This window comes from Tinamus guttatus, unplaced genomic scaffold (genome assembly GCF_059628265.1).
Source record: "Tinamus guttatus ecotype Peru unplaced genomic scaffold, ASM5962826v1 Tinamus_guttatus_pri_ptg000582l, whole genome shotgun sequence".
Lineage (NCBI taxonomy): Eukaryota > Metazoa > Chordata > Aves > Tinamiformes > Tinamidae > Tinamus > Tinamus guttatus.
This window is the reverse complement of record NW_028289116.1, coordinates 270999-553946: the sequence shown is the minus strand read 5'-3', so window position 1 is coordinate 553946 and position 282948 is coordinate 270999. Positions and strand designations below refer to the sequence as shown.

Sequence of the window (282948 nt, the reverse complement as noted above, 5' to 3'; positions counted from 1 at the left end):
ACACACCCCAGGCACCTCTCCATGAGCATTCTGAGATGAGGCAGAGTGACTTAGCAATAACACCCAACAGCTACTGCAGCACTCTTGAGTACATCCGAATCTCCAGAAAGTTGAACGAATTTTACTGCGTAGACCATCCTTGTGCTTGGCAGATGTTTTCCTTAAAGACCTGTTGGCTTTCCTGAACTTCCGGGCCCTTCAGAGCTGCCTTCTATGGAATCTCCCACCTGTTGCCTGGGGAGTCTCCTGAACAGGTCAGACCTGTTCCTCTAAAGTCCAGGGTCTGTGCTCCACTCCTGTCCTGCCTCCACTGGACCTGGATATCTGCTTTTCTTACAGTCGCTTAAGGAAAGGATGAAGTGAATATCCCAAGCCTGATGCTTTCCCAGATGTTTTTCTCTCCCCACTCGCCCACCCCCAAATAATAGCCAGGACCTGTGATCTACAGCCTTTCTCACGTTGCTTAAAAGGAGCTGTCATCCACCTCCTCACCCTGACTGCATGGTCTGTAGCTCCCATCATGATGTCACCCTTACTCTGATGCTCACCCACAAGCACATGCCCAAACTATTGCCCATCTAATGGAAGCTCTGCATGCATCTGAGCTGCTCCTCCACATAAAACAGCCTCCTCCTCCTTCCTGACAGTCTCCCCTGAAGAGCTTTTACCTCAGCAGCACAGACCTCCAGTTGTGTGAACGGTCCTAATGCATCTCAGTTATTCCAGTAATGTAGAGATCCTGTGATAGTTTATGCTGCGTATGCCAGGCTCCAGGCATTTGCATATATTTGGGCTGCAAAACATCAGGTGTGTCACAGCAAAGAGATTTCTCACAGTGAAACCTGTTACCAAGAGCCAAAGACACTGTGTGCAATGGCCCCACTTGACAGCAGACCATGCTGACGTGGAGAGCAGGTGGCAACGTAAATGGTGAGAGGAGGTTCCTACCGCGAGAGCAAAGCCTGCAGTGCCCAAGGCCAGGGAGAAACAGAGTGTGGCTGTGCAGGAATGGCAGGAGAGGTCTTTGTTGCCTGAGCTGATTTGTAGCACTTTGTAGCCTGTGATAGAGGTGAGCCAATCTCCAGACAGCACAAGGCATCACTGAAGGTGTTCTTGGGCTTGAGTCCGCTGTGATCCAGCCATCCTGGGGCCATCATTAGCCCCATCATATCATCCAGGGTGAAAAGAGGTTCTGTAGGAGCAAAGCGAGAAGCTGTTAACAAAGCAGAGACCAGAGCAGACACCTTGGTGTGACGTGCCTCTCCCATTTGTAGAGCATGCTCGGCTGCAGGAGGGATGGACTTGGCCCAAAGGCACTCGTGGGATCCAGTTGTTGGGCACTGGGAGGGAACCCCAGATGCACTGGGGCACTTTTCCAGCTCCAGCTCCAAAGGGACATGGCTTCCCATAGATACCATGCTGTGTCTGCTAGAGGAGACATTTGGTTATGCCGGACAACACAGGCATCTGTCTTGGCCCAGCCAGCCTATTCCTGTGTCACTGAATGATATGTCTGCAGTGAATTATATTAACTTTTTGCACTGTAATGATCTGCCTGGGTCTCTGCTTTATACTGCATTGTCCTCACATAGTAGTGGAAGGCATCTGGGGCCATTTGGGATGGCAAAGGCCATTTCCCACCTCATCTTGTCTTGAAGATCCCTGAGAATGTGGGTCTCCGATTTGCTCCAGTGGAGCAAACAGACATGGGCACATTTTTGAACCTCCTCTGCCTCTTCAACTGTCCCCAGCTGTTTGTGTGTCATCCCACCCTCCATCACCAGTGATTACAAAGGGAGCTTAGAGAAGGAGTTCCCATGCAGATGTCAGTGCTGTGCACCCTTAAGCATGGGGAAGAAGAATCCCACCTTCTGTGTGTTTGTGGAGTTCAAGGGAGGAATCTGAATCCCATCCCAGATCAGTGACTTCTGAACCAGCATGTGATGCCCAGATTGACTCATCTGAATCCATGAGCCCCCTTCTTGCCCCTGTCTCAGTGTCCTGCCTATTAGGGGCTTCCTAACTAGAGCCTTCCAGAGTGGGACATTTCTAACTTGCATAGATAGTCATCCTCTGACAAAATAGACTGCAAAAATCCTTTTTTCTCCACTCATTAGGAAAGGACAACAAGTGTGATTCTTTCAGTTTACTTCATGCACATTTCCCAGGAGGAAGGGAGACCAAGGACAGAGAAATTGATGAGTTCAGCTGGGCCTCTGCTCCTGAGCGGGGCCAGGCTCCTGGGACGGAGGCAGCTCGTGGCAGCCTGGCAGCACTGCCCAGAGACAGCCGAGTGCAGGAGCAGCTCCTGTGCCAAGAGCAGCAGGGCTGCGGGCACTGCCTGCTGCTGCGGACAGCAGAGGAGAGAAGGCAGCAAGAGGGGAACGGCAGAGTGGAGTGGGAGGACAGAGGAGAACTGGTGGAGAAAGCGTCACATCCTTTGACACGGTGAGTCTCTGTCTGCAGGGCAATGCTGCTGAGGTTCCTGGAGGGGTGTTCTGACCCCAATCCATGCCATTACAGATCGGGGTTTTAACGCTCATTCTCCTGCTCCCTCCTGTGCAGAGAACGGGGAGATGCTTTAGAGCAGCGTTCCTGCCAGTCCAACACAGGGACAGGACATGCTGCTCTCTTCTCCCGGGGATGGCTGCAGGGTGTGAAGCTGGGGTGTGCACTGTGGTCTGCCCAGGGCCGTAATTCAGAGCAGCGTCCCTGTGCTCCATGGTGCTGTGAGCCCGGGGCAGTGACTCTGCCACCTGTGAGTGTCAGCACTCAGCCTGCCTGGGGAGCTCCCCATGGCGCTGTGGGGAGAAGCTCTGGGTTAGAAGATAAACCCCAGTAGGGTTGCTTGAGCCTCCCATCAAGAGGATGCTGTATTTTCTGCCTTGGGGACATACCAGAGGTGACTTTTCATCAAGAACACCAAGGCAGGGAACCCCTGATAGACAGGGACTTGTCATGACTCTGTCCTCTCACTTTTATTCTCTTTGAGCGTGGTGAAATAAGCATGGATCTATCAGGTTTAGACAGGGGATGGAGGCTCAGGAACGGTGACACTGAGAGAAGCGCAGTAGTGGGAGGACCTTAGGAAATGCCTTCACCCACAGACAGAGCCAGCATCCCCTTTCCAGCCTCAGCAAGGTTTGTCTCACCCGCAAACACGGAGGTGCCCTGGGCAGGATCCTGCCCCCATGAGGTGTCTGCTGGACAAAGCCTAGGGCCCAATGGGTGGCATGGGGTCTGTGAGCACAGACAGGGCAGACACACAGGGATGGAGGAACAGCTCCGATGGCTCCTTGGGCAGCAGAGTCATGGTCAGAGGGTGAGAGGAAACTGACACCTTCAGCACCTCCTCCCCTCCCCCCACCAGCACAACCCTCTGCTCTGCAAGCTGCAGCATCCAGACCATATTTCCTTGGCAGATGGGCATGAAGGAGACTCCTGAGAGCCCCCTTCCCCCAGGCCTGCCTGGCCCTGCCTCTCTTGGCACAAATCAGGGTGTTGCTCTGTGTTTGCCCTTGTCCATCCCTTGGACTCTCTGGGCAGGGGGTTTCTGCTGCAGTCCAGACACCGACGCTGTGGGTCCTGACATGCAGAGTGTCCTTGAGTGTGAGGTGCCCGAAGCCCCTCTGCCCTGTGCTGCTTGAAGCCAGGTACTGCAAGGGTCTGGGAATGAACCAACTCTCTCTTCAGGACACCCCATCCTTAAAACATTAGACCTTTTCTCTGTATTTTTGTTGGTTGGGCTGCACGCTGCCCTCCAGAGGGCACAGCTCCCCCACTACAGATGAGTCTTCTGGAGGGGCTCCATGGAGAAGCTCACTAGGTAGAGGCCACAGCACTGCTGCTGGGCAGGTGCATGGGAACAGCTGGAATAAGTCCAATGTGCTTCTGGCTTGAAGAGGAGGGCTGAGATCTCCCTCAGGGACTCTCAGATAGGGCACCAGGTTGGGCGATCGGCACTTTGAACCTGGATTCCTCTGCACTCCATCAAGTGATTTCTTTCTGTGGTAAAATGAGTGAAATTGTCCTCTAAATCAGAGATGTGAACACAGGGCAGCTGGGAAGAGCTGCCAACTCTTCTCACGCTGCATTAATGCTATAGTGAGTCCTTTTGCCCCTCTATAACCACAGCCATTTACTCAGAGTGCACTAGCAGTGCTGAGGATTTCTGTCTCCTTATGGCAAACTCACCCAGCACCAACAAGAGCTCAAGACACAGACCTCAAAGACCTGGGGCTTGACTGAAATGGAAATTCATAAAGTTTGTGGGGTACAGGAGGGTTTATGAGAAAGATTTACACATGGAAATCTGTTCTAATTTCTCGACAACTCTTCTTCCTTAGACAGTCCTGCAGTGGCCTGAAGGAGCGAATGTCCAACAGCAGCTCTCCCAGTGACTTCCTGCTCCTGCCATTCACAGACATGTGGGAGCTGCAGCTCTTGCACTTCTCGCTCTTCCTGGCCATCTACCTGGCTGCCCTCTTGGCCAACGGCCTCATCATCACAGCCGTAGCCTGCGACCACCACCTCCACACCCCCATGTACTTCTTCCTCCTCAACCTCCCCCTCCTCGACCTTGGATCCATTTCCACCACTCTCCCCAAATCAATGGCCAATTCCCTCTGGAACAGCAGGGGCATTTCCTACTTGGGATATGCTGCCCAGGTCTTTTTAATCTTTTTCTTACTTTCAGCAGAGTTTAATATCCTCACTGTGATGGCCTATGACTGCTACGTTGCCATCTGCAGACCCCTGCACTACGGGACCCTCCTGGACAGCAGAGCTTGTCTGGAAGTGGCAGCAGCTGCCTGGGCCAGTGTTTTACTCAATGCTCTCCTGCACACTGGGAACACATTTTCCCTACCCCTCTGCCAAGGCAATGAGGTGGAGCAGTTTTTCTGTGAGATCCCCCAGATCCTCAGGCTCTCCTGCTCAGACTCCTACCTCAGGGAAGTTGGGGTTAGTATGGTTAGTCTTTGTTTAGCCTTTGGGTGTTTCACTTTCATTGTGATGTCCTACGTGCAGACCCTTTGCTGCCGTGCTGAGGCTCCCCTCTGAGCAGAGCCAGCACAAAGCCTTTTCCATGTGCCTCCCACACCTGGCCGTGGTCTCCCTGTTTGTCACTACTTCATTTTTGGCCTATCTGAAGCCCCCCATCCCTCTCCTCACCAGTTCTGAATCTGGTGCTGACTGTTCTGTACTCACTGGTGCCTCCAGCAGTGAACCTCCCCATCTACAGCATTAGGAACAAGAAGCTCAAGGCTGCAATGAGGAAATTGTTTCAGTGGGTTCAACGCTAGCACCAATAACCACCCATGCACATCTACTCATCCCCAGAGTAACTGACATTAAGAATCTGTGTTCTGTGCTCTTCCTTCCTTCCTTCCTTCCTTCCTTCCTTCCTTCCTTCCTTCCTTCCTTCCTTCCTTCCTTCCTTCCTTCCTTCCTTCCTTCCTTCCTTCCTTCCTTCCTTCCTTCCTTCCTTCCTTCCTTCCTTCCTTCCTTCCTTCCTTCCTTCCTTCCTTCCTTCTTCCTTCTTCCTTCCTCCTTCCCTTCCTCCTCCCTCCCTCCCTCCCTTCCTTTCGTCCTTCCTTTGTTCCTTCCTTCCTTCATTCCTTCCGTCCTTCCTTCCGTCCTTCCTCTCCTTTTCCTTTTCTTTCTTTCTTTCTTTCTTTCTTTCTTTCTTTCTTTCTTTCTTCTTTCTTTCTTTCTTCTTTCTTTCTTTCTTCTTTCTTTCTTTCTTTCTTTCTTTCTTCTTTCTTTCTTCTTTCTTTCTTTCTTTCTTTCTTTCTTTCTTTCTTCTTTCTTTCTTTCTTTCTTCTTTCTTTCTTTCTTTCTTTCTTTCTTTCTTTCTTTCTTTCTTTCTTTCTTTCTTTCTTTCTCTCTCTCTCTCTCTCTCTCTCTCTTCTTTCTTTCTTTCTTTCTTTCTTTCTTTCTTTCTTTCTTTCTTCTTTCTTTCTTCTTTCTTTCTTTCTTTCTTTCTTTCTTTCTTTCTTTCTTCTTCATCTAGACAAATCTATGTAACAAAGAGGAGAAAAAGGGAAGCAGAAATCTGAAGAAAGGAAAAGGGGAGGTGTGGGATGTCCTCCAGTACCTTCCCCCATCTTATCACCAAAATCCATGAGGAGCCACAGCTCCTGTCCCCTCTGCACCTCCTGCTTCTAGTGACAGTGAAGAGGGGAGGAATGGGACATTTTGTCCCTTTCAAAACAAGAAAAGGAAGCCAGTAGTACAAGGTGCCCAAAGCCCCAAAGCCAAATAGCAGGTTCCACTGCGAGGCCAGGATTGGCGGGGGCATGGTTTGGATTTGGATTTGTAATCGTGTCACTGACCACCCAAGATAGAAGGGGATTAAAGAAAGAACTACCCCCTTATTTAGATGATCCTATAGGAATTGGGGAAATGATAACTGAATATGTAAGAAATGCAGATTATACTTGGCAGGTTTGGGATTTTCTTTTAGGAATCCTTTTTGGATCCCAGGGAAAGAGGATAATCTTGCAAAAAGCTTGTCAATTATGGGAGGATGAGCACACACAGGCAGGCCAAAACGCAGTTTAGCCTGCCCTCAGCAGAGAGGAAGGACATTGGAGGAGGGAATGCCCACAGAGGCCAAGATATGGGTTGGCAGAGGCAGTAGATTCAGAGGCACTCATTTTACAGGAAAGGTCCTTCAAGGTGTCATGACTGCCCTGGGGATTCAGTGGGACTTGCACACCCCTTGGCATCCCCAGAGCTCGGGTAGAGTGGAAAGGATGAATGGGAATATTAAAAAGCATCTTTTGAAATTGGTGTTAGAAACTAAGATGCCGTGGACACGACTTCTACCATTAGCTTTAGCAAGAATAAGAGCAAAACCGAGGGGAGACATTCAGCTGTCCCCCTTTGAAATAATGTTTGGGATTCCCTATCCTGCTAACACCCAACCTGGAAAGGAGGTAGAGATAAGTGATATATATTTAAAACAATATGTGATCAGAATACTTTCTCTTGTGAAGTCTCTCCAACAGAAGGCCAGCTCGCACAGACCTTCCCCTTGGATTTTGCAGTCCATGATATCAACCAGGGGATTGAGTCTTGGTCAAAGCATGGAAAGAAGCACTGCTGCTGGCAAAGTGGCGTGGACCTTATCAGGTATTACTAACCACAGAAACATCAATCAAGACAGCTGAGCATGGATGGACTCATCATACCAGAGTTAAGATTTCCAGGAGCCCAGAAATCTGGACTTCTTGGTTAAAGGAAGAGGATGGAAAGCCCCGGCTAACTCACCATAGATCTGTACCGCTGGCTGGGAGTGAGTCCGCGGAATAAATGCTGGGTTGCTGGGTCTGTGGGAGTCCAGGAGTATATGAAGACTACCCATGGGTACTAGACCTATCGAACATAAATTGTTAGTTAGTTCTAGCAGTGCTTAGAAATTGTTTACTTTGTACTTAATTATGTCACCCATTTGCATAGCCCAAAGTGGTTAAAGTTTTTTTTTTCTTCTTCTTCTTCTTCTTTAACAACCTAAGGGCAAAACCTTGGTAATCACCAGCTTGCGCGGTTCATACAGCAGAACTAGAGGGTTTTTAGTTGCTTAGATTGGCTGTGTGTTGATAAATAAACCCCTCCTTTAAATGTTGCTCCTTGTTTGGAAGTTTGTCACTAGTGGTGGAACCTGGTGGCCCTATGGAGGTGCTGAAGTTTTTTCGCTGGCTCTGTTTTGAAGCTGAGCAGGTTTTCATGCATCCAGACAACGTGTCTATGTGTGTATATGTGTATATACCTCGAGATCAAACAGACATGCATTCTGGGTCCCTGAGAGCTGGCCTTGGACACTCAGCTTTGGAGGACTCAGACCCCGGGTCTCCGCAGTTCCGGGTAGAATTTGAATTTCCTTCTTTTCTTAGGAACCTTCTTCAAGACACTAGTTCAATGAAGACAGTTCAATATCAGCTGGAGAAATGATTCCACTGCCTTCAGATGTGTCATCGTCCTCAGATGTGCTTCCATCCTTTTCATTACACATGGAATTTAACTTTTCCAGGAAATATGTTCCTATGTTTCCTATGTCTGGTCAAATAAAACCTTTAAAAAGGAAGTGTAATAGCATATACAGTGAACAGTGCTATGCTACATCTGCAGCTAAAACTCTACAAAGGAACCGTGATTACATTAACTTTAATGTCAGCACTCTAGAAGCAGAGTGACTTTTCCAGAGAAGGTCACCCGCTCTTATAAAAATCCCACCTCTTTTCCGACCTGTCTTGGGATCTCTCTTTCTGTTGATTGCTGAGATCTTATCTGCACGCTTGCACATTTGCAGTGATAAACTACTCTTGACAAACTAATGCAGAGCTTCTTTTCTCCCTTCTCTCCCCATCCTCTTTCTTTGTGGACGCAATCCCCAGACCTGACAGCAGATGAGGACAAAAGCAATGAGGAAGCGGAAGAAGGTGAGTAACAGCAACCCCAAAGGATCTCCAGGATCTCCGTTGAGGCTGGCTTCTAGATGAGGGTCGCACTTGGTCAAACCTTGCCCTTCTATTGCACTTAGCCCCCAAAGTTCGGAATTCACTGGCTGAAGTCAGCTGAAGCTGTTGTGAGAATAGATTGTTAAATGAAACGTGGGAGTTTGGCAGGTTTCACTGATTTTCAGTCGTTTCACTTGGAACGAAATTACAGAGCTGAGTAAATTTTTGTTACAATGCAAAAACTGAAAGGGAAGGATATTAAAAGTGAATGCATTATAAGAACCTTCCTATGTAAATAAACACTAGTAAGATGAATTTTATAGCAGTGGAATAAGAACTTCATTCATAACACAAATATTCCCACAAGTATTCTCCAAGAGTGGTGGAAATTTCATCTTTAGAAAATGTGAAGCTGCACTGAAATGCCACCATATACATCTTTCACCATGCTTCCTGAATTGCTTTTTAGCGATTTTTGAATGGACAAACTGTTTACAGACTTACTAGGACTTGGGTATTCACTTCAAAACTTACCAAAAATTGTGACTGGGGATTAAAGAGGCAAACAGACTGCCCGATGCCTCTCATCACATAGGCACAACCAAGCTGTCTGTCCTTTCAGCCTTCGTTCCTAAGTTAAGTTTCTGATCATGGCGGGGGGGAAAAAAAAAGGTTTGGAAAGCTCAGTTAAGTTTTAGCCTATAAAATGCACTGTAGAATGCCTCCGTGTGTTTGTCAGTGTGATGTGACTCAATCTTTGATTCCTCATGACCTGTATTTTTTTCTTAAAATCTCACTTTACAAAGAATGTCCTGTATCGTGTAGTTTAGTCAGCTGTGAAAGGCAAATGTAGCATGTAAGCATTTTCTTAAGTCGACTTAAAGCCCATTTTAGAATATTCACTGATTAAAAGGCACTTCCAGAGTTACCTTTTTAGGGTTTTGAAGCCTTCTAATTTCTAAACCACATTTCCTGGTGGCTGCTTTCTGTGTATTTGTTGCTGTGCCTGCATTGCACGTCATCTTAAGTAGTCTTGTGCCCCTGGAGGAGGTGCTGTTGAAGCACACAGCAATCCTTATTGCCTCCTTTTGCTGGTAACTGGAATTCTTCGTTTGGGATGCTGAACACTTCCTTTTGTGAGCAGGCTAGAAAGTTGCCTTCATAGCTTCCCGCTTAGGTCCAAATTCCTTTTTTTCAAGTAGAGCAGAAAAAATGGATCTTTTGTGTATATGCAGTGCCTTGATAAAGTTTCTATACAGGCACAAAGTACGTGCATGTCAGGTGCTCTGCATATTTGTGACTGATTTTCTTGGTTCTTTTAAGCAGGGAAACTTGATGTATGCTTCTAAGAAGAATGAAGCTGCTGAAAAAGCTTATGCAACTCAGGTGATAGGTTAATTCTGGCTTTAAGTTATCTTTACTGCTCACAGAAGTGAGCTAACTACTGGATAATTTCCATGTGTGCATAATTCTCTATTGCCATCGGGGTTACAAGCCAGAGGGATGGATGTCAGGGCTGGGCTGAGCTCAGGACAGATGCTCAGAAAAATAAAGGAACACATTCACAACATGCTCACAACCAAACACAAATAAAAGGCAACAGATGCCACAGACAGGTGGGAAGTCAAGTAAACGGGCAGTATTATTCAGCATGGGAAACAGTGCTCTTGCTACAGCAATAGTGGGGCAGTTTTCCTGGTTTTGTGCAGCACAGCAAGAATTTTCAGGGAGATGTGCATGAGAGCTCCTCTGAAGTGTATCCTCCTGCTGTAGTTACAGAATCATCATCATCGTCAGAAGCAGCTGATGTTCGTGATGCTGAGGAAGGTGAGGATCCTCGGAAGCGTTACGGCCTCAGGCAGAGGAAAACTGTCATATGCTACCAAGCTCCTTTGGAAAGTAGGTTATGTGCACAGGTACTCTCCAGGGCTAAATTATTGCATATAAATGAGATACAATTTCTTGAATATATTTATATACACACACACACTCAGCTTTGATTTAAATTTCTTGTGCAAGTGCATTTTGCTGCATTTATTGCATGCATGTAACCTGTGTACATTGCATTTCTTTGCCACTTCAGTTGCTCACTGCCATTTCTGTCAATGTCCCATTACAAATGGGCTGCTAAAGGGTCACTTCAGAAGGTCTACTTTTTCTAAATCTGTTTCTACTTGTAGTTTAGTTTATAATGACTTTTTTCTTTCATTGCACTGTTTTACCAAAAACTTAACCTTTAAGTTTTGTTATTTCCATATCCACACTTACTGATTTTAATTTAAAGATGTCCACTGAGAAGTATAAAAAGATATATGTACATATCCTTCAAAGAAAAGTCATAAACCCAGCATGGTACTCTTACCCTCTTGTCACTTTGTATCCTGAAAAAACCTACTGTGTGTGTTTCCCTTGTACTATGCATTGAGAAAAGACACTTGAAACTGCTTTCTGGAGTTACAAACAGATGAAACATCACTTTCTGCCATTTTATTTCATTTTATAGAATCATCATCGTCAGAAGAAGCTGAGGTTTGTGATGCTGAGGGAGGTGAGGATCCTCGGAAGTGTCACGAATTCAGGCAGAGGAAAACTGTCGTATGCTATGAAGTTCCTTTGGAAAGTAGCTTATAAGCACTGTAGAGTAATTGATGGGCCAATGGTCTTCAGCCAAAGGCTGAAGGGTTGGTATAAATACCCAACGAGGGTTGGGTATTCATATAACCTTCACACATCTTAACCCACCAATCCTGGAGCGTCAGCATCCCAGTGACCAATCCTGGATCTCCTCTGCTTCACCAGCAGTTCCTCAGTCCTAGTTTTGCACTCTTCAACAGGTTCCCTTCATGAACCTTTTATCCTATATATTCCCACACCCAACGTCTTATGTGAATTCTATGCCCCTGTCCCCTCAAGGTCCTGCTGTGTTCCTAATGTCCTGCGTTCTTCATGCCACGCATGTCCTCGGTTCTCTATGTTTCCCTCCCCTGCCCTCTGTATCCCTAATCCCACATGCCCCCTGTGTCCCTGATCCCATCTGTGCCCAATCTCCCATGTGTCCCTCATGCCCCTTGTGTCCACCCGCGTCCCTGCACTGTCCCCGACCAAGGCGACGCACCTGCAGCACGAGGAGGCAGCGCAGACAGCCCGGCCACTCGGCACGGCGGGTGCCCAGCAGCAGCCGCCGCAGGAAACAAGGCAACAGGGGGCTGTGCCCCCCTGTGCACCCACCACCACCACCTCCACCGCCTGGAGCACCTCTGTCCTGCGCTGGCAGCTCTGGGGCAACGAGGGCACCACTCAAGACACGCAGGGTACGCTTGGGGTCCCCTTTGGGCCCAGAGCAGGGTCACGGGGGAACCCAGCGTTTCCCATGTTGGGTTGGGAGTGGGCACCCAAAGTGGCTCCCACTGTGTGCGGGGGGGTACCAGGTTGGGGGGGACCCACTGGGGATCCCATGGAGCGCTGGGGCATGTTGGGGTGGGTGGGGTCACCCAATGGGGTCATGGGGACCATGGGCACCCAAAACATGGCACAGGGGGGACCTGGGGACCACGAGCACTCCAACGATGACATGGAGGGGACATGGGCAACATGGGCACCCCAGGCCTGTCACAGAGGAGACATGGAAACTACTGAGGGTGACTGGAGTAATCCTGGGGACCCAGCAGTGACACTCACTAGTGCTGGATGCAGGTGAGGATGTCCGAGAGCTCGGCCTGCAGCTTGACAGCAGCCACCAGTGGCTTCTTCTGCTCCTGCAGCAGGTCCCCAACAAGCTGGGGACAGACAGGGGTGGTTGTGCAGAGGGGTCAGCATGTGCCCAGCAGGGTCTCCGTGTCCCCCTGCTCCCAGCAGGACCTGGGGGTGCCCCGACGCTCACCTGGCCCTGCCGCTCGGCCGTCTCTACCACAACGATGCTCTCGGGAAGGGCTGTCTCACACCCAGAGCGGCTTGAGCTGCTCAGGGAGCACCTGGTGGGAGCCCTGTGGGGGCCCCAACACGCTCAGCATCCGCGGGGGCACCCAGGAAGGTGGGGACAACCGGGAAGCCAGCGCTGGTGTCTCCCAGGGTGTCCCCACACTGTGCCCACACTGGTGTCACCACCCCACGGACCACCATAGTGCCCATGGCTGGGACAGGGGAAACTTGGGCTGTCCCTGTCTTGTTACAGACCCACTGCCCCGATCCCTGCTGTGACGTCCTGCATCCCTGGCGTGTCTCCTTCCCCGGCAAGTCACTGAATGTCCTGCATGTCTCTAACTTGCCATGTCTCCTCGGTGCACCATATGTCCACCCAATGCTTCATATGTCCCCCGATGTTCTCTGTGACCCACCAATGTCCCACATGTCCCTGATACTCCATGCGTCCCCAGTGCCCCATGTCCCCCCACTATCTCCCATGTGTCCCTAATGTCCTGTGTCCCTAATGCTCCACATGTCCCTCATGCTCTGGCTGTCCCCTGATGTCCTGTGTCCCCCGATTCCCCATGTGTCTGCCCATGCCCTGGGTGTCCCTAATGTGCTATGTACCTGGTGGCAAACGTGTTCCCAAGCTCTGTGTGGCCCCAAATATCCTGTGAACCCCTGATGTTCTGTCCCCCTGATGGCCCATGTGCCCCACATCATCTTTGTGCACCCAGTGTCTCGTGTTCCTTATGACCCAAATTCTCCTCATTTCCTATGTATCCCTAATATGCTCTGTGCCTCATGTCCTCCATATCCCCAATGCTCTGTACATGCCATCATGGCCTCTGTCCTGACAATGCTCCATGTGTCCACACGTGTTTTGTGTCCTCTTATGTCCCGTACTCTCCATTAGCTCTTGTGTCTCTCAATGCCCTGCATGTTCCCAGATCTCCTATGTCTCCTCCTGTTCCCCATCTTTCTCCAATTCCCCATGTGTCCCCAAAGGCTTGTGTGCCTTCTATGCCCTTGTCCCCTCGATGTCCTGATGTGTTCCTAATGTCCTGCACTCTTCATGCCACACATGTCCCCAGATCTCTAGGTTTCCCGCCCTGCCCTCTGTCTCCCTGATCCCACATGTCCCCAGTCCCCTCTGTGTCCCTGACCATGTGCTCCCAATCTCCCATGTGTCCCTCATGCCCCAGGTGTCCACCCAATATCCCGTGGCCCCCAATGCCTTGTGTCCCCCCGCGTCCCTGCACTGTCCCCGACCAAGGTGACGCACCTGCAGCACGAGGAGGCAGCGCAGACAGCCCGGCCACTCGGCACGGCAGGTGCCCAGCAGCAGCCGCCGCAGGAAACAAGGCAACAGGGGGCTGTGCCCCCCTGTGCACCCACCACCACCACCTCCACCGCCTGGAGCACCTCTGTCCTGCGCTGGCAGCTCTGGGGCAACGAGGGCACCACTCAGGACACGCAGGGGCCTGAGATGACCCCTGTCCTGAGATGCAAAATCCCCCCAACCCCACAGATCCCTTCTTGCTTCCTCGACAGGGACCCCCAAGCCCTCTTGGGAACCCAGTTTCCCCCCTTTCTCCTGCACTCCAAAATCCCTCATCCACTCGGGGACCCCAAATCCCACTTTAGGGACCCCGAATTTCTCCTGCAACCCCAATGTCTCCACACCTCAGGAGCCAAGGACCCCAACTCAACCCATATCCCCCCTCTACCCCAAACCCCAGCCTCGGTTGCCTGGCACCCTCCACCCCAGCTTGCCCCTTACGTGGCTGATGTCAGCTCCTCTTGGCTGCTTTTCACTTGGGTCTTCAACTTTTCGGGGATTCCTCCAGAATCCATGAGCTTTTTATGGTCCTCCTCCTGCAGCCTGTGCAGGGAAAGGTCACTGGGGGGGTTAGGGCAGTCAGTTGGGGCACCCCAATATGGGCGGGGAAATTACGCATCCCCATTTGGGGAGAAAAGGGAGCTGGGGGCACCCAAACCTGGGGTGATGAGTCCAGAATACCCCAATATTATGGGTGAAATTCTCTAGGGCACCCCAATATTGTTTGTTTGTTTGTTTTGAGGGAGAAATATTGGGTAGGGTCTCAAAAAACTAGGAGCGACTCCAATATGTGTGTGGGGGGGGGGGAATTTGGGGCACCCACATACTTGGCAAAAGGGTCAGGGCACCCCAACTTTTGAATGAAGGCAGCTGGGAGCATCCCCAATACTGGGGGATTCCAGGGAACCCCATTACTGGCAGCCAGGGGTGCTTTGGGCACCCCAATGTTGGGGGGATCTGGGGCACCCCAGTATTTTGGGTGAAGGGAGCTGTGGGCACCTGCACTACAGGGAGGGGTCTGGGAGATGTCGGGGGCACCTCAGTATTGGCCGTGCAAGTAGCTGGGGCCCAACAATACCTGGGCTGAAGGGAGTCTGGGACACCCCCAATACTGGGGAGGGCTCTGGGACACCCCAATATCCAGTGTAAATGGAGCAGGGGGCAGATCCATATTAGGAGGAGCCTGGCAGAAGTTGGGGACACCCTAACACTAGGGGTGTACAGAGTGGGGGGGATCACCAATGCTGGGGGGGTCTGTGGCACCCCACAACTGAGGGGAAAGGGAACTGGGGGGCATCCTCAAAACTGGAGGGCTCTGCGGTAACCCAGGACAGGGGTGAAAAGAGTTGAGGGAACCACCAGAACTGGGGGGGTCTGGCAACAGTATTGGGATCTCTGGGGACTCCTAATATTAGGGATGAAGGTTTCTGGTGGCATCCCATTACAGAGGTGGCCCAGGGTAGCCCAAAATTGTGGATGAAGGGATTTGGGAGCAACCCAAACCTGAGTGGGAAGTGGGGCAATTCCCTCCCATATCAGGAGATGGAACCTGGGGAACTCCATTATGGGAGGGTCTCACCCTTCTATTGGGTTAAAGGGAGCTGGGGGAACCCCGATACTGGGGGAGTCTGAGCTACCCCAATATGGGAGGAAGGCATTAGAGGGCAGCCCAGCACTTAGAAGATCCTGGGGCACCCCAGTACTGGGGGGAGGCAGATGGGAGGCACCTCAATAGTGAGGGGAGTCTGGGGTACCCCAGAATGTTGGATAAAGGGGAACCTCATATTGGGGGGGAGATGAGCATCCCGATATCCATATTAAAAGGTGCTGGGGGTCCTAGGGCACCCAATATTAGATGTGAAGGGATTGGGGCACCTCAGTATTAGGGGTGAAGGGATTTGGGGGCACTGCAATCCTGAGGAGGTACTGGGACACCCCAATATTGGCTGAAAATGTGGCTTGGGGCACCCCAATCCTGGGCAGGGTCTGGGAAAGGTTGGGGGGAACTAAATACTGTGGGGGTGAAGGGAGGTGGATTCACCCCAATACTAGGGGTGTCTGGGAGAGGTTGGGGACACCTTAATAGTGGGAGTAGAGGGAGCTGGGGGGTGTTTGGGACCATCTGCAGAGCCCCATTTTCCACAGGGAGCCTGGGGGCCCAGGGCCACCCATGGGTGCCTGGGGGGACACCCTACCTCACCCCACACTTTGAAGTGTATCAGCAAGGCCAACAATTTCTGTTTGATGTTGGGCTGCTGTTGCGGAGAGCGGGTAGGTCAGGGCAGAGGCAGGGGCACCCTGGGGACCCAGCACCGCTGGGGACATCCTGGGGACAACTCTAGGACCTGTCACCCTGGCACGTGGGGGAGCATCCTGGGTACTGCCCCCAGCTCCTCCTGCGGCACCCACAACACCCAAGGCTGCAGCAGGACCCTCCGGGCACCCTGTCACCTCCACCCTGGAGAGGCACCTGCTCACCTGGGTCCAAGCAGAGCCTGGGAGCATCCTCCTCCTCTTCGTCACTTTCTGCAGCTCCTCTTTCTTGTAGAAAAGGTCCTGGGGGACAGTGTGACAGGGTGGCACCATCGGGGGCACCTGTGGGTGCCGTGCAGGCAGTGGGACACCCGTCAAGCACCCACCTGCCGTGCAGAGCGTCATCGCTGCCCTCCTGCTCCAAGTAGATGCTCTCCTCCTCTGAACAGTTGTCCATGTCAGCAGAGTCATCTGGGGGCACCCATGGGTGAGCACCTGGCTGGGCTGCCCACCCTGGGGATGCTCCCGTGCCCCTTTTCGGCGGGTGCTGCCCCTGCTGGGGGAGCTGCCCCGTGCCCTTGGCCATCCCCATTCCTTGCTCTTCCCCTCTGACTCCAGCGGTGTCAGCGGGGACTCGGGACACCCGTGGGTGCCTCGGGGGCCTCACCTGGCATCCTGCTCTTGTCCTTGTGGTCCATGCGCCGCTTGAGACTTCATCCGAATCTCGGTGTGGGGCACTGCCACGTTCTGCGCGAGCACCTGCAAACCTTGGGCGCTGGGCACCCAGGAGCTCCACGCTCGCCTCCGGCCTCCCGCATGCACCACGGACCTGGGTGTCTGCGAGCTCGCTGCTCACTCTGGACACCCGCAGGCACCCGAGGACCCCGGCATCGGGGTGCCCCCCAGCAGGTGCCCACACACACCCGAGGGCCCAGGCGTCCGGCCGCCCGCATGAACCCAAGGGCCCAGGCTTGCAGGTACTGGCCTGCAGGCACACTGGGGACAGGCACCCGCACGCACCCAGGTGTCCCAGCACCCGCACGCACCCCAGGCACCGGGGCACCAGCCTGAGGACACCCGAGGGGCGCACGCGCTGGGGCAGCCGGCAGCACCCGCCGGCACGTGGGCACCCAGGGGTGCAGGGCACTCGGGACACACGGCCCCGCAGGGACAATGTGGGCACCCCTGCCCTGAAGGCTGCAGGGGCTCGGGCACCAGCTCTGGACATCCAGGCTGCACGGGGGAGGCTGCTGTGGGTGAAGGGGCCAAGGGAAGGGCGGCTGGAGGGTCCCGGGCGCCTGTGGCAGGAGGGATCGGGGGCTGTTGAGGGGAGCGAGGGGCGCTGGGGGCAGGAGCTGTGCGGGTGAAGGGTGCTGGGGTGAGGGCCACGCGGGGAAGGGTCCTGGGCACCGGAGTCTGTGGGTGAAGGGGGCTGGGGGCAGCTCAAGGGGGAGGGGTCCTGGACGGGGACTGGGAGGGAAGTGTCCTGGGGGTGGGGGGTCCTGGCAACAGGGCCCTGCGGCTGCTGGGGGGAGGATCAGGCTGGGGAAAGGGAACCCAAGGGTCAACGGTCCTGGGGGTGGGGGCACAAGGGGGAAGGCTCTTAGGGCCTATGGATCAACTGTGCTACGGGGGGACCACAGGGGATGGGCACTGAGGACAAGGACGCCCAGGGGAACCATTCTGCAGGTGGGAGCCCATGGGTGGTGGCTCCGGGAGGGGAGGAACTGAGCAGATGGGGACCCCCTGGCTGAAGTGTTCAGGGGGTCGGGGCCCTATGGAAGAAAGGTCCGGGGAGCTGGGACCCACGGGGAAAGTGCTCGGGAGGTGGGGGCCCATGGGGGAAGGGGCCGCGAGGTTGGGGCCCATGGGGGAAGGGTCCAGGGAAGCGGGGCCCGCGGATAAAGGGTCCAGGGAAACAGGGCCCATGGGTAAAGGGTCTAGGGAAGCGGGGCCCAGGAATAAATGGTCCAGGGAAGCAGGGCCCACGGATAAAGGGTCCAGGGAAGCGCGGTCCATGGGTAAAGGGTCTAGGGAAGCGGGGTCCACGGGTAAAGGGTCTAGGGAAGTGGGGTCCACGGGCAAAGTGTTCGGGATGTGAAGGTCCATGAGTGAAGGGCCCAGGGTAGGGGGACCTACGGATGAAGGACCCAGGGGATGGGGGCCCATGGATGAAGTGTTCAGGGCCTGGGGCCCTATGAATAAAAGGTGGAGGGGCTGGGGGTCTTCGTGTGCTGTATCCACGAGGTGGGGGCCCATGGGGGAAGGGTCCAGAGGTTTGGGCCCTTTGGAAGGGCTCAGGGAACCGGGGCCCAGGGGTGAAGGCTTCAGGAGGCGGGCGTCTACGAATGAAGGGTTCAGGGAATCGAGATCCAGAGGTGAAGGCTTCAGGACGCAGGGGTCTACGAATTAAGGGTTCAGGGAACCGGGGCCCAGAGGTGAAGGCTTCAGGAGGCGGGGGTCTACGAATGAAGGGTTCAGGGAACCGGGACCCAGGGGTGACGGGCTCCATAGGTGGGGGTCGATGGATAAAGGGACGTGGAGGTGGGAGCCCATGGGGGAAGGGTCCAGGTGATGGGGCCCTATGGGAGAAGCGTGCAGGGGATCGGGGCCCATGGGGAAAGGGCTCAGGAGGTGGGGGTTGATGGGGGAAGGGGCCAGGAGGTGGAGGCCCACGGGTGAAGGGTTCAGGGGAGGGGACCCTTCCGAGGACGGGTGCAGGGAAGAAGGGTCCAGGGACGACGTGTTCAAGAGTTGGGGGTCTACGAATGAAGGGGTCAGGGAACCAGGGACCACGGGTCATGGGTTCAGGGAAACGGGGCCCACAGGGGAAGTATTTGGGAGGTGGGGGCCCACGGGGTAAGGGGGCTAATGGGGGGGGACCCTTACTGATGGGTATGGGAGTTTTGCGCCCGTGAGAATTGGGTCCTGCAGGTTGGGGAATACAAGTTGTGGGGTCTGGGGTCTGGGGTCCACGGGGGATCGTTACTGGGGGTGGGGGCCCACGGGTGAAGGGTCCAGGGCCGGGGGCACTACGGAAGGAGGACCCAGGGAAGCAGGACCCACGGGAGAAGGGTTTGACAGTTGGGAGCCCATGGGGGAAGGGGCCGGGAGGTGGGGGTCCAGAAATGAAGGGTCGAGGGGAACAGGGTCTTCGGGTAAAGCATCCTGCAGGTTGGGGCCTTCGGGTGAACGGTTCAGGGGAGGGGACCCTTCCGAGGACGGGTGCAGGGAAGAAGGGTCCAGGGACGACGTGTTCGAGAGTTGGGGGTCTATGAATGAAGGGGTCAGGGAACCAGGGACCACGGGTGTTGGGTTCCATATGTGGGGGTGGATGGATAAAGGGATGTAGAGGTGGGAACCCATGGGGGAAAGAGCCGGGTGATGGGGCCCTATAGGAGAAGGGTGCAGGGGACCAGGTCCCATGGGGAAGGTTTTCTGGTGGTGGGGGTTGTTGGGGGAAGGGGCCGGGAGGTGGGGGCCCACGGGTGAAGGGTTCAGGAAAACAGGGACCACAGGGGAAGTATTTGGGAGGTGGGGGCCCACGGGGTAAGGGTGCTGATAGGGGGGGACCCTTGGTGATGGGTGCTGTAGTTTTGCACCCATGAGAATTGGGTCCTGCAGGTTGGGGAATACAAGTTGTGGGGTCTGGGATCTGGGGTCCACGGGGGATGGTTACTGGGGGCAGGGGCCCATGGGTGAAGGGTCCAGGGCCGGGGGCACTACGGAAGGAGGACCCAGGGAAGCAGGGCCCATGGGTGAAGGGTTTCACAGTTGGGAGCCCATGGGGGAAGGGGCCGGGAGGCGGGGGTCCAGAAATGAAGGGTGCCGGGTACCAGGGCCCACGGGTGATGTGTTGCATAGGTGGGGGTCTATGGGCTCCTGGGAATGGGGGTCCATGTATGAAGTGGTCCTGGGGGGGCCGTCCCATGGATGAAGGGTCCCCTGGGCCTAGCCATGGGCCTGAAGCAGCCTGATGTTTAGAGCAGGCGGCTGAGGGATCCTGGGGACTTGTTCCCACGGGTGAATGTTCACTGGGACATTGGCCTGGGGTGGGAGGTCTTGTGGGTGGGGGTTCTATAATGATACACACATGGTCAGATGTTTTGGGGATGAAGGGGCCTGGGGTTGGGAGCCCGAGGTTGAGGTGCCCAGGTGGGACGTGTCCCTGAGTGGGGGGCCCTGGTGTTGAGGGCCCGAAGGTGACGGGTCCAGCTGGTTGGGACCCAGCAGGGAGGGCTCGTGGTGCAGGTGGCCCCACAGCAAGGGCTCCTCGTGCTGGGACCCCCAGGGTGGCAGGTCCCGGTGGCAGCGCCCCAGGGGCACTGGGTGCCGGGGGCCGCAGGGCGAGGGGCGCCGCGCGCGGGGGCACCTGTGCGGGGGCTCGCGGGGCCGCGGGCCCCGTCTGCAGCTGCAGCTCCGGCGTGAGGGGGGCGCTGGGCCCCACGGCCCCCTCCAGCTCCTTGGAGCGCAGCACCCGCGGGGAGCCCTGTGCCGGGCTCGGTGTCACCAGGAGGCACCCAGCAGTGCAGGGGGGCAGGGCCCCCTTCCCCCTGGAGCCCCAGCCACTCCATGGAGTTTCCCTCCTGCCCCAGGAGCCCCTGGCAGCTCTCCAGACTCACTGGTACCCCCAGCTGCACCACAGGGCACTTATGGGATCCCCTCCAGACCCATGTCTGCACCCCAGGGCAACCACTGGAGCCCCAGATGCCTTGGGACCTGCCTGCACCCTGGGGCAGCCTGGGAACCCCACAGACCCACTGGGATCCCCCTATTGCGCCTTGGGGCACCCTTGGTCTTGCCCAGACTTCTTGGTACTCCCACCTGCCCCTGGAGCTCCATGGGACCCCCAGACCCTTTCAGACCCCCTGTGGCACTACAGGACACTCTGGGGATCCCCAGTCCCTTGCAACCTACTGCCTGCACCCTGGAGCACACAGGGGACTCCACCAGATCCTTTGGGACCCCCTGTTGCAGCACAAGGCACCTTTGCCCCCCTGCACCCCTCTTGTCACTCCCAGGCCTGCTCCCTGAGACACCCTCATTGCCCTCCAGACCCATTGGGACCCCCCACCAGGTACCCTGGGACTCCCTTGCTCACCCAGACCCTTTGGGACTCCCCTGCTGCACCCTGGGGCACCCATGGAACGCCCAGAGACCCATCAGAACCCCCTGCCTGAACCTTGTGGCACTCATGGGACCCCAACAAACCCCTTGGGATTCCCCTCTTGCACCACAGGGCACCTTTGGAACCCTCCGCCTGCTACAGATGCCTCATAACCCCCTGCCTGCATTCTGGGCACCCTTGACCTGCCCCCCTGCCCCACACACACCCACTGGGACCCACTCTAGCACCCTGGGCACCCTTGGAAGCTCCCAGACACACTGAGATCCCCCTGCCTGCATCCCAGGCCACCATTACCCATTGGGATCCCCATGTTGCACCATGGCAACGCCAGGCCCCTTGGAACCCCCATGTTGGACCCTGGGACACTCACGGGATCCCCAGATCCCTTGGAATCCCTATATCGTAAACTGGGGTACCCACGGGACACTGCTGACCCATTGGGACGCCCCAGCCTACACCCTGAGGCACCCATGGGCCCCACCAGACCCTCTGCGGCTCCCCTGTTGCACTCTGGGGCATCCTTGGGGCTCCCAGACCCCTTGGGTCCATCCTGCCCATGCTCTAGGGTACCACTGTGCCCCTCAAGACCTGTTGGGACCCCCTGTGTGCACCCTGGAGGACCCGTGGTCCCTTTGGACCCTTTGGGACCCCCCTGTTGCACCATAGGGAAACACTGAACCCCCCACTCCCACCCCAGACCACTTGGGACACCCTTGTTGCACCCTGGGATCTCCCCAGGCCCATTTAAACCCCCATGTGGTACCCTGGGGCACCCACGGGACACCATCCCCCCAACTCCTTGTGACACCCACGTTGCACCCTTGGAATCCCCTTGGGACCCTCCTGCCTGCAGCCTGGGGCACCCCTGGGCCCCTCCAGGCCCCTCGGAATCCCCCTCTTGCACCATAGGGCGTCTTGGGAAGCCCCTGGAACCATTTCCCAACCCCTGCCTGCACCCCGGGACAGGACCCTTGTGCCCTTTGGACCCCGCAGTGCTCTGGGACCCTCACCAAAAGCCCCGACGATCCATCCCATTGGTACCCCCTCCCACCAGCTCTGCCCTGCGACAGCGATGGGACCCCCCAGACCTCAAGTGCCAGGGGCCCCTTCGGCACCTTCCCCACAGACCTCTTTGAGCCCCCCAGATACCCTGGTGTCCCCCCCGGGGGTAGGAACCCTTCGGTCCCGGCTCTCCCACCAACAGGACCCCCTTGTGTCTCACCTGGGGTTCGGCAGTGGTGGCGTCAGGGTTCTTGACCACTCTGCGCACAATCCGCAGCCTCTTCAGGAAGGCTCTGAAGAACCTGGGGAGGATGGGGGGGCAGTCAACGGACAGAGCGGGGCCCCGAAGCCTGGGCCCATTCCCATAATCCCAGCAGGAGAGATGGGGACCCCGGGCAGGGTGCGCACGAGCACATGTGTGTGCTGCAAGCAAGTGTCATGGGCATGTGCACGAGCACCAGCGTGTCTCACACACGGGTGACGTGAGGGTGATCACAGGCACTCACGTTTCTCACACACGGGTGACGTGACCATATGCATGAGAACACGTGTCCTGCACACGCAGGACGCGAGTGTGCTGACGAGCACACACGTGTCACAGGAGGCACGGGTGGCCGTGAAGACTCGCACGCCTGGGGTGCTTCTCCCGTGTGCAGCGCACACACTTGCCAGCTCGCACGCACCGCGCGCACGGATGGCCGGGCTCACGTGCAGCCCCGGGGCCACGCGGGCCCCTGCCACGAGTTGGCAGGAGCGGGCGCAGCGCACACGCACACACGGGCGCGGGCACGTCCGAGCACGTGCACACCCGAGCACACGCGCGTCCCCGTGCTCGCTTACACACACGCACTTGTGCGCAGGCATCTCTCCGTGTCTGCAGACAGGCGAGTGTGTTTGTGGGGCCGTGTCACATGGGGAGGGGACGCTGGGAGGACAATAGTGGCAGGTCCCTGCACCCCAGGGCAGGGTGGACAGTGACGGGGACCAGGGGTGGGGGTAGATGGGGACTGGTGGGACCCTGCACTCAAGGGCGGGGGGGACACGGCCCCCACAGGAAGCGGCACTGGGGGGAAGAGACACCCGGGGTGTCTGGCACTCAAAGCAGGGGGGTACCCGGCCCCAAGGGGGCGGCTCTGGGGGTGCCACGGGGGACGGCAGCACCCAGCGGGGCCCAGCGGGGCCGGCACCCGCGGGGCCGCTCACCTCGGCACGCAGCCGGCCGAGCTCCGCTTCCCCATGGCGGCCGCGCGCAGCTCCCTGGCACCAGGCGCCGCCGCTCCCGGGGGGCCGCGCCAGGCCGGGCTGGGCTGGGCGGCTGCAGCTGCGGGGCCGCCGCCTGCCGGACCGGCCCGCCGGGGCCGCGCGCTCCTCCGCCACCTGCCACGCGCTCCCGCACAGCCCAACGGCCGCTGCCCACAACAGCCAGCAATGGCCCCAGCCTCCGGCTGCGAGGCCGCAGGGCCCCGGCCAGCCCCTCGCGCCTCTGGCCGCCTCCAGCCGCCGCCTCCCGCACTCCCGAGCGCCTCTGGTCGCACGGGGATCGCACAGGGATCGGTCGTGCGGGACTCGCGCCGCCCGCAGCCGCCGCCGCCCGCCGCGCGCCTCGCTGCGGCCCCAGGGCCGCCGCCGCCTGCAGCCGCCGCTGCCCAACGGCCGCGTCACGCGCTGGCCCCGCCCACAGCACGCACCGCCACGCCCCCAGCCTCCCGCCGCGCGCTCATTGGCTGCTTCTGCCGCTGCCCCGCCCACCTGCCAGCAGCAGTACCTGCCCCGCCCCCGGGCCCCGCCGCCGCCACCTGATTGGCTGCGGATTAATGAATATTCGATAACATCGGTAACATTGGAGCCCAGCGCTGCGGCTGGTGCCAGCAGGGGACGATCCTCTGTGGGCTGGAAATGTCCCCCTGCAGAAGCCTCTGCTCCCGCCACGGAAGAGGACAGGACACCTGCCCAGGAGCAGGAAGTTGGTTCGTTTCCTCCTGCTCCACGGGCTCTTCACGGGGAGTTAATCCATGCACCAAATGCCCATGGAGAAGCTCCTGGGATGCAGCGGGGTTCAGTTCCCTCCTCTGTGCTCCACGAGTTCACAGGAGGTTTCCCCTTGACTAAATTTTATGTCTCTCTGCATAGGAGCTTCCTGTCTAAGCTCGTAATCCACAGGGATGGAGAGAGGGTGGCGGCTGGACACACACAGACACCTTTGGACTTTTGAAGGGACAGAGTGGTGGTGGGGTTGTGTTTCCATGTGTTTCCTAAGTAAAGCAGGACAAGGCAATGGGCAGCCTTACGCCAGACTTAGCCTCCAGAAAAACACTAAGTTTGTGTCTTTCTTCTGAAGCTGGCGTCAACAGTACACCAATGCACCCAAGGGATTGCAGCATGAAAGGGCCTCTGCTCTGCCTGTGCGCTCTGTGGGCTCCAGGGGAGGAGGTCAGAGGCCCAGCGTGGTCTTTCAGGGACCAAGGGCTGCATTCGGGGTTCCTGTCCCTGGGAGCACTGCCATGGGAGGTGCAGAATGGTCTCTGAATTGCATGCCTGGGGCTGTCGCACAGGTGACAGTGCTGATGACAGATGCCCATCCTTGCGAAAGGGAACCTGAGGCTCCAGGAGAGCTCAGGGGAACCCCGGGGATGCCTAGGGATGGCAGTGAGTGCAGTCTCACCAAACATGAGGCAGCCCATGGTAGAGTCCCCCAAAGACCGCGCAGCAAATGCAGGCATGCCTGGGGAAAGGAGGGCTCGGCAGTCCCTGGAGAAGCAGGGGGGACCCAGGAGGCGCAGGGAAGGAGAACTGGAGAGTGATTCATGCACTCGCAGTGAAACACCACAGGCCGGCGCTAACGCACACCTGAAAACATCTCCTGCTCTTGCAAGAGCGCAGGGGTCACTCTGAGAACCATTCAAAAGCCTGGACACGTGCCAGCCGTGCCAGTCGTGAGCAGCCCTGTTTGGCTAGATCTGCTTCCCACCCCAGCCACCAAGGCCAGTGGGGAGTCAGGAGTCACCCATGGCCTTAGGGCCCCACAGCCCCACTAGTCTTTTCATGGAGATTTTCTGACAACAACTGACAAGGGGAGAAAAACCTTCTGAGGGGTTTATTTGGAGTTGACAATGGCTGTTGCCACCTAGGGCTTGTGTGGGCACATGGCTGCTATGGGGCACGATGCAGCAGCCTCTCTGTAGCCCCCAGGACACAGTGTCCATCGCTCTGCACCAGCCCCGCTCCAGGGATCCTGCCGGGCTCTTTCACCTGCACCGCTCCTCTCGCTGCCCCGCGATGCAGCGGCAGCAGAACGCTCTGCTCAGAGCCCGAAGCGCCGTCCTGAGCCGCGAGCGCCATCGCCCGGGAGCCGCGATGTCCGGAAGGGCAGCGGTGCCTGCGGTGGGAAGCAGAGCTGTGGGCAACGGGCTGCACGGGCGCAGGGCTGCACCTGCCTGTCCCTGCCGCCAAGGGCTTCCCAAGGGGCTGTGGCCTCAGCATAGCAGCCCCCGAGCCCTTCCTGCTGCCGGCCCCGGTGCCGCTCGCTGTTCCAGAGAGACCCGCCGTCCCCAGCAGGGCTCTCCACTGGGGTACGTACCTGGCTCAGTGTCTGCCGTGGGGCTGCAGGAGGATGAGGACTTCTCCTCTTGGGGCTCCGAGGCCTCCTGCATGGACAGAGCAAGAACACGCACCCGTCGGCCATCAGCTGCTGCTGATCAGGGTACCGGTGCCCCTGGTTACACAGGGTCAAAGGGTTCGGGGCTGGGGGAGGCTTCCCGGGGCTGTGCGTCCCACGGGAAGGGACCTGCGGCTGGCACGGCAATGGGACACGGCTCGTTGCGGGGCCACAGCAGCAGGGCTGGGCAGGGGCCGTGATGCACAGGGGAACAGAGGCAGATGGGGGCGTGTGTGGCACAAGGGGGTTCGTGCACTGTGTGCGGAGGGGGCTGCTGCTGGGGCTGCCCCTTCCCTCCTCGCTGGGCATCCAGGCCCCAGGGCTGAAGGTGGTGCAGGGGTGAAGGGGATGTCAGCCCTGCACCTTTGGCACTTGGAAATGGAGAGGACCCATCATCTCCCCATGGCAGACCGCACAGGGCAAATGGCTGGGGGTGACAGTGGGGCACCGTGGACAGGGAGATCCCTTGGGAATGGGGCAGCTCTGGGCATGCCCTCTGCACCTCCCCCGACACAGCTCACATAGGAGCTCCCTTGGGTCGTGGGGACAGGTGACATGCTCCATGCTTACCTGGGGAGCAGGGCCTGCAGCCTGGAGAGAAGCTGCTGCTGTTGCTTCTTGCAGCAGAGATTCCTCAGCTCCTCTGGGCATTGCTGGCTCAACAGAGGGGCTCTCCACCTCACCAGGTCCCTCACTGGTAGCCTCTCCTTGTTTGATGTCGCGCAAGCAGGGCACTTTCTCCAGGTCCATCTCCCTTTCCGCAAACAGGCTGCGGAGGCTGGGTCTTATCCAGGCCAAGGAGCTACTTTCCTCCAACTCCTCCTCTGGCAGAAGCTCTTCATCACCATCCTCCTCATCATCACTCTGCTCTGCTATTTCCTCCAGGTCTCTCCTCCATGTTTCAATGTTCTGCTGGGGGGCATGAGCATAGAGGCGCTCCAGCACCTCCCACTTGCCCTTGGCATCCTTGAGGAGCTCCACTTGCGTGATCTCCGGTTTCCACAGGTTGTGAAAGGAGTTTCTGGCAAGGAGCTAGGAGAAGAGAGGCAGAATTTTTGAAGGGAGCTTCTTTTCCCAACAGGAAAGGTCTCTTGGGGGATTTTCTGCCAGTGCTGGGACAACCCGTCTGTCACAGCGTGGCACCGGGGTCGGCCCCAGCACCAGGAGGGCTCCCACCTGGCCCAGCCCTCCCTTGCACTCACCTCCTTGGGTCTCACATTGAGGGATCCTGATGCTGACAGGGAGAAACGCTCCCCATGGCCCTCCTCTTCCTCGCCCTGGCTCTCCTGCAGGCTCTGCTCCTTCTTCAGGAAAGTGACCTCCCGGATCCGTGCCAAGCTCTGCCCCGTGCGGGCCAGGCAGCTCCTGTCGAGCTCCTCCAGCGCCTCCGTCTTGACACTGAGCACCCCCAGGTACCGTGCGGTGTTGTCTTCGTGCACACGCAGCGGCCTTCCTTGCACGTGGCAGGTGATGCCCCTAGGCTGTTGTTTCGGGTCCTGCCCTGCTGGTGCTTGTCGTGGTGTCCCTGTCCCACCATCCTTGCCTGGGGAAGCTGGTGTCCCAGCCCTGCTGACCTCCCTTTCTTCCCCATGAGCACAGGGATAAGGCCCTTCCTCAGCTGCAGGGGCTCTTCCTTGGTCACACTCCATGGTCTGGAGCAGCCACGAGCTTGCCTGTGTGCCTTGATCGATGGTGTGTGCCAAGGCATCAGGCTGTGCTGGCTGCTGGCTGGCTCCAGGGCTCGCATCATCAGGATGGCTCAAGGGGGCAGACCCCAGCCCCACGCCTGCCTCCTCCAGACCCACAGCAGGAGGTGTGGGGCCATGTGGGACAGGCCCCTGGCTCTCAGATCTCAGTTCTGTGCCAGTTTCTCCATCAACGCTCTGAACGAGGCTGACAGGCTCAGGCGAGAAGGGCCATGGGGATTCCAGTGGGGCCATTTCACTGCAGCACCCGGCAGTGACGTCTTGTGCAGAGCTGGGTGGCAGCACTGCAATGGAGGAGCTGCTGAGTCCAGCCTCCTCCGAAACACCTTCAGCTGCCATCGCACCCTGCTCGGGATCATCCGGGGCAGAAGAGGCCGCTGCTTCTTGAGGATTCTCCATCGCAGGCACTTGCCCTTCAGGAGGAATGCTCTGTGCTCTCAGGAAAAAGGAGGAGCTTCCCAAGAGCTGCTGGCTTTTCAGGGATAGACTCATCCTCTCATCATCCCCTTGAAATATCCTGCCTTCTCCCACTGATGATGTTGAAGACTCAGGCCTGGATTGAGGCAGGAACTGCACATGCTCTTGATTTACCTGGATGAGAGCACTAGTTTCTTGCTGGGGTCTTTGAAGTGGAGGCAGGGCAAGACGCGATGGCTTGAGCTTCTGCTCTTCCCTTCTCTTCCCTGAGTCCAGAGCCACCCCAGCACCAGGAACAGGTGGGAAGCATTCCCTGGCAGCAGCTTTGCTGGAATTTGCAGCCACCCTCTCCAAAGCCATGTTCATTCTGTCCAGGACTTTCCTGGCCACCTCTTCCTTGTCCAGGGCAAAGGCCCTGCCTTTGGGAGAAGACCCACAGGACGTTTCCAGAGCAGGCAGCTTGGTGTGACTTGCAGATCCTGCTGGTTTCACTGCAGAGTCCTCCAAGCCTCCCTGTGCCTGCCAAGCTGCCTTGGCTGGGAGAGGTGGGAAGCTGGGCACGTCTGATGTCCCCGCTTTTCCAGGAACCCTGCCAAGACGTGTCCTGCTGGGTCCTAAAGAACTCTTCCTTACAGGGCCAGTGGAGGGATGCAGATCTTGCACTGTGCAGAAGACATCACTGGCCTTGTCCTCCACCGCCTGCAATCGAAGCCCACCACACAGGCCAGGTTACTTTTCCCTCCCTCCATGCTTCCCAGATGGATGCTTGGCTGTCACCGCCGCTCAGCTCTGTACCTGTGCGATGCCATGTTGGGAGCAGCGTGAGCCCTGAGGGCTGGGCAGCGGCGACAGCCGGTCCCTTCGGTGGGACGAAGCCGGGCTCCCGCTGCGCTGCACTGCTGCGGGCAGCTCCTGCTGGCCCACCTGTGGGGAGAAGGAGGCCTGTGATGGGGACACTTGTGTTGGTACGAGCAGCTCCTAAGCACAGGAAACCCCAGCGTCGTGTCGAAGGGAACCTCTTGGCTGAGCAAAATCCGGCTGAGCTTGGCCCGTACCTGCTCTCTGCCCTCAGCACAGAGCTCATGGGGTTCATGTGGGCCTTGGGGCATCCAGATCATGGAATCATTATGTTTGGGAAAGATTTTCAAAACCATCAAGGCCAACTGTAAGCCCTTCAGCACCACGCCTGCTATACATATCCCTACATGCCTCATCTACACGTTTCTTGAACACTGCCAGGAACAGTGACTCCACCACCTCCCTGGGCAGCCTCTTCCAATGCTTTACAATTCTTCCCATGTGGAAAGTTTTCCTAGTATCTAACCAGTTCCTCTCCTGGTGCAACCTGAAGCCATTTCTTCTTTTCCTATCAGTATGTTAGAGATCAGCCTCCCCTCACTGCACCCTCCTTTCAGGTAGTTGTAGAGAGCAATAAGGTCACCCCTGAGCCTCTCTTCTCCATACTAAATAACCCCAGCTCCCTCAGCCGCTCCTCATAAGGTCTGTGCTCCAGACCCTTCACCAACTTTGTTGCCCTTTGGAAATATTGCAGCACCTCAACGTTTTTCCCATGCCCAAATCTGAATACAGTATTCAAGGTGCGTCCTCACTGGCACTGAGTACAGTGGGAGGGTGTAGGTCAGACTGCTTTTCCCACGCCCAGGAATACAAGTCCCCTCACTGGAGGAGCTCCTGCCCCACTATCGTGACCCAGGGGTCCTTCCTCGCCATCCTCGTGCTCTCCATGTGGGTCCTGGCCCTGCCTCCCACCTCTCCCTCCAGCCTCACCACTCACCTCACTCGTGCAGTCTTGTGCACTGGAATTCCTTTCCGTGGATGAGGAGCAGGAATTACCCTGCTGTTCCTTCTCCATGTCTAGGAACCGCTCTGAGGGTCTCTCACACGGGCACCAAGGGGAGTTGCTCCCTGCTGGTTGCGCCGCTCTCCTCAGAGTGAAGACCCCAGCAGGGACACGGTCACCTTGGGGACTGCCCCATCACAGTGGCCTGTGGGTGTGATGCCACCCCCATCACAAAGCCCTGGGAGTCGCCATGGGGACACCAGGCACCGCGTCGTTTCCTCCTCTCCCCACTCCTGAGCAGGTCCCTGGGGTGCAGGACGAGTTGTCCCCTCCACAGCTCTGCTCTCCCTGGGCCTTGCAGAGGCTGCCCCTTGTCAGGCACTCCATAGCAGACACCCACCACGAGGCCACCCCCGTCCTCGCCCCTGTGCTCTCGATTGTCTCTTGGTTCACCCCAAAGCAGAGCTCCCTGCATCCCGCTGCTCCCTCCCTGAGCTTCTCTTTCCCACATCACCCCGTGGCTATTCCTTGCCATCCCAGGCCATCACTTCCTCACCCTTTTTGGAGTCCTCCTCCTCCCCGAGTTGCTCCCAGTTTGAGGCTCTCCTCACCAGCGTGGCCACCTGCTCGACCATCAGGTCAGCACATGGGAACAGCCGCGTTTTGCACCCCCTCAGCTCCATGTGACACCAATCCCAACCGGCCACCAGGAAAAGACAAAACACTTGGGACTCTTGTGCTTAGGTTCCCGACATGGGCTTGTTTCTGCCCACACTCATTTACCACCCCCGAAATTCCTGCCCTGTGGGTGCAGCACTGAGTGGCAAGAGTGGAGAAGGGAGTTAATACCATTTATTAATTGCAATCAATATGTAAAGAAATTGTTCTTGTCCCCATCTAGTTGCCCTGCCTAGCTAAGAGACATTAGCTATCGTCTTAATATGTAAGAAATCATTTTCGGTTTTATTGGTATGTACAGGGTTTTTAACAAGGTTCTAGAAGGGGAAATGTGTGGGAAGAATATGGCAAGTGTAGGAGAACGGTTAAAGGAAGGGAAAGAAGGGAAAGCATGGAAAGATTACTAAAAGCATAGGGAAAAGTGCGAAAGTGTGGCAAATGAGCGCAAGAGTTGGAAAATAATAGATGGCAAATGTAAGCTTTGGAAAAGAAATTGAGATGGCGGGAAGAGGTGCAAAAATATTTTGAGAAGTGTCCAGATCATGGAAAACACGGAAAAACATGGGTAAGGAACGATAGTGTAGGAATATGGTCAAAAGTGTGGGAATGGTTACAAAAGTGGAAAGACTGTGAAGTGATGGGAAAAAAGGAAAGCGCAAGAACACCAAGAGCTCAGTAATATCGAGAACACATGGGAAAAGAAGGAGAGGTTGGGTAAAAGATGGAAGGGTAGGAAAATCTTCACAAGTGTGGGAAAATGGTCACAAGCATGGGAGGGAATAATTGTGAAAGAGAAGGAAAAAAAGTCAAAGTGTGGGAAAATTATCAAAGTAGTGGAAAATGTGAGAAAAATGTGGGAAGTGGCAAAGTGCAAGAATACTAGTGAAAATGAATCTGTGGGGAAAACAACCAAAGCAGGAGAAAAACAGACCGTGTGTGAAGCCTTGTGGAAGGGTTCAGGGCCCCCCACATCTCCAGCGTGCCCTTGCTCTCAGAAGGCGTCTGCCTCTAGGGAGGAGGGACGCTCCTGCCTTCTTGTCACCGCCAGGTGCCTGCAATGTGCCCCTGCTCTGCTGCCTGTTGCTGAGGGTCCCCAAGGCAGCCCCACTCTCTGCAGACCCCTCTCCTACCATGGAGCAGGCCTGCCTGCGCGGTGCCTGGAGACCCCAGCAAGGCTGCGCTTAGAGGTGAAGGTGTGACTGTCCTCGGTGAAAGTCTGATTGGGGCCAAGGGCAGGAAAGGACAAGAGACAACAAGGACAAGCAGTAGCAAAGGGAATTTCAAGAGAGTTTAAGGAAAAACTAATAATAATTTTTGTAGCTGAGCAGTACTGGGACAGGAGCCAGGAGTTTTCCCTGGTGAAACCACCTACCAACCTGATACAAGAGTAAAGTTAGCCCTTCCCAGAGCAACCTGGTTGCCTTCCACCTCAAGAGGAAAGCCTGTGTTCAAAAGGACAAAGCAGGGGATTTTGTGAACTCTCGCTTTAGCAAGGGCATTGGAAAGGTTTCTTATAGTCTCCTTCTAGTCAAATTGTGAACTGATCTGCAGAGTGGACCATAAAGCAGGTGGATGGAGTATCAGGCTCACTGAGAACAGTGATCAGCAGTACAGTGCTGCCAAGCGGCAGCTGGCTGTTAGTGGCATCCCTCAGTGATCAGCATGTGGGACAGGACTGCTTCATCATAACATCATAACATCAAGTTAGTGAAGAAGTCCCTGTATCTGGTCAGCCTGTGATTTGGCAGCCTGAGGTCACCTTTAGCCCATTTCCTCTTCATTTCCTCTAGGGGTGTGAAGAGTTTCAGTGGAGGGAGTGATAGAAGGTGTTAAGGGTGCAGCGACTAGCGCAGAGACCTTGGGGTGATGTGCCTCTCCCATTTCTGAAGCACACTTGACTGGAGATAAGGAGGACTTGGCCTAAGGCAGTGGTGGCATCCAGTTGTTTGGACGCTGTCAGGAAACCACTGCAAAGGGTCCTGGTTTTCCTATAGGTGTCCTGCTGTATCTGCTAGAGACATGGGGTTGTGCTGGACACCCCAGGCAGCCCACCTGTCCCTGTGGGCCTGTTTTGGTGTCACTGAGTCAGGTGCCTGCACTGATCGACATCAAGTGCTTGCAGTGTCTGCATGTGCCTCAGCTGCCTAGTCGAGGAGCTCTGGTGGCAGTGGGCATGTGGTGTCCTTTCAGGTCACCAACTCCCTACCTGGTCCCCAGTTCATGCTCTTGACGGAAGTAGGTGCATGCCTTCAAGCACCTCACTCGCTTTCAGTGTCACCATGTGCTTGTGTGTGAGCAACTGGCTTTCCCCCTCCATCCCCAGATATTTAAAAGGGAGCATAGAGCAGGATCTTGCTTGCACACAGCCTTGCTGTGCTCCCTTCTGCCTGCACAGGGGGAATCCCACCTCCTGGGTGCTTTTGTAGAGCACATGGGAAGGATCTGAATTCCCCTCCAGCCCAGGGCCTCCTAGGCCAGCCTGAGAAGCCCAACCTGGCTCATCTGAGTCAATACCTGAACTCTGGGAAAATGAGCTCTCTTCTCGTCCCCATCTAGGGGTCCTGCCCAGCTAAGAGATGCCAATAGGGTCTTCCAGAGTGGGACATTCCCACCTCTTGCAAATAACCATCCTCTGATGAGAACAACTGCAATGCTGGCATCAATCTTCCATCAGTGCTTAGACAGGGATCACTGCTGATTATTTCAGTCCATTCCAGTAAACATTCCCCAGGAGGAAGGAGCACGAGGGATGGAGAAATTCATGAGTACAGCTGGGCCTCTGCTCCTGAGCTGGCTCAGGCTCCTGGGATAGAGTGAGCTCATGGCAACCTGTTGATGCTGCTGAGAGAGAGGTTTGTCCAGGAACAGAACCAGTGCCAGGAGGAGCAGCGCTGTGGGCACTGCCTGCTCAGGCTGCCAGAAGATGAGAATGATGAAGCACGAACAGAAACAGACACAGGAAAAGAAAAAGAGAAAGAAAAAGGCACAGAAAGGAAAAAAAAAGAGAGAGAAAGAAATGAAACAGAAACAGGAAAAAAACAGAAGCAGACAGAATAAACAAAGAAGAGAAAGAAGATAAAGAACAAAAAGGAATAACAAAGGAGATGGAAAATACAAGGATAAGAGATAGAAAAAAGAAAAAGAAGTAAAAGAAGATGGGAAAGGGAGTGTAGCATCCCCAGGGCCACGTGTGAAGGCAAGTCCTAGATGGACTTTATACTGGCCCTCTCTTGTCCCTAGGGTCTGAAATCGTGGGGCTACACACACAGACCTGCAGTGGGGATGATTTTTGTGCCAGAGCTCGACTGGAAAGAAAGACGCAACACTAAAACAATGATACAGGAATATATATTTAAACAATAACAATAAAAATAACAATATAATAAACAGTAACAACAAAAAACCCAATATCAATAAAACTAACAACAACATCAACAATATGAACAAGAACAAATACTGGTATAAAAGGCTCTTCAGAAAAATCCAAATAAAAGGTTATGGCCGGAGTCCTCATGCCCAGCGCTTCCTGGCAGCAGCCAGAGTGAAGGGGAGCTTGGCCTGCAAGGGAAAAGGAGGCATCAGCAGGGCCGAGGAGCGGCTCGGGGGCTCCCGTGGAGCAGAGGCTCTTTGGCGGCTGCGCGGGCTCTTGGCAGCAGCGCTGCCGTCATTGGTGCCCTGGCAGAGGCTTGGCGTGGCCAGCGCAGCCCAGAGGCCGGCAGAGGGGCTGAGGCAGCAGGTGCCCAGGCCTTGGGCGCTCCTGCGCCCTGTTCAGCTCTGCCCCGGCGCCGCGGCCCGCCAGAGCGCCCGCACACCTGGGCCAGGCTCCCGCGCGGCTGCTCCCCAAAGGCAGCACGGAGCAGCGCCAAGGGGCCGGGCACAGCCCCAGCTCTGCCCGTGCAGCCGGCAGCAGGGACCATACCTGGGGGCTGCAGCCGGAGCTCTCCCAGTCCATGGGCTCCTCCTGGCTGCAGCCAACCAGGCCACTGCTCCCCATCATCTAGAAGTGAGCAGCAGACCTTGGTGGGGACGGTGCTTGGGGAAGAAAAAGGACAAGGGCATCCAGTGGCTGCAAGGACTGTACCTGGCTGCTGCCGTAATCGAGCCACTCCATCGGCTCCGACCCATTCCTTGCCAGCCCCCCATCCATATGTGGAGCCTGTAAGAGAGAAGGAAGAATTTGCAGGACAGGTCACAGAGCTGGGTGGCTCTGGCCCCACGGTTCCTCTTGCAGCGGGAAGCAGGAAAGAGGGAAGGGACCGGGCTGAGCCCCATTTTTCCCTGTTCAGCTGGAAGAAGGGGCAATACCTGGAGACTACAGGTCGAGGTCTCCCAATCCATGGGTTCTTCGTCGTTGCAGCCGACAAGATTGCCGGTGCTCGAATTCTGGAAGAGAGCAGGAGAGCTTGTGGGGACGGTCATGGTGGCAGCGCTGGCTCTGTGTGCGGGGCCTCGTGTCCCCTGCGTGCGCAGGGCAGGCGGTGCACAGAGCCAGGGCGCCAGGCTCAGGCAGCAGCCCCCGAGGCCTTGGCCGCTCCTGGCCCTGGCGCAGCTCTGCCCCAGCACCCAGGCCTGCCAGAGCTCCCTGCCACCTCTGCCACCAGCCCTGCGGCTGCTCTCGCAGAGCCAAGCGCCAGCCGTCCCCTTGCAGCCTCTGCCTGCACGCACAGTACCTGCACAGAGCTTTCCCACTCCATTTCCTCAACTTCGCATCTGTCCATTTTGTTCACTCTCCCAAGTCTGCAACGGAATGGAATTGTTTACATTTGCGGCCATGAGCACCAAGTGTCGCGCGGTGGCTTTGGGGCCTCCCCTGGGAGGCAGCGCCCAGGCTGCCCTGCAGCCCCGCAGCTCCCCTGCATCTCATGGGCACCACGGGTGGACCCTGGTGCTGCGCGGCCCTGCTGCTCACCTGGCCTTGCTGCTGCGTGGCCAGCACTGGGGCCACTGTGAGGCGCAGCCCTGGGAAGCTTCCGTGTTCCCGTGGCGATAACTGCCCCTCTGGGATGTTCCACTGCTCCGTGGGGGGAGGAGGGCAGCGGCAGGGGCCAGGGGGGCCGCCGTGAGGAAGGGTCTGCGTGTGCTGGACTCCCCCTGGCACTGCTGAGCCTGGCGGCAGAGAGCAGTGCGTGGCCTTGGGCTTGCTGGGTGCCAAGGAGGGCTCCTCACGCAGCCCCATGGTGCTGCTGGCGGCTGCCTACCCAGAGGCCGGGCTCCACTTGGGACTCTGCTTCCACCCCTGCAAGCAGCCTTGAGTGTCTTGATCTTTCTTTCCTGCTCCACTCCTGCCCTTATAGCCCAATTTCCTCAAAAAAGTACTTTTTTTCTGGAATGTCACCAAAACCCTGCAATTGAAATGGGTGAGAAGGAACGAGTGGCAGCTGCATCCCGGACTTGGCCTGGCCGTTGTGGCGGCAGTTGGTACCAGGCCATGCCCCGGTGCTCCTGCAGAGAGGCGCTGCGCGAGGGCGCCTGCCTTGGCTGGCAGACGGGTGCGTTTGGCCGCACACCTTGCTGCGCTGCTCCAGCAGCCCCACACTGGCACTTGCAGAGGCTGTGGGGAGCGGGTGCTGCGGCCCCCTGTGGGGACTCTGTTTGGTGAGGGAAGCGTGTCCCTGTGCTGTCCAAGGACAGCAACGGCTTCCCATGGATGTCCACGTAGACAGGGACACAGGGCTTCTCATCCATGGCTTCAATAGAGATGGGGCTCCTTGGAGCGGAGGCCCTGGAGACCACAGCGCTTGCACAAGAGGCCGGCACGGCGGCTCGCAGAGCGCACCGCAAGCACACGGGCTGCTGGCAGGAGGGCGCTGGGCTGGGGCTGAGGTGTGCGGGGGAAGAGGGGCTACGTGTCCTGGTACCTGCCCGTGCTGCACTTGATCCCCTAACCTAGAGCTAAGCACTCAGCTCTTGGGAGTTTGTTCACTTGCTGGGAAGTTGAACCAAACCTGCTTTCCACCCCTGTATTTGGCTGTTTCCCAAGCTGCTTCCAAAGGGGAGAAAAGACCCCCCCTGCTCTGCACAGGTGCCCAGGGCGCAGTGTCCCTGTCCCCTGCGCCGCGGGGCTGCACTGCCCCAGGGAGCAGCTCCTGTCCTGCGCACCGGCCTCCCCGATGCCGCCCTGAGCAGCACAGGAACAGGCGCACGACTTAGAGATCCTCCGCTAAAAGCCAAGTGGCCTCTTCACACATGGCCAAACTCTCATGCCATAATTTAACTCTTTGTGTGCTGCTGAATTGCTGCTGGAACCAAAGGAACCAGGGTTTGACACAATCCCAATTCTGTATTCTGAGACTGTGTTTGGGGAAGGGGAAGGCAGAGGGAGAGGAGGTTAAATCCCCTTTGGTCTATAATCCCTGGCCCATCGACCCAGATAAACCTGGAGCCAAACACTCAACCTGCAATCGCACTTCCAGCACCAACAGAATCATGGGAGAGGGCACCTTGGCTTCAGCAAGCACAGCACAGGTTTTCCTTGAGAAAGTCAATCACCTAAAATATATTTACGAAGTTTGGTCTTTAATTAGAAAAAGGTGATGCTGGCGAAGCAGGGTTCTTGTTTCTGAGCTTGCTATGTCAGAGATGCGAAGAACATTTCTGTTGGCATGAGTGATGCCAAGATCTGGGGACCAGGATGAAGGTTTCTCTGTCCAGCAGCAGCCCCTTGTGGCATGCCAGCAAGCAAGCTTGGCCAGCAGCAAGATGCCCCTCTCGGCTCCAGCACTTTGGTGTAGGGATTGCGCTGCTTGCTTTTGGAGGGTTTTCCCCTGCACGAGGGGGATGGTGATGTACAAGTGGGAGGAATGGCTGCTACAGCAGAGCTCTGGGCTGCCCTTCTGAGAGCCCTGGACAGGCTGGAGAGATGGGTGCAAAGGAAGCTCCTGAAGGCAAGTGCCCATCCAGGGTGGGATGGGAATCTGGGATTTCTGGCTGGGTACATGAGGGGAGGACCTCACCCACACACGGCCCATCTGGAGTACTGGAGATTGCTTGCTAGGGACAGGGATAGCTGCTGGGCACTTGCTCAGAGACGCATGGAGAGAGTCTAGCATATTGCTAGTCCTACATTTACATATAGGACTGTTACATTACTCAGGTATCTTCCCCAGGAAACAGGCATCACAAGCCTTTCATCTCACACACCACCATGTATTTTCCAAGGCAACCCAGGCCCATATCTGTCCTTTCTTTCATTCTCCTCTCTTTCTTCCTTTTGATTCTTATAGCATGTCTGCTTAGCGCTTGCTACTTAGAGTGTCATTCTGCTTAATCGTGTCCCAGGCATCATGGCTTCAGAACAAAAGTTTCACTCTCTATGATGAGAGCAGCCTCACAACACCTGCTTGCTCTGCTTCGTTCCCTCCCAACCATTACACCACACTTCTCACACCTTGCTACTAGCATGGTCACCCTGCTCTTTCCCCTCCACAAAATACAGGCCTCAAAGCAAAAATACTACACACTACCAAGGAACACGTGTCAACCATGGACAACAAAACTTTCTCGAGTACATCAGGCTGCAAGGGCAGGACGGAGCAGGGAAGAAAGATGAAGGCATCCAAGGCTGCTTGCAGGGGTGGAAGCAGAGCCCCAAGTGGAGCCCGGCCTCTGGGCAGGCAGCCACCAGCAGCACCATGGGGCTGCGTGAGGAGACCTCCTTGGCACCCAGCAAGCCCAAGGCCACGCACTGCTCTCTGCTGCCAGGCTCAGCAGTGCCAGGGGGAGTCCAGCACACGCAGACCCTTCCTCACGGCAGCCCCCCTGACCCCTGCCGCTGTCCTCCTCCCCCCACGGAGCAGTGGAACATCCCAGAGGGGCAGTTATCGCCACGGGAACACGGAAGCTTCCCAGGGCTGCGCATCACAGTGGCCCCAGTGCTGGCCACGCAGCAGCAAGGCCAGGTGAGCAGCAGGGCCGCGCAGCACCAGGGGCCACCCGTGGTGCCCACAAGATGCAGGGGAGCTGCGGGGCTGCAGGGCAGCCTGCGCGATGCCTCCCAGGGGAGGCCACAAAGCCACCACACGACACTTGGCACTCACACCTCTCACATTGCCCTTTTCTCTGCTCCACATGGCACTGGGCTGCCTGCATGGCAATGGGACTGCAAGGGGCAAGGAGGCTGCTGCGGGCAGGCCTAATACTGCCTGCTCTGTGCCCCACCACTCCCACGCACAGAGACGCCAAGAGGATCCTGGCACAGAGACCCCTGCTCTCATGGCTGCAAATGACAATGACTTCTTTTCTCTTGCAGTTCCTGGAAACTGAAAAAAATGGCTAACACTGAAGTTGAGGACATGGAGTGGGAAAGCTCTGTGCAGGTACTGTGCGTGCAGGCAGAAGCTGCGTGGGGACGGCTGGCGCTTGGCTCTGCGAGAGCAGCCGCAGGGCTGGTGGCAGAGGTGGCAGGGAGCTCTGGCAGGCCTGGGTGCTGGGGCAGAGCTGCACCAGGGCCAGGAGCGGCCAAGGCCTCGGGGGCTGCTGCCTGAGTCTGGCGCCCTGGCTCTGTGCACCGACTGCCCCGCTCACGCAGGGGACACGAGGCCCCGCGCACAGAGCCAGATCTGCCACCATGACCATCCCCCCAAGCTCTCCTGCTCTCTTCCAGACTATGGGCACCCTCAATCTTGTTGGCTGCAATGATGAGGAGCCCATGGATTGGGAGGACTCAAGCTGCAGCCTCCAGGTATTGCCCCTGCTGCCAGCTGAACAGGGAGAGCTGGGGCTCAGCCTGGCCCCTTCCCGCTTTCCTGCTTCCCAAATCAGGAAGAGAGGTCCTGGGGACCAAAGAGCGCCGGCTCTGGGACCTGCCCTGAAAACGCCTCTTGCTCTCTTGCAGGCTCCATGCATGAATGGGAGCTCCGCAGGGGACCAGCCTGAACCAATGGAGTGGCTCAGCTATGGTAGCAGCCAGGTACAGTCCTTGCAGCAACTGGATGCTCTTGTCCTTTCTCTTCCCCAAGCACCGTCCCCACCAAGGTCTCTTGCTCTCTTCCAGATGATGGGGAGCAGTGGCCTGGTCGGCTGCAGCACAGAGGAGCCCATGGACTGGGAGAGCTCTGGCTGCAGCCCCCAGGTATGGTCCCTGCTGCCGGCTGCACGGGCAGAGCTGGGGCTGTGCCCGGCCCCTTGGCGCTGCTCCGCGCTGCCTTTGGGGAGCAGCCGCGCGGGAGCCTGGCCCAGGTGTGCGGGCGCTCTGGCGGGCCGCGGCGCCGGGGCAGAGCTGCACAGGGCGCAGGAGCGCCCAAGGCCTGGGCACCTGCTGCCTCAGCCCCTCTGCCGGCCTCTGGGCTGCGCTGGCCACGCCAAGCCTCTGCCAGGGCACCAATGACGGCAGCGCTGCTGCCAAAGAGCCCGCGCAGCCGCCAAAGAGCCTCTGCTCCACGGGAGCCCCCGAGCCGCTCCTCGGCCCTGCTGATGCCTCCTTTTCCCTTGCAGGCCAAGCTCCCCTTCACCCTGACTGCTGCCAGGAACCGCTGGGCCCAGGGTCTGCAGCCATAACGGCTTCTTTGGATGTCCCTGAATAATCTTTCATAGTAGTATTTGTTCTTGTTGATACTGTTGATATTATTGTTGTTATTTTTATTGATATTGTTTTTGTTATTGTTGTTATTATTGTTTATTATACTGTTCTGTTTTTATTGTTGTTAAATATATATTCCTGTATCATTGTTTTGGTCTTGCATGTTTTATCCAAGTGATGTCAGGCACTAAAATCATCCCCACTGAAGATGTGTGTGTGTACTGTGAAGATTTCAGACCCTAGGGGCAAATGAGGGCCAGCAAAGGTTCCCTCTAGGATTTCCTTCACACATGGCCCTTTGGGATGCCCCAGCCAGTTTTCCAGTTTTTCTTCTTCTTTTTCACTTCTTCTATTCTTCAGTTTTTTTGTTTCCCTTTTCCTTTTTTTTTATTTTTCCTTTTAATCTTTTCCTAATGCTGTTTTGTTTTCTTTTCTCTTTTTCCCTTTCTTCTTTCCATTTCCAATTCTTTTTATTTCTTCTTATTTTTTTTTCCTTCTTGGAAATTGTCACACAGAAAAAGAGTGTAGGACATCACGGGGCCGAAGAGCATTCTCCACAGGCAGCGGGGATCGCAGCTCTGCTCCACACTCAGGTGCTCCCCTTCTAAATGCCTGCACTCAAGCAGTGCCGAGAGAGGACAAGCTCATCCTCAGGAGACCAGGCATTGCTCCCTGGAAAGGAAGGGAGCCTCCAGAGCCTGTAAAAGAACAATTGTTCTTTTGTAGCAATGTGTATCCATTCCAATGCCAGGCAGTGGAATTTCTTGCTTCTGTAGGGAATAAGCGTATGGTTCCTGACAAAACGGGACAAGCAAGGATGAAGACAAGGAGGTTATTGGCACGTGAGCCAGAAGGCAGCAGTGCCAGGCCCAGCGAGAGTCGCGCTGCACACGGGGAGCAACTGAGTGCGCCCAACAGCCTGGCTCATTGCGGCCAATGACCACCTGCAGGGACCAGCCCTCACGCACATGCTCGCCCCAGTCCTGCTTCACTGCTTTAGCCCTCTCTTCAGCTTCTCCCAAGGAAGATGTCCTGCTTCTGCCACATCTCTGCATGGCTCTTGCTTTGGGAGACAGACCAAGAGGGCAGCCTCAGATCCTGAAGTAACCACAAGTGTCCTGAGCAGGGCATGATGTTCACTCCTTCCAGCAGCCTGAAACACAGGGATACACGGGGCCTTGGAAGGAAAGCACCAGCAGCACCTGCCCTGCAGGACCACCATGGGCCGGGGAAAGCAGGAGAGCAGCTTTGGCCCAAACTGCCCTCTCTTCAGGCACCCCAAGCACAAGAAAATGCTCACACACCTCCTGCTCAGCAAGCATTTACACCTGGCTCCTCACACCACCTGCCCCAAGGGAAAGAGCCCATGCTGAGCCATTTCTCTGGCCATTCCTTCCAAAGGGGGCCCATGGCTTTGCAGCAACTGCCAGCTGCACCTGTGCACGTCCAAAGCAAGTGGAGCTCTTGGGCTCTCCACACAAGAGAAGCTGCTGCACACAGTGAACTCGCAACCACCAACAGCCTGAACAACCCCACAGACGTCCCATCTCCTCAGCAGCAAGTTGCTCAGACAAAGCTAAGGCAGATCGACAGCACATGATCAAAAGAGATGCCCTCAAGTTGTCCACGTTATAGAAAGTAGGAGCAGCAGCAGGAGCCCCGCTCCTCTCTTCCTCACGCTCACTCACCCAAGCACAGCTCTACTGCTGCTGTGAAATCCAGTGTGTGCAAGCTCAGACTGCTGTTGCAGATAGTTAGGGTCCGGCAGCCGGAAGATATTTTCAGATATATTCAGATTTTTCTTCACATAGTTACATAATACAATTTGTTCTTGTTTATACTGTTAATATTCTTTTTAATATTATAGTTGTTAATGTAATTCTTGTTCCTGTTGTTGTTCATTTTGTTGTTGTTGTTTAAATATATATTCCTCTATCATTGTGCACATGTTGCATGTTGTTTCCAATCAAGCTCAGGCACAAAAATTCCCACTGCAGGTGTGTGTGTGAAGCCCCGGGATTTCACACACCAGGGGCAGGGGAGCAACAGCAAAAAGGTCCCTCTGGGACTTCCATTCACACATGGCCCTGGAGATGCCCAAAGGGGAAGGAGCCCCAGCCCCACCGCAGGGCAGCTCTCAACTCTCCGGGTGCTGCACACAACGCACACCAGTAAGTAGCTCAGGCCATGACCCTTATGTTGGCTGCTAACCCAGTTGCTGTTGCTCTTTTCAGTTAATAAATAAATAAAAATTACTTGTAGTTAATTGGCTCATCCATTTCTTGTTGCTGTCCTTTCTGTTTACTGACTTTTTGTATCACTATAACATGGCTTTAAAATTTGCTTCTTTGATAACTGCCTGTTGCAGATAGTTAGGGTACCGGCGGCTGGAGGATATCGTGCTGTACGGAAAGATAGGGCCCCTAATAGCCAATAGCGTTTAGTTCATGAAGTAAGCAGACGGATGTGACGTTGTAAACCTTAGCTATATAACACCTTGTTACCCATCAATAAACGCCATTTGCCGTCCACCACATTGGTGTCAGCGAGCTGATGGCCCGAGCGGCCTGGGGGTGGTCGCCGTGCCGTTCCTGAACCAGGTCGCCGCGCCGCTTGAACGGCAACAAGTGGTGCCCAAACCCGGAATCATCGCCTGGACGGGTGAACGGCGGCCGGAGCGGCAGGACCAGCCCGGCGGGGAGGACAATACCAGAGCAACAAGGAGGATGGAAGCCCTTGTGAAGGTCGTATCGCAATTACATAAGCATTGGGGGATTGATTGTAAGGCAAAAGATTTTACTCTCGCTGTTGCGAGGCTTTTAAAAATTAAGGTTATAGACTGGTCGGTGGATATTCTCCGCCATGAAGTGAGGGACAAATGTACCAAGGCGTTAGCCGAGGAGACGATGTCTTCGGGTTGTGGGAAAAACCTTAAGACTTGGGGGAAAGTTGTACAGGCGTTGCAGAAAAGCTATACAAGAGCAGGGGACTGTTGGTCACCCCGAAAATGGGAGCCGGGGCAGCCGCACAGACTTTGCACCCCGCAGATGATGGCGATGCTGCTGAGCCTAAAGATCTGCAAGAGGACGATACGTCCCCTCCATCCCCGAACCCCGTCCCGCTTACAGAGGAGCAGAAACAGCCGAAATCTGTTTGGGGCGAGCTAGCCGAGGAAGCTAGAAATATCGAAAAGAAGTCAGAGCTTGGGGACGTCTGGGTCAGGCCACCACCCTATGCCCCCCAAAATGGCGCTGAGCCACAAGGAGAAGGGCGGGGCGAGGATGCTCCCAGCGGGAACAGATGGGAACCGTTAGATAAACAAGAGGGGGAGGACAACAAGGAGGAGAAAGGTGGTTCGGGTGACCGGCCAGGTGAGGGAGGCCCGAGTGAGGCGCTGAGAACCGATCAGAGCGGCCATTTCACAAAACGCCTCTGTGAGTAGGAGGCGGGGCGAGCCAAGGAGGGGGGAACAGCCCGCCCGCAACGGAAGTGGGCGGGACGGAAGTAGGCGGGGCCGGAGCCCAACGAGAAAGTACCGGAGCCCGGAAGTGACCAGTCAGTCGAGTTCCGGCTCCGGTTCAGACACTAGTGAGGACGAGTGGGTCACAACTGATTCAAACTTAAGGGAGGAGGAAATGAAGGTAAACAGAACTAAGAGCCAAAATATTCCCATCCGAATTAAAGAAAAACCGCGAAGGGGAGGAACCCCTCTCACGGACTGGAAGGAAATAAAGATCGCGTGTGCCGAGTGGGCCCCATCGGCCGCGCTAGCGTTCCCGGTCCGGGTGACGGAGGGGGGACAGAGGGTCCACTCGCCGATAAAATCTAAGGACGTACAAGCGATTGTTAAAGCAATTGCAGATAAAGGGATTAATTCTGCCATGGTCTCAACCCTCCTAGATGGTATCTTCGGGGGGGACGATCTGCTCCCGTTCGATATAAAACAAACTTGTAGGCAGATCTTTGGTGGAGCAGGGATGATCGTTTTCAAACAAGAATGGTAAGACAACTGTACAAAGTGTTTAGCCCAAGTAACTGGGCCAGATCATCCATTACACGGCTCCAGCCTGCAGCGGTTAATGGGTGCAGACCCAACAATGATCACCCCCCAGGCGCAGGCCCATGGCCTGCGGGCCCATGAAGTTACGACAACTACTCGTGCAGCCAGAGAAGCCATTCGCACAGCCTGTAGAGTTGTTGCCAAACCATCGCAATGGTCCTCAATAAAGCAAAGTGAAAGTGAGAGCTTTACACAATTTGTAGATCGTCTCCAAGCAGCGGTCGACTCTTCGTCCCTGCCCACGGAGGCAAAAGGCCCGGTCGTAGCGGAATGTTTACGCCAACAATGCAATTCGGCAACCAAAGAAATCCTGCGATCATTGCCGGCGGGGTCAAGTATCGCAGACATGATTAAGCACGTTGCAAAGGAAGAGCATCTGACCCCAATTCAGGTGTCTGTTCACGCCACAATAGCCAACGTAATGGCAGGTTCTAAATGTGGCCAGGCCGGCCACGTTGCAGTAAACTGCCCTTGGCTGGGGGACTCGCTGGCAGCGCTCCCCCCATGCCAAGATCGACCCAAAGGTCACTGTCAGGAAAGATGGCAGAGTCAAGTGGTGCCCGCTTAAGTCTATTAAACCAGACCTTCAAAATAAAACTAATGAAAATTGTGAGTTTCTGTTCACAGGACCGGATCATCGGACGCCCCGGTGACAGGCGTCCCGCCCGAGCCTGTGAGTTCCACGCCGACCGAATCCAGAACACAACAAAACAGCCTCCGCAAGAGGGGGCCGCGATGCCTTTGTGTGATCTAAATTTTGGAGCTTGTCACTATAGGACAAGTAGAGTCACATCAGCCCTTTAAATGGGTACCTGAACAGATGGAACAATCTCGAGCGATTAGTACAAAAGTAACTACAGGGTCACCAAAATGCTATGGTTAACCACCCTGATATCCACCTTGATAGGGCCGATAGCAATGATCATGATGACACTGATCTTTGGACCCTGTATATTGAATAAGCTCATGCGGTTTGTCAAGAGTTGGCTAGAGAAGGTTAACATCATGTTAGTAGACCGCTGACAAATGCTTTAAGAATATATCCACTCAGTATTACCCCCAAGTTATCCCAAGGTACACCCTATTTCTATACCGCGGTATTACCTGTCATCCTCTACCTTCTACATGCCTTCTTCTTTGTGCCTTATGTTTTTATGTCAAGTTTATGATACATAATCTTAAGATTGTTATAAGCTATAAGAATAGAATAATAATAAGAGTAAGTAAGAGTAACATAATAATAAGAGTAAGTAAGAAGGATAAGGTAATAATGACAATAAGTAAGAGTAAGATAATAATGAGATAGCAATAAGAATAAGATAATACTGAGAATAAGTAATTACATAAGAATAAGTAAGGATAAGATAATAAGTAAGGATAATAAGTAAGGTCATATTTTAGCTAGTTTTTTTATGCATAGGGAGGGGGAAGATGTTGCAGATTACTACACTGTTACAGATAGTTAGGGTCCGGCGGCCGGAAGATATCGCGCTGTACGGAAAGGTAGAGCCCCTAATAGCCAATAGTGTTAGTTTATGATGTAAGCAGACGGATGTGACGTTGTAAACCTTAGCTATATAACACCTTGTTACCCATCAATAAACGCCATTTGCCGTCTACCACACTGGTGTCAGCGAGCTGATGGCCCGAGCGGCCTGGGGGTGGTCGCCGTGCCGTTCCTGAACCAGGTCGCCACGCCGCTTGAGCGGCAACACCTTAGGCCAAGTCCTCCTTATGTACAGTCAAGCGTGCTTCAGAAATGGGAGAGGCACATCACCCCAAGGTCTCTGCGCTAGTCGCTGCACCCATAACACCTTCTATCACTCCCTCTCCAGAAACTCTTCACACCCCTAGAGGATATGAAGAGGAAACGGGCTAAGGGTGACCTCAGGCTGCCAAATCACAGGCTGACCAGATACAGGGACTTCTTCACTAACTTGATGTTATGATGTTATGATGAAGCAGTCCTGTCCCACATGCTGATCACTGAGGGATGCCACTAATAGCCAGCTGCCGCTTGGCAGCACTGCACTGCTGATCACTGTTCTCAGTGAGCCTGATGCTCCAACCACCTCCCTTATGGTCCACACCAGTTTGACTAGGAGACTACAAGAAACCTTTTCAATGCCCTTGCTAAAGTGAGAGTTTACAGAATCCCCTGCTTTGTTCTTTTGCACACAGGCATTCCTCTTGAGGCAGGAGGCAACCAGGTTGCTCTGGGAAGGGCTAACTTTACTCTTTTATCAGGTTGGTAGGTGGTTTCACCAGGAAAATCTCCTGGCTCCTGTCCCAGTGCTGCTCAGCTACAAAAATTATTATTTGTTTGTCCTTAAACTCTCTTGAAATTCCCTTTGCTACTGCTTGTCCTTGTTGTCTCTTGTCCTTTCCTGACCTTGGCCCCAGTCAGACTTTCACCGAGGACAGTGACACCTTCACCTCTAAGCGCAGCCTTGCTGGGGTCTCCAGGCACCGCGCGGGCAGGCCTGCTCCATGGTAGGAGAGGGGTCTGCAGAGATTGGGGCTGCCTTGGGGACCCTCAGCAACAGGCAGCAGAGCAGGGGCACATTGCAGGCCCTGGCGGTGACAAGAAGGCAGGAGCGTCCCTCCTCCCTGGGGGCAGACGCCTTCTGAGGGCAAGGGCACGCTGGAGATGTGGGGGACCCTGGACCCTTCCACAAGGCTTCACACACGGTCTGTTTTTCTCCTGCTTTGGAGGTTTTCCCCACAGATGAATTTTTACTGGTATTCTTACACTTTGCCACTTCTTCCCACATTTTTCCCACATTTTCCTCTACTTTGATAATTTTCCCATGCTTTCACTTTTTTCCTTCTCTTTCACAAACATTCCCTCCCATGTTTGTGACCATTTTCCCACACTTGTGAAGATTTTCCTACCCTTTTGTCTTTTCCCCAACCTCTCCTTCTATTCCCATGCTTTCTCAATATTACCGAGCTCTGTGTTCTTTTTGCACTTTCCTTTTTTTTCCCATCACTTCACTCTTTTTCCACTTTTGTAACCATTCCCACACTTTTGACTATATTCCTACACTATCGTTCCTTACCCATGTTTTTCCCTATTTTCCAAGATCTGGGCACTTCTCCAATGCTTTTGCACTTTTTCCCACCATTTCAATCTTTTTCCAATGCTTATATTTGCCTTCTATTATTTTCCAACTCTTGCGCTCATTTGCTGCACTTTTCCCTATGCTTCTAGTAATTTTCCCATGCCTTCCCTTCTTCCCCTTCCTTTAAGTGTTCTCCTACACTTGCTGTATTCTTCCCACTCATTTCCACTTGTACAACCTCGTTAAAAACCCTGTACATATCAATAAAACTTATAATGATTTCTTACATATTAAGACGATAGCTAATGTCTCTTAGCTAGGCAGGGCAACTAGATGGGGACAAGAACGATTTCTTTACATATCGATTGCAATTAATAAATAGTATTAACTCTCTTCTCCACTCTTGCCACTCAATGCTGCACCCACAGGGCAGCAATTTCGGGGTTGGTAAATGAGTGTGGGCAGAAACAAGCCCATGTGGGGAACCTAAGCACAAGAGTCCCAAGTGTTTTGTCTTTTCCTGGAGGCTGGTTGGAGGTTGGCGTCACATGGAGCTGAGGGGATGTAAAACGTGGCTGTTCCCATGTGCTGACATGATGGTCAAGCAGGTGGCCACGCTGGTGAGGAGAGCCTCAAAGTGGGAGCAAATCGGGGAGGAGGAGGACTCCAAAAAGGGTGAGGAAGTGATGGCCTGGGATGGCAAGGAATAGCCACGGGGTGATGTGGGAAAGAGAAGCTCAGGGAGGGAGCAGTGGGATGCAGGGAGCCCTGCCTTGGGGTGAACCAAGAGGCAATCGAGAGCACAGGGACGAGGACGGGGGTGGCCTCGTGGTGGGTGTCTGCTATGGAGCGCCTGACGAGGGGCAGCCTCTGCAAGGCCTGGGGAGCGCAGAGCTGTGGAGGGGACAACTCGTCCTGCGCCCCAGGGACCTGCTCAGGAGTGGGGAGAGGAGGTGCCTGGTGTCCCCATGGCGACTCCCAGGGCTTTGTGATGGGGGTGGCATCACACCCACAGGCCACTGTGATGGGGCAGTCCCCAAGGTGACCGTGTCCCTGCTGGAGTCTTCACTCTGAGGAGAGCGGCGCAACCAGCAGGGAGCAACTCCCCTTGGTGCCCGTGCGAGAGGTCCTCAGAGAGGTTCCTAGAGATGGAGAAGGAGCAGCAGGCGAACGCCTGCACCTCATCCATGGAAGGGAACTCTAGTGCGCAAGAGTGCACGAGTGAGGTGAGTGTTGGGGCTGGAGGGAGAGCTGGGAGGCAGGGACAGGACCCGCATGGAGAGCACAGGGGTGGTGGGGAAGGAGCCCTGAGTCAAGATAGCCGGGCAGGAGCTCCTCCAGCGAGGGGACGTGCATTCCTGGGCATGGAAAAAGCAGCCTGACCTGCACTCTCCCCCTGTACTTGATGCTGGTGATGTTGCACCTCAAACACTGTGTTCAATTCTGGGCCCATCACTAGAAAAAGTAAAAATAAAAGCCATGGAGGCACTGGAGTGTGCCCAGAGAGGGGCACCAAAGCTGGTGAAGGCTTTGGAGCATGGACCCTATGAGGAGTGGCTGAGGGAGCTGGGGTTATCTAGGAGCCTCAAGGGAGACATTATTGCTCTGCGCAACAACCTGAGAGGTGGTTGTAGTGAGGCAGGGTTGATCTATTCCCAGAAATAGCTATCTATAAGACAAGAGGGAATGGCTTCAGGTTGCACCAGGAGAGGCTCAGGTTAAATATTAGGAAAACTTTCCAGGTGGAAAGAGTGGTGAAGCATTGGAAGAGGCTGCCCAGGGAAGTGGTAGAATCGCTGTCCCTGGCAGCCTTCAAGAAATGCGCAGATAAGGCACTTTAGAGCAATGGTTTAGCAGGCATGGGGTTGAGGGGTTTACAGTTGGACTAAATGTTTTTGGAGATCTTTCCCAACATAGTGATTCTGATTCTCTGATCTGGATGCTCCAAGGCCCACATGAACCCCATGAGGTCTGTGCTAAGAGCAGAGAGCAGGTCCAGGCCATGCACAGCCGCATTGTGATCAGCCAGGAGGTTCCCTTCGACACGAGGCTGGGGTTTCCTGTGCTTAGGAGCTGCTTGTACCAACACAAGTGTCCCCATCACGGGCCTCCTTCTCCCCACAGGTGGGCCAGCAGGAGCTGCCCGCAGCAGTGCAGCGCAGCGGGAGCCCGGCTTCGTCCCACCAAAGGGGCCGGCTGTCGCCGCTGCCCGACCCTCAGGGCTCATGCCCCTCTGAACACGGCATCGCACAGGTACAGAGCTGAGCGGCGGTGGAGGTCGAGCCTCTGCCTGACTCCCCATGGGGCCGAGAAGCAGGCGGGACGTGCAGGGAGACACCAGGAGGTCTCTGTGCCCGGCAGGCCGAGCGCTGCTCTGCACGGCAGCCTGCACGCACCCGCCTCAGGCTCTCCGAGGAGCTGCCTTTGCCCAAGGCTTGCCCATAGGCACGAGCCCTCTCCCCAGGCAGCCTTTGGGAGCAGGGCAGCAGCCACCTGCATGGCAGAGCCATCGTCAAGGGGGTCAGAGGCTGCCGGAGGTTTCCCATTGGGAAGGATGGAGGGAGGGACCAAGGACAGCAGTAAGGACTGCCTTTGTGGTGGCCTTCATTGCAGGTTGTGGAGGAGAAGGCCAGCGATGTGCCCTCCACGGTGCAAGAGCCGCAGCCCTCCACCATCCTTGCAAGGCCTCAGGAAATGCCATCGCCCTCTCCACGGGAGCCAGCACAGCCTGATGCCAACAGAGCTAGGATGGAGCTCGCTGTACCTGTGCCCCCACACGCACTGGCACGCATCATCCACCAAGACGCCCAGGCAAGATCATGGCAGCTCCAGAGCATAGAGTGGCGCCCCAGCACATCATCTTCTGCACCTCAGACAGGGCCTGATCCCTACAGTCATCGGGGACAATTCCAGTGCAGCATTCCTAGCTGGCCGAGCTGGCCTAGCGGACTAAGCTGCCCAAGTGGGCCAGTGAGAGTACGGACATCACGGACACGGCAGCAGCCCTTGGAGATCACGTGCCACCTCCAAGGAAGGCCAGTGCACGTGCATGAAGACAACACTGCACGCTACCTGGCTGTGCTCAGCATCAGAACAGAGCCGCTGGAGGAGCTGGAGAGGAGCTGCCTGCAGCGCACTGGACAGAGCTTGGCCCAGCTCCGAGAAGGAGCTTTTCCAATGAGGGAGCAGAAGCTGAGAGAGAGGCAGGACGAGCAGGAGGAGGGCCGTGGCAACCGTTTCTCCCTGACGCTGGCAGGATCACTCAATGCCAAACCCAAGGAGGTGAGTGCCAGGGAGTGCTGGGCCACGGGGGAGCCCTCCCAGTGCTGTGGCCAGCAGCTGTGCCGCGTCGTGCGGGACAGCCAGCTTGTCAAAGCACTGGCGGAGCCCCACGAGGCCTTTCCTCCCTTAACAAACCTCCCTCTCTCCTTCTAGCTCCTCGCCAGAAACTCCTTCTATGACCTCTGGAAACCAGAGATCACGCGAGTGGAGCTCCTCAAAGGTGCAAGCTGCAAGTGGGAGGTCCTGGAGCGGTTCTATGCTCATGCCCCAACCCGGGAGGCGCCGAGAGGCCTGGGAGCACTGCAGGAGGAGAGAGTAGAGGACACCGATGAGGAGGAGGAGGATGGGGAAGAGCAGGTGGAGGAAATTAACTCTTTGACCTGGGTCAGAGCCAGCCTCTGCAGCCCGGCTGTGGACCAGGAGACGGAGCACGAGAAGGTGCCCTGCTCGCCCCATGTCAGCACTACAGAGACTGTGAGCGAGGCACCTGGCCACGTGGAGAGCCTTGAGCCAGCAATGCCCAGGGGCGGTGAGCCAGGAGCACCTCCTTTGGCCAACAGCTTTCTGCACACAGAGGACAGCGTGTGTGTCCCACCAGCAGCAAGTGCAGGAGCAGAACCAGAGGCCTCCCCTGCATCCAGCAACTTCATCCAGCATGCAGGGGAAAATGCTCCTCCGTCTCCATCACTTCCTCCAGAACCTGCACCAGAGGCCTCTCCTTCGGCTGAAAACCCTTGCGATGAGATGAGCAGCAGCCCGTCTCCCAAGGAAACAGCAGCAGCTTCTCCCCCAGCTGCAGGCCCTGCTGCCCAGGTGAGCAAGCAGCATCTCCCCTGTCCTCACCATCCCCGGGAGCTGCCGTGGGAGCTGTGTGGGGGGTGCCCAGAGTTACCCCATTTCCTTGGAGCCCCCCTGCCCATGGCATCCCACTGTCACCCCCAGGCATTTATCCTCTGCCATGTCTCCATGGGGAGATGCTGGCTCCTCTCCGTTTCCAAGTGCCAAAGACACAGGGATGAAGTCTGCTCCAGCCCACGTCGCATTCAGCCCTGAGGCCTGGATGCCGAGCGAGGAGGGAAGAGGCAGCCCCAGCAGCAGCCCCCTCCACACCAGGGCACCAGCCCCCTTGTGCCACGCACGCCCCCGGCTGCCTCCATTCCCCCTGCCCAGCCCTCTGCTATGGCCCCACAACGAGCCTTGTCCCATTGCCGTGCCAGCCGCAGGTCCCTTCCCTTGGGACATGCAGCCATGGGCAGCCTCCTCTGATCCAAACCCTTTGCCATTGTGCAACCTGGGGCACTGGGACCCTCAGCAGGGCCAGCTGATGGCTGACGGGTGCGTGTTCTTGCTCTGCCCATGCAGGTGGCCTTGGAGCCCCAAGAGGAGGAGGAGAAGCCCTCCTCCTGCAGCCCCACACCTGACGTTGAGGCAGGTACGTACCCGCGTGGAAAGCCCTGCTGGGGACAGTGGCCTGTCCTGGCACAGGGGGTGGCACCGAGGCCGGCAGCAGGAAGCGGTCGGGAGTTGCTGTGCCGAGGACAGAACCCCTCGGGAAGCCCTTGGTGGCAGGGACAGGCAGGTGCAGCCCTGCACCCGTGCAGCCCATTGCCCACAGCTCTGCTTCCCACCACAGGCATCGCTGCCCTCCCGGACGTTGCAGCTCCCCGGCGATGGCACTCATGGCTCAGGACGGCGCTTCGAGCTCTGCGCAGAGCGTTCTGCTGCTGCTGCATCCCGGGACAGCGAGAGGAGCAGCGAGCGGATGCATGTTCCAGACAGGGACCCTGAGATGGGGGCTGGAGCAGAGCCGAGAGACAGAGCGACGGATGCTGTGTCCTGAGGGCTACAGAGATGCTGCCCTGTTGTGTCCTATAGCACCCATGTGCCCAGAGAAACCAAACTCGCCAACATCGCTAGCAGCCATCGCCTGCTTCAAATAAACCCATTTGGTAGCTTTTTCTCCCCGTGTCAATTGGTGTCAGAAAATCTCCAGGGAGGCAAGTGGGGCTGTGGGGCCATAAGGCCATGGGGTGACTCCTAACTCCGCACTGGTCTTGGTGGTTGGGCTGGGTAGCAGACCCAGCAAACAGGGCTCCTCGTCACTGATACTGCTGGAACACGTCTGTGCTCTTGACCGGTTCTCTGAATGACCCCAGGGCTCTTGCAAGAGCAGCAGATTAGGTGAAACACCACCCAGGGAGTGTTCCTCAGAGGCAGAAATTTTCAGCATTTCTACTGGGAACCTTGAGAAAAATGGATTCACAGTCACCTTGTGCAGTGAGCTCATCTGCCTGTCAGCCTTGATTCCAGCGTCATGTGCCCACATCTCTTTGAACTGCATGACAATCATCCTAAATAAGTTCCCCTAAAAGGAACCCAACCCTTCCTAAGAGCAGACAAGTCCAGTTTCAAAACCTCGAATCTCCAACTTCTCTCCCTTTCTCAGGGCACTTGAGGGAGGTCTCCAAGCTCCACTTCTAGCCAAGAACATGCAGAGCTCTTTTTAGCTACCCATAGGCACTTTCCAAACCATTTTTTCATACTCTCAGTCTTGTAACAGGTGACAGGAAAATACTGGAATTAAAATTAGCACTTGGAGAGGCCCCGGGGTCTCTGAGGGAGCTGCCTCGGTCTGGCAGCTCTCACAGAAACCTCAGGAGACCAGAGGCCATCAGAGCTGCAGAGGGAGGCTGAGCAGAGAGGACGAGGGCACCTGCAATGGCACCAGCTGTCCAGGACTCCATGACCGCATCCCACACCAGTTCTTCTCAGTTCCACCTGAGAGATTACCTCTTCTACTCCACATGCTCCAAGACACATATCTGTATGTGTTGCACAGGCCTCTTGGGATATCTGGATGCAGATCCTGGCAAGAGCTCAGGAAGCTTCAGGCTTGAACCTCAGTGTCCATCAGGCAGCAGGCTCCAAGCTCCCTTTTGTTGGGGGGACATTCCCTCTGTCTCCTGCTAAAGCATTTGTGCCTGTTCTCCGAGGAGAACATGCTCGGACAGAAAGTCACAGACCTCTAATGTCTTTCAGTCCTACCTAGACCATAAAAGCAGATGGACCCATGAAGGAGAGAGATCCAGTTCAGACCCTGTAGGAAAATCTCACAAGATCCCTCCTGTTGGACAGGGAGGGGAATTACAACAGAAAAAGAGCCTTGCAATCACAGATTATTAATGGTGCTGTTCTCGTTACACCATGCTCGCTCAGGCACTTGTTCATTTAGCAGCCTAAAAGGTCTTGCTGGTCTCCCTGGTCCGATGGTACGTGGCCGCAAGTCTCTGCTCCTTGTCCACATTCGCCAGAGAAGCTCATGCTCACAGTGGCACAAATTCATGGTGCTAAGTGCTCCATCTCCCTCCTCTTGATTAAGGAGCTGCCTTTCTCCAGGGCTGCAGAGCTCCGCAGGTGTCAGCCCCTCCACGGGGCACCCTCAGCAAACCCTCTCGTCCCCGCCGCTGCTGCTGGCCCCTCACTGCTCTGGCAGCAGCGACCTCAGCGCCAGCACCCGCCGTGAGCCTCCTGCTGGCCCAGCAGCTCCTCGGGCAGGGGGACCTCGCTCGCGCACAGCCCAGCGTGGGCTGCTGCCGCCGCGGGCTGCAGGGACACCAGGTTCCTGGGCAGAGCCGCCCCGGCCAGGAAGGGGCTGCTGACGTCACAACCAGCTGCGCGGCCTGGCCTATCAGGGGCTGCGGCAGCAGTGACGTCACCAGCCGACGCCCACGCGTCAGCACAGAGCCAGCCCTGCAGAGAGCAGGGGCCTCCCGGCAGCGTCCCCGCAATGGCCTCCGTGTCCCTGCCCGCTGCTGAGACACCCCTGGCCTCACAGGCAGCGCCTGCTGCTGCCCCGGCAGCTCCGCGCACACAAGGGACCTCCCCGCGTGTCTGCACCAGACCCCGCTGCCGGCCGCGCTGCTGCTGGGACAGGAGCGGCCTCAGAGCCCGTCCCCAGCCATGGGCCAGCGCTGGCCTCACAGCTGCTCTGCCAGCAGGGACCTCCCAAGGAACTGCCCAGCCAGGTGCCTCTTGCTGGCCTGCCAGGGACTCGGAAAAGAGCAGAGCTCACGGTCACCCTCACAGGCGTGTGCCTGTTAATGCCTGGTGCTGTCCCACCAGGCGTGCAGACAGTGTGACCTCCCAGTGCATCAGTGTCATATTCCTGCTGCTGGCCTCCTAGCTGCTTATATTCACTTGATGAGGCTGATATTCTTGCAGAGCTGTTGCAGAGCAGCCAACCAGCTGGACTACAGGATCAGGTCTCTTGTGACCAGGAGATAACCCTGGCTGCCTGCAGCCCCCCTGGGCACTCCCTCTCCCAGGATGGCACATGAGTCCTGGCCCTCGGGCTCCTTCGGCATTTCTAATAACAGAGCAGCCTGCCCCAAGCTGAAACCCATAGGAACATAGCTCTGCATTTATTGCCCCACAAGTTCACCACTGCTCCTTTGCCAGGTCTACGAGTCCATGCTGGCCTGGCCGTTCCTGCACCCCTCCCCTGGGCATCCCAAAGGGCACCAGGCTGACAGTGTTGCTTTGTAGGGTGAGCGGCTGTAGGGACACAGGGTGACTTCACACTGGCCATAATAGTCAGGATAGAGCCACCTGAACCAACATCACTGCACCTGACAACCCCTTCCCCAGGGTCTGTGACTGTGGAGGATGCTTGGAGCAATCCCAGGGCATTTCACATTGCTCAGGATGTGTTCGGAGGTATCATAGGGCCCAGCCCGCTACCTCTGCTGAGACTGCAGAGCCCTCATTTGGGACAGTGTTCAGTTTGACCCTTTACTATTGGGGGACTCCACTAGGTTTTGTAAGTCTCCACACATTACCCATCGCAGGCACTGCTCCTGGAGGAGCCCTCTGCTCTCTGGGTGACTCCATACGGCCTTGCAGAAGCATGGGCATCTGTCACCAGCCCTCTAATATGTGAGACTTTCCCCTGCACAGATCTATTGACCACTCACCCTCTCTAGGGTCACTGGACTCCCAAAAGTGAGGGCTGAGACCAAACCCCCTTCCCCCACTCATCACTTTACCAGCTCATGTTCCTTAGCCTATGCAAAATCTGAGCATGGCAACAGAGCCTTTTTGGGTGCAATTCCCTGAGTGCAGTCTTGGCTCCAACTTGAGAAGGACAAAGTATTCTGGCACAGCACTAAAGAATTCCCCCTTTATTATGGACATGATCCATGGGAAGCCACTCTGACCCAGTGATCAGCAGAATTACAGAAGGCATCTCAGTCAGAAAGAAGGTGATTCAACCTCTGGAAAGGTGGGATGACTTCAACTGTTCATTCACAAAAATGATTATCACAGACAGAACTCCTAAAGCCCAAGTGTTGCCTGAGATAAACTGGAATTGCTTCTGAGAAGAGATAGACTCACTGCTGATGAATTACTACCAAATGAATGAGTTTCCTTAGTGCATGATGGAGCTCCTTGTTCCTCATGCTATAGATGAGAGGGTTCACTACTGGAGGCACCACTGTGTACAGAACCGCAAGCACCAGTTTCACAGCAGAGGAGGAGATTGAGGAGGACTTCAGGTAGGCAACCATGATAGTACTGAGAAACAGGGAGACAACAGCAAGATGAGGGAGGCACATGGAAAAGGTTTTGTGCCGGCCCTGCTCAGAGGGAATCCTCAGCACAGCTCTGAAGATCTGCACATAAGACACCGCAATGAAAGTGAAACACCCAAAGCCTAAACAAAGGCTAATGACAATAAGGCCATCTTCCCTGAGGTAATAGTCTGAGCAGGAGAGCTTGAGGATCTGGGGGATTTCACAGAAGAACTGCTCCATCACATTACCTTGGCAGAGTGGTAGGGAAAGTGTGTTCCCAGTGTGCAGGAGAGCATTGAGAAAGCCGCTGGCCCAGGCAGCTGCTGCCATTTTAACACAAGCTCTGCTGCCCAGGAGGGTCCCATAGTGAAGGGGTCTGCAGATGGCAATGTAGCGGTCATAGGCCATGACTGTGAGGAGAGAAAACTCTGATGAAAACAAAAACAGGAAAAAAAAGACCTGGGAAGCACATCCTGAGTAGGAAATGGCCCTGGTGTTCCACAGGGAATTGGCCATGGATTTGGGGACAGTGGTAGATATGGATCCAAGGTCGAGGAGGGAGAGGTTGAGGAGGAAGAAGTACATGGGGGTGTGGAGGCGGTGGTCGCAGGCTACGGCTGCGATGATGAGGCCGTTGGCCAGGAGAGCAGCCAGGTAGATGGCCAGGAAGAGCGAGAAGTGCAAGAGCTGCAGCTCCCGCGTGTCTGTGAATGGCAGGAGGAGGAACTCTTTGAGGGAGCTGCTGTTGGACATTTTGCTCCTTCATGTCATGGGAGAAGGTCCAAGAAGAAAAAGACAGTGACAAGTTAAGACAAACTTTCTGCAAAACCTTTTCCCTTTCTCACAAACACACAGATACACATATCCCTCCTCCACACAAAAATATTCCTTTTATCCTTGGCAAGATCTTCATTTAGCTGCCTATCTGAAGCTTCAGTTGTGAGAGGCGAAAGCTCTCTCTGTGCCCTAGCACAGAGCCAACACAACAGGTCTCCACATAAGTCCCTTTCCCAGCTGCTTTAGGCATGCAACTCTATCAGCTAAGGAACAATCTCAGCCATAAAGGAGACTGGCCTGTGCTGAAAGTGTGTTCACTTGCAGAATGCAGATCTCCAAGCTCACCTCCGTGTCTCAGTCAGGTGTTCCAAGAGTCATGGAGGGACTGTAATGTAGCACATGGCTTTGATGATCAGAAGAAGGCCTCTACAATGTGGTGCTAATCCTGAGGGAGATTTGGACATGCAGCTTCTAGGCAAGGAGACACAGTGATTATTTCATCTGCCCACATACAGATTACCGCCCCCCCTCCCCAGCAGTATTTTCATTTCTTTAGTCCCTCTTTGGCTTCTACATGGGGCATTCAGCCAATGTAAGTGTCCTATAGAAGAGTTGTGACCCTCCACAGGGCAGGGCACAGCCCAACAGCACACCAAGGGAGGGCCCAGTGTCTTAAAGTTGGGGACTCCTGAAGGACAATCAGCTCAGTCCCTGTTCCTCTGCTGGGTGGCACAGAAAAGACACAGGGCACTTTCTCCAGGCAAAGCATCTGTGCTGCAAGGGCTGGCAGAAAACTCCTGCACTCCAGCCTTCCATGAGGTTTCTGGCAGCAGTTTTCTCTCACTCTCAAACCATCTCTCTGCTGTTTGGAGGTGTCCTTGCCAGGAGCTGTTCCTCTGTCCCTACACAGACCCCTTCCCACTCACTCGGCACTCAGCTCAGTCCCATAGAATAATCCAAGTAGCAGGAAACTGCCTAGGGACATCTCCCTCTATGCAGGTGCTACAGAGTTGATCAAAGAATCTCCAGTGAGCCTGAAAAGGGAACACTGGTGCTGTCTGCAGACTGAGGAGTGGTGAAGTCACTTCCAAAACTACTCATCCTTCAGAGTGGTGGTGAAGCTGCTGAGCCCTTGTTTAAACATGTCTGCAGCATTTCCATTTCCACCATGCAGGCAAAAGTCCTCTGGAAAAATCTACTCTCAAAATGTCCTCATGATGAGCTGCAGCTATCGGCGGCCCTGACCTTCCAGCCTTTCAGCAGGAGAAGGAACCTGCCCTGCCAGAGGTTCTCCTCTCGCTCAGAGCTTCTCCCCACAGCCCAGTGGGGAGCTCCCCAGGCAGGCTGACTACTGACCCGTGCAGGTGGCAAGGCTCACTGTCCAGGGAACAGCGCAGCCCTGGGCACAGGGACACTGCTCTGAATTACAGCGCTGGGCAGACCTGGGCGCAGACCCTGGCTTCACACCCCTGCAGCCACCCTTGGCAGAAGAGAGCAGCATGCCCTGTCCCACTGTTGGGGTGACAGGAATGCTGCTCGGAAGCATCTCCCCCTGCTCTGCCCAGGAGAAGGCAGGAGAGCGAGCCATAAAAATCCCACCAGTAATGGCATGGACTGGCTTCAGAAGTCCCCTCCAAGAACCTCAGTAACATTGCCCTGCAGACAGGGACCCACCGTGACAAGGGCTGTGAAGGTTGCTCCCACAACAGCTCTGCTCTGTCCTCCCACTCCACACTGCCGTTCCCCTCTCGCTGCCTTCTCTCCTCTGCTGTCTGCAGCAGCAGGCAGTGCCCGCAGCCCTGCTGCTCTTGGCACAGGAGCTGCTCCTGCACTCGGCTGTCTCTGGGCAGTGCTGCCAGGCTGCCACGAGCTGCCTCTGTCCCAGGAGCCTGGCCCCGCTCAGGAGCAGAGGCCCAGCTGAACTCACCAATTTCTCTGTCCCTTGTGTTCCCTCCTCCTGGGAAATGTGCACTGTAGTCAACTAAAATAATCACCTCCTTTCTTTAACTAAAGAGTGCAGTGAAATGGATTCCAGCATTACAAATTCTTTCATCAGACAATGACTAGGAAATCTGGAAATGTCCCACTGCAAATAGGCACAGGGCTTTTTTTAGTTGCAAAGAAAGAAAAATAGAGTGTGAATATTTTCATAAAGTGTAAATATTGTCTTTGACTGTAGTCTAAGTCCAAGACGCCAACAATGAGTTCCCCTTTCTAACAGGGGAAAACCTTACTGGATATCTTTTGGAGAGAAAGGTAAGGCTAGATATAAGCAGGACATGGGGGACAGGCTCCTGGAAGCCAGAGCAAACCTTAAACTCCCTGAAGCACAAACCAGCAGCTGGGTTGCTGAGTGAATAAAGAGTAATGGGAGGATTCCCAATCCTGCAGCTTTACAATGTCCACCTCGTGTGCCATGAAGGTCAGGTTAGAACTTGTCAATTTAAGCAGGACATGTGGGAATGAGAGAGCCACACAACTCCTACACGTCCTGGGCTGTGATGTGGGCCATGCTGCTCTTGCTTGTCTGTGCTTCTGCACAAAAGGAGGCAAAAAGCTCTAATGCATGTCCCTGAGAAGCAGTGTTTTCTTGGCTGCTCAGAGCGGCCCAAACACGACTTGGCAGTGTCAAAGGAAACTCAAACCCACCAACACCAAAAGCTCTGCTCTTCCCAGAGACTTTCCGGAACCATCTGGCTGGGAGCAGGAGGGGACATGGAAAGACAGAGGTGTCCCACACTTCCCCCCATCAGGCCTTCAGCTGCACAACTAAGAGTTTCAAAGGCGCTCCCTAAACCAGCACTTCCCATGACCCTGCTGACTAAGTAGACATGGAGGAGACAGGGGAGAGAGGAGAGAGGAGAGGAGAAAGGGCAGAAACTCCAAGGTGCAAAAGGGTGCTCAATGTGCCATAGACAGGATGCTAGAGGCTGAATAAGTAACTCAAATAAATGAGTAAAGGTCATGCTTCCCTTTGCAGTGGCTTGGAAAGTCCCATCTCTGACAGGATCAAGAGGCCTTCTGCAAGATTGGCCCCAGGACTGTGCAAAGACTAGGAGGAGAGGAACGTTGGTTGTGGGGATGCTCACAAGCTTCAGCAGCTGGGGAGCTGGGAGATGGTCATCTCATCACCTTGTGAACAAGTCAAAATGCAGCTCCTGAGGCCAGCGGTGCCTTACAGGCTCCATATGGGAGTCTGCACAGCAGCACTGCAGTGTGGGGGCCTGTCCTAAGGGACCCAGATGCAAAAGTGTGGGAGATCCAAGGTGCTCTATGAATCTGAAAGACAAACCGGGTGCCAGGAACTACACCCAGGGCAGAAACACTGCTTGGAGGTGTCATGGAAAAGCCCAAGGACCAACTAAGCTCCAAGATAAGAAATGGAGGGTTCACAAAATCCCTTGCTTTGTCCTTTTGCACACAGACTTTCCTCTTGAGGCAGGAGGCAACCAGGTTGCTCTGGGAAGGGCTAACTTTACTCTTGTATCAGGTTGGTAGGTGGTTTCACCAGGAAAATCTCCTGGCTCCTGTCCCAGTGCTGCTCAGCTACAAAAATTATTATTAGTTTGTCCTTAAACTCTCTTGAAATTCCCTTTGCTGCTGCTTGTCCTTGTTGTCTCTTGTCCTTTCCTGCCCTTGGCCCCAATCAGACTTTCACCGAGGACAGTGACACCTTCACCTCTAAGCGCAGCCTTGCTGGGGTCTCCAGGCACCGCGCAGGCAGGCCTGCTCCATGGTAGGAGAGGGGTCTGCAGAGATTGGGGCTGCCTTGGGGACCCTCAGCAACAGGCAGCAGAGCAGGGGCACATTGCAGGCACCTGGCGGTGACAAGAAGGCAGGAGCGTCCCTCCTCCCTGGGGGCAGACGCCTTCTGAGGGCAAGGGCACGCTGGAGATGTGGGGGGCCCTGGACCCTTCCACAAGGCCTCACACACGGTCTCGTTTTCTCCTGCTTTGGTTGTTTTCCCCACAGATTCATTTTTACTAGTATTCTTACACTTTGTCACTTCTTCCCACATATTTTTCCACATTTTCCTCTACTTTGATAATTCTCCCATGCTTTCACTTTTTTTCATTCTCTTTCACAAACATTCCCTGCCATGCTTTTGACCATTTTCCCACGTCTTTTACTGCCATGCTTGTGACCATTTCCTTTGTCTTTTACCCAACCTCTCCTTCTTTTCCCATGCTTTCTCAATATTACTGAGCTCTCGGTGTTCTTTTTGCACTTTCCTTTTTTTCCCATCACTTCCCACTTTTTCCACTTTTGTATGTTTTTGACCGTATTCCTACACTATTCCGTACTCTTGACCATATTCCTACACTATCGTTCCTTACCCATGTTTTTCCCTATTTTCCACGATCTGGACACTTCTCCAATGCTTTTGCACTTCTTCCCGCCATTTCAATTTTTTTTTCCAATGCTAACATCTGCCAGCTATTATTTTCCAACTCTTGCGCTCATTTGCAGCACTTTTGCACTTTTCCCTGTGCTTTTAGTAATTTTCCTACGCTTTACCTTCTTCCCCTTCCTTTAACTGTTCTCCTACACTTGCCATATTCTTCCCACTCATTTCCACTTGTAGAACCTTGTTAAAAATCCTGTAGATATCAATTAAACCTATAACGATTTCTTACATATTAAGACGATAGCTTAATGTCTCTGAGCTAGGCAGGGCATCTAGATGGGGACAAGAACCATTTCTTTACATATTGATTGCAATTAATAAATAGTATTAACTCACTTCTCCACTCTTCCCACTCAATGCTGCACCCACAGGGCAGGAATTTCAGGGGTGGTAAATGAGCATGAGAAGAAACAAGCCCATGTCAGCAACCTAAGCACAAGAGTCCCAAGTATTTTCTCTTTTCATGGTGCCCGGTTGCGGGTTGGCATCACATGGAGCTAAGGGGATGTAAAACGCGGCTATTCCCATGTGCTGACCTGATGGTCGAGCAGGTGGCCACGCTGGTGAGGAGAGCCTCAAAGTGGGAGCAACTCGGGGAGGAGGAGGACTCCAAAAAGAGTGAGGAAGTGATGGCCTGGGATGGCAAGGAATAGCCACGGGGTGATGTGGGAAAGAGAAGCTCAGGGAGGGAGCAGTGGGATGCAGGGAGCTCTGCCTTGGGGTGAACCAAGAGACAATCGAGAGCACAGGGGCGAGGACGGGGGTGGCCTCGTGGTGGGTGTCTGCTATGGAGCGCCTGATGAGGGGCAGCCTCTGCAAGGCCCAGGGAGCGCAGAGCTGTGGAGAGGACAACTCGTCCTGTGCCCCAGGGACCTGCTCAGGAGTGGGGAGAGGAGGAAACGACGCGGTGCCTGGTGTCCCCATGGCGACTCCCAGGGCTTTGTGATGGGGGTGGCATCACACCCACAGGCCACTGTGATGGGGCAGTCCCCAAGGTGACCGTGTCCCTGCTGGGGTCTTCACTCTGAGGATTGCGGCGCAACCAGCAGGGAGCAACTCCCCTTGGTGCCCGTGCGAGAGGTCCTCAGAGAGGTTCCTACAGATGGAGAAGGAGCAGCAGGCGAACGCCTGCACCTCATCCATAGAAGGGAACTCTAGTGCGCAAGAGTGCACGAGTGAGGTGAGTGGTGGGGTTGGAGGGAGAGCTGGGAGGCAGGGACGGGACCTGCATGGAGAGCACAGGGGTGGTGGGGAAGGAGCCCTGGGTCAAGATAGCCGGGCAGGAGCTCCTCCAGCGAGGGGACGTGCATTCCTGGGCACGGGAAAAGCACCCTGACCTGCACTCTCCATCTGTACTTGATGCTGGTGATGTTGCACCTCAAACACTGTGTTCAATTCTGGGCCCATCACTAGAAAAAGTAAAAATAAAAGCCATGGAGGCACTGGAGTGTGCTCAGAGAAGGGCACCAAAGCTGGTGAAGGCTTTGAAGCACAGACCCTATGAGGAGTGGCTGAGGGAGCTGGGGTTATTTAGTGAAAAGAGGAGCCTCAGGGGAGACATTATTGCTCTGCACAACAACCTGATAGGTGGTTGTAGTGAGGCAGGGTTGATCTATTCTCCTAAATAAAAACCAATAAGACAAGAGGAAATGGCTTCGGGTTGCACCAGGAGAGGCTCAGGTTAGATATTAGGAAAACTTTCCAGCTGGAAAGAGTGGTGAAGCATTGGAAGAGACTGCCCAGGGAAGTGGTAGAATCACTGAACCTGGCAGCTTTCAAGAAATGCGCAGATAAGGCATTTAGAGCTATGGTTTAGCAGACATGGGGTTGAGGGGTTTACAGTCGGACTGAATGGTTTTGGAGAACTTTCCCAACATAGTGATTCTATGATTCTTTGACCTGGACGCTCCAAGGCCCACAGGAACCCCAAGAGCTCTGTACTGAGGGCAGAGAGCAGGTCCAGGCCACGCACAGCCGCATTGTGCTCAGCCAGGAGGTTCCCTTCGACACGAGGCTGGGGTTTCCCGTCATTTGGAGCTGCTCGTACCAACACAAGTGTCCCCATCACAGGCCTCCTTCTCCCCACAGGTGGGCCAGCAGGAGCTGCCCGCAGCAGTGCAGCGCAGCGGGAGCCCGGCTTCGTCCCACCAAAGGGACCGGCTGTCACCGCTGCCCGGCCCTCAGGGCTCACACACCTGTGAACACGGCATCGCACAGGTACAGAGCTGAGCGGCGGTGGAGGCCGAGCCTCTGCCTGACTCCCCATGGGGCCGAGAAGCAGGCGGGACCTGCTGGGAGACACCAGGAGGTCTCTGTGCCCGGCAGGCCGAGCGCTGCTCTGCACGGCAGCCTGCACGCACCCGCCTCGGGCTCTCCGAGGAGCTGCCTTTGCCCAAGGCTTGCCCATAGGCACGAGCCCTCTCCCCAGGCAGCCTTTGGGAGCAGGGCAGCAGCCACCTGCATGGCAGAGCCATCGTCAAGGGGGTCAGAGGCTGCCGGAGGTTTCCCATTGGGAAGGATGGAGGGAGGGACCAAGGTCGGCAGTAAGGACTGCCTTTGTGGTGGCCTTCATTGCAGGTTGTGGAGGAGAAGGCCAGCGATGTCCCGTCCACTGTGCAAGAGCCGCAGCCCTCCACCAGCCTTGGAAGGCCTCAGGAAACGCCATCGCCCTCTCCACAGGAGCCAGCACAGCCTGGTGCCGACGGGGCTCGGATGGAGCTCGCTGTACCTGTGCCCCCACACGCACTGGCACGCGTCATCCATCAAGACGCCCAGGCAAGATCATGGCAGCTCCAGAGCATAGAGTGGCGCCCCAGCACATCATCCTCTGCACCTCAGACAGGGCCTGATCCCTACAGTCATCGGGGACAATTCCAGTGCAGCATTCCTAGCTGGCCGAGCTGGCCTAGCGGACTAAGCTGCCCAACTGGGCCAGTGAGAGTACGGACATCACGGACACGGCAGCAGCCCTTGGAGATCACGTGCCAGCTCCAAGGAAGGCCAGTGCACGTGCATGAAGACAACACTGCACGCTACCTGGCTGTGCTCAGCATCAGAACAGAGCCGCTGGAGGAGCTGGAGAGGAGCTGCCTGCAGCGCACTGGACAGAGCTTGGCCCAGCTCCGAGAAGGAGCTTTTCCAATGAGGGAGCAGAACCTAAGAGAGAGGCAGGACGAGCAGGAGGAGGGCCGTGACAACCGTTTCTCCCTGACGCTGGCAGGATCACTCAATGCCAAACCCAAGGAGGTGAGTGCCAGGGAGTGCTGGGCCATGGGGGAGCCCTCCCAGTGCTGTGGCCAGCAGCTGTGCCGCGTCGTGCGGGACAGCCAGCTTGTCAAAGCACTGGCGGAGCCCCACGAGGCCTTTCCTCCCTTCACAAACCTCCCTCTCTCCTTCTAGCTCCTCGCCAGAAACTCCTTCTATGACCTCTGGAAACCAGAGATCACGCGAGTGGAGCTCCTCAAAGGCGCAAGCTGCAAGTGGGAGGTGCTGGAGCGGCTCTATGCTCATGCCCCAACCCGGGAGGCGCCAAGAGGCCTGGGAGCACTGCAGGAGGAGAGAGTAGAGGACACTGATGAGGAGGAGGAGGATGGGGAAGAGGAGGTGGAGGAAATGAACTCTTTGACCTGGGTCAGAGCCAGCCTTTGCAGCCCGGCTGTGGACCAGGAGACGGAGCACGAGAAGGTGCCCTGCTCACCCCATGTCAGCACCACAGAGACTGTGAGCGAGGCACCTGGCCACGTGGAGGGCCTTGAGCCAGCAATGCCCAGGGGCGGTGAGCCAGGAGCACCTCCTTTGGCCAACAGCTTTCTGCACGCAGAGGACAGCGTGCCTGTCCCACCAGCAGCAAGTGCAGGAGCAGATCCAGAGGCCTCCCCTGCATCCAGCAACTTCATCCAGCATGCAGGGGAAAATGCTCCTCCGTCTCCATCACTTCCTCCAGAACCTGCACCAGAGGCCTCTCCTTCGGCTGAAAACCCTTGCAATGAGATGAGCAGCAGCCCGTCTCCCAAGGAAACCCTGCTGCAGGAAACAACAGCAGCAGCTTCTCCCCCAGCTGCAGGCCCTGCTGCCCAGGTGAGCAAGCAGCATCTCCCCTGTCCTCACCATCCCCGGGAGCTGCCGTGGGAGCTGTGTGGGGGGTGCCCAGAGTTACCCCATTTCCTTGGAGCCCCCCTGCCCATGGCATCCCACTGTCACCCCCAGGCATTTATCCTCTGCCATGTCTCCATGGGGAGATGCTGGCTCCTCTCCGTTTCCAAGTGCCAAAGACACAGGGATAAAGTCTGCTCCAGCCCACGTCGCATTCAGCCCTGAGACCTGGATGCCGAGCGAGGAGGGAAGAGGCAGCCCCAGCAGCAGCCCCCTCCACACCAGGGCACCAGCCCCCTTGTGCCACACACGCCCCCGGCTGCCTTCCTTTCCCCCTGCCCAGCCCTCTGCTATGGCCCCACAACGAGCCTTGTCCCATTGCCGTGCCAGCCGCAGGTCCCTTCCCTTGGGACCTGCAGCCATGGGCAGCCTTCTCTGATCCATACCCTTTGCCATTGTGCAGCCTGGGGCACTGGGACCCTCAGCAGGGCCAGCTGATGGCTGACGGGTGCGTGTTCTTGCTCTGCCCATGCAGGTGGCCTTGGAGCCCCAAGAGGAGGAGGAGAAGCCCTCCTCCTGCAGCCCCACACCCAACGTTGAGGCAGGTACGTACCTGCGTGGAGAGCCCTGCTGGGGACAGTGGGCCTGTCCTGGCACAGGGGGTGGCACCGAGGCCGGCAGCAGGAAGCGGTCGGGAGTTGCTGTGCCGAGGACAGAACCCCTCGGGAAGCCCTTGGTGGCAGGGACAGGCAGGTGCAGCCCTGCACACGTGCAGCCCATTGCCCACAGCTCTGCTTCCCACCACAGGCATCGCTGCCCTCCCGGACGTTGCAGCTCCCCGGCGATGGCGCTCACGGCTCAGGACGGCGCTTCGAGCTCTGCGCAGAGCGTTCTGCTGCTGCTGCATCCCGGGACAGCGAGAGGAGCAGCGAGAGGATGCATGTTCCAGACAGGGACCCTGAGATGGGGGCTGGAGCAGAGCCGAGAGACAGAGCGACGGATGCTGTGTCCTGAGGGCTACAGAGATGCTGCCCTGTTGTGTCCTATAGCACCCATGTGCCCAGAGAGACCAAACTCGCCAACATCGCCCGCAGCCATCGCCTGCTTCAAATAAACCCCTTTTGTTGCTTTTTCTCCCCGTGTCAGTTGGTGTCAGAAAATCTCCTGGGAGACAAGTGGGCCTGTGGGCCATAAGGCATGGGGTGACTCCTAACTCCACACTGGTCTAGGTGGTTGGGGTGGGCAAGAGACCCAGCAAAATGGGGCTCCCCGTCACTGATACTGCTGGCACGCATCTGTGCTCTTGACTGGTTCTCAGAGTGACCCCAGGGCTCTTGCAGTAGCAGCAGATTAGGTGAAACACCACGCGGGGAGTGTTCCTCGGACGCCAGGTCTCTCACGACCAGGAGATCCGTTACCCTGACTGCCTGCAGCCCCTCAGGGCAGCCCCTCTCCCCTGCACAGCACAGGGGTCCTGGCTCTGGGGCTCCTCAAGCGTCTCCAGTGGCAGAGTGGCCTGCCCAAGCTGAAACCCATGGGAACAGTTTTGTATTTATTGTCCCCACAAGCTCATCACTGCTTCTTTGCTTTGCTCTGGAGTCACTGCTTCTTTGCTTTGCTCTGGAGATGTCTCTGCTGCACAGAGAGCCTTTTCCCAGGTCTGTGAGCCCATGCTGCCCTGGCCGTTCCTGCACCCCTCTCCTGCGCTCCCTGCAGCATCCTGGGCTGGCAGTGCTGCTCTGTAGGGTGAGCAGCTGTGGGGACACAGGGTGACTCCACACTGGCCATGATGGTCAGGGCAGAGCCAGCTGGACCACAGTCACTGCAACTGACCACCTCCTCCCCAGGGTGTGTGACTGTGGAGGATGCTTGGAGAAATCCCAGGGTATTTCACATGACTCAGGATGTGTTTGGAGGTGTGATTAGACCCAGGCTGCTGCCACTCCTGAGAGCCCTGATTTGGGGCACTGCTCGGTTTGGCTCTTTACTCTTGGGTGACTCCACGTGGTTTTGTGAGTTTCCACTCAAAACCTGACCCAGACACGTGTTGCCCCTGGAGATCCCTTCTGCTCTCCAGGTGGTTATCCCTTCTTGAAGGTTAGCCCTTCTTGAAGAATAGACATCTGTCACCAGTCTGTTACTATTTGGGACAGTGCCTGGGAGATACTTCTTGAGCACTCATCCTCTCCAGGGCACTGGGCACCCACAAGCGGCATCTGAATCCAACCCTCATTCCCATCGCTATACGAGCTGATGCCCCTTGGCCCATGCACACCCAGGCATGGCAAGAGGGTCTTTATGGGTGCAATTCACTGAGCACATTCTTGACTCCAGCTTGGGAAGAAGAGCCCAGCCTTCAGGCACAGTGCAGACAAAATCCCCTTTTATTACAGAGATGTCATTTGAGAGAGCAGCTGTGACACAGTGAGGGCAGATTGAAGGACGGCCTCTGGATCAGACAGACTGAGTTTGTGCCTCAGGGGAAGGAGGATAAATACAAATCGTAGAATCATAGAATGCTCAAGGTTGGAAGGGACCTCTAGAGGTCAAAGCAGGGTCAGCTAGAGCACGTGGCACAGGACTGCATCCAAGCGAGTTTTGAAGATCTTCAGAGAAGGAGACTCCACAACCTCTCTGAGCCGCCAGTTCCAGTGCTCTGTCACCCTCCCAGTCAAGAATTTTTTCCTTAAGTTCCTGTGGAACCTTTGATGCTTCAGTTTCCGGCCATTTCCTCTAGTTCTGTTGGTGGCCACCACTGAAAAGAGGCCAGCACCATCCTCCTCACTGCCTCCCGTGAGGTACTTATAGACACTGCTCAGGTCCCCTCTCAGCTTTCTCTTCTCCAGGCTGAACAGGCCCAGCTCCCTCAGCCTCTCCTCATAGCGCAGATGTTCCAGGCCCCTGATCATCCTTGTGGCCCTGCGCTGGACTCTCTCCAGCAGCTCCACATCCCTCTTGTACTGTGGAGCCCAGAACTGGACACAATACTCCAGATGCGGCCTCACCAGGGCTGAGCAGAGGGGCAGGATCACCTCCCTTGACTTGCTGGAGACGCTCTTCTTAATGCACTCCAGGATCCCATTGGCCTTCTTGGCCACTAGGGCGCACTGCTGCCTCATGGTCAACTTGTCGTCCACCATGACACCCAGGTCTTTCTCTGCAGAGCTGCTCTCGAGAAGGTCAGTCCCCAACCTGTACTGGTGTCTGGGGTTATTCCTCCCCAGGTGCAGAACCTTGCACTTGGCCTTGTTGAATTGCATGAGGTTTTTCACTGCCCAGTTGTCCAGTCTGTCCAGGTCCCTCTGGATGGCAGCGCAGCCCTCTGGAGTATTGGCTACTCCTCCCAGTTGGGTATCATCAGCAAACTTGCTGAGGGAGCGCTCTGTGCCTTCATCCAGGTCACTGATGAATAAATTGAACAGGACTGGACCAAGGAGTGGATTAAGTGTAGAAGGCTTAGGTATGACTGGATATACAGCAACCACTCTTTGAATGAGAGCCCTTAGATCTCATTCTCTGATAATCTTTGTGGTAAATACTTTGATCCTGGCTTTAATACCATTCTTCCTGGTGGAATACCACTGGCCACAAGCCTTCAACTGCACTCGGCACTGTGGATCACAACCTTCAGACCTCTTCCAACAGCCAGAGTTCCAGTCATCTAAACCTCATTTCCTGAGCTCCCCAGCTTCCCATTAAGGATGTTATTGGACACGATGAGAATGAGGATCTGACTTCAAAGCCATGCTTGTAGAAATTCGTATTCCTGGCTGCTTTCCTGACTTTGAGCTCATCACTGCAGTCAACAGCAGCTTCTCTGACGCAGAGGGGTCAGTCTGCTCTAGACGTTCCCTAAAACGAGGCCAGGGAGCATGCAAGACTCCTTCTGATCTATGAATCCACAGGATTCCAAGAAGCACATCCCTCCAGCACCTCCACAACCCACTTCGTAGAGAGGGGCCCTGCAGAGATCCCTGTATGTAAAGCTGGTGAAGGACAAGCCAGAGCAGTGTCAGTGCTGAGTGAGGGCAGTGCCTACTCACAGAATAAAGACGTTGCTCGCAAGGTCCCTTGGGCCCGAGTCGCGAGACAGATGAGCTGCAGCTTCTCTGCAAGCAACCTGCATGGGGCAAGGACTTCCCAGCGCCTTTCCTGCCGATGGGAGCACTGCGCACGCCTGGGCTCTGCAGGCGTCACGCGCGCAGGCAAGGGGGCTCCCAGCACTTGCCCTCACAGCCACGGGGCTGAGCTGGCTGCCCAGCCCCCTACTCACGCCTCCCTCCAGGGAACACTGCTCTGCTTCACACTTCCCCTCCAGCATTCCCAGGGCAGCAGCCAAATGCCTGCCGGCAATTCCCCGTGCCACCAGCCCTGCGGCTGCTTGGGAGCCACCCAGAGCCCTCCGCGCACCTCTGGCACCAGCCCCTTCCCAGGAGCTGCGCTCTACCTCGCAGGGGCACTGCGGCATGCCAGCAAGCAAGGTTAGCCAACAGCAAGATGCTCCTCTGGGCTCCAGCACTTTGGTTGCGGGGCTTGGGCTGCTTGCTTTTGGAGGGTTTTCCTCTGTGCAAGGTAAACACCTGACAGCACCGGGGAGATCTGCTGCTTCATCTGCCCTTGGCTTTCCTGTCCTTATCCAAAGGCAGGGAATTCGCCCCTTTTAGCAAGTGAGCATTGTAGCCCAGTGCTGGGCAGAGCTGCAGCAGCTGCAGGTCCCTGCTGCCGCTGAGGGCACATTTGTGCCTGCTCTGCCCTCTGCAGCCCTAGGAAGCCGTGGCAGGGCCAGCAGTGCAGGAGCCGCACCAAGGCTGCTCTCAGCCACAGCACATGGCGCCTGCAAGGTGCGCAGCAGGACAAGAGAAGGAGCCCAGCAGCACCAGGGGCTCTCAGGCCACCACCAACTCACAAGGGCTCTGCTGAGGGCATGCACGCCTGGCCCCAGGGCACAACTCCCCTTCGCACTCATTGCACTGCCAAAGAACATGTCTAGACCATGAAAAACAAAACTTTCTTGAGTCCATCAGGCTGTAAGGGCAGGAGTGGAGCAGGGAAGAAAGATGAAGGCATCCAAGGCTGCTTGCAGGGGTGTAAGCAGAGCCCCAGGTGCAGCCCGGCCTCTGGGCAGGCAGCCACCAGCAGCACCATGGGGCTGCGTGAGGAGCCCTTCTTGGCACCCAGCAAGCCCAAGGCCACACACTGCTCTCTGCTACCAGGCTCATCAGTGCCAGGGGGAGTCCAGCACACGCAGACCCTTCCTCACGGCGGCCCCCCTGGCCCCTGCCGCTGCCCTCCTCCCCCCACGGAGCAGTGGAACATCCCAGAGGGGCAGTTATCACCACGGGAACACGGAAGCTTCCCAGGGCTGCGCATCACAGTGGCCCCAGTGCTGGCCACGCAGCAGCAAGGCCAGGTGAGCAGCAGGGCCGCGCAGCACCAGGGGCCACCCGTGGTGCCCACAAGATGCAGGGGAGCTGCGGGGCTGCAGGGCAGCCTGCACGATGCCTCCCAGGGGAGGCCCCAAAGCCACTGCGCGACACTTGGTGCTCATGGCCGCAAATGTAAACAATTGCATTCCGTTGCAGACTCAGGAGAGTGAAAAAAATGGAGAAATGTGAAGCTGAGGACATGGAGTGGGAAAGCTCGGTGCAGGTACTGTGCGCGCAGGCAGAGGCTGCGCAGGGATGGCTGGCGCTTGGCTCTGCGAGAGCAGCCACAGGGCTGGTGGCAGAGGTGGCAGGGAGCTCTGGCAGGCCTGGGTGCTGGGGCAGAGCTGCGACAGGGCCAGGAGCGGCCAAGGCCTCGGGGGCTTCTGCCTGAGCCTGGCGCCCTGGCTCTGTGCACCGCCTGCCCTGTGCACGCAGGGGACACGAGGTCCCATGCACAGAGCCAGCGCTGCCACCATGAGCATCCCGAGAACTCCCTGCTCTCTTCCAGACTGCAAGCGCCCAAGGCCTGGCTGGATGCAGCCAGGATGAAGAGCCAATGGAGTGGGAGATCTCCCACTGTGGCATTCAGGTATTGCCCCAGCTGCATGGGTAGAGCCGGAGCTCATCCTGGCCCCTTCCCACTTTTCTGCTTCCCTCTGCAGGAAGAGGGGCCCTGGGGCCAGAGTCCTCCGTTTCTGGGTACGTGCCCTGCAAACACCTCCCTCTCTTTTACAGGCTCCACGTGCAGATGGAGGGCCTTCAGGGGACCCTCCTGAGCCAATGGAAAGGCTGAGCTATGGCAGCAGCCAGGTACAGCCCCTACAGCCCCTGGACACGTGTGTCCTTCCTCTTCCCCAAGCACCGTCCCCACCAAGGTCTCCTGCTCTCTTCCAGATTGTGGGGAGCAGCGGCCTGGTCGGCTGCAGCACGGAGGAGCCCATGGATTGGGAGAGCTCCGGCTGCAGCCCCCAGGTATGGTCCCTGCTGCCGGTTGCACGGGCAGAGCTGGGGCTGTGCCCGGCCCCTTGGCGCTGCTCCGCGCTGCCTTTGGGGAGCAGCCGCGCGGGAGCCTGGCCCAGGTGTGCGGGCGCTCTGGCGGGCCGCGGCGCCGGGGCAGAGCTGCACAGGGCGCAGGAGCGCCCAAGGCCTGGGCACCTGCTGCCTCAGCCCCTCTGCCGGCCTCTGGGCTGCGCTGGCCACGCCAAGCCTCTGCCAGGGCACCAATGACGGCAGCGCTGCTGCCAAAGAGCCCGCGCAGCCGCCAAAGAGCCTCTGCTCCACGGGAGCCCCCGAGCCGCTCCTCGGCCCTGCTGATGCCTCCTTTTCCCTTGCAGACCAAGCTCCCCTTCACCCTGGCTGCTGCCAGCAAGCACTGGGCCCAGAGATACCAGCAATAACTTCTTATTTGGCTTTCTTTTTTAGAGTTTTATATTAGCATTTATTGTTGTTAATATTGTTGGTTTCATTTTTGTTATTATTCATTATATTCTTGTAATTTTTCTTGTTATTATTATATTGCTTTTTTGTTGTTGTTGTTTAAATATATATTCCTGTATCATTTTTTAAGTGTTGTGTGGTGTTTCCAAGTGAGGCCAGGCACAAAAATCATCCCCATTGCAGATGTGTGTGTGTAGCCCTAAGATTTCACACCCTAGTGGCAAGTGGGGCCAGGAAAATTTCCCTCTAGGATTTCCCTTTACATGTGCCCCTTGGGATGCCGCAGCCTGTTTTCAACACTTTTTCTTTGTTTATTATTTTTCACCACCTCTCTTTCTGTTTTCCTACTCTTCTTCTTATTTCTTGTTTTTTTTACCTTCTCACCTTTGAAAGTTGTATGCCAGATAGCTCATTCCCATCTTTTGGGCTGCGCTGTTTTGCAACCTGCTTGCCACGATTCAGTCCTAGAGCAGGAGCATGCAGAGCTTGGTTGCACTGATCAACTTCTGACTCCACTAGCTCATTCACCATGGTGCTTTCTACTAAACTGTGTTGCGGATGTATTTCTGAGTCTAATCGGTGCTGCTGGTTCTTCAGGATTTCAAGAGCATCAATGGACAACAGTTTTAGCACATACTTCTAATTCCAAATGAATTTTCTTCGAACAGTTAAAAGAAGCGTTTCCGTGGGAGGGGGAGCCTGGGAGAGCGCTGGCTGCAGCCGCCCCGTGCGCGTGCAGGGCGCAGCGCACTGCTGCAATAGCTCCGTGAGGGGGAGAATTGGGAGAAATCAGAGGGTGATTTAGGTTTGAGAATCTAGGTTTGATTAAGCAGCTTCTCTGACTTCTATGCACAAAAACACCAGAGAGGCTGCTGAGAGCATTGCAGCCACCTTGCAACAGTTCATAAGATCTCATTTGGAGTGTTGCTTTGACTGCAAGTTTTCAAAATCTTGAGGCTTCTCATGGATACTATTTGTAAGCTACAGCTGCAGGGACGCTAGGCACCTACCTCAAGCCATGTCACAGAAGGAGGATCATCTTTAGCCTCTGAACATCACACTGCAGAAACAAAAGAACTATTGCTTTACAACCCTCCCAGAATCCTGCTGCTATATCCCAGGACAGGAGCACGGTTGCATGGGAGAACATTGAAAATGCAATGGTCCAAGTTCAGCAGATGGATTCAGAATTAAAAGTATGTGCTGAGACCTTTGTCAGTTTAGGCCCGGGAGACCCTGAAAAAGGCCTTGGAACAAGGTCATGTCAAGACAAGAGCCCTACAAAACAGATCAGAAGAAAGCATGGCAGAGAGGGGACAAGTGAAGCAGCCAGGAGAGCAGCATGATCGGCCTCTGGATGCAGAAGCTTCAGGATCATTGAACTTTGCAAGGCAGATGGCAAGAGAGAGAAGCCCAGAGCAACGTGAGTACTGAGCAAGGGCATGTACCTGCACAGAGGGAAGACACTGTGCTTGTCTGTACAGGGAAGACTGCTCTGCTTCACACTTCCCCTCCAGCATTCCCAGGGCAGCAGACAAATGCCTGCCGACAATTCCCCGTGCCACCAGCCCTGCGGCTGCTTGGGAGCCACCCAGAGCCCTCCGCACACCTCTGGTGCCAGCCCCTTCCCAGCAGCTGCGCTCTGCCTCGCAGGGGCACTGCGGCATGCCAGCAAGCAAGCTTGGCCAGCAGCAAGATGCTCCTCTGGGCTCCAGCACTTTGCTGGCAGGGCTTGCGCTGCTTGTTTTTGTAGAGTTTTCCTCTGCATGAGGGCAACAACCGACAGCACCGGGGAGATCTGCTGCTTCATCTGCCCTTGGCTTTCCTGTCCTTATCCAAAGGCAGGGAATTCGCCCCTGTTAGCAAGTGAGCATTGTAGCCCAGTGCTGGGCAGAGCTGCAGTAGCTGCAGGTCCCTGCTTCTGCTGAGGGCACATTTGTGCCTGCTCTGCCCTCTGCAGCCCTAAGAAGCCGTGGCAGGGCCAGCAGTGCAGGAGCCGCACCAAGGCTGCTCTCAGCCACAGCACATGGCACCTGCAAGGTGCACGGCAGGACAAGAGAAGGAGCCCAGCAGCGCACCAGGGGCTCCCAGACCACCACCAACTCACAAGGGCTCTGCTGAGGACATGCACACCTGGCCCTGGGCACAACTGCCCTTCGCGCTCATTACGCTACCAAGGAACACGTCTTGACCATGGAAAACAAAACTTTCTTGAGTCCATCAGGCTGTAAGGGCAGGAGTGGAGCAGGAAAGAAAGAGCAAGGCATTCAAGGCTGCTTGCAGGGGTGGAAGCAGAGCCCCAAGTACAGCCCGGCCTCGGGGCAGGCAGCCGCCAGCAGCACCATGGGACTGCGTGAGGAGCCCTCCTTGGCACCCAGCAAGCCCAAGGCCACGCACTGCTCTCTGCCGCCAGGTTCAGCAGTGCAGGGGGAGTCCAGCACACGCAGACCCTTCCTCACGGCGGCCCCCCTGGCCCTGCCACTGCCCTCCTCCCGCCATGGAGCAGTGGAACATCCCAGAGGGGCAGTTATCACCACGGGAACACGGATGCTTCCCAGGGCTGCGCCTCACAGTGGCCCCAGTGCTGGCCACGCAGCAGCAAGGCCAGGTGAGCAGCAGGGCCGCGCAGCACCAGGGGCCACCCGTGGTGCCCACAAGATGCAGGGGAGCTGCGGGGCTCCAGGGCAGCCTGCGCGATGCCTTCTGGGGGAGGCCTCAAGGCCACCGCGCGACACTTGGTGCTCATGGCTGCAAATGTAAACAATTCCATTCCGTTGCAGACTCAGGAGAGTGAAAGAAAATGAATAACTCTGAAGTTGAAGAGATGGAGTGGGAGAGCTCAGGGCAGGTACTGTGCGTGCAGGCAGAGGCTGCGCGGGGACGGCTGGCGTTTGGCTCTGCGAGAGCAGCCACAGGGCTGGTGGCAGAGGTGGCAGGGAGCTCTGGCAGGCCTGGGTGCTGGGGCAGAGCTGCGCCAGGGCCAGGAGCGGCCAAGGCCTCGGGGGCTGCTGTCTGAGCCTGGCACCCTGGCTCTGTACACCGCCTGCCCCGCACATGCAGGGGACACGAGGCCCCGCGCACAGAGCCACATCTGCCACCATGACCATCCCCTCAAGCTCTCCTGCTCTCTTCCAGGCTGCAAGCACCAAAGGCCTGGGTGGCTGCAAGGACGAGGTGCCTATGGATTGGGAAAACTCCTTCTGTGGCATCCAGGTATTTCTCTTACGGCCATCTGCACCGGGAATGTGCAGCTAGGCATGGCCCATTCCCGTTTTCCTGCTTTTCATTGCAGGAAGAGGGACCTCTGGGACCTCCCTGCAAACGCTTCTTTCTCTCTTGCAGACTCCACACGCAGGGGACCATCCTGAGCCCATGGAGTGGCTCAGCTATGGCAGCAGCCAGGTACAGCCCCCACAGCCACTGGATGCCCTTATCCTTCCTCTTCCCTATGCACCGTCCCCACCAAGGTCTCCTGCTCACTTCTAAATGATGGGGAGCAGTGGCCTGGGCAGCTGCAGCCAGGAGGAGCCCATGGACTGGGAGAGCTCCGGCTGCAGCCCCCAGGTATGGTCCCTGCTGCCGGCTGCACGGGCAGAGCTGGGGCTGTGCCCGGCCCCTTGGCGCTGCTCCGCGCTGCCTTTGGGGAGCAGCCGCGCGGGAGCCTGGCCCAGGTGTGCGGGCGCTCTGGCGGGCCGCGGCGCCGGGGCAGAGCTGCACAGGGCGCAGGAGCGCCCAAGGCCTGGGCACCTGCTGCCTCAGCCCCTCTGCCGGCCTCTGGGCTGCGCTGGCCACGCCAAGCCTCTGCCAGGGCACCAATGACGGCAGCGCTGCTGCCAAAGAGCCCGCGCAGCCGCCAAAGAGCCTCTGCTCCACGGGAGCCCCCGAGCCGCTCCTCGGCCCTGCTGATGCCTCCTTTTCCCTTGCAGGCCAAGCTCCCCTTCACTCTGGCTGCTGCCTGGAAGCGCTGGGCGTGAGGACTGCGGCCATAACCCCTATTTGGATGTCCCGGAAGAATCTTTTATAGTAGTATTTGTTCTTGTTGATATTGTTCATATTCTTGTTGTTAGTTTTATTGATTTTTATTATTATTGTTCTTGTTATTGTTTCTTATATTGTTCTGTTTTTATTGTTGTTTAAATATATATTCTTGTATCATTGTTTTAGTGTTACGTATTTTATCCAAGTGATCTCAGGCACTAAAATCCTCCCCACTGCAGATGTCTGTGTGTAATGCCAATATTCCAAACACTAGGGGCAAGCAAGGGTTACCAAAAGGTCCCTTTGGACTTCCCTTCACACGTGGCCCTGGGGATGCCACAGTCCCTTTTCCATCTTTTCCTTTTTCTTTTTTTCATCTTTTTCTCTTTTCCTTTTCTTTTTCCTTCTCCTTTTTTATTCTCCTTCTTTTTCTTCTTCTTTTTTTTTTTTTTCTGGTCCTTTTTCTTTCTTTTTTCCGTTTTCCTGTTTCTGGTCCTTTTTTTTTTTTTTTTTTTTTTTTGTCTCTTTCTTTCTCTCTCTATTTCCTTTTTCCTTTCTTTTCATTTCCTTTTCCTTTTTTTAATTCTTGTTCTTTTATTTTCCCCTTCTTTCTTTTTCTCCATATTTCCTCCAAAGTGTATCGGTGGGAGAAAACTGGCAGAGAAAAGGATCGTAGGACATCACTGAGCCAAAGAGCATTCCCCACAGCCAGCAGGGACCGCAGCTCTGCTCCACACTCAGGCGTTCTCCTTCTAAATGTTTGCACTCAAGCAGTGCCAGGAGAGAACAAGCTCATCCTAGGAGAGCTGAGATTGCTCTCTGGAAAGGAAGGGAGCCTCCAAGGCCAGGCCTGCAAAGGAACAATGGTTGTTTTCCAGCAATGTGTATCCATTCCAATGCCAGGCTGTGGAATTTATTGCTCCTGTAGAGAATAAGTGCATGGTTCCTGGCAAAACGGGGAGCAGCTGAGTGCGCCCAACAGCCTGGCTCATTGCAGCCAATGACCACCTGCAGGGACCAGCCCTCACGCACACACTCGCCCCAGTCCTGCTTCACTGCTTTAGCCCTCTCTTCAGCTTCTCCCAGAGAAGATGCCCTGCTTCTGCCGCATCTCTGCATGGCTCTTGCTTCGGTAGAAAGGCCAAGAGGGCAGCCTCAGATCCTGAAGGAACCATGAGTGTCCAGAGCGGGGCATGATGTCCACTCCTTCCAGCAGCCTGGAACACACGGATACACTGGGCTTTAATAGCAAAACACCTGCAGCACCTGCCCTGGAGGACCACTGAGGCCAGGGGAAAGGAGCAGAGCAGCTTTGGCCCAAAACGCCCTCTCCCAGGCACCCCAGGCACAAGAAAAGGCAGCCATCCGTATCCTCATCTTCCACAGCTGCAAGGAGCAAGGGCCTCCTTTGGCCCCTTTGCCATATGCAGCAAGCCAGCAGGGCTGCAGCTTCCCAAGCAAGGCCACTGCAGCTCTGCACAGACCACAACGGGCACTGCGCTCGCACCCGGCAGCAAGCAGTCCTGACGCTCAGTGTGAGCAGGCTCCTGCCGGCCTCTTGGCACAGCTTGCTGAGCACACCTCTGTGCTCACACACCTCCTGCTCACCAAGCTTTTGCACCTGGACCCTCACATCACCTGCCCCAAGGGAAAGAGCCCATGCTGAGCCATTCCTCTGGCCATTCCTTCCAAGGGGGGGGCGATGCCTTTGCAGCAGCTGCCAGCTGCACCTGCGCACCCCCAAAGCAAGTGGAGCTCTTGGGCTCTTCGCACATGACAAGCTGTTCCACACAGCAACAACATGCTTTTCTCCTCAGGCCTAGAGTAATCCACTCCCACTACTCATCTCTCCCGCGCCACCAATACATATGGAACGGGTGAGTAAAGCATTTACATCTGAAACAGGCACAAACCGGCGCTAATGCCATAGAAATATGTGTTAGAAACCGCAGGTACTTTTCAAGGACTGCTCAAATTTGGAACTGAAAAGTCTTGTAGAGGCACCCACTGACAGGGCACAACTCGACTCACTCATGGTGCAAAGCCCAGAGAATCTTACTCAAATTGCCTGCAGATTCTGGAAGGATCACCTTATGAGGATGACCGTATCACGGCCATGTCTTCTTCCTCCCAATGCTATAAATGACAGGGCCTAGCACTCATAAGCTGAGTAGGGACCGGGAATGACACCTGAACAACTCCTGAGGCTGGACGGTGAGAATCCCTCACCTCCCCTTAACCTGGCACCCTGCGCTAAGGAAACTGCTTGTATGGAGGAGAAACCCCTGCACATTCAGGAAGAAATGTGCTAGCATTAACCAGGTATAAGCAGTGTGTCCTGTTTAAGTGCCTCTCTCGCATATAGTATTTGCACTTTTGTGTTAACAGATGAGTTTCATTCTAAACTTCCACGGACAGGAACCAGGTCACCAAGCAAGATCCGCCCGCTTCTTGGGAGACTGGCGTTTCCTGTGCAGGGGCCATTTGCTCTGCTGGAATTGAGTGACATTCGTGTCCTCTGGCTGCCCGCAGCCTTTCCAGTCCCTTGCAGCACCCTGGCTCCTGCTCCTCCTGCCTCCTGGTTGCCGCTGCCTCTCGCTGCCTCTGCAGCTCACGCCTCTGCCCTGGGCCGCCTGCCATTTCCTCTCCAAAGTGCTCCAGGAAGGCCCACGCTGACAGAATCACAGAATTATAGAAGCATTGAGACGGGAAGGCACCTCTGGAGATCACCTACTCCAAACTCAATCCCATTGCATAGGATCACATCCAGGAGGATTTGGAAAGTCTCCAGAGAAGGAAAGTCCACAACCCCCTGGGAAACCTGTGCCGATGCTGTGTCACCCTCACCGCCAGCCGCTCTTTCCTCCTATTTAGAGGGACTTTCCTGTGCACCAGCTTGTGGCTCTTGCCCCTTCACCTAGCATGGGTCAGCAATAAAATGAGTCTGGACTCCTCCTCTTGACACCCTCCCTTAAAGGCATTTTTACTGCTTAATAACATCCCTCTTGGCCTTCTCTCCTCCAGGCTGAACAGACCCAGCTCTCACAGTCTCTCCCCACAGTAAAGATACTCCCATCCCCTCATTGTCTCCAGAGCCCTACACTGCACTCTCCACAGTAGTTCCATGTCCCTCCTGTCCTGGGGAACAAACAGCTGGTCGCAGCCCTGCACATGTGGTGTCCCCAGGGCCTGAGGAGACGGGCAGGATCCCCTCCTTGGACCCGCTCCCAACACTCTTCCTACTGCAGCCCAAAACACCAAGGACAGTCTTGGCCACAAGGGCACATTACTGGCTCTTGGTCAACTTGTTGTGCACCCCAGGTCCTTCTCTGCGCTCTCTGGCCACTGCCTGCACCATGGGGCAAGAGGAGCTGGGGCTGCAAAGGGGCCTTGGAGCCTCCTGCCCAAACAACTGGATGCCACCACTGCCTTAGGCCAAGTCCTCCTTATGTACAGTCAAGCGTGCTTCAGAAATGGGAGAGGCACATCACCCCAAGGTCTCTGCGCTAGTCGCTGCACCCTTAACACCTTCTATCACTCCCTCCCCAGAAACCCTTCACACCCCTAGAGGATATGAAGAGGAAACGGGCTAAGGGTGACCTCAGGCTGCCAAATCACAGGCTGACCAGATACAGGGACTTCTTCACTAACTTGATGTTATGATGTTATGATGAAGCAGTCCTGTCCCACATGCTGATCACTGAGGGACGCCACTAACAGCCAGCTGCTGCTTGGCAGCACTGTACTGCTGATCACTGTTCTCAGTGAGCCTGATGCTCCAACCACCTCCCTTATGCTCCACTGATCCTCTGCAGATCAGTTCACCAAATTGACTAGGAGACTATGAGAAACCTTTTCAATGCCCTTGCTAAAGTGAGAGTTTACAGAATCCCCTGCTTTGTCCTTTTGCACACAGGCATTCCTCTTGAGGTAGGAGGCAACCAGGTTGCTCTGGGAAGGGCTAACTTTACTCTTGTATCAGGTTGGTAGGTGGTTTCACCAGGAAAATCTCCTGGCTCCTGTCCCAGTGCTGCCCAACTACAAAAATTATTATTAGTTTGTCCTTAAACTCTCTTGAAATTCCCTTTGCTGCTGCTTGTCCTTGTTGTCTCTTGTCCTTTCCTGCCCTTGGCCCCAATCAGACTTTCACTTTGTCTTTAACCCAACCTTTCCTTCTTTTCCCATGATTTCTCGATATTACCGAGCTCTCAGTGTTCTTCTTGCACTTTCCTTTTTTTCCCATCACTTCACACTCTTTCCACTTTTGTAACCATTCCCGTACTTTTGACCATATTCCCACACTATCGTTCCTTACCCACGTTTTTCCCTATTTTCCATGATCTGGGCACTTCTCCAATGCTTTTGCACTTCTTCCCACCATTTCAATTTTTTTCCAATGCTTACATTTGCCATCTATTATTTTCCAACTCTTGTGCTCATTTGCAGCACTTTTGCACTTTTCCCTATGCTTTTAGTAATTTTCCCATGCTTTCCCTTCTTCCCCTTCCTTTAACTGTTCTCCTACACTTGCTGTATTCTTCCCACTCATTTCCACTTTAGAACCTCGATAAAAACCTTGTACATATCAATAAAACTTATAATGATTTCTTACATATTAAGATGATAGCTAATGTCTCTTAGCTAGGCAGGGCACCTAGATGGGGACAAGAACGATTTCTTTACAAATTGATTGCAATTAATAAATGGTTTTAACTCTCTTCTCCACTCTTGCCACTCAATGCTGCACCCACAGGGCAGCAATTTCGGGGGTGGTAAATGCACGTGGGCAGAAAGAAGCCCATGTTGGGAACCTAAGTGTGAGATTCCCAAGTGTTTTGTATTTTCGTGGAGGCCGGTTGGGGGTTGGTGTCACATGGAGGGGGTGCAAAACGCGGCTGTTCCCATGTGCTGACCTGATGGTCAATCAGGTGGCCATGCTGGTGAGGAGACCCTAAAAGTGGGAGCAACTCGTGGAGGAGGAGAACTCCAAAAAGAGTGAGGAAGTGATGGCCTGGGATGGCAAGGAATAGCCACGGGGTGATGTGGGAAAGAGAAGCTCAGGGAGGGAGCAGTGGGATGCAGGGAGCTCTGCCTTGGGGTGAACCAAGAGGCAATCGAGAGCACAGGGGCGAGGACAGGGGTGGCCTTGTGGTGGGTGTCTGCTATGGAGCGCCTGACGAGGGGCAGCCTCTGCAAGGCCCGCGGAGCGCAGAGCTGTGGAGAGGACAACTCGTCCTGCGCCCCAGGGACCTGCTCAGGAGTGGGGAGAGGAGGTGCCTGGTGTCCCCATGGTGACTGCCAGTGCTTTGTGATGGGGGTGGCATCACACCCCCAGGCCACTGTGATGGGGCAGTCCCCAAGGTGACCGTGTCCCTGCTAGGGTCTTCACTCTGAGGATTGCGGCGCAACCAGCAGGGAGCAACTCCCCTTGGTGCCCGTGCGAGAGATCCTCAGAGAGGTTCCTAGAGATGGAGAAGGAGCAGCAGGTGAACGCCTGCACCTCATCCATGGAAGGGAACTCTAGTGCGCAAGAGTGCACGAGTGAGGTGAGTGTTGGGCCTGGAGGGAGAGCTGGGAGGCAGGGATGGGACCTGCATGGAGAGCACAGGGGTGGTGGGGAAGGAGCCCTGGGTCAAGATAGCTGGGCAGGAGCTCCTCCAGCGAGGGGACATGCATTCCTGGGCATGGGAAAAGCAGCCTGACCTGCACTCTCCCCCTGTACTTGATGCTGGTGATGTTGCACCTCAAACACTGTGTTCAATTCTGGGCCCATCACTAGAAAAAGTAAAAATAAAAGCCATGGAGGCACTGGATTGTACCCAGAGAAGGGCACCAAAGCTGGTGAAGGCTTTGGAGCATGGACCCTATGAGGAGTGGCTGAGGGAGCTGGGGTTATCTAGGAGCCTCAAGGGAGACATTATTGCTCTGCGCAACAACCTGAGAGGTGGTTGTAGTGAGGCAGGGTTGATCTATTCCCAGAAATAGCTATCTATAAGACAAGAGGGAATGGCTTCAGGTTGTACCAGGAGAGGCTCAGGTTAAATATTAGGAAAACTTTCCAGGTGGAAAGAGTGGTGAAGCATTGGAAGAGGCTGCCCAGGGAAGTGGTAGAATCACTGTCCCTGACAGCATTCAAGAAATGTGCAGATAAGGCACTTTAGAGCTATGGTTTAGCAGACATGGGGTTGAGGGGTTTACAGTTGGACTAAATGTTTTTGGAGATCTTTCCCAACATAGTGATTCTGATTCTCTGATCTGGATGCTCCAAGGCCCACAGGAACCCCAAGAGCTCTGTACTGAGGGCAGAGAGCAGGTCCAGGCCACGCACAGCCGCATTGTGCTCAGCCAGGATGTTCCCTCCGACACGAGGCTGGGGTTTCCTGTGCTTTGGAGCTGCTCGTACCAACACAAGTGTCCCCATCACAGGCCTCCTCCTCCCCACAGGTGGGCCAGCAGGAGCTGCCCGCAGCAGTGCAGCGCAGCGGGAGCCCGGCTTCGTCCCACCAAAGGGACCGGCTGTCACCGCTGCCCGACCCTCAGGGCTCATGCCCCTCTGAACACGGCATCGCACAGGTACAGAGCTGAGCAGCGGTGGAGGCCGAGCCTCTGCCTGACTCCCCATGGGGCCGAGAAGCAGGTGGGACCTGCTGGGAGACACCAGGAGGTCTCTGTGCCCGGCAGACCGAGCGCTGCTCTGCACGGCAGCCTGCACGCACCCGCCTCGGGCTCTCCGAGGAGCTGCCTTTGCCCAAGGCTTGCCCATAGGCACGAGCCCTCTCCCCAGGCAGCCTTTGGGAGCAGGGCAGCAGCCACCTGCATGGCAGAGCCATCGTCAAGGGGGTCAGAGGCTGCCGGAGGTTTCCCGTTGGGAAGGATGGAGGGAGGGACCAAGGACGGCAGTAAGGACTGCCTTTGTGGTGGCCTTCATTGCAGGTTGTGGAGGAGAAGGCCAGCGATGTCCCCTCCACGGTGCAAGAGCCGCAGCCCTCCACCAGCCTTGCAAGGCCTCAGGAAACGCCATCGCCCTCTCCACGGGAGCCAGCACAGCCTGATGCCAATAGAGCTAGGATGGAGCTCGCTGTACCTGTGCCCCCACACGCACTGGCATGCATCATCCACCAAGACGCCCAGGCAAGATCGTGGCAGCTCCAGAGCATAGAGTGGCGCCCCAGCACATCATCTTCTGCACCTCAGACAGGGCCTGATCCCTACAGTCATTGGGGACAATTCCAGTGCAGCATTCCTAGCTGGCCGAGCTGGCCTAGCGGACTAAGCTGCCCAAGTGGGCCAGTGAGAGTACGGACATCACGGACACGGCAGCAGCCCTTGGAGATCACGTGCCACCTCCAAGGAAGGCCAGTGCACGTGCATGAAGACAACACTGCACGCTACCTGGCTGTGCTCAGCATCAGAACAGAGCCGCTGGAGGAGCTGGAGAGGAGCTGCCTGCAGCGCACTGGACAGAGCTTGGCCCAGCTCCGAGAAGGAGCTTTTCCAATGAGGGAGCAGAACCTGAGAGAGAGGCAGGACGAGCAGGAGGAGGGCCGTGGCAACCGTTTCTCCCTGACGCTGGCAGGATCACTCAATGCCAAACCCAAGGAGGTGAGTGCCAGGGAGTGCTGAGCCATGGGGGAGCCCTCCCAGTGCTGTGGCCAGCAGCTGTGCCGCGTCGTGTGGGACAGCCAGCTTGTCAAAGCACTGGCAGAGCCCCACGAGGCCTTTCCTCCCTTCACAAACCTCCCTCTCTCCTTCTAGCTCCTCGCCAGAAACTCCTTCTATGACCTCTGGAAACCAGAGATCACGCGAGTGGAGCTCCTCAAAGGCGCAAGCTGCAAGTGGGAGGTGCTGGAGCGGCTCTATGCTCACGCCCCAACGCGGGAGGCGCCGAGAGGCCTGGGAGCACTGCAGGAGGAGAGAGTAGAGGACACTGATGAGGAGGAGGAGGATGGGGAAGAGGAGGTGGAGGAAATTAACTCTTTGACCTGGGTCAGAGCCAGCCTTTGCAGCCCGGCTGTGGACCAGGAGACGGAGCACGAGAAGGTGCCCGGCTCGCCCCATGTCAGCACCACACAGACTGTGAGCGAGGCACCTGGCCACGTGGAGAGCCTTGAGCCAGCAATGCCCAGGGGCAGTGAGCCAGGAGCACCTCCTTTGGCCAACAGCTTCCTGCACGCAAAGGACAGCGTGCCTGTCCCACCAGCAGCAAGTGCAGGAGCAGAACCAGAGGCCTCCCCGGCATCCAGCAACTTCATCCAGCATGCAGGGGAAAATGCTCCTCCGTCTCCATCACTTCCTCCAGAACCTGCACCAGAGGCCTCTCCTTCGGCTGAAAACCCTTGCGATGAGATGAGCAGCAGCCCATCTCCCAAGGAAAGCCTGCTGCAGGAAACAACAGCAGCAGCTTCTCCCCCAGCTGCAGGCCCTGCTGCCCAGGTGATCAAGCAGCATCTCCCCTGTCCTCACCATCCCCGGGAGCTGCCGTGGGAGCTGTGTGGGGTGTGCCCAGAGTTACCCCATTTCCTTGGAGCCCCCCTGCCCATGGCATCCCACTGTCACCCCCAGGCATTTATCCTCTGCCATGTCTCCATGGGGAGATGCTGGCTCCTCTCCGTTTCCAAGTGCCAAAGACACAGGGATGAAGTCTGCTCCAGCCCACGTCGCATTCAGCCCTGAGACCTGGATGCCGAGCGAGGAGGGAAGAGGCAGCCCCAGCAGCAGCCCCCTCCACACCAGGGCACCAGCCCCCTTGTGCCACACACGCCCCCGGCTGCCTCCATTCCCCCTGCCCAGCCCTCCTGCTACGGCCCCACAACGAGCCTTGTCCCATTGCCATGCCAGCCACAGGTCCCTTCCCTTGGGACATGCAGCCATGGGCAGCCTCCTCTGATCCAAACCCTTTGCCATTGTGCAGCCTGGGGCACTGGGACCCTCAGCAGGGCCAGCTGATGGCTGACGGGTGCGTGTTCTTGCTCTGCCCATGCAGGTGGCCTTGGAGCCCCAAGAGGAGGAGGAGAAGCCCTCCTCCTGCAGCCCCACACCCGACGTTGAGGCAGGTACGTACCCGCGTGGAGAGCCCTGCTGGGGACAGTGGCCTGTCCTGGCACAGGGAGTGGCACCGAGGCCGGCAGCAGGAAGCGCTCGGGAGTTGCTGTGCCGAGGACAGAACCCCTCGGGAAGCCCTTGGTGGCAGGGACAGGCAGGTGCAGCCCTGCACCCTGCAGCCCGTTGCCCACAGCTCTGCTTCCCACCACAGGCATCGCTGCCCTCCCAGACGTTGCAGCTCCCCGGCGATGGCGCTCACGGCTCATTACGGCGCTTCGAGCTCTGCGCAGAGCGTTCTGCTGCTGCTGCATCCCGGGACAGCGAGAGGAGCAGCGAGCGGATGCATGTTCCAGACAGGTCCCCTGAGATGGGGGCTGGAGCAGAGCCGAGAGACAGAGCGACAGACGCTGTGTCCTGGAGGCTACAGAGTTGCTGCCCTGTTGTATCCGATAGCACCCATGTACCCAGAGAAACCAAACTCGCCAGCATCGCCAGCAGCCATCGCCTGCTTCAAATAAACCCATTTGGTAGCTTTTTCTCCCCGTGTTAGTTGGTGTCAGAAAATCTCCAGGGAGACAAGTGGGGCTGTGGGGCCATAAGGCCATGGGGTGACTCCTAACTCTGCACTGGTCTTGGTGGTTGGGGTGGGTAGCAGACCCAGCGAACAGGGCTCCTCGTCAGTGATACTGCTGGCACGCGTCTCTGCTCTTGACTGGTTCTCAGAATGACCCCAGGGCTCTTGCAAGAGCAGCAGATTAGGTGAAACACCACCCAGGGAGTGTTCCTCAGAGGCAGAATTTTTCAGCATTTCTACTGGGAATCTTGAGAAGAATGGAATCATAGTCACCTTGTGCAGAGTGAGGACAGCTCGTCTGCCTGTCAGCCTGGATTCCAGTGTCATGTTCCCACATCTCTATGAACTCCACGACAATCATCCTAAATAAGTTCCCCTAAAAGGAACCCAACCCTTCCTAAGAGCAGACAAGTCCAGTTTCAAAACCTCGAATTTCCAACTTCTCTCCCTTTCTCAGGGAGGGAGGTCTCAGGGAGGGAGGTCTCCAAGCTCCACTTCTAGCCAAGAACATGCCGAGCTCTTTTTAGCTACCCATATACACTTTCCAAACCATTTTTTCATACTCTCAGTCTTGTAACAGCTGACAGGAAAATACTGGAATTAAAATTAGCACTTGGAGAGTCCTCGGGGTCTCTGAGGGAGGTGCCTGGGCCTGGCAGCTCTCACAGAAACCTCGGGAGACCAGAGACCATCAGAGCTGCAGAGGGAGGCTGAGCAGAGAGGACGAGGGCACCTGCAATGGCACCAGCTGTCCAGGACTCCATGACCGCATCCCACACTAGTTCTTCTCAGTTCCACCTGAGAGATTACCTCTTCTACTCCACATGCTCCAAGATACATATCTGTATGTGTTGCACAGGCCACTTGGGATATCTGGATGCAGATCCTGGCAAGAGCTGAGGAAGCTTCAGGCCTGAACCTCAGTATCCATCAGGCAGCAGGCTCCAAGCTCCCTTTTGTTGGGGGGACATTCCCTCTGTCTCCTGCTAAAGCATTTGTACCTGTTCTCCAAGGAGAACATGCTTGGATAGAAAGTCACAGACTTCTAATGTCTTTCAGTCCTACCTAGACCATAAAAGCAGGTGGACCCATGAAGGACAGAGACCCAGTTCAGACCCTGTGGGAAAATCTCACAAGGTCCCTCCTGTTGGACAGGGAGGGGAATTACTACAGACAAAGAGCCTTGCAATCACGGATTGTTAATGGTGATGCTCTCATTACACCCTGCTCGCTCAGGCATTTGTTCATTTAGCAGCCTAAAAGGTCTTGCTGGACTCACTGGTCCAATGGTAGCTGGCCGCAAGTCTCTGCTCCTTGTCCACGTTCACCAGAGAAGATCATGCTCACAGCGGCACAAATTCATGGTGCTAAGTGCTCCATCTCCCTCCTCTTGGTTAAGGAGCTGCCTTTCTCCAGGGCTGCAGAGCTCCTCAGGTGTCAGCCCCTCCACGGGGCACCCTCAGCAAACCCTCTCCTCCCCGCCGCTGCTGCTGGCCCCTCACTGCTCTGGCAGCAGCGACCTCAGCGCCAGCACCCGCCGTGAGCCTCCTGCTGGCCCAGCAGCTCCTCGGGCAGGGGGACCTCGCTTGCGCACAGCCCAGCGTGGGCTGCTGCCGCCGCGGGCTGCAGGGACACCAGGTTCCTCGGCAGAGCCGCCCCGGCCAGGAAGGGGCTGCTGACGTCACAACCAGCTGCGCGGCCTGGCCTATCAGGGGCTGCGGCAGCAGTGACGTCACCAGCCGACGCCCACGCGTCAGCACAGAGCCAGCCCTGCAGAGAGCAGGGGCCTCCCGGCAGCGTCCCCGCAATGGCCTCCGTGTCCCTGCCCGCTGCTGAGACACCCCTGGCCTCACAGGCAGCGCCTGCTGCTGCCCCGGCAGTTCCGCGCACACAAGGGACCTCCCCGCGTGTCTGCACCAGACCCCGCTGCCGGCCGCGCTGCTGCTGGGACAGGAGCGGCCTCAGAGCCCGTCCCCAGCCATGGGCCAGCGCTGGCCTCGCAGCTGCTCTGCCAGCAGGGACCTCCCAAGGAACTGCCCAGCCAGGCGCCTCTTGCTGGCCTGCCAGGGACTCCGAAAAGAGCAGAGCTCATGGTCACCCTCACAGGCGTGTATGGACCTGCTAATGCCTGGTGCTGTCCAGCCAGGAGCACAGACAATGTGATTCCCCCTCTGAAGCAGGAGCAGTGCCATGTGCCTGCTGCTCGCCTCCCAGGTGCTTACAAATATTGACTTGACCAACATCTGACCAGATGATCTCCAAATGTCCCTTGCAACCAGAGAAAGACACCTTCTCTCACTCAAGCCCCCTTGAAGCTTGCTTATGAGCCGGCAATGTCCCCTTGCTGCCAAGAAGGCCAGTGCTCTTCTGGGGTGTAGTAGGAAGACTGTTGCCAGGAGGACAAGGGAGGTGATCCTGCCTCTCTACAGGTCACCTGGTAAGGTGACCACCTGGGGAGGCCACCCCTTGAGTCCTGTGTCCAGTGCTGGGCTCCCCAGTACAAGAGGGACATGAAGCTACTGGAGAGAGCCCTCATAGGTCTACAAAGTTGATCAGGGAGCTGGAGCATCCCTCCTATGAGGAGAAGGTGAGAGACCTGAGCCTGTTTCAGCCTGGAGAAGAGAAGGCTGAGAGGGGATCTTATCAGCATGTGCAAATACCTGAAGGGAGGATGCCAAGAGCAGAAGAGGATGGCCCAGACTCTTTTTAGTGGTGACTAGTGATGGCACAAGAGGCAACAGACACAAATCGAAGCACAGGACATTCTGCCTGAATTTGAGGAAAAGCATCTTGACTGTGAAGGTGACAGAGCACTGGCATGGGTTGCCCAGAAAGGTTGTGGAGTCTCCTTCTCTGCAGATATTCCAGACTTGCCTGGACAGGATCCTGTGCATTTTGCTGTAGGTGGCACTGCTTGATCAAGGCGATTGAACTAGATCATCTGCAAAGCTCCTTCCAACCTCAACCATTCTGTGATTCTATAAATGGTCTCCACTGGAATAGATCAGCTTTTTGAGTTGTAGGGATCTGCCTGTCCCTCAGCTTTATTGTGAGTGCTGCTCTAGTAGGACAGAAGGCATCCAGGGTCATTAGAGATGACCAAGGAAATGCCTGCCCTTGCCTCCCACTGAAGCTCTATCTCCAGTGATTCCATTAGGACCTTTAGGCCAGGAGCTTGCAAGCAGACCATGTCCATGCTTATCCTGGTAAGGGGGAATCCCACCTGCCATGTATTTGTGGAGTTCATGAGTTAGCTGAATCCTTCTACAAACCTGGCGCTTCTGAACAGACATGTGGAACCCCAATAAGCCATCCGAATAAGTCATCTGAATCATATATGCACCATGTGTCAACAAGATCCCTTCTTATCCCTGTCTGGGTGTCCTGCCTAGATAAGAGATGTAAATCAGGACTTCCCGTGGGACATTTCTAACTTTGGTAGAAAATCATTGTCTGATGAAATAAACTGCAATGTTGGAATCTGTATCCCTGTAGTCTCTAGAGAAGGAAAACAGGTTACTCTACTTGATGGTACATATCCCAGAGGGAGGAATCCCAAGGGACAGAGTAATTCATGAATTCAGCTGGGCTGCAGCTCGTGGCAGCCTGGCAGCACTGCCCAGAGACAGCCGTGTGCAGGAGCAGCTCCTGTGCCAAGAGCAGCAGGGCTGCGGGCACTGCCTGCTGCTGCGGACAGCAGAGGAGAGAGGACAGAGAGGTGAAAGGCAGCGTGGAGTGGGAGGACACAGGGGAGCTCATGGTGGGAGCGATCTGTGACATGGTAAGTCTCCGACTGCAGGGTAATGCTACTGGGGTTTCTGGAGGGATCTGCAGCACCCCTCTCAGCTGATGACTTTTTTTTTTTTTTTTCTTTTGAGGATTGTTCTCCCTGCTTCTACTTTGCATACGAGGAGATGCTTCAGAACAGATATTGCCTGTCCCATCATCACAAGGTCAGGGCATCATGGCTGCTTCTTCTGGAGCTGGTGCAAGACAGTGAAGGCAATGTGGGCACACAGGTTCTTCAGAGCACTGTTCTTCAGGGCAGTGTCCATGCGCCCCAGGGTGCTGTGTGCCCGGTGCAGTGATTCTGTGAGGATCAGCACTCAGCCTGCCAAGGCGCTGCACGGAGAAGCTCTGTGTGGGAGGAGAGATCCCCCCCTGGGCAGGTTCATTCTCCTGCTGAGAGGCTGCAGTGTGGGGTCAGGGCTGCTCACAGCTCAGCCTCACCCACACAACGTATTTGGAAAGGGCTTTTCAAGAGGACACTCTTGGGAAGTTTCTATGAAAGGGAAGGGAATATCCAGAGGCTAGGATTTTGTTTTGTATCCTTGACAAGGCAGCAAATGAATGGGACAGTTTAGCTTTAGATGCTTGAAGGAGAGTTCTGCAGTGCTGCTCTGAGGAATCAATAGGTCTGCGAGGACCCCAGAATATTCCTTCAACTGCCTTTTCACCTGTGGGCAGCAGCAATATCCCCTTTGCAGCTCTCCTCGTTCTCATTGTGCTTAGTCTCACTCCACTCTCAACGGGAAGGGCTCCAGGGCATTTCTGACCTCCTCTGCAGTCAGATTTCCAGAACAGCAGAGCTGCCTCTCTCCTGCCATGTGCCCATTTCCCATTGCAAGGCACAGGGTCTGAGAACCACTGTCCTGGGAGCCCACACTGTCTGGGAGGTGCAACCTGGGGACGGTGCCGCTCTGTCTGTCTGTCCTCCCTTGGCAGCAGTCACAGTGTTTCTCCTCGTGCCCCTGCCTCTCCTTTCTGCTCTTGTCCTGGCAGTCAGCTGGGGCTTCAGCTACAAATCCAGATACTCACCCTGAGGTCCTGCCATGGAGGTGTCTGAAGAGGGGCAATGTGCCCAGGGTGCTGGGCAGCGTCATTGGAGGGGCTGCAAAGGGGTTGACTCTCCCTTTAGGAGACCTTGTGGCTGTCAGGACACCTGACTGTCTCTGTTGTCCTGCTGGGTTTGTGAGCTGCCCTGCATAAGTGGACTCGGTGCACAGAGTCTTTGCCATGTCAGGAGCAGTGTCCTGTTCTCTCCATCACGTATCCACCTTGAGCTAAGAGGGAGAGCAAAGTTAAATGAGTGCTTTGAAACCCGTCTTCTATGATCTCAACAGAGTCCAGGTTTGTTTGGAGGAACAAAGCAGATGGACTCAACAGCACTCCGCACTGTACCCTAAGCAGCAGAGAGCCCATTTCCTTCTCCAGTCTGCTTAATGTTCACATTTTCAGAAATAGAGACATCTGTCTTTATTTGCATATCAATAAAGACATGCAAAGAACCTGACGAGATATGGTGACAGAATCTAAAAATTTCCAAATTAAGTAATTTTAAAACAAAATGCTAAAACCCCCTGCTGCACCCCAAACTCCTTGGAAGTGTGTGTGGGAATATGAAAAGACCCTTTATATTAAAGGTGGATGTCCTGTGACATCAACTCTGTAAAGAACAGATATCAAGAACCAGCCCTTTATACACATTGGCGTAGAGTAACTCAGGCTCCGGCTCCTCCCAGAACACTCAGGTGGAGCAGAGACTGAGGAGCTGACTGAAGGTGACAGTGAGAAGAAGAAATCCCTGAGGGTTGGGATGCGGTCCAGAAGCATTTCTGTGAAAAATGGAAAGTTTATTTCAGAGAAAATTCTTCTAAGCTATTATTGCCTTTTTTACCTACACAGTTTTCCTGAGCTCAATGGAATAGATGTCCAACAGCAGCTCCCTCAATGAGTTCCTCCTCCTGCTGTTCTCAGACAGGCGGGAGCTGCAGCTCTTGCACTTCTTGCTCTTCCTGGCCATCTACCTGGCTGCCCTCCTGGCCAACGGCCTCATCATCACAGCCGTAGCCTGTGACCACCGCCTCCACACCCCCATGTACTTCTTCCTCCTCAACCTCTCCCTCCTCGACCTTGGATCCATTTCTACCACCGTCCCCAAATCCATGGCCAATTCCCTCTGGGACAGCAGGGACATTTCCTACTTGGGTTGTGCTACGCAGATCTTTTTCTTCTTTATCTCAGCAGAGTATTGTCTCCTCACAGTCATGGCCTATGACCGCTACGTTGCCATCTGCAGACCCCTGCACTATGGGACCCTGCTGGGCAGCAGAGTTTGTGTCAAAATGGCTGCAGCTGCCTGGACCAGTGGCTTTCTCAATGCTCTCCTGCACACTGGGAACACATTTTCCATTCCCCTCTGCCAAGGCAATGAGGTGGAGCAGTTTTTTTGCGAGATCCCCCAGATCCTCAAGCTCTCCTGCTCAGATGCCTACCTCAGGGAAGTTGGAGCTATTTTGGTTAGTCTTTGTTTAGCCTTTGGGTGTTTCATTTTCATCATGGTGTCCTATGTGCAGATCTTCAGAGCTGTGCTGAGGATCCCCTCTGTGCAGGGCCGTCACAAAGCCTTTTCCATGTGCCTCCCGCACCTGGCTGTGGTCCTCCTGTTTGCCAGTACTTCATTTTTTGCCTACCTGAAGCCCCCCTCCATCTCCTGCCCAGCTCTGGATCTGGTCCTGGCTGTTTTGTACTTGCTGGTGCCTCCTACACTGAACCCCCTCATCTACAGCTTGAGGAACAAGGAGCTCAAAGCTGCACTGAGGAAACTGGTTCAGTGGGTACAATGCCAAGACAATCTGCATCTACTGCACGACTGACGATGTATATCTACTCATCCCCAGGGTAACTGGCATTAAGGGTCTTGCTTGCTTGTTTGCTTGCTTTCTCTCCTTCCCTCTTTCTCTCTCTCTTCCTCTCTTCCTCTCTTTCTTTGTCTCTCTTTCTCTCTTTCTCTCTTTCTCTCTCTCTTTCCTTCCTTCCTTCCTTCCTTCCTTCCTTCCTTCCTTCCTTCCTTCCTTCCTTCCTTCCTTCCTTCCTTCCTTCCTTCCTTCCTTCCTTCCTTCCTTCCTTCCTTCCTTCTTTCCTTCCTTCCTTCCTTCCTTCCTTCCTTCCTTCCTTCCTTCCTTCCTTCCTTCCTTCCTTCCTTCCTTCCTTCCTTCCTTCCTTCCTTCCTTCCTTCCTTCCTTCCTTCCTTCCTTCCTTCCTTCCTTCCTTCCTTCCTCCCTACCTCCCTCTCTCCCTCCCTTCCTCCCTCCCTCCCTTTCTTCCTCCCTCCCTTCTTTTCTTCCTCCCTTCCTCTCTTCCTTCCTTCCTTCCTCTCTTTCTTCCTTCCTTCCTCTCTTCCTCTCTTCCTTTTCATTCCTCTCTCCCTGCCTTCCTTCCTCTCTTCCTCTTTTCCTTCCGTCCTCTCTTCCTTTCTTTCTCTCATCCTCTATCTCTGTCTCTCTCGTTCTCTCTCTTTCTCTCTGTCTTTCTGTCTGTCTTCCTTTTTCTGCTTAAAGATAAAAGCTTCCAGTTAACACCATTTAACATCTAGAATCTCTCATTTGAATCTCACTGAGAGACTGTCCTGAAGAAGGCAGATAGTCTTCGCCCTTCATCAGCATCACTGGGGGAACCTCTGAGCCCCTGCTCTAAGCTGCCTTGAATGCCTGCAGGTTTCCTGGAGAAACATCCACCAACAGAATCACGGAATCACAGAATGGTTGAGGTTGGAAGAGACCTCTAGAGCTCATCTAGTCCAACCCCCCTACTCAAGCAGGGACACCTAGAGCACGTGGCACAGGGTCACATCCGGGCGGGTTTTGAAGATCTCCAGAGAAGGAGACTCCACAGCCTCTCTGGGCAGCCTGTTCCAGGGCTCTGTTACCCTCACAGTGAAGAAGTTCTTCTTCATATGCAGATTAAATTTCCTGTGTTTCAACTTGTACCCATTACCCCTCGTCCTGTCACATCTCCTGTATGTCTTTAGGAGTCAGTCTGGATTGATAGCAATTGGGAATGTTGCGGTCACTATCCCTGAAATCTGAATAATAATAACAACAACACCAAAAACCTTTAAAAGCAGAAATACTTGTCTATTATTGATGTCTCTAACTTTCAGCTACACTCTTGAAACGCCCTCTGTTAGCCATAAAAGTCTTGAAGAAAATTGCCGAGAGAAATAATGTTTGTCAGGGGTGCTTGCTTTTTAACGAGCCATGTGGTGTCCTTGGAGCTGAGTCCATGAATTGCAGCTATGGAAAGGAAATTGAACAAAATTGAACAAAATATTGTAGAATTCCAAGTCAGAAGCAAATCCCCAAGTTTTGCAGAGTGTTAATAGTCTCACTGAGAGCCATTAATAACAACAACTCATCAAGGGCTGATTAAAACTCAAACATGTAATGACTGATAATAGGTACAGGAAATACTCAGGGGGCTCTGATGCTGCATGCACCCTTGATGTGTTTTATCAAGGAAAATGGCTGAGCATGGACAGAGAAACTCTGGGAAGTGAGATCTTTTCTCCCATGCATTGCCCAGGGCTCTTCCTGGCATCAGTGTGCAGGTGAGGATGGGCAATGCTGAATGCAGGACAAACACATGGCACTCCTCACGGTCCACAAAAGGGTAATGGGGGCAATAAAGCCCCAGTGTTTCCTAGCAGGCCTTGCTGGCAGAGACAACAGCCATAGCACATAGCCCACAGCACGTAGCATGTACTTCCTGCAGCATCAGCTTTGGGCTGAGACCTGGTTTCTGTGGCCTTGATTCTGCCTGGAAAACCTCCAGGGTTGGAAATGCACAGCAGAGATGATCCCATATCCAAGAGTTAATCAAGTGTCTGCTCTGAATTAATTTCATGAGCTCTTTGCAGTGTCAGAACTTGTGCAGGTCTGAGCTTCTTAGTGAGAAGAGCTCTAGGGATAGTTGGCATTGAGTGTCATTGCAGATGGGCAAGGAGATTCTTCAGCTAATCCCCAGCTGCAGCTCCAGAAGGCTGTGGGAGTCCTGGTTGCTCCATCAGGGCAGACAGACACTTGCACATCTCCTGGAGCACCTCTGTCCCTTCAAATGTCCAAAGGTGGGTGTGTGTGTCCAGCTGCCTCCTTCTCTCCATCCCTATCGATTACAGTGGCAGCTTAGACAGGAATCTCCCATGAAGAGAGACATTAAATTTTGTGAAGGGGAAACCTCCTGTGAATTTATGGAGCACAGAGGAAGGAACTGAACCCTGCTCCATCCCAGGAGCTTCTCAGTGGGCATTTGGTGAATAGATTAACTCCCTGTGAAGAGACCAAGGAGCAGGAGTTAATGAACAAGCTTTCTGCTCCTGGGCAGGCATCCTTTCCTCTTATGAGATGAGAGCAGAGGCTTCCCCAGTGGGACATTTTCATCTCATAGATGATCATGCCCTGATGGGACCAACTGCAGTGCTGGACTCCAGGCTCTGAGTCTCTTTCCATGGCTTACGAAGGGACCATTGGTGATCATTTTAGACTACATCGGTGGACATTTCCCAGGAATGACCCTGCTGCCTTTCAGGAACGGTCAGCCCTAGAGTCCCATCTCCAGCTGGGTCCCTGACCCTGAGCTGGGCCTGGCTCCTGGGACTGCGGGAGCCCATGGCAACCTGGCAGGCGCTGCAGAGAGACAGCTCTGCCCAGGAGCAGCTCCTCATAAAGGAGCACCAAGACTCAGGGCACTGCCCGCAGGCACCAGGCTGGGATGAGTCGCTCATAAGTGAAAGACAGTTGGGAATGGGAGGGTGGCTGAGCTCACTGCAGGCAGAAACCTCCCCAGCCCTTGACACGGTAAGTCTCTGGCTGCAGGGCTACACTGCTGCAGTTCCTGGAGGGATCTTCTGAACCTGGCGCCTTCAGCAGCTGATTGGATTTGTCAGGGTGGCTCTCCCAGCTTCTCCTGTTTGGAGCTGGTCGTGCTTTAGAGCAGGGACTCCCAGCCACACATTCAGAGGGATCACGGCTGCCTTTGCCCACCCCTCTGCCTGCAGACACAGCCAGCATCCCCTCCCCAGCCTCAGCAAGGTTTGTCTCATCTGCTCTTTTGCACCTGCAAACACGGAGGTGCCCTGGGCAGGGTCCTGCCCCTGGCAGGTGTCTACAGGGCAGAGCTGAGCACCCAGCGGGTGCAATGGGGTCTATGAACATGGACAGGGCAGAGACGTGGAGACAGAGAAGCAGCTCCTGCAGGGACGGCTCCAGGCAATGGAATCATGGTGAGAGGGTGAGAGGAAACTGCCTCCTGCAGCGCCCCTTCCCACCAGCACAGCCCTCTGCACTCCAGGCCATGGGGGCCAGGGCAGGAGTTGTCCCAGAGCAGCCAGATGTCCAGGAAAGGAGACACATCTGAGTGCCCCTCTGTCCCTGCCAGGCCCTGCCTCCCTTGGCACAGCTATCATGGTGTTACTCCATGATCCCACCTGCCCACGCTGCCCTTCTCCTTCCCTTGGACTCTGTGGGCAGGGGGTTTCTGATGCAGGTCAGACAGTGGCCCTGTGGGTCCTGCCATGCAGATGGGTCCTGGACTGTAAGGTGCCCAAGTGCCCTCTAAGCTGTGGGGCTCAGGGCAGTGCGGTTGGAGGAGCTTGGAATGAGCCACCTCTCTCATCAGGACACCCCATCCTTAGGACATCCTGCCATCTCCCTGGGTGCCCGTCTGGGCTGCAAGCTGCCCTCCGGAAGAGCTCAGCTGCCCCGTTACAGTAGGTGCTGTCTGGGTGCCCCAGGGAGAAGCCTCCTGGAATCTGAGGTCACAGAATCGCTGCAAGGAGGTGGATGTGGGCAGCTGGCAGGAGCCCAAAGTGTTGCTGGCTCCAAGGGGAGAGCGGAAACCTCCCTGAAATCCCCTCCAAAAGAGTGCTGGTGGACATGATGTAAAGGAATCCTCTGCTCTCCATGGGGTCATTTAATTGAGGGGTAACATGAGTGCAAGCATCCTACACATCCAAGGTGAGAGCACAGGGCAATTGAGACCAAGGCAGATGGAGAGGCCAGCGCTGCTCCCCCAGCATCAAGGGCAAGAGCTGAAGCCATAGAGCTCAAGGATGGTCCTGCTAAAATCGGGGGGAGGCAATGAGTGTGTGTTTGGGCACGGATATGGGAAAGTTTTGCTCAGAGAAGTTTCCTCTAACTTGTCCATGTCTTTTCTTCCTCACATATTGCCCCTATGCTGCAAAGGAACAAATGTCCAACAGGAGCTCCCTCAGTGAGTTCCTCCTCCTGCCATTCGCAGACAGGCGGGAGCTGCAGCTCTTGCACTTCTCGCTCTTCCTGGCCATCTACCTGGCTGCCCTCCTCACCAACGGCCTCATCATCACAGCCGTAGCCTGCGACCACCACCTCCACACCCCCATGTACTTCTTCCTCCTCAACCTCTCCCTCCTCGACCTGGACTCCATATCCACCACTGTCCCCAAATCCATGGCCAATTCCCTGTGGAACACCAGGGACATTTCCTACTTGGGATGTGCTGCCCAGATCCTTATGTTTGTCTTTTTCATGTCAGCAGAGTTTTCTCTCCTCACAGTCATGGCCTATGACCGCTACGTTGCCATCTGCAGACCCCTGCACTACGGGACCCTCCTGGGCAGCAGAGCTTGTGTCAGAATGGCAGCAGCTGCCTGGACCAGTGGCTTTCTCAATGCTCTCCTGCAAACTGGGAACACATTTTCCCTACCCCTCTGCCAAGGCAATGAGGTGGAGCAGTTCTTCTGTGAGATCCCCCAGATCCTCAAGCTCTCCTGCTCACACTCCTATCTCAGAGAAGTTGGAGTTATTGTGGTTAGTCTTTGTTTAGCGTTTGGGTGTTTCATTTTCATTGTGGTGTCCTACATGCAGATCTTTGCTGCTGTGCTGCTTTTCCATGTGCCTCCCACACCTGGCCGTGGTCTCCCTTTTTGTCACTACTTCATTTTTTGCCTATCTATCTGAAGCCCCATCCCTCTCCTCACCAGTTCTGAATCTGGTGCTGGCTCTTCTGTACTCGGTGGTGCCTCCAGCCCTGAACCCCCTCATCTACAGCATGAGGAACAAGGAGCTCAAGGCTGCACGGAGGAAATTGTTTCAGTGGGTTCAACGCTAGCACCAATAACCAACCATGCACATCTACTCATCCCCAGAGTAACTGACATTGAGAATCTGTGTTCTGTGCCCTTCCTTCCTTCCTTCCTTCCTTCCTTCCTTCCTTCCTTCCTTCCTTCCTTCCTTCCTTCCTTCCTTCCTTCCTTCCTTCCTTCCTTCCTTCCTTCCTTCCTTCCTTCCTTCCTTCCTTCCTTCCTTCCTTCCTTCCTTCCTTCCTTCCTTCCTTCCTTCCTTCCTTCCTTCCTTCCTTCCTTCCTTCCTTCTTTCACCTAGAGGAATCTATGTAACAAAGAGGAGAAAAGGGGAAGCAGAAATCTGAAGAAAGGAAAAAGACAGATAGGGAGGTGTGGGATGTCCTCCAGTACCTTCCCCCATCTTATCACCAAAATCCATGAGGAGCCACAGCTCCTGTCCCCTCTGCACCACCTGCTTCTAGTGACAGTGAAGAGGAGGAGGAATGGGACATTTTGTCCCTTTCAAAACAAGAAAAGGAAGCCAGTAGTACAAGGTGCCAAAAGCCCCAAAGCCAAATAGCAGGTTCCACTGCGAGGCCAGGATCGGCGGGGGCATGGTTTGGATTTGGATTTGTAATCGTGTCACTGACCACCCAAGATAGAAGGGGATTAAAGAAAGAACTACCCCCTTATTTAGATGATCCTACAGGAATTGGGGAAATGAAAACTGAATATCTTAGAAATGCAGATTATACTTGGCAGGTTTGGGATTTTCTTTTAGGAATCCTTTTTGGATCCCAGGGAAAGAGGATAATCTTGCAAAAAGCTTGTCAATTATGGGAGGATGAGCACACACAGGCAGGCCAAAATGCAGTTTAGCCTGTCCTCAGCAGAGAGGAAGGACATTGGAGGAGGGAATGCCCACAGAGGCCAAGATATGGGTTGGTAGAGGCAGTAGATTCAGAGGCACTCATTTTACAGGAAAGGTCCTTCAAGGTGTCATGACTGCCCTGGGGATTCAATGGGACTTGCACACCCCTTGGCATCCCCAGAGCTCGGGTAGAGTGGAAAGGATGAACGGGAACATTAAAAAGCATCTTTTGAAATTGGTGTTAGAAACTAAGATGCCATGGACACGACTTCTACCATTAGCTTTAGCAAGAATAAGAGCAAAACCGAGGGGAGACATTCAGCTGTCCCCCTTTGAAATCATGTTTGGGATTCCCTATCCTGCTAACACCCAACCTGGAAAGGAGGTAGAGATAAGTGATATATATTTAAAACAATATGTGATCAGAATACTTTCTCTTGTGAAGTCTCTCCAACAGAAAGCCAGCTAGCACAGACCTTCCCCTTGGATTTTGCAGTCCATGATATCCAACCAGGGGATTGAGTCTTGGTCAAAGCATGGAAAGAAGCATTGCTGCTGGCAAAGTGGCGTGGACCTTATCAGGTATTACTAACCACAGAAACATCAATCAAGACAGCTGAGCATGGATGGACTCATCATACCAGAGTTAAGATTTCCAGGAGCCCAGAAATCTGGACTTCTTGGTTAAAGGAAGAGGATGGAAAGCCCCGGCTAACTCACCATAGATCTGTACCGCTGGCTGGGAGTGGGTCCGCAGAATAAATGCTGGGTTGCTGGGTCTGTGGGAGTCCAGGAGTATATGAAGACTACCCATGGGTACTAGACCTATCGAACATAAATTGTTAGTTAGTTCTAGCAGTGCTTAGAAATTGTTTACTTTGTACTTAATTATGTCACCCATTTGCATAGCCCAAAATGGTTAAAGTTTTTTTTTCTTCTTCTTCTTCTTCTTTAACAACCTAAGGGCAAAACCTTGGTAATCACCAACTTGCGCGGTTCATACAGCAGAACTAGAGGGTTTTTAGTTGCTTAGATTGGCTGTGTGTTGATAAATAAACCCCTCCTTTAAATGTTGCTCCTTGTTTGGAAGTTTGTCAGGAGTGGTGGAACCTGGTGGCCCTATGGAGGTGCTGAAGTTTTTTCCCTGGCTCTGTTTTGAAGCTGAGCAGGTTTTCATGCATCCAGACAACGTGTCTATGTGTGTATATGTGTATATACCTCTAGATCAAACAGACGTGCACTCTGGGTCCCTGCGAGCTGGCCTTGGACACTCAGCTTTGGAGGACTCAGACCCCGGGTCTCCACAGTTCCAGGTAGAATTTGAATTTCCTTCTTTTCTTAGGAACCTTCTTCAAGACACTAGTTCAATGAAGACAGTTCAATGTCAGCTGGAGAAATGATTCCACTGCCTTCAGATGTGTCATCGTCCTCAGATGTGCTTCCATCCTTTTCGTTAGACATGGAATCTAACTTTTCCAGGAAATATGTTCCTATGTTTCCTATGTCTGGTCAAATAAAACCTTTAAAAAGGAAGTGTAATAGCATATACAGTGAACAGTGCTATGCTACATCTGCAGCTAAAACTCTACAAAGGAACCATGATTACATTAACTTTAATGTCAGCACTCTAGAAGCAGAGTGACTTTTCCAGAGAAGGTCACCCGCTCTTATAAAAATCCTACCTCTTTTCCGACCTGTCTTGGGATCTCTCTTTCTGTTGATTGCTGAGATCTTATCTGCACGCTTGCGCATTTGCAGTGATAAACTACTCTTGACAAACTAATGCAGAGATTCTTTTCTCCCTTCTCTCCCCATCCTCTTTCTTTATGGACACAGTCCCCAGACCTGACAGCAGATGAGGACAAAAGCAATGAGGAAGCGGAAGAAGGTGAGTAACAGCAACCCCAAAGGATCTCCAGGATCTCCGTTGAGGCTGACTTCTAGATGAGGGTCGCACTTGGTCAACCCTTGCCCTTCTATTGCACTTAGCCCCCAAAGTTCGGAATTCACTGGCCGAAGTCAGCTGAAGCTGTTGTGAGAATAGATTGTTAAATGAAACGTGGGAGTTTGGCAGGTTTCACTGATTTTCAGTGGTTTCACTTGGACCATAATTACAGAGCTGAGTAGATTTTTGTTACAATGCAAAAACTGAAAGGGAAGGATATTAAAAGTGAATGCATTATAAGAACCTTCCTATGTAAATAAACACTAGTAAGATGAATTTTATAGCCGTGGAATAAGAACTTCATTCATAACACAAGTATTCCCACAAGTATTCTCCAAGGGTGGCGGAAATTTCATCTTTAGAAAATGTGAAGCTGCACTGAAATGCCACCATATACATCCTACACCATGCTTCCTGAATTGCTTTTTAGCGATTTTTGAATGGACAAACTGTTTACAGACTTACTAGGACTTGGGTATTCACTTCAAAACTTACTGAAAATTGTGACTGGGGATTAAAGAGGCAAACAGACTGCCTGATGCCTCTCATCACATAGGCACAACCAAGCTGTCTGTCCTTTCAGCCTTCGTTCCTAAGTTAAGTTTCTGATCATGGGGGGGGGGGGCGGGGGGGAAAAGTTTGGAAAGCTCAGTTAAGTTATAGCCTATAAAATGCACTGTAGAATGCCTCCGTGTGTTTGTCAGTGTGATGTGACTCAAACTTTGATTCCTCATGACCTGTATTTTTTTCTTAAAATCTCCTCACTTTACAAAGAATGTCCTGTATCGTGTAGTTTAGTCAGCTGTGAAAGGCAAATGTAGCATGTAAGCATTTTCTTAAGTCGACTTAAAGCCCATTTTAGAATATTCACTGATTAAAAGGCACTTCCAGAGTTACCTTTTTAGGGTTTTGAAGCCTTCTAATTTCTAAACCACATTTCCTGTTGGCTGCTTTCTGTGTATTTGTTGCTGTGCCTGCATTGCACGTCATCTTAAGTAGTCTTGTGCCCCTGGAGGAGGTGCTGTTGAAGCACACAGCAATCCTTATTGCCTCCTTTTGCTGGTAACTGGAATTCTTCGTTTGGGATGCTGAACACTTCCTTTTGTGAGCAGGCTAGAAAGTTGCCTTCATAGCTTCCCGCTTAGAATGAAGCTGCTGGAAAAGCTTATGCAACTCAGGAGATAGGTTAATTCTGGCTTTAAGTTATCTTTACTGCTCACAGAAGTGAGCTAACTACTGGATAATTTCCATGTGTGCATAATTCTCTATTGCCATCGGGGTTACAAGCCAGAGGGATGGATGTCAGGGCTGGGCTGGGCTGGGCTGAGCTCAGGACAGATGCTCAGAAAAATAAAGGAACACATTCACAACATGCTCACGACCAAACACAAATAAAAGGCAACAGATGCCACAGACAGGTGGGAAGTCAAGTAAACGGGCAGTGTTATTCAGCATGGGAAACAGTGCTCTTGCTACAGCAATAGTGGGGCAGTTTTCCTGGTTTTGTGCAGCACAGCAAGGATTTTCAGGAAGGGAGATGTGCATGAGAGTTCCTCTGAAGTGTATCCTCCTGCTGTAGTTACAGAATCATCATCATCGTCAGAAGCAGCTGATGTTCGTGATGCTGAGGAAGGTGAGGATCCTCGGAAGCGTTACGGCCTCAGGCAGAGGAAAACTGTCATATGCTACCAAGCTCCTTTGGAAAGTAGGTTATGTGCACAGGTACTCTCCAGGGCTAAATTATTGCATATAAATGAGATAAAATTTCTTGAATATATTTATATACACACACTCAGCTTTGATTTAAATTTCTTCTGCAAGTGCATTTTGCTGCATTTATTGCATGCATGTAACCTGTGCACATTGCATTTCTTTGCCACTTCACTTGCTCATTGCCATTTCTGTCAATGCCCCATTACAAATGGGCTGCTAAAGGGTCACTTCAGAAGGTCTACTTTTTATAAATCTGTTTCTACTTGTAGTTTAGTTTATAATGACTTTTTTTCTTTCATTGCACTGTTTTATCAAAAACTTAACCTTTAAGTTTTGTTATTTCCATATCCAAACTTACTGATTTTAATTTAAAGATCTCCACTGAGAAGTATAAAAAGATATATGTACATATCCTTCAAAGAAAAGTCATAAACCCAACATGGTACTCTTACCGTCTTGTCACTTTGTGTCCTGAAAAAAGCTACTGTGTGTGTTTCCCTTGTACTATGCATTGAGAAAAGACACTTGAAACTGCTTTCTGGAGTTATAAACAGGTGAAACATCACTTTCTGCCATTTTATTTCATTTTATAGAATCATCATCGTCAGAAGAAGCTGAGGTTTGTGATGCTGAGGGAGGTGAGGATCCTCGGATGTGTCACGAATGCAGGCAGAGGAAAACTGTTGTATGCTATGAAGTTCCTTTGGAAAGTAGCTTATAAGCACTGTAGAGTAATTGATGGGCCAATGGTCTTCAGCCAAAGGCTGAAGGGTTGGTATAAAAACCCAACCAGAGTTGGGTATTCATATAACCTTCACACATCTTAACCCACCAATCCTGGAGCGTCAGCATCCCAGTGACCAATCCTGGATCTCCTCTGCTTCACCAGCAGTTCCTCAGTCCTAGTTTTGCAATCTTCAACAGGTGCCCTTCATGAACCTTTTATCCTATATATTCCAACACCCAAAGTCTTATGTGAACTCTATGCCCCTGTCCCCTCGAGGTCCTGCTGTGTTCCTAATGTCCTGCATTCTTCATGCCACGCATGTCCTCGGTTCTCTATGTTTCCCTCCCCTGTCCTCTGTATCCCTAATCGCACATGCCCCCTGTGTCCCTGATACCATCTGTGCCCAATCTCCCATGTGTCCCTCATGCCCCAGGTGTCCACCCAATATCCCGTGGCCCCCAATGCCTTGTGTCCCCCCGCGTCCCTGCACTGTCCCCGACCAAGGTGACGCACCTGCAGCACGAGGAGGCAGCGCAGACAGCCCGGCCACTCGGCACGGCGGGTGCCCAGCAGCAGCCGCCGCAGGAAACAAGGCAACAGGGGGCTGTGCCCCCCTGTGCACCCACCACCACCACCTCCACCGCCTGGAGCAGCTCTGTCCTGCGCTGGCAGCTCTGGGGCAACGAGGGCACCACTCAGGACACGCAGGGGGCGCTTGGGGTCCCCTTTGGGCCCAGAGCAGGGTCACGGGGGAACCCAGCGGTTCTCCTGTTGGGTTGGGAGTTGGCACCCAAAGTGGCTCCCACTGTGTGCGGGGGGGTACCAGGTTGGGGGGGCCCACTGGGGATTCCATGGAGCGTTGGGGCATGTTGGGGTGGGTGGGGTCACCCAATGGGGTCATGGGGACCATGGGCACCCAAAACATGGCACTGGGGGGACCTGGGGACCAGGAGCACCCCAACGATGACATGAAGGGGACATGGGCAACATGGGCACCCCAGGCCTGGCACAGAGGAGACATGGAAACTACTGAGGGTGACTGGAGTAATCCTGGGGACCCAGCAGTGACACTCACTAGTGCTGGATGCAGGTGAGGATGTCCGAGAGCTCGGCCTGCAGCTTGACAGCAGCCACCAGTGGCTTCTTCTGCTCCTGCAGCAGGTCCCCAACAAGCTGGGGACAGACAGGGGTGGTTGTGCAGTGGGGTCAGCATGTGCCCAGCAGGGTCCCCGTGTCCCCCTGCTCCCAGCAGGACCTGGGAGTGCCCCGACGCTCACCTGGCCCTGCCGCTCGGCCGTCTCTACCACAACAATGCTCTCGGGAAGGGCTGTCTCACACCCAGAGCGGCTTGAGCTGCTCAGGGAGCACCTGGCGGGAGCCCTGTGGGGGCCCCAACATGCTCAGCATCCGCGGGGGCACCCAGGAAGGTGGGGACAACCGGGAAGCCAGCGCTGGTGGCTCCCAGGGTGTCCCCACACTGTGCCCACACTGGTGTCACCACCCCACGGACCACCATAGTGCCCATGGCTGGGACAGGGGAAACTCGGGCTGTCCCTGTCTTGTTACAGACCCACTGCCCCGATCCCTGCTGTGACATTCTGCATCCCTGGTGTGTCTCCTTCCCCGGCAAGTCACTGAATGTCCTGCATGTCTCTAACTTGCCATGTCTCCTCGATGCACCATATGTCCACCCAATGCTTCATATGTCCCCCGATGTTCTCTGTGACCCACCAATGTCCCACATGTCCCTGATACTCCATGCGTCCCCAGTGCCCCATGTCCCCCCTATCTCCCATGTGTCCCTAATGTCCTGTGTCCCTAATGCTCCACATGTCCCTCATGCTCTGGCTGTCCCCTGATGTCCTGTGTCCCCCGATTCCCCATGTGTCTGCCCATGCCCTGGGTGTCCCTAATGTGCTATGTACCTGGTGGCAAACGTGTTCCCAAGCTCTGTGTGGCCCCAAATATCCTGTGAACCCCTGATGTTCTGTCCCCCTGATGGCCCATGTGCCCCACATCATCCTTGTGCACCCAGTGTCTCGTGTTCCTTATGACCCAAATTCTCCTCATTTCCTATGTATCCCTAATATGCTCTGTGCCTCATGTCCTCCATATCCCCAATGCTCTGTACATGCCATCATGGCCTCTGTCCTGACAATGCTCCATGTGTCCACACGTGTCTTGTGTCCTCTTATGTCCCGTACTCTCCATTAGCTCTTGTGTCTCTCAATGCCCTGCATGTTCCCAGATCTCCTATGTCTCCTCCTGTTCCCCATCTTTCTCCAATTCCCCATGTGTCCCCAAAGGCTTGTGTGCCTTCTATGCCCTTGTCCCCTCGATGTCCTGATGTGTTCCTAATGTCCTGCACTCTTCATGCCACGCATGTCCCCAGATCTCTAGGTTTCCCTCCCTGCCCTCTGTCTCCCTGATCCCACATGTCCCCAGTCCCCTCTGTGTCCCTGACCATGTGATCCCAATCTCCCATGTGTCCCTCATGCCCCTTGTGTCCACCCAATATCCCGTGGCCCCCAATGCCTTGCGTCCCCCCACGTCCCTGCACTGTCCCCGACCAAGGTGACGCACCTGCAGCACGAGGAGGCAGCGCAGACAGCCCGGCCACTCGGCACAGCGGGTGCCCAGCAGCAGCCGCCGCAGGAAACAAGGCAACAGGGGGCTGTGCCCCCCTGTGCACCCACCACCACCACCTCCACCGCCTGGAGCAGCTCTGTCCTGCGCTGGCAGCTCTGGGGCAACGAGGGCACCACTCAGGACACGCAGGGGCCTGAGATGACCCCTGTCCTGAGATGCAAAATCCCCCCAACCCCACAGATCCCTTCTTGCTTCCTCGACAGGGACCCCCAAGCCCTCTTGGGAACCCAGTTTCCCCCCTTTCTCCTGCACTCCAAAATCCCTCATCCACTCGGGGACCCCAAATCCCACTTTAGGGACCCCAAATTTCTCCTGCAACCCCAATGTCCCCACACCTCAGGAGCCAAGGACTCCAACTCAACCCATATCCCCCCTCTACCCCAAACCCCAGCCTCGGTTGCCTGGCACCCTCCACCCCAGCTTGCCCCTTACCTGGCTGATGTCAGCTCCTCTTGGCTGCTTTTCACTTGGGTCTTCAACTTTTCGGGGATTCCTCCAGAATCCATGAGCTTTTTATGGTCCTCCTCCTGCAGCCTGTGCAGGGAAAGGTCACTGGGGGGGTTAGGGCACTCAGTTGGGGCACCCCAATATGGGGGGGAAATTACGCATCCCCATTTGGGGAGAAAAGGGAGCTGGGGGCACCCAAACCTGCGGTGGTGAGTCCAGAATACCCCAATATTATGGGTGAAATTCTCTAGGGCACCCCAATATTGTTTTTTTGTTTGTTTTGAGGGAGAAATATTGGGTAGGGTCTCAAAAAACTAGGAGCGACTCCAATATGTGTGTGGGGGGGGGGAATTTGGGGCACCCACATACTTGGCAAAAGGGTCAGGGCACCCCAACTTTTGAATGAAGGCAGCTGGGAGCATCCCCAATATTGGGGGATTCCAGGGAACCCCAATACTGGCAGCCAGGGTTGCTTTGGGCACCCCAATGTTGGGGGGATCTGGGGCACCCCAGTATTTTGGGTGAAGGGAGCTGTGGGCACCTGCACTACAGGGAGGGGTCTGGGAGATGTCGGGGGCACCTCAGTATTGGCCGTGCAAGTAGCTGGGGCTCAACAATACCTGGGCTGAAGGGAGCCTGGGGCACCCCCAATACTGGGGAGGGCTCTGGGACACCCCAATATCCAGTGTAAATGGAGCAGGGGGCAGATCCATATTAGGAGGAGCCTGGCAGAAGTTGGGGACACCCTAACACTAGGGGTGTACAGAGTGGGGGGGATCACCAATGCTGGGGGGGTCTGTGGCACCCCACAACTGAGGGGAAAGGGAACTGGGGGGCACCCTCAAAACTGGAGGGCTCTGCGGTAACCCAGGACAGGGGTGAAAAGAGTTGAGGGAACCACCAGAACTGGGGGGGTCTGGCAACAATACTGGGGTCTCTGGGGACTCCTAATATTAGGGATGAAGGTTTCTGGTGGCATCCTATTACAGAGGTGGCCCAGGGTAGCCCAAAATTGTGGATGAAGGGATTTGGGAGCAACCCAAACCTGAGTGGGAAGTGGGGCAATTCCCTCTCATATCAGGAGATGGAACCTGGGGAACTCCATTATGGGAGGGTCTCACCCTTCTATTGGGTTAAAGGGAGCTGGGGGAACCCCGATACTGGGGGAGTCTGAGCTACCCCAATATGGGAGGAAGGCATTAGAGGGCAGCCCAGCACTTAGAAGATCCTGGGGCACCCCAGTACTGGGGGGAGGCAGATGGGAGGCATCTCAATAGTGAGGGGAGTCTGGGGTACCCCAGAATGTTGGATAAAGGGGAACCTCATATTGGGGGGGAGATGAGCATCCTGATATCCATATTAAAAGGTGCTGGGGGTCCTAGGGCACCCAATATTAGATGTGAAGGGATTGGGGCACCTCAGTATTGGGGGTGAAGGGATTTGGGGGCACTGCAATCCTGGGGAGGAACTGGGACACCCCAATATTGGCTGAAAATGTGGCTTGGGGCACCCCAATCCTGGGCAGGGTCTGGGAAAGGTTGGGGGGAACTAAATACTGTGGGGGTGAAGGGAGGTGGATTCACCCCAATACCAGGGGTGTCTGGGAGAGGTTGGGGACACCTTAATAGTGGGAGTAGAGGGAGCTGGGGGGTGTTTGGGACCATCTGCAGAGCCCCATTTTCCACAGGTAGCCTGGGAGCCCAGGGCCACCCATGGGTGCCTGGGGGGACACCCTACCTCACCCAACACTTTGAAGTGTCTCAGCAAGGCCAACAATTTCTGTTTGATGTTGGGCTGCTGTTGCGGAAAGCGGGTAGGTCAGGGAAGAGGCAGGGGCACCCTGGGGACCCAGCACCGCTGGGGACATCCTGGGCACAATTCTAGGACCTGTCACCCTGGCACGTGGGGGAGCATCCTGGGTACTGCCCCCAGCTCCTCCTGCGGCACCCACAACACCCAAGGCTGCAGCAGGACCCTCCGGGCACCCTGTCACCTCCACCCTGGAGAGGCACCTGCTCACCTGGGTCCAAGCAGAGCCTGGGAGCGTCCTCCTCCTCTTCTTCACTTTCTGCAGCTCCTCTTTCTTGTAGAAAAGGTCCTGGGGGACAGTGTGACAGGATGGCACCATCGGGGGCACCTGTGGGTGCCGTGCAGGCAGTGGGACACCCGTCAAGCACCCACCTGCCGTGCAGAGCATCGTCGCTGCCCTCCTGCTCCAAGCAGATGCTCTCCTCCTCTGAACAGTTGTCCATGTCAGCAGAGTGGTCTTGGGGCACCCATGGGTGAGCACCTGGCTGGGCTGCCCACCCTGGGGATGCTCCCGTGCCCCTTTTTGGCAGGTGCTGCCCCTGCTGGGGGAGCTGCCCCGTGCCCTTGGCCATCCCCATTCCTTGCCCTTCCCCTCTGACTCCAGTGGTGTCAGCGGGGACTCGGGGCACCCGTGGATGCCTCGGGGGCCTCACCTGGCATCCTGCTCTTGTCCTTGTTGTCCATGCGCCGCTTGAGACTTCATCCGAATCTCGGTGTGGGGCACTGCCACGTTCTGTGCGAGCACCTGCAAACCTTGGGTGCTGGGCACCCAGGAGCTCCACGCTCGCCTCCGGCCTCCCGCATGCAGCACGGACCTGGGTGTCTGCGAGCTCGCTGCTCACTCTGGACACCCGCAGGCACCCGAGGACCCCGGCATCGGGGTGCCCCCCAGCAGGTGCCCACACACACCCAAGGGCCCAGGCATCCGGGCGCCCGCATGAACCCAAGGGCCCAGGCTTGCAGGTACTGGCCTGCAGGCACACTGGGGACAGGCACCCGCACGCACCCAGGTGTCCCAGCACCCGCACGCACCCCAGGCACCGGGGCACCAGCCTGAGGACACCCGAGGGGCGCATGCTCTGGGGCAGCCCGCAGGCACCCGCCGGCACGTGGGCACCCAGGGGTGCAGGGCACTCGGGACACACGGCCCCGCAGGGACAATGTGGGCACCCCTGCCCTGAAGGCTGCAGGGGCTCGGGCACGAGCTCTGGACATCCAGGCTGCACAGGGAGGCTGCTGTGGGTGAAGGGGCCAGGGGAAGGGCGGCTGGAGGGTCCCGGGCGCCTGTGGCAGGAGGGATCGGGGGCTGTTGCGGGGAGCGAGGGGCGCTGGGGGCAGGAGCTGTGCGGGTGAAGGGTGCTGGGGTGAGGGCCACGCGGGGAAGGGTCCTGGGCACCGGAGTCTGTGGGTGAAGGGGGCTGGGGCAGCTCAAGGGGGAGGGGTCCTGGACGGGGGCTGGGAGGGAAGTGTCCTGGGGGTGGGGGGTCCTGGCAACAGGGCCCTGCGGCTGCTGGGGGGAGAATCAGGCTGGGGAAAGGGAACCCAAGGGTCAACGGTCCTGGGGGTGGGGGCACAAGGGGGAAGGCTCATAGGGCCTATGGATCAACTGTGCTAGGGGGGGACCACAGGGGATGGGCACTGAGGACAAGGACGCCCAGGGGAACCGTTCTGCAGGTGGGAGCCCATGGGTGGTGGCTCCGGGAGGGGAGGAACTGAGCAGATGGGGACCCCCTGGCTGAAGTGTTCAGGGGGTCGGGGCCCTATGGAAGAAAGGTCCGGGGAGCCGGGACCCAGGGGGAAAGTGCTCGGGAGGTGGGGGCCCATGGGGGAAGGGGCCGCGAGGTTGGGGCCCATGGGGGAAGGGTCCAGGGAAGCGGGGCCCGCGGATAAAGGGTCCAGGGAAACAGGGCCCATGGGTAAAGGGTCTAGGGAAGCGGGGCCCAGGAATAAATGGTCCAGGGAAGCAGGGCCCACGGATAAAGGGTCCAGGGAAGCGCGGTCCATGGGTAAAGGGTCCAGGGAAGCGGGGTCCACGGGTAAAGGGTCTAGGGAAGTGGGGTCCACGGGCAAAGTGTTCGGGATGTGAAGGTCCATGAGTGAAGGGCCCAGGGTAGGGGGACCTATGGATGAAGGACCCAGGGGATGGGGGCCCATGGATGAAATGTTCAGGGCCTGGGGCCCTATGAATAAAAGGTGGAGGGGCCTGGGGTCTTCGTGTGCTGTATCCACAAGGTGGGGGCCCATGGGGGAAGGGTCCAGAGGTTTGGGCCCTTTGGAAGGGCTCAGGGAACCGGGGCCCAGGGGTGAAGGCTTCAGGAGGCGGGGGTCTACAAATGAAGGGTTCAGGGAATTGAGATCCAGAGGTGAAGGCTTCAGGACGTGGGGGTCTACGAATGAAGGGTTCTGGGAACCGGGACCCAGGGGTGAAGGCTTCAGGAGGCGGGGGTCTATGAATGAAGGGTTCAGGGAATCTAGATCCAGAGGTGAAGGCTTCAGGACGCGGGGGTCTACGAATTAAGGGTTCAGGGAACCGGGACCCAGGGGTGAAGTCTTCAGGAGGCAGGGGTCTACAAATGAAGGGTTCAGGGAATCGAGATCCAGAGGTGAAGGCTTCAGGACGCGGGGGTCTACGAATGAAGGGTTCAGGGAACCGGGACCCAGGGGTGACGGGCTCCATAGGTGGGGGTCGATGGATAAAGGGACGTGGAGGTGGGAGCCCATGGGGGAAGGGTCCTGGTGATGGGGCCCTATGGGAGAAGCGTGCAGGGGATCGGGGCCCATGGGGAAAGGGCTCAGGAGGTGGGGGTTGATGGGGGAAGGGGCCGGGAGGTGGAGGCCCACGGGTGAAGGGTTCAGGGGAGGGGACCCTTCCGAGGACGGGTGCAGGGAAGAAGGGTCCAGGGACGACGTGTTCAAGAGTTGGGGGTCTACGAATGAAGGGGTCAGGGAACCAGGGACCACGGGTCATGGGTTCAGGGAAACGGGGCTCACAGGGGAAGTATTTGGGAGGTGGGGGCCCACGGGGTAAGGGTGCTGATGGGGGGGGACCCTTAGTGATGGGTATGGGAGTTTTGCGCCCGTGAGAATTGGGTCCTGCAGGTTGGGGAATACAAGTTGTGGGGTCTGGGGTCTGGGGTCCATGGGGGATCGTTACTGGGGGTGGGGGCCCACGGGTGAAGGGTCCAGGGCAGGGGGCACTACGGAAGGAGGACCCAGGGAAGCAGGACCCACGGGAGAAGGGTTTGACAGTTGGGAGCCCATGGGGGAAGGGGCTGGGAGGTGGGGGTCCAGAAATGAAGGGTCGAGGGGAACAGGGTCTTCGGGTAAAGCATCCTGCAGGTTGGGGCCTTCGGGTGAAGGGTTCAGGGGAGGGGACCCTTCCGAGGACGGGTGCCGGGAAGAAGGGTCCAGGGACGACGTGTTCGAGAGTTGGGGGTCTATGAATGAAGGGGTCAGGGAACCAGGGACCACGGGTGTTGGGTTCCATGTGTGGGGGTGGATGGATAAAGGGATGTAGAGGTGGGAACCCATGGGGGAAAGAGCCGGGTGATGGGGCCCTATAGGAGAAGGGTGCAGGGGACCAGGTCCCATGGGGAATGTTTTCTGGTGGTGGGGGTTGTTGGGGGAAGGGGCCAGGAGGTGGGGGCCCACGGGTGAAGGGTTCAGGAAAACAGGGACCACAGGGGAAGTATTTGGGAGGTGGGGGCCCACGGGGTAAGGGTGCTGATGGGGGGGGACCCTTAGTGATGGGTACAGGAGTTTTGCACCCGTGAGAATTGGGTCCTGCAGGTTGGGGAATACAAGTTGTGGGGTCTGGGATCTGGGGTCCACGGGGGATGGTTACCGGGGGCAGGGGCCCATGGGTGAAGGGTCCAGGGCCGGGGGCACTACGGAAGGAGGGCCCAGGGAAGCAGGGCCCATGGGTGAAGGGTTTCACAGTTGGGAGCCCATGGGGGAAGGGGCCGGGAGGTGGGGGTCCAGAAATGAAGGGTGCCGGGTACCAGGGCCCACGGGTGATGGGTTGCATAGGTGGGGGTCGATGGGCTCCTGGGAATGGGGGTCCATGTATGAAGTGGTCCTGGGGGGGCCGTCCCATGGATGAAGGGTCCCCTGGGCCTAGCCGTGGGCCTGAAGCAGCCTGATGTTTAGAACAGGCGGCTGAGGGATCCTGGGGACTTGTTCCCACGGGTGAATGGTCACTGGGACATTGGCCTGGGGTGGGAGGTCTTGTGGGTGGGGGTTCTATAATGATACACACATGGTCAGATGTTTTGGGGATGAAGGGGCCTGGGGTTGGGAGCCCGAGGTTGAGGTGCCCAGGTGGGACGTGTCCCTGAGTGGGGGGCCCTGGTGTTGAGGGCCCGAAGGTGACGGGTCCAGCTGGTTGGGACCCAGCAGGGAGGGCTCGTGGTGCAGGTGGCCCCACAGCGAGGGCTCCTCGTGCTGGGACCCCCAGGGTGGCAGGTCCCGGTGGCAGCGCCCCAGGGGCACTGGGTGCCGGGGGCCGCAGGGCGAGGGGCGCCGCGCGCGGGGGCACCTGTGCGGGGGCTCGCGGGGCCGCGGGCCCCGTCTGCAGCTGCAGCTCCGGCGTGAGGGGGGCGCTGGGCCCCACGGCCCCCTCCAGCTCCTTGGAGCGCAGCACCCGCGGGGAGCCCTGTGCCGGGCTCGGTGTCACCAGGAGGCACCCAGCAGTGCAGGGAGGCAGGGCCCCCTTCCCCCTGGAGCCCCAGCCACTCCATGGAGTTTCCCTCCTGCCCCAGGAGCCCCTGGCAGCTCTCCAGACTCACTGGAACACCCAGCTGCACCACAGGGCACTTATGGGATCCCCTCCAGACCCATGTCTGCACCCCAGGGCAACCACTGGAGCCCCAGGTGGCTTGGGACCTGCCTGCACCCTGGGGCAGCCTGGGAACCCCACAGACCCACTGGGATCCCCCTATTGCACCTTGGGGAACCCTTGGTCTTGCCCAGACTTCTTGGTACTCCCACCTGCCCCTGGAGCTCCATGGGACCCCCAGACCCTTTCCGACCCCCTGTGGCACCACAGGACACTCTAGGGATCCCCAGTCCCTTGCAACCTACTGCCTGCACCCTGGAGCACATAGGGGACTCCACCAGATCCTTTGGGACCCCCTGTTGCAGCACAAGGCACCTTTGCCCCCCTTGCAGTCCTCTTGTCACTCCCAGGCCTGCACCCTGAGACACCCTTGTTGCCCTCCAGACCCATTGGGACCCCCCACCAGGTACCCTGGGACTCCCTTGCTCACCCAGACCCTTTGGGACTCCCCTGCTGCACCCTGGGGCACCCATGGAACGCCCAGAGACCCATCAGAACCCCCTGCCTGAACCTTGCGGCACTCATGGGACCCCAACAAACCCCTTGGGATTCCCCTCTTGCACCACAGGGCACCTTTGGAACCCTCCCCCTGCTACAGATGCCTCGTAACCCCCTGCCTGCATTCTGGGCACCCTTGACCTGCCCCCCTGCCCCACACACACCCATTGGGACCCACTCTAGCACCCTGGGCACCCTTGGAACCTCCCAGACACACTGAGATCCCTCTGCCTGCATCCCAGGCCACCATTACCCATTGGGATCCCCATGTTGCACCATGGCAACGCCAGGCCCCTTGGAACCCCCATGTTGGACCCTGGGACACTCACGGGATCCCCAGATCCCTTGGAATCCCTATATCGTAAACTGAGGTACCCACGGGACACTGCTGACCCCTTGGGACACCCCAGCCTACACCCTGAGGCACCCATGGGCCCCACCAGACCCTTTGCGGCTCCCCTGTTGCACTCTGGGGCATCCTTGGGGCTCCCAGACCCCTTGGGTCCATCCTGCCCATGCTTGGGGGTACCACTGTGCCCCTCAAGACCTGTTGGGACCCCCTGTGTGCACCCTGGAGGACCCGTGGTACCTTTGGACCCTTTGGGACCCCCCCGTTGCACCATAGGGAACCACTGAACCCCCCACTCCCACCCCAGAACACTTGGGACACCCTTGTTGCACCCTGGGATCTCCCCAGGCCCATTTAAACCCCCATGTGGTACCCTGGGGCACCCACGGGACACCATCCCCCCAACTCCTTGTGACACCCACGTTGCACCCTTGGAATCCCCTTGGGACCCTCCTGCCTGCAGTCTGGGGCACCCCTGGGCCCCTCCAGGCCCCTCAGAATCCCCCTCTTGCACCATAGGGCGTCTTGGGAAGCCCTTGGAACCATTTCCCAACCCCTGCCTGCACCCCGGGACAGGACCCTTGTGCCCTTTGGACCCCGCAGTGCTCTGGGACCCTCACCAAAAGCCCCGATGATTCATCCCATTGGTACCCCCTCCCACCAGCTCTGCCCTGCGACAGCGATGGGACCCCCCAGACCTCAAGTGCCAGGGGCCCCTTCGGCACCTTCCCCACAGACCTCTTTGAGCCCCCCAGATACCCTGGTGTCCCCCCGGGGGTAGGAACCCTTCGGTCCCGGTGCTCCCACTAACAGGACCCCCTTGGGTCTCACCTGGGGTTCGGCAGTGGTGGCGTCAGGGTTCTTGACCACTCTGCGCACAATCCGCAGCCTCTTCAGGAAGGCTCTGAAGAACCTGGGGAGGATGGGGGGGGCAGTCAACGGACAGAGCGGGGCCCCGAAGCCTGGGCCCATTCCCATAATCCCAGCAGGAGAGATGGGGACCCCGGGCAGGGCGCGCACGAGCACATGTGTGTGCTGCAAGCAGGTGTCACGGGCATGTGCACGAGCACCAGCGTGTCTCGCACACGGGTGACGTGAGGGTGATCACAGGCACTCACGTGTCTCACACACGGTTGACATGACCATATGCATGAGAACAAGTGTCCTGCACACGCAGGACGCGAGTGTGCTGACGAGCACACATGTGTCACAGGAGGCACGGGTGGCCGTGAAGACTCGCACGCCTGGGGTGCATCTCCCGTGTGCAGCGCACACACTTGCCAGCTCGCACGCACCACGCGCACGGATGGCCGGGCTCACGCGCAGCCCCGGGGCCACGCGGGCCCCTGCCACGAGTTGGCAGGAGCGGGCGCAGCGCACACGCACACACGGGCGCGGGCACTTCCGAGCACGTGCACACCCGAGCACACGCGCGTCCCCGTGCTCGCTTACACACACGCACTTGTGTGCAGGCATCTCTCCATGTCTGCAGACAGGCGAGTGTGTTTGTGGGGCCGTGTCACATGGGGAGGGGACGCTGGGAGGACAATAGTGGCAGGTCCCTGCACCCCAGGGCAGGGTGGACAGTGACGGGGACCAGGGGTGGGGGTAGATGGGGACTGGTGGGACCCTGCACTCAAGGGCGGGGGGGACACGGCCCCCACAGGAAGCGGCACTGGGGGGAAGAGACACCCGGGGTGTCTGGCACTCAAAGCAGGGGGGTACCCGGCCCCAAGGGGGCGGCTCTGGGGGTGCCACGGGGGACGGCAGCACCCAGCGGGGCCCAGCGGGGCCGGCACCCGCGGGGCCGCTCACCTCGGCACACAGCCGGCCGAGCTCCGCTTCCCCATGGCGGCCGCGCGCAGCTCCCTGGCACCAGGCGCCGCCGCTCCCGGGGGGCCGCGCCAGGCCAGGCTGGGCCGGGTGGCTGCAGCTGCGGGGCCGCCGCCTGCCGGACCGGCCCGCCGGGGCCGCGCGCTCCTCCGCCGCCTGCCACGCGCTCCCGCACAGCCCAACGGCCGCTGCCCACAACAGCCAGCAATGGCCCCAGCCTCCGGCTGCGAGGCCGCGGGGCCCCGGCCGGCCCCTCGCGCCTCGGGCCGCCTCCAGCCGCCGCCTCCCGCACTCCCGAGCGCCTCTGGCCGCACGGGGATCGCGTAGGGATCGGTCGTGCGGGACTCGCGCCGCCCGCAGCCGCCGCCGCCCGCCGCGCGCCTCGCTGCGGCCCCGGGGCCGCCGCCGCCTGCAGCCGCCGCTGCCCAACGGCCGCGTCACGCGCTGGCCCCGCCCACGGCACGCGCCGCCACGCCCCCAGCCTCCCGCCGCGCGCTTATTGGCTGCTTCTGCCGCTGCCCCGCCCACCTGCCAGCAGCAGTACCTGCCCCGCCCCCGGGCCCCGCCGCCGCCACCTGATTGGCTGCGGATTAATTAATATTCGATAACATCGGTAACATTGGAGCCCAGCGCTGCGGCTGGTGCCAGCAGGGGACGATCCTCTGTGGGCTGGAAATGTCCCCCTGCAGAAGCCTCTGCTCCCGCCACGGAAGAGGACAGGACACCTGCCCAGGAGCGGGAAGTTGGTTCGTTTCCTCCTGCTCCACGGGCTCTTCACGGGGAGTTAATCCATGCACCAAATGCCCATGGAGAAGCTCCTGGGATGCAGCGGGGTTCAGTTCCCTCCTCTGTGCTCCGCAAGTTCACAGGAGGTTTCCCCTTGACTAAATTTTATGTCTCGCTGCATAGGAGCTTCCTGTCTAAGCTCGTAATCCACAGGGATGGAGAGAGGGTGGCGGCTGGACACACACAGACACCTTTGGGCTTTTGAAGGGACAGAGTGGTGGTGGGGTTGTGTTTCCATGTGTTTCCTAAGTAAAGCAGGACAACGCAATGGGCAGCCTTATGCCAGACTTAGCCTCCAGAAAAACATTAAGTTTGTGTCTTTCTTCTGAAGCTGGGGTCAACAGTACACCAATGCACCCAAGGGATTGCAGCATGAAAGGGCCTCTGCTCTGCCTGTGCGCTCTGTGGGCTCCAGGGGAGGAGGTCAGAGGCCCAGCGTGGTCTTTCAGGGACCAAGGGCTGCATTCGGGGTTCATGTACCTGGGAGCACTGCCATGGGAGGTGCAGAATGGTCTCTGAATTGCATGCCTGGGGCTGTCGCACAGGGGACAGTGCTGATGACAGATGCCCATCCTTGTGGAAGGGAATCTGAGGCTCCAGGAGAGCTCAGGGGAACCCCGGGGATGCCTAGGGGTGGCAGTGAGTGCAGTCTCACCAAACATGGGGCAGCCCATGGTAGAGTCCCGCAAAGACCACGCAGCAAATGCAGGCATGCCTGGGGAAAGGAGGGCTCGGCAGTCCCTGGAGAAGCAGGGGGGACCCAGGAGGCGCAGGGAAGGAGGACTGGAGAGTGATTCATGCACTCGCAGTGAAACACCACAGGCCGGTGCTAACGCACACCTGAAAACATCTCCTGCTCTTGCAAGAGCCCAGGGGTCACTCTGAGAACCATTCAAAAGCCTGGACACGTGCCAGCCGTGTCAGTCGTGAGCAGCCCTGTTTGGCTAGATCTGCTTCCCACCCCAGCCACCAAGGCCAGTGCGGAGTCAGGAGTCACCCATGGCCTTAGGGCCCCACAGCCCCACTAGTCTTTTCATGGAGATTTTCTGACAACAACTGACAAGGGGAGAAAAACCTTCTGAGGGGTTTATTTGGAGCTGACAATGGCTGTTGCCACCTAGGGCTTGTGTGGGCACATGGCTGCTATGGGGCACAACGCAGCAGCATCTCTGTAGCCCCCAGGACACAGTGTCCATCGCTCTGCACCAGCCCCGCTCCAGGGATCCTGCCGGGCTCTTTCACCTGCACCGCTCCTCTCGATGCCCCGCGATGCAGCGGCAGCAGAACGCTCTGCTCAGAGCCCGAAGCGCCGTCCTGAGCCGCGAGCGCCATCGCCGGGGAGCCGTGATGTCCGGAAGGGCAGCGGTGCCTGCGGTGGGAAGCAGAGCTGTGGGCAACGGGCTGCACGGGCGCAGGGCTGCACCTGCCTGTCCCTGCCACCAAGGGCTTCCCAAGGGGCTGTGGCCTCAGCACAGCAGCCCCCAAGCACTTCCTGCTGCCGGCCCCGGTGCCGCTCGCTGTTCCAGAGAGACCCGCTGTCCCCAGCAGGGCTCTCCACTCGGGTACGTACCTGGCTCAGTGTCTGCCGTGGGGCTGCAGGAGGATGAGGACTTCTCCTCTTGGGGCTCCGAGGCCTCCTGCATGGACAGAGCAAGAACACGCACCCGTCGGCCATCAGCTGCTGCTGATCAGGGTACCGGTGCCCCTGGTTACACAGGGTCAAAGGGTTCGGGGCTGGGGGAGGCTTCCCGGGGCTGTGCGTCCCACGGGAAGGGACCTGCGGCTGGCACAGCAATGGGACACGGCTCGTTGCGGGGCCACAGCAGCAGGGCTGGGCAGGGGCCGTGATGCACAGGGGAACAGAGGCAGATGGGGGCGTGTGTGGCACAAGGGGGTTCGTGCACTGTGTGCGGAGGGGGCTGCTGCTGGGGCTGCCCCTTCCCTCCTCGCTGGGCATCCAGGCCCCAGGGCTGAACATGGTGCAGGGGTGAAGGGGATGTCAGCCCTGCACCTTTGGCACTTGGAAATGGAGAGGACCCATCATCTCCCCATGGCAGACCGCACAGGGCAAATGGCTGGGGGTGACAGCGGGGCACCGTGGACAGGGGGATCCCTTGGGATGGGGCAGCTCTGGGCATGCCCTCTGCACCTCCCCCCACACAGCTCACATAGGAGCTCCCTTGGGTCGTGGGGACAGGTGACATGCTCCATGCTTACCTGGGGAGCAGGGCCTGCAGCCTGGAGAGAAGCTGCTGCTGTTGCTTCCTGCAGCAGAGATTCCTCAGCTCCTCTGGGCATTGCTGGCTCAACAGAGGGGCTCTCCACCTCACCAGGTCCCTCACTGGTAGGCTCTCCTTGTTTGATGTCGCGCAAGCAGGGCACTTTCTCCAGGTCCATCTCCCTTTCCGCAAACAGGCTGCGGAGGCTGGGTCTTATCCAGGCCAAGGAGCTACTTTCCTCCAACTCCTCCTCTGGCAGAAGCTCTTCATCACCATCCTCCTCATCATCACTCTGCTCTGCTATTTCCTCCAGGTCTCTCCTCCATGTTTCAATGTTCTGCTGGGGGGCATGAGCATAGAGGCGCTCCAGCACCTCCCACTTGCCCTTGGCATCCTTGAGGAGCTCCACTTGCGTGATCTCCGGTTTCCACAGGTTGTGGAAGGAGTTTCTGGCAAGGAGCTAGGAGAAGAGAGGCAGAATTTTTGAAGGGAGCTTCTTTTCCCAAAAGGAAAGGCCTCTTGGGGGATTTTCTGCCAGTGCTGGGACAACCCGTCTGTCACAGCGTGGCACCGGGGTCGGCCCCAGCACCAGGAGGGCTCCCACCCGGCCCAGCCCTCCCTTGCACTCACCTCCTTGGGTCTCACATTGAGGGATCCTGATGCTGACAGGCAGAAACGCTCCCCATGGCCCTCCTCTTCCTCGCCCTGGCTGTCCTGCAGGCTCTGCTCCTTCCTCAGGAAAGTGACTTCCCGGATCCGCGCCAAGCTCTGCCCCGTGCGGGCCAGGCAGCTCCTGTCGAGCTCCTCCAGGGCCTCCGTCTTGACGCTGAGCACCCCCAGGTACCGTGCGGTGTTGTCTTCGTGCACACGCAGCGGCCTTCCTTGCACGTGGCAGGTGATGCCCCCAGGCTGTTGTTTCGGGTCCTGCCCTGCTGGTGCTCGTCGTGGTGTCCCTGTCCCACCATCCTTGCCTGGGGAAGCTGGTGTACCGGCCCTGCTGACCTCCCTTTCTTCCCCATGAGCGCAGGGATAAGGCCCTTCCTCAGCTGCAGGGGCTCTTCCTTGGTCACACTCCATGGTCTGGAGCAGCCACGAGCTTGCCTGTGTGCCTTGATCGACGGTGTGTGCCAAGGCATCAGGCTGTGCTGGCTGCTGGTTGGCTCCAGGGCTCGCATCATCAGGACGGCTCAAGGGGGCAGACCCCAGCCCCACGCCTGCCTCCTCCAGACCCACAGCAGGAGGTGTGGGGCCACGCGGGACAGGCCCCTGGCTCTCAGATCTCAGTTCTGTGCCAGTTTCTCCATCAACGCTCTGAACGAGGCTGACAGGCTCAGGCGAGAAGGGCGATGGGGATTCCAGTGGGGCCATTTCACTGCAGCACCCGGCAGTGACGTCTTGTGCAGAGCTGGGTGGCAGCACTGCAATGGAGGAGCTGCTGAGTCCAGCCTCCTCCGAAACACCTTCAGCTGCCATCGCACCCTGCTCGGGATCATCCGGGGCAGAAGAGGCCGCTGCTTCTTGAGGATTCTCCATCGCAGGCACTTGCCCTTCAGGAGCAATGCTCTGTGCTCTCAGGAAAAAGGAGGAGCTTCCCAAGAGCTGCTGGCTTTTCAGGGATAGACTCATCCTCTCATCATCCCCTTGAAATATCCTGCCTTCTCCCACTGATGATGTTGAAGACTCAGGCCTGGATTGAGGCAGGAACTGCACATGCTCTTGATTTACCTGGATGAGAGCACTAGTTTCTTGCTGGGGTCTTTGAAGTGGAGGCAGGGCAAGACGCGATGGCTTGAGCTTCTGCTCTTCCCTTCTCTTCCCTGAGTCCAGAGCCACCCCAGCACCAGGAACAGGTGGGAAGCATTCCCTGGCAGCAGCTTTGCTGGAATTTGCAGCCACCCTCTCCAAAGCCATGTTCATTCTCTCCAGGACTCTCCTGGCCACCTCTTCCTTGTCCAGGGCAAAGGCCCTGCCTTTGGGTGAAGACCTGCAGGACGTTTCCAGAGCAGGCAGCTTGGTGTGACTTGCAGATCCTGCTGGTTTCACTGCAGAGTCCTCCAAGCCTCCCTGTGTCTGCCAAGCTGCCTTGGCTGGGAGAGGTGGGAAGCTGGGCACGTCTGATGTCCCCGCTTTTCCAGGAACCCTGCCAAGACGTGTCCTGCTGGGTCCTAAAGAACTCTTCCTTACAGGGCCGGTGGAGGGATGCAGATCTTGCACTGTGCAGAAGACATCACTGGCCTTGTCCTCCACCGCCTGCAATCGAAGCCCACCACACAGGCCAGGTTACTTTTCCTTTTCCCTCCCTCCATGCTTCCCAGATGGATGCTTGGCTGTCACCGCTGCTCAGCTCTGTACCTGTGCGATGCCATGTTGGGAGCAGCGTGAGCCCTGAGGGCTGGGCAGCGGCGACAGCCGGTCCCTTCGGTGGGACGAAGCTGGGGTCTGTCTGCGCTGCACTGCTGCGGGCAGCTCCTGCTGGCCCACCTGTGGGGAGAAGGAGGCCTGTGATGGGGACACTTGTGTTGGTACGAGCAGCTCCTAAGCACAGGAAACCCCAGCGTCGTGTCGAAGGGAACCTCTTGGCTGAGCAAAATCCAGCTGAGCTTGGCCTGGACCTGCTCTCTGCCCTCAGCACAGAGCTCATGGGGTTCATGTGGGCCTTGGGGCATCCAGATCATGGAAGCATTATGTTTGGGAAAGATTTTCAAAACCATCAAGGCCAACTGTAAGCCCTTCAGCACCACGCCTGCTATACATATCCCTACATGCCTCATCTACACGTTTCTTGAACACTGCCAGGAACAGTGACTCCACCACCTCCCTGGGCAGCCTCTTCCAATGCTTTACAATTCTTCCCATGTGGAAAGTTTTCCTAGTATCTAACCAGTTCCTCTCCTGGTGCAACCTGAAGCCATTTCTTCTTTTCCTATCAGTATGTTAGAGATCAGCCTCCCCTCACTGCACCCTCCTTTCAGGTAGTTGTAGAGAGCAATAAGGTCACCCCTGAGCCTCTCTTCTCCATACTAAATAACCCCAGCTCCCTCAGCCACTCCTCATAAGGTCTGTGCTCCAGACCCTTCACCAACTTTATTGCCATTTGGAAATATTTCAGCACCTCAACGTTTTTCCCATGCCCAAATCTGAATACAGTATTCAAGGTGCGTCCTCACTGGCACTGAGTACAGTGGGAGGGTGTAGGTCAGACTGCTTTTCCCACGCCCAGGAATACAAGTCCCCTCACTGGAGGAGCTCCTGCCCCACTATCGTGACCGAGGGCTCCTTCCTCGCCATCCTCGTGCTCTCCATGTGGGTCCTGGCCCTGCCTCCCACCTCTCCCTCCAGCCTCACCACTCACCTCACTCGTGCAGTCTTGTGCACTGGAATTCCTTTCCGTGGATGAGGAGCAGGAATTACCCTGCTGTTCCTTCTCCATGTCTAGGAACCTCTCTGAGGACCTCTCGCACGGGCACCAAGGGGAGTTGCTCCCGTCTGGTTGCGCCGCAATCCTCAGAGTGAAGACCCCAGCAGGGACACGGTCACCTTGGGGACTGCCCCATCACAGTGGCCTGTGGGTGTGATGCCACCCCCATCACAAAGCCCTGGGAGTCGCCATGGGGACACCAGGCACCTCCTCTCCCCACTCCTGAGCAGGTCCCTGGGGCGCAGGACGAGTTGTCCTCTCCACAGCTCTGCGCTCCCCGGGCCTTGCAGAGGCTGCCCCTTGTCAGGCGCTCCATAGCAGACACTCACCACGAGGCCAGCCCCGTCCTCGTCCCTGTGCTCTCGATTGCCTCTTGGTTCACCCCAAGGCAGGGCTCCCTGCATCCCGCTGCTCCCTCCCTGAGCTTCTCTTTCCCACATCACCCCGTGGCTATTCCTTGCCATCCCAGGCCATCACTTCCTCACCCTTTTTGGAGTCCTCCTCCTCCCCGAGTTGCTCCCACTTTGAGGCTCTCCTCACCAGCGTGGCCACCTGCTCGACCATCAGGTCAGCACATGGGAACAGCCGCGTTTTGCACCCCCCCAGCTCCATGTGACACCAATCCCAACCGGCCACCAGGAAAAGACAAAGCACTTGGGACTCTTGTGCTTAGGTTCCCCACATGGGCTTGTTTCTGCCCACACTCATTTACCACTCCCGAAATTCCTGCCCTGTGGGTGCAGCACTGAGTGGCAAGAGTGGAGAAGGGAGTTAATACCATTTATTAATTGCAATCAATATGTAAAGAAATTGTTCTTGTCCCCATCTAGTTGCCCTGCCTAGCTAAGAGACATTAGCTATCGTCTTAATATGTAAGAAATCATTTTTGGTTTTATTGGTATGTACAGGGTTTTTAACAAGGTTCTAGAAGGGGAAATGCGTGGGAAGAATATGGCAAGTGTAGGAGAACAGTTAAAGGAAGGGAAAGAAGGGAAAGCATGGAAAAATTACTAAAAGCATAGGGAAAAGTGCGAAAGTGTGGCAAATGAGCGCAAGAGTTGGAAAATAATAGATGGCAAATGTAAGCTTTGGAAAAGAAATTGAAATGGCGGGAAGAGGTGCAAAAATATTTTGAGAAGTGTCCAGATCATGGAAAACAGGGAAAAACATGGGTAAGGAACGATAGTGTAGGAATATGGTCAAAAGTGTAGGAATGGTTACAAAAGTGGAAAGAGTGTGAAGTGATGGGAAAAAAGGAAAGCGCAAGAACACCAAGAGCTCAGTAATATCGAGAACACATGGGAAAAGAAGGAGAGGTTGGGTAAAAGATGGAAGGGTAGGAAAATCTTCACAAGTGTGGGAAAATGGTCACAAGCATGGGAGGGAATAATTGTGAAAGAGAAGGAAAAAAAGTCAAAGTGTGGGAAAATTATCAAAGTAGTGGAAAATGTGAGAAAAATGTGGGAAGAAGTGGCAAACTGCAAGAATACTAGTGAAAATGAATCTGTGGGGAAAACAACCAAAGCAGGAGAAAAACAGACCGTGTGTGAAGCCTTGTGGAAGGGTGCAGGGTCCCCCACATCTCCAGCGTGCCCTTGCCCTCAGAAGGCGTCTGCCCCCAGGGAGGAGGGACGCTCCTGCCTTCTTGTCACCGCCAGGTGCCTGCAATGTGCCCTGCTCTGCTGCCTGTTGCTGAGGGTCCCCAAGGCAGCCCCAATCTCTGCAGACCCCTCTCCTACCATGGAGCAGGCCTGCCTGCGCGGTGCCTGGAGACCCCAGCAAGGCTGCGCTTAGAGGTGAAGGTGTCACTGTCCTCGGTGAAAGTCTGATTGGGGCCAAGGTCAGGAAAGGACAAGAGACAACAAGGACAAGCAGCAGCAAAGGGAATTTCAAGAGAGTTTAAGGACAAACTAATAATAACTTTTGTAGCTGAGCAGCACTGGGACAGGAGCCAGGAGATTTTCCTGGTGAAACCACCTACCAACCTGATACAAGAGTAAAGTCAGCCCTTCCCAGAGCAACCTGGTTGCCTCCTGCCTCAAGAGGAAAGCCTGTGTGCAAAAGGACAAAGCAGGGGATTCTGTAAACTCTCACTTTAGCAAGGGCATTGAAAAGGTTTCTCACAGTCTCCTAGTCAATTTGGTGAACTGATCTGCAGAGGATCAGTGGACCATAAGGGGGGTGGATGGAGCATCAGGCTCACTGAGAACAGTGATCAGCAGTGCAGTGCTGCTAAGCGGCAGCTGGCTATTAGTGGCATCCCTCAGTGATCAGCATGTGGGATAGGACTGCTTCATCATAACATCATAACATCAAGTTAGTGAAGAAGTCCCTGTATCTGGTCAGCCTGTGATTTGGCAGCCTGAGGTCACCCTTAGCCCGTTTCCTCTTCGTTTCCTCTAGGGGTGTGAAGGGTTTCTGGGGAGGGAGTGATAGAAGGTGTTAAGGGTGCAGCGACTAGTGCAGAGACCTTGGGGTGATGTGCCTCTCCCATTTCTGAAGCACGCTTGACTGTACATAAGGAGGACTTGGCCTAAGGTGTTGCCGTTCAGGCGGCGTGGCGACCTGGTTCAGGAACGGCACGGCGACCACCCCCAGGCCGCTCGGGCCATCAGCTCGCTGACACCAGTGTGGTAGACGGCAAATGGCGTTTATTGATGGGTAGCAAGGTGTTATATAGCTAAGGTTTACAATGTCACATCCGTCTGCTTACATCATAAACTAACACTATTGGCTATTAGGGGCTCTACCTTTCCATACAGCACGATATCTTCCGGGCGCCGGACCCTAACTATCTGTAACAGTGTAGTAATCTGCAACATCTTCCCCCTCCCTATGCATAAAAAAACTAGCTAAAATATGACTATCTTATCCTTACTTATTCTTATCTAATTACTTATTCTCATTATTATCTTATTCTTATTGCTATCTCATTATTATCGTACTCTTACTTATTGTCATTATTACCTTATCCTTATTACTTACTCTTATTATTATGTTACTCTTACTTACTCTTATTATTATTCTATTCTTATAGCTTATAACAATCTTAAGATTATGTATCATAAACTTGACATAAAAACATAAGGCACAAAGAAGGCATGTAGAAGGTAGAGGATGACAGGTAATACCGCGGTATAGAAATAGGGTGTACCTTGGGATAACCTGGGGGTAATACTGAGTGGATATATTCTTAAAGCATTTGTCAGCGGTCTACTAACATGATGTTAACGTTCTCTAGCCAACTTTTGACAAACGGCATGAGCTTATTCAATATACAGGGTCCAAAGATCAGTGTCATCATGATCATTGCTATCGGCCCTATCAAGGTGGATATCAGGGTGGTTAACCATAGCATTTTGGTGACCCTGTAGTTACTTTTGTACTAATTACTCGAGATTGTTCGATCTGTTCAAGTACCCATTTAAAGGGCTGATGTGACTCTACCTGTCCTATAGTGACAAGCTCCAAAATTTAGATCACGCAAAGGCATCGCGGCCCCCTCTTGCGGAGGCTGTTTTGTTGTTTTCTGGATTCGGTCGGCGTGGAACTCACAGGCTCGGGCGGGACGCCTGTCACCAGGGCGTCCGATGATCCGGTCCTGTGAACAGAAACTCACAATTTTCATTAGTTTTAATTTGAAGGTCTGGTTTAATAGACTTAAGCGGGCACCACTTGACTCTGCCATCTTTCCTGACAGTGACCTTTGGGTCGATCTCGGCGTGGGGGGAGCGCTGCCAGCGAGTCCCCCAGCCAAGGGCAGTTTACTGCAACGTGGCCGGCCTGGCCACATTTAGAACCTGCCATTACGGTGGCTATTGCGGTGTGAACAGACACCTGAATTGGGGTCAGACGCTCTTCCTTTGCAACATGCTTAATCATGTCTGCGATACTTGACCCCGCCGGCAATGATCGCAGGATTTCTTTGGTTGCCGAATTGCATTGTTGGCGTAAACATTCCGCTACGACCGGGCCTTTTGCCTCTGTGGGCAGGGACGAAGAGTCGACCGCTGCTTGGAGACGATCTACAAATTGTGTAAAGCTCTCACTTTCACTTTGCTTTATTGTGGACCATGGCGATGGTCTGGCAACAACTCTACAGGCTGTGCGAATGGCTTCTCTGGCTGCACGAGTAGTTGTCGTAACTTCATGGGCCTGCAGGCCATGGGCCTGCGCCTGGGGGGTGATCATTGTTGGATCTGCACCCATTAACCGCTGCAGGCTGGAGCCGTGTAATGGATGATCTGCCCCAGTTACTTGGGCTAAATAGTTCGTACAGCTGTCTTCCCATTCTTGTTTGAAAACGATCATCCCTGCTCCACCAAAGATTAGCCTACAAGTTTGTTTTATATTGAACGGGAGCATATCGTCCCCCCCGAAGATACCATCTATGAGGGTAGAGACCATGGCAGAATTAGTCCCTTTATCTGCAATTGCTTTAACAATCGCTTGTATGTCCTTAGATTTTATCGGCGAGTGGACCCTCTGTCCCCACTCCGTCACCCGCACCGGGAACGCTAGCGCGGCCGATGGGGCCCACTCGGCACACGCGATCTTTATTTCCTTCCAGTCCGTGAGAGGGGTTCCTCCCCTTCGCAGTTTTTCTTTAATTCGGATGGGAATATTTTGGCCCTTAGTTCTGTTTACCTTCATTTCCTCCTCCCTTAAGTTTGAATCAGTTGTGACCCACTCGTCCTCACTAGTGTCTGATCCGCAGTCGGAACTCGACTGACTGGTCACTTCCGGGCTCCGGTACTTTCTCGTTGGGCTCCGGCCCCGCCTACTTCCGTCCCGCCTACTTCCGTTGCGGGCGGGCTGTTCCCCCCTCCTTGGCTCGCCCCGCCTCCTACTCACAGAGGCGTTTTGTGAAATGGCCGCTCTGATCGGTTCTCAGCGCCTCACTCGGGCCTCCCTCACCTGGCCGGTCACCCGAACCACCTTTCTCCTCCTTGTTGTCCTCCTCTCTTCTTTATCTAACGGTTCCCGTCTGTTCCCGCCGGGAGCATCCTCGCCCCGACCTTCCCCTTGTGGCTCAGCGCCATTTTGAGGGGCATAGGGTGGTGGCCTGGCCCAGACGTCCCCAAGCTCTGACTTCTTTTCAATGTTCCTAGCTTCCTCGGCTAGCTCGCCCCAAACAGATTTTGGCTGTTTTTGCTCCTCTGTAAGTGGGACGGGGTTCGGGGATTGAGGGGACGTATCGCTCTCTTGCAGATCTTTAGGCTCAGCAGAATCACCATCATCTGGGAGGTGCAAAGTCTGTGCGGTTGCCCCGACTCCCATTTTCGGGGTGGCCAACAAACAGTCCCTTACCGCCACCCAGGTCTCCTGCTCCTTTATAGCCTTCTGCAACACCTGTACAACTTTCCCCCAAGCCTTAAGGTTTTTCCCACAACCCGAAGACATCGTCTCCTCAGCTAACGCCTTAGTATATTTGTCCTACAGTTATAGGGACACACTTCAGGGACTTCAGAATATCCACTGGCTGGTCTATAACCTTAATTTTTAAAAGCCTGGCAACAGCGAGAGCAAAATCTTTTGGCTTACAATCAATCCCCCAATATTTATGTAATTGCGATACAACCTTCACAAGGGCTTCCATCCTACCTGTTGCTCTGGTAGCGTCCTCCCCGCTGGGCTGGTCCAGCCGCTCCAGCCGCCGTTCACCCGTCCAGGCGATGATTCCCGGGTTTCGGCACCACTTGTTGCCGTTCAAGCGGCGTGGCGACCTGGTTCAGGAACGGCACGGCGACCACCCCCAGGCCGCTCGGGCCATCAGCTCGCTGACACCAATGTGGTGGACGGCAAATGGCGTTTATTGATAGTTTCACGGTGTTACATAGCTAAGGTTTACAACGTCACATCCATCTGCTTATGTCATAAACTAAACGCTATTGGCTATTAGGGGCCCTATCTTTCCGTACAGCACGATATCTTCCGGCCGCCCGACCCTAACTGTCTGCTGTCAGAGCGTGAGGATGAACAAGGTCTCTGAAGGCCCTTTCCAATCTGAGCCATCCTGGAGTGTTTAAAGCTAGAATATATCCTTCATGCAGGCAATGTGGAACTTCAGTGTTTCAGAGTGAAACTGATACCTGAGCTCCTGTGTTGGTATTTGTTCAGTGTAAGATGGTTATTGCAATCTATCTTATGACCTTGGAGTTTGCAAATGTTTTGTTCTTTTATTTATTTATTTACTTATTTTTCTTTGCTGCGTCTTCCTACGTTGTATGCGATACCCCTTAGAAAACTCCTTATAGTCCATTAAAATGCAAACATTATTTTCTAGGAGTTCTCTGTAACATAACGAGTTCTACAGTTTTTTTTTTTTTTTTTTTTTTTTTTTTTTTTTTTTTTTCTCCTTGCACTGACCAAGAAAGCCTGAAGAATTTTGACTCTTTCCTTTAGGAGGCCAAGGCAGGATGCCCCACACTGTCCCTTGAGGAGCTCTCAAATCTACTCAAACTGTCTCCTTATGTCCGCTGTGCAGCGCTTGAGGAGATACTTCCCAAGAAGCAGCTTGATATTCCTGACAGGACAGAACATGCCTGCATGTCCCGGATGGAACCTGCCTCAGTGGGTAGATTCACATGCCGCACTTGCCACCGTGTGCTCTGCTGGTCACTGACTCCTTGAGAGATGTTCTGCAGGTGTCCTCACTACTCCTCTAACTGCATCAGGGGGGAAAGGAAACAACGGAATCCTACCAAGCACTTAACCTGAGCAAACTTTGTGTCTCCTGGAAGTCAGGACATTGAACAGCTTCAGCAAAAGGTCTTCTGCTGTGCTGGAGAAGCAGATGGTGCCTACAGTGATGATCTGGAAATCACAAGAGCACTAGGACCTGCCATAGCCCCTATTCCCCAAGGGGCTGAGGGACAGAGCAGCCTCCATCGTGGTCCCCAGCACGGGGCCCTTCCTGGCAGCAGCCCATTTCTGCACCAGCTGCCTCCAGGGACACTGCCCCCCGTGACATGGTCCCTGAGCGTGTCCAGCCCTGCAGGGCCCTGTGTCCCCCAGGGACTCGTGGAGTTTAGCCCTGTATCTCCAGGCCCCATGTCCCTGGGGCGCGACAGCTTCCCTTTGGCTGTGGCTTGGGCCCTGCGGGGACACGTTGTGTGCGGCACCCGGAGAGTTGAGAGCTGCCCTGCGGTGGGGCTGGGGCTCCTTTCCCTTTGGGCATCCTGTGGGACACGTGTGCAGGTCAGGTGAAGGAAGGCCCTACACTTAGGGATTAATAGCAGGTTGATTTTTAATTGTCCTTGGTATAAGAATGTAATTTTGAGGATGCCCTGAGGCCTTCCCAAATCTCGTACACAGAATTGCTAGCATCGTACATGAGGGAAGCACTACTTGTACGTGGTAAATGCTAGGACATTTCTTTCTGAATGTTCAGAGGATTCTCACCCTTGCAAGCAGTTACCTTTAGTGCAGGGTGCCGGGTTAAGGGTAAGGGAGGGATTCTCACGGTCCAGCCATAAGTGTTGGTCACATGTCACTCCCGATCCCTGCTCCGCTTATCAGTGCTAGGCCCTGTCATTCATACAATTAGGTGGAAGAAGACACGGCCATGATATGGTCGTCCTCATAAGGTGATCCTTCCAGAATCTGCAGACAAGTTGCGTAAGATTCTCTGCTCCCTGCAGCATGAGTGAGTGGCATTGTGCACTGCCAGTGGGTGCCTCTGCAAGACTTTCCAGATTCTTATTTGAGAAGTCCTTGAAAAGTGCATGCAAACTCCAGCATATGTTCTTGCTGCATCAGTGTCTGTGTGTGTCTTTTTGCTTGCCCATTCCATATGTATTGTTGGAGGGTGGTATTTGAGTAGGGCAAGTGGATTACTCTAGGCCTGAAAAGTGTATTGTTGACAGAGATTTTATGTGGAATGTGTGGGTGTTGGGGACAGCTTTTTAGTAGGGAAATGCTGCAAAGGGAGATGTAGCTGTGGTGCCCGTGCTGGGAAGGGATGAAAGGAAGCAGGGGCAATGTTTGGAGGCTTCGCTAAGCATGCAGTGGCTAGTGATTTTAGCTGTGAGGCCTGTCTTTTGTGGGAGGTGATTGAGCAGGGTGACCATGCTGGTAGCAAGGTGTGAGAAGTGTGGTGTAATGGTTGGGAGGGAATGAAGCAGAGCAAGCAAGCGTTGTGAGGCTGCCCTCCTCATAGAGAGTGAAGGCTTTGTTCTGTCAGTCATTTACATATAAATCCCCCTTGCCGGTGCACATGTGCAGCATGAACAAAGAAATGTGTGAATGAAGCATGCAGCTTCCTGAATGCATGAATGAAGCATGCAGCAACAAGAATGAAGGGCAGCATGAATGAAGGACTACCATCTCTACATGCGCTTTGGTGAAATCCTGGCTCCAGAAATGAATTCTCAAGCAAACTCTCTTAAGCAGCTCTGTGGAGGGGAGTTTGGGAGGTCTGCTTGACAACAGGTCAAGCAGGAGGCAGCAATGTGCCCTTGTGTCAAGGATGGCCAGAGGGATGCTGGCCTGCATGAGGAGGAGTGTTGGCAGCAGGTGAAGGGGGCTGATCGTGCCCCTCAGCTCTGCTCAGGCCACACCTGGGCTCTTGTGTGCAGAAATATTGTGGGCTGCCCAGGACAAGAGGGATGTGGAACTTGCAGAGAGTGACCAGCTTAGTGCCACAAAGATGATGAAGGAACTGGAGCATCTATCTTATGAGGAAAGAGTAAGCGATTTGGACCTGTTTATCCTGGAAGAGACAAGAGTGAGAGGGGAACTTATCAACAGGTACAATCAGCTGAGGGGAGGATGTAAAAAGGAAAGGGCCAAACTCTTCTCAGTGGTGCCCAGCAATAGCCCAAGAGCTAAACGGTGTAGATTGCAACACAGTTACAATGGATGCAAATTGCTACAAACTTTCAATGTGCATATGAGGAAGAGCTTTTTGACAGTTAGGGTGACAGAGCACTGGAAGCGGGTGTCCAGCGAGGTTGTGCAGGCTCCTTCTTTGGAGCTCTTCCAAAGCCTCCTGGGTGTGATCCTCTGCAACGCGCTGTAGGGGTCCCTGCTTGTGCAGGTGGGGTTGGACTGATGATCTCGAGAGGTCCCTTCCAACGTCAACCCCTGTGTGACTGTGTTACTTGGGAGGGCTCCGTGGGCACCCAGGACGGCAGTGATGTTGGAAGGGCAGCGGTGGGGTTTTGTCAGGCCGTAAGGCCTCTTCTCTTGGGGCACTGAGTTGTCACCATGAGCAGGTGGCAGATGGCCCTGCAGACGGCAGAGGGACAGAGCAGCCTCCATCGTGGTCCCCAGCACAGGGCCCTTCCTGGCAGCAGCCCATTTCTGCACCAGCTGCCTCCGGGGACACTGCCCCCCATGACGCGGTCCCTGAGTGTGTCCCAGCCCTGCAGGGCCCTGTGTCCCACAGGGGCTCATGGAGCTCAGCCCTGCATCTCCAGGCCCCGTGTCCCTGGGGTGCGACAGCTTCCCTTTGGCTGTGGCTTGGGCCCTGCGGGGACACGTTGTGTGCGTCATCCGGAGAGTTGAGAGCTGCCCCGTGGTGGGGCTGGGGGTTCTTCCCCTTTAGGCATCCCCAGGGCCACGCATAAATGGAAGTGCCGGAAGGAATTTTTTGCTGTTGCTCCCGTGCCCCTGGTGCACACAGGGCTCCACACAGACACGTGCAGTGGGGATGCCTTTTGTGCCTGAGTTTGCTTGGAAAAAAAAAAGCAACATATGAACAATGATACAGGAATATATATTTAAACAACAACAAAAAAGAACAACAATAACAACAATAACAACAACAATAACGACAACAACAACAGTAACAACAATATCAAAAATAATATAAACAATATCAACAACTAAGAACTACTGTGACACTACAGAGAAAAAAATCCACAAAAGAGTCCAGGGCCAGAGTCCTCATGCCCAGCGCTTCCTGGCAGCAGCCAGAGTGAAGGGGAGCTTGGTCTGCAAGGGAAAAGGAGGCATCAGCAGGGCCGAGGAGCGGCTCGGGGGCTCCCGTGGAGTAGAGGCTCTTTGGCGGCTGCGCGGGCTCTTTGGTAGCAGCGCTGCCGTCATTGGTGCCCTGGCAGAGGCTTGGCGTGGCCAGCGCAGCCCAGAGGCCGGCAGAGGGGCTGAGGCAGCAGGTGCCCAGGCCTTGGGCGCTCCTGCGCCCTGTGCAGCTCTGCCCCGGCGCCGCGGCCCGCCAGAGCGCCCGCACACCTGGGCCAGGCTCCCGCGCGGCTGCTCCCCAAAGGCAGCGCGGAGCAGCGCCAAGGGGCCGGGCACAGCCCCAGCTCTGCCCGTGCAGCCGGCAGCAGGGACCATACCTGGGGGCTGCAGCCGGAGCTCTCCCAGTCCATGGACTCTTCTTGGCTGCAGCCGACCAGGCTGCTGCTCCCATTGGTCTGGAAGAGAGCAGGAGACCTTGGTGGGGACGGTGCGTGCGAAAGGGGAAGGACAAGGGGGTCCAATGGCTGCAAGGACTGTACCTGACTGCTGCCATAACTGAGCCACTCCATTGGCTCAAGATGGTCCCCTGTGGAGCTCCCATTCATGCATGGAGCCTGCAAGAGAGCAAGAGGCCTTTGAAGGGCAGGACCCAGAGCCAGTGCTCCTTGGTCCCTAGGACCTCTCTTCCTTATTTCGGAAAGAGTAAAGAGGGAAGGGGCCGAGATGAGCCCCAGCTCTCCTGATGCTGCCAGAAGCAGGGGCAATACCTGGATGTTGCAGCTGGAGCTCTCCCACTCCATGGGCTCCTCGCAACTGCAGCTGCCCAGGCCTTGGGCTCCCAGAGTCTGGAAGAGAGCAGGAGAGCTTGTGGGGACGGTCATGGTGGCAGCGCTGGTTCTGTGCACGGGGCCTCGTGTACCCTGCATGCGCGGGGCAGTCGGTGCACAGAGCCAGGGCGCCAGGCTCAGGCAGCAGCCCCCGAGGCCTTGGCCGCTCCTGGCCCTGGCGCAGCTCTGCCCCAGCACCCAGGCCTGCCAGAGCTCCCTGCCACCTCTGCCACCAGCCCTACGGCTGCTCTCGCAGAGCCAAGCACCAGCCATCCCCGCGCAGCCTCTGCCTGCACGCACAGTACCTGCACCGAGCTCTCCCACTCCATCTCTTCAACTTCATCTTTTTCCATTTTTTTCACTCTACTGACTCTGCAATGGAATGGAAATGTTTACTTTTGCAGCCATGAGCACCGTGTCGCACGGTGGCTTTGGGGCCTCCCCCAGAAGGCAGCGCCCAGGCTACCCTGCAGCCCCGCAGCTCCCCTGCATCTTGTGGGCACCACGGGTGGCCCCTGGTGCTGCGCGGCCCTGCTGCTCACCTGGCCTTGCTGCTGCGTGGCCAGCACTGGGGCCACTGTGAGGCGCAGCCCTGGGAAGCTTCCGTGTTCCCGTGGTGATAACTGCCCCTCTGGGATGTTCCACTGCTCCGTGGGGGGAGGAGGGCAGCGGCAGGGGCCAGGGGGGCCGCCGTGAGGAAGGGTCTGCGTGTGCTGGACTCCCCCTGGCACTGATGAGCCTGGCGGCAGAGAGCAGTGCGTGGCCTTGTGCTTGCTGGGTGCCAAGGAGGGCTCCTCACGCAGCCCCATGGTGCTGCTGGCGCCTGCCTGCCCAGAGGCCGGGCTCCCCTTGGGGCTCTGCTTCCACCCCTGCACGCAGCCTTGAGTGTCTTGATCTTTCTTTCCTGCTCCACTCCTGCCCTTATAGCCCAATTTCCTCAAAAAAGTATTTTTTTTTCTGGAATGTCACCAAAACCCTGCAATTGAAATGGGTGGGAAGGAACGAGTGGCAGCTGCATCCCGGGCTTGGCCTGGCCATGGTGGCGGCAGTTGGTACCAGGCCATGCCCCGGTGCTCCTGCAGAGAGGCGCTGCGCGAGGGCGCCTGCCTTGGCTGGCAGACGGGTGCGTTTGGCCGCACACCTTGCTGCGCTGCTCCAGCAGCCCCACACTGCCCCTTGCAGAGGCTGTGGGGAGCGGGTGCTGCAGCCCCCTGTGGGGACTCTGTTTGGTGAGGGCAGCACATCCCTGTGCTGCCCAAGGACAGCAACGGCTTCCCATGGACGTCCACGTGGACAGGGACACAGGGCTTCTCATCCATGGCTTCAATAGAGATGGGGCTCCTTGGAGCGGAGGCCCTGGAGGCCACAGCGCTTGCACAAGAGGCCGGCACGGCGGCTCGCGGAGAGCACCGCAAGCACACGGGCTGCTGGCAGGAGGGCGCTGGGCTGGGGCTGAGGTGTGCGGGGGAAGAGAGGCTACGTGTCCTGGTACCTGCCCGTGCTGCACTTGATCCCCTAACCTAGAGCTAAGCACTCAGCTCTTGGGAGTTTGTTCACTTGCTGGGAAGTTGAACCAAACCTGCTTTCCACCCCTGTATTTGGCTGTTTCCCAAGCTGCTTCCAAAGGGGAGAAAAGACCCCCCCTGCTCTGCACAGGTGCCCAGGATGCAGTGTCCCTGTCCCCTGCGCCGCGGGGCTGCACTGCCCCAGGGAGCAGCTCCTGCCCTGCGCACCGGCTTCCCTGATGCCGCCGTGAGCAGCACAGGAACAGGCGCACGGCTTAGAGATCCTCCGCTAAAAGCCAAGTGGCCTCTTCACACATGGCCAAACTCTCATGCCATAAATTAACTCTTTGTGTGCCGCTGAACTGCTGTTGGAACCAAAGCAACCAGGGTTTGACACGTTCCCAATTCCGTATTCTGAGACTGTGTTTGGGGAAGGGGGAGGCAGAGGGACAGGAGGGTAAATCCCCTCTGCTCTATAATCCCTGGCCCATCACCCTGGATAAAACCGGACCCAAACACACAGCATGGAATCGCATTCCTAGGAGCAAAAGAGTCAAAGGAGAGGGTGCCTTGGCTTCAGCAAGCACAGCACAGGTTTCCATACTTGGGAAAGTCACTCACTTAAAATATATTTATGAAGTTTGGTCTTTACCTAGAAAAAGGTGACACTGAATAAGCAGGGTTCTTGTTTCTGAGCTTGTGATGTCAGAGATACCAAGAGCATTTCCGTTGGAATGAGTGATGCCAAGATCTGGGGACCAGGATGGAGGTTTCTCTGTCCAGCAGCAGCCCCTTGTGGCATGCCAGCAAGCAAGCTTGGCCAGCAGCAAGATGCTCCTCTGGGCTCCAGCACTTTGGTGGCAGGGATTGCGCTGCTTGCTTTTGGAGGGTTTTCCCCTGCGTGAGGAGGATCTCCTGCTCCATCTGCTCCTGGCTTTACCGTTCATACCTGAGTGTAAGGAATTCATCTCCATTAACAAGTGAGCGTTGTAGGCCAGTGCTGGGCAGAGCTGCAGCAGCTGCAGGTCCCTGCTGCTGCTGAGGGCACATTTGTGCCTGCTCTGCCCTCTGCAGCCCTAGGAAGCCGTGGCAGGGGCAGCAGTGCAGGAGCCGCACCAAGGCTGCTCTCAGCCACAGCACATGGCACCTGCAAGGTGCATGGCAGGACAAGAGAAGGAGCCCAGCAGCACCAGGGGCTCCCAGGCCACCACCAACTCACAAGGGCTCTGCTGAGGACATGCACACCTGGCCCCGGGCACAACTGCCCTTCGTGCTCATTGCACTACCAAGGAACATGTCTCGACCATGGAAAACAAAATCTTCTTTAGGAAATATGGCTGTAAGGGCAGGAGTGGAGCAGGGAAGAAAGATGAAGGCATTCAAGGCTGCTTGCAGGGGTGGAAGCAGAGCCCCAAGTACAGCCCGGCCTCTGGGCAGGCAGCCACCAGCAGCACCATGGGGCTGCGTGAGGAGCCCTCTTTGGCACCCAGCAAGCACAAGGCCACGCACTGCTCTCTGCCGCCCGGCTCAGCAGTGCCAGGGGGAGTCCAGCACACGCAGACCCTTCCTCACGGTGGTCCCCCTGGCCCCTGCTACTGTCCTCCTCCCCCCACGGAGCACTGGAACATCCCAGAGGGGCAGTTATCGCCACGGGAACACGGATGCTTCCCAGGGCTGCGCATCACAGTGGCCCCAGTGCTGGCCACGCAGCAGCAAGGCCAGGTGAGCAGCAGGGCCGCGCAGCACCAGGGGCCACCCGTGGTGCCCACAAGATGCAGGGGAGCTGCGGGGCTGCAGGGCAGCCTGCGCGATGCCTCCCAGGGGAGGCTCCAAAGCCACTGCACGACACTTGGCACTCACACCGCTGACATTGCCCTTTTCTCTGCTCCTTCACTTTTCATTGGGCTCCCCGCCTACCTAGGGTCTGCCAGGAGCAAGGAGCCTGCTGCAGGCAGGTCCAGCTGTGCCTGCTCCATGCCCCACCGCTCCCACGCATGGAGACGCCAAAAGGCTCCTGGGACAGAGACCCCCCCTGCTCTCAGAATTGCAAATGACAACAACTGATTTTCTCTTGCAGTCTCTGGACACTAAAGAAAAATGGACAACTCTCCCGTTGAAGAGATGGAATGGGAGAGTTCGGGGCAGGTACTGTGCGTGCAGGTAGAGTCTGCGTGGGGACGACTGGCGTTTGGCTCTGCGAGAGCAGCTGCAGGGCTGGTGGCAGAGGTGGCAGGGAGCTCTGGCAGGCCTGGGTGCTGGGGCAGAGCTGCACCAGGGCCGGGAGCGGCCAAGGCCTCGGGGGCTGCTGCCTGAGCCTGGCGCCCTGGCTCTGTGCACCGCCTGCCCCGCACATGCAGGGGACACGAGGCCCGGTGCACAGAGTCAGATCTGCCACCATGACCGTCCCCCTGTGCTCTCCTGCTCTCTTCCAGACTCCAGGCACCCTCAGTCTTGTTGGCTGCAATGATGAGGAGCCCATGGATTGGGAGCACTCAAGCTGCAACCTCCAGGTATTGCCCCTATGCCATCTGAACAGGGAGAGCTAGGGCTCAGCCTGGCCCCTTCCTGCTTTCCTGCTTCCCGCTGCAAGAGGATCCACGGGACCAGAGCCACCCAGCTCTGTGACCTGCCCTGCAAATGCTTCCTTCTGTCTTACAGGCTCCACAGATGGATGGGGGGCTGACGGGGAATGAGTCTGAGCCGATGGAGTGGCTCAGTTACAGCAGCAGCCAGGTACAGTCCTTGCAGCCACTGGATGCCCTTATCCTTGTGCTTCCCCACGCACTGTCACCACCAAGGTCTCTTGCTCTCTTGTAGATGATGGGGAGCAGTGGCCTGGGCAGCTGCAGCCAGGAAGAGCCCATGGATTGGGAGAGCTCCAGCTGCAGCCCCCAGGTATGGTCCCTGCTGCCGGCTGCACGGGCACAGCTGGGGCTGTGCCCGGCCCCTTGGCGCTGCTCCGCGCTGCCTTTGGGGAGCAGCCGCGCGGGAGCCTGGCCCAGGTGTGCGGGCGCTCTGGCGGGCCGCGGCGCCGGGGCAGAGCTGCACAGGGCGCAGGAGCGCCCAAGGCCTGGGCACCTGCTGCCTCAGCCCCTCTGCCGGCCTCTGGGCTGCGCTGGCCACGCCAAGCCTCTGCCAGGGCACCAATGACGGCAGCGCTGCTGCCAAAGAGCCCGCGCAGCCGCCAAAGAGCCTCTGCTCCACGGGAGCCCCCGAGCCGCTCCTCGGCCCTGCTGATGCCTCCTTTTCCCTTGCAGACCAAGCTCCCCTTCACTCTGGCTGCTGCCTGGAAGCGCTGGGCATGAGGACTCCGGCCCTGTACTCTTTTGTGGATTTTTTTCTATGTAGTGTCACAGTAGTTCTTAGTTGTTGATATTGTTTATATTATTTTTGATATTGTTGTTACTGTTGTTGTTGTCGTTATTGTTGTTGTTATTGTTGTTATTGTTGTTCTTTTTTGTTGTTGTTTAAATATATATTCCTGTATCACTGTTCATATGTTGCTTTTTTTTTTTTCCAAGCAAACTCAGGCACAAAAGGCATCCCCACTGCACGTGTCTGTGTGGAGCCCTGTGTGCACCAGGGGCACGGGAGCAACAGCAAAAAAATTCCTTCCGGCACTTCCATTCATGCGTGGCCCTGGGGATGCCTAAAGGGGAAGGAGCCCCAGCCCCACCGCACGGCAACTCTCAACTCTCCGGGTGCCGCACACAACGTGTCCCTGCAGTGCCCAAGCCACAGCCAAAGGGAAGCTGTCGCGGCCCAGGGATACAGGGCCTGGAGATGCAGGGCTGAACTCCACGAGCCTCTGGGGGACACAGGGCCCTGCAGGGCTGGGACACCCTCAGGGACCATGTCACGGGGGGCAGTGTCCCCGGAGGCAGCTGGTGCAGAAATGGGCTGCTGCCAGGAAGGGCCCCGTGCTGGGGACCACGATGGAGGCTGCTCTGTCCCTCTGCCGTCTGCAGGGCCATCTGCCACCTGCTCATGGTGACAACTCAGTGCCACAAGAGAAGAGGCCTTATGGCCTGACAAAACCCCACCGCTACCCTTCCAACATCACTGCCGCCTTGGATGCCCGCGGAGCCCTCCCAAGTCACACAGTCACACAGGGGTTGACTTTGGAAGGGACCTCTCGAGATCATCAGTCCAACCCCCTCCTGCACAAGCAGGGACTCCTACAGCGCGTTGCACAGGATCACACCCAGGAGGCTTTGGAAGAGCTCCAAAGAAGGAGTCTGCACAACCTCACTGGACACTCGCTTCCAGTGCTCCGTCACCCTAACTGTCAAAAAGCTCTTCCTCATATGCACATTGAAATTGTGTTGCAATTTATGCCCATTGAAACTGTGTTGCAATTTGTACTCTTTAGCCCTTGGGCTATTGCTGGGTGCCACTGAGAATGAGTTTGGCCCTGTCCTTTTTACATCCTCCCCTCAGCTGATTGTACCTGTTGATACGTTCCCCTCTCACTCTTGTCTTTTCCAGGATAAACAGGCCCAAATCGCTTACTCTTTCCTCATAAGATAGACGCTCCAGTTCCTTCATCATCTTTGTGGCACTAAGCTGGTCACACTCTGCAAGTTCCACATCCCTCTTGTCCTAGGCAGCCCACAATATTTCTGCACACAAGAGTCCAGGTGTGGCCTGAGCAGAGCTGAGGAGAAGGCCACGATCAGCCCCCTCCACCTGCTGCCAACACTCCTCCTCATGCAGGCCAGCATCCCTCTGGCCATCCTTGACACAAGGGCACATTGCTGCCTCCTGCTTGACCTGTTGTCAAGCAGACTTCCCAAACTCCCCTCCACAGAGCTGCTTAAGAGAGATTGCTTGAGAAGTCATCTCTGGAGCCAGGATTTCACCAAAGCACATGTAGAGACGGTAGTCCTTCATTCATGCTGCCATTCATTCATGTTGCTGCATGCTTCATTCATGCACTCAGGAAGCTGCATGCTTCATTCACACATTTCTTTGTTCATGCTGCACATGTGCACCGGCAAGGGGGATTTATATGTAAATGACTGACAGAACAAAGCCTTCACTCTCTATGAGGAGGGCAGCCTCACAACGCTTGCTTGCTCTGCTTCATTCCCTCCCAACCATTACACCACAATTCTCACACCTTGCTACCAGCATGGTCACCCTGCTCAATCACCTCCCACAAAAGACAGGCCTCACAGCTAAAATCACTAGCCACTGCATGCTTAGCGAAGCCTCCAAACATTGCCCCTGCTTCCTTTCATCCATTCCCAGCACGGGCACCACAGCTGCATTTCCCTTTGCAGCACTTCCCTACTAAAAAGCTGTCCCCAACACCCACACATTCCACATAAAATCTCTGTCAACAATACACTTTTCTCTTCAGGCCTAGAGTAATCCACTTGCCCTACTCAAATACCACCCTCCAACAATACATATGGAATGAGCAAGCAAAAAGGCACACACAGACACTGATGCAGCAAGAACATATGCTGGAGTTTGCATGCACTTTTCAAGGACTTCTCAAATAAGAATCTGGAAAGTCTTGCAGAGGCACCCACTGGCAGTGCACAATGCCACTCACTCATGCTGCAGGGAGCAGAGAATCTTACGCAACTTGTCTGCAGATTCTGGAAGGATCACCTTATGAGGATGACCATATCATGGGCGTGTCTTCTTCCACCTAATTGTATAAATGACAGGGCCTAGCACTGATAAGTGGAGCAGGAATCGGGAATGACACCTGACCAACACTTATGGCTGGACCGTGAGAATCCCTCCCTTACCCTTAACCCGGCACCCTGCACTAAAGGAAACTGCTTGCAAGGATGAGAATCCTCTGAACATTCAGGAAGAAATGTGCTAGCATTTACCATGTACAAGTAGTGCTTCCCTCATGTATGATGCTAGCAATTCTGTGTACGAGATTTGGGAAGGCCTCAGGGCATCCTGAAAATGTGTCAAATTAGATTCTTATACCAAGGACAATTAAAAATCAACCTGCTATTAATCCCTAAGTGTAGGGCCTTCCTTCACCTGACCTGCACACGTGTCCCACAGGATGCCCAAAGGGGAAGAACCCCCAGCCCCACCGCGGGGCAGCTCTCAACTCTCCGGGTGCCGCACATAATGGGTCCCCTCAGGGCGCAAGCCACAGGCAAAGGGAAGCTGTCCCGCCCCAGGGATACGGGGCCTGGAGATGCAGGGCCGAACTCCACGAGCCCCTGGGGGACACAGGGCCCAGCAGGGCTGGGACACGCTCAGGGACCATGTCACGGGGGACAGTGTCCCCGGAGGCAGCTGGTGCAGAAAGGGGCTGCTGCCAGGAAGGGCCCCGTACTGGGGACCACGATGGAGGCTGCTCTGTCCCTCAGCCCCTTGGGGAACAGGGACTATGGCAGGTCCTAGTGCTCTTGTGATTTCCAGATCATCACTGTAGGCACCATCTGCTTCTCCAGCACAGCAGAAGACCTTTTGCTGAAGCTGTTCAATGTCCTGACTTCCAGGAGACACAGAGTTTGCTCAGGTTAAGTGCTTGGTAGGATTCCGTTGTTTCCTTTCCCCCCTGATGCAGTTAGAGGAGTAGTGAGGACACCTGCAGAACATCTCTCAAGGAGTCAGTGACCAGCAGAGCACACGGTGGCAAGTGTGGCATGTGAATCCACCCACTGAGGCAGGTTCCATCCGGGACATGCAGGCATTTCCTGTTCTGTCAGGAATATCAAGCTGCTTCTTGGGAAGTATCTCCTCAAGCGCTGCACAGCGGACATAAGGAGACAGTTTGAGTCAATTTGAGAGCTCCTCAGGAGACAGTGTGGGGCATCCTGCCTTGGCCTCCTAAAGAAAAGTCAAAACACTTCAGGGTTTCTTGGTCAGTGTAAGGAAAAAAAAATCAGTAAATAAAAATAAAAAAAATGTAGAACTTGTCATGTTACAGAGAACTCCTAGAAAATAATATTTGCATTTTCATGGACTATAAGGAGTTTTCTAAGGGGTAGAGCATACATCATAGACAGACGTGGCCAGGAAAAATAAGTAAATAAGTAAAGAAAAGAACAAAACTTTTGCAAACGCCAAGGTCATAAGATAGATTGCAATAACCATCTTACACTGGACAAATACCAACGCAGGAGCTCGGGTATCAGTTTCACTCTGAAACACTGAAGTTCCACATTGCCTGCATGAAGGATATATTCTAGCTTTAAACATTCCAGGATGGCTCAGATTGGAAAGGGCCTTCAGAGACCTTGTTCATCCTCACGCTTTGACAGGGCTACCTCCAGCAGGCGGCCCAAGACCCTGCCCAGACACCTGTTCAGTATTGCCAGGGCTGGAAACTCCACTGCCTTCCTCTGCAGCCTGTTCCTATGCTCAGACACCTTCCTTATTTTCAGAAAAACCTTCCTGTGTTTCAATTTGTGCCCATTACCTTTCATCATTGTCACTGAGCATCACTGAAAAAAATCTGGACCTGTCCTTATCACAGCCTCCCTTTGGATACTTAAGCACATTGATAAAACTCTCCTCCGTCCTCTCTTCTCCAGGCTATGCAGCCCCAGCTCGCTCAGCTACACCTCATATGAGAGAGGCTCCAGTCCCCTAATCGTCTAAGGGGCCCTTAGCTGGACTTACTCCAATAACACCATGTCTCTTCTAGACTGGATCACCCTCCTTCAAACTGCTGCAAGATGCTTTTGTCCAAGAATCAATGCATAAGTTTCACACATAACTCATCATTTCTTAACTGCAAGCAGCTGTAGTTTGGTGAATATCCTAAACACCTCCACCTGTTTCTCAAGAGGGGGGAGCTGCAGTTCAAGGCATCACCTGGCCGGTCCCAGCCCTGCGTTGGGCGCCAGGAATGGGTTAGAGTGACAGCAGCTCCTGGCACTCCTGGCCTGCTTAAGTCGTAGTGTTTTGGTTAGAAATGCTGCTATGGTGGTTAATAACCTGGCTCTTTTAAGCTCAAGGAATGAGGAACTTTGCAAAGAGATTGTTAAGCTCCACAAAAAACATTTACACCAGGTTTGTTTTCCACTGAAATATCACCAAAACCCTGCAATTGAAATCATAGAATCATAGAATCATAGAATCATAGAATGCTTAGGGTTGGAAGGGACCTCTAGAGATCATCTAGTCCAACCCCCCTGCATACGCAGGGACACCTAAAGCACGTGGCACAGGACTGCATCCAAGCGGGTTTTGAAGATCTCCAGAGAAGGAGACTCCACAACCTCTCTGGGCAGCCTGTTCCAGTGCTCTGTCACCCTCACTGTTAAGAAATTTTTCCTTAAGTTCCTATGGAATTTTTGATGTTTCAGTTTCCGGCCATTTCCTCTAGTCCTATCAGTGGCCACCACTGAAAAGAGACCATCCCCGTCCTCTGCACTCCCTCCCTTGAGGTATTTATATACACTGATTAGATCCCCTCTCAGCCTTCTCTTCTCCAGGCTGAACAGGCCCAGCTCCCTCAGCCTCTCCTCATAGGGCAGATGTTCCAGGCCCCTGATCATCCTTGTAGCCCTGCGCTGGACTCTCTCCAGCAGCTCCACATCCCTCTTGTACTGTGGAGCCCAGAACTGGACACAGTACTCCAGATGCGGCCTCACCAGGGCTGAGTAGAGGGGCAGGATCACCTCCCTCGACCTGCTGGAGACGCTCTTCTTAATGCAGCCCAGGATCCCATTGGCCTTCTTGGCCACGAGGGCACACTGCTGCCTCATGGTCAACTTGTCGTCCACCATGACACCCAGGTCTTTCTCCGCAGAGCTGCTCTCCAGAAGGTCGGTTCCCAACCTGTACTGGTGTCTGGGGTTATTCCTCCCCAGGTGCAGGACCTTGCACTTGGCCTTGTTGAATTGCATGAGGTTTTTCACCGCCCAGTTGTCCAGTCTGTCCAGGTCCCTCTGGATGGCAGCGCAGCCCTCTGGGGTATCGGCTACTCCTCCCAGTTTGGTATCATCAGCAAACTTGCTGAGGGAGCACTCTGTGCCTTCATCCAGGTCATTGATGAATAAATTGAACAGGACTGGACCAAGGACTGACCCCTGGGGGACCCCACTAGCCACAGGCCTCCAACTAGACTCTGCAACGTCCCGCACGACCGATCCCTACGCGATCCCCGTGCGGCCAGAGGCGCTCGGGAGCGCGGGAGGCGGCGGCTGGAGGCGGCCCGAGGCGCGAGGGGCCGGCCGGGGCCCCGCGGCCTCGCAGCCGGAGGCTGGGGCCGTTGCTGGCTGTTGTGGACAGCGGCCGTTGGGCTGTGCGGGAGCGTGTGGCAGGTGGCGGAGGAGCGTGCGGCCCCGGCGGGCCGGTCCGGCAGGCGGCAGCCCCACAGCTGCAGCCGTCCGGCCCAGCCCGGCCTGGCGCGGCCCCCCGGGAGCGGCGGCGCCTGGTGCCAGGGAGCTGCGCGCGGCCGCCATGGGGAAGCGGAGCTCGGCCGGCTGCGTGCCGAGGTGAGCGGCCCCGCGGGTGCCGGCCCCGCTGGGCCCCGCTGGGTGCTGCCGTCCCCCGTGGCACCCCCAGAGCCGCCCCCTTGGGGCCGGGTACCCCCCTGCTTTGAGTGCCAGACACCCCGGGTGTCTCTTCCCCCCAGTGCCGCTTCCTGTGGGGGCCGTGTCCCCCCCGCCCTTGAGTGCAGGGTCCCACCAGTCCCCATCTACCCCCACCCCTGGTCCCCGTCACTGTCCACCCTGCCCTGGGGTGCAGGGACCTGCCACTATTGTCCTCCCAGCGTCCCCTCCCCATGTGACACGGCCCCACAAACACACTCGCCTGTCTGCAGACATGGAGAGATGCCTGCGCACAAGTGCGTGTGTGTAAGCGAGCACGGGGACGCGCGTGTGCTCGGGTGTGCACGTGCTCGGAAGTGCCCGCGCCCGTGTGTGCGTGTGCGCTGCGCCCGCTCCTGCCAACTCGTGGCAGGGGCCCGCGTGGCCCCGGGGCTACGCGTGAGCCCGGCCATCCGTGCGCGTGGTGCGTGTGAGCTGGCAAGTGTGTGCGCTGCACACGGGAGATGCACCCCAGGCGTGCGAGTCTTCACGGCCACCCGTGCCTCCTGTGACACGTGTGGGCTCGTCAGCACACTCGCGTCCTGCGTGTGCAGGACACGTGTTCTCATGCATATGGTCAAGTCACCCGTGTGTGAGACACGTGAGTGCCTGTGATCACCCTCACGTCACCCGTGTGTGAGACACGCTGGTGCTCGTGCACATGCCCATGACACCTGCTTGCAGCACACACATGTGCTCGTGCGCGCCCTGCCCGGGGTCCCCATCTCTCCTGCTGGGATTATGGGAATGGGCCCAGGCTTCGGGGCCCCGCTCTGTCCGTTGACTGCCCCCCCATCCTCCCCAGGTTCTTCAGAGCCTTCCTGAAGAGGCTGCGGATTGTGCGCAGAGTGGTCAAGAACCCCGACGCCACCACTGCCGAACCCCAGGTGAGACCCAAGGGGGTCCTGTTGGTGGGAGAGCCGGGACCGAAGGGTTCCTACCCCCAGGGGGGACACCAGGGTATCTGGGGGGCTCAAAGAGGTCTGTGGGGAAGGTGCCGAAGGGGCCCCTGGCACTTGAGGTCTGGGGGGTCCCATCGCTGTCGCAGGGCAGAGCTGGTGGGAGGGGGTACCAATGGGATGGATCATCGGGGCTTTTGGTGAGGGTCCCAGAGCACTGCGGGGTCCAAAGGGCACAAGGGTCCTGTCCCGGGGTGCAGGCAGGGGTTGGGAAATGGTTCCAGGGGCTTCCCAAGACGCCCTATGGTGCAAGAGGGGGATTCTGAGGGGCCTGGAGGGGCCCAGGGGTGCCCCAGGCTGCAGGCAGGAGGGTCCCAAGGGGATTCCAAGGGTGCAACGTGGGTGTCACAAGGAGTTGGGGGGATGGTGTCCCGTGGGTGCCCCAGGGTACCACATGGGGGTTTAAATGGGCCTGGGGAGATCCCAGGGTGCAACAAGGGTGTCCCAAGTGGTCTGGGGTGGGAGTGGGGGGTTCAGTGGTTCCCTATGGTGCAACGGGGGGGTCCCAAAGGGTCCAAAGGGACCACGGGTCCTCCAGGGTGCACACAGGGGGTCCCAACAGGTCTTGAGGGGCACAGTGGTACCCCCGAGCATGGGCAGGATGGACCCAAGGGGTCTGGGAGCCCCAAGGATGCCCCAGAGTGCAACAGGGGAGCCGCAAAGGGTCTGGTGGGGCCCATGGGTGCCTCAGGGTGTAGGCTGGGGTGTCCCAAGGGGTCAGCAGTGTCCCGTGGGTACCCCAGTTTACGATATAGGGATTCCAAGGGATCTGGGGATCCCGTGAGTGTCCCAGGGTCCAACATGGGGGTTCCAAGGGGCCTGGCGTTGCCATGGTGCAACATGGGGATCCCAATGGGTAATGGTGGCCTGGGATGCAGGCAGGGGGATCTCAGTGTGTCTGGGAGGTTCCAAGGGTGCCCAGGGTGCTAGAGTGGGTCCCAATGGGTGTGTGTGGGGCAGGGGGGCAGGTCAAGGGTGCCCAGAATGCAGGCAGGGGGTTATGAGGCATCTGTAGCAGGCGGAGGGTTCCAAAGGTGCCCTGTGGTGCAAGAGGGGAATCCCAAGGGGTTTGTTGGGGTCCCATGAGTGCTGCAAGGTTCAGGCAGGGGGTTCTGATGGGTCTCTGGGCGTTCCATGGGTGCCCCACGGTGCAGCAGGGGAGTCCCAAAGGGTCTGGGTGAGCAAGGGAGTCCCAGGGTACCTGGTGGGGGGTCCCAATGGGTCTGGAGGGCAACAAGGGTGTCTCAGGGTGCAGGCCTGGGGGTGACAAGAGGACTGCAGGGGGGCAAAGGTGCCTTGTGCTGCAACAGGGGGTCCCAAAGGATCTGGTGGAGTCCCCTGTGTGCTCCAGGGTGCAGGCAGTAGGTTGCAAGGGACTGGGGATCCCCAGAGTGTCCTGTGGTGCCACAGGGGGTCGGAAAGGGTCTAGGGGTCCCATGGAGCTCCAGGGGCAGGTGGGAGTACCAAGAAGTCTGGGCAAGACCAAGGGTTCCCCAAGGTGTAATAGGGGGATCCGAGTGGGTCTGTGGGGTTCCCAGGCTGCCCCAGGGTGCAGGTGGGTCCCAAGGCAAATGGGGCTCCAGTGGTTGCCCTGGGGTGCAGACATGGGTCTGGAGGGGATCCCATAAGTGCCCTGTGGTGCAGCTGGGTGTTCCAGTGAGTCTGGAGAGCTGCCAGGGGCTCCTGGGGCAGGAGGGAAACTCCATGGAGTGGCTGGGGCTCCAGGGGGAAGGGGGCCCTGCCCCCCTGCACTGCTGGGTGCCTCCTGGTGACACCGAGCCCGGCACAGGGCTCCCCGCGGGTGCTGCGCTCCAAGGAGCTGGAGGGGGCCGTGGGGCCCAGCGCCCCCCCCACACCGGAGCTGCAGCTGGAGACGGGGCCCGCGGCCCCGCGAGCCCCCGCACAGGTGCCCCCGCGCGCGGCGCCCCTCGCCCTGCGGCCCCCGGCACCCAGTGCCCCTGGGGCGCTGCCACCGGGACCTGCCACCCTGGGGGTCCCAGCACGAGGAGCCCTCGCTGTGGGGCCACCTGCACCACGAGCCCTCCCTGCTGGGTCCCAACCAGCTGGACCCGTCACCTTCGGGCCTTCAACACCAGGGCCCCCCACTCAGGGACACGTCCCACCTGGGCACCTCAACCTCGGGCTCCCAACCCCAGGCCCCTTCATCCCCAAAACATCTGACCATGTGTGTATTGTTATAGAACCCCCATCCACAAGACCCCCCACCCCAGGCCAATGTCCCAGTGACCATTCACCCGTGGGAACAAGTCCCCAGGTTCCCTCAGCCGCCTGCTCTAAATATCAGGCTGCTTCAGGCCCACGGCTAGGCCCAGGGGACCCTTCGTCCATGGGACGGCCCCCCCAGGACCACTTCAAACATGGACCCCCATTCCCAGGAGCCCATCGACCCCCACCTATGCAACACATCACCCGTGGGCCCTGGTACCCGGCACCCTTCATTTCTGGACCCCCACCTCCTGGCCCCTTCCCCCATGGGCTCCCAACTGTGAAACCCTTCACCCATGGGCCCTGCTTCCCTGGGCCCTCCTTCCGTAGTGCCCCCGGCCGTGGACCCTTCACCCATGGGCCCCTGCCCCCAGTAACCATCCCCGGTGGACCCCAGATCCCAGACCCCACAGCCGGTGTTCCCCAACCTGCAGGACCCAATTCTCACGGGTGCAAAACTACAGCACCCATCAGCAAGGGTCCCCCCCCATCAGCACCCTTACCCCGTGGGCCCCCACCTCCTAAATACTTCCCCTGTGGTCCCTGTTTTCCTGAACCCTTCACCCGTGGGCCCCCACCTCCCGGCCCCTTCCCCCAACAACCCCCACCACCAGAAAACATTCCCCATGGGACCTGGTCCCCTGCACCCTTCTCCTATAGGGCCCCATCACCCGGCTCTTTCCCCCATGGGTTCCCACCTCTACATCCCTTTATCCATCCACCCCCACATATGGAACCCAACACCCGTGGTCCCTGGTTCCCTGACCCCTTCATTCATAGACCCCCAACTCTCGAACACGTCGTCCCTGGACCCTTCTTCCCTGCACCCGTCCTCGGAAGGGTCCCCTCCCCTGAACCCTTCACCCGAAGGCCCCAACCTGCAGGATGCTTTACCCGAAGACCCTGTTCCCCTCGACCCTTCATTCATGCACCCCCACCTCCCAGCCCCTTTCCCCATGGGCTCCCAACTGTCAAACCCTTCTCCCGTGGGTCCTGCTTCCCTGGGTCCTCCTTCCGTAGTGCCCCCTGCCCTGGACCCTTCACCCGTGGGCCCCCACCCCCAGTAACGATCCCCCGTGGACCCCAGACCCCAGACCCCACAACTTGTATTCCCCAACCTGCAGGACCCAATTCTCACGGGCGCAAAACTCCCATACCCATCAGTAAGGGTCCCCCCCCATCAGCACCCTTACCCTGTGGGCCCCCACCTCCCAAATACTTCCCCTGTGGGCCCCGTTTCCCTGAACCCATGACCCGTGGTCCCTGGTTCCCTGACCCCTTCATTCGTAGACCCCCAACTCTCGAACACGTCGTCCCTGGACCCTTCTTCCCTGCACCCGTCCTCGGAAGGGTCCCCTCCCCTGAACCCTTCACCCGTGGGCCTCCACCTCCCGGCCCCTTTCCCCATCAACCCCCACCTCCTGAGCCCTTTCCCCATGGGCCCCGATCCCCTGCACACTTCTCCCATAGGGCCCCATCACCTGGACCCTTCCCCCATGGGCTCCCACCTCCACGTCCCTTTATCCATCGACCCCCACCTATGGAGCCCGTCACCCCTGGGTCCTGGTTCCCTGAACCCTTCATTCGTAGACCCCCGCCTCCCGAAGCCTTCACCCCTGGGTCCCGGGTCCCAGAACCCTTCATTCGTAGAAACCCGCCTCCTGAAGCCTTCACCCCTGGGCCCCGGTTCCCTGAGCCCTTCCAAAGGGCCCAAACCTCTGGACCCTTCCCCCATGGGCCCCCACCTTGTGGATACAGCACACGAAGACCCCAGGCCCCTCCACCTTTTATTCATAGGGCCCCAGGCCCTGAACACTTCATCCATGGGCCCCCATCCCCTGGGTCCTTCATCCGTAGGTCCCCCTACCCTGGGCCCTTCACTCATGGACCTTCACATCCCGAACACTTTGCCCGTGGACCCCACTTCCCTAGACCCTTTACCCGTGGACCCCGCTTCCCTAGACCCTTTACCCATGGGCCGCGCTTCCCTGGACCCTTTATCCGTGGGCCCTGCTTCCCTGGACCATTTATTCCTGGGCCCCGCTTCCCTGGACCCTTCCCCCATGGGCCCTGTTTCCCTGGACCCTTTATCCGCGGGCCCCGCTTCCCTGGACCCTTCCCCCATGGGCCCCAACCTCGCGGCCCCTTCCCCCATGGGCCCCCACCTCCCGAGCACTTTCCCCGTGGGTCCCGGCTCCCCGGACCCTTCTTCCATAGGGCCCCGACCCCCTGAACACTTCAGCCAGGGGATCCCCATCTGCTCAGTTCCTCCCCTCCCGGAGCCACCACCCATGGGCTCCCACCTGCAGAACGGTTCCCCTGGGCGTCCTTGTCCTCAGTGCCCATCCCCTGTGGTCCCCAACTAGCACAGTTGATCCATAGGCCCTATGAGCCTTCCCCCTTGTGCCCCCACCCCCAGGACCGTTGACCCTTGGGTTCCCTTTCCCCAGCCTGATCCTCCCCCCAGCAGCCGCAGGGCCCTGTTGCCAGGACCCCCCACCCCCAGGACACTTCCCTTCCAGCCCCCGTCCAGGACCCCTCCCCCTTGAGCTGCCCCCAGCCCCCTTCACCCACAGACTCCGGTGCCCAGAACCCTTCCCCGCGTGGCCCTCACCCCAGCACCCTTCACCCGCACAGCTCCTGCCCCCAGCGCCCCTCGCTCCCCGCAACAGCCCCCGATCCCTCCTGCCACAGGCGCCCGGGACCCTCCAGCCGCCCTTCCCCTGGCCCCTTCACCCACTGCAGCCTCCCCCGTGCAGCCTGGATGTCCAGAGCTCGTGCCCGAGCCCCTGCAGCCTTCAGGGCAGGGGTGCCCACATTGTCCCTGCGGGGCCGTGTGTCCCGAGTGCCCTGCACCCCTGGGTGCCCACGTGCCGGCGGGTGCCTGCCAGCTGCCCCAGCGCGTGCACCCCTCGGGTGTCCTCAGGCTGGTGCCCTGGTGCCTGGGGTGCGTGTGGGTGCTGGGACACCTGGGTGCGTGCGGGTGCCTGTCCCCAGTGTGCCTGCAGGCCAGTACCTGCAAGCCTGGGCCCTTGGGTTCATGCGGGCGCCCGGACGCCTGGGCCCTCGGGTGTGTGTGGGCGCCTGCTGGGGGGCACCCCGATGCCGGGGTCCTCGGGTGCCTGTGGGTGTCCAGAGTGAGCAGCGAGCTCGCAGACACCCAGGTCCGTGGTGCATGCGGGAGCCCGGAGGCGAGTGTGGAGCTCCTGGGTGCCCAGCGCCCAAGGTTTGCAGGTGCTCGCGCAGGACGTGGCAGTGCCGAGCTTCGATTGAAGTGTCAAGCGGCGCATGGACCACAAGGACAAGAGCAGGATGCCAGGTGAGGCCCCCGAGGCACCCACGGGTGCCCGGAGTCCCTGCTGACACCACTGGAGTCAGAGGGGAAGAGCAAGGAATGGGGATGGCCAAGGGCACAGGGCAGCACCCGCTGAAAAGGGGCACGGGAGCATCCCCCGGGTGGGCAGCCCAGCCAGGTGCTCACCCATGGGTGCCCCCAGATGACTCTGCTGACATGGACAACTGTTCAGAGGAGGAGAGCATCTACTTGGAGCAGGAGGGCAGCGACAACGCTCTGCACGGCAGGTGGGTGCTTGACGGGTGTCCCACTGCCTGCACGGCACCCACAGGTGCCCCCGATGGTGCCACCCTGTCACACTGTCCCCCAGGACCTTTTCTACAAGAAAGAGGAGCTGCAGAAAGTGAAGAAGAGGAGGAGGATGCTCCCAGGCTCTGCTTGGACCCAGGTGAGCAGGTGCCTCTCCAGGGTGGAGGTGACAGGGTGCCCGGAGGGTCCTGCTGCAGCCTTGGGTGTTGTGGGTGCCGCAGGAGGAGCTGGGGGCAGTACCCAGGATGCTCCCCCACGTGCCAGGGTGCCAGGTCCTAGAGTTGTCCCCAGGATGTCCCCAGCGGTGCTGGGTCCCCAGGGTGCCCCTGCCTCTGCCCTGACCTACCCCATCTCCGCAACAGCAGCCCAACATCAAGCAGAAATTGTTGGCCTTGCTGAGACACTTCAAAGTGTTGGGTGAGGTAGGGTGTCCCCCCAGGCACCCATGGGTGTCCCTGGGCCCCCAGGCTCCCTGTGGAAAATGGGGCTCTGCAGATGGTCCCAAACACCCCCCAGCTACCTCTACTCCCACTATTAAGGTGTCCCCAACCTCTCCCAGACACCCCTGGTATTGGGGTGAATCCACCTCCCTTCACCCCCACAGTATTTAGTTCCCCCCAACCTTTCCCACACCCTGCCCAGGATTGGGGTGCCCCAAGCTACATTTTCAGCCAATATTGGGGTGTCCCATTTCCTCCCCAGGATTGCAGTGCCCCCAAATCCCTTCACCTCCAATACTGAGGTGCCCCAATCCCTTCACATCTAATATTGGGTGCCCTAGGACCCCCCAGCACCTTTTAATATGGATATTGGGATGCTCATCTCCCCCCCAATATGAGGTTCCCCTTTATCCAACATTCTGGGGTACCCCAGACTCCCCTCACTATTGAGGTGCCTCCCATCTGCCTCCCCCCCAGTACTGGGGTGCCCCAGGATCTTCTAAGTGCTGGGCTGCCCTCTAATGCCTTCCTCCCATATTGGGGTAGCTCAGACTCCCCCAGTATCGGGGTTCCCCCAGCTCCCTTTAACCCAATAGAAGGGTGAGACCCTCCCATAATGGAGTTCCCCAGGTTCCATCTCCTGATATGGGAGGGAATTGCCCCACTTCCCACTCAGGTTTGGGTTGCTCCCAAGTCCCTTCATCCACAATTTTGGGCTACTCTGGGCCACCTCTGTAATAGGATGCCACCAGAAACCTTCATCCCTAATATTAGGAGTCCCCAGAGACCCCCATATTGTTGCCAGACCCCCCAGTCCTGGTGGTTCCCTCAACTCTTTTCACCCCTGTCCTGGGTTACCGCAGAGCCCTCCACTTTCGAGGGTGCCCCCAGGTCCCTTTCCCCTCAGTTGTGGGGTGCCACAGACCCCCCCAGCATTGGTGATCCCCCCCACTCTGTACACCCCTAGTGTTAGGGTGTCCCCAACTTCTGCCAGGCTCCTCCTAATATGGATCTGCCCCCTGCTCCATTTACACTGGATATTGGGGTATCCCAGAGCCCTCCCCAGTATTGGGGGTGCCCCAGACTCCCTTCAGCCCAGGTATTGTTGGGCCCCAGCTACTTGCACGGCCAACACTGAGGTGCCCCCGACATCTCCCAGACCCCTCCCTGTAGTGCAGGTGCCCACAGCTCCCTTCACCCAAAATACTGGGGTGCCGCAGATCCCCCCAACATTGGGGTGCCCAAAGCAACCCTGGCTGCCAGTATTGGGGTTCCCTGGAATCCCCCAGTATTGGGGATGCTCCCAGCTGCCTTCACTCAAAAGTTGGGGTGCCCTGACCCTTTTGCCAAGTATGTGGGTGCCCCAAATTCCGCCCCCCCCCACATATTGGGCTCCTAGTTTTTTGAGACCCTACCCAATATTTCTCCCTCAAAACAAACAAACAAACAAACAAACAATATTGGGGTGCCCTAGAGAATTTCACCCATAATATTGGGGTTTTCTGGACTCACCACCCCAGGTTTGGGTGCCCCCAGCTCCCTTTTCTCCCCAAATGGGGATGCGTAATTTCCCCCCCATATTGGGGTGCCCCAACTGACTGCCCTAACCCCCCCAATGACCTTTCCCTGCACAGGCTGCAGGAGGAGGACCAGGACCATAAAAAGCTCATGGATTCTGGAGGAATCCCCGAAAAGTTGAAGACCCAAGTGAAAAGCAGCCAAGAGGAGCTGACATCAGCCAGGTAAGGGGCAAGCTGGGGTGGAGGGTGCCAGGCAACCGAGGCTGGGGTTTGGGGTAGAGGGGGGGAAATGGGTTGAGTTGGGGTCCTTGGCTCCTGAGGTGTGGGGACATTGGGGTTGCAGGAGGAATTTGGGGCCCCGAAAGTGGGATTTGGGGTCCCCGAGTGGATGAGGGATTTTGGAGTGCAGGAGAAAGGGAGGAAACTGGGTTCCCAAGAGGGCTTGGGGTTCCCTGTCGAGGAAGCAAGAAGGGATCTGTGGAGTTGGGGGGATTTTGCATCACAGGACAGGGGTCATCTCAGGCCCCTGCATGTCCTGAGTGGTGCCCTTGTTGCCCCAGAGCTGCCAGCGCAGGACAGAGGTGCTCCAGGCGGTGGAGGTGGTGGTGGTGGGTGCACAGGGGGGCACAGCCCCCTGTTGCCTTGTTTCCTGCGGCGGCTGCTGCTGGGCACCCGTCGTGCCGAGTGGCCGGGCTGTCTGCGCTGCCTCCTCGTGCTGCAGGTGCGTCACCTTGGTCGGGGACAGTGCAGGGACGCGGGGGGACACAAGGCATTGGGGGCCACGGGATATTGGGTGGACACATGGGGCATGAGGGACACATGGGAGACTGGGCACAGATGGGATCAGGGACACAGGGGGCATGTGGGATTAGGGATACAGAGGGCAGGGGAGGGAAACATAGAGAACCGAGGACATGCGTGGCATGAAGAACGCAAGACATTAGGAATACAGCAGGACCTTGAAGGGACAAGTGCATAGAAGGCACACAAGACTTTGGGGACACATGGGGCATTGGAGAAACATGGGGAATCAGAGGGGTTACAGGAGATCAGGGAACACGCAGGGCATTGAGTGCAAAGAAGTCTTTGGGGAGACATGGGGCACTGCAGTCACATGGAGTACCAGAGCACACCACTGAAGGGTCACAGAGGACATCAGGGGGCATATGGAGCACTGGGTGGACATATGATGCGTAAGGGACACAGGATATTAAGGACACATAGGACATTGAGGGGCCTGCCAGAGGAAGGGGACACCCCAGGGATGCAGGACGTCACAGCAGGGATGGGGGCATTGGGGCAGTGATAAGACAGGGACAGGCAGAGTTTCCCCCGTCCCTTCTGTGGGCACTATGGTGGTCCGTGGGGTGGTGACACCGGTGTGGGCACAGTGTGGGGACACCCTGGGGGCCACCAGCACTGGCTTCCTGGTTGTCCTCGTCCCCCTGGGTGCCCCCACGGTTGCTGAGCATGTTGGGGCCCCCACAGGGCTCCTGCCAGGTGCTCCCTGAGCAGCTCAAGCCGCTCTGGGTGTGAGACAGCCCTTCCCGAGAGCATCGTTGTGGTAGAGACGGCCGAGCGGCAGGGCCAGGTGAGCGTCGGGGCACCCCCGGGTCCTGCTGGGAGCGGGGGGACACGGGGACCCTGCCGGGCACGTGCTGACCCCTCTGCACAACCACCCCTGTCTGTCCCCAGCTTGTTGGGGACCTGCTGCAGGAGCAGAAGAAGCCACTGGTGGCTGCTGTCAAGCTGCAGGCCGAGCTCTCGGACGTCCTCACCTGCATCCAGCACCAGTGAGTGTCACTGCTGGGTCCCCAAGATTACTCCAGTCACCCTCAGTAGTTTCCATGTCTCCTCTGTGCCAGGCCTGGGGTGCCCATGTTGCCCATGTCCCCTCCATGTCATCGTTGGGGTGCTCGTGGTCCCCAGGTCCCCCGTGTGCCATGTTTTGGGTGCCCATGGTCCCCATGACCCCATTGGGTGACCCCACCCACCCCAACATGCCCCAACGCTCCATGGGATCCCCAGTGGGCCCCCCCAACCTGGTACCCCCCCACACACAGTGGGAGCCACTTTGGGTGCCCACTCCCAACCCAACATGAGAACCGCTGGGTTCCCCCATGACCCTGCTCTGGGCCCAAAGGGGACCCCAAGCATCCCCTGCGTGTCCTGAGTGGTGCCCTCGTTGTCCCAGAGCTGCCAGCGCAGGACAGAGGTGCTCCAGGCGGTGGAGGTGGTGGTGGTGGGTGCACAGGGGGGCACAGCCCCCTGTTGCCTTGTTTCCTGCGGCGGCTGCTGCTGGGCACCCGCCGTGCCGAGTGGCCGGGCTGTCTGCGCTGCCTCCTCGTGCTGCAGGTGCGTCACCTTGGTCGGGGACAGTGCAGGGACACGGGGGGACACAAGGCATTGGGGGCCACGGGATATTGGGTGGACACAAGGGGCATGAGGGACACATGGGAGATTGGGCACAGATGGGATCAGGGACACAGGGGGCATGTGGGATTAGGGATACAGAGGGCAGGGGAGGGAAACATAGAGAACCGAGGACATGCGTGGCATGAAGAACGCAGGACATTAGGAACACAGCAGGACCTTGAGGGGACAGGGGCATAGAATTCACATAAGACTTTGGGTGTGGGAATATATAGGATAAAAGGTTCATGAAGGGAACCTGTTGAAGATTGCAAAATTAGGACTGAGGAACTGCTGGTGAAGCAGAGGAGACCCAGGATTGGTCACTGGGATGCTGACGCTCCAGGATTGGTGGGTTAAGATGTGTGAAGGTTATATGAATACCCAACCCTGGTTGGGTTTTTATACCAACCCTTCAGCCTTTGGCTGAAGACCATTGGCCCATCAATTACTCTACAGTGCTTATAAGCTACTTTCCAAAGGAACTTCATAGCATACAACAGTTTTCCTCTGCCTGCATTCGTGACACATCTGAGGATCCTCACCTCCCTCAGCATCACAAACCTCAGCTTCTTCTGACGATGATGATTCTATAAAACGAAATAAAATGGCAGAAAGTGATGTTTCACCTGTTTATAACTCCAGAAAGCAGTTTCAAGTGTCTTTTCTCAATGCATAGTACAAGGGAAACACACACAGTAGCTTTTTTCAGGACACAAAGTGACAAGAGGGTAAGAGTACCATGTTGGGTTTATGACTTTTCTTTCAAGGATATGTACATATATCTTTTTATACTTCTCAGTGGAGATCTTTAAATTAAAATCAGTAAGTTTGGATATGGAAATAACAAAACTTAAAGGTTAAGTTTCTGATAAAACAGTGCAATGAAAGAAAAAAAGTCATTATAAACTAAACTACAAGTAGAAACAGATTTATAAAAAGTAGACCTTCTGAAGTGACCTTTTAGCAGCCAATTTGTAATGGGGCATTGACAGAAATGGCAATGAGCAAGTGAAGTGGCAAAGAAATGCAATGTGCACAGGTTACATGCATGCAATAAATGCAGCAAAATGCACTTGCAGAAGAAATTTAAATCAAAGCTGAGTGTGTGTGTGCATATAAATATATTCAAGAAATTGTACCTCATTTATATGCAATAATTTAGCCCTGGAGAGTACCTGTGCACATAACCTACTTTCCAAAGGAGCTTGGTAGCATATGACAGTTTTCCTCTGCCTGAGGCCGTAACGCTTCCGAGGATCCTCACCTTCCTCAGCATCACGAACATCAGCTGCTTCTGACGATGATGATGATTCTGTAACTACAGCAGGAGGATACACTTCAGAGGAGCTCTCATGCACATCTCCCTTCCTGAAAATTCTTGCTGTGCTGCACAAAACCAGGAAAACTGCCCCACTATTGCTGTAGCAAGAGCACTGTTTCCCATGCTGAATAATACTGCCTGTTTACTTGACTTCCCACCTGTCTGTGGCATCTGTTGCCTTTTATTTGTGTTTGGTTGTGAGCATGTTGTGAATGTGTTCCTTTATTTTTCTGAGCATCTGTCCTGAGCTCAGCCCAGCCCAGCCCTGACATCCATCCCTCTGGCTTGTAACCCCGATGGCAATAGAGAATTATGCACATATGGAAATTATCCAGTAGTTATCTCACTTCTGTGAGCATTAAAGATAACTTAAAGCCAGAATTAACCTATCACCTGAGTTGCATAAGCTTTTTCAGCAGCTTCATTCTTCTTGAAAGCATACATCAAGTTTCCCTGCTTAAAAGAACCAAGAAAATCAGTCACAAATATGCAGAGCACCTGACATGCACGTACTTCGTGCCTGTATAGAAACTTTATCAAGGCACTGCATATACACAAAAGATCCATTTTTTCTGCTCTACTTGAAAAAAAGGAATTTGGACCTAAGCGGGAAGCTATGAAGGCAACTTTCTAGCCTGCTCACAAAAGGAAGTGTTCAGCATCCCAAACGAAGAATTCCAGTTACCAGCAAAAGGAGGCAATAAGGATTGCTGTGTGCTTCAACAGCACCTCCTCCAGGGGCACAAGACTACTTAAGATGACGTGCAATGCGGGCACAGCAACAAATACACAGAAAGCAGCCAGCAGGAAATGTGGTTTAGAAATTAGAAGGCTTCAAAACCCTAAAAAGGTAACTCTGGAAGTGCCTTTTAATCAGTGAATATTCTAAAATGGGCTTTAAGTCGACCTTAGAAAATGCTTACATGCTACATTTGCCTTTCACAGCTGACTAAACTACACGATACAGGACATTCTTTGTAAAGTGAGGAGATTTTAAGAAAAAAATACAGGTCATGAGGAATCAAAGTTTGAGTCACATCACACTGACAAACACACGGAGGCATTCTACAGTGCATTTTATAGGCTATAACTTAACTGAGCTTTCCAAACTTCCCCCCCCCATGATCAGAAACTTAACTTAGGAACGAAGGCTGAAAGGACAGATAGCTTGGTTGTGCCTATGTGATGAGAGGCATCGGGCAGTCTGTTTGCCTCTTTAATCCCCAGTCACAATTTTTGGTAAGTTTTGAAGTAAATACCCAAGTCCTAGTAAGTCTGTAAACAGTTTGTCCATTCAAAAATCGCTAAAAAGCAATTCAGGAAGCATGGTGTAAGATGTATGTGGTGGCATTTCAGTGCAGCTTCACATTTTCTAAAGATGAAATTTCCACCACCCTTGGAGAATACTTGTGGGAATATTTGTGTTATGAATGAAGTTCTTATTCCACTGCTATAAAATTCATCTTACTAGTGTTTATTTACATAGGAAGGTTCTTATAATACATTCACTTTTAATATCCTTCCCTTTCAGTTTTTGCATTGTAACAAAAATTTACTCAGCTCTGTAATTTCGTTCCAAGTGAAACGACTGAAAATCAGTGAAACCTGCCAAACTCCCACGTTTCATTTAACAATCTATTCTCACAACAGCTTCAGCTGACTTCGGCCAGTGAATTCCAAACTTTGGGGGCTAAGTACAATAGAAGGGCAAGGGTTGACCAAGTGCGACCCTCATCTAGAAGCCAGCCTCAACGGAGATCCTGGAGATCCTTTGGGGTTGCTGTTACTCACCTTCTTCCGCTTCCTCATTGCTTTTGTCCTCATCTGCTGTCAGGTCTGGGGATTGCGTCCACAAAGAAAGAGGATGGGGAGAGAAGGGAGAAAAGAAGCTCTGCATTAGTTTGTCAAGAGTAGTTTATCACTGCAAATGTGCAAGCGTGCAGATAAGATCTCAGCAATCAACAGAAAGAGAGATCCCAAGACAGGTCGGGAAAGAGGTAGGATTTTTATAAGAGCGGATGACCTTCTCTGGAAAAGTCACTCTGCTTCTAGAGTGCTGACATTAAAGTTAATGTAATCACGGTTCCTTTGTAGAGTTTTAGCTGCAGATGTAGCATAGCACTGTTCACTGTATATGCTATTACACTTCCTTTTTAAAGGTTTTATTTGACCAGACATAGGAAACATAGGAACATATTTCCTGGAAAAGTTAAATTCCATGTCTAATGAAAAGGATGGAAGCACATCTGAGGACGATGACACATCTGAAGGCAGTGGAATCATTTCTCCAGCTGACATTGAACTGTCTTCATTGAACTAGTGTCTTGAAGAAGGTTCCTAAGAAAAGAAGGAAATTCAAATTCTACCCGGAACTGTGGAGACTCGGGGTCTGAGTCCTCCAAAGCTGAGTGTCCAAGGCCAGAGCACAGGGACCCAGAGTGCACGTCTGTTTGATCTAGAGGTATATACACATATACACACATAGACACGTTGTCTGGATGCATGAAAACCTGCTCAGCTTCAAAACAGAGCCAGCAAAAAAACTTCAGCACCTCTATAGGGCCACCAGGTTCCACCACTCCTGACAAACTTCCAAACAAGGAGCAACATTTAAAGGAGGGGTTTATTTATCAACACACAGCCAATCTAAGCAACTAAAAACCCTCTAGTTCTGCTGTATGAACCGCGCAAGCTGGTGATTACCAAGGTTTTGCCCTTAGGTTGTTAAAGAAGAAGAAGAAGAAAAAAAAAAAAACTTTAACCATTTTGGGCTATGCAAATGGGTGACATAATTAAGTACAAAGTAAACAATTTCTAAGCACTGCTAGAACTAACTAACAATTTATGTTCGATAGGTCTAGTACCCATGGGTAGTCTTCATATACTCCTGGACTCCCACAGACCCAGCAACCCAGCATTTATTCTGCGGACCCACTCCCAGCCAGCGGTACAGATCTATGGTGAGTTAGCCGGGGCTTTCCATCCTCTTCCTTTAACCGAGAAGTCCAGATTTCTGGGCTCCTGGAAATCTTAAATCTGGTATGATGAGTCCATCCATGCTCAGCTGTCTTGATTGATGTTTCTGTGGTTAGTAATACCTGATAAGGTCCACGCCACTTTGCCAGCAGCAATGCTTCTTTCCATGCTTTGACCAAGACTCAATCCCCTGGTTGGATATCATGGACTGCAAAATCCAAGGGGAAGGTCTGTGCTAGCTGGCCTTCTGTTGGAGAGACTTCACAAGAGAAAGTATTCTGATCACATATTGTTTTAAATATATATCACTTTACCTCCTTTCCAGGTTGGGTGTTAGCAGGATAGGGAATCCCAAACATTATTTCAAAGGGGGACAGCTGAATGTCTCCCCTCGGTTTTGCTCTTATTCTTGCTAAAGCTAATGGGAGAAGTCGTGTCCACGGCATCTTAGTTTCTAACACCAATTTCAAAAGATGCTTTTTAATGTTCCCGTTCATCCTTTCCACTCTACCCGAGCTCTGGCGATGCCAAGGGGTGTGCAAGTCCCACTGAATCCCCAGGGCAGTCATGACACCTTGAAGGACCTTTCCTGTAAAATGAGTGCCTCTGAATCTACTGCCTCTACCAACCCATATCTTGGCCTCTGTGGGCATTCCCTCCTCCAATGTCCTTCCTCTCTGCTGAGGGCAGGCTAAACTGCATTTTGGCCTGCCTATGTGTGCTCATCCTCCCATAATTGACAAGCTTTTTGCAAGATTATCCTCTTTCCCTGGGATCCAAAAAGGATTCCTAAAAGAAAATCCCAAACCTGCCAAGTATAATCTGCATTTCTTAGATATTCAGTTATCATTTCCCCAATTCCTGTAGGATCATCTAAATAAGGGGGTAGTTCTTTCTTTAATCCCCTTCTATCTTGGGTGGTCAATGGCACGATTACAAATCCAAATCCAAACCACGCCCCCGCCGATCCTGGCCTCGCAGTGGAACCTGCTATTTGGCTTTGGGGCTTTTGGCACCTTGTACTACTGGCTTCCTTTTCTTGTTTTGAAAGGGACAAAATGTCCCATTCCTCCTCCTCTTCACTGTCACTAGAAGCAGGTGGTGCAGAGGGGACAGGAGCTGTGGCACCTCATGGATTTTGGTGATAAGATGAGGGAAGGTACTGGAGGACATCCCACACCTCCCTTTTTCCTTTCTTCAGATTTCTGCTTCCATTTTTCTCCTCTTTGTTACAGAGATTCGTCTAGATGAAGAAAGAAAGAAAGAAAGAAAAAGAAAGAAAGAAAGAAAGAAAGAAAGAAAGAAAGAAAGAAAGAAAGAAAGAAAGAAAGAAAGAAAGAAAGAAAGAAAGAAAGAAAGAAAGAAAGAAAGAAAGAAAGAAAGAAAGAAAGAAAGAAAGAAAGAAAGAAAGAGAAAGAAAGGGAAAAGGAGAGGGAAGGACGGAAGGAAGGACGGAAGGAACGAAGGAAGGAATGAAGGAAGGACGAAAGGAAGAGAGGGAGGGAGGGAGGGAGGAAGGAGGAAGGGAAGAAGGGAACGGAGGGAGCGAGGGAGGGAGGGAGGGAGGAAAGAAGGAAGGAAGGAAGGAAGGAAGGAAGGAAGGAAGGAAGGAAGGAAGGAAGGAAGGAAGGAAGGAAGGAAGGAAGGAAGGAAGGAAGGAAGGAAGGAAGGAAGGAAGGAAGGAAGGAAGGAAGGAAGGAAGGAAGGGCACAGAAAGATTCTTAATGTCAGTTACTCTGGGGATGAGTAGATGCTCATGGTTGGTTATTGGTGCTAGCGTTGAACCCACTGAAACAATTTCCTCATTGCAGCCTTGAGCTCCTTGTTCCTAATGCTGTAGATGGGGGGGTTCACTGCTGGAGGCACCAGTGAGTACAGAACAGCCAGCACCAGATTCAGAACTGGTGAGGAGAGGGATGGGGGCTTCAGATAGGCCAAAAATGAAGTAGTGACAAACAGGGAGACCACGGCCAGGTGTGGGAGGCACATGGAAAAGGCTTTGTGCTGGCTCTGCTCAGAGAGGAGCCTCAGCACGGCAGCAAAGGTCTGCACGTAGGACATCACAATGAAAGTGAAACACCCAAAGGCTAAACAAAGACTAACCATACTAACCCCAACTTCCCTGAGGTAGGAGTCTGAGCAGGAGAGCCTGAGGATCTGGGGGATCTCACAGAAAAACTGCTCCACCTCATTGCCTTGGCAGAGGGGTAGGGAAAATGTGTTCCCAGTGTGCAGGAGAGCATTGAGTAAAACACTGGCCCAGGCAGCTGCTGCCACTTCCAGACAAGCTCTGCTGTTCAGGAGGGTCCCGTAGTGCAGGGGTCTGCAGATGGCAACGTAGCGGTCATAGGCCATCACAGTGAGGATATTAAACTCTGCTGAAAGTAAGAAAAAGATTAAAAAGACCTGGGCAGCATATCCCAAGTAGGAAATGCCCCTGCTGTTCCAGAGGGAATTGGCCATTGATTTGGGGAGAGTGGTGGAAATGGATCCAAGGTCGAGGAGGGGGAGGTTGAGGAGGAAGAAGTACATGGGGGTGTGGAGGCGGTGGTCGCAGGCTACGGCTGTGATGATGAGGCCGTTGGCCAGGAGGGCAGCCAGGTAGATGGCCAGGAAGAGCGAGAAGTGCAAGAGCTGCAGCTCCCACATGTCTGTGAATGGCAGGAGCAGGAAGTCACTGGGAGAGCTGCTGTTGGACATTCACTCCTTCAGGCCACTGCAGGACTGTCTAAGGAAGAAGAGTTGTTGAGAAATTAGAACAGATTTCCATGTGTAAATCTTTCTCATAAACCCCTCCTCTACCCCACACACTTTATGAATTTCCATTTCAGTCAAGCCCCAGGTCTTTGAGGTCTGTGTCTTGAGCTCTGGTTGGTGCTGGGTGAGTTTGCCATAAGGAGACAGAAATCCTCAGCACTGCTAGTGCACTCTGAGTAAATGGCTGTGGTTATAGAGGGGCAAAAGGACTCACTATAGCATTAATGCAGCGTGAGAAGAGTTGGCAGCTCTTCCCAGCTGCCCTGTGTTCACATCTCTGATTTAGAGGAGAATTTCACTCATTTTACCACAGAAAGAAATCACTTGATGGAGTGCAGAGGAATCCAGGTTCAAAGTGCCGATCGCCCAACCCGGTGCCCTATCTGAGAGTCCCTGAGGGAGATCTCAGCCCTCCTCTTCAAGCCAGAAGCACATTGGACTTATTCCAGCTGTTCCCATGCACCTGCCCAGCAGCAGTGCTGTGGCCTCTACCTAGTGAGCTTCTCCATGGAGCCCCTCCAGAAGACTCATCTGTAGTGGGGGAGCTGTGCCCTCTGGAGGGCAGCGTGCAGCCCAACCAACAAAAATACAGAGAAAAGGTCTAATGTTTTAAGGATGGGGTGTCCTGAAGAGAGAGTTGGTTCATTCCCAGACCCTCACAGTACCTGGCTTCAAGCAGCACAGGGCAGAGGGGGTTCGGGCACCTCACACTCAAGGACACTCTGCATGTCAGGACCCACAGCGTCGGTGTCTGGACTGCAGCAGAAACCCCCTGCCCAGAGAGTCCAAGGGATGGACAAGGGCAAACACAGAGCAACACCCTGATTTGTGCCAAGAGAGGCAGGGCCAGGCAGGCCTGGGGGAAGGGGGCTCTCAGGAGTCTCCTTCATGCCCATCTGCCAAGGAAATATGGTCTGGATGCTGCAGCTTGCAGAGCAGAGGGTTGTGCTGGTGGGGGGAGGGGAGGAGGTGCTAAAGGTGTCAGTTTCCTCTCACCCTCTGACCATGACTCTGCTGCCCAAGGAGCCATCGGAGCTGTTCCTCCATCCCTGTGTGTCTGCCCTGTCTGTGCTCACAGACCCCATCCCACCCATTGGGCCCTAGGCTTTGTCCAGCAGACACCTCATGGGGGCAGGATCCTGCCCAGGGCACCTCCGTGTTTGCGGGTGAGACAAACCTTGCTGAGGCTGGAAAGGGGATGCTGGCTCTGTCTGTGGGTGAAGGCATTTCCTAAGGTCCTCCCACTACTGCGCTTCTCTCAGTGTCACCGTTCCTGAGCCTCCATCCCCTGTCTAAACCTGATAGATCCATGCTTGTTTCACCACGCTCAAAGAGAATAAAAGTGAGAGGACAGAGTCATGACAAGTCCCTGTCTATCAGGGGTTCCCTGCCTTGGTGTTCTTGATGAAAAGTCACCTCTGGTATGTCCCCAAGGCAGAAAATACAGCATCCTCTTGATGGGAGGCTCAAGCGACCCTACTGGGGGTTTCTCTTCTAACCCAGAGCTTCTCCCCACAGCGCCATGGGGAGCTCCCCAGGCAGGCTGAGTGCTGACACTCACAGGTGGCAGAGTCACTGCCCCGGGCTCACAGCACCATGGAGCACAGGGACGCTGCTCTGAATTACAGCCCTGGGCAGACCACAGTGCACACCCCAGCTTCACACCCTGCAGCCATCCCCGGGAGAAGAGAGCAGCATGTCCTGTCCCTGTGTTGGAGTGGCAGGAACGCTGCTCTAAAGCATCTCCCCGTTCTCTGCACAGGAGGGAGCAGGAGAATGAGCGTTAAAACCCCGATCTGTAATGGCATGGATTGGGGTCAGAACACCCCTCCAGGAACCTCAGCAGCATTGCCCTGCAGACAGAGACTCACCGTGTCAAAGGATGTGACGCTTTCTCCACCAGTTCTCCTCTGTGTTCCCACTCCACTCTGCCGTTCCCCTCTCGCTGCCTTCTCTCCTCCCCTGTCCGCAGCAGCAGGCAGTGCCCGCAGCCCTGCTGCTCTTGGCACAGGAGCTGCTCCTGCACTCGGCTGTCTCTGGGCAGTGCTGCCAGGCTGCCACGAGCTGCCTCCATCCCAGGAGCCTGGCCCCGCTCAGGAGCAGAGGCCCAGCTGAACTCACCAATTTCTCTGTCCTTGGTCTCCCTTCCTCCTGGGAAATGTGCATGAAGTAAACTGAAAGAATCACACTTGTTGTCCTTTCCTAATGAGTGGAGAAAAAAGGATTTTTGCAGTCTATTTTGTCAGAGGATGACTATCTATGCAAGTTAGAAATGTCCCACTCTGGAAGGCTCTAGTTAGGAAGCCCCTAATAGGCAGGACACTGAGACAGGGGCAAGAAGGGGGCTCATGGATTCAGATGAGTCAATCTGGGCATCACATGCTGGTTCAGAAGTCACTGATCTGGGATGGGATTCAGATTCCTCCCTTGAACTCCACAAACACACAGAAGGTGGGATTCTTCTTCCCCATGCTTAAGTGTGCACAGCACTGACATCTGCACGGGAACTCCTTCTCTAAGCTCCCCTTGTAATCACTGGTGATGGAGGGTGGGATGACACACAAACAGCTGGGGACAGTTGAAGAGGCAGAGGAGGTTCAAAAATGTGCCCATGTCTGTTTGCTCCACTGGAGCAAATCGGAGACCCACATTCTCAGGGATCTTCAAGACAAGACGAGGTGGGAAATGGCCTTTGCCATCCCAAATGGCCCCAGATGCCTTCCACTACTATGTGAGGACAATGCAGTATAAAGCAGAGACACAGGCAGATCATTACAGTGCAAAAAGTTAATATAATTCACTGCAGACATATCATTCAGTGACACAGGAATAGGCTGGCTGGGCCAAGACAGATGCCTGTGTTGTCCGGCATAACCAAATGTCTCCTCTAGCAGACACAGCATGGTATCTATGGGAAGCCATGTCCCTTTGGAGCTGGAGCTGGAAAAGTGCCCCAGTGCATCTTGGGTTCCCTCCCAGGGCCCAACAACTGGATCCCACGAGTGCCTTTGGGCCAAGTCCATCCCTCCTGCAGCCGAGCATGCTCTACAAATGGGAGAGGCATGTCACACCAAGGTGTCTGCTCTGGTCTCTGCTTTGTTAACAGCTTCTCGCTTTGCTCCTACAGAAACTCTTTTCACCCTGGATGATATGATGGGGCTAATGATGACCCCAGGATGGCTGGATCACAGCTGACTCAAGCCCAAGAACACCTTCAGTGATGCCTTGTGCTGTCTGGAGATTGGCTCACCTCTATCACAGGCTACAAAGTGCTACAAATCAGCTCAGGCAACAAAGACCTCTCCTGCCATTCCTGCACAGCCACACTCTGTTTCTCCCTGGCCTTGGGCACTGCAGGCTTTGCTCTCGCGGTAGGAACCTCCTCTCACCATTTACGTTGCCACCTGCTCTCCACGTCAGCATGGTCTGCTGTCAAGTGGGGCCATTGCACACAGTGTCTTTGGCTCTTGGTAACAGGTTTCACTGTGAGAAATCTCTTTGCTGTGACACACCTGATGTTTTGCAGCCCAAATATATGCAAATGCCTGGAGCCTGGCATACGCAGCATAAACTATCACAGGATCTCTGCATCACTGGAATAACTGAGATGCATTAGGACCGTTCACACAACTGGAGGTCTGTGCTGCTGAGGTAAAAGCTCTTCAGGGGAGACTGTCAGGAAGGAGGAGGAGGCTGTTTTATGTGGAGGGGCAGCTCAGATGCATGCAGAGCTTCCATTAGATGGGCAATAGTTTGGGCATGTGCTTGTGGGTGAGCATCAGAGTAAGGGTGACATCATGATGGGAGCTACAGACCATGCAGTCAGGGTGAGGAGGTGGATGGATGACAGCTCCTTTTAAGCAACGTGAGAAAGGCTGTAGATCACAGGTCCTGGCTATTATTTGGGGGTGGGCGAGTGGGGAGAGAAAAACATCTGGGAAAGCATCAGGCTTGGGATATTCACTTCATCCTTTCCTTAAGCGACTGTAAGAAAAGCAGATATCCAGGTCCAGTGGAGGCAGGACAGGAGTGGAGCACAGACCCTGGACTTTAGAGGAACAGGTCTGACCTGTTCAGGAGACTCCCCAGGCAACAGGTGGGAGATTCCATAGAAGGCAGCTCTGAAGGGCCCGGAAGTTCAGGAAAGCCAACAGGTCTTTAAGGAAAACATCTGCCAAGCACAAGGATGGTCTACGCAGTAAAATTCGTTCAACTTTCTGGAGATTCGGATGTACTCAAGAGTGCTGCAGTAGCTGTTGGGTGTTATTGCTAAGTCACTCTGCCTCATCTCAGAATGCTCATGGAGAGGTGCCTGGGGTGTGTTAGGAAGTGTTGCCAGCAAACGGAGAGAGGTGATCCTGGCCCTCTACTTAGCCCTGCTGAGGTCACATGAGGAGTCCTGTTTCCAGTTCTGGGCTCTCCACTACAAAAGGGACATGGAACTACTGGAGAGAGTCCAGTGTGGGACTACAAAAATGATCAAGGGACTTGAGGATCTCTCCTGTGAGGAGATGCTGAGAGAGCTTGGGGCAGCAGCTCTCTGGAAGAGACCTGAGCATCCTGGGGGATAGAGGGAAAACATGAGACAGCAGCATTCCTTGGCAGCAGAGAAGGCCGTAAGAATCATGGTGCTATGAGCAGCAGCACAGCCAGCAGGTCAAGGGAAATGGTGAATGCCTTTAATCAGTGTTCATTAGAACACATGGAGAACACTGCATCCAAGTGTGGTTTCCTGGAACAAGAAAGATGTTGATAACTGGGAGCAAATTAGGCCAAGGACCCTCACTAGAGTTGGGGAGCTGGAGCACTTACCCTGTGATGAAACACTGGAATTGGTTATCCAGAGAGGTTGTATAGTCTCCTCCCTTAGAGGTTTCCAAGACCAGAGTGCATGAAAACAGAGCAAGCTGGTGTGACACCAGGGCTGACCAGGCTGCGAGCAAGGAGATTGGGCTACAGATCTCCTGAGGCCCCATCGCCCTCTGTGCAAGGAGTCCATGATTCTTCCTGGAACTGGCTGGATGGCAGAGCTCTGAAGGTTGTGATAAATGGAGCTGAGTCTAAGTGGAGGCCTGTGGCTAGTGGTGTCCCCCAGGGCTCAGTACTGCTTCCAGTGCTGTTCAACTTTACTCATCAGTGATTTGGATGAGGGCACAGAGTGCACTCTCAGCAAGTTTGTGGACAATACCAAACTGGGTGGAGAGGCCAACACTCCAAAGGGCTGTGCTGCCATTCAGAGGAACTTGGACAGGATGGAGAGTTGGGTAGAGAGGAACCTCATAGGGTTCAACCAGGACAAGTGAAGGGTCCTGCACCTGGACAGGAATAACTCTGTACAGATAAGGGGCTGACCTGCTGGAAAGCAGCTCCACAGAGAGGGATTTGGGAGTCCAGGTTGACAACAAGTTAACCAGTTGCCAACAATGTGCCTTTGTGGCCAGGAAGGCCAATGGGATCCTGGCCTGCATTAGGAGCAGTGTTGCCAGCAGGTCGAGGGAGGGGATCCTGCTCCTCTTCTCACCTCTGGTGGGGTCGCGCCTGGAGTACTGTGTGCAGTTCTGGGCTCCCCGGTTCAAAAGGGATGTGGAACTTCTAGAAAGGGTCAAGCATAGAGCAACAAAGAGGATTAAGAGACTGGAGCATGTCTTGTATGAGAAAACACTAAGTGAGCTGGACCTGTTTAGTCTGGAGAAGAGAAAATTGAGAAGGGATCTTATCAACATGTACAAATACCTGAGGGGAGAATGTAAAGATGTTGACGCCAAACTCTTTTCAGTAGTGGCCAATGACAGGACAAGTGGTAATGGATATAAACTAAAACACAGGAAGTTCCACTGCCATGTGAGGAAGAACTTCATTACTGTGAGGGTGACAGAGCCCTGGAACAGGGTGCCCAGAGAGGTTGTGGAGTCTCCTCCTCTGGAGATACTCAAAACCTGCCTTGATACGACCCTGTGCAATGTGTTCTAGGTGTCTCTCCTTGTGCGGGAGTGTTGAACTAGATGATCTCCCTAAGTCTCTTCCAACCTCAAGCATTCTGTGATTCTGTGATACGTACACCTGGATTTAGTGCTCTACCTTCTGCTTACCCCACTGTCGATTGTCCCTCATTTTGTGAAGCTCCACTCATTGCCTGTCCCCAGGCATATGCACTCCCTTGAAATCCCCTGAGCTCTCCTGGGGGCCCCTCCAGAAGCATCTATCATCAGCATGGTCTCCTCTGGGAAAGCCCCAGGTAGCCACTTCAGAGACCGTTCCCTATTTCCACTGGTCACTGAGAGATGAACCATAAATCCAGTCTAATCGCTATTCATCTGGGGACTCTGAGCTCATCACTGGAACCCATAGATCTTGCAATCAGAAAATCAGGCCCTTTTGCGGTTGCACCCCACCTTGGACATATTGCAACCCCTCCTGTGAATAAATGCCTGGTTTCAGACATATCACAGAGGAGATGCCCTTTAGTTATAGGAAATGTTAGTCTGGAGGCCAGGGCTGACAGAAGGGTGCCCATTGCCTGGTCCTGCCTGTGCTTCCAGGACACATTCACATGGCAACGCAACAGAGCATCACCAGGTTATGAGAACTCCTGGGCCATATCCACACAACAGAGCATAAAAGCACAGCATGGCAATGAAGAGGACAACTCTAAAAAGAGAAAGTCCTGCTCTGCCGGGATGTGTCTCCAGAAAGCTGCAGTTCCCATGAGAAGGCTGCAGTGAGGAAATGCCTGCTGTGGAGTGTGGGGGTGACATTGTCAAGCAGAGGGTCTGTCCCCACAGGCTGCTGCCTGAGTCTCCTCCCCTCCACTGTCCCTCCATTTGTAATGTTACAGCACTGGAGACAGAAGGGAAGAGCCCATAGTGACATCTGGCTGCCACCATCACAGGAGAGGGGTTTGAGATGACACCCTGACGGTGCCTGGGACAACTGAGCACTCCTAATGGACATGGGGCCCATGGTCTCACCCCATCTGTACTCGTCTGAGCCTAACACTGTCCCCCTGAGCTCCCTTGGTGCCAGTTCTGGAAGAGACGCTGCACGAGGAAACTCTCCTCATTTCACTAGGGGCATGTGAGGGAGCTCGAGCAGTGGGCTCTGAAGTCCCCCCTCTCTGCTGGAGAAGGGGGAAGAAGCCTGGCTTCCTGCTTCAACACAGGATGTGGGTCCAATTCAAAAGAGAGGTTCCCAAGGAGACATACAATGAAGTGAATATACTTATTTATTTGCCTATTATATTTGTCTGAGATGGATAGACAAGAAAAAATAAGAAGGAAATAAATGCATAACACACATCCTTGATGAGGGATATTCTATTGAATGAATGGACGTGGGGCAGGTATTGGCAATGACCTCATATCCATTGAACCATCTTTTCTAGTGTGTCCCTGAGCTCCTTGTTCCTCATGCTGTAGATGAGGGGGTTCAGTGCTGGAGGCACCACTGAGTACAGAATGGACAGCACGAGATCCAGAGTTGGGGAGGAGACAGACAGCTTCAGGTAGACAAGTATGTCAGTGCTGACAAAGAGAGAGACCACAGCCAGGTGTGGGAGGCACATGGAAAAGGCTTTGTGCTGGCCCTACTCTGACGGGATCCTCAGCACAGCTCTGAAGATCTGCACGTAGGACACTACAATGAAAATGAAACACCCAAAGCCTAAACAGACACTAACCCCAAGAAGCCGAACTTCCCTGAGGTAGGAGTCTGAGCAGGAGAGCTTGAGGATCTGGGGGATCTCACAGAAGAACCGCTCCACCACATTGCCTTGACAGAGGGGTAGGGAAAATGTGTTCCCACTGTGCAGGAGAGCATGGAGAAACCCACAGCCCCAGGCAGCTGCTGCCATTTTGACACAAGCTCTGCTGTCCAGCAGGGTCCTGTAGTGCAGGGGTCTGCAGATGGCAACGTAGCGGTCATAGGCCATGACTGTGAGGAGAGAATACTCTGCTGACATAAAAAAGACAAACAGAAAGATCTGGGCAGCGCATCCCAAGTATGAGATGGCCCTGGTGTCCCACAGGGAATTGTGCATGGATTTGGGGAGAGTGGTGGAGATGGAGCCAAGGTCAAGGGGGGAGAGGTTGAGGAGGAAGAAGTACATGGGGGTGTAGAGGTGGTGGTCACAGGCTACGGCTGTGATGATGAGGCCGTTGGCCAGGAGGGCAGCCAGGTAGATGGTCAGGAAGAGCGAGAAGTGCAATGAAGAGGACAACTCTAAAAAGAGAAAGTCCTGCTCTGCCGGGATGTGTCTCCAGAAAGCTGCAGTTCCCATGAGAAGGCTGCAGTGAGGAAATGCCTGCTGTGGGAGTGTGGGGGTGACATTGTCAAGCAGAGGGTCTGTCCCCACGGGCTGCTGCCTGAGTCTCCTCCCCTCCACTGTCCCTCCATTTGTAATGTTACAGCACTGGAGACAGAAGGGAAGAGTGTGAGCAGGAGAGCCTGAGGATCTGGGGGATCTCACAGAACTGCTCCACCACATTGCCGTGGCAGAGGGGTAGGGAAAATGTGTTCCCAGTGTGCAGGAGAGCAGTGAGGAAACCACTGGCCCAGGCCACTGCTGCCATTTTGACACAAGCCCTGATGCCCAGAAGGGTCCCATAGTGCAGCGGTCTGCAGATGGCAACATAGCGGTCGTAGGCCATGACTGTGAGGAGAGAACACTCTCCTCCAAACAAGAAGACCATGAAAAATATCTGGGCAGCACATTCCAAATAGGAAATGGCCCTGGTGTTCCACAGGGAATTGGCCATGGCTTTGGGAACAGTTGTGGAGATGGAGCCAACGTCGAGGAGGGAGAGGTTGAGGAGGAAGAAGTACGTGGGGGTGTGGAGGTGGTGGTCGCAGGCTACGGCTGTGATGATGAGGCCGTTGGCCAGGAGGGCAGCCAGGTAGATGGCCAGGAAGAGCGAGAAGTGCAAGAGCTGCAGCTCCCGCCTGTCTGCGAATCCCAGGAGGAGGAACTCGTTGAGGGAGCTGCTGTTGGACATTTAATCTCGGTTCAGTGCACTCTCCAATGAGGAAAAAGCATCAACAAGTTAAAGTTAGAACAAGCTTCTCTGAATAAAATCCATTCCACTCCTCATGGTACCCCCACATGGGTTCTTTCCTTTACCTTGTTCTGCTCTCTTTTTTGACCTCTGGTTTGTGCTGGGTGAGTGTGCTCTGCCTCTCTGCCTGCTTCCAGGGCAGTCAGTCCTGCTCTACTGGGGGGTGTAAATGGAGGTGTCAAATTGACTCATGCATTTGCAGGGGACACCTGGGGATGGGTACTGCGACCTGAGTGAAGGGGATTTGGTGGAGTGAAGTGGGAATATTCTCCACTTTTTATTGAGACAGAGAGAGAGAAAGAGAGGGAGAGGGAGAGAGACCACACTCATGACAGCTCTGTTTGAGATGGAAGATCACTAGGAGGGATTAATCTAACCCCCCTTCCAGTTTGCTCTCTTCAACAGAGGTGTCTGGACCTGAATCAGTCACAGCAGTTCCCACTCCAGCAAGGAAGAGGAACAGTGCAGTGAAGGCAGGGGCTGAACTGACTCCTTCTGGGCATCTCATTTCCACTAAGCCGGACCCCATCCTCACATCACCTAAATGTCTTCACTGTTGTTTGAGGGAATGCAGTGGGAGAGGGAAGTTACTGCCTGAACTGCAGCTGAATTCCCCTCCTTAGCTACAGAGAGCAAAACCAGATCAGCACAGACAGGTGAAGGACGGAAGAGCAACAGTATGAACCTTCTGGCAAGGGAAAGTAAGGAGCAGCAGACAGAGGAGCACTGAGGAAAGCCTTCAGCTCCCCCAGCTGTGCACGCCACCCCCCAGACAGTGACATCTGAGGACAGTCCCTCTCAGTCCCCTTGTCCTGCACTGGGAAAGGACCAGGCTGCAGGAGAGACGCAGCCCCTCTTCTACCAAGGAGGGGGCTCGTGGCCAGCACCCCATGGCCTTGAGGGGTGGGAGAGGAGACACGGGGCTTTGCTTAGAGGAAGACGTCTCCGTTGCAGGGACTGACTGGGATGATCCAAATCCCACCTCTCATAGCAATTATGTTTATAGCTCCCTCCCATTTGCTGATTGTATCTCCACTGCTGGAGCTTTTCCTGCTGGCAGATCTTCCTCTGCCCCATGTCTTCTCCCTGTCAGTGTCACAGACACTGTCCCATCTTCTGGACACTCACCCTGCTCTTCAGCAGCCCAGGGACATCTCTGTGTTTGCAGATGGGGAGGAGAATCATAGAATCATAGAATGCTTAGGGTTGGAAGGGACCTCTAGAGATCATCTAGTCCAACCACCCTGCATACGCAGGGACACCTAAAGCACGTGGCGCAGGACTACATCCAAGCGGGTTTTGAAGATCTCCAGAGAAGGAGACTCCACAACCTCTCTGGGCAGCCTGTTCCAGTGCTCTGTCACTCTCACTGTTAAGAAATTTTTCCTTAAGTTCCTATGGAATTTTTGATGTTCAGTTTCCGGCCATTTCCTCTAGTCCTATCAGTGGCCACCACTGAAAAGAGACCATCCCCGTCCTCTGCACTGCCTCCCTTGAGGTATTTATATACACTGATTAGATCCCCTCTCAGCCTTCTCTTCTCCAGGCTGAACAGGCCCAGCTCCCTCAGCCTCTCCTCATAGGGCAGATGTTCCAGGCCCCTGATCATCCTTGTAGCCCTGCGCTGGACTCTCTCCAGCAGCTCCACATCCCTCTTGTACTGTGGAGCCCAGAACTGGACACAATACTCCAGATGTGGCCTCACCAGGGCTGAGTAGAGGGGCAGGATCACCTCCCTCGACCTGCTGGAGACGCTCTTCTTAATGCAGCCCAGGATCCCATTGGCCTTTTTGGAGAAGGTCAGCCAGACCCTGGTGAGGCCGGAGAAGGTGATGCTGGTGCTGTCTGCAGTCAGAGAGGGGTAAGGGACTTGCTGAGGTTCCCCACAGATCTCTCCATTTAAGGAACTGGGAGTCTCGGTCTCCCGCCCCAACCTGGCATCTCCTTTCCATACACCCCTGGCCCTTAACAAAAAGGATGAAACTGAAAACAGACTCCTGAAAGCTCCTTGTCTTTAACATTAACACTGCCTTGACTGTTCTCTTGGAAAGGCTCCTTCAGAAAATGAGCCTGCCCTGATGGGGGTCTCTCCTCCCACCCAGAGCATCTCCCTGCAGCACCATGGGGATTTCCCCGGGCAGACTGAGTGCTGACCCTTGCAGGGGGCAGAGTCACTGCCCCGGCACACAGCACCCTGGGACACAGGGACATGGCTCTGAATTACAGCCCATACAGACCTGGGTGCATCCCAGCACCGTCCCTGTTAGAGGGCAGTTGTGATGCCCTGTCCCTCTGAACATGTGGCTGGGAATCCCTGCGCTAACGCAACCTCCTAATTCAAACAGGAGAGACTGGGAGAGACACCCTGACACATCCTATTGATCTGAAGGTGCCAAGTTCAGAAGCTCCCTCCAGGACCCACAGCACTGTTGCCCTGCAGACATAAACTTACCATGTCAAGGGTTGGGAAGATTTCTCCCTGCCCTGAGACTCTCAGCTGTCCTCCCATTCCCTACTGCCTTTCACTTATGAGTGACTCATCCCAGCCTGGTGCCTGCGGGCAGTGCCCTGAGTTTTGCTGCTCCTTTATGAGGAGCTGCTCCTGGGCAGAGCTGTCTCTCTGCAGAGCCTGCCAGGTTGCCATGGGCTCCCACAGTCCCAGGAGCCAGGCCCAGCTCAGGAGCCGGGACCCAACTGAAGACGGGACGTTTTCTGTCCCTTGTGCATTCCCGAGATGGTCACAGGGCTCCAGGGCTGATGGTTCCTGAAAGGTACTGAAAGGTCACCCCTGCCACCTATGGCAAACGTCCACTCACGTCCACAAAATGGTCACTGATGGTCTCTCTGTTAGCCGTGGAGAGAGACTGAGACATTGCACTTGGTCTCATCAGAGGATGGTTATCTAAGAGAGGTGGACGTGTCCTACTCTACAAGACCCTGCTCCCATCTCATAAGCAGACAGAACACATGCACAGGGGCAAGAACAGCACAAGTCCATTTCCTCATGCTTCAGGACCTAATCTGGAGGAGTACAGCAGGACACCTAATGCCAGCACATCTAACACTCCACAGTCTCAGAAAAGGATTCTGTTTGCCCAACTTTTGGGGTCCAGAAAACAGCTATGTGCATGAGAGTTCCTTGTCCAAGCTCCCATTGTAGTCAGTGGAGATGGTGGCAGGGAGTCAGCTATACACACACGCTCACCCCTTTGGACTTCAGAAGGGACAAAGGTTGGTCCAAGACTCTCCTGCATCAGCCAGGTGGAGAATCTTCTTGGCCATCTGACATCTCAGTGCCTACGACCCTCTAGAGCTCCACTCGCTCAGACCTCTGCAGAACCAGACATTGCAAAGACCTTGCATAATTCACTGCAGACCATTGGTTTCATGAAATGACAACAGGACTACTAGGCCATGTCAAGTGCATGGGGTGTCCAGCACAGCCACCATGTTCCTAGCACATTCAAAAGGAAAACAAGAGAAAAATCAGACCTTTCAGAAATGGTTGGTGGGCAAGCACCCTAGGACACCTTGGTTTTCACACCTGCTCCCCAAAACTGATTCCCACCGCTGCCTTCACGCAAAGACCCCCTTGGAGAGGGATAACAGCTCCCCTCCTCTGGGTAGCCATGCTACCACTAATGCAGCCCCATAAGTGTCTGGCCTTATTCACATGAACATGCACCACTGGCTCATATGGCATCCCTTGTAACATGCAGGCCCTTCTCTTCAGGCCAGTCCCCAGTTCCCCATGTTCTGCTCTGTCTTCATAGACAAGGTTATATTCTTCCCCACATTGTGGGGCTGCCAGGAGATTTCTTTGGTAGTGGGAAGCCGCATGAAAAAAATGAAATATCCTGGAAAATCCCCATCTTGGGAATGTCAGACTGTGCATTAGAATGAGGAAATGTCACTTGAAGGCTGGTGCTGTGGTGCAACAGGCCACCCACCAGGACGCAAGGATCATCCCTTGGCTTTGTGTTACAAGGAACAGCCAGTGGGGATGGAGAGACATTAGTGAAGGGAAGGAGATCCCGTGTGAGAGCAAAGTGAGGAAGCAGGATGGGCGTTTACAGGCTGCATGGGCACAGCCGCAGGTTTGAACCAGCATAGGACAGACCCTGGTGGATACAGCAAAAGGCACTGCCAAAGCTCAAACACCCCAAATAAGGTTGGCATCCTATTGGCTATGACTGTTGTCTCTGCCACCAAGACCTACCACGAGGCACTGGGGCCTCATTGTCCCCCTTGCCAACACCTTGAAAGGTGTCGTATCATTGCCCTGCACTGAGCACTGCACACCCCCACCCACGTAACATCCCCAGGAGGACCTGGAAAACATGTGGGGGAAAGGATCTCCCTTTGAGGAAGCTCAGTGACCGAGCTTGGGCATTCTGCCTGATCAAACACATCGAGGGTTAACGTGGGATCAGAACCACCTGCACATTTCCTCTACCTACCTGTTACCAGTGATCACAGTTTTCTCCTCCAAAGTGGGAGAGATTCAGAGTGTCAGGGCTCTAGAGATCCCAAAGAGAGGCAGGGTGCCAGGAACTGAACCCAGGGGAAAAACACTACCTGCAGGTGTCATGGAATATGTCGAGAACTAACTACGGTACAAGATGAGAAAACGCTTTCCTCAGGGTCAGAGGAAGGAAAGCTGGGCAAAATTAATGGGGATCTGGAGGAACTTGCCCAGATTTTCTGCCCGGCCAGACCCATGGTTTTGGAGTCTACCAGAAATTACAGGCCCGTCTCATGCCCTCTGCAAGGAAGGAAGGAAGACGTGTTAAGAGCATGTTTGCTCTTTATTGACACATCATCTCCATCTCAAACACCACAGACCAAGAAACCTTGCTGAAGACTTTTAAAGCAAAGACCCTGTAGAGCCTGTCTCAGGAGAGCAGATTCCCTGAGCCTGTATTAGGGGATTTCTGAGGATGAAGATCTGAGAATCTCTCTGCATTCCTATCCCATACTTTGTGAAGAAAAAGATTTGTTCTTAACATCTGAGAAGAATTTCCCATTGTCCATATTTTCCCTGCTGCCTTCCATGCAATTAGTGTGCCCCTCCAAGAAAATCCTGCTGCTCTGTGCCCTCCACAAGGTACTAGTGCACAGCATGAAGATCCAGCCTCTCCTTATCTGTCCCACACTCCAGCAGGTACCCTGACCAACTTGGTGTCCCTGTGCTGAACCCCCTCCCATTTGTTCATTTCTTTGCAGAACTGGAGAGCCCAAATGGGATCTGGTATACAGGCATGGTCTCCACTGTTTCAAAAAGAGGAGCAGCACATGTCTGTGGCCCCACTGGCTGTGCTCTCCCAAATACAAAACCATGAGGGAGGCCAAACTATGGCACAGGGACTCAAAGAGGTTCTCAAATCTTCTGTCCTCAGAGATAATCAAAACTTCACTGGAAAAGGCCCAATGACAACACCTGTCCTGGGACCTGCCTTCAGCAGGGTATTGGATTCCTACCTCCAGCTGTCTCCCCCATTGCAGGCTCAAAGAATCTGCTATTCTGACACTCTTTCTAAAGAAGGGACCTGTGGATTTGGAGCTGTCAGCTCAATGGCTGGCCAAGGTCAGGGGTCTCAGAGACACCCATATCTCTGAGGGATTGGAATGGATTAGGGCCTGGGATGGAAAGATGAAATGAGGGCTCTGGGACTCCCCTCGGTGACTACTAAGGCACTGAGATGAGTTGTGGGTGCCCTTGGCCACCACCAGGACATACCTCTGGGAGTCCCCATGGCAACCGCCAGGGCTTTGTGATGGCAGTGGCATCATGTCCCCAGGACCATTGTGATGGGGCAGTGCCCATGGCGACCAAGTCTGTGCTGGGCTAGAGCACCACCTTCAGGGTCACACTGAGGAGAGAAGCTCCAGCAAAAGGAGCAGCTCCCATTTGTTCCCAGAGCAGCAATCCAGAGCAAGTGCCCTGGAGATGGAGAAGGAGAGGCAGGCGAACGCCTGCTCCCAGCCCAGCAACGGGCATCCTGTGAGGTGCAAGCGCACAAGGAAGGTGAGTGGTCGGGCAGGAGGCAGAGGCTGGCAGCAGGGATGGGAGCACAAGGATGGAGAGCACAAGGATGGTGGGGCAAGCCAGCCAGGCATGACCTTCTCTGGCCAGAGGCTACTTATTGCTGGCTGTGGCGATGTTCTCCAACACCCAGCACCACGCCTGGGATGCTGCAAGGCCTGTATGGATCCTGGGAGCCCTGTGTGGAGGGTCAGAGAGCCTCTCTGGGCCAGGGGCAGCTGGGTCCTCCTCCACCATGAGCTTCCTTTTGACGTGGGGCTGGAGTTTCCTGCACCTCTGGGGCTGTTTGTACCTTAGCTAATGGGGAAAAGGAGAGGGCGTCCCTCGGATGGGGAATTAGGATAAAGGGAGGCTGCAGCCTCCAGCAATTGGAGAGACCCCACAGTCTCACAGACTCACCCTTCATTCGAATAAAGTTTTAGGACTCCTCTGTCTCCTTTGTGGACATTCAGTTCTTGACAGCAAGATTTTCCGCACAGGCCGAACCTTCTGTCACTCATCTCCACATTTGCCTCCCTCTTTCTCCTTTCCATCCTCTAAGAGGATTTGATACAGCTCCTTTGGAGTCTAGTCCGTTGAAAGGAACTTCCATTATTTGGAAATGGCATGCAGCCCCACAACACAGCTGCTCATACACCCTTTCCTGTCACTACAATGAGGGATAAAAGCAAATTAAATGAAGTTCTGATATTTAGTTTTTTTCTTAAACCGCCTTTAAAACGTTTTCTCCAGCAAGAAAAGGAAAGCACAAAACATTCCCTCCTCATCAAAACTCATTGCTGGGCACTGACAACTCACCAGTATACCAGAGTGGCCAAAAGCAGATGTTGTAGTACGAGCTTGGACATTTTCCAGTCCTGATAAGGAAAAATAAAAGACAAAAACAAAAGAAAAAAAACAAAAGATCCTCACTCAGCACCAGACTTAGGAGAACAGCAAGAATCAAAAACAATTTGGAAAAAAGGACTTCGACTTGAGGACCTCCAGGTCCTGATTCACGGGCGGTGAGCAGTACTTTTTGCCAGCAATACTCTCTTGCAAACCCTGTGATACCCATTAATACCTCAGTAAGGCATTAATACCCCATTAATACTCCCCAATAAAACTGGTTAATACCCCATTACAACCCTCAAGGACACCTTGATACCCATTAATACTTCAGTAAGGCATTAATACCCCCAGATTAAAGGGGTTAATACCCCGTTATAACCCTCGAGGACACTTTGATTCCCATTAATACTCCACTAATTCCTGGGCCCCTTCCCGGACGCCTGGGCCCTCCTCGGACGCCTGGGCCCTTCCCGGACGCCTGGGCCCCCCAACTCAGCTTCACCCGAAGCCACTTGTGGGGCAGGACGAGGGGCCCAGGCGTCCGGGCCGTCGCGTCGCATCCAACGGCGCCATTAAAACTTTGTACGGAAGTTCCCGCCCTCCTGTCCTTGTCCTGCCCCGCTGCCTCCTGCCCCCTCTGCACCTCCACGTCCCCCCTTGGCACCCCCACAAATTACACACGACAGACCCAACATTGGGACTTTTCCTGAGCCTCGGTCCCCGCAAGCCTCCTTCCATCACCAATGGCTTAAAAACAGTGTGGGTACCTCTTTTCTGAATAGGAACCTGTCAAAGTAACTTCACCGAAATAATAGTACCATGAGGGAAAAAAGGGGGAAAAATGAAAGAAAAAGCTAAAAAGGAGGGGGAAATGGAATAAAAGGCTGAAAATTAGAGGGAGAAGGAAAGAGAAAAGCTGAAAGAGGGGGAGAATGAATGAAAAAGAGGAAAAATGAAGGTAAAAACAAAAAAAAGGGAAAAAACATGAAAAATTATTTAAGGGGGAACAAAAGAAAAAACTAAAAGAGAGGGGAAAAGAAAAAGGTAAAAGGGGGCGAAGAATGAAGGAAAAAATGAGAGGCAGAAAAAAGGATACAGCTAAAAAGGAGAAAAGCAAAGAAAAAATCCAAAAAGGGAGAAATAGGGAAATAAAGGATAAAAGGAGTGATAACAAAAGAAAAAAAGATAAAAGAGGGAGCTGGAAATGAAAGGGGAAAGAAAGCCTTGAAAAGGTGAAAACAAAAAAGACAACAATGCAAAAAAAATGGAAATAAAAATGAAAATAAGCAAAAAGGGAGGGAAAATATGAAAAAACAGAAGCTAAACTGTGATACACGGGACGGGGCTCTGCGGCACAAGGAGGACCAGCCACCAAGGTGCCCTCCAGGTCCAGCCGGGGGCTTCACAGCTTGGGACACTCCCCCAATGACACAGGCTGAGCAAGATCATAGAATCATAGAATCACAGAATGCTGAAGGTTGGGAGGGACCTCTAGGGATCATCCAGTCCAACCCCTGCACACGCAGGGTCACCTAAAGCACGTGGCACAGAAGTCTCCGTGGAGGGTGAGGCCTTGGGGAGCTGCTTCCCCAGGGGTCAGGTGCCCACAGTCCTTGGTCCTACCCCCTGCCCCTCTCCCTGCTCCACACCAGCCCTGGGCTCTGCAGTCTAAAAATGGGGGCTGAGGACCCCTCGAGGGCTGGGACTGGGGCATCTTGGAGGGTTTGCGTACCAGAGCAGCTCCTCAGCAAGCCGGCAGAGACAGCGTGTGCAGTTCTGTGGGGGAAACTATGGGGCACCTCAGCTCTTTGCCCCATGGTGACAAAAGGGAGGAGACCAAGCCGAGAGATGGAGATATTTTCCTACTTTTATGTCCTCAGTGAACTCTGGCATCTTCTCAAGTTCTGGGATGTTGGGAAATTCTTGGATCAGGCCAAGGACAAAATCCTGGAAAAGTGACTCTCCTCCAAAGCTTCCCAAGGACTCCCTCTTGCCCCACAGTTCCTCAGCAGCAGCAACATCAGGAGGAGGGACAGCAGCCCCACACGCTGACACCCGTCACTTGGGTCATCTCCAGAAGGCTGATGCCTTCACCTTGTCTTTTGCCTCTGCAGGGTGTGCTGATTACGGGGCTTGGCACCTTCTGTGTGGTGCAAGAGCCACTGTGGCTGGGGCCAGAAAAAGTGCTGATGGTCCGAAGACCCATCTTCAAGCTGGCCACGAACCCAGCCTGGCAAGAGTGGCTGAAACGCCCCAAGGTGACTGTTCCTGGTGAGTTGGCAGCACTGGGCCACCCTCCATTTCCCTTGTCCCCTCTGGTGGGCAGTGGGTGGGTGCTCCTCTACAGGATGGGGTTGCAAAGACGGCACCGTAAAGATGGGCGCTCTTCCCTCACACCTGGCTCCAGCCACCCGCTTTGCTGCAGCGCTGACCCTGCTCCTCTTCCCTGCAGAGAACATCAAGATCGAGCCCTTGGACTTCAGGCAGGTATTCAGGGGGTATTGATTGTAAACCCAAAGATTTTACTCTCGCTGTTGCGAGGCTTTTAAAAATTAAGGTTATAGACCAACTGGTGGATATTCTCCACCCAGAAGTGTGGGACAAATATACCAAGGTGTTAGTCGAGGAGACGATGTCTTCGGGTGGTGGGAAAAACCTTAAGGCTTGGGGAAAAGTTGTACAGGCACTGCAGAAAAGCTATACAAGAGCAGGGGACTGTTGGTCACCCCGAAAATGGGAGTCGGGGCAGCCGCACAGACTTTGCACCCCCCATATGATGGCGATTCTGCTGACCCTAAAGATCTGCAAGAGGGTGATACATCCCCTCAATCCCTGAACCCCGTCCCACTTACAGAGGAGCAAAAACAGCCGAAATCTGTTTGGGGCGAGCTAGCCGAGGAAGCCAGAAATATCGAAAAGAAGTCAGAGCATGGAGAAACCTGGGCCAGGGCACCACCCTATGCCCCCCAAAATGGCGCTGAGCCACAAGGGGAAGGGCGGGGCGAGGATGCCCCCGGCGGGAACAGACGGGAACCGTTAGATAAACAAGAGAGGAGGACAACAAGGAGGAGAAAGGTGGTGGGGGTGACCGGCCAGGTGAGGGAGGCCCGAGTGAGGCGCTGAGAACCGATCAGAGCGGCCATTTCACAAAACGCCTCTGTGAGTAGGAGGCGGGGCGAGCCAAGGAGGGGGGAACAGCCCGCCCGCAACGGAAGTGGGCGGGACGGAAGTAGGCGGGGCCGGAGCCCAACGAGAAAGTACCGGAGCCCGGAAGTGACCAGTCAGTCGAGTTCCGACTCCGGATCAGACGCTAGTGAGGACGAGTGGGTCACAACTGATTCAAACTTAAGGGAGGAGGAAATGAAGGTAAACAGAGCTAAGAGCCAAAATATTCCCATCCGAATTAAAGAAAAACCGCGAAGGGGAGAAACCCCTCTCACGGACTGGAGGGAAATAAAGATCGCGTGTGCCGACTGGGCCCCATCAGCCGCGCTAGTGTTCCCGGTCCGGGTGACGGAGGGGGGACAGAGGGTCCACTCGCTGATAAACCCTAAGGATGTGCAAACGATTGTTAAAGCAATTGCAGATAAAGGGACTAATTCTGCCATGGTCTCGACCCTCATAGATGGTATCTTCAGGGGGGACGATCTGCTCCCGTTTGATGTAAAGCAAACTTGTAGGCTGATCTTTGGTGGAGCAAGGATGATCGTTTTCAAACAAGAATGGGAAGACAACTGTACGAAGTGTTTAGCCCAAGTAACTGAGGCAGATCATCCATTACACGGCTCCAGCCTGCAGCGGTTAATGGGTGCAGATCCAACAATGATCACCCCCCAGGCGCAGGCCCATGGCCTGCGGGCCCATGAAGTTATGACAACTACTCGTGCGGCCAGAGAAGCCATTTGCACAGCCTGTAGAGTTGTTGCCAGACCATCGCCATGGTCCTCAATAAAGCAAAGTGAAAGTGAGAGTTTTACACAATTTGTAGATCGTCTCCAGGCAGTGGTCGACTCTTCGTCCCTGCCCACAGAGGCAAAAGGTCCGGTCGTAGCGGAATGTTTACGCCAACAATGCAATTCGGCAACCAAAGAAATCCTGCGATCATTGCCGGCGGGGTCAAGTATCGCAGACATGATTAAGCATGTTGCAAAGGAAGAGCATCTGACCCCAATTCAGGTGGCTGTTCACGCCGCAATAGCCAACGTAATGGCATGTTCTAAATGTGGCCAGGCCGGCCATGTTGCAGTAAACTGCCCTTGGCTGGGGGACTCGCTGGCAGCGCTCCCCCCATGCCAAGATCGACCCAAAGGTCACTATCAGGAAAGATGGCAGAGTCAAGTGGTGCCCGCTTAAGTCTATTAAACCAGACCTTCAAAATAAAACTAATGAAAATTGTGAGTTTCTGTTCACAGGACCGGATCATCGGACGCCCCGGTGACAGGCGTCCCGCCCGAGCCTGTGAGTTCCACACCGACCGAATCCAGAAAACAACAAAACAGCCTCCGCAAGAGGGGGCCGCGATGCCTTTGCGTGATCTAAATTTTGGAGCTTGTCACTATAGGACAAATAGAGTCACATCAGCTCTTTAAATGGGTACTTGAACAGATCGAACAATCTCGAGTAATTAGTACAAAAATAACTACAGGGTCACCAATTTTCAGTGCCACGCTTTGCCAACCAGCACCCATTGAACCCTGTTCCAAACGCAGCTGGTACGAAAAATTGTTCACCGGTTCGCCGTGGTTAACCACCCTGATATCCACCTTGATAGGGCCGATCACAATGATCATGATGACACTGATCTTTGGACCCTGTATGTTGAATAAGCTCATGCCATTTGTCAAGAGTCGGCTAGAGAAGGTTAACATCATGTTAGTGGAATGTTGACAACGGCTTTAAGAATATATCCACTCAGTATTATCCCTAAGTTATCCCAAGGTACACCCTATTCCTATACCGCGGTATTACCTGTCATCCCCTACCTTCTACGTGCCTTTTTCTTTGTGCCTTATGTTTTTATGTCAAGTTTATGATATATAATTTTAAGATTGTTATAAACTATAAGAATAGAATAATATAATAATAAGAATAAGTAAGAGTAATATAATAATAAGAGTAAGTAATAAGGATAAGGTAATAATGACAATAAGTAAGAGTAAGATAATAATTAGAATAATTGATCACAATAAGATAATAATAAGATAGTAATAAGAATAAGATAATGAGAATAAGTAATTAGAATAAGATAAGAATATGTAAGAATAAGATATTTTAGCTAGTTTTGTTATGCATAGGGAGGGGAGAAATGTTGCAGACAGTTAGGGTCTGGCGGCCGGAAGATATCGCGCTGTATGGAAAGGTAGGGCCCCTAATAGCCAACAGTGTTAGTTTATGATGTAAGCAGACGGATGTGACGTTGTAACCCTTAGCTATATAACACCTTGTTACCCATCAATAAACGCCATTTGCCGTCCACCACATTGGTGTTAGCGAGCTGATGGCCCGAGCGGCCTGGGGGTGGTCGCCGTGCCGTTCCTGAACCAGGTCGCCGCACCGCTTTGAACGGCAACAGCACAGGTCCTCGCTGGTTACCAGCAAAAACTGTAAAACCTTACTTGACGACAGAGGAGTCACAGCCACAGGAGAATTGCAGCCAAGCACAGGAGTCGAAAACCAATGAGCCATTGGAGTGAATCATGAATCATTTTTCAACATTTGGTGCAGTAGGGAATAGATGTGGTGATGTTTGCATTTTATTCTGTTATGTACATTGATCTTAACCTATGTAATTAACAGCTTATGCTATGTGCATTGGTCTCAACCTATATAATTAGTAGTTTATGCTTTTAACCTGTATGATTAATATGGATATCCAATATAGAATATTATGGAGGTTTGTATGTGTGATGAGTATATCTATAACCTTCACACAAATTTGCTGGATTCATAATGGGATCCATCCCCTCCAATTGACAATAACGGCATATGGATTAAAAAAAAAAAAAAAACATTTCTCAATTATTGACTAATAGCAACCATTCTGAGGCTAATTTGACCATTCTTCACACTCAGAAGGTTATGATATGCATTTCACATCCATGCATTTTTTTTATTAGTATCTAATCTGAGTATCACAAATTGTAATTTTTTTTTGTGTAACAAGTAAGTATTAATCATAAAAAATGTGAACAATGTGTATATGAATAAATATTATTATTCATATGAAGCATATATATTATGAATAGATGTTTTTATATATGGACAAAAATAATTGTTAATATAAACATATACATTATGAATTAATGTTATTATTAACATGAAACATATATTATGAATATATATGTTTAGGAATATATGAATATAGGGATAAATATAACTATTAATATAAAACATATATACTATGAATATATATAGTTCATGAATATGAATATATATAAATAAATACAAATGTACATATATAAATATGGTATATATATATGGGTATGTATATGGAGATATGAAAAAATATATAATTCATATATGTAAATATATATATGAGAAAATATATATGAAAATATATATTCATATATATGTAAATCATATATAAATAGATATGAATATGTATGTGAATATATACAAATAAACATAATTACTCACTCATTATTCACTTCAAAACTTACCAAAAATTGTGACTGGGGATTAAAGAGGCAAACAGACTGCCTGATGCCTCTCATCACATAGGCACAACCAAGCTATCTGTCCTTTCAGCCTTCGTTCCTAAGTTAAGTTTCTGATCATGGAGGCGGAGGGGGTGGGGGGGAAAAGTTTGGAAAGCTCAGTTAAGTTTTAGCCTATAAAATGCACTGTAGAATGCCTCCGTGTGTTTGTCAGTGTGATGTGACTCAAACTTTGATTCCTCATGACCTGTATTTTTTTCTTAAAATCTCCTCACTTTACAAAGAATGTCCTGTATCGTGTAGTTTAGTCAGCTGTGAAAGGCAAATGTAGCATGTAAGCATTTTCTTAAGTCGACTTAAAGCCCATTTTAGAATATTCACTGATTAAAAGGCACTTCCAGAGTTACCTTTTTAGGGTTTTGAATCCTTCTAATTTCTAAACCACATTTCCTGCTGGCTGCTTTCTGTGTATTTGTTGCTGTGCCTGCATTGCACGTCATCTTAAGTAGTCTTGTGCCCCTGGAGGAGGTGCTGTTGAAGCACACAGCAATCCTTATTGCCTCCTTTTGCTGGTAACTGGAATTCTTCGTTTGGGATGCTGAACACTTCCTTTTGTGAGCAGGCTAGAAAGTTGCCTTCATAGCTTCCTGCTTAGGTCCAAATTCCTTTTTTTCAAGTAGAGCAGAAAAAATGGATCTTTTGTGTATATGCAGTGCCTTGATAAAGTTTCTATACAGGCACAAAGTACGTGCATGTCAGGTGCTCTGCATATTTGTGACTGATTTTCTTGGTTCTTTTAAGCAGGGAAACTTGATGTACGCTTCCAAGAAGAATGAAGCTGCTGAAAAAGCTTATGCAACTCAGGTGATAGGTTAAGTCTGGCTTTAAATTATCTTTACTGCTCACAGAAGTGAGCTAACTACTGGATAATTTCCATGTGTGCATAATTCTCTATCGCCATCGGGGTTACAAGCCAGAGGGATGAATGTCAGGGCTGGGCTGGGCTGGGCTGGGCTCAGGACAGATGCTCAGAAAAATAAAGGAACACATTCACAACATGCTCACAACCAAACACAAATAAAAGGCAACAGATGCCACAGACAGGTGGGAAGTCAAGTAAATGGGCAGTATTATTCAGCATGGGAAACAGTGCTCTTGCTACAGCAATAGTGGGGCAGTTTTCCTGGTTTTGTGCAGCACAGCAAGGATTTTCAGGAAGGGAGATGTGCATGAGAGCTCCTCTGAAGTGTATCCTCCTGCTGTAGTTACAGAATCATCATCATCGTCAGAAGCAGCTGATGTTCGTGATGCTGAGGAAGGTGAGGATCCTCGGAAGCGTTACGGCCTCAGGCAGAGGAAAACTGTCATATGCTACCAAGCTCCTTTGGAAAGTAGGTTATGTGCACAGGTACTCTCCAGGGCTAAATTATTGCATATAAATGAGGTACAATTTCTTGAATATATTTATATACACACACACACTCAGCTTTGATTTAAATTTCTTCTGCAAGTGCATTTTGCTGCACTTATTGCATGCATGTAACCTGTGCACATTGCATTTCTTTGCCACTTCACTTGCTCATTGCCATTTCTGTCAATGCCCCATTACAAATGGGCTGCTAAAGGGTCACTTCAGAAGGTCTACTTTTTATAAATCTGTTTCTACTTGTAGTTTAGTTTATAATGACTTTTTTTCTTTCATTGCACTGTTTTATCAAAAACTTAACCTTTAAGTTTTGTTATTTCCATATCCAAACTTACTGATTTTAATTTAAAGATCTCCACTGAGAAGTATAAAAAGATATATGTACATATCATAGAATCATAGAATCATAGAATGCTTAGGGTTGGAAGGGACCTCTAGAGATCATCTAGTCCAACCCCCCTGCATACGCAGGGACACCTAGAGCACGTGGCACAGGACTGCATCCAAGCGGGTTTTGAAGATCTCCAGAGAAGGAGACTCTACAACCTCTCTGGGCAGCCTGTTCCAGTGCTCTGTCACCCTCAGACTTTTCCTTGAAAGAAAAGTCATAAACCCAACATGGTACTCTTACCCTCTTGTCACTTTCTGTCCTGAAAAAAGCTACTGTATGTGTTTCCCTTGTACTATGCATTGAGAAAAGACACTTGAAACTGCTTTCTGGAATTATAAACAGGTGAAATATCACTTTCTGCCATTTTATTTCATTTTATAGAATCATCATCGTCAGAAGAAGCTGAGGTTTGTGATGCTGAGGGAGGTGAGGATCCTCAGATGTGTCACGAATGCAGACAGAGGAAAACTGTTGTATGCTACGAAGTTCCTTTGGAAAGTAGCTTATAAGCACTGTAGATTAATTGATGGGCCAATGGTCTTCAGCCAAAGGCTGAAGGGTTGGTATAAAAACCCAACCAGCGTTGGGTATTCATATAACCTTCACACATCTTAACCCACCAATCCTGGAGCGTCAGCATCCCAGTGACCAATCCTGGATCTCCTCTGCTTCACCAGCAGTTCCTCAGTCCTAGTTTTGCAATCTTCAACAGGTTCCCTTCATGAACCTTTTATCCTATATATTCCCACACCCAAAGTCTTATGTGAATTCTATGCCCCTGTCCCCTCAAGGTCCTGCTGTGTTCCTAATGTCTTGCGTTCTTCATGCCACGCATGTCCTCGGTTCTCTGTTTCCCTCCCCTGTCCTCTGTATCCCTAATCCCACATGCCCACTGTGTCCCTGATCCCATCTGTGCCCAATCTCCCATGTATCCCTCATCCCCCAGGTGTCCACCCAGTATCCCGTGGCCTCCAATGCCTTGTGTCCCCCCGCGTCCCTGCACTGTCCCCGACCAAGGTGACGCACCTGCAGCACGAGGAGGCAGCGCAGACAGCCCGGCCACTCGGCACGGCGGGTGCCCAGCAGCAGCCGCCACAGGAAACAAGGGAACAGGGGGCTGTGCCCCCCTGTGCACCCACCACCACCACCTCCACCGCCTGGAGCACCTTTGTCCTGCGCTGGCAGCTCTGGGGCAACGAGGGCACCACTCAGGACACGCAGGGGACGCTTGGGGTCCCCTTTGGGCCCAGAGCAGGGTCACGGGGGAACCCAGCGGTTCTCATGTTGGGTTGGGAGTGGGCACCCAAAGTGGCTCCCACTGTGTGCGGGGGGGTACCAGGTTGGGGGGGACCCAGTGGGGATCCCATGGAGCGTTGGGGCATGTTGGGGTGGGTGGGGTCACCCAATGGGGTCATGGGGACCATGGGCACCCAAAACATGGCACAGGGGGGACCTGGGGACCAGGAGCACCCCAACGATGACATGAAGGGGACATGGGCAAGATGGGCACCCCAGGCCTGGCACAGAGGAGACATGGAAACTACTGAGGGTGACTGGAGTAATCCTGGGGACCCAGCGGTGACACTCACTGGTGCTGGATGCAGGTGAGGATGTCCGAGAGCTCGGCCTGCAGCTTGACAGCAGCCACCAGTGGCTTCTTCTGCTCCTGCAGCAGGTCCCCAACAAGCTGGGGACAGACAGGGGTGGTTGTGCAGTGGGGTCAGCATGTGCCCAGCAGGGTCCCCGTGTCCCCCTGCTCCCAGCAGGACCTGGGGGTGCCCCGACGCTCACCTGGCCCTGCCGCTCGGCCGCCTCTACCACAACGATGCTCTCGGGAAGGGCTGTCTCACACCCAGAGCGGCTTGAGCTGCTCAGGGAGCACCTGGCGGGAGCCCTGTGGGGGCCCCAACATGCTCAGCATCCGCGGGGGCATCCAGGAAGGTGGGGACAACCGGGAAGTCAGCGCTGGTGGCTCCCAGGGTGTCCCCACACTGTGCCCACACTGGTGTCACCACCCCACGGACCACCATAGTGCCCATGGCTGGGACAGGGGAAACTCGGGCTGTCCCTGTCTTGTTACAGACCCACTGCCCCGATCCCTGCTGTGACGTCCTGCATCCCTGGCGTGTCTCCTTCCCCGGCAAGTCACTGAATGTCCTGCATGTCTCTAACTTGCCATGTCTCCTCGATGCACCATATGTCCACCCAATGCTTCATATGTCCCCCGATGTTCTCTGTGACCCACCAATGTCCCACATGTCCCTGATACTCCATGCGTCCCCAGTGCCTCATGTCTCCCCTATCTCCCATGTGTCCCTAATGTCCTGTGTCCCTAATGCTCCACATGTCCCTAATGCTCTGGCTGTCCCCTGATGTCCTGTGTCCCCCGATTCCCCATGTGTCTGCCCATGCCCTGGGTGTCCCTAATGTGCTATGTACCTGGTGGCAAACGTGTTCCCAAGCTCTGTGTGGCCCCAAATATCCTGTGAACCCCTGATGTTCTGTCCCCCTGATGGCCCATGTGCCCCACATCATCCTTGTGCACCCAGTGTCTCGTGTTCCTTATGACCCAAATTCTCCTCATTTCCTATGTATCCCTAATATGCTCTGTGCCTCATGTCCTCCATATCCCCAATGCTCTGTACATGCCATCATGGCCTCTGTCCTGACAATGCTCCATGTGTCCACACGTGTCTTGTGTCCTCTTATGTCCCGTACTCTCCATTAGCTCTTGTGTCTCTCAATGCCCTGCATGTTCCCAGATCTCCTATGTCTCCTCCTGTTCCCCATCTTTCTCCAATTCCCCATGTGTCCCCAAAGGCTTGTGTGCCTTCTATGCCCTTGTCCCCTCGATGTCCTGATGTGTTCCTAATGTCCTGCACTCTTCATGCCACGCATGTCCCCAGATCTCTAGGTTTCCCTCCCTGACCTCTGTCTCCCTGATCCCACATGTCCCCAGTCCCCTCTGTGTCCCTGACCATGTGATCCCAATCTCCCATGTGTCCCTCATGCCCCAGGTGTCCACCCAATATCCCGTGGCCCCCAATGCCTTGTGTCCCCCCACGTCCCTGCACTGTCCCCGACCAAGGTGACGCACCTGCAGCACGAGGAGGCAGCGCAGACAGCCCGGCCACTCGGCACGGCGGGTGCCCAGCAGCAGCCGCCGCAGGAAACAAGGCAACAGGGGGCTGTGCCCCCCTGTGCACCCACCACCACCACCTCCACCGCCTGGAGCACCTCTGTCCTGCGCTGGCAGCTCTGGGGCAACGAGGGCACCACTCAGGACACGCAGGGGCCTGAGATGACCCCTGTCCTGAGATGCAAAATCCCCCCAACCCCACAGATCCCTTCTTGCTTCCTCGACAGGGACCCCCAAGTCCTCTTGGGAACCCAGTTTCCCCCCTTTCTCCTGCACTCCAAAATTCCTCATCCACTCGGGGACCCCAAATCCCACTTTAGGGACCCCAAATTTCTCCTGCAACCCCAATGTCCCCACACCTCAGGAGCCAAGGACCCCAACTCAACCCATATCCCCCCTCTACCCCAAACCCCAGCCTCGGTTGCCTGGCACCCTCCACCCCAGCTTGCCCCTTACCTGGCTGATGTCAGCTCCTCTTGGCTGCTTTTCACTTGGGTCTTCAACTTTTCGGGGATTCCTCCAGAATCCATGAGCTTTTTATGGTCCTCCTCCTGCAGCCTGTGCAGGGAAAGGTCATTGTGGGGGTTAGGGCAGTCAGTTGGGGCACCCCAATATGGGGGGCAAATTACGCATCCCCATTTGGGGAGAAAAGGGAGCTGGGGGCACCCAAACCTGGGGTGGTGAGTCCAGAATACCCCAATATTATGGGTGAAATTTTCTAGGGCACCCCAATATTGTTTGTTTGTTTGTTTTGAGGGAGAAATATTGGGTAGGGTCTCAAAAAACTAGGAGCCCAATATGTGGGGGGGGGCGGAATTTGGGGCACCCACATACTTGGCAAAAGGGTCAGGGCACCCCAACTTTTGAGTGAAGGGAGCTGGGAGCATCCGCAATACTGGGGGATTCCAGGGAACCCCAATACTGGCAGACAGGGGTGCTTTGGGCACCCCAATGTTGGGAGGATCTGGGGCACCCCAGTATTTTGGGTGAAGGGAGCTGTGGGCACCTGCACTACAGGGAGGGGTCTGGGAGATGTCGGGGGCACCTCAGTATTGGCCGTGCAAGTAGCTGGGGCCCAACAATACCTGGGCTGAAGGGAGTCTGGGGCACCCCCAATACTGGGGAGGGCTCTGGGATACCCCAATATCCAGTGTAAATGGAGCAGGGGGCAGATCCATATTAGGAGGAGCCTGGCAGAAGTTGGGGACACCCTAACACTAGGGGTGTACAGAGTGGAGGGGGATCACCAATGCTGGGGGGGTCTGTGGCACCCCACAACTGAGGGGAAAGGGAACTGGGGGGCACCCTCAAAACTGGAGGGCTCTGCGGTAACCCAGGACAGGGGTGAAAAGAGTTGAGGGAACCACCAGAACTGGGGGGGTCTGGCAACAATACTGGGGTCTCTGGGGACTCCTAATATTAGGGATGAAGGTTTCTGGTGGCATCCTATTACAGAGGTGGCCCAGGGTAGCCCAAAATTGTGGATGAAGGGATTTGGGAGCAACCCAAACCTGAGTGGGAAGTGGGGCAATTCCCTCCCATACCAGGAGATGGAACCTGGGGAACTCCATTATGGGAGGGTCTCACCCTTCTATTGGGTTAAAGGGAGCTGGGGGAACCCCGATACTGGGGGAGTCTGAGCTACTCCAATATGGGAGGAAGGCATTAGAGGGCAGCCCAGCACTTAGAAGATCCTGGGGCACCCCAGTACTGGGGGGAGGCAGATGGGAGGCACCTCAATAGTGAGGGGAGTCTGGGGTACCCCAGAATGTTGGATAAAGGGGAACCTCATATTGGGGGGGAGATGAGCATCCCGATATCCATATTAAAAGGTGCTGGGGGTCCTAGGGCACCCAATATTAGATGTGAAGGGATTGGGGCACCTCAGTATTGGGGGTGAAGGGATTTGGGGGCACTGCAATCCTGAGGAGGAACTGGGACACCCCAATATTGGCTGAAAATGTGGCTTGGGGCACCCCAATCCTGGGCAGGGTCTGGGAAAGGTTGGGGGGAACTAAATACTGTGGGGGTGAAGGGAGGTGGATTCACCCCAATACCAGGGGTGTCTGGGAGAGGTTGGGGACACCTTAATAGTGGGAGTAGAGGGAGCTGGGGGGTGTTTGGAACCATCTGCAGAGCCCCATTTTCCACAGGGAGCCTGGGGGCCCAGGGCCACCCATGGGTGCCTGGGGGGACACCCTACCTCACCCAACACTTTGAAGTGTCTCAGCAAGGCCAACAATTTCTGTTTGATGTTGGGCTGCTGTTGCGGAGAGCGGGTAGGTCAGGGCAGAGGCAGGGGCACCCTGGGGACCCAGCACCGCTGGGGACATCCTGGGGACAACTCTAGGACCTGGCACCCTGGCACGTGGGGGAGCATCCTGGGTACTGCCCCCAGCTCCTCCTGCGGCACCCACAACACCCAAGGCTGCAGCAGGACCCTCCGGGCACCCTGTCACCTCCACCCTGGAGAGGCACCTGCTCACCTGGGTCCAAGCAGAGCCTGGGAGCGTCCTCCTCCTCTTCTTCACTTTCTGCAGCTCCTCTTTCTTGTAGAAAAGGTCCTGGGGGACAGTGTGACAGGGTGGCACCATCGGGGGCACCTGTGGGTGCCGTGCAGGCAGTGGGACACCCGTCAAGCACCCACCTGCCGTGCAGAGCATCGTCGCTGCCCTCCTGCTCCAAGCAGATGCTCTCCTCCTCCGAGCAGTTGTCCATGTCAGTAGAGTCATCTGGGGGCACCCATGGGTGAGCACCTGGCTGGGCTGCCCACCCTGGGGATGCTCCCGTGCCCCTTTTCGGCGGGTGCTGCCCTTGCTGGGGGAGCTGCCCTGTGCCCTTGGCCATTCCCATTCCTTGCTCTTCCTCTCTGACTCCAGTGGTGTCAGTGGGGACTCGGGGCACCCGTGGGTGCCTCGGGGGCCTCACCTGGCATCCTGCTCTTGTCCTTGTGGTCCATGCGCCGCTTGAGAGTTCATCCGAATCTCGGTGTGGGGCACTGCCACGTTCTGCGCGAGCACCTGCAAACCTTGGGCGCTGGGCACCCAGGAGCTCCACGCTCGCCTCCGGCCTCCCACATGCACCACGGACCTGGGTGTCTGCGAGCTCGCTGCTCACTCTGGACACCCGCAGGCACCTGAGGACCCCGGCATCGGGGTGCCCCCCAGCAGGTGCCCACACGCACCCGAGGGCCCAGGCGTCCGGGCGCCCGCATGAACCCAAGGGCCCAGGCTTGCAGGTACTGGCCTGCAGGCACACTGGGGACAGGCACCCGCACGCACCCAGGTGTCCCAGCACCCGCACGCAACCCAGGCACCGGGGCACCAGCCTGAGGACACCCGAGGGGCGCACGCGCTGGGGCAGCCGGCAGGCACCCGCCGGCACGTGGGCACCCAGGGGTGCAGGGCACTCGGGACACACGGCCCCGCAGGGACAATGTGGGCACCCCTGCCCTGAAGGCTGCAGGGGCTCGGGCACGAGCTCTGGGCATCCAGGCTGCACGGGGGAGGCTGCTGTGGGTGAAGGGGCCAGGGGAAGGGCGGCTGGAGGGTCCCGGGCGCCTGTGGCAGGAGGGATCGGGGGCTGTTGCGGGGAGCGAGGGGCGCTGGGGGCAGGAGCTGTGCGGGTGAAGGGTGCTGGGGTGAGGGCCAGGCGGGGAAGGGTCCTGGACACCGGAGTCTGTGGGTGAAGGGGGCTGGGGGCATCTCAAGGGGGAGGGGTCCTGGACGGGGGCTGGGAGGGAAGTGTCCTGGGGGTGGGGGGTCCTGGCAACAGGGCCCTGCGGCTGCTGGGGGGAGGATCAGGCTGGGGAAAGGGAACCCAAGGGTCAACGGTCCTGGGGGTGGGGGCACAAGGGGGAAGGCTCATAGGGCCTATGGATCAACTGTGCTGGGGGGGGACCACAGGGGATGGGCACTGAGGACAAGGACGCCCAGGGGAACCGTTCTGCAGGTGGGAGCCCATGGGTGGTGGCTCCGGGAGGGGAGGAACTGAGCAGATGGGGACCCCCTGGCTGAAGTGTTCAGGGGGTCGGGGCCCTATGGAAGAAAGGTCCGGGGAGCCGGGACCCACGGGGAAAGTGCTCGGGAGGTGGGGGCCCATGGGGGAAGGGGCCGCGAGGTTGGGGCCCATGGGGGAAGGGTCCAGGGAAGCGGGGCCCGCGGATAAAGGGTCCAGGGAAACAGGGCCCATGGGTAAAGGGTCTAGGGAAGCGGGGCCCAGGAATAAATGGTCCAGGGAAGCAGGGCCCACGGATAAAGGGTCCAGGGAAGCGCGGTCCATGGGTAAAGGGTCTAGGGAAGTGGGGTCCATGGGCAAAGTGTTCGGGATGTGAAGGTCCATGAGTGAAGGGCCCAGGGTAGGGAGACCTACGGATGAAGGACCCAGGGGATGGGGGCCCATGGATGAAGTGTTCAGGGCCTGGGGCCCTATGAATAAAAGGTGGAGGGGCCTGGGGTCTTCGTGTGCTGTATCCACAAGGTGGGGGCCCATGGGGGAAGGGTCCAGAGGTTTGGGCCCTTTGGAAGGGCTCAGGGAACCGGGGCCCAGGGGTGAAGGCTTCAGGACGCAGGGGTCTACAAATGAAGGGTTCAGGGAATCGAGATCCAGAGGTGAAGGCTTCAGGAGGCGGGTTTCTACGAATGAAGGGTTCTGGGACCCGGGACCCAGGGGTGAAGGCTTCAGGAGGCGGGGGTCTACGAATGAAGGGTTCAGGGAACCGGGACCCAGGGGTGACGGGCTCCATAGGTGGGGGTCGATGGATAAAGGGACGTGGAGGTGGGAGCCCATGGGGGAAGGGTCCAGGTGATGGGGCCCTATGGGAGAAGCGTGCAGGGGATCGGGGCCCATGGGGAAAGGGCTCAGGAGGTGGGGGTTGATTGGGGAACGGGCCGGGAGGTGGAGGCCCACGGGTGAAGGGTTCAGGGGAGGGGACCCTTCCGAGGACGGGTGCAGGGAAGAAGGGTCCAGGGACGACGTGTTCAAGAGTTGGGGGTCTACGAATGAAGGGGTCAGGGAACCAGGGACCACGGGTCATGGGTTCAGGGAAACGGGGCCCACAGGGGAAGTATTTGGGAGGTGGGGGCCCACGGGGTAAGGGTGCTGATGGGGGGGGACCCTTGGTGATGGGTATGGGAGTTTTGCGCCCGTGAGAATTGGGTCCTGCAGGTTGGGGAATACAAGTTGTGGGGTCTGCGGTCTGGGGTCCACGGGGGATCGTTACTGGGGGTGGGGGCCCACGGGTGAAGGGTCCAGGGCAGGGGGCACTACGGAAGGAGGACCCAGGGAAGCAGGACCCACGGGAGAACGGTTTGACAGTTGGGAGCCCATGGGGAAAGGGGCCGGGAGGTGGGGGTGCACGAATGAAGGGTCGAGGGGAACAGGGTCTTCGGGTAAAGCATCCTGCAGGTTGGGGCCTTCGGGTGAAGGGTTCAGGGGAGGGGACCCTTCCGAGGACGGGTGCCGGGAAGAAGGGTCCAGGGACGACGTGTTCGAGAGTTGGGGGTCTATGAATGAAGGGGTCAGGGAACCAGGGACCATGGGTGTTGGGTTCCATATGTGGGGGTGGATGGATAAAGGGATGTAGAGGTGGGAACCCATGGGGGAAAGAGCCGGGTGATGGGGCCCTATAGGAGAAGTGTGCAGGGGACCAGGTCCCATGGGGAATGTTTTCTGGTGGTGGGGGTTGTTGGGGGAAGGGGCCGGGAGGTGGGGGCCCACGGGTGAAGGGTTCAGGAAAACAGGGACCACAGGGGAAGTATTTGGGAGGTGGGGGCCCACGGGGTAAGGGTGCTGATGGGGGGGGACCCTTACTGATGGGTACAGGAGTTTTGCACCCGTGAGAATTGGGGTCCTGCAGGTTGGGGAACATCGGCTGTGGGGTCTGGGATCTGGGGTCCACGGGGGATGGTTACTGGGGGCGGGAGCCCATGGGTGAAGGGTCCAGGGCCGGGGGCACTACGGTAGAAGGACCCAGGGAAGCAGGGCCCATGGGTGAAGGGTTTGACAGTTGGGAGCCCATGGGGGAAGGGGCCGGGAGGCGGGGGTCCAGAAATGAAGGGTGCCGGGTACCAGGGCCCATGGGTGATGTGTTGCATAGGTGGGGGTCTATGGGCTCCTGGGAATGGGGGTCCATGTTTGAAGTGGTCCTGGGGGGGCCGTCCCATGGATGAAGGGTCCCCTGGGCCTAGCCGTGGGCCTGAAGCAGCCTGATGTTTAGAGCAGGCGGCTGAGGGATCCTGGGGACTTGTTCCCATGGGTGAATGGTCACTGGGACATTGGCCTGGGGTGGGAGGTCTTGTGGGGTGGGGGCTATAACGATACACACATGGTCAGATGTTTTGGGGTTGAAGGGGCCTGGGGTTGGGAGCCCGAGGTTGAGGTGCCCAGGTGGGACGTGTCCCTGAGTGGGGGGCCCTGGTGTTGAGGGCCCGAAGGTGACGGGTCCAGCTGGTTGGGACCCAGCAGGGAGGGCTCGTGGTGCAGGTGGCCCCACAGCGAGGGCTCCTCGTGCTGGGACCCCCAGGGTGGCAGGTCCCGGTGGCAGCGCCCCAGGGGCACTGGGTGCCGGGGGCCGCAGGGCGAGGGGCGCGCTGCGCGCGGGGGCACCTGTGCGGGGGCTCGCGGGGCCGCGGGCCCCGTCTCCAGCTGCAGCTCCGGCGTGGGGGGGGGCGCTGGGCCCCACGGCCCCCTCCAGCTCCTTGGAGCGCAGCACCCGCGGGGAGCCCTGTGCCGGGCTCGGTGTCACCAGGAGGCACCCAGCAGTGCAGGGGGGCAGGGCCCCCTTCCCCCTGGAGCCCCAGCCACTCCATGGAGTTTCCCTCCTGCCCCAGGAGCCCCTGGCAGCTCTCCAGACTCACTGGAACCCCCAGCTGCACCACAGGGCACTTATGGGATCCCCTCCAGACCCATGTCTGCACCCCAGGGCAACCACTGGAGCCCCAGGTGGCTTGGGACCTGCCTGCACCCTGGGGCAGCCTGGGAACCCCACAGACCCACTGGGATCCCCCTATTGCACCTTGGGGCACCCTTGGTCTTGCCCAGACTTCTTGGTACTCCCACCTGCCCCTGGAGCTCCATGGGACCCCCAGACCCTTTCAGACCCCCTGTGGCACCACAGGACACTCTGGGGATCCCCAGTCCCTTGCAACCTACTGCCTGCACCCTGGAGCACACAGGGGACTCCACCAGATCCTTTGGGACCCCCTGTTGCAGCACAAGGCACCTTTGCTCCCCTGCACCCCTCTTGTCACTCCCAGGCCTGCTCCCTGAGACACCCTTATTGCCCTCCAGACCCATTGGGACCCCCCACCAGGTACCCTGGGACTCCCTTGCTCACCTAGACCCTTTGGGACTCCCCTGCTGCACCCTGGGGCACCCATGGAACGTCCAGAGACCCATCAGAACCCCCTGCCTGAACCTTGCGGCACTCATGGGACCCCAACAAACCCCTTGGGATTCCCCTCTTGCACCACAGGGCACCTTTGGAACCCTCTGCCTGCTACAGATGCCTCATAACCCCCTGCCTGCATTCTGGGCACCCTTGACCTTCCCCCCTGCCCCACACACACCCATTGGGACCCACTCTAGCACCCTGGGCACCCTTGGAACCTCCCAGACACACTGAGATCCCCCTGCCTGCATCCCAGGCCACCATTACCCATTGGGATCCCCATGTTGCACCATGGCAACGCCAGGCCCCTTGGAACCCCCATGTTGGACCCTGGGACACTCACGGGATCCCCAGATCCCTTGGAATCCCTATATCGTAAACTGGGGTACCCACGGGACACTGCTGACCCCTTGGGACACCCCAGCCTACACCCTGAGGCACCCATGGGCCCCACCAGACCCTTTGCGGCTCCCCTGTTGCACTCTGGGGCATCCTTGGGGCTCCCAGACCCCTTGGGTCCATCCTGCCCATGCTCGGGGGTACCACTGTGCCCCTCAAGACCTGTTGGGACCCCCTGTGTGCACCCTGGAGGACCCGTGGTCCCTTTGGACCCTTTGGGACCCCCCCGTTGCACCATAGGGAACCACTGAACCCCTCACTCCCACCCCATTGGGACACCCTTGTTGCACCCTGGGATCTCCCCAGGCCCATTTAAACCCCCATGTGGTACCCTGGGGCACCCACGGGACACCATCCCCCCAACTCCTTGTGACACCCACGTTGCACCCTTGGAATCCCCTTGGGACCCTCCTGCCTGCAGCCTGGGGCACCCCTGGGCCCCTCCAGGCCCCTCGGAATCCCCCTCTTGCACCATAGGGCGTCTTGGGAAGCCCCTGGAACCATTTCCCAACCCCTGCCTGCACCCTGGGACAGGACCCTTGTGCCCTTTGGACCCCGCAGTGCTCTGGGACCCTCACCAAAAGCCCCGATGATCCATCCCATTGGTACCCCCTCCCACCAGCTCTGCCCTGCGACAGCGATGGGACCCCCCAGACCTCAAGTGCCAGGGGCCCCTTCGGCACCTTCCCCACAGACCTCTTTGAGCCCCCCAGATACCCTGGTGTCCCCCCCGGGGGTAGGAACCCTTCGGTCCCGGCTCTCCCACCAACAGGACCCCCTTGGGTCTCACCTGGGGTTCGGCAGTGGTGGCGTCAGGGTTCTTGACCACTCTGCGCACAATCCGCAGCCTCTTCAGGAAGGCTCTGAAGAACCTGGGGAGGATGGGGGGGCAGTCAACGGACAGAGCGGGGCCCCGAAGCCTGGGCCCATTCCCATAATCCCAGCAGGAGAGATGGGGACCCCGGGCAGGGCGCGCACGAGCACATGTGTGTGCTGCAAGCAGGTGTCATGGGCATGTGCACGAGCACCAGCGTGTCTCACACACGGGTGACGTGACGGTGATCACAGGCACCCACGTGTCTCACACACGGGTGACGTGACCATATGCATGAGAACACGTGTCCTGCACACGCAGGACGCGAGTGTGCTGACGAGCACACACGTGTCACAGGAGGCACGGGTGGCCGTGAAGACTCGCACGCCTGGGGTGCATCTCCCGTGTGCAGCGCACACACTTGCCAGCTCGCACGCACCACGCGCATGGATGGCCGGGCTCACGCGCAGCCCCGGGGCCACGCGGGCCCCTGCCACGAGTTGGCAGGAGCGGGCGCAGCGCACACGCACACACGGGCGCGGGCACGTCCGAGCACGTGCACACCCGAGCACACGCGCGTCCCCGTGCTCGCTTACACACACGCACTTGTGCGCAGGCATCTCTCCATGTCTGCAGACAGGCGAGTGTGTTTGTGGGGCCGTGTCACATGGGGAGGGGACGCTGGGAGGACAATAGTGGCAGGTCCCTGCACCCCAGGGCAGGGTGGACAGTGACGGGGACCAGGGGTGGGGGTAGATGGGGACTGGTGGGACCCTGCACTCAAGGGCGGGGGGGGACACGGCCCCCACAGGAAGCGGCACTGGGGGGAAGAGACACCCGGGGTGTCTGGCACTCAAAGCAGGGGGGTACCCGGCCCCAAGGGGGCGGCTCTGGGGGTGCCACGGGGGACGGCAGCACCCAGCGGGGCCCAGCGGGGCCGGCACCCGCGGGGCCGCTCACCTCGGCACGCAGCCGGCCGAGCTCCGCTTCCCCATGGCGGCCGCGCGCAGCTCCCTGGCACCAGGCGCCCCGCTCCCGGGGGGCCGCGCCAGGCCAGGCTGGGCCGGGTGGCTGCAGCTGCGGGGCCGCCGCCTGCCGGACCGGCCCGCCGGGGCCGCGCGCTCCTCCGCCACCTGCCACGCGCTCCCGCACAGCCAACGGCCGCTGCCCACAACAGCCAGCAACGGCCCCAGCCTCCGGCTGCGAGGCCGCGGGGCCCCGGCCGGCCCCTCGCGCCTCAGGCCGCCTCCAGCCGCCGCCTCCCGCGCTCCCGAGCGCCTCTGGTCGCACGGGGATCGCGCAGGGATCGGTCGTGCGGGACTCGCGCCGCCCGCAGCCGCCGCCGCACGCCTCGCTGCGGCCCCGGGGCCGCTGCCACCTGCAGCCGCCGCTGCCCAACGGCCGCGTCACGCGCTGGCCCCCGCCCATGGCACGCGCCGCCACGCCCCCAGCCTCCTGCCGCGCGCTCATTGGCTGCTTCTGCCGCTGCCCCCGCCCACCTGCCAGCAGCAGTACCTGCCCCGCCCCCGGGCCCCGCCGCCACCACCTGATTGGCTGCAGATTAATGAATATTCGATAACATCGGTAACATTGGAGCCCAGCGCTGCGGCTGGTGCCAGCAGGGGACGATCCTCTGTGGGCTGGAAATGTCCCCCTGCAGAAGCCTCTGCTCCCGCCACGTAAGAGGACAGGACACCTGCCCAGGAGCAGGAAGTTGGTTCGTTTCCTCCTGCTCCTCGGGCTCTTCACGGGGAGTTAATCCATGCACCAAATGCCCATGGAGAAGCTCCTGGGATGCAGCGGGGTTCAGTTCCCTCCTCTGTGCTCCGCAAGTTCACAGGAGGTTTCCCCTTGACTAAATTTTATGTCTCTCTGCATAGGAGCTTCCTGTCTAAGCTCGTAATCCACAGGGATGGAGAGAGGGTGGCGGCTGGACACACACAGACACCTTTGGACTTTTGAAGGGACAGAGTGGTGGTGGGGTTGTGTTTCCATGTGTTTCCTGAGTAAAGCAGGACAAGGCAATGGGCAGCCTTACGCCAGACTTAGCCTCCAGAAAAACATTGTGTCTTTCTTCTGAAGCTGGGGTCAACAGTACACCAATGCACCCAAGGGATTGCAGCATGAAAGGGCCTCTGCTCTGCCTGTGCGCTCTGTGCGCTCCAGGGGAGGAGGTCAGAGGCCCAGTGTGGTCTTTCAGGGACCAAGGGCTGCATTCGGGGTTCATGTCCCTGGGAGCACTGCCATGGGAGGTGCAGAATGGTCTCTGAATTGAATGCCTGGGGCTGTCGCACAGGTGACAGTGCTGATGACAGATGCCCATCCTTGTGGAAGGGAACCTGAGGCTCCAGGAGAGCTCAGGGGAACCCCGGGGATGCCTAGGGGTGGCAGTGAGTGCAGTCTCACCAAACATGAGGCAGCCCATGGTAGAGTCCCCCAAAGACCACGCAGCAAATGCAGGCATGCCTGGGGAAAGGAGGGCTCGGCAGTCCCTGGAGAAGCAGGGGGGACCCAGGAGGCGCAGGGAAGGAGGACTGGAGAGTGATTCATGCACTCGCAGTGAAACACCACAGGCCGGTGCTAATGCACACCTGAAAACATCTCCTGCTCTTGCAAGAGTGCAGGGGTCACTCTGAGAACCATTCAAAAGCCTGGACACGTGCCAGCCGTGTCAGTCATGAGCAGCCCTGTTTGGCTAGATCTGCTTCCCACCCCAGCCACCAAGGCCAGTGCGGAGTCAGAAGTCACCCATGGCCTTAGGGCCCCACAGCCCCACTAGTCTTTTCATGGAGATTTTCTGACAACAACTGACAAGGGGAGAAAAACCTTCTGAGGGGTTTATTTGGAGCTGACAATGGCTGTTGCCACCTAGGGCTTGTGTGGGCACATGGCTGCTATGGGGCACGACGCAGCAGCCTCTCTGTAGCCCCCAGGACACAGTGTCCATCGCTCTGCACCAGCCCCGCTCCAGGGATCCTGCCGGGCTCTTTCACCTGCGCTGCTCCTCTAGCTGCCCCGCGATGCAGCAGCAGCAGAACGCTCTGCTCAGAGCCCAAAGCGCCGTCCTGAGCCGCGAGCGCCATCGCCGGGGAGCCGCGATGTCCGGGAGAGTGGCAATGCCTGCGGTGGGAAGCAGAGCTGTGGGCAACGGGCTGCACGGGCGCAGGGCTGCACCTGCCTGTCCCTGCCGCCAAGGGCTTCCCAAGGGGCTGTGGCCTCAGCACAGCAGCCCCCGAGCACTTCCTGCTGCCGGCCCCGGTGCCGCTCGCTGTTCCAGAGAGACCCGCCGTCCCCAGCAGGGCTCTCCACTCGGGTACGTACCTGGCTCAGTGTCTGCCGTGGGGCTGCAGGAGGATGAGGACTTCTCCTCTTGGGGCTCTGAGGCCTCCTGCATGGACAGAGCAAGAACACGCACCCGTCGGCCATCAGCTGCTGCTGATCAGGGTACCAGTGCCCCTGGTTACACAGGGTCAAAGGGTTCGGGGCTGGGGGAGGCTTCCCGGGGCTGTGCGTCCCACGGGAAGGGACCTGCGGCTGGCACGGCAATGGGACACGGCTCGTTGCGGGGCCACAGCAGCAGGGCTGGGCAGGGGCCGTGATGCACAGGGGAACAGAGGCAGATGGGGGCGTGTGTGGCACAAGGGGGTTCGTGCACTGTGTGCGGAGGGGGCTGCTGCTGGGGCTGCCCCTTCCCTCCTCGCTGGGCATCCAGGCCCCAGGGCTGAACGTGGCACAAGGGTGGAGGGGATGTCAGCCCTGCACCTTTGGCACTTGGAAATGGAGAGGACCCATCATCTCCCCATGGCAGACCGCACAGGGCAAATGGCTGGGGGTGACAGTGGGGCACCGTGGACAGGGGCATCCCTTGGGATGGGGCAGCTCTGGGCATGCCCTCTGCACCTCCCCCCACACAGCTCACATAGGAGCTCCCTTGGGTCGTGGGGACAGGTGACATGCTCCATGCTTACCTGGGGAGCAGGGCCTGCAGCCTGGAGAGAAGCTGCTGCTGTTGCTTCCTGCAGCAGAGATTCCTCAGCTCCTCTGGGCATTGCTGGCTCAACAGAGGGGCTCTCCACCTCACCAGGTCCCTCACTGGCAGCCTCTGCTTGTTTGATGTTGGGCAAGGAGGGCACCTTCTCCAGGTCCATCTCCCTTTCCGCAAACAGGCTGCGGAGGCTGGGTCTTATCCAGGCCAAGGAGCTACTTTCCTCCAACTCCTCCTCTGGCAGAAGCTCTTCATCACCATCCTCCTCATCATCATTCTGCTCTGCTATTTCCTCCAGGTCTCTCCTCCATGTTTCAATGTTCTGCCGGGGGGCATGAGCATAGAGGTGCTCCAGCACCTCCCACTTGCCCTTGGCATCCTTGAGGAGCTCCACTTGCGTGATCTCCGGTTTCCACAGATTGTGGAAGGAGTTTCTGGCAAGGAGCTAGGAGAAGAGAGGCAGAATTTTTGAAGGGAGCTTCTTTTCCCAAAAGGAAAGGTCTCTTGGGGGATTTTCTGCCAGTGCTGGGACAACCCGTCTGTCACAGCGTGGCACCGGGGTCGGCCCCAGCACCAGGAGGGCTCCCACCTGGCCCAGCCTTCCCTTGCACTCACCTCCTTGGGTCTCACATTGAGGGATCCTGATGCTGACAGGGAGAAACGCTCCCCATGGCCCTCCTCTTCCTCGCCCTGGCTCTCCTGCAGGCTCTGCTCCTTCCTCAGGAAAGTGACTTCCCGGATCCGTGCCAAGCTCTGCCCCGTGCGGGCCAGGCAGCTCCTGTCGAGCTCCTCCAGCGCCTCCGTCTTGACGCTGAGCACCCCCAGGTACCGCGCGGTGTTGTCTTCGTGCACACGCAGCGGCCTTCCTTGCACGTGGCAGGTGATGCCCACAGGCTGTTGTTTCGGGTCCTGCCCTGCTGGTGCTCGTCGTGGTGTCCCTGTCCCACCATCCTTGCATGGGGAAGCTGGTGTCCCAGCCCTGCTGACCTCCCTTTCTTCCCCATGAGTGCAGGGATACGGCCCTTCCTCAGCTGCAGGGGCTCTGCTTTGCTCACACTCCATGGTCTGGAGCAGCCACGAGCTTGCCTGTGTGCCTTGATCAACAGTGTGTGCCAAGGCATCAGGCTGTGCTGGCTGCTGGCTGGCTCCAGGGCTCGCATCATCAGGATGGCTCAAGGGGGCAGACCCCAGCCCCACGCCTGCCTCCTCCAGACCCACAGCAGGAGGTGTGGGGCCATGTGGGACAGGCCCCTGGCTCTCAGATCTCAGTTTTGTGCCAGTTTCTCCATCAATGCTCTGAACGAGGCTGACAGGCTCAGGCGAGAAGGGCCATGGGGATTCCAGTGGGGCCATTTCACTGCAGCACCCGGCAGTGACGTCTTGTGCAGAGCTGGGTGGCAGCACTGCAATGGAGGAGCTGCTGAGTCCAGCCTCCTCCGAAACACCTTCAGCTGCCATCGCACCCTGCTCGGGATCATCCGGGGCAGAAGAGGCCGCTGCTTCTTGAGGATTCTCCATCGCAGGCACTTGCCCTTCAGGAGGAATGCTCTGTGCTCTCAGGAAAAAGGAGGAGCTTCCCAAGAGCTGCTGGCTTTTCAGGGATAGACTCATCCTCTCATCATCTCCTTGAAATATCCTGCCTTCTCCCACTGATGATGTTGAAGACTCAAGCCTGGATTGAGGCAGGAACTGCACATGCTCTTGATTTACCTGGATGAGAGCACTAGTTTCTTGCTGGGGTCTTTGAAGTGGAGGCAGGGCAAGACGCGATGGCTTGAGCTTCTGCTCTTCCCTTCTCTTCCCTGAGTCCAGAGCCACCCCAGCACCAGGAACAGGTGGGAAGCGTTCCCTGGCAGCAGCTTTGCTGGAATTTGCAGCCACCCTCTCCAAAGCCATGTTCATTCTGTCCAGGACTTTCCTGGCCACCTCTTCCTTGTCCAGGGCAAAGGCCCTGCCTTTGGGTGAAGACCTGCAGGACGTTTCCAGAGCAGGCAGCTTGGTGTGACTTGCAGATCCTGCTGGTTTCGCTGCAGAGTCCTCCAAGCCTCCCTGTGTCTGCCAAGCTGCCTTGGCTGGGAGAGGTGGGAAGCTGGGCACGTCTGATGTCCCCGCTTTTCCAGGAACCCTGCCAAGACGTGTCCTGCTGGGTCCTAAAGAACTCTTCCTTACAGGGCCGGTGGAGGGATGCAGATCTTGCACTGTGCAGAAGACACCACTGGCCTTGTCCTCCACCGCCTGCAATCGAAGCCCACCACACAGGCCAGGTTACTTTTCCTTTTCCCTCCCTCCATGCTTCCCAGATGGATGCTTGGCTGTCACCGCCGCTCAGCTCTGTACCTGTGCGATGCCATGTTGGGAGCAGCGTGAGCCCTGAGGGCCGGGCAGCGGCGACAGCCAGTCCCTTCGGTGGGACGAAGCTGGGGTCCGTCTGCGCTGCACTGCTGCGGGCAGCTCCTGCTGGCCCACCTGTGGGGAGAAGGAGGCCTGTGATGGGGACACTTGTGTTGGTACGAGCAGCTCCTAAGCACAGGAAACCCCAGCGTCGTGTCGAAGGGAACCTCTTGGCTGAGCAAAATCCGGCTGAGCTTGGCCCGTACCTGCTCTCTGCCCTCAGCACAGAGCTCATGGGGTTCATGTGGGCCTTGGGGCATCCAGATCATGGAATCATTATGTTTGGGAAAGATTTTCAAAACCATCAAGGCCAACTATAAGCCCTTCAGCACCACGCCTGCTATACATATCCCTACATGCCTCATCTACACGTTTCTTGAACACTGCCAGGAACAGTGACTCCACCACTTCCCTGGGCAGCCTCTTCCAATGCTTTACAATTCTTCCCATGTGGAAAGTTTTCCTAATATCTAACCAGTTCCTCTCCTGGTGCAACCTGAAGCCATTTCTTCTTTTCCTATCAGTATGTTAGAGATCAGCCTCCCCTCACTGCACCCTCCTTTCAGGTAGTTGTAGAGAGCAATAAGGTCACCCCTGAGCCTCTCTTCTCCATACTAAATAACCCCAGCTCCCTCAGCCGCTCCTCATAAGGTCTGTGCTCCAGACCCTTCACCAACTTTGTTGCCCTTTGGAAATACTCCAGCACCTCAACGTTTTTCCCATGCCCAAATCTGAATACAGTATTCAAGGTGCGTCCTCACTGGCACTGAGTACAGTGGGAGGGTGTAGGTCAGACTGCTTTTCCCACGCCCAGGAATACAAGTGCCCTCACTGGAGGAGCTCCTGCCCCTCTATCGTGACCCAGGGCTCCTTCCTCGCCATCCTCGTGCTCTCCGTGTGGGTCCTGGCCCTGCCTCCCACCTCTCCCTCCAGCCTCACCACTCACCTCACTCGTGCAGTCTTGTGCACTGGAATTCCTTTCCGTGGATGAGGAGCAGGAATTACCCTGCTGTTCCTTCTCCATGTCTAGGAACCTCTCTGAGGACCTCTCGCACGGGCACCAAGGGGAGTTGCTCCCTGCTGGTTGCGCCGCTCTCCTCAGAGTGAAGACCCCAGCAGGGACACGGTCACCTTGGGGACTGCCCCATCACAGTGGCCTGTGGGTGTGATGCCACCCCCATCACAAAGCCCTGGGAGTCGCCATGGGGACACCAGGCACCTCCTCTCCCCACTCCTGAGCAGGTCCCTGGGGCGCAGGACGAGTTGTCCTCTCCACAGCTCTGCGCTCCCCAGGCCTTGCAGAGGCTGCCCCTCGTCAGGCGCTCCATAGCAGACACCCACCACGAGGCCACCCCCGTCCTCGTCCCTGTGCTCTCGATTGTCTCTTGGTTCACCCCAAGGCAGAGCTCCCTGCATCCCGCTGCTCCCTCCCTGAGCTTCTCTTTCCCACATCACCCCGTGGCTATTCCTTGCCATCCCAGGCCATCACTTCCTCACTCTTTTTGGAGTCCTCCTCCTCCCCGAGTTGCTCCCACTTTGAGGCTCTCCTCACCAGCGTGGCCACCTGCTCGACCATCAGGTCAGCACATGGGAACAGCCGCGTTTTGCACCGCCCCAGCTCCATGTGACACCAATCCCAACCGGCCACCAGGAAAAGACAAAACACTTGGGACTCTTGTGCTTAGGTTCCCAACATGGGCTTGTTTCTGCCCACACTCATTTACCACCCCCAAAATTCCTGCCCTGTGGGCGCAGCACTGAGTGGCAAGAGTGGAGAAGGGAGTTAATACCATTTATTAATTGCAATCAATATGTAAAAAAATTGTTCTTGTCCCCATCTAGTTGCCCTGCCTAGCTAAGAGACATTAGCTATCGTCTTAATATGTAAGAAATCATTTTCGGTTTTATTGGTATGTACAGGGTTTTTAACAAGGTTCTAGAAGGGGAAATGCGTGGGAAGAATATGGCAAGTGTAGGAGAACAGTTAAAGGAAGGGAAAGAAGGGAAAGCATGGAAAAATTACTAAAAGCATAGGGAAAAGTGCGAAAGTGTGGCAAATGAGCGCAAGAGTTGGAAAATAATAGATGGCAAATGTAAGCTTTGGAAAAGAAATTGAAATGGCGGGAAGAGGTGCAAAAATATTTTGAGAAGTGTCCAGATCATGGAAAACAGGGAAAAACATGGGTAAGGAACGATAGTGTAGGAATATGGTCAAAAGTGTGGGAATGGTTACAAAAGTGGAAAGAGTGTGAAGTGATGGGAAAAAAGGAAAGCGCAAGAACACCAAGAGCTCAGTAATATCAAGAACACATGGGAAAAGAAGGAGAGGTTGGGTAAAAGATGGAAGGGTAGGAAAATCTTCACAAGTGTGGGAAAATGGTCACAAGCATGGGAGGGAATAATTGTGAAAGAGAAGGAAAAAAAGTCAAAGTGTGGGAAAATTATCAAAGTAGTGGAAAATGTGGGAAAAATGTGGGAAGAAGTGGCAAAGTGCAAGAATACTAGTGAAAATGAATCTGTGGGGAAAACACCCAAAGCAGGAGAAAAACAGACCGTGTGTGAAGCCTTGTGGAAGGGTCCAGAGTCCCCCACATCTCCAGCGTGCCCTTGCCCTCAGAAGGCGTCTGCCCCCAGGGAGGAGGGACGCTCCTGCCTTCTTGTCACCGCCAGGTGCCTGCAATGTGCCCCTGCTCTGCTGCCTGTTGCTGAGGGTCCCCAAGGCAGCCCCACTGTCTGCAGACCCCTCTCCTACCATGGAGCAGGCCTGCCTGCGCGGTGCCTGGAGACCCCAGCAAGGCTGCGCTTAGAGGTGGAGGTGTGACTGTCCTTGGTGAAAGTCTGATTGGGGCTAAGGGCAGGAAAGGACAAGAGACAAGGACAAGCAGTAGCAAAGGGAATTTCAAGAGAGTTTAAGGACAAACTAATAATAATTTTTGTAGCTGAGCAGCACTGGGACAGGAGCCAGGAGTTTTCCCTGGTGAAACCACCTACCAACCTGATACAAGAGTAAAGTTAGCCCTTCCCAGAGCAACCTGGTTGCCTTCCACCTCAAGAGGAAAGCCTGTGTTCAAAAGGACAAAGCAGGGGATTTTGTGAACTCTCGCTTTAGCAAGGGCATTGGAAAGGTTTCTTATAGTCTCCTTCTAGTCAAATTGTGAACTGATCTGCAGAGTGGACCATAAAGCAGGTGGATGGAGTATCAGGCTCACTGAGAACAGTGATCAGCAGTGCAGTGCTGCCAAGCAGCAGCTGGCTATTAGTGGCATCCCTCAGTGATCTGCATGTGGGTCAGGACTGCTTCATCATAACATCATAACATCAAGTTAGTGAAGAAGTCCCTGTATCTGGTCAGCCTGTGATTTGGCAGCCTGAGGTCACCTTTAGCCCATTTCCTCTTCATTTCCTCTAGGGGTGTGAAGAGTTTCAGTGGAGGGAGTGATAGAAGGTGTTAAGGGTGCAGCGACTAGCGCAGAGACCTTGGGGTGATGTGCCTCTCCCATTTCTGAAGCACGCTTGACTGTACATAAGGAGGACTTGGCCTAAGGCAGTGGTGGCATCCAGTTGTTTGGACGCTGTCAGGAAACCACTCCAAAGGGTCCTGGTTTTCCTATAGGTGCCCTGCTGTATCTGCTAGAGACATGGGGTTGTGCTGGACACCGCAGGCAGCCCACCTGTCCCTGTGGGCCTGTTTTGGTGTCACTGAGTCAGGTGCCTGCACTGATCGACATCAAGTGCTTGCAGTGTCTGCATGTGCCTCAGCTGCCTAGTCGAGGAGCTCTGGTGGCAGTGGGCATGTGGTGTCCTTTCATGTCACCAACTCCCTACCTGGTCCCCAGTTCATGCTCTTGACGGAAGTAGGTGCATGCCTTCAAGCACCTCGCTTGCTTTCAGTGTCACCATGTCCTTGTGTGTGAGCAGCTGGCTTTCCCCCTCCATCCCCAGATATTTAAAAGGGAGCATAGAGCAGGATCTTGCTTGCACACAGCCTTGCTGTGCTCCCTTCTGCCTGCACAGGGGGAATCCCACCTCCTGGGTGCTTTTGTAGAGCACATGGGAAAGATCTGAATTCCCCTCCAGCCCAGGGCCTCCTAGGCCAGCCTGAGAAGCCCAGCCTGGCTCATCTGAGTCAATACCTGAACTCTGGGAAAATGAGCTCTCTTCTCGTCCCCATCTAGGTGTCCTGCCCAGCTAAGAGATGCCAATAGGGTCTTCCAGAGTGGGACATTCCCACCTCTTGCAAATAACCATCCTCTGATGAGAACAACTGCAATGCTGGCATCAATCTTCCATCAGTGCTTAGACAGGGATCACTGCTGATTATTTCAGTCCATTCCAGTAAACATTCCCCAGGAGGAAGGAGCACGAGGGATGGAGAAATTCATGAGTACAGCTGGGCCTCTGCTCCTGAGCTGGCTCAGGCTCCTGGGATAGAGTGAGCTCATGGCAACCTGTTGATGCTGCTGAGAGAGAGGTTTGTCCAGGAACAGAACCAGTGCCAGGAGGAGCAGCGCTCTGGGCACTGCCTGCTCAGGCTGCCAGAAGATGAGAATGATGAAGCACGAACAGAAACAGACACAGGAAAAGAAAAAGAGAAAGAAAAAGACACAGAAAGGAAAAAAAAAGAGAGAGAAAGAAATGAAACAGAAACAGGAAAAAAACAGAAGCAGACAGAATAAACAAAGAAGAGAAAGAAGAGAAAGAACAAAAAGGAATAACAAAGGAGACGGAAAATACAAGGATAAGAGATAGAAAAAAGAAAAAGAAGTAAAAGAAGATGGGAAAGGGAGTGTAGCATCCCCAGGGCCACGTGTGAAGGCAAGTCCTAGATGGACTTTATACTGGCCCTCTCTTGTCCCTAGGGTCTGAAATCGTGGGGCTACACACACAGACCTGCAGTGGGGATGATTTTTGTGCCAGAGCTCGATTGGAAAGAAAGACGCAACACTAAAACAATGATACAGGAATATATATTTAAACAACAATAAAAACAGAACAATATAAGAAACAATAACAAGAACAATAATAATAAAAATCAATAAAACTAACAACAAGAATATGAACAATATCAACAAGAACAAATACTACTATAAAAGATTCTTCCGGGACATCCAAATAGGGGTTATGGCCGCAGTCCTCACGCCCAGCGCTTCCAGGCAGCAGCCAGAGTGAAGGGGAGCTTGGCCTGCAAGGGAAAAGGAGGCATCAGCAGGGCCGAGGAGCGGCTCGGGGGCTCCCGTGGAGCAGAGGCTCTTTGGCGGCTGCGCGGGCTCTTTGGCAGCAGCGCTGCCGTCATTGGTGCCCTGGCAGAGGCTTGGCGTGGCCAGCGCAGCCCAGAGGCCGGCAGAGGGGCTGAGGCAGCAGGTGCCCAGGCCTTGGGCGCTCCTGCGCCCTGTGCAGCTCTGCCCCGGCGCCGCGGCCCGCCAGAGCGCCCGCACACCTGGGCCAGGCTCCCGCGCGGCTGCTCCCCAAAGGCAGCGCGGAGCAGCGCCAAGGGGCCGGGCACAGCCCCAGCTCTGCCCGTGCAGCCGGCAGCAGGGACCATACCTGGGGGCTGCAGCCAGAGCTCTCCCAGTCCATGGGCTCCTCTATGCTGCAGCCGACCAGGCCACTGCTCCCCACAATCTGGAAGAGAGCAGGAGACCTTGGTGGGGACAGTGTGTGGGGAAGCACAAGGATAAGGGCATCCAGTGGCTGCAAGGACTGTACCTGGCTGCTGCCGTAACCGAGCCACTCCATCAGCTCAGACCCATTCCCTGCCAGCCCCCCATCCTGATCTGGAGCCTGTAAGAGAGAAGGAAGCATTTGCAGGACAGGTCACAGAGCTGGGTGTCTCTAGCCCCACGGTTCCTCTTGCAGTGGGAAGCAGGAAAGCGGGAAGGGGCCAGGCTGAGCCCCAGCTCTCCCTGTTCAGCTGGCAGCAGGCGCAATACCTGGAGGTTGCCGCTTGAGTCCTCCCAATCCATGGGCTCCTCATCATTGCAGCCAACAATTGAGGGTGTCCGGAGCATAGGGGGAGTGTCATGGTGGCAGATCTGGCTCTGTGCACAGGGCCTCGTGTCCCCTGCGTGCGCAGGGCAGGCGGTGCACAGAGCCAGGGCACCAGGCTCAGGCAGCAGCCCCCGAGGCCTTGGCCGCTCCTGGCCCTGGCGCAGCTCTGCCCCAGCACCCAGGCCTGCCAGAGCTCCCTGCCACCTCTGCCACCAGCCCTGCGGCTGCTCTCGCAGAGCCAAACGCCAGCCGTCCCCGCACAGCCTCTGCCTGCGCGCACAGTACCTGCACCGAGCTCTCCCACTCCATGTCCTCAACATAACATTTCTCCATTTTTTTCACTCTCCTGAGTCTGCAACGGAATGGAATTGTTTACATTTGCGGCCATGAGCACCAAGTGTCGCGCAGTGGCTTTGGGGCCTCCCCTGGGAGGCATCGCGCAGGCTGCCCTGCAGCCCTGCAGCTCCCCTGCATCTTGTGGGCACCACGGGTGGCCCCTGGTGCTGCGCGGCCCTGCTGCTCACCTGGCCTTGCTGCTGCGTGGCCAGCACTGGGGCCACTGTGAGGCGCAGCGCTGGGAAGCATCCGTGTTCCCGTGGCGATAACTGCCCCTCTGGGATGTTCCACTGCTCCGTGGGGGGAGGAGGACAGTAGCAGGGGCCAGGGGGGCCGCCGTGAGGAAGGGTCTGCGTGTGCTGGACTCCCCTGGCACTGCTGAGCCTGGCAGCAGAGAGCAGTGCGTGGCCTTGGGCTTGCTGGGTGCCAAGGAGGGCTCCTCACGCAGCCCCATGGTGCTGCTGGCGGCTGCCTGCGCAGAGGCCGGGCTGCACCTGGGGCTCTGCTTCCACTCCTGCAAGCAGCCTTGAATGCCTTGCTCTTTCTTTCCTGCTCCCCTCCTGCCCTTACAGCCTGATGGACTCAAGAAAGTTTTGTTTTTCATGGTCTAGACATGTTCCTTGGCAGTGCAATGAGTGCGAACAGGAGTTGTGCCCTGGGGCCAGGCGTGCATGCCCTCAGCAGAGCCCTTGTGAGTTGGTGGTGGCCTGAGAGCCCCTGGTGCTGCTGGGCTCCTTCTCTTGTCCTGCCATGCACCTTGCAGGCGCCATGTGCTGTGGCTGAGAGCAGCCTTGGTGCGGCTCCTGCACTGATGCCCCTGCCACGGCTTCCTATGGCTGCAGAGGGCAGAGCAGGCACAAATGTGCCCTCAGCAGAAGCAGGGACCTGCAGCTGCTGCAGCTCTGCCCAGCACTGGGCTACAATGCTCACTTGCTAACAGGGGTGAATTCCCTGCCTTTGGATAAGGACAGGAAAGCCAAGGGCAGATGAAGCAGCAGATCTCCCCGGTGCTGTCAGGTGTTTACCTCGCACAGAGGAAAACCCTCCAAAAGCAAGCAGCCCAAGCTCCGCCACCAAAGTGCTGGAGCCCAGAGGAGCATCTTGCTGTTGGCTAACCTTTCTTGCTGGCATGCCGCAGTGCCCCTGCGAGGCAGAGCGCAGCTGCTGGGAAGGGGCTGGTGCCAGAGGTGCGCCCAGGGCTCTGGGTGGCTCCCAAGCAGCCGCAGGGCTGGTGGCACGGGGAATTGTCGGCAGGCATTTGTCTGCTGCCCTGGGAATGCTGGAGGGGAAGTGTGAAGCAGAGTAGTGTTCCCTGGAGGGAGGTGCGAGCAGAGGGCTGGGAAGCCAGCTCAGCCCCGTGGCTGTGAGGGCAAGTGCTGGGAGCCCCCTTGCCGGCGCGCGTGACGCCTGCAGAGCCCAGGCGTGCGCAGTGCTCCCATCGGCTGGAAAGGCGCTGGGAAGCCCTTGCCCCATGCAGGCTGCTTGCAGAGAAGCTGCAGCTCATCTGTCTCACGACTCGGGCCCAAGAGACCTTGCGAGCAACGTCTTTATTCTGTGAGTAGGCACTGCCCTCACTCAGCACTGACACTGCTCTGGCTTGTCCTTCACCAGCTTTACATACGGGGATCTCTGCAGGGCCCCTCTCTAGGAAGTGGGTTGTGGAGGTGCTGGAGGGATGTGCTTCTTGGAATCCTGTGGATTCATAGATCAGAAGGAGTCTTGCATGCTCCCTGGCCTCGTTTTAGGGAACGTCTAGAGCAGACTGACCCCTCTGTGTCAGAGAAGCTGCTGCTGTCTGCAGTGATGAGCTCAAAGTCAGGAAAGCAGCCAGGAATACGAATTTCTACAAGCATGGCTTTGAAGTCAGATCCTCATTCTCATCGTGTCCAATAACATCCTTAATGGGAAGCTGGGGAGCTCAGGAAATGAGGTTTAGATGACTGGAACTCTGGCTGTTGGAAGAGGTCTGAAGGTTGTGATCCGCAGTGCCAAGTGCAGTTGAAGGCTTGTGGCCAGTGGTATTCCACCAGGAAGAATCGTATTAAAGCCAGGATCAAAGTATTTACCACAAAGATTATCAGAGAATGAGATCTAAGGGCTCTCATTCAAAGAGTGGTTGCTGTATATCCAGTCATACCTAAGCCTTCTACACTTAATCACAATGATCATGTAGAGCCTCTCTTTTGCAGTACTGGATTGAGAACATGCTTTCTTTTATAACTTACAGAAAGAACAAAGTCGTAAGCTGCTCGCTTTTCAGAGCTCAGAGGGTGGTGATCAGTGGTGTGGAGCCTAGTTGGAGGTCTGTAGCTAGCGGTGTCCCCTAGGAGTCAGTCCTTGGTCCAGTCCTGTTCAGTTTATTCATCAATGACCTGGATGAAGGCACAGAGTGCTCCCTCAGCAAGTTTGCTGATGATACCCAACTGGGAGGAGTAGCCGATACCCCAGAGGGCTGCGCTGCCATCCAGAGGGACCTGGACAGACTGGACAACTGGGCGGTGAAAAACCTCATGCAATTCAACAAGGCCAAGTGCAAGGTTCTGCACCTGGGGAGGAATAACCACAGACACCAGTACAGGTTGGGGACTGACCTTCTGGAGAGCAGCTCTGCGGAGAAAGACCTGGGTGTCATGGTGGACGACAAGTTGACCATGAGGCAGCAGTGCGCCCTAGTGGCCAAGAAGGCCAATGGGATCCTGGAGTGCATTAAGAAGAGCATCTCCAGCAGGTCGAGGGAGGTGATCCTGCCCCTCTGCTCAGCTCTGGTGAGGCCGCATCTGGAGTATTGTGTCCAGTTCTGGGCTCCACAGTAGAAGAGGGATGTGGAGCTGCTGGAGAGAGTCCAGCGCAGGGCCACAAGGATGATCAGGGGCCTGGAACATCTGCCCTATGAGTAGAGGCTGAGGGAGCTGGGCCTGTTCAGCCTGGAGAAGAGAAAGCTGAGAGGGGACCTGAGCAGTGTCTATAAGTACCTCACGGGAGGCAGTGAGGAGGATGGTGCTGGCCTCCTTTCAGTGGTGGCCACCAACAGAACTAGAGGAAACGGCCGGAAACTGAAGCATCAAAGGTTCCACAGGAACTTAAGGAAAAAATTCTTGACTGGGAGGGTGACAGAGCACTGGAACTGGTGGCTCAGAGAGGTTGTGGAGTCTCCTTCTCTGAAGATCTTCAAAACTCGCTTGGATGCAGTCCTGTGCCACGTGCTCTAGCTGACCCTGCTTTGACCTCTAGAGGTCCCTTCCAACCTTGAGCATTCTATGATTCTACGATTTGTATTTATCCTCCTTCCCCTGAGGCACAAACTCAGTCTGTCTGATCCAGAGGCCGTCCTTCAATCTGCCCTCACTGTGTCACAGCTGCTCTCTCAAATGACATCTCTGTAATAAAAGGGGATTTTGTCTGCACTGTGCCTGAAGGCTGGGCTCTTCTTCCCAAGCTGGAGTCAAGAATGTGCTCAGTGAATTGCACCCATAAAGACCCTCTTGCCATGCCTGGGTGTGCATGGGCCAAGGGGCATCAGCTCGTATAGCGATGGGAAGGAGGGTTGGATTCAGATGCCGCTTGTGGGTGCCCAGTGCCCTGGAGAGGATGAGTGCTCAAGAAGTATCTCCCAGGGACTGTCCCAAATAGTAACAGCCTGGTGACAGATGTCTATTCTTCAAGAAGGGCTAACCTTCAAGAAGGGATAATCACCTGGAGAGCAGAAGGGATCTCCAGGGGCGACACGTGTCTGAGTCAGATTTTGAGTGGAAACTCACAAAACCACGTGGAGTCACCCAAGAGTAAAGAGCCAAACCGAGCAGTGCCCCAAATCAGGGCTCTCAGGAGTGGCAGCAGCCTGGGTCTAATCACACCTCCAAACACATCCTGAGTCATGTGAAATACCCTGGGATTTCTCCAAGCATCCTCCACAGTCACACACCCTGGGGAGGAGGTGGTCAGTTGCTGTGACTGTGGTCCAGCTGGCTCTGCCCTGACCATCATGGCCAGTGTGGAGTCACCCTGTGTCCCCACAGCTGCTCACCCTACAGAGCAGCACTGCCAGCCCAGGATGCTGCAGGGAGCACAGGAGAGGGGTGCAGGGACGGCCAGGGCAGCATGGGCTCACAGACCTGGGAAAAGGCTCTCTGTGCAGCAGAGACATCTCCAGAGCAAAGCAAAGAAGCAGTGACTCCAGAGCAAAGCAAAGAAGCAGTGATGATCTTGTGGGGACAATAAATACAAAACTGTTCCCATGGGTTTCAGCTTGGGCAGGCCACTCTGCCACTGGAGACGCTTGAGGAGCCCCAGAGCCAGGACCCCTGTGCTGTGCAGGGGAGAGGGGCTGCCCTGAGGGGCTGCAGGCAGTCAGGGTAACGGATCTCCTGGTCGTGAGAGACCTGGCGTCCGAGGAACACTCCCCGCGTGGTGTTTCACCTAATCTGCTGCTACTGCAAGAGCCCTGGGGTCACTCTGAGAACCAGTCAAGAGCACAGATGCGTGCCAGCAGTATCAGTGACGGGGAGCCCCATTTTGCTGGGTCTCCTGCCCACCCCAACCACCTAGACCAGTGTGGAGTTAGGAGTCACCCCATGCCTTATGGCCCCACAGCCCCACTTGTCTCCCTGGAGATTTTCTGATACCAACTGACACGGGGAGAAAAAGCTACAAAAGGGGTTTATTTGAAGCAGGCGATGGCTGCGGGCGATGTTGGCGAGTATGGTCTCTCTGGGCACATGGGTGCTATAGGACACAACAGGGCAGCATCTCTGTAGCCCTCAGGACACAGCATCCGTCGCTCTGTCTCTCGGCTCTGCTCCAGCCCCCATCTCAGGGTCCCTGTCTGGAACATGCATCCGCTCGCTGCTCCTCTCGCTGTCCCGGGATGCAGCAGCAGCAGAACGCTCTGCGCAGAGCTCGAAGCGCCGTCCTGAGCCGTGAGCGCCATCGCCGGGGAGCTGCAACGTCTGGGAGGGCAGCGATGCCTGTGGTGGGAAGCAGAGCTGTGGGCGATGGGCTGCAGGGTGCAGGTCTGCACCTGCCTGTCCCTGCCACCAAGGGCTTCCTGAGGGGTTCTGTCCTCGGCACAGCAACTCCCGAGCGCTTCCTGCTGCCGGCCTCGGTGCCACCCCCTGTGCCAGGACAGGCCCACTGTCCCCAGCAGGGCTCTCCACGCGGGTACGTACCTGCCTCAACGTCGGGTGTGGGGCTGCAGGAGGAGGGCTTCTCCTCCTCCTCTTGGGGCTCCAAGGCCACCTGCATGGGCAGAGCAAGAACACGCACCCATCAGCCATCAGCTGGCCCTGCTGAGGGTCCCAGTGCCCCAGGCTGCACAATGGCAAAGGGCTTGGATCAGAGGAGGCTGCCCATGGCTGCATGTCCCAAGGGAAGGGACCTGCGGCTGGCATGGCAATGGGACCAGGCTCGTTGTGGGGCCATAGCAGAGGGCTGGGCAGGGGGAAAGGAAGGCAGCCGGGGGCGTGCGTGGCACAAGGGGGCTGGTGCCCTGGTGTGGAGGGGGCTGCTGCTGGGGCTGCCTCTTCCCTCCTCGCTCGGCATCCAGGCCTCAGGGCTGAATGCGACGTGGGCTGGAGCAGACTTCATCCCTCTGTCTTTGGCACTTGGAAACGGAGAGGAGCCAGCATCTCCCCATGGAGACATGGCAGAGGATAAATGCCTGGGGGTGACAGTGGGATGCCATGGGCAGGGGGGCTCCAAGGAAATGGGGTAACTCTGGGCACCCCCCACACAGCTCCCACGGCAGCTCCCAGGGATGGTGAGGACAGGGGAGATGCTGCTTGATCACCTGGGCAGCAGGGCCTGCAGCTGGGGGAGAAGCTGCTGCTGTTGTTTCCTGCAGCAGGGTTTCCTTGGGAGACGGGCTGCTGCTCATCTCATCGCAAGGGTTTTCAGCCGAAGGAGAGGCCTCTGGTGCAGGTTCTGGAGGAAGTGATGGAGACGGAGGAGCATTTTCCCCTGCATGCTGGATGCAGTCACTGGATGCAGGGGAGCCCTCCGGTTCTGCTCCTGCACTTGCTGTTCGCGGGACAGACACGCTGTCCTCTGCGTGCAGAAAGCTGTTGGCCAAAGGAGGTGCTCCTGGCTCACCGCCCCTGGGCATTGCTGGCTCAAGGCTCTCCACGTGGCCAGGTGCCTCGCTCACAGTCTCTGTGGTGCTGACATGGGGCGAGCAGGGCACCTTCTCGTGCTCTGTCTCCTGGTCCACAGCCGGGCTGCAGAGGCTGGCTCTGACCCAGGTCAAAGAGTTAATTTCCTCCACCTCCTCTTCCCCATCCTCCTCCTCCTCATTGGTGTCCTCTACTCTCTCCTCCTGCAGTGCTCCCAGGCCTCTCGGCGCCTCCCGCGTTGGGGCATGAGCATAGAGCCGCTCCAGCACCTCCCACTTGCAGCTTGCGCCTTTGAGAAGCTCCACTCGTGTGATCTCTGGTCTCCAGAGGTCATAGAAGGAGTTTCTGGCGAGGAGCTAGAAGGAGAGAGGGAGGTTTGTTAAGGGAGGAAAGGCCTCGTGGAGCTCCGCCAGTGCTTTGACAAGCCGGCTGTCCCGCACGACGCGGCACAGCTGCTGGCCACAGCACTGGGAGGGCTCCCCCGTGGCCCAGCACTCCCTGGCACTCACCTCCTTGGGTTTGGCATTGAGTGATCCTGCCAGCGTCAGGGAGAAACGGTTGCCACGGCCCTCCTCCTGCTCGTCCTGCCTCTCTCTCAGGTTCTGCTCCCTCATTGGAAAAGCTCCTTCTCGGAGCTGGGCCAAGCTCTGTCCAGTGCGCTGCAGGCAGCTCCTCTCCAGCTCCTCCAGCGGCTCTGTTCTGATGCTGAGCACAGCCAGGTAGCGTGCAGTGTTGTCTTCATGCACGTGCACTGGCCTTCCTTGGAGGTGGCACGTGATCTCCAAGGGCTGCTGCCGTGTCCGTGATGGCCGTACTCTCACTGGCCCACTTGGGCAGCTTAGTCCGCTAGGCCAGCTCGGCCAGCTAGGAATGCTGCACTGGAATTGTCCCCGATGACTGTAGGGATCAGGCCCTGTCTGAGGTGCAGAGGATGATGTGCTGGGGCGCCACTCTATGCTCTGGAGCTGCCATGATCTTGCCTGGGCGTCTTGATGGATGACGCGTGCCAGTGCGTGTGGGGGCACAGGTACAGCGATCTCCATCCGAGCACCGTCGGCACCAGGCTGTGCTGGCTCCCGTGGAGAGGGCGATGGCGTTTCCTGAGGCCTTGCAAGGCTGGTGGAGGGCTGCGGCTCTTGCACCGTGGAGGGGACATCGCTGGCCTTCTCCTCCACAACCTGCAATGAAGGCCACCACAAAGGCAGTCCTTACTGCCGTCCTTGGTCTCTCCCTCCATCCTTCCCAACGGGAAACCTCCGGCAGCCTCTGACCCCCTTGACGATGGCTCTGCCATGCAGGTGGCTGCTGCCCTGCTCCCAAAGGCTGCCTGGGGAGAGGGCTCGTGCCTATGGGCAAGCCTTGGACAAAGGCAGCTCCTCGGAGAGCCCGAGGCGGGTGCGTGCAGGCTGCCGTGCAGAGCAGCACTCGGCCTGCCGGGCACAGAGACCTCCTGGTGTCTCCCAGCAGGTCCCGCCTGCTTCTCGGCCCCATGGGGAGTCAGGCAGAGGCTCGGCCTCCACCGCCGCTCAGCTCTGTACCTGTGCGATGCCGTGTTCAGAGGTGTGTGAGCCCTGAGGGCCGGGCAGCGGTGACAGCCGGTCCCTTTGGTGGGACGAAGCCGGGCTCCCGCTGCGCTGCACTGCTGCGGGCAGCTCCTGCTGGCCCACCTGTGGGGAGAAGGAGGCCCGTGATGGGGACACTTGTGTTGGTACGAGCAGCTCCTAAGCACAGGAAACCCCAGCCTTGTGTTGAAGGGAACCTCCTGGCGGAGCACAATGCGGCTGTGCGTGGCCTGGACCTGCTTTCTGCCCTCAGTATAGAGCTCATGGGGTTCATGTGGGCCTTGGAGCGTCCAGATCAAAGAATCATAGAATCACTATGTTGGGAAAGTTCTCCAAAACCATTCAGTCCGACTGTAAACCCCTCAACCCCATGTCTGCTAAACCATTGCTCTAAAGTGCCTTATCTGCACATTTCTTGAAGGCTGCCAGGGACAGTGATTCTACCACTTCCCTGAGCAACCTCTTCCAATGCTTCACCACTCTTTCCACCTGGAAAGTTTTCCTAATATCTAACCTGAGCCTCTCCTGGTGCAACCTGAAGCCATTTCCTCTTGTCTTATTGATAGCTATTTCTGAGAATAGATCAACCCTGCCTCACTAAAACCACCTCTCAGGTTGTTGTGCAGAGTAATAATGTCTCCCCTGAGGCTCCTCTTTTCCACACTAAATAACCCCAGCTCCCTCAGCCACTCCTCATAGGGTCCATGCTCCAAAGCCTTCACCAGCTTTGGTGCCCCTCTCTGGGCACACTCCAGTGCCTCCATGGCTTTTATTTTTACTTTTTCTAGTGATGGATCCAGAATTGAACACAGTGTTTGAGGTGCAACATCACCAGCACCAAGTACAGGTGGAGAGTGCAGGTCAGGGTGCTTTTTCCGTGCCCAGGAATGCACGTCCCCTCGCTGGAGGAGCTCCTGCCCGGCTATCTTGACCCAGGGCTCCTTCCCTACCACCCCTGTGCTCTCCATGCGGGTCCTGTCCCTGCCTCCCAGCTCTCCCTCCAGCCCCACCACTCACCTCACTCGTGCACTCTTGCGCACTAGAGTTCCCTTCCATGGATGAGGTGCAGGCGTTCGCCTGCTGCTCCTTCTCCATCTCTAGGAACCTCTCTGAGGACCTTTCGCACGGGCACCAAGGGGAGTTGCTCCCTGCTGGTTGCGCCGCAATCCTCAGAGTGAAGACCCCAGCAGGGACACGGTCACCTTGGGGACTGCCCCATCACAGTGGCCTGTGGGTGTGATACCACCCCCATCACAAAGCCCTGGGAGTCGCCATGGGGACACCAGGCACCGCGTCGTTTCCTCCTCTCCCCACTCCTGAGCAGGTCCCTGGGGTGCAGGACGAGTTGTCCTCTCCACAGCTCTGCGCTCCCCAGGCCTTGCAGAGGCTGCCCCTCGTCAGGCGCTCCATAGCAGACACCCACCACGAGGCCACCCCCGTCCTCGTCCCTGTGCTCTCGATTGTCTCGTGGTTCACCCCAAGGCAGAGCTCCCTGCATCCCGCTGCTCCCTCCCTGAGCTTCTCTTTCCCACATCACCCCGTGGCTATTCCTTGCCATCCCAGGCCATCACTTCCTCACCCTTTTTGGAGTCCTCCTCCTCCCCGAGTTGCTCCCACTTTGAGGCTCTCCTCACCAGCGTGGCCACCTGCTCGACCATCAGGTCAGCACATGGGAACAGCCGCGTTTTGCACCCCCCCAGCTCCATGTGACACCAATCCCAACCGGCCACCAGGAAAAGACAAAACACTTGGGACTCTTGTGCTTAGGTTCCCAACATGGGCTTGTTTCTGCCCACACTCATTTACCACCCCCGAAATTCCTGCCCTGTGGGTGCAGCACTGAGTGGCAAGAGTGGAGAAGGGAGTTAATACCATTTATTAATTGCAATCAATATGTAAAGAAATTGTTCTTGTCCCCATCTAGTTGCCCTGCCTAGCTAAGAGACATGAGCTATCGTCTTAATATGTAAGAAATCATTTTCGGTTTTATTGGTATGTACAGGGTTTTTAACAAGGTTCTAGAAGGGGAAATGCGTGGGAAGAATATGGCAAGTGTAGGAGAACAGTTAAAGGAAGGGAAAGAAGGGAAAGCATGGAAAAATTACTAAAAGCATAGGGAAAAGTGCGAAAGTGTGGCAAATGAGCGCAAGAGTTGGAAAATAATAGATTGGAAATGTAAGCTTTGCAAAAGAAATTGAAATGGCGGGAAGAGGTGCAAAAATATTTTGAGAAGTGTCCAGATCATGGAAAACACAGAAAAACATGGATAAGGAACGATAGTGTAGGAATATGGTCAAAAGTGTGGGAATGGTTACAAAAGTGGAAAGAGTGTGAAGTGATGGGAAAAAAGGAAAGCGCAAGAACACCAAGAGCTCAGTAATATCGAGAACACATGGGAAAAGAAGGAGAGGTTGGGTAAAAGATGGAAGGGTAGGAAAATCTTCACAAGTGTGGGAAAATGGTCACAAGCATGGGAGGGAATAATTGTGAAAGAGAAGGAAAAAAAGTCAAAGTGTGGGAAAATTATCAAAGTAGTGGAAAATGTGGGAAAAATGTGGGAAGAAGTGGCAAAGTGCAAGAATACTAGTGAAAATGAATCTGTGGGGAAAACACCCAAAGCAGGAGAAAAACAGACCGTGTGTGAAGCCTTGTGGAAGGGTCCAGGGCCCCCCACATCTCCAGCGTGCCCTTGCCCTCAGAAGGCGTCTGCCTCCAGGGAGGAGGGACGCTCTTGACTTCTTGTCACTGCCAGGTGCCTGCAATGTGCCCCTGCTCTGCTGCCTGTTGCTGAGGGTCCCCAAGGCAGCCCCACTGTCTGCAGACCCCTCTCCTACCATGGAGCAGGCCTGCCTGCGCGGTGCCTGGAGACCCCAGCAAGGCTGCGCTTAGAGGTGGAGGTGTCACTGTCCTTGGTGAAAGTCTGATTGGGGCTAAGGGCAGGAAAGGACAAGAGACAAGGACAAGCAGTAGCAAAGGGAATTTCAAGAGAGTTTAAGGACAAACTAATAATAATTTTTGTAGCTGAGCAGCACTGGGACAGGAGCCAGGAGTTTTCCCTGGTGAAACCACCTACCAACCTGATACAAGAGTAAAGTTAGCCCTTCCCAGAGCAACCTGGTTGCCTTCCACCTCAAGAGGAATGCCTGTGTTCAAAAGGACAAAGCAGGGGATTTTGTGAACTCTCGCTCTAGCAAGGGCATTGGAAAGGTTTCTTATAGTCTCCTTCTAGTCGAATTGTGAACTGATCTGCAGAGTGGACCATAAAGCAGGTGGATGGAGTATCAGGCTCACTGAGAACAGTGATCAGCAGTGCAGTGCTGCCAAGCAGCAGCTGGCTATTAGTGGCATCCCTCAGTGATCAGCATGTGGGACAGGACTGCTTCATCATAACATCATAACATCAAGTTCCTGAAGAAGTCCCTGGATGTGGGCAGCCTGTGATTTGGCAGCCTGAGGTCACCTTTAGCCCATTTCCTCTTCATTTCCTCTAGGGGTGTGAAGAGTTTCAGTGGAGGGAGTGATAGAAGGTGTTAAGGGTGCAGCGACTAGCGCAGAGACCTTGGGGTGATGTGCCTCTCCCATTTCTGAAGCACACTTGACTGGAGATAAGGAGGACTTGGCCTAAGGCAGTGGTGGCATCCAGTTGTTTGGACGCTGTCAGGAAACCACTCCAAAGGGTCCTGGTTTTCCTATAGGTGCCCTGCTGTATCTGCTAGAGACATGGGGTTGTGCTGGACACCCCAGGCAGCCCACCTGTCCCTGTGGGCCTGTTTTGGTGTCACTGAGTCAGGTGCCTGCACTGATCGACATCAAGTGCTTGCAGTGTCTGCATGTGCCTCAGCTGCCTAGTCGAGGAGCTCTGGTGGCAGTTGGCATCCGGTGTCCTTTCATGTCACCAACTCCCTACCTGGTCCCCAGTTCATGCTCTTGACGGAAGTAGGTGCATGCCTTCAAGCACCTCGCTCGCTTTCAGTGTCACCATGTGCTTGTGTGTGAGCAGCTGGCTTTCTTCCTCCATCCCTAGTGAGTGATATTAAAGGGCGCATAGAGCAGGATCTTGCTTGCACACAGCCTTGCTGTGCTCCCTTCTGCCTGCACAAGGGGAATCCCACCTCCTGGGTGCTTTGGTAGAGCACATGGGAAGGATCTAAATTCCCCTCCAGCCCAGGGCCTCCTAGGCCAGCCTGAGAAGCCCAACCTGGCTCATCTGAGTCAATACCTGAACTCTGGGAAAATGAGCTCTCTTCTCGTCCCCATCTAGGGGTCCTGCCCAGCTAAGAGATGCCAATAGGGTCTTCCAGAGTGGGACATTCCCACCTCTTGCAAATAACCATCCTCTGATGAGAACAACTGCAATGCTGGCATCAATCTTCCATCAGTGCTTAGACAGGGATCACTGCTGATTATTTCAGTCCATTCCAGTAAACATTCCACAGAAGGAAGGAGCACGAGGGATGGAGAAATTCATGAGTACAGCTGGGCCTCTGCTCCTGAGCTGGCTCAGGCTCCTGGGATAGAGTGAGCTCATGGCAACCTGTTGATGCTGCTGAGAGAGAGGTTTGTCCAGGAACAGAACCAGTGCCAGGAGGAGCAGCGCTCTGGGCACTGCCTGCTCAGGCTTCCAGAAGATGAGAATGATGAAGCACGAACAGAAACAGACACAGGAAAAGAAAAAGAGAAAGACACAGAAAGGAAAAAAAAAAAGAGCGAGAAAGAAATGAAACAGAAACAGGAAAAAAACAGAAGCAGACAGAATAAACAAAGAAGAGAAAGAAGAGAAAGAACAAAAAGGAATAACAAAGGAGATGGAAAATACAAGGATAAGAGATAGAAAAAAGAAAAAGAAGTAAAAGAAGATGGGAAAGGGAGTGTAGCATCCCCAGGGCCACGTGTGAAGGCAAGTCCTAGATGGACTTTATACTGGCCCTCTCTTGTCCCTAGGGTCTGAAATCGTGGGGCTACACACACAGACCTGCAGTGGGGATGATTTGGGATGATTTTTGTGCCAGAGCTCGATTGGAAAGAAAGACGCAACACTAAAACAATGATACAGGAATATATATTTAAACAATAACAATAAAAATAACAATATAATAAACAGTAACAACAAAAAAACCAATATCAATAAAACTAACAACAACATCAACAATATGAACAAGAACAAATACTGGTATAAAAGGCTCTTCAGAAAAATCCAAATAAAAGGTTATGGCCGGAGTCCTCATGCCCAGCGCTTCCTGGCAGCAGCCAGAGTGAAGGGGAGCTTGGTCTGCAAGGGAAAAGGAGGCATCAGCAGGGCCGAGGAGCGGCTCGGGGGCTCCCGTGGAGCAGAGGCTCTTTGGCGGCTGCGCGGGCTCTTTGGCAGCAGCGCTGCCGTCCTTGGTGCCCTGGCAGAGGCTTGGCGTGGCCAGCGCAGCCCAGAGGCCGGCAGAGGGGCTGAGGCAGCAGGTGCCCAGGCCTTGGGCGCTCCTGCGCCCTGTGCAGCTCTGCCCCGGCGCCGCGGCCCGCCAGAGCGCCCGCACACCTGGGCCAGGCTCCCGCGCGGCTGCTCCCCAAAGGCAGCGCGGAGCAGCGCCAAGGGGCCGGGCACAGCCCCAGCTCTGCCCGTGCAGCCGGCAGCAGGGACCATACCTGGGGGCTGCAGCCGGAGCTCTCCCAATCCATGGGCTCCTCCGTGCTGCAGCCGACCAGGCCACTGCTCCCCATCATCTAGAAGAGAGCAAGAGACCTTGGTGGCGATGTTGCATGGGGAAGAGAAAGGAAAGGGCATCCAGTGGCTGCGAGGACTGTACCTGGCTCCTGCTGTAACTGAGCCACTCCATGGGCTCAGGATCATTCCCTACCGGCCCTCTGTCCATATGAGGCGCCTGCAAGAGAGAAGGAGGCGTTTGCAGGGCAGGATCGAGAGCTGGAAGTGTCTGGACCCAGGATCTCTCCTTATGCAGTGAGAAGCAGGAAAGTAGGAAGAGTCCAGGCTCAACTCCAAATCTCCCGTTGCAGCCGGCTGCAGGGTTCAATACCTGAAGGGCAGAGCTGGAGTATTCCCACTCCATTGGCTCCTCATCCTTGCAGCCAGCCAGTCCTTGTGTGCTTGCAGTCTGGAAGAGAGCAGGAGAGCTTGTGGGGACGGTCATGGTGGCAGCGCTGGCTCTGTGCGTGGGACCTCGTGTCCCCTGCGTGCACAGGGCAGGCGGTGCAAAGAGCCAGGGCGCCAGGCTCAGGCAGCAGCCCCCGAGGCCTTGGCCGCTCCTGGCCCTGGCGCAGCTCTGCCCCAGCACCCAGGCCTGCCAGAGCTCCCTGCCACCTCTGCCACCAGCCCTGCGGCTGCTCTCGCAGAGCCAAACGCCAGCCATCCCCGCGCAGCCTCTGCCTGCACGCACAGTACCTGCACTGAGCTTTCCCACTCCATGTCCTCAACTTCAGTGTTAGCCATTTTCTTTCACTCTCCTGACTCTACAACGGAATGGAATTTTTTACATTTGCAGCCATGAGCACCAAGTGTCGTGCGGTGGCTTTGGAGCCTCCCCTGGAAGGCATCGCGCAGGCTGCCCTGCAGCCCCGCAGCTCCCCTGCATCTTGTGGGCACCACGGGCGGCCCCTGGTGCTGCGCGGCCCTGCTGCTCACCTGGCCTTGCTGCTGCGTGGCCAGCACTGGGGCCACTGTGAGGCGCAGCCCTGGGAAGCATCCGTGTTCCCGTGGCGATAACTGCCCCTATTGGAAGTTCCACTCACTCAGCAGGTTCAGCAGCTCAGTCAAATTCCCCTGAGTTGCTGCCTGCTGCGTGTGGGCTCCAAGACAGAGGCCCTCCTGGACCTTTGGAGCACAGGCTGCAGAGCCTTCCTGCAGAGCAGCTCCCAGGAGGGCTCTGGGAAGGCCCCAGCAAGGAGAGTGCCAAGAGGGGCCCATGCAAAAGGCGCTCTCTGCTTCTCTGCAGACTCCTCTCCCTGCGTGTAGGGGTGACTCGTGGCTCCCGCTGCCCGTGCTTGGCTGAGCAGGGCTTGGAGCACCCGCCGCTTGGCCTCCATTTCACAGAGCCGAGAGGCACTCCCAAAATAGGCCCTGTACAAAAAACTCCAGAGGCTCCAAGGCCCCTTTGCAGCCCCAGCTCCTCTTGCCCCATGGTGCAGGCAGTGGCCAGAGAGCGCAGAGAAGGACCTGGGGTGCACAACAAGTTGACCAAGAGCCAGCAATGTGCCCTTGTGTCTGAGACGGCCCTTGCTGCCTTGGGCTGCAGTAGGAAAAGTGTTGGAAGCAGGTCGAAGAAGGGGATCCTGCCCATCTGCTCAGGCCCTGGGGATGCCACATGTGCAGGGCTGCAACCAGCTGTTTGTTCCCCAGGACAGGAGGGACATGGAGCTACTGGGGAGAGTGCAGCATAGGGCTCTGGAGATGATGAGTGGACTGGAGCGTCTTTGCTGTAGGAAAAGTGGTTTGAGGAATTTAAGTAAGGGAGATGAATTACCTTAGGCTTGAAGAGAAAAGTATGTTGTTGGCAATGAGTGAGTGCAATGTGTGGGTGTTAGGGATGGCTTTTTATCAGGGTAATGTTGCTAGGGGAAATGTGTGAGTAGCCGTGGTGCCTGTGCTGGGAAGGGATGAAAGGAAACAGGGGCAATATTTGGAGGCTTCGCTAAGCGTGCAGTGGCTAGTGATTTTAGCTGGAGGCCTATCTTTTGTGGGAGGTGATTGAGCAGGGTGACCATGCTGGTAGCAAGGTGTGAGAAGTGTGGTGTAATGGTTGGGAGGGAATGATGCAGAGCAAGCAGGTGTTGTGAGGCTGCCCTCCTCATAGAGAGTGAAGGCTTTGTTCTGTCACTCATTTACATGTAAATCCCCCTTCCCAGTACACATGTGCAGCATGAAAAAAGAACTGTGTGAATGAAGCATGCAGCTTCCTGAATGCATGAATGAAGCATGCAGCAACAAGAATGAAGGGCAGCATGAATGAAGGACTACCATCTCTATATGTGCTTTGGTGAAATCCTGGCTCCAGAAATGACCTCTCAAGCAAACTCTCTTAAGCAGCTCTGTGGAGGGGAGTTTGGGAAGTCTGCTTGACAACAGGTCAAGCAGGAGGCAGCAATGTGCCCTTGTGTCAAGGATGGCCAGAGGGATGCTGGCCTTCACGAGGAGGAGTGTTGGCAGCAGGTGGAGGGGGCTGATCGTGCCCCTCTCCTCAGCTCTGCTCAGGCCACACGTGGACTCTTGTGTGCAGAAATATTGTGGGCTGCCCAGGACAAGAGGGATGTGGAACTTGCAGAGTGTGACCAGCTTAGTGCCACAAAGATGATGAAGGAACTGGAGCGTCTATCTTATGAGGAAAGAGTAAGCGATTTGGGCTCCTTTATCCTGGAAAAGACAAGAGTGAGAGGGGAACTTATCAAGAGGTACAAACAGCTGAGGGGAGGATGTAAAAAGGACAGGACCAAACTCGTTCTCAGTGGCACCCCGCAATAGCCCAAGGGCTAAAGAGTACAAATTGCAACACAGTTTCAATGGGCACAAATTGCAACACACTTTCAATCTGAAAGGAGGAAGAGCTTTTTGACAGTTAGGGTGACGGAGCACTGGAAGCGAGTGTCCAGCGAGGTTGTGCAGGCTCCTCTTTGGAGATCTTCCAAAGCCTCCTGGGTGTGATCCTGTGCAACGCGCCTAAGGGGTCCCTGCTTGTGCAGGAGGGGGTTGGACTGATGATCTCGAGAGGTCCCTTCCAATGTCAACCCCTGTGTGACTGTGTGACTCGGGAGGGCTCCGCAGGCACCCAGGGCGGCAACGATGTTGGAAGGGCAGCGGTGGGGTTTTGTCAGGCCGTAAGGCCTCTTCTCCTGTAGCACCGAGTTGTCACCATGAGCAGCTGGCAGATGGCCCTGCAGACAGCAGAGGGACAGAGCAGCCTCCATCGTGGTACCCAGCACAGAGCCCTTCCTGGCAGCAGCCCATTTCTGCACCAGCTTCCTCCGGGGACACTGCCCCCCGTGACATGGTCCCTGAGCGGGTCCAGCCCTGCAGGGCCCTGTGTCCCCCAGGGGCTCGTGGAGTTCGGCCCTGCATCTCCAAGCCCCATGTCCCTGGGGTGCGACAGCTTCCCTTTGCCTGTGGCTTGGGCCCTGCAGGGACATGTTGTATGCGGCACCCGGAGAGCTGAGAGCTGCCCCACAGTGGGGCTGGGGCTTCTTCCCCAGGGCCACATGTGAATGGAATTCCAGGAAGGAATTTTTTGCTGTTGCTCCCGTGCCCCTGGTGCACACAGGGCTTCACACACAGACCTGTGGTGCAGTGGGGATGGTTTTTTGTGCCTGAGCTCACTTGGAAAAAACTGGCAACATATGAGCAATGATACAGGAATATATATTTAAACAAGAACAAGAAAGAATAACAAAATAATGAAAACAAGAAAAAAAGAAAAGACAAAAAGAAAAACAAAAGAAAGAATAACAAAAACAATAATGACAACAATATTAATAACAGTAACAACAACAATATCAAAAACAATATAAACAATATCAACAACTACCAAAAACTACTGTGACACTACAGAGAAAAAAATCCACAAAATAGTCCAGGGCCGGAGTCCTCATGCCCAGCGTTTCCTGGTAGCAGCCAGAGTGAAGGGGAGCTTGGTCTGCAAGGGAAAAGGAGGCATCAGCAGGGCCGAGGAGCGGCTCGGGGGCTCCCGTGGAGCAGAGGCTCTTTGGCGGCTGCGCGGGCTCTTTGGCAGCAGCGCTGCCGTCATTGGTGCCCTGGCAGAGGCTTGGCGCGGCCAGCGCAGCCCAGAGGCCGGCAGAGGGGCTGAGGCAGCAGGTGCCCAGGCCTTGGGCGCTCCTGCGCCCTGTGCAGCTCTGCCCCGGCGCCGCGGCCCGCCAGAGCGCCCGCACACCTGGGCCAGGCTCCCGCGCGGCTGCTCCCCAAAGGCAGCGCGGAGCAGCGCCAAGGGGCCGGGCACAGCCCCAGCTCTGCCCGTGCAGCCGGCAGCAGGGACCATACCTGGGGGCTGCAGCCGGAGCTCTCCCACTCCATGGGTTTTTCTTGGCTGCAGCCAACCAGGCCATTGGTGCCCGCAGCCTGGAAGAGAGCAGGAGACCTTGGTGGGGACAGTGCGTGGGGAAGAGGTAGGAAAAGTGCACGCAGGGACTGCAGGGTCTGTACCTGGCTGCTGCCATAGCTCAGCCATTCCATTGGCTCAGGAGCACTAAGCGTTTGTGCCCCATGTGTATTTGGAGTCTGCAAGAGAGAAGGAGGGGTTTGGAGGGCAGGTCAAAGATCTGGAAGGATCTAGCCCAAAGACCGCTCTTCCTCCAGCGGGAAGCAGGAAAGCAGGAAGGGGCCAGCCACAGCCCCAGCTCTCCCCGTGCAACCGGCAGCAGGGGCATTACCTGCAGGCCACAAAAGGAGCTCTCCCACTGCATTGGCTCCTCCATGTTAGTACGGTTGATCAAGCAGTGGATGCCCAGACTCTGAAAGAGAGCAGGAGAGCTTGTGGGGACGGTCAGAGTGGCACGGCTGGCTCTGTGCGTGGGACCTCGTGTACCCTGCATGTGCGGGGCAGTCGGTGCACAGCGCCAGGGCGCCAGGCTCAGGCAGCAGCCCCCGAGGCCTTGGCCGCTCCTGGCCCTGGCGCAGCTCTGCCCCAGCACCCAGGCCTGCCAGAGCTCCCTGCCACCTCTGCCACCAGCCCTGCGGCTGCTCTCACAGAGCCAAGCACCAGCCATCCCCGTGCAGCCTCTGCCTGCATGCACAGTACCTGCACTGAGCTCTCCCACTCCATCTCTTCAACTTCATCTTTTTCCATTTTTTTCACTCTCCTGACTCTGCAATGGAATGGAAATGTTTACATTTGCAGCCATGAGCACCAAGTGTCGCACAGTGTCTTTGGGGCCTCCCCTGGGAGGCATCGCGCAGGCTGCCCTGCAGCCCCCCAACTCCCCTGCATCTTGTGGGCACCACGGGTGGCCCCTGGTGCTGCGCGGCCCTGCTGCTCACCTGGCCTTGCTGCTGCGTGGCCAGCACTGGGGCCACTGTGAGGCGCAGCCCTGGGAAGCATCCGTGTTCCCGTGGCGATAACTGCCCCTCTGGGATGTTCCAGTGCTCCGTGGGGGGAGGAGGGCAGCGGAAGGGGCCAGGGGGGCCACCGTGAGGAAGGGTCTGCGTGTGCTGGACTCCCCCTGGCACTGATGAGCCTGGCGGCAGAGAGCAGTGCGTGGCCTTGGGCTTGCTGGGTGCCAAGGAGGGCTCCTCACGCAGCCCCATGGTGCTGCTGGCGGCTGCCTGCCCAGAGTCCGGGCTGCACTTGGGGCTCTGCTTCCACCTCTGCAAGCAGCCTTGAATGCCTTGATCTTTCTTTCCTGCTCCAGTCCTGCACTGACAACCCGATGGACTCAAGGAAGTTTTGTAGCGCAAAGAGTGCAAAGGGGAGTTGTGCCCGGGGCCGGGTGTGCATGTCCTCAGCAGAGGCCTTGTGAGTTGGTGGTGGCCTGGGAGCCCCTGGTGCTGCTGGGCTCCTTCTCTTGTCCTGCCGCGCACCTTGCAGGCGCCATGTGCTGTGGCTGAGAGCAGCTTGGTGCAGCTCCTGCACTGCTGCCCCTGCCACGGCTTCCTAGGGCTGCAGAGGGCAGAGCAGGCACAAATGTGCCCTCAGCAGCAGCAGGGACCTGCAGCTGCTGCAGCTCTGCCCAGCACTGGGCTACAATGATCAGTTGCTAACAGAGATGAATTCCTAACCCTTGTGTAAGTACTGGAAAGTCTAGGGGAAATGGAGCAGGAGATCTCCCATGTGCCATCGGATGTTGCCCTTGCACAGAGGAAAACCCTCCAAAAGCAAGCAGCGCAACCTCTGCCACCAAACATTTCTTCCCGCACAGGTGGAGGAGGAATCTCCGAATGCTCTGCCTTTCCTTCACTACCAGGCAACCCTCCGCGTGGCGCCAGGGGAGCCCTCCTGAACACATGGAGCGACGGCTCCAGCTCTTTCACCCTCTCCAGCACTCCGTCAAGCTGCTCTCCACCAGCTCCTGCAGTTTCCTCGGGCTAGTCCAGCTCCACGGGGTGCGGGTTTTAGCGTGCCATTCCTCCTTGGAGCACTTCTGCAACAGAAACCAGGAGGACGTGAGGAATGAATGGTGAACGAACTGGAGAGAGGAGATGGAGGAGGTGAAGTGATTGGAGCCACCCCTTAGCCCTGCTCTTGCCTGCCTTGCGTGTTGTCTGCTCTTCTCCCATCACACTTCTGCCTGTTATGGTGGACTTGTTAGCCCATTCTCCATGCCTGAAAGTGCAGAAAGCTCAGTTTGCAGCTAGAAACAAAAAGATCCTGTTCCAGGAGCTCCCTGCATTGTCATGCTTTCCGAGAGGCCACTGCCCAGGATGGAGAAGGGGTTCACCAGGAGAGAAGGGCTTCCCTCAGAACTCCCAGAGGGTGCCTGGGGACGACTTTCTCCCCATTCCCAAATTCTGCACCCTGCATCAGCTCAGCACGGACCCACACACTCGTTTCCAGACCACAAGGGCTGTCAGGCCAGGGCAGTCTTCCCCGCTCCTCCAGCTCCTGCCTTGCTGGGAGAAAACAAGGGAAGCCCCAACTCTCCGCAGCACCAAGTGTCCCTGTCAACCCTGAGCTTTAGCTCCTTGTTATGGCCCACGTGTCTTGTCGCGCTCTCTCCTGAGCGCGGCCAGGTGCTGCCTGTGCTGGCTGCAGTGGCGCAGGTTGCAGACGCCCCATGGCGAGATGAGGGCAGCAAGAAGGCGGCGCTCGTGGCGCTCCCGCACAGGCTGCCTTGCCAGGAGGAGCGCTGGCCCCGCGGGAGCTGCTCCCCTGCGCGCGCGGCCCTGCCCAGCGCCGGGGGCCTTGGCTCCCAGCAGCCAGCGCGGAGCCGTGCTCCTCGCTGCGCCGCCTGGCCACGCACCCGCTGCTGCGGCAGCGCCGCACAGCCTCGCAAGAGCAGCTCGCAATGCCCGCAGCGAGCGCTGGGCTCCTCCTGCCCCTGCAGGGACAGCAGCACAGCAGCCCTGCGCCCTGCACGCGCACGGGGGGCTGCAGCCAGCGCTCTCCCAGCCTCCCCCTCCCACGGAAACTCCTCTGCTCACCCACATGGACAATCCACTTGGCCATCCTTGCTCATGTAGCCTCCTCTCATCGGTCTGTGCAGGTTGTCTTTGTGGTTGGAGGACTCCCACAAATGGGGGTCCTGCAGACAGTTGTCCTCATTGCCAAGTACGTGACAGGGTAGATGTGCAAGAGCAAAGAGACCAGATGTCTGTTGAAGCTTTAAAATACCTTGTGCATGTCAAGATGAGGGTAGGGTGGATGAGGGAAGAGACCAGGACACTTTGGAGCTTTGCTCTGAAGGGGGAATGGTACCCAAAGGAAAGCTTCTTCCTTTTGGGAGACTCTTCACTGTAGGAGAATCCTCAACTCTACAGCTCCTGTCCCATGGCTGTGTCTAGAAGGATCCTTGACCCGTTTCCCCAGCAGAGAACTCCCGGCATTTACAGCTTTTCAAAGACAGAGCTCACAAGAAGTTTTTGTTCCCTGCAGAGAGTCTTTTGGGGCTGCATGAGCATCGCTGGCCCTGCTGGAAGGAACCCGTCCCCTGGCCGCCTTGCTGCCTGCTGCATGCAGGGCCCCGCTGCACACTTCTCCAGGGCCACACGCCAGGCTGCCCTTGGCTCTGCAAGCTCCTGCCTGGGCACAGAGCTGCGCTGGGACCTGCTCTCCCACCTCCTGGACACCACCTGGCTCCTGCTCCTGCCACCTCCTGCCTCCTCACAGCGCATGCACCAGCCGCTGTCCCACTGAGGACTGCAGCTCCCGCTGACAGCAGCATGTCCCCCTGCTTTGCTCTGGGAATGTCCCTCTTGCAGGATGCTTGGTATGTCAGGGCAAGGAAAGGAAGAAGAAGAGGGGACTTTTCTAGCCCTTTTTGACTGCTTTTACCTCTTCCCCCAGCTTAGACATATAGAAGACAAGGCTGCAGCTTGGCTCCAAAGGGATCTTGACCTCACGCGCCAAGTTCAGCAGCTCAGTCGAATTTCCCTGAGTTGCTGCCTGCTGCGTGTGGGCTCCAAGACAGAGGCGCTCCTGGGCCTTTGGAGCGCAGGCTGCAGAGCCTTCCTGCAGAGCAGCTCCCAGGGGTGTTTTCGTTCAAGCGGCGTGGCGACCTGGTTCAGGAACGGCACGGCGACCACCCCCAAACGGCTCGGGCCATCAGCTCGCTGACACCAATGTGGTGGACGGCAAATGGCGTTTATTGATGGGTAACAAGGTGTTATATAGCTAAGGGTTACAACGTCACATCCGTCTGCTTACACCATAAACTAAACGCTATTGGCTATTAGGGGCCTTTTCTTTCCGTACAGCGCGATATCTTCTGGCCGCCAGACCCTAACTATCATCTGCAACATTTCCCCCCTCCCTATGCATAACAAAACTAGCTAAAATACAACTATCTTATTCTTACTTATTCTTATCTTATTCTAATTACTTATTCTTCTTATTATCTTATTCTTATTACTATCTTATTCTATTCTTATAGTTTATAACAATCTTAAAATTATATATCATAAACTTGACATAAAAGCATAAGGCACAAAGAAAAAGGCACGTAGAAGGTAGGGGATGACAGGTAACACCGGGGTGTAGGTATAGGGTGTACCTTGGGATAACGTGGGGATAATACTGAGTGGATATATTCTTAAAGCAGTTGTCGGTGTTTTACTAACATGATGTTAATCTTTTCTAGCCGACTCTTGACAAACGGCATGAGCTTATTCAATATACAGGGTCCAAAGATTAGTGTCATCATGATCACTGTGATCGGCCCTATCAAGGTGGATATCAGGGTGGTTAACCACACTGAAACGGTGAAACAATTTTTGTACCAGCTGCGTTTGGAACAGGGTTCAATGGGTGTTGGTTGGCAAAGCGTGGCACTGAAAATTGGTGACCCTGTAGTTATTTTTGTACTAATTACTCGAGATTGTTCGATCTGTTCAAGTACCCATTTAAAGAGCTGATGTGACTCTATTTTGTCCTATAGTGACAAGCTCCAAAATTTAGATCACGCAAAGGCATCGCGGCCCCCTCTTGCGGAGGCTGTTTTGTTGTTTTCTGGATTCGGTCAGCGCGGAACTCACAGGCTCGGGCGGGACGCCTGTCACCGGGGCGTCCGATGATCCGGTCCTGTGAACAGAAACTCACAATTTTCATTAGTTTTATTTTGAAGGTCTGGCTTAACAGACTTAAGCGGGCACCACTTGACTCTGCCATCTTTCCTGACAGTGACCTTTGGGTCGATCTTGGCGTGGGGGGAGCGCTGCCAGCGAGTCCCCCAGCCAAGGGCAGTTTACTGCAACGTGGCCGGCCTGGCCACATTTAGAACCTGCCATTACGTTGGCTATTGCGGCGTGAACAGACACCTGAATTGGGGTCAGATGCTCTTCCTTTGCAACATGCTTAATCATGTCTGCGATACTTGCCCCCGCCGGCAATGATCGCAGGATTTCTTTGGTTGCCGAATTGCATTGTTGGCGTAAACATTCCGCTACGACCGGGCCTTTTGCCTCTGTGGGCAGGGACGAAGAGTCGACCGCTGCTTGGAGACGATCTACAAATTGTGTAAAGCTCTCACTTTCACTTTGCTTTGTTGAGGACCATGGTGATGGTCTGGCAACAACTCTACAGGCTGTGCGAATGGCTTTTCTGGCCGCACGAGTAGTTGTCATAACTTCATGGGCCCGCAGGCCATGGGCCTGCGCCTGGGGGGTGATCATTGTTGGGTCTGCACCCATTAACCGCTGCAGGCTGGAGCCGTGTAATGGATGATCTGCCCCAGTTACTTGGGCTAAATACCTCGTACAGTTGTCTTCCCATTCTTGTCTGAAAACGATCATCCCTCCTCCACCAAAGATCTGCCTACAAGTTTGTTTTATATCGAACGGGAGCAGATCGTCCCCCCCGAAGATACCATCTATGAGGGTCGAGACCATGGCAGAATTAATCCCTTTATCTGCAATTGCTTTAACAATCGCTTGTACGTCCTTAGATTTTATCGGCGAGTGGACCCTCTGTCCCCCCTCCGTCACCCGGACCGGGAACGCTAGCGCGGCCGATGGGGCCCACTCGGCACATGCGATCTTTATTTCCCTCCAGTCCGTGAGAGGGGTTCCTCCCCTTCGCGGTTTTTCTTTAATTCGAATGGGAATATTTTGGCCCTTAGTTCTGTTTACCTTCTTTTTCTCTTTCCTTAAGTTTGAATCAGTTGTGACCCACTCGTCCTCACTAGTGTCTGATCCGGAGTCGGAACTCGACTGACTGGTCACTTCCGGGCTCCGGTACTTTCTCTTTGGGCTCCGGCCCCGCCTACTTCCGTCCCGCCTACTTCCGTTGCGGGCGGGCTGTTCCCCCCTCCTTGGCTCGCCCCGCCTCCTACTCGCAGAGGCGTTTTGTGAAATGGCCGCTCTGATCGGTTCTCAGCGCCTCACTCGGGCCTCCCTCACCTGTCCAGTCACCCCCACCACCTTTCTCCTCCTTGTTCTCCTCCTCTCTTGTTTATCTAACGGTTCCCGTCTGTTCCCAACAGGAGCATCCTCGCCCCGCCCTTCTCCTTGTGGCTCAGCGCCATTTTGGGGGGCATAGGGCGGTGGCCTGACCCAGGTGTCTCCATGGTCTGACTTCTTTTCAATGTTCCTAGCTTCCTCGGCTAGCTCGCCCCAAACAGATTTCGGCTGTTTTTGCTCCTCTGTAAGTGGGACGGGGTTCAGGGATGGAGGGGATGTATCGCCCTCTTGCAGATCTTTAGGCTCAGCAGAATCACCATCATCTGGGGGGTGCAAAGTCTGTGCGGCTGCCCCGATCCCATTTTCGGGGTGACCAACAGTCCCCTGCTCTTGTATAGCTTTTCTGCAACGCCTGTACAACTTTTCCCCAAGCCTTAAGGTTTTTCCCACAACCCGAAGACATCGTCTCCTCGGCTAACGCCTTGGTACATTTGTCCCACACTTCTGGGTGGAGAATATCCACCGGTTGGTCTATAACCTTAATTTTTAAAAGCCTTGCAACAGCGAGAGTAAAATCTTTGGGTTTACAATCAATACCCCCTGAATACCTGCCTGAAGTCCAAGGGCTCGATCTTGATGTTCTCTGCAGGGAAGAGGAGCAGGGTCAGCGCTGCAGCAAAGCGGGTGGCTGGAGCCAGGTGTGAGGGAAGAGCGCCCATCTTTACGGTGCTGTCTTTGCAACCCCATCCTGTAGAGGAGCACCCACCCACTGCCCACCAGAGGGGACAAGGGAAATGGAGGGTGGCCCAGTGCTGCCAACTCACCGGGAACAGTCACCTTGGGGCGTTTCAGCCACTGTTGCCAGGCTGGGTTCGTGGCCAGCTTGAAGATGGGTCTTCGGACCATCAGCACTTTTTCTGGCCCCAGCCACAGTGGCTCTTGCACCACACAGAAGGTGCCAAGCCCCGTAATCAGCACACCCTGCAGAGGCAAAAGACAAGGTGAAGGCATCAGCCTTCTGGAGATGGCCCAAGTGACGGGTGTCAGCGTGTGGGGCTGCTGTCCCTCCTCCTGATGTTGCTGCTGCTGAGGAACTGTGGGGCAAGAGGGAGTCCTTGGGAAGCTTTGGAGGAGAGTCACTTTTCCAGGATTTTGTCCTTGGCCTGATCCAAGAATTTCCCAACATCCCAGAACTTGAGAAGATGCCAGAGTTCACTGAGGACATAAAAGTAGGAAAATATCTCCATCTCTCGGCTTGGTCTCCTCCCTTTTGTCACCATGGGGCAAAGAGCTGAGGTGCCCCATAGTTTCCCCCACAGAACTGCACACGCTGTCTCTGCCGGCTTGCTGAGGAGCTGCTCTGGTACGCAAACCCTCCAAGATGCCCCAGTCCCAGCCCTCGAGGGGTCCTCAGCCCCCATTTTTAGACTGCAGAGCCCAGGGCTGGTGTGGAGCAGGGAGAGGGGCAGGGGGGTAGGACCAAGGACTGTGGGCACCTGACCCCTGGGGAAGCAGCTCCCCAAGGCCTCACCCTCCACGGAGACTTCTGTGCCACGTGCTTTAGGTGACCCTGCGTGTGCAGGGGTTGGACTGGATGATCCCTAGAGGTCCCTTCCAACCTTCAGCATTCTGTGATTCTGTGATTCTATGATCTTGCTCAGCCTGTGTCATTGGGGGAGTGTCCCAAGCTGTGAAGCCCCCGGCTGGACCTGGAGGGCACCTTGGTGGCTGGTCCTCCTTGTGCCGCAGAGCCCTGTCCTGTGTATCACAGTTTAGCTTCTGTTTTTTCATATTTTCCCTCCCTTTTTGCTTATTTTCATTTTTATTTCCATTTTTTTTTGCGTTGTTGTCTTTTTTGTTTTCACCTTTTCAAGGCTTTCTTTCCCCTTTCATCTCCAGCTCCCTCTTTTATCTTTTTTTCTTTTGTTATCATTCCTTTTATCCTTTATTTCCCTATTTCTCCCTTTTTGGATTTTTTCTTTGCTTTTCTCCTTTTTAGCTGTATCCTTTTTTCTGCCTCTCATTTTTTCCTTCATTCTTCGCCCCCTTTTACCTTTTTCTTTTCCCCTCTCTTTTAGTTTTTTCTTTTGTTTCCCCTTAAATAATTTTTCATGTTTTTTCCCTCTTTTTGTTTTTTCCTTCATTTTTCCTCTTTTTCATTCATTCTCCCCCTCTTTCAGCTTTTCTCTTTCCTTCTCCCTCTAATTTTCAGCCTTTTATTCCATTTCCCCCTCCTTTTTAGCTTTTTCTTTCATTTTTCCCCCTTTTTTCCCTCATGGTACTATTATTTCGGTGAAGTTACTTTGTCAGGTTCCTATTCAGAAAAGAGGTACCCACAGTGTTTTTAAGCCATTGGTGATGGAGGGAGGCTTGCGGGGACCGAGGCTCAGGAAAAGTCCCAATGTTGGGTCTGTCGTGTGTAATTTGTGGGGGCGCCAAGGGGGGACGTGGAGGTGCAGAGGGGGCAGGAGGCAGCGGGGCAGGACAAGGACAGGAGGGCGGGAACTTCCGTACAAAGTTTTAATGGTGCCGTTGGATGCGACGCGACGGCCCGGACGCCTGGGCCCCTCGTCCTGCCCCACAAGTGGCTTCGGGTGAGGCTGAGTTGGGGGGCCCAGGCGTCCGGGAAGGGCCCAGGCGTCCGAGGAGGGCCCAGGCATCCGGGAAGGGCCCAGGCGTCCAAGGAGGGCCCAGGCGTCCGGGAAGGGGCCCAGGAATTAGTGGAGTATTAATGGGAATCAAAGTGTCCTCGAGGGTTATAACGGGGTATTAACCCCTTTAATCTGGGGGTATTAATGCCTTACTGAAGTATTAATGGGTATCAAGGTGTCCTTGAGGGTTGTAATGGGGTATTAACCAGTTTTATTTGGGAGTATTAATGGGGTATTAATGCCTTACTGAGGTATTAATGGGTATCACAGGGTTTGCAAGAGAGTATTGCTGGCAAAAAGTACTGCTCACCGCCCGTGAATCAGGACCTGGAGGTCCTCAAGTCGAAGTCCTTTTTTCCAGATTGTTTTTGATTCTTGCTGTTCTCCTAAGTCTGGTGCTGAGTGAGGATCTTTTGTTTTTTTTCTTTTGTTTTTGTCTTTTATTTTTCCTTATCAGGACTGGAAAATGTCCAAGCTCGTACTACAACATCCGCTTCTGGCCACTCTGGTATTTTGGTGAGTTGTCAGTGCCCAACAATGAGTTTTGGTGAGGAGGGAATGTTTTGTGCTTTCCTTTTCTTGCTGGAGAAAACGTTTTAAAGGCAGTTTAAGAAAAAACCTAAATATCAGAACTTCATTTAATTTGCTTTTATCCCTCATTGTAGTGACAGGAAAGGGTGTATGAGCAGCTGTGTTGTGGGGCTGCATGCCATTTCCAAATAATGGAAGTTCCTTTCAACGGACTAGACTCCAAAGGAGCTGTATCAAATCCTCTTAGAGGATGGAAAGGAGAAAGAGGGAGGCAAATGTGGAGATGAGTGACAGAAGGTTCGGCCTGTGCGGAAAATCTTGCTGTCAAGAACTGAATGTCCACAAAGGAGACAGAGGAGTCCTAAAACTTTATTCGAATGAAGGGTGAGTCTGTGAGACTGTGGGGTCTCTCCAATTGCTGGAGGCTGCAGCCTCCCTTTATCCTAATTCCCCATCCGAGGGACGCCCTCTCCTTTTCCCCATTAGCTAAGGTACAAACAGCCCCAGAGGTGCAGGAAACTCCAGCCCCACGTCGAAAGGAAGCTCATGGTGGAGGAGGACCCAGCTGCCCCTGGCCCAGAGAGGCTCTCTGACCCTCCACACAGGGCTCCCAGGATCCATACAGGCCTTGCAGCATCCCAGGCGTGGTGCTTGGTGTTGGAGAACATCGCCACAGCCAGCAATAAGTAGCCTCTGGCCAGAGAAGGTCATGCCTGGCTGGCTTGCCCCACCATCCTTGTGCTCTCCATCCTTGTGCTCCCATCCCTGCTGCCAGCCTCTGCCTCCTGCCCGACCACTCACCTTCCTTGTGCGCTTGCACCTCACAGGATGCCCGTTGCTGGGCTGGGAGCAGGCGTTCGCCTGCCTCTCCTTCTCCATCTCCAGGGCACTTGCTCTGGATTGCTGCTCTGGGAACAAATGGGAGCTGCTCCTTTTGCTGGAGCTTCTCTCCTCAGTGTGACCCTGAAGGTGGTGCTCTAGCCCAGCACAGACTTGGTCGCCATGGGCACTGCCCCATCACAATGGCCCTGGGGACATGATGCCACTGCCATCACAAAGCCCTGGCGGTTGCCATGGGGACTTCCAGAGGTATGTCCTGGTGGTGGCCAAGGGCACCCACAACTCATCTCAGTGCCTTAGTAGTCACCGAGGGGAGTCCCAGAGCCCTCATTTCATCTTTCCATCCCAGGCCCTAATCCATTCCAATCCCTCAGAGATATGGGTGTCTCTGAGACCCCTGACCTTGGCCAGCCATTGAGCTGACAGCTCCAAATCCACAGGTCCCTTCTTTAGAAAGAGTGTCAGAATAGCAGATTCTTTGAGCCTGCAATGGGGGAGACAGCTGGAGGTAGGAATCCAATACCCTGCTGAAGGCAGGTCCCAGGACAGGTGTTGTCATTGGGCCTTTTCCAGTGAAGTTTTGATTATCTCTGAGGACAGAAGATTTGAGAACCTCTTTGAGTCCCTGTGCCATAGTTTGGCCTCCCTCATGGTTTTATATTTGGGAGAGCACAGCCAGTGGGGCCACAGACATGTGCTGCTCCTCTTTTTGAAACAGTGGAGACCATGCCTGTATACCAGATCCCATTTGGGCTCTCCAGTTCTGCAAAGAAATGAACAAATGGGAGGGGGTTCAGCACAGGGACACCAAGTTGGTCAGGGTACATGCTGGAGTGTGGGACAGATAAGGAGAGGCTGGATCTTCATGCTGTGCACTAGTACCTTGTGGAGGGCACAGAGCAGCAGGATTTTCTTGGAGGGGCACACTAATTGCATGGAAGGCAGCAGGGAAAATATGGACAATGGGAAATTCTTCTCAGATGTTAAGAACAAATCTTTTTCTTCACAAAGTGTGGGATAGGAATGCAGAGAGATTCTCAGATCTTCATCCTCAGAAATCCCCTAATACAGGCTCAGGGAATCTGCTCTCCTGAGACAGGCTCTACAGGGTCTTTGCTTTAAAAGTCCTCAGTAAGGTTTCTTGGTCTGTGGTGTTTGAGATGGAGATGATGTGTCAATAAAGAGCAAACATGCCCTTAACACGTCTTCCTTCCTTCCTTGCAGAGGGCATGAGACGGGCCTGTAATTTCTGGTAGACTCCAAAACCATGGGTCTGGCTGGGCAGAAAATCTGGGCAAGTTCCTCCAGATCCCCATTAATTTTGCCCAGCTTTCCTTCCTCTGACCCTGAGGAAAGCGTTTTCTCATCTTGTACCGTAGTTGGTTCTCGACATATTCCATGACACCTGCAGGTAGTGTTTTTCCCCTGGGTTCAGTTCCTGGCACCCTGCCTCTCTTTGGGATCTCTAGAGCCCTGGCACTCTGAATCTCTCCCACTTTGACCCCGGTGCCTCAGGACAGGCCCCCACACTGCGGTGCTGCTGTGCAGACTCCCGTATGGAGCCTGTAAGGCACTGCCGGCCTCAGGAGCTGCATTTTGTCTTGTTCAGAAACTCGTGGGGTGACCATCTCACCTCTCCCCAACTGCCAAAGCTTGTGAGCACCCCTACAGCCAACATCCCTGCTAGACGTTTTATGTAGTCCTGGGGCAAATCTTGCAGAAGAGACAACTCATCTGCCTTGAATCCTGTCAGAGATGTGGCATTCCAAGCCACTACCAAGGAAAACATGACCTTTACTCATTTCTTTGGGTTGCTTATTCAGCTTCTAGCATCTTTTCTACGGCACAGTGAGCCCCACTCTACACCCTGAGTTCTCTCGCCCTTCTCTCCCCTGTCTTCTCTGTGTCTGCTCAGTCTGCTCTGTCCACCAGGATCATAAGAAGTATTGGTTAGGGAGCTCCCTTGAAGCCACGACAAGTTGTGGAGCTGAAGGCCTGATGGAGGAAGTCTGGGACGTAGCTATTTCCCCTGTCCCCTCCTGCTCCTGGCCTGAGGGTTCAGGAAGGCCCAGTGCTTTCGGTGTTGGTGGGTTGGGTTTCCTATGACATCCTCAGCTCCTGCTTGGGTTGCTCTGAGCAGCCAGAAAAATCTCTCCTCTCTAGGAAATAGCATCAGAGGATTTTTCCTACTTTTGTGGAAAAGCTGAGGCAGGTCTGGGATCTCCAAAAGGAGCATGGCCCACATCATGACCCAGGAGATGTGTGGCTCTCTCACTCCCGTGTGTCCTGCTTAAACCGACAGTTTCTAACACCATCTTTACAGGACACGAGCTGGCCGTTGTAAAGCCACAGTATTGGGACTCCTTTTACTCTGTTCACTCAGAGCCCCAGCCACTGGTTTGCACTTCAGAGAGCTTAAAGCTTGCTCAGTCTTTTCAGTAAGGCTTTCCCTTGTGGCCAGGGGGCCTCATTGTTGACATCGTGGACTTAGCCTACAATCAAAGGGCATAAATCTTATTTATGGAATTATTTCATGCTTTATTTCTGTTTCTCTGTAATTGAGAAAAATCCGGGGCCTATTTGGAGCTAGTTCTCTAAGGAAAGCAGTTGAGAGTTGGGGCAGATGAGCTGTAACCTTCAGTTTCAGACATCAGAGGAATAGGGAAGCTTCTAACAGGAGTGATGGAAGTCCCAGGTGGCTGATGAGAGAAATGTCAGGGCTGGGGAGGCAGAGGGAAGAGTGTCCATACAGTGCCTGAGCTCTGGGACACTCTTTTCCCTACATGCACAGACTTCATTGGGAGTCACTCTGGATTGATACAGTTTGGAGGATGTTGCTGTCACTTAACTCTGAAAGCTGAATATTAATAATAGCAATATAAACCTTTAAGGGCAGAAATACTTGCATGTTGTTGATGTCTCCAACTTTCAGCTACACTCCTGAAACCTCTCCAATTAGCCTTGCAAGACCTGATGAAAATCACAAGGGCAGACATAGTTGGTCAAAGCTTTTTGCTTTTTAATGAGCCCCATGGTGCGTTTGGTGCTGAGCCCATGAACCTCAGTTACTGAGAGGAGACTGAACAAAATGTTCAAGAATTCAAAGTCAGAAGCAACCTCCAAAGTTCTGTAGAACATTAATGGGTCCCACTGAGAGTCGTTAGCAGCAAAGATTCCCCAGGGGCTGATTGGAGGAGAAAACTGTGATCACTGGTAACAGGTAGGTAGAGGAAATGTGCAGGTGGTTCTGATCCCACGTTAACCCTCGATGTGTTTGATCAGGCAGAATGCCCAAGCTCGGTCACTGAGCTTCCTCAAAGGGAGATCCTTTCCCCCACATGTTTTCCAGGTCCTCCTGGGGATGTTATGTGGGTGGGGGTGTGCAGTGCTCAGTGCAGGGCAATGATACGACACCTTTCAAGGTGTTGGCAAGGGGGACAATGAGGCCCCAGTGCCTCCTGGTAGGCCTTGGTGGCAGAGACAACAGTCTTAGCCAATAGGATGCCAACCTTATTTGGGGTGTTTGAGCTTTGGCAGTGCCTTTTGCTGTATCCACCACGGTCTGTCCTATGCTGGTTCAAACCTGCGGCTGTGCCCATGCAGCCTGTAAACGCCCAGCCTGCTTCCTCACTTTGCTCTCACACGGGATCTCCTTCCCTTCACTAATGTCTCTCCATCCCCACTGGCTGTTCCTTGTAACACAAAGCCAAGGGATGATCCTTGCGTCCTGGTGGGTGGCCTGTTGCACCACAGCACCAGCCTTCAAGTGACATTTCCTCATTCTAATGCACAGTCTGACATTCCCAAGATGGGGATTTTCCAGGATATTTCATTTTTTCATGCAGCTTCCCACTACCAAGGAAATCTCCTGGCAGCCCCACAATGTGGGGAAGAATATAACCTTGTCTATGAAGACAGAGCAGAACATGAGGAACTGGAGACTGGCTTAAAGAGAAGGGCCTGCATGTTACAAGAGAGGCCATATGAGCCAGTGGTGCATGTTCATGTGAATAAGGCCAGACACTTATGGGGCTGCATTAGTGGTAGCATGGCTACCCAGAGGAGGGGAGCTGTTATCCCTCTCCAAGGGGGTCTTTGCGTGAAGGCAGCGGTGGGAATCAGTTTTGGGGAGCAGGTGTGAAAACCAAGGTGTCCTAGGGTGCTTGCCCACCAACCATTTCTGAAAGGTCTGATTTTTCTCTTGTTTTCCTTTTGAATGTGCTAGGAACATGGTGGCTGTGCTGGACACCCCATGCACTTGACATGGCCTAGTAGACCTGTTGTCATTTCATGAAACCAATGGTCTGCAGTGAATTATGCAAGATCTTTGCAATGTCTGGTTCTGCAGAGGTCTGAGCGAGTGGAGCTCTAGAGGGTCGTAGGCACTGAGATGTCAGATGGCCAAGAAGATTCTCCACCTGGCTGATGCAGGAGAGTCTTGGACTAACTTTTGTCCCTTCTGAAGTCCAAAGGGGTGAGCGTGTGTGTATAGCTGACTCCCTGCCACCATCTCCACTGACTACAATGGGAGTTTGGACAAGGAACTCTCATGCACATAGCTGTTTTCTGGACCCCAAAAGTTGGGCAAACAGAATCCTTTTCTGAGACTGTGGAGTGTTAGATGTGCTGGCATTAGGTGTCCTGCTGTACTCCTCCAGATTAGGTCCTGAAGCATGAGGAAATGGACTTGTGCTGTTCTTGCCCCTGTGCATGTGTTCTGTCTGCTTATGAGATGGGAGCAGGGTCTTGTAGAGTAGCACACGTCCACCTCTCTTAGATAACCATCCTCTGATGAGACCAAGTGCAATGTCTCAGTCTCTCTCCACGGCTAACAGAGAGACCATCAGTGACCATTTTGTGGACGTGAGTGGACGTTTGCCATAGGTGGCAGGGGTGACCTTTCAGTACCTTTCAGGAACCATCAGCCCTGGAGCCCTGTGACCATCTCGGGAATGCACAAGGGACAGAAAACGTCCCGTCTTCAGTTGGGTCCCTGCTCCTGAGCTGGGCCTGGCTCCTGGGACTGCGGGAGCCCATGGCAACCTGGCAGGCTCTGCAGAGAGACAGCTCTGCCCAGGAGCAGCTCCTCATAAAGGAGCAGGAAGACTCAGGGCACTGCCCGCAGGCACCAGGCTGCGATGAGTCACTCATAAGTGAAAGGCAGTAGGGAATGGGAGGACAGCTGAGAGTCTCAGGGCAGGGAGGAATCTTCCCAACCCTTGACATGGTAAGTTTATGTCTGCAGGGCAACAGTGCTGTGGGTCCTGGAGGGAGCTTCTGAACTTGGCACCTTCAGATCAATAGGATGTGTCAGGGTGTCTCTCCCAGTCTCTCCTGTTTGAATTAGGAGGTTGCGTTAGAGCAGGGATTCCCAGCCACACGTTCAGAGGGACAGGGCATCACAACTGCCCTCTAACAGGGACGGTGCTGGGATGCACCCAGGTCTGTATGGGCTGTAATTCAGAGCCATGTCCCTGTGTCCCAGGGTGCTGTGTGCCGGGGCAGTGACTCTGCCCCCTGCAAGGATCAGCACTCAGTCTGCCTGGAGAAATCCCCATGGTGCTGCAGGGAGATGCTCTGGGTGGGAGGAGAGACCCCCATCAGGGCAGGCTCATTTTCTGAAGGAGCCTTTCCAAGAGAACAGTCAAGGCAGTGTTAATGTTAAAGACAAGGAGCTTTCAGGAGTCTGTTTTCAGTTTCATCCTTTTTGTTAAGGGCCAGGGGTGTATGGAAAGGAGATGCCAGGTTGGGGCGGGAGACTAAGACTCCCAGTTCCTTAAATGGAGAGATCTGTGGGGAACCTCAGCAAGTCCCTTACCCCTCTCTGACTGCAGACAGCACCAGCATCACCTTCTCTGGCCTCACCAGGGTCTGGCTGACCTTCTCCTCCCCACCTGCAAACACAGAGATGTCCCTGGGCTGCTGCAGAGCAGGGTGAGTGTCCAGAAGATGGGACAGTGTCTGTGACACTGACAGGGAGAAGACATGGGGCAGAGGAAGATCTGCCAGCAGGAAAAGCTCCAGCAGTGGAGATACAATCAGCAAATGGGAGGGAGCTATAAACATAATTGCTATGAGAGGTGGGATTTGGATCATCCCAGTCAGTCCCTGCAACGGAGACGTCTTCCTCTAAGCAAAGCCCCGTGTCTCCTCTCCCACCCCCTCAAGGCCATGGGGTGCTGGCCACGAGCCCCCTCCTTGGTAGAAGAGGGGCTGCGTCTCTCCTGCAGCCTGGTCCTTTCCCAGTGCAGGATAAGGGGACTGAGAGGGACTGTCCTCAGATGTCACTGTCTGGGGGGTGGCGTGTGCAGCTGGGGGAGCTGAAGGCTTTCCTCAGTGCTCCTCTGTCTGCTGCTCCTTACTTTCCCTTGCCAGAAGGTTCATACTGTTGCTCTTCCGTCCTTCACCTGTCTGTGCTGATCTGGTTTTGCTCTCTGGAGCTAAGGAGAGGAATTCAGCTGCAGTTCAGGCAGTAACTTCCCTCTCCCACTGCATTCCCTCAAACAACAGTGAAGACATTTAGGTGATGTGAGGATGGGGTCCGTCTTAGTGGAAATGAGATGCCCAGAAGGAGTCAGTTCAGCCCCTGCCTTCACTGCACTGTTCCTCCTCCTTGCTGGAGTGGGAACTGCTGTGACTGATTCAGGTCCAGACACCTCTGTTGAAGAGAGCAAACTGGAAGGGGGGTTAGATTAATCCCTCCTAGTGATCTTCCATCTCAAACAGAGCTGTCATGAGTGTGGTCTCTCTCCCTCTCCCTCTCTTTCTCTCTCTCTGTCTCAATAATAAGTGGAGAATATTCCCACTTCCCTTCACTCCACCAAATCCCCTTCACTCAGGTCACAGTACCCATCCCCAGGTGTCCCCTGCAAATGCATGAGTCAATTTGACACCTCCATTTATACCCCCCAGTAGAGCAGGACTGAATGCCCTGGAAGCAGGCAGAGAGGCAGAGCACACTCACCCAGCACAAACCAGAGGTCAAGAAAGGGAGCAGAACAAGGTAAAGGAAAGAACCCATGTGGGGGTACCATGAGGAGTGGAATGGATTTTATTCAGAGAAGCTTGTTCTAACTTTAACTTGTTGATGCTTTTTCCTCATTGGAGAGTGCACTGAACCGAGATTAAATGTCCAACAGCAGCTCCCTCAACGAGTTCCTCCTCCTGGGATTCGCAGACACGTGGGAGCTGCAGCTCTTGCACTTCTCGCTCTTCCTGGCCATCTACCTGGCTGCCCTCCTGGCCAACGGCCTCATCATCACAGCCATAGCCTGCGACCACCACCTCCACACGCCCATGTACTTCTTCCTCCTCAATCTCTCCCTCCTCGATGTTGGCTCCATCTCCACAACTGTTCCCAAATCCATGCACAATTCTCTGTGGAACATCAGGGGCATTTCCTACTCGGAATGTGCTGCACAGATATTTTTCATGGTCTTCTTGTTTGGAGTAGAGTATTCTCTCCTCACAGTCACGGCCTACGACCGCTACGTTGCCATCTGCAGACCCCTGCACTATGGGACCCTCCTGGGCACCAGGGCTTGTGTCAAAATGGCAGCAATGACCTGGGCCAGTGGTTTCCTCAATGCTCTCCTGCACACCGGGAATACATTTTCCCTGTCACTCTGCCAAGGCAATGTGGTGGAGCAGTTCTTCTGTGAGATCCCCCAGATCCTCAAGCTCGCCTGCTCAGATTCCTACATCAGGGAAGTTGGACTTCTTGTTGTTAGTACCTCTTTAGTCTTTGGTTGTTTCATTTTCATTGTGGTGCCTATGTGCACATCTTCAGAGCTGTGCTGAGGATGCCCTCTGAGAAGGGCCAGTACAAAGTCTTTTCCATGTGCCTCCCACACCTGGCTGTGGTGTCCTTGGTTGTCAGTACTGTATTGTTTGCCCACATGAAGCCCCCCTCCATCTCCTCCTCACTTCTAGATAAGGTTGTGTCCATTCTGTACTCGGTGCTGCTTCCAGCCCTGAATCCCCTCATCTACAGCATGAGGAACAAGGAGCTCAAGGAGGCACTGAAGAAACTCATCCAGTGGGTACAAGGTCCATGGTAATAACTGTTTCATTCACTCACCAGGATATCTGGTATCAAGGCTGTATTTTATCCATTTCCTTCTTTTTACTTCTCTCTTTTACACTCATCTGTAAATAATAAATAATAAAATAAAGATACCTAGTTTTTGTCACATCTGCACAGGAATCTTTCATGTAGCACTTATACACAGACCATGATAAAGCAGGAAGCCAGGCTTCCCCCTTCACTAGCAGAGAGGAGGATTCTCTGAGCTGCTTCTTTGAGCTCCCTTGGATGTGCCCAGTGCAGGGAGGAGAGTTTCCCTCTGCAGCGTCTTTTCCAGCACTGACACCAAGGGACCTCTGGGGTACAGAGTCACGGCAGGACAAGGGCAGGTGGACTGAGACCAGGGGTCCAGCGTTCTTTAGGAGATCTCAGCTCTCATGGCTATGGTTAGAGTGTGATCTCAAATCTCTTTAATATGACAGAAATGGCAACCAAGTGTCACCACAGGTTTCCATGGTTCCATGCAAAGCTCCAACACACAAAAGCTCCAACACACTCTGGATGGCTATGAATTGGATGGTGTGCTGTCACCTGTTCTTTAGAATAATAATAGAAAACTTTAAAAAGATGAAATACTTGTATATAGCTGTTGTCTTCAGCTTTCAGCTGCACTCCTGAAACCTCTCCGATTAGCCATGGAGACTTGAAAGAAATTGCAGGTAGAGTCCTGGTTTATCAGGGCTTTTTGCTTTTTAATGAGCTCCATGCAGTACTTGGAACTGAGTCCATGAATTGCAGCTATTGAAAGGAGATTGAAGAAATCAATGAAGAAGTCAAAGTCAGAAGGAAACCCTAAAGTTTTGTAGAGCATTAATGGATCCCACAGAGGCCATTGACTACAACAACTCACCAGGGGCTGATTAAAGCTAAAAGATATGATCTTTGTAATAGTTAGGTAGAGAAAATACTCAGGTGGCTCTGATGCTGAATACATCCTTGATGTGTTTTGTCAACGCACATTGGCCAAGCACAGGCAGAGAAACCCTGAGAAGGGAGATCGGCAGCGCCCTTGGCCATCTCTACCAAGGGTCATCCTAGACCTGCTCCTGTGTCCCTGCAGACTATAGACACCCAATCTGCTTCCCCAGCAAGTTCTCACAACAGCTTCTCCTTCACTTCATTGAGAGCTTTTCCATTCTCAGTGGCTGTTTCTTGAAACACAAAGCCATTGGTGGTGACAGACTCACTCTGGGCGCTCTGTAGCACCACTGCTCCACCCTTCAAGTGATATTTCTTCGTCCTATTGCCCAATCTGAGCTTCCCAAGCTGTATTTTGGGCCTGTTTCCTCTTTTCATGCTGCTTCCCACTACCAAGGAAATCTTTTGGCAGCCCCACAATGTGGGGACGAATATAACCTTGTGTATCACGACAGAATGGAATGTGAGGAACTGAAGTGCCAGGGCCTGAATGACAGGCCCAAGTCGGGGTTGACTTAGAGATGAATACGGCACTGCCTTTGCAGCACACAACACTCGCCTGTAGAACTGCTCATGCCAGCTTGCACGGAGGCTTATTAAACTCTAGGTTTTTTAAGCTCTCGTGCGGCTGTTTTTGACCTTGAAGGGAACCCTCCCATCTGAGGCCTGGGTTCTGACCAGATCCCCATCCTACATGAGAGGGAAAGTATGCCACGTCAGACGTTACCGCTCGCAAACCAAATGCAAGTTATCATGATTCGCTGATTTGGCTGTATAAAAGATGGACACTCTTGCCACGATTTTGGAGACCTCACGAGTGGATGCACTACGTAAGACCTCCCAGTTGCCGGGAAGGTTCTCCAAATCCTCACCATAAAAGGGACTCCCCAGCCACTGCGGATGTGGATGATGATCACATATGATAGCATATTTAGGCAATTTGTGATGTATCTTTTAATCACTATTCCCTTTCTCATATAGTAATGGTTAGGTGCATTACCTTGCTTATTTTATCTGTTGCTGAAACCAGTGTGTAATAAGCTTATTTTGTTAAATGTACCATTGTAAACTGCCTTAATATTAACAGTGAAATAAGACCATTCTTTCCAATAGGGTCTGCTTTTTTCCATCGCCCCGTGTGCCCCAGAGCTGTGCTGGTGCTCTTCTTTCTCATCATGCTCCTTTGCATGCCCCAAGCCCCCGGCCCTTTTGGCCCTGAGTAGCAAGTGTGCATTACAAGCAGTATGCAAATTATTGCCTGATGACTTTTAAAAGAAGGGAAAGATGCCTATTTTCTTGCTGCTCTCCAAGAAAAAGCAGCCCAGCCTGAACCAGGCAATGCCTGTAACAAGACCAAGGAAGGTAGAGCAAGGTCCTTCCTTGCGGTCAGCTTCTTCTATTCCCAGTTGTCACTTTGACCATGCAGGTGGCAGGTGAAGTTGTCTGAGGTGTGAAACACAGGAATAACACCAGAGGAGAAATTGCCACTTGTGCACTTTGAGATGTGATCGTGACACATGCAATGGTGCAGTGTGGCAAACAGAGAAGGGGTAAAGGGAAGCAAGCTAACCATCAGGAGGCATGAAAGCAGTGCGAGATGCAGTGTCATAAATGCAGCATTCCAATGTGAGCCCCTTTTTGCATCTATCAGGCAGTGCTCAGAGAGTCTCTGATGTGTGAAGGTCGCTTACCAAGGGCCAGAGCCGCAAGCAGTGTAACTGGAGGGACTCGATTTCTCCAGTTGATGGAGCTCTGTCAGACGTGGGCACTGAACCGTGCAAGAGAGTCCCCTCAGAGCCCAAGGTTTTGTGGGTGTCCAGTTTGCTGAAGCGAGCTCTACTCAGATCCTCCTCCAGCAAGGGGAAGTCTTCCTTTCTCCATTTCTCCATGGTCTCCAGGGCCTAGGATTCCTGAAGGTCACTCTTAGCATTAAAGCCTGAGGCAAAGTTGGCCTTTTGTGTGTCCTGTCTCACCAGGTCTCTAGGCCCATTTAGCAGCAGGCCCGTATTTTCCCTAGTCCTCCTTTTGTTCCTGCTGTATTGTTGTATTGTATTTTAAATAATTATTTATTATTATTTTATCAGGAAGGTGAGAGTAAACATTGAGAAATAAATAAATGAAGAGCACATGTTTCATGCCAAGTACATGGGAATGACAAGTGACTGCACACAGGACAGTTTTTGGCACTGACATTGTAACCATTGAGGAAGTTTCCTCGGTGCCTCCTTGAGCTCCTTGTTCCTCATGCTGTAGACAAGGGGGTTCAGTGCTGGAGGCACCACTGAGTACCGAATGGCCAGTATAGAGAGATCCAGACCTGGGAAGGATATGGAGCTGGGAGAGGGGGGAATAAAATGGCTAAGGGTAACATTTCAGTGCCCCTGTGACCAGGGGTAGGAGTCAGACCCAACCAAATGGGTATCACGACCTCTAATCCCTCCGGGGGACTGCAGATGACTGCACAGTCCAGGGTACCTGGACTGCAGAGCATTTCCAAGGGTGCTCGTTGTGTCCACTTGTGCCTATACATCCTGCCCCTGGTGTTTGATAGATGGTGACCCAGAGGGCTCTCCGTTCTCCCTTCTTTCTAACTTGAGTCCTCACTGCCTCTCCTGAGACTGCAGAGTCCTCTTTTGCCTGCGAATTCCCAGTGCTTTACCTCTAAGAAACTCCATCTTTGAGGACCTCTCCCTTTACGAGGCTCTACTCACAGTCCATCCCAGGCATATGCAGTCCCAGGAGGATCTCTGTGCTCTCCTGACACCTCCAGCTTCCCCTCCATGAGAACAACCATCTGACACTGTGCCTTAATACGTAGGAGAGCTGTGCATGTGTAAATCCATGACCATTCAGCATCTCCACTATCCTTGGACTCTGATAGGTGAATTCTCAAACCAGCCCTTGGTCTCTGAAAGATCATTACATAATTCTGAGCTCTGTGCTGCTGAACCCATGGAGAATCCTGTGCAGAAGGCCCTTCAGGGATGCAAGTCCTTGGGCCTATTCTTGACACCAGCTTTGGGGGAAAAGCCCAGCTTTCACGCACTGTACTCGTAGAAATTACTTTATTACAGAGATACTGTTAGGGAGCCAGTCCTTGTCCAGCATTCAACACAAATGAGGGTATCAGGTGAGATAGAACAGACACCGTAAAAAGGGGAAAGAATAAAAGTAGTTGTGTAGGAACATGATAACAATTATTATCACTAGTAAAAGCCATAATAAAAATAACATGAAGAAACAATGCTCAATCCAGTTACGGGATACAGAAAGAGTCATTTGTGGAGAGATGTGGAAAAACTACCGCTGCTTAAAAAGGTCCATGAAATCACTTTCCTAATGGCATCCTTGAGCTCCTTGTTCCTCATGCTGTAGATGAGGGGGTTCAATGCTGGAGGCACCACCGAGTACAGAACAGCCAACACCAGATCCAGAGCTGGGGAGGAGATGGAGGGGGGCTTCAGGTAGGCAAACAGACCAGTGCTGACAAACAGGGAGACCACGGTCAGGTGCGGGAGGCACATGGAAAAGGCTTTGTGACGGCCCTGCTCTGATGGGATCCTCAGCACAGCAGCGAAGATCTGCATGTAGGACACCACAATGAAAGTGAAACACCCAAAGCATAAACAGGCACTAACAACCAGAAGCCCAACTTCTCTGAGGTAGGAGTCTGAGCAGGAGAGCTTGAGGATCTGGGGGATTTCACAGAAGAACTGCTCCACCACATTGCCTTGGCAGAGGGGTAGGAAAAATGTATTCCCGGTGTGCAGGAGAGCATAGAGAAAGCCACTGGCCCAGGCAGCTGCTGCCATTTTGACACAAGCTCTGCTGTCCAGCAGGGTCCCGTAGTGTAGGGGTCTGCAGATGGCAACGTAGCGGTCATAGGCCATGACTGTGAGGAGACAATACTCCGCTGATACTGAAAAAAGGAAAAAAAAGACCTGCCCAGCACATTCCATGTATGAAATGCCCCTGATGTTCCACAGAGAATTGTGCATGGATTTGGGGACAGTGCTGGAGATGAAGCCAAGGTCGAGGAGGGAGAGGTTGAGGAGGAAGAAGTACATGGGGGTGTGGAGGCGGTGGTCGCAGGCTACAGCTGTGATGATGAGGCCGTTGGCCAGGAGGGCAGCCAGGTAGATGGCCAGGAAGAGCGAGAAGTGCAAGAGCTGCAGCTCCCGCCTGTCTGTGAATGGCAGGAGGAGGAACTCGTTGAGGGAGCTGCTGTTGGACATCTGTTCTATTGGGCTCAGGAAAACTGTGTAGGGAAGAAAAGGCAATAATAGCTTAGAGGAATTTTCTCTCAAATAAACTTTCCATTTTTCATAGAAATGCTTCTTGACCCCGTCCCAACTCTCAGTAATTCCTTCTTCTCCCTATCACCTTCAGTCACCTCCTCAGTCTCTGCTCCACCTGAGTGTTCTGGGAGGAGCCGGAGCCTGAGTTACTCTACGCCAATGTGTATAAAGGACTGGTTCTTGATATCTCTCCTTTTCGGAGTTGATGTCACAAGACATCCACCTTTAAGACAAAGGGTCTTTTCATATTCCCACACACCAAGGAGTTTGGGATGCAGCAGGGGTTTTAGTATTTTGCTTTAGAATTACTCATTTTGGAAATGTTTGTATTCTGTCACCATATCTGGTCAGGTTCTTTGCATGTCTTTATTGGCATGCAAATAAAGACAGCTGTCTTTATTGCTGCAAGCATGAACATAAAGCAGACTGGAGATGGAAATGGGGCTCTCTGCTGCTTAGGAAACAGTGTGGAGTGCTGTTGAGTCCATCTGCTTTGTTTCTCCAGACAAACCTGGACTCTGTTGAGATCGCAGAAGACTGGTTTCAAAGCACTCATTTAACTCTGCTCTCCCTCTAAGTTCAAGGCGGATATGTGATGGAGAGAACAGGACACTGCTCCTTACATGTCAAAGGCTCTGTGCACTGAGTCCACTTATGCAGGGCAGCTCAAAAACCCAGCAGGACAACAGAGACAGTCATGTGTCCTGACAGTCACAGAGTCTCCTAAAGGGAGAGTCAACCCCTTTGCAGCCCCTCCAATGACGCTGCCCAGCACCCTGGGCACATTGCCCCTCTTCAGACACCTCCATGGCAGGACCTCAGGGTGAGTATCTGAATTTGTAGCTGAAGCCCCAGCTGACTGCCAGGACAAGAGCAGAAAGGAGAGGCAGGGAAACAAGGAGAAACACTGTGACTGCTGCCAGGGGAGGACAGAGAGAGAAAGCAGCACCGTCCCCAGGTTGCACCTCCTAGACAGTGTGGACTCCCAGGGCAGTGGTTCTCAGACCCTGTGCCTTGCAATGGGAAATGGGCACATGGCAGGAGAGAGGCAGCTCTGCTGTTCTGGAAATCTGACTGCAGAGGAGGTCAGAAATGCCCTGGAGCCCTTCCCGTTGAGAGTGGAGTGAGACTAAGCACAATGAGAATGAGGAGAGCTGCAAAGGGGATATTGTTGCTGCCCACAGGTGAAAAGGCAGTTGAAGGAATATTCTGGGGTCCTCGCAGACGTATTGATCCCTCAGAGCAGCACTGCAGAACTCTCCTTCAGGCATCTAAACCTAAAATGTCACATTCATTTGCTGCCTTGTCAAAGATACAAAACAAAATCCTAGCCTCTGGATATTCCCTTCCCTTTCTTAGAAGCTTGCCAAGAATGACCTCTTGAAAAGCCCCTTCCAGATATGTTGTGTGGGTGAGGCTGAGCTGTGAGCATCCCTGACCCCACACAGCAGCCTCTCAGCAGGAGAATGAACCTGCCCAGGGGGGAATCTCTCCTCCCACCCAGAGCTTCTCCCTGCAGCGCCCTGGCAGGCTGAGTGCTGATCCTCACAGAATCACTGCACTGGGCACACAGCACCCTGGGGTGCATGGACACTGCTCTGAAGAACAGTGCTCTGAAGAACCAATGTGCCCACATTGCCTTCACTGTCTTGCACCAGCTCCAGAAGAAGCAGCCATGATGCCCTGACCTTGTGGTGATGGGACAGGCAATATCTGTTCTGAAGCATCTCCTCGTATGCAAAGTAGAAGCAGAGAGAACAGTCCTCAAAAAAAGAAAAATCATCAGCTGGAGGGGTGCTGCAGACCCCTCCAGAAACCTCAGTAGCATTACCCTGCAGCCGGAGACTTACCGTGTCACAGATTGCTCCCACTATGAGCTCTGCTCTGTCCTCCCACTCCACGCTGCCTTTCACCTCTCTGTCCTCTCTCCTCCCCTGTCCGCAGCAGCAGGCAGTGCCCGCAGCCCTGCTGCTCTTGGCACAGGAGCTGCTCCTGCACTCGGCTGTCTCTGGGCAGTGCTGACAGGCTGCCACGAGCTGCAGCCCAGCTGAATTCATGAATTACTCTGTCCCTTGGGATTCCTCCCTCTGGGATATGTACCATCAAGTAGAGTAACCTGTTTTCCTTCTCTAGAGACTACAGGGATACAGATTCCAACATTGCAGTTTATTTCATCAGACAATGATTTTCTACCAAAGTTAGAAATGTCCCACGGGAAGTCCTGATTCACATCTCTTAACTAGGCAGGACACCCAGACAGGGATAAGAAGGGATCTTGTTGACACATGGTGCATATATGATTCAGATGACTTATTCAGATGGCTTATTGGGGTTCCACATGTCTGTTCAGAAGCGCCAGGTTTGGAGAAGGATTCAGCTAACTCATGAACTCCACAAATACATGGCAGGTGGGATTCCCCCTTACCAGGCTAAGCATGGACATGGTCTGCTTGCAAGCTCCTGGCCTAAAGGTCCTAATGGAATCACTGGAGATAGAGCTTCAGTGGGAGGCAAGGGCAGGCATTTCCTTGGTCATGTCTAATGACCCTGGATGCCTTCTGTCCTACTAGAGCAGCACTCACAATAAAGCTGAGGGACAGGCAGATCCCTACAACTCAAAAAGCTGATCTATTCCAGTGGAGACCATTTATAGAATCACAGAATGGTTGAGGTTGGAAGGAGCTTTGCAGATGATCTAGTTCAATCGCCTTGATCAAGCAGTGCCACCTACAGCAAAATGCACAGGATCCTGTCCAGGCAAGTCTGGAATATCTGCAGAGAAGGAGACTCCACAACCTTTCTGGGCAACCCATGCCAGTGCTCTGTCACCTTCACAGTCAAGATGCTTTTCCTCAAATTCAGGCAGAATGTCCTGTGCTTCGATTTGTGTCTGTTGCCTCTTGTGCCATCACTAGTCACCACTAAAAAGAGTCTGGGCCATCCTCTTCTGCTCTTGGCATCCTCCCTTCAGGTATTTGCACATGCTGATAAGATCCCCTCTCAGCCTTCTCTTCTCCAGGCTGAAACAGGCTCAGGTCTCTCACCTTCTCCTCATAGGAGGGATGCTCCAGCTCCCTGATCAACTTTGTAGACCTATGAGGGCTCTCTCCAGTAGCTTCATGTCCCTCTTGTACTGGGGAGCCCAGCACTGGACACAGGACTCAAGGGGTGGCCTCCCCAGGTGGTCACCTTACCAGGTGACCTGTAGAGAGGCAGGATCACCTCCCTTGTCCTCCTGGCAACAGTCTTCCTACTACACCCCAGAAGACCACTGGGCTTCTTGGCAGCAAGGGGACATTGCTGGCTCATAAGCAAGCTTCAAGGGGGCTTGAGTGAGAGAAGGCACCTTTCTCTGGTTGCAAGGGACATTTGGAGATCATCTGGTCAGATGTTGGTCAAGTCAATATTTGTAAGCATCTGGGAGGCCAGCAGCAGGCACATGGCACTGCTCCTGCTTCAGAGGGGGAATCACATTGTCTGTGCTCCTGGCTGGACAGCACCAGGCATTAGCAGGTCCATACACGCCTGTGAAGGTGACCGTGAGCTCTGCTCTTTGCTGAGTCCCTGGCAGGCCAGCAAGAGGCACCTGGCTGGGCAGTTCCTTGGGAGGTCCCTGCTGGCAGAGCAGCTGCGAGGCCAGCGCTGGCCCATGGCTGGGGACGGGCTCTGAGGCCGCTCCTGTCCCAGCAGCAGCGCGGCCGGCAGCGGGGTCTGGTGCAGACACGCGGGGAGGTCCCTTGTGTGCGCGGAGCTGCCGGGGCAGCAGCAGGCGCTGCCTGTGAGGCCAGGGGTGTCTCAGCAGCGGGCAGGGACACGGAGGCCATTGCGGGGACGCTGCCGGGAGGCCCCTGCTCTCTGCAGGGCTGGCTCTGTGCTGACGCGTGGGCGTCGGCTGGTGACGTCACTGCTGCCGCAGCCCCTGATAGGCCAGGCCGCGCAGCTGGTTGTGACGTCAGCAGCCCCTTCCTGGCCGGGGCGGCTCTGCCGAGGAACCTGGTGTCCCTGCAGCCCGCGGCGGCAGCAGCCCACGCTGGGCTGTGCGCGAGCGAGGTCCCCCTGCCCGAGGAGCTGCTGGGCCAGCAGGAGGCTCACGGCGGGTGCTGGCGCTGAGGTCGCTGCTGCCAGAGCAGTGAGGGGCCAGCAGCAGCGACGGGGACGAGAGGGTTTGCTGAGGGTGCCCCGTGGAGGGGCTGACACCTGCGGAGCTCTGCAGCCCTGGAGAAAGGCAGCTCCTTAACCAAGAGGAGGGAGATGGAGCACTTAGCACCATGAATTTGTGCCGCTGTGAGCATGATCTTCTCTGGAGAAAATGAACAAGGAGCAGAGACTTGCAGCGAGCTACCAGCGGACCAGGGAGTCCGGCAAGATCTTTCAGGCTGCTAAATGAACAAGTGCCTGAGCGAGCGTGGTGTAACGAGAACAGCACCATTAATAATCTGTGATTGCAAGGCTCTTTGTCTGTAGTAATTCCCCTCCCTGTCCAACAGGAGGGACCTTGTGAGATTTTCCCACAGGGTCTGAACTGGGTCTCTCTCCTTCATGGGTCCATCTGCTTTTATGGTCTAGGTAGGACTGAAAGACATTAGAGGTCTGTGACTTTCTATCCAAGCAGGTTCTCCTTGGAGAACAGGTACAAATGCTTTAGCAGGAGACAGAAGGAATGTCCCCCCAACAAAAGGGAGCTTGGAGCCTGCTGCCTGCTGGACACTGAGGTTCAGGCCTGAAGCTTCCTCAGCTCTTGCCAGGATCTGCATCCAGATATCCCAAGCGGCCTGTGCAATACATGCAGATATGTGTCTTGGAGTACGTGGAGTAGAAGAGGTAATCTCTCAGGTGGAACTGAGAAGAACTGGTGTGGGATGCGGTCATGGAGTCCTGGACAGCTGGTGCCATTGCAGGTGCCCTCGTCCTCTCTGCTCAGCCTCCCTCTGCAGCTCTGATGGCCTCTGGTCTCCCAGGGTTTCTGTGAGAGCTGCCAGGCCCAGGCAGCTCCCTCAGAGACCCTGGGGCCTCTCCAAGTGCTAATTTTAATTCCAGTATTTTCCTGTCAGCTGTTACAAGACTGAGAGTATGAAAAAAATGGTTTGGAAAGTGTATATGGGTAGCTAAAAAGAGCTCTGCATGTTCTTGGCTAGAAGTGGAGCTTGGAGACCTCCCTCCCTGAGACCTCCCTCCCTGAGAAAGGGAGAGAAGTTGGAAATTCGAGGTTTTGAAACTGGACTTGTCTGCTCTTAGAAAGGGTTGGGTTCCTTTTAGGGGAACTTATTTAGGATGATTGTCGTGGAGTTCATAGAGATGTGGGAACATGACACTGGAATCAAGGCTGACAGGCAGACGAGCTGTCCTCACTCTGCACAAGGTGACTATGAATCCATTCTTCTCAAGATTCCCAGTAGAAATGCTGAAAATTTCTGCCTCTGAGGAACACTCCCCGCGTGGTGTTTCACCTAATCTGCTGCTCTTGCAAGACCCTGGGGTCATTCTGAGAACCAGTCAAGAGCACAGATGTGTGCCAGCAGTATCAGTGACAGGGAGCCCTGTTTGCTGGGTCTGCTACCCACCCCAACCACCAAGACCAGTGTGGAGTTAGGAGTCACCCCATGGCCTTATGGCCCCACAGCCCCACTTGTCTCCCTGGAGATTTTCTGACACCAATTGACACAGGGAGAAGAAGCTACCAAATGGGTTTATTTGAAGCAGGCGATGGCTGCAGGCAATGTTGGCGAGTATGGTCTCTCTGGGCACATGGGTGCTACAGGACACAACAGGGCAGCATCTCTGTAGCCCTCAGGACACAGCATCCGTCGCTCTGTCTCTCGGCTCTGCTCCAGCCCCCATCTCAGGGTCCCTGTCTGGAACATGCATCCGCTCGCTGCTCCTCTCGCTGTCCCGGGATGCAGCAGCAGCAGAACGCTCTGCACAGAGCTCGAAGCGCCGTCCTGAGCCGTGAGCGCCATCGCCGGGGAGCTGCAACGTCTGGGAGGGCAGCGATGCCTGTGGTGGGAAGCAGAGCTGTGGGCGATGGGCTGCAGGGTGCAGGGCTGCACCTGCCTGTCCCTGCCACCAAGGGCTTCCCGAGGGGTTCTGTCCTCGGCACAGCAACTCCCGAGCGCTTCCTGCTGCCGGCCTCGGTGCCACCCCCTGTGCCAGGACAGGCCACTGTCCCCAGCAGGGCTCTCCACGCGGGTACGTACCTGCCTCAACGTCGGGTGTGGGGCTGCAGGAGGAGGGCTTCTCCTCCTCCTCTTGGGGCTCCAAGGCCACCTGCATGGGCAGAGCAAGAACACGCACCCGTCAGCCATCAGCTGGCCCTGCTGAGGGTCACAGTGCCCCAGGTTGCACAATGGCAAAGGGTTTGGGTCAGAGGAGGCTGCCCACGGCTGCACGTCCCAAGGGAAGGGACCTGCGGCTGGCACGGCAATGGGACAAGGCTTGTTGTGGGGCCATAGCAGAGGGCTGGGCAGGGGGAAAGGAAGGCAGCCGGGGGCGTGCGTGGCACAAGGGGGCTGGTGCCCTGGTGTGGAGGGGGCTGCTGCTGGGGCTGCCTCTTCCCTCCTCGCTCGGCATCCAGGCCTCAGGGCTGAATGCGACGTGGGCTGGAGCAGACTTCATCCCTGTGTCTTTGGCACTTGGAAACGGAGAGAAGCCGGCATCTCCCCATGGAGACCTGGCAGAGGATAAATGCCTGGGGGTGACAGTGGGATGCCATGGGCAGGGGTCTCCAAGGAAATGGGGTAACTCTGGGCACCCCCCACACAGCTCCCACGGCAGCTCCCGGGGATGGTGAGGACAGGGGAGGTGCTGCTTGCTCACCTGGGCAGCAGGGCCTGCAGCTGGGGGAGAAGCTGCTGCTGTTGTTTCCTGCAGCAGGGTTTCCTTGGGAGACGGGCTGCTGCTCATCTCATCCCAAGGGTTTTCAGCCGAAGGAGAGGCCTCTGGTGCAGGTTCTGGAGGAAGTGATGGAGACGGAGGAGCATTTTCCCCTGCATGCTGGATGAAGTTGCTGGATGCAGGGGAGGCCTCTGGTTCTGCTCCTGCACTTGCTGCTGGTGGGACAGGCACGCTGTCCTCTGCGTGCAGAAAGCTGTTGGCCAAAGGAGGTGCTCCTGGCTCACCGCCCCTGGGCATTGCTGGCTCAAGGCTCTCCACGTGGCCAGGTGCCTCGCTCACAGTCTCTGTGGTGCTGACATGGGGCGAGCAGGGCACCTTCTCGTGCTCCGTCTCCTTGTCCACAGCCGGGCTGCAGAGGCTGGCTCTGACCCAGGTCAAAGAGTTAATTTCCTCCACCTCCTCTTCCCCATCCTCCTCCTCCTCATCAGTGTCCTCTACTCTCTCCTCCTGAAGTGCTCCCAGGCCTCTCGGCGCCTCCCACGTTGGGGCATGAGCATAGAGCCGCTCCAGCACCTCCCACTTGCAGCTTGCGCCTTTGAGGAGCTCCACTCGCGTGATCTCTGGTTTCCAGAGGTCATAGAAGGAGTTTCTGGCGAGGAGCTAGAAGGAAAGAGGGAGGTTTGTTAAGGGAGGAAAGGCCTCGTGGGGCTCCGCCAGTGCTTTGACAAGCCGGCTGTCCCGCACGGCGCGGCACAGCTGCTGGCCACAGAACCGGGAGGGCTCCCCCATGGCCCAGCACTCCCTGGCACTCACCTCCTTGGGTTTGGCATTGAGTGATCCTGCCAGCGTCAGGGAGAAACGGTTGTCACGGCCCTCCTCCTGCTCATCCTGCCTCTCTCTCAGGTTCTGCTCCCTCATTGGAAAAGCTCCTTCTCGGAGCTGGGCCAAGCTCTGTCCAGTGCGCTGCAGGCAGCTCCTCTCCAGCTCCTCCAGCGGCTCTGTTCTGATGCTGAGCACAGCCAGGTAGCGTGCAGTGTTGTCTTCATGCACGTGCACTGGCCTTCCTTGGAGGTGGCACGTGATCTCCAAGGGCTGCTGCCGTGTCCGTGATGTCCGTACTCTCACTGGCCCACTTGGGCAGCTTAGTCCACTAGGCCAGCTCGGCCAGCTAGGAATGCTGCACTGGAATTGTCCCCGATGATTGTAGGGATCAGGCCCTGTCTGAGGTGCAGAGGATGATGTGCTGGGGCGCCACTCTATGCTCTGGAGCTGCCATGATCTTGCCTGGGCGTCTTGATGGATGACGCGTGTCAGTACGTGTGGTGGCACAGGTACAGTGAGCTCCATCCTAGCTCTGTTGGAATCAGGCTGTGCTGGCTCCCGTGGAGAGGGCGATGGCGTTTCCTGAGGCCTTGCAAGGCTGGTGGAGGGCTGCGGCTCTTGCACTGTGGAGGGGACATCGCTGGCCTTCTCCTCCACAACCTGCAATGAAGGCCACCACAAAGGCTGTCCTTAATGCTGTCCTTGGTCCCTCCCTCCATCCTTCCCAATGGGAAACCTCCTGCAGCCTCTGACCCCCTTGACGATGGCTCTGCCATGCAGGTGGCTGCTGCCCTGCTCCCAAAGGCTGCCTGGGGAGAGGGCTCGTGCCTATGGGCAAGCCTTGGGCAAAGGCAGCTCCTCGGAGAGCCCGAGGCGGGTGCGTGCAGGCTGCCGTGCAGAGCAGCGCTCGGCCTGCCGGGCACAGAGACCTCCTGGTGTCTCCCAGCAGGTCCCGCCTGCTTCTCGGCCCCATGGGGAGTCAGGCAGAGGCTCGGCCTCCACCGCCGCTCAGCTCTGTACCTGTGCGATGCCGTGTTCACAGGTGTGTGAGCCCTGAGGGCCGGGCAGCGGTGACAGCCGATCCCTTTGGTGGGACGAAGCCGGGCTCCCGCTGCGCTGCACTGCTGCGGGCAGCTCCTGCTGGCCCACCTGTGGGGAGAAGGAGGCCCGTAATGGGGACACTTGTGTTGGTACGAGCAGCTCCAAATGACGGGAAACCCCAGCCTCGTGTCGAAGGGAACCTCATGGCTGATCACAATGCGGCTGTGCGTGGCCTGGACCTGCTCTCCGCCCTCAGTACAGAGCTCATGGGGTTCATGTGGGCCTTGGAGCGTCCAGGTCAAAGAATCATAGAATCACTATGTTGGGAAAGTTCTCCAAAACCATTCAGTCCCACTGTAAACCCCTCAACCCCATGCCTGCTAAACCATGGCTCTAAAGTGCCTTATCTGCACATTTCTTGAAGGCTGCCAGGGACAGTGATTCTACCACTTCCCTGGGCAGCCTCTTCCAATGCTTCACCACTCTTTCCACCTGGAAAGTTTTCCTAATATCTAACCTGAGCCTCTCCTGGTGCAACCTGAAGCCATTTCCTCTTGTCTTATTGATAGCTATTTCTGAGAATAGATCAACCCTGCCTCACTACAACCACCTCTCAGGTTGTTGTGCAGAGCAATAATGTCTCCCTTGAGGCTCCTCTTTTCCACACTAAATAACCCCAGCTCCCTCAGCCACTTCTCATAGGGTCCATGCTCTAAAGCCTTCACCAGCTTTGGTGCCCTTCTCTGGGCACACTCCAGTGCCTCCATGGCTTTTATTTTTAGTTTTTCTAGTGATGGGCCCAGAATTGAACACAGTGTTTGAGGTGCAACATCACCAGCATCAAGTACAGATGGAGAGTGCAGGTCAGGCTGCTTTTCCCATGCCCAGGAATGCACGTCCCCTCGCTGGAGGAGCTCCTGCCCGGCTATCTTGACTCAGGGCTCCTTCCCCACCACCCCTGTGCTCTCCATGCAGGTCCCATCCCTGCCTCCCAGCTCTCCCTCCAACCCCACCACTCACCTCACTCGTGCACTCTTGCACACTAGAGTTCCTTTCCATGGATGAGGTGCAGGTGTTCGCCTGCTGCTCCTTCTCCATCTGTAGGAACCTCTCTGAGGACCTCTCGCACGGGCACCAAGGGGAGTTGCTCCCTGCTGGTTGCGCCGCAATCCTCAGAGTGAAGACCCCAGCAGGGACACGGTCACCTTGGGGACTGCCCCATCACAGTGGCCTGTGGGTGTGATGCCACCCCCATCACAAAGCCCTGGGAGTCGCCATGGGGACACCAGACACCTCCTCTCCCCACTCCTGAGCAGGTCCCTGGGGCGCAGGACGAGTTATCCCCTCCACAGCTCTGCGCTCCCCGGGCCTTGAAGAGGCCGCCCCTCATCAGGGACTCCATAGCAGACCATCAGGTTAGTCCTCACATTGGTGAAAACCCTCCAAAAGGAAGCAGCACAACCCCTGCCACCAAAGTGCTGGAGCCCAGAGGAGCATCTTGCTGTTGGCTAACCTTGCTTGCTGGCATGCCGCAGTGCCCCTGCGAGGCAGAGCGCAGCTGCTGGGAAGGGGCTGGTGCCAGAGGTGCGCGGAGGGCTCTGGGTGGCTCCCAAGCAGCCGCAGGGCTGGTGGCACGGGGAATTGTCGGCAGGAATTTGTCTGCTGCCCTGGGAATGCTGGAGGGGAAGTGTGAAGCAGAGCAGTGTTCCCTGGAGGGAGGCGCGAGCAGAGGGCTGGGCAGTGAGCTCAGCCCCGTGGCTGTGAGGGCAAGTGCTGGGAGCCCCCTTGCCTGCGCGCGTGACGCCTGCAGAGCCCAGGCGTGCGCAGTGGCCCCGTCGGCAGGAAAGGCGCTGGGAAGCCCCTGCCCCACGCAGGCTGCTTGCAGAGAAGCTGCGGCTCGTCTGCCTCCCAACCTGGGCACAAGGGGCCTTGCGAGCAATGTGTTTATTCTCTGTGCAGCTACTGTCCTCTCTCAGCACTCACGTTGCTGTGGCTTTTCTGTCACCAGCTTTACATGTGGGGGGTGTCTGCTGTGTCCCTCTCTGGGAAGGAGGCTTTGGAATTGTCATACAGAGGATTTGGAGGAGATGAAGTGATTGGAACATCCCCTTTTCCCTGCTCTTGGCTCCCTCACCTGTTGCCCGCTCTTCTGCAATGACACCTCTACCTCTTTTGTTGGTCTTCATGGCTACTTCTCCAGGCCTCAATGTGCAGAATACTCATTTGGAGAGAAGGAACAAAAAGTCATTGTTCCTGGAGCTCCCTACATTGTCATGGATGGAGAAAGGGTACACCAGGAGAGAAGGGCTTTCCTCAGAACTCCCAGAGGGTGCCTGGTGACGACTTTCCCCCCATTCCCATTCTGAACCCTTCATCAGCTCAGCACGGACCCACACACTCATTTCCAGGCCACAAGGGCTCTCCTGCCAGCGCAGCCTTCCCCGCTCCTGCAGCTCCTGCCTTGCTGGGAGAAAAAAAGGGAAGCCCCAGCCCTCTGCAGCGCCAAGCGTCCCTGTGAACCCTGAGCTTTAGCTCCTTGTTATGGCCCACGTGTCTTGTCGCGCTCTCTCCTGAGCGCGGCCAGGTGCTGCCTGTGCTGGCTGCAGTGGCGCAGGTTGCAGACGCCCCATGGCGAGATGAGGGCAGCAAGGAGGCGGCGCTCGTGGCGCTCCCGCGCAGGCTGCCTTGCCAGGAGGAGCGCTGGCCCCGCGGGAGCTGCTCCCCTGCGCGCGCGGCCCTGCCCAGCGCCGGGGGCCTTGGCTCCCAGCAGCCAGCGCGGAGCCGTGCTCCTCGCTGCGCCGCCTGGCCACGCACCCGCTGCTGCGGCAGCGCCGCACAGCCTCGCAAGAGCAGCTCGCAATGCCCGCAGCGAGCGCTGGGCTCCTCCTGCCCCTGCAGGGACAGCAGCACAGCAGCCCTGCGCCCTGCACGCGCACGGGGCGGCTGCAGCCAGCGCTCTCCCAGCCTCCCCCTCCCACGGAAACTCCTCTGCTCACCCACATGGACAACCCACTTGGCCATCCTTGCTCATGTAGCCTCCTCTCCTCAGTCTGTGCAGGTTGTCTTTGTGGTTGGAGGACTCCCACAAATGGGGGTCCTGCAGACACTTGTACTTATGGCCCTGTACGTGACAGGATGGATGTGCAAGAGCAAAGAGACAAGATGTCTGTTCAAGCTTTAAAATACATTGTGCATGTCGAGATGAGGGTAAGGTGGATGAGGGAAGAGACCAGGACACTTTGGAGATTTGTCAGCCCATAGGGTAGCGCTCTCCAGGCTCTGAGCTTGAGGGTCGTTCCGTGCTCAGCACATAGCTCAGCTCTAAGCCTGGGGGAATTGTACCCAAAGGAAAGCTTATTCTTTTTGGGAGACTCTTCACTGTAGGAGAATCCTCAACTCTACACCTCCTGTCTCATGGCTGTGTCTAGAAGGATCCTTGACCCGTTTCCCCAGCAGAGAACTCCTGGCATTTGCAGCTCTGCAAAGACAGAGCTCACAAGAAGTTTTTGGTCCCTGCAGAGAGTCTTTTGGGGCTGCATGAGCATCGCTGGCCCTGCTGGAAGGAGCCCGTCCCCTGGCCGCCTTGCTGCCTGCTGCATGCAGGGCCCCGCTGCACACTTCTCCAGGGCCACACGCCAGGCTGCCCTTGGCTCTGCAAGCTCCTGCCTGGGTACAGAGCTGTGCTGGGACCTGCTCTCCCACCTCCTGGACACCAGCTGGCTCCTGCTCCTGCCACCTCCTGCCTCCTCGCAGCGCATGCACCAGCCCCTGTCCCACTGAGGACTGCAGCTCCCGCTGACAGCAGGATGTGCCACTGCTTTGCTCTGGGAATGTCCCTCTTGCAGGATGCTCGCTGTGTCAGGGCAAGGAAAGGAAGAAGAAGAGGGGACTTTTCTAGCCCCTTTTGACTGCTTTTACCTCTTCCCCCAGCTTAGTCATGTAGAAGACAAGGCTGCAGCTTGGCTCCAAAGGGATCTTGACCTCACGTGGCAAGTTCAGCAGCTCAGTCGAATTTCCCCTGAGTTGCTGCCTGCTGCGTGTGGGCTCCAAGACAGAGGCGCTCCTGGGCCTTTGGAGCGCAGGCTGCAGAGCCTTCCTGCAGAGCAGCTCCCAGGAGGGCTCTGGGAAGGCCCCAGCAAGGAGAGTGCCAAGAGGGGCCCATGCAAAAGGCGCTCTCTGCTTCTCTGCAGACTCCTCTCCCTGCGTGGAGGGGCGACTCGTGGCTCCCGCTGCCCGTGCTTGGCTGAGCAGGGCTTGGAGCACCCGCTGCTTGGCCTCCATTTCACAGATCCAAGAGGCACTCCCAAAATAGGCCCCGCACAAGAAACCCCGGAGGCTCCAAGGCCCCTTTGCAGCCCCAGCTCCTCTTGCCCCATGGTGCAGGCAGTGGCCAGTGAGCGCAGAGAAGGGCCTGGGGTGCACAACAAGTTGACCAAGAGCCAGCAATGAGCCCTTGTGGCTGAGACGGCCCTTGGTGCCTTGGGCTGCAGTAGGAAAAGTGTTGGAAGCAGGTCGAAGAAGGGGATCCTGCCCATCTGCTCAGGCCCTGGGGACACCACATGTGCAGGGCTGCAACCAGCTGTTTGTTCCCCAGGACAGGAGGGGCATGGAGCTACTGGGGAGAGTGCAGCATAGGGCTCTGGAGATGATGAGTGGACTGGAGCGTCTTTGCTGTGGGAAAAGTGGTTTGAGGAATTTAAGTAAGGGAGATGAATTACCTTAGGCTTGAGGAGAAAAGTATGTTGTTGGCAATGACTGAGTGCAATGTGTGGGTGTCAGGGAAATGTTGCTAGGGGAAATGTGGGAGAAGCCGTGGTGCCTGTGCTGGGAAGGGATGAAAGGAAGCAGGGGCAATGTTTGGAGGCTTCGCTAAGCATGCAGTGGCTAGTGATTTTAGTTGTGAGGCCTGTCTTTTGTGGGAGGTGATTGAGCAGGGTGACCATGCTGGTAGCAAGGTGTGAGAATTGTGGTGTAATGGTTGGGAGGGAATGAAGCAGAGCAAGCAGGTGTTGTGAGGCTGCCCTCCTCATAGAGAGTGAAGGCTTTGTTCTGTCAGTCATTTACATATAAATCCTCCTTGCCGGTGCAGATGTGCAGCATGAACAAAGAAAGGTGTGAATGAAGCATGCAGCTTCCTGCGTGCATGAATGAAGCATGCAGCAACATGAATGAAGGGCAGCATGAATGAAGGACTACCATCTCTACATGTGCTTTGGTGAAATCCTGGCTCCAGAAATGACTTCTCAAGCAAACTCTCTTAAGCAGCTCTGGGGAGGGGAGTTTGGGAGGTCTGCTTGACAACAGGTCAAGCAGGAGGCAGCAATGTGCCCTTGTGTCAAGGATGGCCAGAGGGATGCTGGCCTGCACGAGGAGGAGTGTTGGCAGCAGGTGGAGGGGGCTGATCGTGCTCCTCAGCTCTGCTCAGGCCACACGTGGACTCTTGTGTGCAGAAATATTGTGGGCTGCCCAGGACAAGAGGGATGTGGAATTTGCAGAGTGTGACCAGCTTAGTGCCACAAAGATGATGAAGGAACTGGAGTGTCTGTCTTATGAGGAAAGAGTAAGCGATTTGGGCCTGTTTATCCTGGAAAAGACAAGAGTGAGAGGGGAACGTATCAACAGGTACAAACAGCTGAGGGGAGGATGTAAAAAGGACAGGGCCAAACTCGTTCTCAGTGGCACCCAGCAATAGCCCAAGGGCTAAAGAGTACAAATTGCAACACACTTTGGATGTGCATATGAGGAAGAGCTTTTTGACAGTTAGGGTGACGGAGCACTGGAAGCGAGTGTCCAGCGAGGTTGTGCAGGCTCCCTCTTTGGAGATCTTCCAAACCCTCCTGGGTGTGATCCTGTGCAACACGCCTAAGGGGTCCCTGCTTGTGCAGGAGGGGGTTGGACTGATGATCTCGAGAGGTCCCTTCCAACGTCAACCCCTGTGTGACTGTGTGACTCGGGAGGGCTCCGCGGGCACCCAAGGCGGCAGTGATGTTGGAAGGGCAGTGGTGGGGTTTTGTCAGGCCGTAAGGCCTCTTCTCCTGTAGCAGCGAGTTGTCACCATGAGCAGATGGCAGATGGCCCTGCAGACGGCAGAGGGACAGAGCAGCCTCCATCGTAGTCCCCAGCACAGGGACCTGCCTGTCAGCAGCCGATTTCTGCACCAGCTTCCTTCGGGGACACTGCCTCCTGTGACATGGTCCCTGAGCGCGCCCAGCCCTGCAGGGCCCTGTGTCCCGCAGGGGCTCGTGGAGCTCGGCCCTGCATCTCCAGGCCCCGTGTCCCTGGGGTGCGACAGCTTCCCTTTGCCTGTGGCTTGGGCACTGTGGGGACACATTGTGTTCGGCAACTGGAGAGTTGAGAGCTGCCCCGCGGTGGGGCTGGGGCTTCTTCCCCTTTGCTCATCCCCAGGGCCACGTGTGAATGGAAGTGCCAGAAGGAATTTTTTGCTGCCTGTACCCTGCGCCTGGTGCACACAGGGCTCCACACAGAGATGTGCGGTGGGGATGACTTTTGTGCCTGAGCTCGCTTGGAAAAAATACGCAACATATGAACAATGATACAGGAATATATATTTAAACAACAACAAAAAAGAATAACAATAACAACAATAACAACAACAATAATGACAACAAGAACAGTAACAACAATATCAAAAATAATATAAACAATATCAACAACTAAGAACTACTGTGACACTACAGAGAAAAAAATCCACAAAACAATCCAGGGCCAGAGTCCTCATGCCCAGCGCTTCCTGGCAGCAGCCAGGGTATAGGGGAGCTTGGTCTGCAAGGGAAAAGGAGGCATGAGCAGGGCCGAGGAGCGGCTCGGGGGCTCCCGTGGAGCAGAGGCTCTTTGGCGGCTGCGCGGGCTCTTTGGCAGCAGCGCTGCCGTCATTGGTGCCCTGGCAGAGGCTTGGCGTGGCCAGCGCAGCCCAGAGGCCGGCAGAGGGGCTGAGGCAGCAGGTGCCCAGGCCTTGGGCGCTCCTGCGCCCTGTGCAGCTCTGCCCCGGCGCCGCGGCCCGCCAGAGCGCCCGCACACCTGGGCCAGGCTCCCGCGCGGCTGCTCCCCAAAGGCAGCGCGGAGCAGCGCCAAGGGGCCGGGCACAGCCCCAGCTCTGCCCGTGCAGCCGGCAGCAGGGGCCATACCTGGGGGCTGCAGCCGGAGCTCTCCCAGTCCATGGGCTCCTCCGTGCTGCAGCCGCCCAGGCCACTGCTCCCCATCATCTGGAAGAGAGCAAGAGACCTTGGTGGGGACAGTGTGTGGGGAAGAGGAAGGATAAGGGCATCCAGTGGCTGCAAGGACTGTACCTGGCTGCTGCCGTAACTGAGCCACTCCATTGGCTCAGGCTGGTCCCCTGTGGAGCTCCCATTCGTGCATGGAGCCTGCAAGAGAGCAAGAGGCTTTTGGAGGACAGGTCCCAGAGCCGGTGCTCCCTGGTCCCCAGGACGTCTCTTCCTCATCTGGGAAACAGGAAAGAGGGAAGGGGCCAGGCCCAACCCCACCTGTTCTCATGCTGCCAGAAGCAGGGGCAATACCTGGATGTTGCAGCTGGAGCTCTCCCAGTCCATGGGCTCCTCGCAACTGCAGCTGCCCAGGCCTTGGGCTCCCGGAGTCTGGAAGAGAGCAGGAGAGCTTGTGGGGACGGTCACGGTGGCAGTGCTGGCTCTGTGCATGGGGTCTCGTGTCCCCTGCGTGCGCGGGGCAGGCAGTGCACAGAGCCAGGGCACCAGGCTCAGGCAGCAGCCCCCGAGGCCTTGGCCGCTCCTGGCCCTGGCGCAGCTCTGCCCCAGCACCCAGGCCTGCCAGAGCTCCCTGCCACCTCTGCCACCAGCCCTGCGGCTGCTCTCGCAGAGCCAAGCGCCAGCCGTCTCCACGCAGCCTCTGCCTGCACGCACAGTACCTGCCCCGAGCATTCCCATACCATCTCTTCAACGGGAGAGTTGTCCATTTTTTTTAGTGTCCGGAGACTGCAAGAGAAAAGGAGTTGTGGTCATTTGCAATTCTGAGCGCAGGGGGTGGTCTCTGTCCCAGGAGCCTCTTGGCGTCTCCATGCGTGGGAGCGGTGGGGCATGGAGCAGGCACTGCTGGACCTGCCTGCAGCAGGCTCCTTGCTCCTGGCAGACCCTTTAGCAGGTGGGGAGCCCAGGGTCAAGTGGAGGAGAGAAAAGGGCAATGTGAGAGGTGTGAGCACCTAGTGTCGTGCGGTGGCTTTGGGGCCTCCCCTGGGAGGCATCGCGCAGGCTGCCCTGCAGCCCCACAGCTCCCCTGCATCTCATGGGCACCACGGGTGGCCCCTGGTGCTGTGCGGCCCTGCTGCTCACCTGGCCTTGCTCCTGCGTGGCCAGCACTGGGGCCACTGTGAGGCGCAGCCCTGGGAAGCATCCGTGTTCCCGTGGCGATAACTGCCCCTCTGGGATGTTCCAGTGCTCCGTGGGGGGAGGAGGGCAGCGGCAGGGGCCAGGGGGGCCACCGTGAGGAAGGGTCTGCGTGTGCTGGTCTCCCCCTGGCACTGATGAGCCTGGCGGCAGAGAGCAGTGCGTGGCCTTGGGCTTGCTGGGTGCCAAGGAGGGCTCCTCACGCAGCCCCATGGTGCTGCTGGCGCCTGCCTGCCCAGAGGCTGGACTGCACATGGGGCTCTGCTTCCACCCCTGCACGCAGCGTTGAACGCCTTGATCTTTCTTCCCTGCTCTATTCCTGCCCTTACAGCCCGATGGACTCAAAGTTGTTTTGTTTTCCATGGACGAGATGTGTTCCTTGGTAGCGCAATGAGCGCAAAGGGTAGTTGTGCCCTGGGACCAGGTGTGCATGTCCTCAGCAGAGCCCTTGTGAGTTGGTGGTGGCCTGGGAGCCCCTGGTGCTGCTGGGCTCCTTCTCTTGTCCTGCCGCGCACCTTGTAGGCGCCATGTGCTGTGGCTGAGAGCAGCCTTGGTGCAGCTCCTGCACTGCTGCCCCTGCCACGGCTTCCTAGGGCTGCAGAGGGCAGAGCAGGCACAAATGTGCCCTCAGCAGCAGCAGGGACCTGCAGCTGCTGCAGCTCTGCCCAGCACTGGGCTACAATGATCAGCTGCTAACGGAGATGAATTCCTAACCCTTGTGTAAGTAGAGGAAAGTCTAGGGAAAATGGAGCAGGAGATCTCCCATGTGCCATTGGATGTTGCCCTTGCGCAGAGGAAAACCCTCCAAAAGCAAGCAGCGCAACCTCTGCCACCAAACCTTTCTTCCCGCACAGGTGGAGGAGGAATCTCCGAATGCTCTGCCTTTCCTTCACTACCAGGCAACCCTCCGCGTGGCGCCAGGGGAGCCCTCCTGAACACATGGAGCGACGGCTCCAGCTCTTTCACCCTCTCCAACACTCCCTCGAGCTGCTCTCCGCCAGCTCCTGCAGTTTTCTCGGGCTAGTCCAGCTCCACGGGGTGCGGGTTTTAGCGTGCCATTCCTCCTTGGAGCACTTCTGCAACTGAAACCAGGAGGACGTGAGGAATGAATGGTGAACGAACTGGAGAGAGGAGATGGAGGAGGTAAAGTGATTGGAGCCACCCCTTAGCCCTGTTCTTGCCTGCCTTGTGTGTTGTCTGCTCTGCTCCCATCACACTTCTGCCTGTTATGGTGGACTTGTTGGCCCATTCTCCATGCCTGAAAGTGCAGAAATCTCAGTTTGCAACTAGAAACAAAAAGATCCTGTTCCTGGAGCTCCCTGCATTGTCATGCTTTCCGAGAGGCCACTGCCCAGGAAGGAGAAGGGGTTCACCAGGAGAGAAGGGCTTCCCTCAGAACTCCCAGAGGGTGCCTGGGGACGACTTTCCCCCCATTCCCATTCTGAACCCTTCATCAGCTCAGCACAGACTCACACACCCGTTTCCAGACCACAAGGGCTGTCAGGCCAGGGCAGTCTTCCCCGCTCCTCCAGCTCCTGCCTTGCTGGGAGAAAACAAGGGAAGCCCCAGCCCTCTGCAGCACCAAGTGTCCTTGTGAACCCTGAGCTTTAGCTCCCTGTTGTGGCCCACGTGTCTTGTCCCGCTCTCTCCTGAGCGCGGCCAGGTGCTGCCTGTGCTGGCTGCAGTGGCGCAGGTTGCAGACGCCCCATGGCGAGATGAGGGCAGCAAGGAGGCGGCGCTCGTGGCGCTCCCGCGCAGGCTGCCTTGCCAGGAGGAGCGCTGGCCCCGCGGGAGCTGCTCCCCTGCGCGCGCGGCCCTGCCCAGCGCCGGGGGCCTTGGCTCCCAGCAGCCAGCGCGGAGCCGTGCTCCTCGCTGCGCCGCCTGGCCACGCACCCGCTGCTGCGGCAGCGCCGCACAGCCTCGCAAGAGCAGCTCGCAATGCCCGCAGCGAGCGCTGGGCTCCTCCTGCCCCTGCAGGGACAGCAGCACAGCAGCCCTGCGCCCTGCACGCGCACGGGGCGGCTGCAGCCAGCGCTCTCCCAGCCTCCCCCTCCCACGGAAACTCCTCTGCTCACCTGCATGGACAAACCACTTGGCCATCCTTGCTCATGTAGCCTCCTCTCCTCAGTCTGTGCAGGTTGTCTTTGTGGTTGGAGTACTCCCACAAATGGGGGTCCTGCAGACACTTGTACTCATGGCCCTGTACGTGACAGGATGGATATGCAAGAGCAAAGAGACCAGATGTCTGTTGAAGCTTTAAAATACATTGTGCATGTCAAGATGAGGGTAAGGTGGATGAGGGAAGAGACCAGGACACTTTTGAGATTTGTCAGCCCATTAGGTAGCGCTCTCCAGGCTCTGAGCTTGAGGGTGATTCCGTGCTCAGCACATAGCTCAGCTCTAAACCTGGGGAAATTGTACCCAAAGGAAAGCTTATTCTTTTTGGGAGACTCTTCATTGTAGGAGAATCCTCAACTCTACAGCTCCTGTCTCGTGGCTGTGTCTAGAGGGATCCTTTCCCCATTTCTCCAGCAGAGAAGCCCTGGCATTTACAGCTCAGCAAACACGGAGTTCTTGAGAAGTTTTTGTTCCCTGCAGAGAGTCTCTTGGGGCTGCACGAGCATTGCTGGCCTGTTGCCGTTCAGGCGGTGTGTCAACCTGGTTCAGGAACGGCACGGCGACCACCCCCAGGCCGCTCGGGCCATGAGCTTGCTAACACCAATGTGGTGGACGGCAAATGGCGTTTATTGATGGGTAGCAAGGTGTTATATAGCTAGGTTTACAACGTCACATCCGTCTGCTTACATCATAAACTAACACTATTGGCTATTAGGGGCTCTACCTTTCCGTACAGCGCGATATCTTCCGGGCGCCGGACCCTAACTATCTGCAACAGTGTAGTAATCTGCAACATTTTCCCCCTCCCTATGCATAACAAAACTAGCTAAAATATGACTATCTTATTGTTACATATTCTTATCTTATTCTAATTACTTATTCTCATTATTATCTTATTCTTATTACTATCTTGTTATTATCTTATTGTGATCACTTATTATTATCTTACTCTTACTTACTGTCATTATTACCTTATTACTTACTCTTATTATTATATTACTCTTACTTATTCTTATTATTATATTATTCTATTCTTATAGTTTATAACAATCTTAAAATTATGTATGATAAACTTGACATAAAAACATAAGGCACAAAGTGTAGAAGGTAGGGGATGACAGGTAATACCGGGGTGTAGGAACAGGGTGTACCTTGGGATAACTTGGGGGTAATACTGAGTGGATATATTCTTAAAGCAGTTGTCGGTGTTCTATTAACATGATGTTAACCTTTTCTAGCCGACTCTTGACAAACGGCATGAGCTTATTCAATATACAGGGTCCAAAGATCAGTGTCATCATGATCATTGTGATCAGCCCTATCAAGGTGGATATCAGGGTGGTTAACCACGGCGAACCGGTGAACAAATTTTCGTACCAGCTGCGTTTGGAACAGGGTTCAATGGGTGTTGGTTGGCAAGGCGTGGCACTGAAAACTGGTGACCCTGTAGTTACTTTTGTACTAATTGCTCGAGATTGTTCCATCTGTTCAAGTACTCATTTAAAGGGCTGATGTGACTCTACTTGTCCTATAGTGACAAGCTCCAAAATCAAGATCACGCAAAGGCATCGCGGCCCCCTCTTGCGGAGGCTGTTTTGTTGTTTTCTGGATTCGGTCGGCGTGGAACTCACAGGCTCGGGCGGGACGCCTGTCACCAGGGCGTCCGATGATCCGGTCCTGTGAACAGAAACTCACAATTTTCATTAGTTTTATTTTGAAGGTCTGGTTTAACAGACTTAAGCGGGCACCACTTGACTCTGCCATCTTTCCTGACAGTGACCTTTGGGTCGATCTCGGCGTGGGGGGAGCGCTGCCAGCGAGTCCCCCAGCCAAGGGCAGTTTACTGCAACGTGGCCGGCCTGGCCACATTTAGAACCTGCCATTACGTTGGCTATTGCGGCGTGAACAGACACCTGAATTGGGGTCAGATGCTCTTCCTTTGCAACATGCTTAATCATGTCTGCGATACTTGACCCCGCCGGCAATGATCGCAGGATTTCTTTGGTTGCCGAATTGCATTGTTGGCGTAAACATTCCGCTACGACCGGGCCTTTTGCCTCCGTGGGCAAGGACGAAGAGTCGACCGCTGCCTGGAGACGATCTACAAATTGTGTAAAGCTCTCACTTTCACTTTGCTTTATTGTGGACCATTGCGATGGTCTGGCAACAACTCTACAGGCTGTGCGAATGGCTTCTCTGGCTGCACGAGTAGTTGTCATAACCTCATGGGCCCACAGGCCATGGGCCTGCGCCTGGGGGGTGATCATTGTTGGGTCTGCACCCATTAACCGCTGCAGGCTGGAGCCGTGTAATGGATGATCTGCCCCAGTTACTTGGGCTAAACACTTTGTACAGTTGTCTTCCCATTCTTGTCTGAAAACGATCATCCCTGCTCCATCAAAGATTAGCCTACAAGTTTGTTTTATATCGAACGGGAGCAGATCGTCCCCCCCGAAGATACCATCTATGAGGGTTGAGACCATGGCAGAATTAATCCCTTTATCTGCAATTGCTTTAACAATCGTTTGCACATCCTTAGGGTTTATCGGCGAGTGGACCCTCTGTCCCCCCTCCGTCACCCGGACCGGGAACGCTAGCGCGGCCGATGGGGCCCAGTCGGCACATGCGATCTTTATTTCCCTCCAGTCCGTGAGAGGGGTTTCTCCCCTTCGCGGTTTTTCTTTAATTCGGATGGGAATATTTTGGCTCTTAGCTCTGTTTACCTTCATTTCCTCCTCCCTTAACTTTGAATCAGTTGTGACCCACTCGTCCTCACTAGTGTCTGATCCGCAGTCGCAACTCGACTGACTGGTCACTTCCGGGCTCCGGTACTTTCCCGTTGGGCTCCGGCCCCGCCTACTTCCGTCCCGCCCACTTCCGTTGCGGGCGGGCTGTTCCCCCCTCCTTGGCTCGCCCCGCCTCCTACTCACAGAGGCGTTTTGTGAAATGGCCGCTCTGATCGGTTCTCAGCGCCTCACTCGGGCCTCCCTCACCTGGCCGGTCACCCGAACCACCTTTCTCCTCCTTGTTGTCCTCCCCCTCTTGTTTATCTAACGGTTCCCGTCTGTTCCCGCCGGGGGCACCCTCGCCCCGCCCTTCCCCTTGTGGCTCAGCGCCATTTTGGGGGGCATAGGGTGGTGGCCTGGCCCAGACGTCCCCAAGCTCTGACTTCTTTTCAATGTTCCTAGCTTCCTCGGCTAGCTCGCCCCAAACAGATTTCGGCTGTTTTTGCTCCTCTGTAAGCAGGACGGGGTTCGGGGATGGAGGGGATGTGTCGCCCTCTTGCAGATCTTTAGGGTCAGCAGAATCACCATCATCTGGGGGGTGCAAAGTCTGTGCGGCTGCCCCGACTCCCATTTTCGGGGTGGCCAACAAACAGTCCCTTACCGCCACCCAGGTCTCCTGCTCCTTTATAGCATTCTGCAACACCTGTACAACTTTCCCCCAAGCCTTAAGGTTTTTCCCACAACCCGAAGACATCGTCTCCTCAGCTAACGCCTTAGTACATTTGTCCCACACTTTAGGGACACACTTCAGGGACTTCAGAATATCCACCGGCTGGTCTATAACCTTAATTTTTAAAAGCCTGGCAACAGCGAGAGCAAAATCTTTTGGCTTACAATCAATCCCCCAATATTTATGTAATTGTGATACAACCTTCACAAGAGCTTCCATCCTCCCTGTTGCTCTGGTAGCGTCCTCCCCGCCGGGCTGGTCCAGCCGCTCCAGCCGCCGTTCACCCGTCCAGGCCATGATCCCGGGTTTCGGCACCACTTGTTGCCGTTCAAACGGCGCGGCGACCTGGTTCAGGAACGGCACGGCGACCACCCCCAGGCCGCTCGGGCCATCAGCTCGCTAACACCAGTGTGGTGGACGGCAAATGGCGTTTATTGATAGTTACACGGTGTTATATAGCTAAGGTTTACAACGTCACATCCGTCTGCTTATGTCATAAACTAAACGCTATTGGCTATTAGGGACCCTATCTTTCCGTACAGCGCGATATCTTCCGGCCGCCGGACCCTAACTATCTGCTGTCAGAGCGTGAGGATGAACAAAGTCTCTGAAGGTCCTTTCCAATCAGCCATCCTGGAGTGTTTAAAGCTAGAATATATCCTTCATGCAGGCAATGTGGAACTTCAGTGTTTCAGAGTGAAACTGATACCTGAGCTCCTGCGTTGGTATTTGTTCAGTGTAAGATGGTTATTGCAATCTATCTTATGACCTTGGAATTTGCAAATGTTTTGTTCTTTTATTTATTTATTTACTTATTTTTCTTCGCTGCGTCTTCCTACGTTGTATGCGCTACCCCTTAGAAAACTCCTGATAGTCCATGAAAATGCAAACATTATTTTCTAGGAGTTCTCTGTAGCATAACAGGTTCTACAGTTTTTTTTTTTTTCTCCTTGCACTGACCAAGAAAGCCTGAAGAATTTTGACTCTTTCCTTTAGGAGGCGAAGGCAGGATGCCCCACACTGTCCCTTGAGGAGCTCTCAAATCTACTCAAAATGTCTCCTTATGTCCGCTGTGCAGCGCTTGAGTAGCTACTGCCCAAGAAGCATCTTGATATTCCTGACAGGACAGGAAATGCCTGCATGTCCCGGATGGAACCTGCCTCAGTGGGTGGATTCACATGCCACACTTGCCACCGTGTGCTCTGCTGGTCACTGACTCCTTGAGAGATGTTCTGCAGGTGTCCTCACTACTCCTCTAACTGCATCAGGGGGGAAAGGAAGCAACGGAATCCTACCAAGCACTTAACCTGAGCAAACTCTGTGTCTCCTGGAAGTCAGGACATTGAACAGCTTCAGCATAAGGTCTTCTGCTGTGCTGGAGAAGCAGATGGTGCCTACAGTGATGATCTGGAAATCACAAGAGCACTAGGACCTGCCATAGTCCCTGTTCCCCAAGGGGCTGAGGGACAGAGCAGCCTCCATCGTGGTCCCCAGCACGGGGCCCTTCCTGGCAGCAGCCCATTTCTGCACCAGCTGCCTCCAGGGACACTGCCCCCCGTGACGTGGTCCCTGAGTATGTCCAGCCCTGCAGGGCCCTGTGTCCCCCAGGGACTCGTGGAGTTTGGCCCTGCATCTCCAGGCCCCGTGTCCCTGGGGTGCGACAGCTTCCCTTTGGCTGTGGCTTGGGCACTGTGGGGACACGTTGTGTGCGGCACCTGAAGAGTTGAGAGCTGCCCCGCAGTGGGGATGGGGCTCCTTCCCCTTTGGGCATCCTGTGGGACACGTGTGCAGGTCAGGTGAAGGAAGGCCCGACACTTAGGGATTACTATCAGGTTGATTTTTAATTGTGCTTGGTATAAGAATCTAATTTGACACATTTTCAGGATGCCCTGAGGCCTTCCCAAATTTCGTACACAGAATTGCTAGCATCGTACATGAGGGAAGCACTACTTGTACGTGGTAAATGCTAGGACATTTCTTCCTGAATGTTCAGAGGATTCTCATCCTTGCAAGCAGTTTCCTTTAGTGCCGGGTTAAGGGTAAGGGAGGGATTCTCACGGTCCAGCCATAAGTGTTGGCCAGGTGTCATTCCCAATCCCTGCTCCACTTATCAGTGCTAGGCCCTGTCATTTATACAATTAGGTGGAAGAAGACACGCCCATGATATGGTCATCCTCATAAGGTGATCCTTCCAGAATCTGCAGACAAGTTGTGTAAGATTCTCTACTCCCTGCAGCATGAGTGAGTGGCATTGTGCACTGCCAGTGGGTGCCTCTGCAAGACTTTCCAGATCCTTATTTGAGCAGTCCTTGAAAAGTGCATGCAAACTCCAGCATATGTTCTTGCTGCATCAGTGTCTGTGTGTGCCTTTTTGCTTGCCCATTCCATGTGTATTGTTGGAGGGAGGTATTTGAGTAGGGCAGGTGGATTACTCTACTCCTGAAGAGAAAAGTGTATTGTTGACAGAGATTTTATGTGGAATGTGTGGGTGTTGGGGACAGTTTTTTAGTAGGGAAATGCTGCAAAGGGAAATGTAGCTGTGGTGCCCGTGCTGGGAAGGGATGAAAGGAAGCAGGGGCAATGTTTGGAGGCTTCGCTAAGCATGCAGTGGCTAGTGATTTTAGCTGTGAGGCCTGTCTTTTGTGGGAGGTGATTGAGCAGGGTGACCATGCTGGTAGCAAGGTGTGAGAATTGTGGTGTAATGGTTGGGAGGGAATGAAGCAGAGCAAGCAGGTGTTGTGAGGCTGCCCTCCTCATAGAGAGTGAAGGCTTTGTTCTGTCAGTCATTTACATATAAATCCCCCTTGCCGGTGCACATGTGCAGCATGAACAAAGAAATGTGTGAATGAAGCATGCAGCTTCCTGAGTGCATGAATGAAGCATGCAGCAACATGAATGAAGGGCAGCATGAATGAAGGACTACCATCTCTACATGTGCTTTGGTGAAATCCTGGCTCCAGAAATGACTTCTCAAGCAAACTCTCTTAAGCAGCTCTGTGGAGAGGGGTTTGGGAGGTCTGCCTGACAACAGGTCAAGCAGGAGGCAGCAATGTGCCCTTGTGTCAAGGATGGCCAGAGGGATGCTGGCCTTCACGAGGAGGAGTGTTGGCAGCAGGTGGAGGGGGCTGATCGTGCCCCTCTCCTCAGCTCTGCTCAGGCCACACGTGGACTCTTGTGTGCAGAAATATTGTGGGCTGCCCAGGACAAGAGGGATGTGGAACTTGCAGAGAGTGACCAGCTTAGTGCCACAAAGATGATGAAGGAACTGGAGTGTCTGTCTTATGAGGAAAGAGTAAGCGATTTGGGCCTGTTTATCCTGGAAAAGACAAGAGTGAGAGGGGAACGTATCAACAGGTACAATCAGCTGAGGGGAGGATGTAAAAAGGACAGGGCCAAACTCGTTTTCAGTGGCACCCAGCAATAGCCCAAGGGCTAAAGAGTACAAATTGCAACACAGTTTCAATGGGCATAAATTGCAACACACTTTGTGCATATGAGGAAGAGCTTTTTGACTGTTAGGGTGACGGAGCACTGGAAGCGGGTGTCCAGCGAGGTTGTGCAGGCTCCCTCTTTGGAGCTCTTCCAAAGCCTCCTGGGTGTGATCCTGTGCAACGCGCTGTAGGGTTCCCTGCTTGTGCAGGAGGGGGTTGGAGTGATGATCTCGAGAGGTCCCTTCCAAAGTCAACCCCTGTGTGACTGTGTGACTTGGGAGGGCTCCGCGGGCATCCAAGGCGGCAGTGATGTTAGAAGGGCAGCAGTGGGGTTTTGTCAGGCCATAAGGCCTCTTCTCCTGTAGCAGCGAGTTGTCACCATGAGCAGCTGGCAGATGGCCCTGCAGACGGCAGAGGGACAGAGCAGCCTCCATCTTGGTCCCCAGCAGAGGGACCTTCCTGGCAGCAGCCCATTTCTGCACCAGCTGCCTCCGGGGACACTGCCCCCCATGACGCGGTCCCTGAGCGGGTCCAGCCCTGCAGGGCCCTGTGTCCCCCAGGGGCTCGTGGAGTTTGGCCCTGCATCTCCAGGCCCCGTGTCCCTGGGGTGCGACAGCTTCCCTTTGCCTGTGGCTTGGGCCCTGCGGGGACATGTTGTGTGCGGCACCCGGAGAGTTGAGAGCTGCCCCACAGTGGGGCTGGGGCTTCTTCCCCAGGGCCACATGTGAATGGAATTCCAGGAAGGAATTTTTTGCTGTTGCTCCCGTGCCCCTGGTGCACACAGGGCTCCACACACAGACATGCAGTGGGGATGGTTTTTTGTGCCTGAGGTCGCTTGGAAAAAACAGGCAACATATGAGCAATGATACAGGAATATATATTTAAACAAGAACAAGAAAGAATAACAAAAACAACAATAATGACAACAATATCATTAACAGTAACAACAACAATACCAAAAACAATATAAACAATATCAACAACAACCAAAAACTACTGTGACGCTACATAGAAAAAAATCCACAAAAGAGTCCAGGGCCGCAGTCTTCATGCCCAGCGCTTCCAGGCAGCAGCCAGAGTGAAGGGGAGCTTGGTCTGCAAGGGAAAAGGAGGCGTCAGCAGGGCCGAGGAGCGGCTCGGGGGCTCCCGTGGAGCAGAGGCTCTTTGGCGGCTGCGCGGGCTCTTTGGCAGCAGCGCTGCCGTCATTGGTGCCCTGGCAGAGGCTTGGCGTGGCCAGCACAGCCCAGAGGCCGGCAGAGGGGCTGAGGCAGCAGGTGCCCAGGCCTTGGGCGCTCCTGCGCCCTGTGCAGCTCTGCCCCGGCGCCGCGGCCCGCCAGAGCGCCCGCACACCTGGGCCAGGCTCCCGCGCGGCTGCTCCCCAAAGGCAGCGCGGAGCAGCGCCAAGGGGCCGGGCACAGCCCCAGCTCTGCCCGTGCAGCCGGCAGCAGGGACCGTACCTGGGGGCTGCAGCCGGAGCTCTCCCAATCCATGGGCTCCTCTGTGCTGCAGCCAACCAAGCTGCTGCTCCCCATGGTCTGGAAGAGAGCAGGAGACCTTGGTGGGGACGGTGCATAGGGAAGAGGAAGGATAAGGGCATCCAGTGGCTGTGGGGGCTGTACATGGCTGCTGCCATAACTTTGCCACTCCATTGGCTCAGGATAATCTCCTGAAGAGCCCCCATCCACGTATGGAGCCTGTAAAGAGAGATAGAGGCGTTTGCAAGGAAGGTCCCAGAGCTGGGGAGGTCTGGCCCCCAGGTCCCGCTTCCTGCAGCCAGAAGTGGGAAAGTGAGTCCAGGCCCACACCTGGATCTCCCGGTACAGACAGCTGCAGCGGCAATACCTGTAGGGTGCAGTTGGAGCTCTCCCACTCCATAGGCTCCTCTATGTCTAAGCCGACCAGGCCTTGAGTGCCACAAGTCTGGAAGAGAGCAGGAGAGCTTGTGGGGATGGTCATGATGGCAGCGCTGGCTCTGTGCACGGGGCCTCGTGTCCCCTGTGTGCGCAGGGCAGGCGGTGCACAGAGCCAGGGCGCCAGGCTCAGGCAGCAGCCCCCGAGGCCTTGGCCGCTCCTGGCCCTGGCGCAGCTCTGCCGCAGCACCCAGGCCTGCCAGAGCTCCCTGCCACCTCTGCCACCAGCCCTGTGGCTGCTCTCGCAGAGCCAAGCGCCAGCCGTCCCCTCGCAGCTTCTGTCTGCACGCACAGTACCTGCCCTGAGCTCTCCCAATCCATTGCTTCAACTGAATCTTCCATTTTTTTTTAGTCTCCAGCAACTGCAAGAGAAAAGGAGTGGTTGTCATTTCCAACCCTGAGAGCAGGGGTCTCTGTTTCAGGAGCCTCTTGGCGTCTCCATGCATGGGAGCAGTTGGGCACGGAGCAGGCAGTGCTGGGCCTGCCCGCAGCAGCCTCCTTGCCCCCGGCAGCCCTTTTGACAGGCAGGGAGCCCAGAGCCAAGCGGAGGACAGAGAAGGGCAATGTGAGAGGTGTGAGCGCCAAGTGTCGCGCGGTGGCTTTGTGGCCTCCCCTGGAAGGCAGCGCCCAGGCTGCCCTGCAGCCCTGCAGCTCCCCTGCATCTCGTGGGCACCACGGGTGGCCCCTGGTGCTGCGCGGCCCTGCTGCTCACCTGGCCTTGCTGCTGCGTGGCCAGCACTGGGGCCACTGTGAGGCGCAGCCCTGGGAAGCTTCCGTGTTCCCGTGGCGATAACTGCCCCTCTGGGATGTTCCAGTGCTCCGTGGGGGGAGGAGGGCAGTGGCAGGGCCAGGGGGGCCACCGTGAGGAAGGGTCTGCGTGTGCTGGACTCCCCCTGGCACTGCTGAGCCTGGCGGCAGAGAGCAGTGCGTGGCCTTGGGCTTGCTGGGTGCCAAGGAGGGCTCCTCACGCAGCCCCATGGTGCTGCTGGTGGCTGCCTGCCCAGAGGCTGGGCTGTACTTGGGGCTCTGCTTCCACCCCTGCAAGCAGCCTTGAATGCCTTCATCTTTCTTCCCTGCTCCCCTTCTGCCCTTACAGCCCAATGGACTCGAGGAAGTTGTGTTTTCCATGGTGGAGACGTGATCCTTGGTAGTGCAACGAGCGCCAAGGGCAGTTGTGCCCAGGGCCGGGTGTGCATGTCCTCAGCAGAGCCCTTGTGAGTTGGTGGTGGCCTGGGAGCCCCTGGTGCTGCTGGGCTCCTTCTCCTGTCCTGCCGCGCACCTTGCAGGCGCCATGTGCTGTGGCTGAGAGCAGCCTTGGTGCGGCTCCTGCACTGCTGCCCCTGCCACGGCTTCCTAGGGCTGCAGAGGGCAGAGCAGGCACAAATGTGCCCTCAGCAGCAGCAGGGACCTGCAGCTGCTGCAGCTCTGCCCAGTACTGGGCTATAATGCTCTCTTGCTAACGGAGGTGAATTCCTAGTCCTTGGGTAAGGACAGGAAAGCCAAGGGCAGATGGAGCAGCAGGTCGTCGCGGTCCCGTCGGGGGTTTTCCTCACGCAGAAGGTAGCCCTCCAAAAGCAAGCAGTGAAATCCCTGCCACCAAAGTGCTGGAGCCCAGAGGAGCATCTTGCTGTTGGCTAACCTTGCTTGCTGGCATGCCGCAGTGCCCCTGCGAGGCAGAGCGCAGCTGCTGGGAAGGGGCTGGTGCCAGAGGTGCGCGGAGGGCTCTGGGTGGCTCCCAAGCAGTCGCAGGGCTGGTGGCACGGGGAATTGTCGGCAGGCATTTGGCTGCTGCCCTGGGAATGCTGGAGGGGAAGTGTGAAGCAGAGCAGTGTTCCCTGCAGGGAGGCGCGAGCAGAGGGCTGGGCAGCGAGCTCAGCCCCGTGGCTGTGAGGGCAAGTGCTGGGAGTCCCCTTGCCTGCGCGCGTGATGCCTGCAGAGCCCAGGTGTGCACAGTGCCCCCGGCGGCAGGAAAGGCGCTGGGAAGCCCTTTCCCCATGCAGGTTGTTTGCAGAGAAGCTGCGGCTCGTCTGCCTCGCGCCTGGGCCACCAGGGCTGTCTTGGACAGTCCCCTCTCTGGGAAGGTGCTTTGCAGCTGCTTGAAGTGACAGGCTGCCTGGAATCCTGCTGACCCCTGGAGGGGAAGGGGTTTCGCCTGCTCCATGGCCTCCATTCAGAGTGATTTTTTAACACTGCAGTACAAGGTCTGGTTGCAGGTAGTTGGGGTGATTCGATGGGCTCCTGCATGCTCTGCGCATCCAGCTCAGAGCTTTGTTGCATAGATAGGAACAGGTGATCTGAATCTTCCTCTGCTGCTTCTTCACTTTCTTTCTATGCTCTGAAAGTCTGGACGTTCCTGGCAGGATGATAGGTGGGAGCTTTGTTCTTGACTTACTCAGTTCGGATTCTCCCAGAGGAGTTGTCTTCCTTCTGGCCTTTCATGGTCCTGCCTCGCATTGCTCCCCTCCCTGGGGGTGGGTTCTTTTGCCACCCGCCTTGCACAGTTCTCTGCTGAAGCTGCTGCAGTCAGAGGCCGGCCAGGCTGCTCAATGGGTACAAACTGCGACACACTTTCAATGTGCTTATGAGGAAGCGCCTTTTGACTGTTAGGGTGACCGAGCACTGGAAGCGGGTGTCCAGCGAGGTTGTGCAGGCTCCTTCTTTGGAGCTCTTCCAAAGCCTCCTGGGTGTGATCCTGTGCAACGCGCTGCAGGGGTCCCTGCTTGTGCAGGTGGGGTTGGACTGATGATCTCGAGAGGTCCCTTCCAACGGCAACCCCTGTGTGACTGTGTGACTCGGGAGGGCTCCGCGGGCACCCAGGGCGGCAGTGATGTTGGAAGGGCAGCGGTGGGGTTTTGTCAGGCCGTAAGGCCTCTTCTCCCGTGACGTGGTCCCTAAGCGTGTCCCAGCCCTGTGGGGCCCTGTGTCCCCCAGGGGCTCGCGGAGTTCGGCCCTGCATCTCCAGGCCCCGTGTCCCTGGGGCGCGACAGCTTCCCTTTGCCTGTGGCTTGGGCACTGTGGGGACACTTTGTGTGCGTCACCCGGAGAGTTGAGAGCTGCCCCGCGGTGGGGCTGGGGC

General features: G+C 55.5%; 3 protein-coding genes across 3 annotated transcripts; 1 reads left to right on the top strand and 2 right to left on the bottom strand.

The window, feature by feature from the left end:
- Window positions 1-55661: 55661 nt before the first annotated feature.
- LOC148592478 (olfactory receptor 14A16-like) lies at window positions 55662-56597 on the bottom strand. The gene has a single exon (XM_088534667.1). It carries the CDS (start codon window positions 56595-56597, stop codon window positions 55662-55664), a length of 936 nt encoding a protein of 311 aa, XP_088390793.1.
- Window positions 56598-91286: 34689 nt separating this feature from the next.
- LOC148592477 (olfactory receptor 14A16-like) lies at window positions 91287-92234 on the top strand. Its single transcript, XM_088534666.1, has one exon. The coding sequence runs from the start codon at window positions 91287-91289 to the stop codon at window positions 92232-92234; it is 948 nt and encodes a 315-aa protein (XP_088390792.1).
- Window positions 92235-93365: 1131 nt separating this feature from the next.
- On the bottom strand, window positions 93366-239986 carry LOC148592476 (uncharacterized). Its single transcript, XM_088534664.1, has 8 exons — window positions 239961-239986; window positions 238989-239070; window positions 235389-235545; window positions 235173-235207; window positions 228447-228527; window positions 118770-120389; window positions 118251-118599; window positions 93366-93442 (listed from the first exon to the last, which is right to left on the bottom strand). Exons 1-8 carry the CDS (start codon window positions 239984-239986, stop codon window positions 93366-93368), a joined length of 2427 nt encoding a protein of 808 aa, XP_088390790.1.
- Between the last annotated feature and the right edge of the window lie 42962 nt (window positions 239987-282948).

Bases quoted from the DNA above. Each gene is read 5' to 3' on its own strand.
- LOC148592478 (XM_088534667.1), bottom strand. From the start codon at position 56,597: ATGTCCAACAGCAGCTCCCTCAAAGAGTTCCTCCTCCTGCCATTCACA.
- LOC148592477 (XM_088534666.1), top strand. From the start codon at position 91,287: ATGTCCAACAGCAGCTCCCTCAATGAGTTCCTCCTCCTGCTGTTCTCA.
- LOC148592476 (XM_088534664.1), bottom strand. From the start codon at position 239,986: ATGGAATATGTCGAGAACCAACTACG. The intron at 228,528-235,172 runs GTATTCAGGGGG...GCTCTCTTTCAG, and splicing joins AGCCCTTGGACTTCAGGCAG to AGTCTGGGCATCCACTGCTT. The intron at 120,390-228,446 runs GTAATGCCCCTG...CTTCGATTGCAG, and splicing joins GCTCCTTTTGTGGCCTGCAG to GCGGTGGAGGACAAGGCCAG.